General features: G+C 27.4%; 62 protein-coding genes across 64 annotated transcripts; 31 read left to right on the top strand and 31 right to left on the bottom strand.

Annotated features, from left to right (window-relative positions):
- Positions 1–6851: 6851 nt before the first annotated feature.
- Positions 6852–7692, bottom strand: OCT59_022235 (uncharacterized protein; the record flags this gene model as incomplete). Its single annotated transcript, XM_025314261.2, has 6 exons — positions 6852–6868; positions 6949–7069; positions 7139–7317; positions 7395–7428; positions 7499–7514; positions 7583–7692. The coding sequence occupies 6 exons, from the start codon at positions 7690–7692 to the stop codon at positions 6852–6854; spliced, it is 477 nt and encodes a 158-aa protein (XP_025185688.2).
- A 608-nt stretch (positions 7693–8300) lies between these two features.
- Positions 8301–9823, bottom strand: OCT59_022234 (uncharacterized protein; the record flags this gene model as incomplete). Its single annotated transcript, XM_066144690.1, has 8 exons — positions 8301–8698; positions 8764–8823; positions 8895–9059; positions 9130–9155; positions 9206–9220; positions 9281–9507; positions 9578–9685; positions 9753–9823. 8 exons carry the CDS (start codon positions 9821–9823, stop codon positions 8507–8509), a joined length of 864 nt encoding a protein of 287 aa, XP_066006126.1. The 3' UTR covers positions 8301–8506.
- A 3975-nt stretch (positions 9824–13798) lies between these two features.
- Positions 13799–14397, bottom strand: OCT59_022233 (uncharacterized protein; the record flags this gene model as incomplete). The annotated part of the gene is made up of 2 exons (XM_066144689.1): positions 13799–14017; positions 14134–14397. 2 exons carry the CDS (start codon positions 14395–14397, stop codon positions 13799–13801), a joined length of 483 nt encoding a protein of 160 aa, XP_066006125.1.
- A 99-nt stretch (positions 14398–14496) lies between these two features.
- On the bottom strand, positions 14497–14898 carry OCT59_022232 (uncharacterized protein; the record flags this gene model as incomplete). The annotated part of the gene is made up of 2 exons (XM_066144688.1): positions 14497–14803; positions 14882–14898. 2 exons carry the CDS (start codon positions 14896–14898, stop codon positions 14497–14499), a joined length of 324 nt encoding a protein of 107 aa, XP_066006124.1.
- Positions 14899–16576: 1678 nt separating this feature from the next.
- Positions 16577–18048, bottom strand: OCT59_022231 (uncharacterized protein; the record flags this gene model as incomplete). Its single annotated transcript, XM_066144687.1, has 6 exons — positions 16577–16899; positions 16972–17305; positions 17391–17563; positions 17628–17697; positions 17762–17896; positions 18046–18048. The coding sequence occupies 6 exons, from the start codon at positions 18046–18048 to the stop codon at positions 16727–16729; spliced, it is 888 nt and encodes a 295-aa protein (XP_066006123.1). The 3' UTR covers positions 16577–16726.
- Positions 18049–20162: 2114 nt separating this feature from the next.
- OCT59_022230 (uncharacterized protein) lies at positions 20163–20916 on the bottom strand. Its single transcript, XM_025314259.2, has one exon. The coding sequence runs from the start codon at positions 20886–20888 to the stop codon at positions 20454–20456; it is 435 nt and encodes a 144-aa protein (XP_025185684.1). The 5' UTR covers positions 20889–20916; the 3' UTR covers positions 20163–20453.
- A 2650-nt stretch (positions 20917–23566) lies between these two features.
- Positions 23567–23968, bottom strand: OCT59_022229 (uncharacterized protein; the record flags this gene model as incomplete). Its single annotated transcript, XM_025314258.2, has 1 exon — positions 23567–23968. The coding sequence occupies one exon, from the start codon at positions 23966–23968 to the stop codon at positions 23567–23569; it is 402 nt and encodes a 133-aa protein (XP_025185683.1).
- Positions 23969–28917: 4949 nt separating this feature from the next.
- On the top strand, positions 28918–32280 carry OCT59_022228 (uncharacterized protein). The gene has a single exon (XM_066144685.1). The coding sequence runs from the start codon at positions 29135–29137 to the stop codon at positions 31181–31183; it is 2049 nt and encodes a 682-aa protein (XP_066006122.1). The 5' UTR covers positions 28918–29134; the 3' UTR covers positions 31184–32280.
- A 2049-nt stretch (positions 32281–34329) lies between these two features.
- OCT59_022227 (uncharacterized protein) lies at positions 34330–36387 on the top strand. The gene has a single exon (XM_025331579.2). It carries the CDS (start codon positions 34485–34487, stop codon positions 35196–35198), a length of 714 nt encoding a protein of 237 aa, XP_025185680.1. The 5' UTR covers positions 34330–34484; the 3' UTR covers positions 35199–36387.
- Positions 36388–38001: 1614 nt separating this feature from the next.
- OCT59_022226 (uncharacterized protein) lies at positions 38002–39363 on the top strand (the record flags this gene model as incomplete). Its single annotated transcript, XM_025314255.2, has 7 exons — positions 38002–38369; positions 38448–38541; positions 38610–38737; positions 38823–38851; positions 38922–39006; positions 39147–39266; positions 39348–39363. The coding sequence occupies 7 exons, from the start codon at positions 38002–38004 to the stop codon at positions 39361–39363; spliced, it is 840 nt and encodes a 279-aa protein (XP_025185679.2).
- An 8002-nt stretch (positions 39364–47365) lies between these two features.
- On the top strand, positions 47366–47668 carry OCT59_022225 (uncharacterized protein; the record flags this gene model as incomplete). Its single annotated transcript, XM_066144684.1, has 1 exon — positions 47366–47668. The coding sequence occupies one exon, from the start codon at positions 47366–47368 to the stop codon at positions 47666–47668; it is 303 nt and encodes a 100-aa protein (XP_066006121.1).
- A 1968-nt stretch (positions 47669–49636) lies between these two features.
- OCT59_022224 (uncharacterized protein) lies at positions 49637–50017 on the top strand (the record flags this gene model as incomplete). The annotated part of the gene is made up of 2 exons (XM_066144683.1): positions 49637–49765; positions 49841–50017. 2 exons carry the CDS (start codon positions 49637–49639, stop codon positions 50015–50017), a joined length of 306 nt encoding a protein of 101 aa, XP_066006120.1.
- A 3024-nt stretch (positions 50018–53041) lies between these two features.
- Positions 53042–53299, top strand: OCT59_022223 (uncharacterized protein; the record flags this gene model as incomplete). Its single annotated transcript, XM_066144682.1, has 1 exon — positions 53042–53299. One exon carries the CDS (start codon positions 53042–53044, stop codon positions 53297–53299), a length of 258 nt encoding a protein of 85 aa, XP_066006119.1.
- A 2511-nt stretch (positions 53300–55810) lies between these two features.
- Positions 55811–56710, bottom strand: OCT59_022222 (uncharacterized protein; the record flags this gene model as incomplete). Its single annotated transcript, XM_066144681.1, has 3 exons — positions 55811–56266; positions 56331–56563; positions 56679–56710. The coding sequence occupies 3 exons, from the start codon at positions 56708–56710 to the stop codon at positions 56127–56129; spliced, it is 405 nt and encodes a 134-aa protein (XP_066006118.1). The 3' UTR covers positions 55811–56126.
- A 699-nt stretch (positions 56711–57409) lies between these two features.
- OCT59_022221 (uncharacterized protein) lies at positions 57410–59215 on the bottom strand (the record flags this gene model as incomplete). The annotated part of the gene is made up of 5 exons (XM_066144680.1): positions 57410–57836; positions 58116–58207; positions 58678–58865; positions 58932–59016; positions 59168–59215. The coding sequence occupies 5 exons, from the start codon at positions 59213–59215 to the stop codon at positions 57410–57412; spliced, it is 840 nt and encodes a 279-aa protein (XP_066006117.1).
- A 654-nt stretch (positions 59216–59869) lies between these two features.
- On the top strand, positions 59870–60403 carry OCT59_022220 (uncharacterized protein; the record flags this gene model as incomplete). Its single annotated transcript, XM_066144678.1, has 3 exons — positions 59870–59913; positions 60003–60058; positions 60195–60403. The coding sequence occupies 3 exons, from the start codon at positions 59870–59872 to the stop codon at positions 60401–60403; spliced, it is 309 nt and encodes a 102-aa protein (XP_066006116.1).
- A 2769-nt stretch (positions 60404–63172) lies between these two features.
- On the bottom strand, positions 63173–65680 carry OCT59_022219 (uncharacterized protein; the record flags this gene model as incomplete). Its single annotated transcript, XM_025314252.2, has 8 exons — positions 63173–64536; positions 64624–64738; positions 64820–64886; positions 64977–65146; positions 65213–65287; positions 65441–65461; positions 65554–65567; positions 65652–65680. The coding sequence occupies 8 exons, from the start codon at positions 65678–65680 to the stop codon at positions 63390–63392; spliced, it is 1638 nt and encodes a 545-aa protein (XP_025185675.2). The 3' UTR covers positions 63173–63389.
- Positions 65681–66063: 383 nt separating this feature from the next.
- Positions 66064–67331, bottom strand: OCT59_022218 (uncharacterized protein). Its single transcript, XM_025314251.2, has 2 exons — positions 67023–67331; positions 66064–66944 (listed from the first exon to the last, which is right to left on the bottom strand). The coding sequence occupies exons 1-2, from the start codon at positions 67175–67177 to the stop codon at positions 66224–66226; spliced, it is 876 nt and encodes a 291-aa protein (XP_025185674.1). The 5' UTR covers positions 67178–67331; the 3' UTR covers positions 66064–66223.
- Positions 67332–71101: 3770 nt separating this feature from the next.
- OCT59_022217 (uncharacterized protein) lies at positions 71102–71516 on the bottom strand (the record flags this gene model as incomplete). Its single annotated transcript, XM_066144677.1, has 3 exons — positions 71102–71112; positions 71177–71308; positions 71426–71516. 3 exons carry the CDS (start codon positions 71514–71516, stop codon positions 71102–71104), a joined length of 234 nt encoding a protein of 77 aa, XP_066006115.1.
- A 37-nt stretch (positions 71517–71553) lies between these two features.
- Positions 71554–72964, bottom strand: OCT59_022216 (uncharacterized protein; the record flags this gene model as incomplete). Its single annotated transcript, XM_066144676.1, has 6 exons — positions 71554–71571; positions 71661–71773; positions 71850–71897; positions 72505–72523; positions 72604–72624; positions 72896–72964. The coding sequence occupies 6 exons, from the start codon at positions 72962–72964 to the stop codon at positions 71554–71556; spliced, it is 288 nt and encodes a 95-aa protein (XP_066006114.1).
- Positions 72965–73756: 792 nt separating this feature from the next.
- Positions 73757–75079, top strand: OCT59_022215 (uncharacterized protein; the record flags this gene model as incomplete). Its single annotated transcript, XM_025314249.2, has 2 exons — positions 73757–74125; positions 74204–75079. The coding sequence occupies 2 exons, from the start codon at positions 73757–73759 to the stop codon at positions 75077–75079; spliced, it is 1245 nt and encodes a 414-aa protein (XP_025185672.2).
- Positions 75080–76611: 1532 nt separating this feature from the next.
- OCT59_022214 (uncharacterized protein) lies at positions 76612–77525 on the top strand (the record flags this gene model as incomplete). The annotated part of the gene is made up of 3 exons (XM_066144675.1): positions 76612–76829; positions 76968–77098; positions 77185–77525. 3 exons carry the CDS (start codon positions 76612–76614, stop codon positions 77523–77525), a joined length of 690 nt encoding a protein of 229 aa, XP_066006113.1.
- A 9978-nt stretch (positions 77526–87503) lies between these two features.
- Positions 87504–88590, top strand: OCT59_022213 (uncharacterized protein; the record flags this gene model as incomplete). The annotated part of the gene is made up of 4 exons (XM_066144674.1): positions 87504–87668; positions 87776–87895; positions 87963–88074; positions 88223–88590. 4 exons carry the CDS (start codon positions 87504–87506, stop codon positions 88588–88590), a joined length of 765 nt encoding a protein of 254 aa, XP_066006112.1.
- A 25953-nt stretch (positions 88591–114543) lies between these two features.
- OCT59_022212 (uncharacterized protein) lies at positions 114544–115177 on the bottom strand (the record flags this gene model as incomplete). The annotated part of the gene is made up of 4 exons (XM_066144673.1): positions 114544–114627; positions 114713–114737; positions 114812–114860; positions 115066–115177. 4 exons carry the CDS (start codon positions 115175–115177, stop codon positions 114544–114546), a joined length of 270 nt encoding a protein of 89 aa, XP_066006111.1.
- Positions 115178–129487: 14310 nt separating this feature from the next.
- Positions 129488–130521, top strand: OCT59_022211 (uncharacterized protein; the record flags this gene model as incomplete). Its single annotated transcript, XM_025324540.2, has 4 exons — positions 129488–129536; positions 129673–129706; positions 129852–130110; positions 130231–130521. The coding sequence occupies 4 exons, from the start codon at positions 129488–129490 to the stop codon at positions 130519–130521; spliced, it is 633 nt and encodes a 210-aa protein (XP_025185659.2).
- A 3739-nt stretch (positions 130522–134260) lies between these two features.
- Positions 134261–135032, top strand: OCT59_022210 (uncharacterized protein; the record flags this gene model as incomplete). The annotated part of the gene is made up of 1 exon (XM_025314243.2): positions 134261–135032. The coding sequence occupies one exon, from the start codon at positions 134261–134263 to the stop codon at positions 134888–134890; it is 630 nt and encodes a 209-aa protein (XP_025185658.2). The 3' UTR covers positions 134891–135032.
- Positions 135033–136421: 1389 nt separating this feature from the next.
- Positions 136422–136925, top strand: OCT59_022209 (uncharacterized protein; the record flags this gene model as incomplete). Of its 2 annotated transcripts, none has more annotated exons than XM_066144671.1 (1): positions 136422–136925. In XM_066144671.1, one exon carries the CDS (start codon positions 136422–136424, stop codon positions 136923–136925), a length of 504 nt encoding a protein of 167 aa, XP_066006110.1. The 2 variants fall into 2 exon arrangements, with proteins under 2 accessions (XP_066006110.1, XP_066006109.1); XM_066144670.1 differs by having other exon boundaries at positions 136668–136925.
- Positions 136926–138167: 1242 nt separating this feature from the next.
- On the bottom strand, positions 138168–138679 carry OCT59_022208 (uncharacterized protein; the record flags this gene model as incomplete). Its single annotated transcript, XM_066144669.1, has 4 exons — positions 138168–138171; positions 138256–138410; positions 138483–138568; positions 138652–138679. 4 exons carry the CDS (start codon positions 138677–138679, stop codon positions 138168–138170), a joined length of 273 nt encoding a protein of 90 aa, XP_066006108.1.
- A 3332-nt stretch (positions 138680–142011) lies between these two features.
- OCT59_022207 (uncharacterized protein) lies at positions 142012–144201 on the top strand (the record flags this gene model as incomplete). The annotated part of the gene is made up of 7 exons (XM_025314242.2): positions 142012–142152; positions 142233–142391; positions 142473–142552; positions 142659–142734; positions 142815–143147; positions 143240–143572; positions 143651–144201. The coding sequence occupies 7 exons, from the start codon at positions 142012–142014 to the stop codon at positions 143912–143914; spliced, it is 1386 nt and encodes a 461-aa protein (XP_025185657.1). The 3' UTR covers positions 143915–144201.
- A 1051-nt stretch (positions 144202–145252) lies between these two features.
- On the top strand, positions 145253–147052 carry OCT59_022206 (uncharacterized protein). Its single transcript, XM_066144668.1, has one exon. The coding sequence runs from the start codon at positions 145427–145429 to the stop codon at positions 146873–146875; it is 1449 nt and encodes a 482-aa protein (XP_066006107.1). The 5' UTR covers positions 145253–145426; the 3' UTR covers positions 146876–147052.
- A 485-nt stretch (positions 147053–147537) lies between these two features.
- OCT59_022205 (uncharacterized protein) lies at positions 147538–149005 on the top strand (the record flags this gene model as incomplete). The annotated part of the gene is made up of 3 exons (XM_025314240.2): positions 147538–147606; positions 147672–147759; positions 147831–149005. 3 exons carry the CDS (start codon positions 147538–147540, stop codon positions 149003–149005), a joined length of 1332 nt encoding a protein of 443 aa, XP_025185655.1.
- Positions 149006–151941: 2936 nt separating this feature from the next.
- On the top strand, positions 151942–152145 carry OCT59_022204 (uncharacterized protein; the record flags this gene model as incomplete). The annotated part of the gene is made up of 1 exon (XM_025324539.2): positions 151942–152145. One exon carries the CDS (start codon positions 151942–151944, stop codon positions 152143–152145), a length of 204 nt encoding a protein of 67 aa, XP_025185654.2.
- A 2537-nt stretch (positions 152146–154682) lies between these two features.
- Positions 154683–155100, bottom strand: OCT59_022203 (uncharacterized protein; the record flags this gene model as incomplete). Its single annotated transcript, XM_066144667.1, has 3 exons — positions 154683–154903; positions 154970–154993; positions 155049–155100. 3 exons carry the CDS (start codon positions 155098–155100, stop codon positions 154683–154685), a joined length of 297 nt encoding a protein of 98 aa, XP_066006106.1.
- Positions 155101–155608: 508 nt separating this feature from the next.
- On the top strand, positions 155609–156203 carry OCT59_022202 (uncharacterized protein; the record flags this gene model as incomplete). The annotated part of the gene is made up of 4 exons (XM_066144666.1): positions 155609–155637; positions 155695–155718; positions 155953–156074; positions 156175–156203. The coding sequence occupies 4 exons, from the start codon at positions 155609–155611 to the stop codon at positions 156201–156203; spliced, it is 204 nt and encodes a 67-aa protein (XP_066006105.1).
- A 3334-nt stretch (positions 156204–159537) lies between these two features.
- Positions 159538–162422, top strand: OCT59_022201 (uncharacterized protein). The gene is made up of 2 exons (XM_025314239.2): positions 159538–160502; positions 160581–162422. The coding sequence occupies exons 1-2, from the start codon at positions 159554–159556 to the stop codon at positions 161285–161287; spliced, it is 1656 nt and encodes a 551-aa protein (XP_025185653.2). The 5' UTR covers positions 159538–159553; the 3' UTR covers positions 161288–162422.
- Positions 162423–168856: 6434 nt separating this feature from the next.
- OCT59_022200 (uncharacterized protein) lies at positions 168857–170879 on the bottom strand. Its single transcript, XM_025314238.2, has 3 exons — positions 170576–170879; positions 170107–170444; positions 168857–169955 (listed from the first exon to the last, which is right to left on the bottom strand). Exons 1-3 carry the CDS (start codon positions 170803–170805, stop codon positions 169633–169635), a joined length of 891 nt encoding a protein of 296 aa, XP_025185652.2. The 5' UTR covers positions 170806–170879; the 3' UTR covers positions 168857–169632.
- A 1572-nt stretch (positions 170880–172451) lies between these two features.
- On the bottom strand, positions 172452–173785 carry OCT59_022199 (uncharacterized protein; the record flags this gene model as incomplete). The annotated part of the gene is made up of 3 exons (XM_025331059.2): positions 172452–172871; positions 172955–173292; positions 173574–173785. The coding sequence occupies 3 exons, from the start codon at positions 173783–173785 to the stop codon at positions 172546–172548; spliced, it is 876 nt and encodes a 291-aa protein (XP_025185651.1). The 3' UTR covers positions 172452–172545.
- A 2208-nt stretch (positions 173786–175993) lies between these two features.
- Positions 175994–177056, bottom strand: OCT59_022198 (uncharacterized protein; the record flags this gene model as incomplete). Its single annotated transcript, XM_025310144.2, has 3 exons — positions 175994–176310; positions 176390–176727; positions 176848–177056. 3 exons carry the CDS (start codon positions 177054–177056, stop codon positions 175994–175996), a joined length of 864 nt encoding a protein of 287 aa, XP_025185650.2.
- Positions 177057–183543: 6487 nt separating this feature from the next.
- OCT59_022197 (uncharacterized protein) lies at positions 183544–187667 on the top strand (the record flags this gene model as incomplete). Its single annotated transcript, XM_066144664.1, has 4 exons — positions 183544–184669; positions 184739–185377; positions 185476–185510; positions 185609–187667. Exons 1-4 carry the CDS (start codon positions 183860–183862, stop codon positions 187665–187667), a joined length of 3543 nt encoding a protein of 1180 aa, XP_066006104.1. The 5' UTR covers positions 183544–183859.
- Positions 187668–192904: 5237 nt separating this feature from the next.
- OCT59_022196 (uncharacterized protein) lies at positions 192905–198669 on the top strand (the record flags this gene model as incomplete). Its single annotated transcript, XM_066144663.1, has 15 exons — positions 192905–193012; positions 193298–194113; positions 194184–194726; positions 194816–195081; positions 195164–195473; positions 195559–195896; positions 195966–196158; positions 196253–196351; positions 196423–196562; positions 196634–196841; positions 196919–197269; positions 197350–197685; positions 197788–197921; positions 198007–198241; positions 198318–198669. The coding sequence occupies 15 exons, from the start codon at positions 192905–192907 to the stop codon at positions 198390–198392; spliced, it is 4152 nt and encodes a 1383-aa protein (XP_066006103.1). The 3' UTR covers positions 198393–198669.
- Positions 198670–198812: 143 nt separating this feature from the next.
- Positions 198813–203304, bottom strand: OCT59_022195 (uncharacterized protein; the record flags this gene model as incomplete). Its single annotated transcript, XM_025314234.2, has 8 exons — positions 202778–203304; positions 202077–202649; positions 200245–201993; positions 200097–200150; positions 199698–199889; positions 199430–199605; positions 199247–199320; positions 198813–199143 (listed from the first exon to the last, which is right to left on the bottom strand). The coding sequence occupies exons 1-8, from the start codon at positions 203160–203162 to the stop codon at positions 198813–198815; spliced, it is 3534 nt and encodes a 1177-aa protein (XP_025185646.2). The 5' UTR covers positions 203163–203304.
- A 908-nt stretch (positions 203305–204212) lies between these two features.
- Positions 204213–204867, bottom strand: OCT59_022194 (uncharacterized protein). The gene is made up of 2 exons (XM_025314232.2): positions 204574–204867; positions 204213–204502 (listed from the first exon to the last, which is right to left on the bottom strand). The coding sequence occupies exons 1-2, from the start codon at positions 204683–204685 to the stop codon at positions 204321–204323; spliced, it is 294 nt and encodes a 97-aa protein (XP_025185644.1). The 5' UTR covers positions 204686–204867; the 3' UTR covers positions 204213–204320.
- A 40-nt stretch (positions 204868–204907) lies between these two features.
- OCT59_022193 (uncharacterized protein) lies at positions 204908–205783 on the bottom strand. Its single transcript, XM_025314231.2, has 3 exons — positions 205671–205783; positions 205487–205604; positions 204908–205402 (listed from the first exon to the last, which is right to left on the bottom strand). Exons 1-3 carry the CDS (start codon positions 205733–205735, stop codon positions 205076–205078), a joined length of 510 nt encoding a protein of 169 aa, XP_025185643.1. The 5' UTR covers positions 205736–205783; the 3' UTR covers positions 204908–205075.
- A 200-nt stretch (positions 205784–205983) lies between these two features.
- On the top strand, positions 205984–208873 carry OCT59_022192 (uncharacterized protein; the record flags this gene model as incomplete). Its single annotated transcript, XM_025333810.2, has 11 exons — positions 205984–206092; positions 206182–206454; positions 206542–206726; positions 206836–206902; positions 206985–207109; positions 207183–207194; positions 207275–207407; positions 207485–207714; positions 207934–208058; positions 208139–208415; positions 208494–208873. The coding sequence occupies 11 exons, from the start codon at positions 205984–205986 to the stop codon at positions 208647–208649; spliced, it is 1692 nt and encodes a 563-aa protein (XP_025185642.1). The 3' UTR covers positions 208650–208873.
- OCT59_022191 (uncharacterized protein) lies at positions 208857–209384 on the bottom strand (the record flags this gene model as incomplete). The annotated part of the gene is made up of 1 exon (XM_025324538.1): positions 208857–209384. The coding sequence occupies one exon, from the start codon at positions 209382–209384 to the stop codon at positions 208857–208859; it is 528 nt and encodes a 175-aa protein (XP_025185641.1).
- A 4624-nt stretch (positions 209385–214008) lies between these two features.
- On the top strand, positions 214009–214596 carry OCT59_022190 (uncharacterized protein; the record flags this gene model as incomplete). The annotated part of the gene is made up of 2 exons (XM_025324536.2): positions 214009–214126; positions 214283–214596. The coding sequence occupies 2 exons, from the start codon at positions 214009–214011 to the stop codon at positions 214594–214596; spliced, it is 432 nt and encodes a 143-aa protein (XP_025185639.2).
- Positions 214597–214671: 75 nt separating this feature from the next.
- Positions 214672–216782, top strand: OCT59_022189 (uncharacterized protein; the record flags this gene model as incomplete). The annotated part of the gene is made up of 3 exons (XM_066144662.1): positions 214672–214685; positions 215767–216021; positions 216395–216782. The coding sequence occupies 3 exons, from the start codon at positions 214672–214674 to the stop codon at positions 216780–216782; spliced, it is 657 nt and encodes a 218-aa protein (XP_066006102.1).
- A 1300-nt stretch (positions 216783–218082) lies between these two features.
- On the bottom strand, positions 218083–219412 carry OCT59_022188 (uncharacterized protein; the record flags this gene model as incomplete). Its single annotated transcript, XM_066144661.1, has 4 exons — positions 218083–218354; positions 218456–218683; positions 218757–219014; positions 219082–219412. 4 exons carry the CDS (start codon positions 219410–219412, stop codon positions 218083–218085), a joined length of 1089 nt encoding a protein of 362 aa, XP_066006101.1.
- A 3605-nt stretch (positions 219413–223017) lies between these two features.
- Positions 223018–223440, top strand: OCT59_022187 (uncharacterized protein; the record flags this gene model as incomplete). Its single annotated transcript, XM_066144660.1, has 1 exon — positions 223018–223440. The coding sequence occupies one exon, from the start codon at positions 223018–223020 to the stop codon at positions 223438–223440; it is 423 nt and encodes a 140-aa protein (XP_066006100.1).
- A 189-nt stretch (positions 223441–223629) lies between these two features.
- OCT59_022186 (uncharacterized protein) lies at positions 223630–224190 on the top strand (the record flags this gene model as incomplete). Its single annotated transcript, XM_025324534.2, has 1 exon — positions 223630–224190. One exon carries the CDS (start codon positions 223630–223632, stop codon positions 224188–224190), a length of 561 nt encoding a protein of 186 aa, XP_025185637.2.
- Positions 224191–227732: 3542 nt separating this feature from the next.
- OCT59_022185 (uncharacterized protein) lies at positions 227733–229076 on the bottom strand (the record flags this gene model as incomplete). Its single annotated transcript, XM_066144659.1, has 5 exons — positions 227733–227746; positions 227823–228024; positions 228583–228660; positions 228739–228952; positions 229063–229076. 5 exons carry the CDS (start codon positions 229074–229076, stop codon positions 227733–227735), a joined length of 522 nt encoding a protein of 173 aa, XP_066006099.1.
- Positions 229077–233614: 4538 nt separating this feature from the next.
- Positions 233615–233839, top strand: OCT59_022184 (uncharacterized protein; the record flags this gene model as incomplete). Its single annotated transcript, XM_066144658.1, has 1 exon — positions 233615–233839. One exon carries the CDS (start codon positions 233615–233617, stop codon positions 233837–233839), a length of 225 nt encoding a protein of 74 aa, XP_066006098.1.
- A 1483-nt stretch (positions 233840–235322) lies between these two features.
- Positions 235323–235682, bottom strand: OCT59_022183 (uncharacterized protein; the record flags this gene model as incomplete). Its single annotated transcript, XM_025331578.2, has 1 exon — positions 235323–235682. One exon carries the CDS (start codon positions 235680–235682, stop codon positions 235323–235325), a length of 360 nt encoding a protein of 119 aa, XP_025185635.1.
- A 2447-nt stretch (positions 235683–238129) lies between these two features.
- OCT59_022182 (uncharacterized protein) lies at positions 238130–240090 on the bottom strand (the record flags this gene model as incomplete). The annotated part of the gene is made up of 3 exons (XM_025314230.2): positions 238130–239413; positions 239513–239768; positions 239982–240090. 3 exons carry the CDS (start codon positions 240088–240090, stop codon positions 238279–238281), a joined length of 1500 nt encoding a protein of 499 aa, XP_025185634.2. The 3' UTR covers positions 238130–238278.
- A 358-nt stretch (positions 240091–240448) lies between these two features.
- OCT59_022181 (uncharacterized protein) lies at positions 240449–242338 on the bottom strand. Its single transcript, XM_025314229.2, has 2 exons — positions 241939–242338; positions 240449–241856 (listed from the first exon to the last, which is right to left on the bottom strand). Exons 1-2 carry the CDS (start codon positions 242316–242318, stop codon positions 240731–240733), a joined length of 1506 nt encoding a protein of 501 aa, XP_025185633.2. The 5' UTR covers positions 242319–242338; the 3' UTR covers positions 240449–240730.
- A 284-nt stretch (positions 242339–242622) lies between these two features.
- Positions 242623–244471, bottom strand: OCT59_022180 (uncharacterized protein; the record flags this gene model as incomplete). The annotated part of the gene is made up of 3 exons (XM_025314228.2): positions 242623–243977; positions 244081–244339; positions 244426–244471. 3 exons carry the CDS (start codon positions 244469–244471, stop codon positions 242837–242839), a joined length of 1446 nt encoding a protein of 481 aa, XP_025185632.1. The 3' UTR covers positions 242623–242836.
- Positions 244472–249384: 4913 nt separating this feature from the next.
- On the top strand, positions 249385–250086 carry OCT59_022179 (uncharacterized protein; the record flags this gene model as incomplete). Its single annotated transcript, XM_025310143.1, has 1 exon — positions 249385–250086. The coding sequence occupies one exon, from the start codon at positions 249385–249387 to the stop codon at positions 250084–250086; it is 702 nt and encodes a 233-aa protein (XP_025185630.1).
- Positions 250087–254109: 4023 nt separating this feature from the next.
- OCT59_022178 (uncharacterized protein) lies at positions 254110–255528 on the top strand (the record flags this gene model as incomplete). The annotated part of the gene is made up of 6 exons (XM_066144656.1): positions 254110–254139; positions 254202–254237; positions 254317–254515; positions 254873–255214; positions 255296–255424; positions 255506–255528. The coding sequence occupies 6 exons, from the start codon at positions 254110–254112 to the stop codon at positions 255526–255528; spliced, it is 759 nt and encodes a 252-aa protein (XP_066006097.1).
- Positions 255529–259782: 4254 nt separating this feature from the next.
- On the top strand, positions 259783–260890 carry OCT59_022177 (uncharacterized protein; the record flags this gene model as incomplete). Its single annotated transcript, XM_025330064.2, has 2 exons — positions 259783–260503; positions 260583–260890. 2 exons carry the CDS (start codon positions 259783–259785, stop codon positions 260888–260890), a joined length of 1029 nt encoding a protein of 342 aa, XP_025185627.2.
- A 2177-nt stretch (positions 260891–263067) lies between these two features.
- Positions 263068–265959, top strand: OCT59_022176 (uncharacterized protein; the record flags this gene model as incomplete). The annotated part of the gene is made up of 2 exons (XM_066144655.1): positions 263068–263323; positions 263445–265959. 2 exons carry the CDS (start codon positions 263068–263070, stop codon positions 265685–265687), a joined length of 2499 nt encoding a protein of 832 aa, XP_066006096.1. The 3' UTR covers positions 265688–265959.
- A 7011-nt stretch (positions 265960–272970) lies between these two features.
- On the bottom strand, positions 272971–276546 carry OCT59_022175 (uncharacterized protein; the record flags this gene model as incomplete). The annotated part of the gene is made up of 3 exons (XM_066144654.1): positions 272971–273205; positions 273581–273861; positions 273928–276546. The coding sequence occupies 3 exons, from the start codon at positions 276544–276546 to the stop codon at positions 272971–272973; spliced, it is 3135 nt and encodes a 1044-aa protein (XP_066006095.1).
- A 9719-nt stretch (positions 276547–286265) lies between these two features.
- On the bottom strand, positions 286266–287125 carry OCT59_022174 (uncharacterized protein). 2 transcript variants are annotated; one of them, XM_066144653.1, is made up of 2 exons: positions 286688–287125; positions 286266–286622 (listed from the first exon to the last, which is right to left on the bottom strand). In XM_066144653.1, exons 1-2 carry the CDS (start codon positions 287077–287079, stop codon positions 286475–286477), a joined length of 540 nt encoding a protein of 179 aa, XP_066006094.1. In that variant the 5' UTR covers positions 287080–287125; the 3' UTR covers positions 286266–286474. The 2 variants fall into 2 exon arrangements, with proteins under 2 accessions (XP_066006094.1, XP_025185621.2); XM_025314224.2 differs by having other exon boundaries at positions 286266–287125.
- Between the last annotated feature and the right edge of the window lie 1233 nt (positions 287126–288358).

The raw sequence follows: 288358 nt of genomic DNA, 5'->3' as shown, positions 1-288358 counted from the left end.
CATTACTAATTGTACAGTCGACCCTCTATAGTCACTGGCCTCAGGACCGTCCAATGCCGCGACTATGTTAGTCTGGCTTATTAGCGAGGTTTTTCTATATAATCACACATATATAAACTTTTAGCATCAGTGTGATTATATAAAAAATTACAAAATCGTTTTAGCTTTATTTTATGATTTATTAAAAAATAAAATTAAAGTCATATAAAGTATAAACAGATCAAGTAACAAAAATTTAAAAGTTAGTTAACAATTTATTATTAACAAAATTATATTATGCATATTAATATAAAGTGATTACTAATTACATTAACCAAATAATGTCTAACTTTTAAAAAACATATCAAGTGTACTTTGTTTTTTTGAATTAAATTCTTGAACTTTAGACACTTTTAGATATTTTTGAAAAATACGTAAATTATTAACATCAAATTCAGGAATAAATGTTTCCAAACCACTATAAACTGCCTCTTTTATTGATATTGAAGGTATTTCATTATCTAAATCATCATCATCTTCACTTTCTTCTTTATTTTCAAGTTGTACCAGGTTGACAATTTGTTCTTCAATAAGGTTTTCTTCAGCTGGAATTTCATGATCAAGTATTTGAAAGTAGTTTCGCACATTATCAGTTTCTGGCAAATTATCAAAAAGATCTTTAATTTCGGTAATATCAGAATCTGGTTTAAAATTTTGCAAATCAAAATTTACATCATCATTATCTATGCAAGATAGAAGTATACCGGTTTTAATTCAACAGTTTCAGATTGTCTTTTGAGTAACATCATTCCATCCATTGGCAATATATTCAATAGCTTCCTTAAGATTTAACTTATTTCTAAATAAAGAATAATTAATATTAGTAATTTTATTATGTATTAATTTCAACGCCCACTTTTTGTAATAAATATTTAAAAATTCTCATTGTATTTTAAATAAATATGAAATTCTTTTAAAATAAAAATAAAAACTACTATAACTTACTTTGTGTAATCTACTCCAGCATCAAATTTGCGAATTAAATGTTTACAATACTCTTTTTTATATTTAGATTTGAAGCTATGGATAATTCTTGCATCCATTGGCTGAAGGTAAGCAGTGGTATTTGGAGGTAAATAAACAAGCTCAATATTAGAAAGCTTTATGTCAGGTTTTTTTTTTGTTTTTTTTATTAACCTTTTTCCTATTTTGAGCTGAATAGAATGATTCTGCCACTATTTCTTCCTCATTATTTTCTTTATTATTAAAATCATCCTCAGTTTCATCAAAAAACTTTGGGTTAAAATGAAAACCCGCATTATCAATAAGAAGCAAAAATAATTATTAAGAATATTAAGCCAATCAACAAATATATCTGATCTCATTCAGGCTTTTGAATTAGCACGGTAGGTTACAGGTAGGGCTGACCTATTGAAATTTTTGAAGCATTGTGGATTGAGTGATTTTCCAATCACAAGAGGACAAAATTTATAAGATCCTGTAGCATTGGTGCAAAATAGAATGTAAACCCGACTTTTATCCTATTAAATCAAAAAAAATATCTTAGTAAAAAAATCAAACCAGTAAAAAATCTCATTTTATTCTTATATAAACAACTTTATAATTTTCTTGTATTATATCAATATAATCTTATCCTACCTTCTTACGACCTGCAATTGCACCTGTGCTAAGTGTTTGATCAGGTTCCATTCAAAAAAAAGTCCTGTTTCATTAGCATTATAAATATCTTCTTCATTATAAGCAGCTAAAAGATTACACAATTTTAATCATTTTTCTGAAAAAGTAGCAAGTGGAGCACTACTAGCTTCTTCCAAAAATCTAATCTTTTGAAGACCATTACGTTTTTTAAACCTATATACCCACCCATTAGTAAACTTTAACTGATTTTCACTAATATTCAACATTTGTGCCAGTTCTAGTCCTTTTTGTTGTAATATTGCATCAGTTAAAGAAAGTCCAGCAGATACTGCTTATGACGTCCAGATTTGCAAAGCTTTATCGAGTTCTGGAAACTGAACAGAATGATAATGAAAAATGTTTGAATTTAAAAGAGTTGTTAACCATTTTTCACGACTTTGCCATATTTTTGTAATGGTTGACCTATCAATATCTAACTTATATTTTGTATTAAAGAACAAAGCAACGTCAGCATGTTTTATATCAGTATTTGCTAACATGTACTTGCATATTTCCTTTTTTATATCAATATTAATAGCAGTTCGTTCTCTTTTTGTTTTTTGTAAACATGTAGGCGGCATTATGCTTTATACTTTTGTAAATGATTTTTGTAAAGAAAAGGAAAGTATAAGATTCATTTTGACATAAAAAATTTTGTAAAAAGAAAGATTTAAAATATGTTGTTTCTCCAAAAAAATTTTTTTGAAGTGTGAGATTTCTTTAAAAAGAATGATTTAATGTGTGAATTTTTGTAAAAAAAGGAATGGTTTAGTGCATAGATTTTTGTAAAAAAGGAATGGTTCATATTAAATGCACAGATTCGATTCGCAAATGTATAATGAATCACGTGATTTAATGTGATTATATATAGAGGGAATTTTATTTATAATAACTAACGATATCGTCCTAAAAATTCATGTGATAGTGATTATACTTATATTTGTGATTATAAAGAAGGTATTTTATTATTTAAAAAATCAGTACCAGTTACCATGTGATTAAAGAGAAGGAAGTGACTATATGTGGGGTGACTATAGAAGGGGTCAACTGTATTTTTTTTGGAGCGTATTATTGTTTCTTCTTACAGTGAGCTTGTATCAGACGTCCGTACGCTTGGTCACGTTATTTTTAGACCTATTACTGAAGGAGTCGGATGTGTCACAGTTGCTGCCTACATCTAAATTTCTGGAGGCCTTTTCTGTAAACATAACAGTGCGTCAGTCCTTTTTCTTTCAGAATATAGGTATGGCTTTGGCGTTTAATTTTGTAGAACTCTGCTTAGAGTTCTTTGTTGAAGATTCAGGTATCATGTCCTCTGATTGGTGTTTGATGTTTTGATCATTCAGTTCCACATCCATTGATTAGTGTTTGACGTTTTCAAAAATTTCCATTTTCATCGACTGTACTTAAAGTTGCCTGCCAAAATTAACCTCTGATTAGAAATAATACACATAAATATACAACCTTCTTAGAAAGTCAACCTAAAATAAAATTACTTACGTCCTCATTATGACCATGTTATTTATATCATAAAAAAGTCCCTTCCAAATATAATTTATAATCTGGCTTCTATACACATATTCAGATGTATCTGGATCGCATGTATCCGAATGGCGTCGAAGATACAATATACTACCAATTATATACTAGTATATTAGTTAAACGAAAATTATAGAATATTTTTAAAGTTTCTTACTATATACTTATTGTATAGTATTTAGGCAATAACTAGGGATGTTAACAGTTTATGATTGGATGGTTTGAACCGCAGTTTGATCATAGGATCGGTTTCGGTTCAGTTCAAACGTTAAACCAAACCGAGACCAAACCGATAGAAACCGGTTTAGTGAACCGGTTTTAGATCAGTTCAATTAACAGTTACGTGTATCTGCACGCGTAACTTTTTACAATAAAAGAATAACGGATTTTACATTCTTACATTTTTTTATATCACCTTGCATTATTACAACTATGTCAGGAGTTTTTGAAAATGACGATAATAATTTATCAGATGATTCTAGCATCTGATGATGAAAGAATTATAAATAAGAAATTGTCGGCAGATGTTTGGGAGTTTTTTCAAAAAATTCAAGATGAGGAAAGTTGGTTAATTACAAACTATAAGTGTATTTTGTGTGCAAAACTTTATTCACCCGGTAATCCAACATCTACACTTCGACGTCATTTAACTAAAAAACATCCATCACATTATAAAAAACCTGAAACCCGCCAAACTACTTTACGTTTTAAACCTTACTCTCCATCAAAATCTAAACCTATTACAGATTCTTTGGTTGATTTTGTTGCAACTGATTTGCAACCTTTTACCATTGTTGAAAATCCTGAATTCAAATTATTAATTAATAAATTGAATCCCCACTATATTTTACCTTGCAGACAAACCTTAAAGGAAAAATTCATAGAAAATTATAAAATGAGAAAAAATGTGTTAATTAATGAAGTCTCACAAATTAACTCAAAAATCTCTTACTACTGATATTTGGACTTCAGAAATCTCAAAAGATTGTTATCTTGGAGTAACAATGCATTATATTAACAACAATTGGGAATTAAAAAATCTCTTACTTGATTTAATTCCTGTAAATGGTTCTCATACAGCTGGGTTAATTACTAGCAAAGCTTTTACAAATTCTCGAAGAGTTTAGTATCAGTAATAATATTCTTGCATTAACTACGTACTAATGGAAGCAAATACGATAGTACGCGTAATCAACTAGCAACTGAATTAGATCAGGAGTTTAATAATATGGCTTTTACTCATTACAGATGTGCTGCACATATTATAAATTTAGCAGTAAAAGCAGAAATGAGTCATGTTGGAAATGAAATCAAAAAACTTCGTCAATTTGTTGTTAAAATCAAGAATTCACCATTATTTTTGGATAAATTATCAGAAATTTGTACCCTTAAAAAAGTTAAATTTCTTAAACCAATTTTAGATATAGACATTCGCTGGAATTCCACATATTTTATGATTAATAGACAAATCTTAATGCAGGGTGTTTCAGAATTACTTGCAACAACAAATGTTGAAGAACTTGGAGATTTATTTCCAACAATATCTGAATGGCGACATATTAAGGTATTTTTTATTTTATAAATTATTATTTATTTTATTTTATAATTATATATTTATTAATTATTATTTTTTTTTTTACAGGAATTAGCAAAGGTATTAGAACCTATGTATGAAGCAACCAATTTATTATCATCATCAAAAAATCCTACACAAGGTGATATAAGATTGGTTTTTAATGGAATGTTTAAAAAATTGGATCATTATCAAAGAGGAAATCACCATACACAAAAGGCAATAGCATCAGCAATTTGTAATAAATTGAAAGCCTATTGGGACAAATATTTGAATCAATCTTCTATTACTTCTTCAATATTAGATCCACGCTACAAAACCACATTATTTAGTCATAATGATATAACTGAAATTATTAGTAAATTACAAGAATTATATTTGTCATATTTACCCTTAAATAATCAAACCATACCATCAGCACCAGCACGATCATCTCGTGATTATTTTCTTAATTTACTTAATCCAAAATATTCGTCAAGAAGTATCGCATGATGAATTAGATCGATACTTAAATTCTCCAGTAGATAGTAATACAGGTTCTTTAATTTGGTGGAAAACTTATGAAAAGGATTACCCAGTACTATCTCAAATAGCTAAGGATTATTTAACAATCCAAGCAACGTCGGTTCCATCAGAAAGGGCATTTTCAATTTCGGGATTAACTATTTCAAAAACTAGAAATAGGTTAGATCCTGAAACGGCAAGGGCAATTATATGCATGAAAAATTGGATATCAGAAAAAGAAAGAATGGAAAATTGAATCAATACTTGCAATATGTCTTTTTTTTTCCTTTTTTTTTACATTATGTGAAATTTTGTTGGTAATTTTTTTTCTTATAATAAAAAATTTTTTGATGATATACGATATATTTAAATTCATGATCTGCATTACACAATTTTGTATAAAATACTATAAATATCCGGTCTAAACTTCGGTCTAAACTTCGGTCCAAACTTCGGTTCAAACTCTGGTTCTAAACCTATAACGGTTCGGTTTTGTACTCAAACCACCAGTTTTTGGACCGAAAACCGGATGGACCGAACCGTTAACATCCCTAGCAATAACATGCTGTTTTCGATTGAGGCCATTTGATTGGCTCAGATTGTGCCACAAAGTGGTACAATATGACCGATTAAATGGTTGAGATCGAAAACAGTAAAGTATTGCCTAAAGACCTATACAATAAGTGTTTTATTATATAGATTCTCACAATCACACTATTAAATCAGTCACGAGTTAATTTATAGTCTATTTGTATAAAAATCTATGTATTTGTAATGATTTAAACAGTATTCATTTATTATATATATCATCAATAAAGCTATTCAATAAATGTAAAAAAATACAGTGTGATCCTATAAGGATATATAATAAAAAGTATTATACACTGATTGTATCCATCGAAGATGATAGTCTCTTTCGAACAGATATAAACTGATTTCAAACGGGCTTTTACAAATGATGCCTTCGACTTTATTTAAGTCAACATAGTATTTGATGGTAGCATTTTTTATACACTCGTTATACTTCTCAAAAGAGATTTTACGTGTTCATCAATCTGGGGAAGCGAATCCGCAATCCCTTTTTCAACCTAAAATAATATTCACGTTAAAATAAAAGTAAAATCAACTAAAAATAAATAAAAAATAATACCTTTTCCCAGTTCGATTCCATTATTGACCACTTTTCATTGGTAAATAAGCGCTTAATTGGACTATGAAATTATCTTCTGGTAAAAATAAAATCCGATATCTTGCAATAGCACATTCACTATTAACAAGCCTTTTGATAGCCGAATTTAATGAAGTCTATTATGAGATAAAGGGTTATTAAATAACAGACAATAATAAAATATGTAAAAGATAGAGATTCGAACTTCAACTGATGACAGCTCCTGGCAATACATGCTATCCGTATCCTGTTTGACAGCAACATCCGCATCTTGTTCATTTTTATCAAGTGAAAGTGGCGTAGTATTTCCAACTTGATATTGCTTCTTTTATTGTTCGCTCCTCATTAAAATCAATTTCTTGCCTTTTTCTTGGAATATAATTGCTTTGATCAGAAGTTGATTCTCTCTAGGTGATATAACAAAGAAATATAGGTTTAAAGTTAGCATTCAAACTTGGAACGAACAGAATAAAAGCATTGATCTTACCTTCAGCAGACCTTTCTATATAATAAGATGAAAGTCTCAATGTATTTAAATCACCAGACTTCTTTAGTAGTTCGGAGCTATTCTTATCAAAAGATCTCTCAAGATTTCGTTGATTTAGCTTCTACAAATGAAATTTAATATTTTCAAATATATATATGGGGCCATATCATGCAAAACCGCAATTACTTACTGCCTCAAACTCCTTGTCCAGTTCCGCAAAAAATTCGACAATATCCTTTCCTTCAAAAGTATCACTGATATTATCGGATATTTTTTTTAACCGTTTCTTTATCCCAGCCTGTACAATAGGTGAATCCATAACCCTCTCGACCGTTCTTGTAAACGCATCCTGGACTTCTTGTTTGCTATCTGATGTGAATACCAATTTATCTTTCAGATAATTAAGACAGTCTAGAACACCCAAGTTCTTAGGATTGGAATCTTACACATAGGTATCCGTATAATAATCAAATTCCATATCTAAAAAGAAGGTTACTGTTAATGGTATTAAACGACATAATTTTAATAGAATAATCTGTTGGACTATTACAATAACAATATATATTCTGGAATAGAGGCCAAGGCTGAGGCACTAAGAACCATTGCAAGCATGTAACGAGTCATAGCGATTTACCCACAGCACTCTAATCCAAGCATCGGCCAAAGGGCTGAACCATATGGGCGTAGGATAATATATTGTCGGTATACTGGAATAGAGGCCCGGGCTGAGACACTAAGAGCCATTACGAACACGTAACAAGTTATAGCGATTTACCCACAGCACTCTAATCCAAACATCGGCCAAAGGGCTGAACCATATGGTCGTAGGATACCATCAACGATCATAAATAGACTGTTGAAAAATACTTAAAATACTTAACTACTTTTGTAAAATTCTTTTTAATTATTTATAGGATAGCGACGCGTTGACGCGTTACAACAAAATGAAAAAATTGGGATCATCGCATAAATATCACATGATAAAACCCACTGTCAGTTAGCACCGATGTCTAGAGCACGGGTGTGATGTGGCTCAGCAAAAACGAGCTGATGATCACTACTATTTTACACAGGTTCATATTTTGCTTCTTTGATTGGGATCGCAAAATTATCGTCTATGGTGAGTAATAAATTACTTATATGATTATATCAAAATTTGCACCGTTTTCTTTCAGTTCAACCATGCCATTCCTAAGATTAAGACTACTAATCAGTTAAGTAAAAAATTAGGACATAATCTAGTTTCTCTGATAGTTATATAGATAATTCCACAACCGCTAAGGTTGAGCTGTTGGAGCCTTGGACAAGAATGAATAACATTACAAATCAATATTTCAGAAAACTCTGTGATTAGAAATCTAATTTATGGCATGAATTTGCGATGGCATATAAACCTTTATTAACTAGTAATAAAACACACACATCATGCAATAAGCGAAAAATTTTATTTTATAAAGAAGCTGGCTCAGCTAAACTAACATATCAGTATCATATGACAGCATGTAGTAATTTTCTCTTGATTTTTTAGGCTACTAGTAACATACAGTAATACGCTTCATTATTCCCTATCCTCAAACATTTCTGCAATTGCTCGTTTAACATAAAAGAAATCCAAAACAATCGGATTTGGAAGAATATTTCGAGGAATTTGTATATTAGATTTTAAACCATGATATAGACAGTCCAGTTGAATATCGATCAGAAACGCACCAGGTTGCATAGTTAATGGTGGATGCAGGCCGAAATCAAACTATAATCAAAAATATATAAAATTTCAATATATCAATAAGAAAAATCACCGTAATTTATTATTACCTTATCCCTTGCTGGAAACAAATTTCTTGTTACTCTGTCTGAAACGCAGTAGTGCCATACCTGCAATGGGCTAAAATCTTTAGAATGTGGTATAAATGGCTAGATTGCCATACTATATAAAAATAACTTACCTTCATGCAAATAGGCCTATCACCTGCGGGGACAGGGTCGATTTTAACAACTATAGCATCGTGAGCACGATTAGGTTTAAGCCAGTAATTTTTTACTTTTTCCAATACATGTTCTACGGACTCTGTATACGCAACCTCTACAACAATATTTGGCCAAGGGCAATCCTGAAAATAAAAATGTATTACATGAAACCAGGATTGAAAAGTCCAAAACCAATGGCAAGATGAAACGTACGAGTCCATCACTCCCATGTGGAGAAACTACGAGTGGTTTTTTTGGTCTAAATGACTCATCGGCTTCTTTCCCTGACCACCAGCACGAGTTCCTTTAAATGGTCAAAATTATTATGATGTTATAGACCAAAAAGTTAATAAATAATATTTACTGGTTGATCCTAGACTGTAGATCTGGGCATTGGTCCCTTTAACAGGTCTAACGGCATCCATTAATTCTTCAGTTATCGCACCAATGCAGATTTCGTGCGGTTCCGACGGCAACTCGTAGATTATAACATCACCATTGGTCCACTCCCAACAACCGTGGACATTAAACTCTTCTACACGACGTTCATACTCATTTAAAGTAACTCCAACAGCAAGTTTATATGGGAGCCTTGATAATAAACGACAAAAATTAGTAACTAGTTTATAAATATCAATCCAGTATCAGAAACAAAACTTACGTCACTTTATCCCATTCTGCTTTTGAGCTAAGTTCCCCCTTATCCCACCACAGATTCCGATAATAGTTACAATTTGGCATTCGTTCTGGAACCGCATCAGTACTGTCCCTAAGAATCTCCGGAAAGTTAGCGAAAAAAATAAGTTGCACATATCTAGTTGCACATATCTACTTACACAGTGCTTGCACTTGTCCTTGTCGCAAAACTACCAAAACTGGTATTTGCAGAACCGGTATAAATTGACATTTTGATGTTTTAGGAAAGATGTGAAAAAAAAAAAAGATTATCTTAAATCAGAATTAACTAGTGTAACTGTGTAACTGATTAAATTTTGCGTCACAATTATCACATGACATCATGACAAAATTAAATAATTGCGGGAAAACAAATATTTTATGCTTTTATCCGGGAAACATAGACTGGCATATAGGCGCAGTGAAATTCCGGTCAATACATGTGACACCCCACTGATATGGTAAATGTGAAGATACTTAGCATGATACATTCGTGAAGCCTGTAATTTAAATGTAAATTTACATGTATTATAATGTTACTGATTACAGTCGGACCTCGATGTACCGATATTCTATGTACCGATAATTGCCTGTACCAATAAATTTTTGTTGTCACATTTCACAATTAATAAAAAAACCTCGTTGTACCGATATCGTATATAATTTCGCGATGTAACATTGTAACATGTACCGATACTCACCCCTTGTCCCTTTATAGTAGTCTATAGTAAGGTATACCGAATTACCGATATTTTAGGTTACACTGATTTAATTCAGGTCAGCATTATAAACTTGGCCTGAATTAATAAGAGGATTTCCATCATTCCATCCAAGTAATTAGATTTTTTAGCTCTTGTTTCAACACAAAATGTGAACAACTTTTGTTTTATGAAATGTATGTTAATGAGAAGCTATAATTTAATCTTTAAATAAACTCAGAGTTTGCATAATGCCGCCAAGAATTAGACTTTGGCCTGCATTATGATTCACTATGTAATGATAATTCGATGTAATGATATATTTTACCCAAACCAGCAGCATTGGTATATCAAGATCCAACTGTACAAGAGATTGAACCTTTTAGATGCTTGATTAATGAATTCCTTAACTTTTTGTATCCTTTCTGGAATAACAATTTCCAGATCTTGATCATAATATACCTCAATAAGGAAAATTCCGTTGTCTAGGCAAATACATCTTTTTTGCCAATCATAATTAACAATATTTTTGAGTTTTTTGACATCTTTATACCAGCTAGTGCTATAAAACCAATGCTGAGCCCTTTGCATCTCTGATGCAATTCAATATTTTTGGAAGAAGGCATCAAGCTCTCTAATCCATTCAAGAAAGAAGGGTGACATTATTCAATCATAGGTTTCTCATTAAGAATTTCCTTAGCTATCTGAATACATTTAGTCTGGAATTTGTGATTTTTCTTAAATTCCAGTTTCTTTTCATATTCTTTTATAATTGATTATTCTTCATTTACATTCTGAGCCTTAATCTCAAGAATTAAAGCCTCAATACTTTCAAGATGGTCTGGGTATTGTGAACTAAGATGTTTTAATTTTATACACAGGTCAAAAAATGTCAAATCAGATATCAATCAGTCATCAATCAGGTACCCAGTTGATGGTTGATTAGTACCTGATCTGTTCAATCAGATACCAATCAGGCTGCCTGATTGATGGTCAATTTCTGCCAAAATCTGATACCAATAAGGTTGCTTGCCGAAACCTAGGGGTTTAGACAAGATGGCGTTTTGCCGAAAAGTGAAATTCTGCTGAAACTATATTAAAGTTATATTAAAAAACTGGCAAAACTTTGGAGAAAGGCGAAACTGCTGAAACTTATTATAAATGCCGAAACTGCCAAAATTCTGCTGAAACTATAATAAATCTATAGTAAAATTTTGACGAAACTAATCGTAGGATTTTAAAGAGGTTTAGATAAGCAACCTTAGATACCAATCAACTATCAATTGGGTACCTGATTGATGACTGATTGGTATCAGATTTTGGTCAATTTGATGGTCAATCGATGGTTATTTTATGGTCAATTTTATGGTCTATCGATGTCAATTTTATGATCAATCAATGGTCATTTTATGGTTAATTTTGTGGTCAATCGATGGTCATTTTATGGTTAATTTGATGGTTAATTGATGGTTATTTTATGGTTATTTTATGGTTAATTTGATGGTCAATTGATGGTTATTTTATGGTTATTTTATGGTTATTTTATGATCAATTGAATGGTTATTTTATGGTTATTTTATGGTCAATTTAATGGTCATTTGATGGTCATTTGATGACCGATTGATAATTGAATGATGGCAATTGATAAATTTTTATTAACCATAATAAAATTTATTACAATATATATAAAATTACTTTATTTATAATTTATAATATTATTTAAAAACATTCATAATTTTTTTAAAGAACAAATAGAATTAAAAATATTTCATATTATACAAAATAAAAACTATCAAACATGCTGCCTACTCAGAGTGTTCTGTAATTAGAAATTAGTAATATTTGGAAAATATAAAAAGTTACTAGTAATATAAAGAGTTAGTAATATTTGGAAAAATATAAAAAATTACAATATAAAGAGTTAGTAATCCTAGTTGAAAAAGGAATATTTGGCCTTAGTAAAATTTGGCCTATATTCAACTAAAATCAAAAATTCGACCATGATCTACAATTAGATATTAGTTGAATAATTGCACTAATTAAACATCACGAATTACGCGTATTTAAAGTTTAAAAAAGGATATTCTTTTTTAAACTCCCTTTCCCCTTCCACTTTCCCTCCTTTTGTTCGTTCTCCCTTTTTCTTTCGTCCTTCTCTTTCTCTTTCGTTCTTTCCTTTTCTCACATCCTTTTTTGCCTCTTTTTTTTGAAAGTAATATAAGATTCATTTCAAAACTTACATATTTTTTTTTTGATTTTTTTTTTAATTTATCTTTTTAATTTTAATTAAGAAATGAACTAATGTTTTTTTTCGTTATTTTTTTAATAGAACGTGTAAGAGGACGCTGGCTTGTTCACAAAACTGGACTTTAAGAAGACTCTACCTACTATTAAGATAGGTCACCCTGTAGCCTAAGGTAAAGTTTACATATAAAACTCTTTGAAGATCTTATTATAAAAGAAAATTTTATGTTACATTGTTATGATTTTTTCCTTTTTGGTCAATTAACCAATAGAATTTAAGCAAATCCTAAGGTAAGGTTTCATATGAAAGTGAAATTTCTACTAGTAACATATCTTAGTAGTAGGCGGGGTTCTACTTTAAGGTAAAAACAGGAAAAGGAAAGGAGAAAGGAGAAAAACTAAGATTCATAAGTAGTAAGTAATATGAATCTTGGTTTTATTTTTTTTTTAATATTATTAATGGTTACTAATAACCATTTTTTTTCTTTATTTTTTAGATTCGGGTGCCAAATTGGTGTTCCTAAAATGAAACTCCCAAAGATAAAAATTCATAAGTATAAATCTTTATAAATTTTTTTTGTTTTTTTATTACGAATGGTTACTAATAACCGTTCTTTTCTTTATTTTTTAGGTTCAATGAGCTTCCGTATAGAAAAACTAAAATTCGTAAATAAGTATGAATCTTGGTTTAATTTGTTTTCTTTTTTTTTAATATTACGAACAGTTACTAATAACCATTCTTTCTTTTTTTTAGATTCAGGTGAAATTTTCATGTTCTGAAGAATGGAAAAACTAAGGTTTAATTTTTTAATTTTTTTTTTTAATATTAATAAACGGTTACTAATAACCGTTCTTTCTTTTTTTAAGTTCAGGCGAGCTTCTGTGTGAAAAAACCAAAAACATACTAATTTAAAAATAATTGTCCAAAATTTGAATTTGTAAATCCAGTACAAGATCTATTAAATCTTGAATCAATACCACCATCTGCTAAATGTCGAATTGCAAATAAAGTATTGTAACGCTTTAATAAATCCAAATCTATGTTTTTGCAATTAGTTTTTGGTACCATCCTCTTAAAAATATGATGGACCATTTCTTTTATACCAACTTGGGTATTAATAAGTGTTCCAAAGGTTTTAGCATGCATCAAAAGATGCATATTAACATGTATGTTTGGTAAATTAACAAAATTTACAAAAACCTATAAAAAGTAAAATATTGTTAATTATTTGAAATTATTTCACATTTCAATATCAAATTTGTAACTATACCTTTAAAAGGATTGAAAATTCTTCTTCAAGACATTGTTGCAATTCCTTATAGCTATCTGATGTAAATTTCTTGTTAAAAACTGCTTTCATAGTTTTTGCAACATATATCCAACAAAATATAATAATTTTTGGAACTGATTTAACTTGAAATGCATCAATTCTTTGTTGAATCATGGCTGTTTCATTACGTTTGATACTTGATTCTTTTAAAAACTGGTTTAATAAAAATGGCATAATCATAGCTAATCTAAGTAAATCAGACATCATAAAACTATTGTAGTGAGTAATCGGATTTGGTCATAATTTCAATATCAAATTTGTAACTATACCTTTAAAAGGATTGAAAATTCTTCTTCAAGACATTGTTGCAATTCCTTATAGCTATCTGATGTAAATTTCTTGTTAAAAACTGCTTTCATAGTTTTTGCAACATATATCCAACAAAATATAATAATTTTTGGAACTGATTTAACTTGAAATGCATCAATTCTTTGTTGAATCATGGCTGTTTCATTACGTTTGATACTTGATTCTTTTAAAAACTGGTTTAATAAAAATGGCATAATCATAGCTAATCTAAGTAAATCAGACATCATAAAACTATTGTAGTGAGTAATCGGATTTGGTAAGCGGTACCACCTTTTTGGGATTTCAAAATTTTTCCAAATTTTGATAAAATTATCTTCTCCTTCTCATGAAAATAATTCATAAGTTAATTTTAGTAGCCGTCCAATCTTGCCTGCAGTCACATGATAAACATCCTGCAGCGTCTGTAAATGTCTTTCCCTTTTTAATTTATCTAAAATACTAGGTAATGATTGTAAACCATATTCTATACAAAGTTGATTTCTTCTTGGCATTATAATCTCATGAGAAATTTTTAAAATTTCTTCATCTGTAATATGATGATAATGTAATATTGTTACGATATTCTGATTGTGAGCACTCAATGATTCTTTAGTAATTTTACAAGTATGACAACCTTTATTTGCATTATGTCTAAATTTATTTTTTAAAAAATTTTAATAGTTGTCATAAAATTATATTATTATATTATTAGCTAAGTTGAAAAAATACCTTAGTACTCCTGTCATATCGTTACCTTGAGGTAAATCTGCCGTAACAATACCTAAACTAGCAATTATCTATGCATCTTGTCCTTGGACAGTCATCACCTTTCCTTTCTCTAATTCCTTTATTTCTGAAATAAATGGTATCATAAATTTGTCAAATTTTCCTTCAAATGGGATAAACCCAATAACAAAATGGTTCTTTATTAGCTTTCTTTGATGTGCTGGCATATTTCCAAACTGTACATAAACACCACCTAGAGAATGGTATACATTTCTAAATGTACTAAAATTATCATAATAAAGATCTAAAAACAGCTTATAAATAAACTGGCATAGATGATGATGGTGGATTTCTGATAGAAATGTAATCAGATGGATGTAGGTATCTATGAAATTCAATAGGAATTTCTCAGTTTAGAGTAACTCAATTTAATTATTTGTTAATAAAGTATAATATTAATAAAAGGTAATAGGTTCGCCTTAAACTTTAATTAATGTTCGCTTAATTAAATTTAATTGAATAAAAATGATAATTATAAGATGAATTAAATATACATTTTCATAAGAAGAATTATTGAAGTTTTGAAGTTGAAATAAATAGAATACTTTGTAGTGAGAGCTATCGAAGTTTGAAATTGAAGTTAAAGTAAATAAATCATGAGGAAAATTTAGAGAAGTTGAATTTATTTTATATTGTTTGATGTTTTGTATTACTAACGTGATTTATTTATGTAAACCAAGAATGTTGTTTAATTATTATATTGTTTGTTGTTCATAATTGTTTGTTCGTTTATTTATTCATTTGATCATCCATGAGAATGCCGATTTGATATAGCAACTCTTTATATTGATGAAAGAGGGAATCAGGGGATCTCAGTGAATTGAATGGTAGTAAGATCGTCTTTCTAGAATCAATATTGGCAGAATTATTACACATAAACCATTAATATTTTTTTAATTTCAGAAATTAATTGAGTGATTGGATTTCAATGTATTTTATACCATTAGAATCGTCTCATCAAGACGAATCAAATGGTAATAAGATCATCTCTCTACGATTAATATTGGTGGAGCTATAATACAATAAAGTTGTAAGTATAATTCTGGTCAAAATTATGTTAATTTTTGGCCGGAATTATGATATACAAATACCCGGGGGTCTAGAATAAGAAACCTTGAACTGGTGGTCTAGGATACTAAGGATGTTCTAAATATAAACAGTGAAACTCGGACAGGGGTGTGACAATGTGATAAATAAAACAGATCACGTGATCGAAGAATTTTCTGGGTGCTGTTGGTGTTTAGGGTCGGTTTTTCTCTAATCAGCTCCCTTTTTTAATACTAGTTAGGACCTGTCTTTATAAGTCTAGGTGAAGTTCTATATTGTACATCAATTTTTACTTTGTTATCCTATGATTTTCAATTTATTTTATTACTAAAAGAGTGGTGAACCCAGACTATTACAAATATAAGAAGAAAGAGTTCGAAAAGACTTAAAACTAATATATGTGTATAGATCGTTGTTTGTCATCCCCTACGGGACCTCACTCTTCGATCTATGATTTTCAATGCAGTCAGCCATAAAATAAATAATAATGACCCAAATGGCACGTGACCAGTCATTGATTTATTGGACGTTGCACAATGACAGTCATAAATATTATCACTTGACGTGTGTAATTTTTTTTTACGTATTACGTACATAGCTTTTTATTTTACTCTATATAAAATGTTCGTGTAAAAATTAAAAAACAAATAGTTATTCTACTCGGATAGAATTATTGAAAATGTTATAATTACGAAAAACAAATGTAACATAGAAATAATCTAAAATCGTGATAAAGCATATTTAATCACTATCTGACAAGTATAAATTCTCTGTTTTTCCACTTTCTTCGCTTTCTTCGCTTTCTTCGGGAGTAAAAGTAGTTGATATATTATTGTTTTCAGGACCAATAGAATTAAGTTCTGAAATTACTTGGTGAATATTCGGTCTATTATCTGGTTCGTGTTTCCAACATTCTAATAAAATAACGTAAAAATAGATTGTGAAAAAATATTACGTAAAAGTATTATACTCTATTTTATACTTACTTTGATATAATTCAACAAATATAGCATTCGTGTCTTGTATAGGTTTTTCTCTTAAACCATTAAGGATATGTAACCTAAGAGCGTGATCGACTCCCGACTTATATCTAAAAGGTGATTTTCGACTTGTTAACTCCCAAAATAATACGCCCAAGCTGTATATATCGGATTTTTCTGTTATACGATATGAATTATTCTCATTATTCTCAAAAAATTTAGGGTCCATATAAGGTATTACGCCATGTGCTCCAGGGTTATCATCTGATTCTTTTAGACATGAACACCCAAAATCTGCTAATTTTATTGAATCTTTGTGTATTAAGATATTGTTGGGGTGCTAAAAAGATATGTTAATCAGTGGACAAGTTCCGCTATATAATTTAAACCAATAGGTAATTTAAAGCAATAGGGAATGCACTTACAAGATCACCATGTATGATTTCTTTAACATCGTGTAACCATAAAATCGCACTTGCAATCTCTTTAGCAAATCTTAATTGGTTCTCCCAATTAAAAGGTACAGTATTGTTCCTTAAATAATTTCTTAATGTCCCACCTTCCGCATACTCGAGAACAAGCGAATATTTTTCTTTACCTAAATAAAAAATATGTCAATGAAATGAAAAATTATCATAAATTTTCATAATTGTTTGTTTTACCGTCTAATGTTGTAACTCCGTATAATCGAATAATATTTTGATGACCATCAGCCATTCTCGTTAAATAAACCTAGAAGGAAAATAGTCTGTAAATAATATGTAAGTTATAATAAATAACTTTATCGGTGACGAACCTCTTTATTATCGACAAATTTTTTAATTACATATATTGTTGACGTATTCTTCCAATTCGCGGCATAAACACCTTCGGAGCCGATATTCTTGATATGAATAAGATCTTGAGAGCCATAGCGGATAATTGTTTTGAACTTCAATAATTTATTCAACTCAATCGTATAATACTACGCCCATTACACCAATATGCATTATTGATGCGCAGATGGATTCCGAATTTGGTAATTTTAACAAAGCAGAATATTTTTACATGGTAAATTTTTTTTAGGGGTAAAAAAAAAACCATTTTGATATAAATATCGGCTTGATCTTAATCTTGGTTCTGTTTTCCCAGTTCTGTTTAAATTTTATCAACTGATAAATTTTTGAGTTTCTGGTAACCAAATGACGGAGTTAGTTTACATATTTTTTTACTTATTTCGGTGTTAAATAATATTTTCGTTTTAAAAAAAAACTGTACCTTTGCAATAATACAATAAAGGGCCGGGATTATTTAGTAATAAAAAGCGTATATATTTTTTAACTTTTTTGTGCAAACTCCGGGTTAAAGTGACATATAAGTAATATTTCCACAATTATATTTAAACAATAAACTATTGGCTAGGTATAGAATTTTCTCGGTTTTTTTTTTGAATTGTAGAAGGTAAATTATAACAGATGGTCCAACTCAATAGAAATGACGAAAGAAATGTTGTTCAACGAGAAAATATCGAAAAAACGAGAAATCATTTTCCGTCACAATATGCAGCACTTGTCTGACTGTGTAATACCCCTGCATCTAATGCTGTAACGTATTATACATTATTTGTACTACAATATCTATCTTGAGTCCGTTTCTGAAAAATTGAGAATTTATGTAAAAAAAATACATGTAATTTAGGCCGGAATTAGATAAATCTTTAAGTCTTGGCCGGAATTATCATCCAAAATTTTTGCTCGCTCTTTTGGTCAAAATTTTGGCCAAAATTAATGGTAATTCTGGCCATGTATTTTATTTTATGTATTATTTTTTGTCCCCCCCCGGGACCCCCTATGTTATGCTAAACAAAGAATTGGCTTGGAGCGGCCTAATTTATATAAATATAAAATTAAATGTAGTATAAATAATAAAAATTCTTATTGCCATTCAATGGATGGAAATTAACAAGGGCTTAATACATAATACGATTGGCCGTATTTGGAATTTATTAAATTTTTAATAATGTCTATTCTCGGAATAGTACTCCAAAATTAGCGTATAATTTTTATTTTATATAAAGCTTTACCGAATATTTCCGAGTTCTTTAAATTTGCTAAGTGTCCCATACATTATGAAATCAGCTGTAATGTTAAACTTTTTTTTTTTTTGACATCCTATTAGAATAATAAATCAGTCAATTATCTGATTTCAGCTTTATCATTTAGCTACTTTAATAGTGATCATATTAAATTTCCTGATAATTAATTTATTTTTTTAAGATAGATCTGATCGTGTTTTTTTGTGTAATTTGTGTAAAAAACAAAACTTTACCCGGGCCTCAGATCTTTATTTCCTTACTGCTAACCTGAGCTATTCTTTTCTTTTACATTTGGTAAGCAAATGACATTCGCCTACTAATACATTGTAGAAATAAACCTAATATGGATATTTCTTTTTTATATATAAAATAAAGTGTTATATATTTATAATGCTATTAGGCTAGGGATGGTTAGGTCGGTCCTGGTCCGGTCCTGGTCCTGGGACCTATAAGTCCTATTGAACGGACCTGCGGAGTGCGGACCAGGTCCTGTTAGGACCAGTCCTGGACCTGGTCCCTGGTCCTGGTCCTGATTAAGTTATTTATAGATTTTATGAATTTAGTAATAACTAAATATAAAAAAAGAGAGTTGCGATATTGGGATTCACTTTTTTATATTGATTTTATATAAAAAAAAGTGAGTTGCGGTATCGCGATTCACTTTTTTATATTGATTTTATATAAAAAAAGTGAGTTGCGGTATCGCGATTCACCTTTTTATATGATTTAATATAAAAATGTGGATCGCAATATCGCAACTCATTTTTTATATGATTTTAATAATATAAAAATTGTATTGCAATATTGCAATGCACTTTTTTATAATTTATAATTACTTAAAATCAAATTTACAGCAAATTATACATATATAATTTAAACATATGGATCTCTTATAACCTTATTGGCTAGGACTTTTTAGGACCTGGTCCGCTTCTGGTCCAAAATTTGGACCTAAAGATCTGCAGACCAGGTCCTAGGACCAAGTCTTTAGTCCAGGACCTAGGACTTTACCATCCCTATATTAGGCGGAATAAATACTGTAATACAAAAACTCAAAAGCTTTACAAAAAGTAAAGAACTCAAGATATAATAAATGAGAGTCTTCCAATAAATTATTTATAGACAGAATTCTATTAAGAGAATTAAGAAATTTCGTCGATTAAAAAAAGGTTTAATATTTTATATGAAAATGGTTAAGATTTTACAATTCTACAATCCCAAAAAGAATCGCTTAAAAATATATAATATTCTGATAAATACACATGAAATAAAATATACATCTATCAATTAAAAGAGAAAGCTCGAATTCCAATTATTCTAATTACTCTAATTAATTAAAAAATTTTTTTAAAGTCTGGTGATTAAAATGATATTATAAGAGTTTATCAAAAAAAAGTTTTATTTGAAGAAACAATTAATTATGTATAAATAAGATATCTTTCAACTTCGTATCACATTCAAATTTATTACCGATTTTAGCGCAGCAAGCAAACGAGCCATCGTTTTGAATAGAACATTTCTGAGAACAACATGCTTCCGGATTCTTAATATCGCATGTTCCACCAGGAAGTGTACAAACAGGAGTTGAAGTAGTGCATACGGTGGTTGTAGGTGTAATGGTAACAATTTTTTTGTTGCGTTTAAAATTACAATCTTGTTCTTGTCTTTTTTGATGTTTCTTCTTTCCTTGATGAATTTGTTGAGGTGTGGGAGTGGATGAGCAGGTTGTACTGATAGTTATTGTATCAGAGCTAGTTTTAGTAATAGTGCAGGGTTTGCGAGCATCAACAGTTATAGTTGATGCTAAGAAAAGAGTGATTAAGAATAATACAAGAGTTTGTCTATACATTATTATAAAAATTTAATTTTAAGGAAATGAGTCCAAAAAAAAATTGTATCGATTTTATATATAGGAAAAATTAAACTCATTAATCATATGTTATTTTATGACAAATTTAAACAAAGCAAACTAAACAAAAAAATTTTACTCAATATAGAAAAAGATCATTGGTTCAATGCATGCGTGTACCGTACACATGTACAGTACAATTAATATCGAATACAAGGAACATAAAGAATTTTTTTGTTTTTTTTGCTGATTAATAAATAAAGAAATTTATTTAATTAGTATTATAATTATAATACTTATTTAATGGAATAATCCCTATTATGTTATACAATATTTAATTTAATTGGTTTTTATATTATTGAAAAAAAAATTGTCTTTATTGTTCAGTAGATCAAGGTTTTATTAATAGATATTTTTATCCAGTATTATATATATACATATATAACTATATACGTTAATATATTAAAGCAAATTAAACAAAGATTATTGTAAATAACGAAAGCGTTCCGAGAGATATATTACATCGTGTATCCAAATCATTACCTTCATAATGAGATTGTGAATTAAACTAAAGAAATCAGAGATTTTTTCATCTGATTTATATAATTATATAAAAAAATGAAGTACTGACTTATTTTTTCTTGAAACTATTGATTCATATTTTATTGTTTTGAACACCATTCTAAATATAAGGCTGAATAAAGTGAAATGTACCATAATATACAGTATATATGACGTATTTTTCGAAGGGAGGTTAAAATGCCTATCCGTCCAATTGAATCAAAAGTAGTAGTACTATGCGGTTGAAAAGGGAAAATGCAGTATTTGAGTAACGCATATATATGCGAGCTTAATAAAATCGATAAACATTTTGGTTCAACAAAAGTATTGGACCCTGAAGGAGATAGAAAAACTATAAAGCAAATAGCTTTATATTTTTGAATTGAAAGCTGAGCATCAATTGTTATGGGTTGCGACTTGTAATTGGAACTATTGTGCCTCCGTTGATGAGCATATAATCTTAATTTGGGATAATATAGATACTTGCGTTCCTCTTCGGATTCAACGTCTGTTGCACTTTTAGCTCCAGCTCCTCGGTCTCAGATGCAAGTGTTGTGATATCATCTTTCCGCATTTTTGCATTTGCAAATTTTTACATGTGATTTTTTTATGCGCATCGTGCAATGAATATTTGATCGGAATTCTAATAGCCTTGATTTAGTTAATTAAAGCCTTGTTAGAAGAAATATTTTAATATTTAGAGTTAGTCATGATTTGCAATCTTTGACATTAAATCTTTAAATGGAATAATCCTTATTATAACATCTTATTCAACATGTTATTCTTGCGAAAAATTTTATTGCACGCATTAATTCCATTAATTGATATTTATTCTTGAACTTTAGTTCATTACTTGAATTATCAATTATCGTTCTGTTCTGAAAGTATAACCTAAAGAAAGATTTATTTATTTATTTTTTTTTTAAAAAAAAAATTCTTTGCTTGTTCGTCCTTTCTTCTCCTCTTTTAATAACGATAAGGTTTAAAAGGGTACAATATATTTAATGTCATTTTTAATAATTTCACTTAATTTTAACGATCTTACCTTGTAAAACTTTGGTTATTAGCTCGTCAATTAAACGTATTAGATAATTAGATTAAAACATGTACGTATTACCGTACCGCACTGCACAAGATGATTTAAAAATTATATAATACCCATGAGATACATGGCCAAAATTAGTTTAATTCTATCAGAATTAAACATTTTTAAATCGTATATTGTATCCGGGTGGGGTATTCTCAAAGGAGGGTATTTTAAGCAGTGCGGCGGTACGGTAGAACCAAAACCTCGTCTCCTCGTAACATGTACTTTTATAAAAAGTAACTAATAAATAAAAGATAAGGTTTGTTAATTTCTTCTCATAACACATATATATACTGTACATACATATCACTTTAAGAATTATTGCTTAGTAAATTATAAATTTTATTTACAAAAAGAATATTATATACATCGCGTTGATCCAAATCATTACTGATCATAATGAGAAATGACGGATAGTGAATGAGTGTGAAACTATGTAAAAAGAAAATAAACCAAAGAATCAAAAAAATATATATTTTTTCTTTTTCTAAGGTTCTCGCCTCTACCTTTAGACGATATATAATGACGATCGTTTCAAAAAGTTGTTGGATCATAATAACAGCATATAAAGTCATTCCAGATTGAAATAGTTAAATGAATTTATTAATCTAATTAGTAGTTAAGAATATAAAACCCAATAAACCACTTTAAAAATAAACTAAGCCTAATAATAATAATAATGATATATATTTCAATAGTTTATGAAAGAATAAGATCTCAAAATTCGTATTAATGAATTGAATTGGAATTAAACTTCAAGTTCAATTGAGTTTTTTATAATCCAATATCTTTTAAAAAATAATATTTATACATCCAATAATTTAATATTATTATAATAATTAAAGTTTTTTTAATACTTTTAAAAAATTTAAAATAATTATATTTGAAACGAAGTCCAATAATCCAATAATCTAATAATCTAATAATTCAATAGTTGTCTATATTGTTCAATTATTCATTAGTTCATTAGTCCAAAAGGCAAGGCCAACTGGAATGAAGCCATGAAGATATGATAGGTATGATAAGATATTTATTTTATATTACAGTTAAAAACATCTCCAGTTCTTTCACAGCAGGCAAAAGTGCCATCAGTTTGTCGTGCACACCCCTTAGAACAGCACGCTTCTGGATTTGCCATTTCACAACTACCACCTGAAGGTGTGCAGACAAGAGGTGTTGGCGTTAACGTAAAACACATTGCAGTTGTAGGTGTACAAGGAACAACATTTTCGTAACGTTTATGACCATATCTTTTTTGATGCTTCTTTTCATTATTAATTTGATAGTAACTAGGGCGGGGAGTAGGAATAATTTTAGTAAGTTTATGACGTTTATGAAGTTTGCGGTATACATCGGCTGTAATAGTCGATGCCAAGAAAAGTATGACTAAAATTAATAAAAGAATGTTTCTATTCATTATCAAATTATTCATGAATTAATTTTTAGGAATGAAAGTTCAGAAAAAGTCTGCATCAAATTTATATATATATAAATGTAAAAAAAAAAGAAAAAGAAGAAATGTGTTATTAAAATTTACTATATTAGACGTATTAGAAATTAATAACAAGATTGACAAAGCATATGACAAACATTGCGCAATACGTATAGAATCATTGGTTCAATTTTTACACATGTGACGTAAAATATGTTAGAAAAAAATTTTAACAGTTAAGGGAATTTACAATTAAATGAAAAGTTGTACTTACTCATGAGCTAGTTATAATAAGTACTAGCACACTATTAGCATTCGTAGTGTGATTTTTTTAAATGACATTTAATACTCTGTTTCTAATTCATGCAAATAATCGTAATAATCATTTATTACTATTGGATGGTTTTCTCGACGAAGCCTGGACCAAAAAAAACAAATATTATGAATGGTTTACATTTATTTGCTATTTATGCATTTCTTTTCATGTTTGAGAAAGGAATCTGCCTTAATATATGACCTTACATGCCCACATTGAGAAACGATGATTCGCTAAGGGAGAATAATATATATATATACTATATATACTGTATATATAATATTTTTTTCTTTATTAAAGCCTAATATTTAGGAGATTACACACACAAAAAAAAAAGAAAGAGATTAAAATTTGGTAGAGCATAAACTGATTGCGTCCTGAGGCTGATTTAAAAATAAAACTCGAAACTCCAATTACCAAAATTTGACATTAAAGCATGTAAAAATAGTAGAAATGAAGGTATGATGTAATTTTAAGTTACATTACATCAAAAGATCATTACCGAGAAACTATTGGTTTGGAAACAACCAAAGATATACAAATAGAGATATACAGATATTTGAGTAACGCATATAAAGTAATTGTATGTGACAACTTCTTTGTCATATTTATATGTCGTATGCTAAGATGAGGTTGTAGTGACAGTTACAGGGTTTATTGCGTTAAAATTTTCATCATCAGTGTTTTTAACAATTATGCAATATCGGATAATAAATAATAATACTGTACGACTTTAACCATAATACAGTATAAAATGAAATATTTAGTTACGTTGAATTTTCCGTAATTTCAAATCGATTTATGAAGTATTGCATATTTGTTATCACTTTGCTAATTATCTCGTAGGTACCTCATCTTCACACAACGAATTTTCAGCATGAGTCTATAACTCGCTTATTCACATTGATAATTGAGATATCGCAGGTTTACTCCGAAATTCCGAAAATCAAAGTTCCAACAAGGCACAAGCCTGGTAATTCACAATCCCGAGATTTTATTATCCCGAATTCCGATTGTCCCAACATTCTGATTAATGCAAAGTGACTCATTTATTACATATTGCAAATAAGTAAAGCATTAGGTGAATAGATTTTAGGTTGAACGAAATGAATCACAATTAATAAAATTTTTCAAACATTAAATTACGTATTATTTATTTTATTAATACTCTTACAACGTCGTAAATTTGGGTGCAATTCCACCGACAAAGATAATCTAATATGATCATTAAAAATTGTTTTAATTCCATTTTTCAATTACTAACTAAAATTAATAATTAATAGTTATTGGATATGGTGGTTGACATATCACCGAACTGCGAAGCAGTTCGGATGATATTTTAACCACTATACCCAATAACTGTGTTATTATGCAGACGTCCAAGATTATGTTCCCTATAAAAATATAAAAAATAATAATGTATCTTATTTATGTATTTATAAAAATCTAAATGACGTAATGCGTCAAAAATATCAAAGATATTTATGCAATAATAATTTATCTAAAAAATATATTAAGATCCTATTTGGCTGAAACATAATATCGGGATAATGAGCTGTCAGATAATGGATTTCGGGAATATTAAAATTTTCGGGATTGTGGATTTTGAGGATTGTGAATATTTGAGATTGTAAAATTTTCGGGATTATGAATTTTCGGGATCCATGGGTGATGTGAATTATCAGGATTTTCGATTTTAGAAATTTCGAATAATGCAATTCCGTAAATTCCGTTCTATAAAAATCTGATTTTGACATAAATTATATAACAATTTTTTAAAAAGTGAAACCGAAAAATATAAAATAAAATATTATTATGAAGATTCCTACATATCAAAGATTTTAATGTAAAATTTCAGTAAATAAGAAAAAAAAATTGAAAAAGAAATTTTGTTCTACCAATTATATAAAGGATTACATTAAATTCATTGTTATCGTACCATTATTACTAAAAGTATCCTTGTTAGCGCTATTAGTTAATATTGTTTATTATGACATAAAAAAAGAAGTCTTTTCTAGACGTTTCCATTTTGTGATTTTTTTATTTTTATTTTTTGAGAAAATTGAAAAAAAATTTGATACAGTATATATGAAAACGTTGAGTAATATGAATGTGAATCCAGCTTTAATATCTTACATAGCCCTATTATTTAGACATATTACACTGCGCTTGGCGTCAATTGTAACATACAATATACATACATAATGATGTATTAAAAAAAAAAGTATGTTGAACCATTTGAAGAAGATGACTATTTATAATCTCAGGAACATTTATAAAATCTCAATATATTAAAATATTATTTGCCGAACTCCTAGCGTTAAAGGAAAGCGACTCTGAATCAGTTGGAAAAGTTATTAGAACTAAATTAGTAGCTGTAGTTGTAGCTGGTAAGCTACTGATTAGTACCAACTACCAAACTCTCATGTAAGAAACTAGAGAACGTAATGAAGAAAAATAAAGATCATAAAATTCGATAGTAATAGATCGTAGTATTTATAGATCTAGTAGTAATTATGTAAAAATATACCAGATACTGTATAATACACATGTTAAAAAACACGTTGCACAATGTCGTCTACAAAATAAATATAAATTCGTCCATATTTTGTTCCGTCGGGTCCGTTATTTTATTAATAGTTTTTAAAAATAAATTTTATAGAGATAATGATTCATGTGGGCGTGCATCAGCCGTCAGGGGGGATGTTGTTTGAACATGGTTGATCAATTAAGGATTAATCGGTTAAATAGTCCCGTTTATGTCATCTATTATAATGCGTATTTGATGATTTACACCACATTAAACCATAATTAAAATGGGATCCCAAATATCCAATTTTTTTTAAATTGATTGCATTGCTTAAAAATAATTAATTATTTTTTTTTATCATTTCATCTAATAGTATTCTTTTTCTCCCCAAATCTCTTTTCCATCTACTTCCAATAAAATACATGCAAGATTAATACATGTTACTCAAAATAATCGATCGTAACTGCGCCGCATCCCATTTGGAAAAAAATTATATTTTTTATAACCAAAAAAAGATTTTTATTTTTTAATAATTTGTTTCATGAATTGTTTCGAAAAAAAAAAAAAAAAAAAAAAAATTCTTTTAAAAAAAAATTCTAATTCTATAAAAAAATAAAGTTTCGAATTTCGAATAATTTCGGCAAATTGTAAATTAAGAAAAAAAAAATAATATTTATTATATATATGTTTCCTTTGGCGTTAAAAAAAAAAAATATTCGAACACAAAATAAAACAACAAATAAATATATATTTACATTATATATATATCAATTACAATAATTTTTTTTTCCTAAAAAAAACATTATAAATATAACAGAGAAACCTTTTTTTAAAATAAAATTTTTTCCTTTTAATTTATAAATTAAAGTATTATTGCATGTTATCGCATGTAATTTAAAAATAATAAAGGTAATTAAAAAAGAGAGATAAAAAAATTTTTTTTTTTTCTTTCTCTTTTCGAATCTTCCATCTAAAGAATAATTACAAGTTTATTATTATTATTATTATTTATTATTATATAACCACACATCAAAATACGTCACCGCCAAGAAAATTGCCCTAAATTACCAAAAATATATTCTTCAACCAAAAATTCAATCCTTTTAGAATTCAAAACCTTAATAAAAAACTCTGGAAAAATTATAATTGCTTTTTTATTTAAAAACCGTTAGTCCCAAACTTCCAAATGTAAGTTAAAGTGATATGTCATCATAATATTTAAAAAACCTAGAATTTTTTTGCATATATTGTTGTTTATATAAGTCTACTTTCCATATGGTTACTTTTTTTCTAAAATAAAAAAATTTTATTATAATCCACGTGGAAGTTTAATAAAAACGTCACGGGTAGTGATTAATTAAATAAACAAATACAACTCAGTTAAACACCAACGACAACACAATGTACAATGTGAGATACCAATTAAATATAAAACGGATTTATTTAATAAGATCGATGTTTGAAGTGAAGGAACATTAATTAAAAATTACTATAAAAGTATTTATGATTAATTTTGATGGATCATCGCAACACATTGTTTAAGGAAATTAATGTAGTTATCTTCCAAAAAGTACAAAAAAAATAATAAAACTAAAAAGGAAGATAAAAAAATGATCAATTATTTATATTATATATATATAAAAAAAAAATTCATTCTTTAAGTGAATCTAAATGAAATATTCGAAAAAAGTTAAGATTTCTTTAAAGAAAAAAAATATTTTTTTTTTTTTGTTTTTTTATTTTATTTTATTTTTTTATTTTTTATTTTTATTTTTTTTTGTGTTTTTACCTTTGTTCATTATTTTATTTTTTTTTCTCCTTTACTTTTTTTCTATTTAGAATTACTTATTATATATTTTAAAGAAGGAATTTAGGAAAGGAATTAATTATTTGGGAAATTATTATTTGTTACATTGTTTATTACACAGAATTCAAAACAAAAAAGCAAATACTTAATAATCAATTTAACACCATTAATATTCGAATTAATATATATTATTATGCATATATAAATATAGTTATCACTTTCAAGTAACCTACCTTTTTTTTTTATCCTACTTTTCTCGTCCTTTTTTTTTTCTTTTCATTTTTAGGTCTTTAAAAGACTTTAATACATTCCTTTTTTTATCCCCCCCAACATTTCACCAACGCAGGGGTGACGGTTGACGGAAACGACTTTTTTTTCGTTTTTTTATTTATTATTATTATTATTTTTTTTATCAAACAAAACTCATACGAAAAAATAATTTTTTTTCCCCCTCCTCCTACAAAAAAAAAATATTTTTTTTTTTTCGACTATCACAAAAACGGTCATATAAAAATGATTGTGATAAAAATAATAATATACTTTATATTCTTCTTATTAAATTTTTTAAATTTAATATTAGGAGCTCCAATCTTAACAACAAATATATCACCTAGGTGGGGACATACTGCTACTTTAGTAGGTACAAGAATATATTTTATTGGAGGTAGAACGTTAGGAAATGTTCTGGCAACAGAGTTCCTAAGTTTAGATGTATCAAAATCATTTACAAGTTTACAACCTGAATGGTTCTCATTTGATACCGTAGGAGTACCAAAAGCATTAGGTCATACGGCGGTAAAAGGTGGTCCAAATAATGATCAAATAATAATATTTGGTGGTAGTGTGGATGATCCTGTAACTGCTCTTACTAGTAGTTTATACGTTTATGATACTGTTAATGATGAATTCACAAATCTAAAATTACCAAATGGTCCAAATAGAAGATATGATCATTCCGCTGTAACTAGCCCTTCAGGAAAAATGTTAATTTATGGTGGTTATGTCGATCAATGGACTGGTAGCCCAAAAGCTTTAATGACCTCGGAATTATGGGAATTAAATACTATTAATTTAAATACTTGGAATGGGTTTCCTTCTATAAGTAATTCTCCTGGATTAAGAAGAAGTCACACTGCTTCAATTATAGAAAATAAAATGTATATATTAGGTGGTGTTGTCAGTAATACTCCTTTAGGAATGAATGTAATTTATGTATTTAATTTATTAAATAATGTTTGGGAAGTTAATACTGCTACTGGTGATGTACCTTTACCAAGAAGGGAATTTTCTTCCGTTGTTGCAAATGAAAAAATTATAATTTATGGAGGTACCGATGTATCAAGATCAGAATTATATGGTGATGTAGCTATATTAGATACAAATACTTGGACTTGGTCAAAACAGGAAACAACAAATTCCCCTCCAAATAGAAGTGGTCATACTGCAACTCTTGTAGGTGCTAATATGATAGTCGCATTTGGTAGTACTGATTCTTCTACAATTGATTCAAGTATTTATATTTTAAATATAATTAATTGGTCTTGGGATACTCAATATGTTCCTATGGAATTACCTTCAGATGATTCTTTTACTACAATGAAAAATATAACTAATCCTAATATTAATCGTAAGAATAACGCCAATAATGCTGATACTACAAGGATTTATTTAATAGTAATAATAGTTTTAGCAGTTGTTTGTGGTATATTATTTATTATAATAATATGGTATGTTATTTATAAACTTATTGATGATTATAAAATAAGGGCTGGAATTCATTTAGTAGGTCATCCATATGAATCAAATCCTATACAATCAGCTGAACCACAACAACCTACTAGACCCCGTCCAGCTTTTCTCTGCTTGGGTAGAAGTAACAAGAGAGATAAACATTATTCCACTCAATCCACTCAATCTGCTCAAGGATTAGTTAATAATTATTCAATACCAACGTCACCGTCAACAGGTCCATCAACACCTCATACAATGACAATGAATAATAATAGATATTCAAATAATTCAGGTTCTGGAACATTTAATAGACATTCATTTGCTTCAGGTGTTGGAGGTGCTGGAGGTATTGGAAATATTGGACCTTTTACCAGATTTTCAGGTGTTGGGAAAGTAACATTTAGTGATCAACCAGAAATGTTTCAATATTCTCCTGAAAGTGAAGGTTCAAATATATCTCCTTTTGATACATTTGATGATGATAGTGAACCTGTAAATAAAAAAGATAGATTAAGAGTAAGTGGTAATATAAAACCCAAAGGCAGTGTTGATGATATACCATACCAATTCGGGACTTTATATGTTTCAAACCCTGACCAAAAAGAGAGTGAAGATGAAGATGATGATGATGATGAAGAGGGTTATGAAGAAGAAGAAGAGAGTAATGAAGATGAAGAAGGTGAAGATGAAGAAGAAGAGAGTAATGAAGATGAAGAAGGTGAAGATGATGAAGAGGATGACGAAGATGAAGGAGGAAATAATAATGAAGATGATAATAATAACGAAGAAGGAGACGATGATGACGACGATGATGAAGATGATAATGCGTAAATAGTAATAATATTCAATAGAAATAGACATTTAGATATTTTTATTTATTTTAAAAAAAAAAGGACTTCCGTTATAAAATTCCGTTACAAAACAAAAAAAAAAACAACTTGAAAATTATTTTCTTTTCCAAGTACTTTTTCTCCCCTAGAGTTGGATTTTTTTTAAAAAATCACCCCCCTGCGTTATATTTTCATATTATACCATCATACCATCATACCATCATACCATTAATTCCTACATATTGTTTCATCATTCAACATTTCGTAAATAATTCCTTCCCTTCATTCTTCCACAATGTTCTATTTCTATGTATATAATTTACGGGAAAAAAAAAATTTCAATGTTGTTTTTAGCATACCTTGTATTATTTTTTAAAATATGATCATTTTTTTAAAAAAATTGTGTTAACTTCTTATCGGTCGCGTATAATATCACGTGATTGTCACGGGTAACAACATTTTGGCTTGACGCCATTTTTCTTGCCAAAATTACATCATATCACGTGGATCAAAGCCGCCTCACGATCGCATGACCGCATTTAACACAAATCAAAAAATTCATAAACAGAACCATATCATCCATTACACTTCCATTATCCATTTTCCATCTCCCATGCTCATCTCCCATAGTCCCATCTGGCCATTGGATTTCGTCAACTTATTCACGGTTTCATTAAAGTCAAGCAGGACTGTAACATGAAAAACCCAAAATGAACCGCGTGAACTGTAAACACTGTAACACTGTAAACACTGTATCACCGTATCACCGTATCATTGTATCATAGTAACATCAATCTCATTGACCTCATTTAATAAAATCAAACTGAATTTGAGAGTTAAAAACTTTTATTAACTTATTAACTTGTATCAATTTGTATCAATTTGTATAACTTGTATAACTTGTATAACTTGTATAACTTGTATAATTTTGAATCTAAACTTGAAAAATACTTTTTAATTAAAATCCAATCGATTCAACTAGAGTAAATGCGTGTAATGCGTATAATACGGTTCAAGAAACGCGAAAAAATTGTGTTTCAGATAACTTTTAGGATAATTAAGGAAAAAAAATTCAAAATTTTTTATTATTAAAACGAAAAATAAAAAAAAAAAGAATGTTTAAAACTAAAAGTTTTTTATATTTTTTTATGAAACAATTTCTCCATCTGATTATTTGATTAACATAAAAAAAATCTCTCTCTTTATCAACACTTTTTTAGAATTGCAGCATGAACACATGTTATAAAAAATGCAAGGTAAAATGTAAATATGTAAATATTTCTTAATTTGGTTGGTTAAAAAAATTAAAACTTGTTATAATAAAGTTTAAGTTATCTACATCGAACACATCGAACACAATAGTTATTTTGAAACATTAAAAAAATTTTTTTAAAAAAAAGAATTTTTTTAATTTTAGATTTTTAAAAATGTTTCAATTTAGAACACGTGAATACTATAAATGATAATTATTTGAATGATAAAAATGAATGAATGTTTCACGATATTTTATTTCGAAACTGTGTTCAATTACCCCCAATGGAATCACAACATTAATTTATTATATATTTCGATAAAAAAAAAATATAAAATTAAATATTAAATTACACAAAATACACTAAATTACACTAAATTACACTAAATACACTAAATACTTTGCACTGTAATCAAACTTGTAAATGATTTACATTGTTTCTAATAATAAATGGGATGAAATGATTGGTTCTAAAAAAAAATTATGTATAAATTGTGTTTAATTGTATAAATATAATAAATAAATATAATAAATATGTAAAATTCTTTAAATAAATTTATTTGGATTTAATCGGATATTTACTTATATGACAGTTTTTTTATAACCGATGACATACTATCTATATAACCGATGATATTGTTATATTAAGATTGTATCAAAAACGGATCCAAATTTGCCGAAATTAATCAGAAATTTGCCGAATAATCTATATGGATTCCTATATGATATGATCCATATGAAATCCACTTCGGATATTTGTTATGTGTTATATATACATTTATATATATCAATTATATACATTTATATATATCGATTATATATCTTTTATATATATCAATTATATATAATTTTATATTATTTATAAACATTGGTACGTCAATCACATCACATCATAATCATTATGATGATTATGATGACTTTCAATGACACTTTTACACTTTTATTACCGCCACAATTACTTAGTAATCCAAGATTTACCGGAGATGAAACATTTTTAAACAACGAAGATGTACGAATATAGTACTCTTAAGTCTTAATTAAAGAACATCAAAAATATAATGATATATTATTATAAGTATCAAATAAAGTTAAATTAATAAGGTGACTAATTAAACGCATGCCATAATTATTATTTAAGAATGATCAACATTGAAGATAAACACACACTCAAGATTAACACTGAAGATTAAAAAATTAAAAAAAGCACATCTTGCATACTAAAGGAGACATGAAAGAATTATTGTCTTTTACATTTTTTATCCCTTTGTCTATTCTTTTATTATTTTTTGAAATTTTGAAGATTTTTTATTTTTTTAGTCATATTATTCTTTCTACTCTTTCTTTTTTTATTATTTATTATTTTTTTTCATCATCCTTATTTTCATTTTATTACCCATAATGAAAAACGGCCCAAAAAAAATTTTTGTTCTCCTGGTATATCAAGGTATATCAAAATATTTTTATATGATGTGCGATGATTTTACCAAGAATAGATATGAAAATCGTACTAGTACATTAATTTGTAAATTGGTGAGATTTTTTGTGTAAAAGGAGAAATTTCTTTGTTTCTTTTTGAAAAAAGGGAGAATAGAAAAAAGGATTTTTGTTGTTTGTATTGTTCCTTGTCTGCATGATTAGAACTTTATAAATTTTTACCATCTTTGTTCTTTTTGTGATACATTATTTGGTATAATTTGTGTTCATCATGATGTAAATTAACCCCTTATTTTTTTTAAAAAAAACTATATATATGCTCCTCAAATTTCATTAACTTTTACTCCCCTCGGAAAAAAAACAAATAAATTTTTTCTAGATTTCGAAAAAAGAAAATAACAAAAACTTTAAATTTTCCTTTCCTTTTTCTCTTTTTTTTTTTTTTTTTTTCTTTTTTTTTTCTAATTAAAAAAAAAAGAAAAAATTTATAATTTACAAAAAAAAAAAAAATAAAAAGGAAAATTTAAAAAATTAAAAATAATAAATTAATAATTTTTGTTAGATATCATACATATATATATACATTTTTACATTTTTACATTATAAATTGATAAATATGCGTTCGCTGGCGAAAACTAAACCAACACTTTCAGATGTTCTCAATAATGAAACATCATATCCATATTCATTAGATGATTTTGCAACATTCTTGGATCAAACATTTTGTTTGGAAAATTTAGAATTTTATTTAGCAGTTAAAAGATATCGATATTATGCATCAAATTATTTCAATTCCAATAATTCCGCCACATCACTTTTAATGTCAGACATTACCGATATACCAGAAGTTCCAGAAGATTATTATTTTGATGACGCTTCATTACGTGGGGATACCCCAGCTCATATGGAATTTCTTAAACAAAAACTTGTTGATATAATTACTACATTTATTTTACCAAATTCACCAAAAGAAATCAATATTCTTTCAGTAACAAGAGATGATTTATTAACTAATGTTTTTCAATATAATAATTATCATCCTTCAATACTTGACCCTGTTAGGAATCAAGTATATGAATTGATGCAAGCAAGTAGTTTCAATCAATTCTTACTTGAAGCTGGAAATACTGAATTAAGAATGTCGAGTGAAGAAAGTGAAGGTGTAGATTCTGATTATTCTTCTTCTTCTTCATCCGGTGTTAATTTTCGTGGAATTACTCGTTCAACAAATAAAAATAATCGTACCAAACAAACTTTTGGTGCCGGTTTAAAACAAAAATATAGGAAATTGATTAAAACAACTTCCTCAAAAATTAACGGAAATAATTGAATTCAAATTATTGAATAATTACATTTTTTTATTTTCGGATTTTGGAATTTTGGAATTTGAAACAATTTTTTTTTTTTTTGCATTTTTTCTCATATTTTCTCATAAAAAACAAACATTTTTTTTGTAATATAACACACACACGTTAAATAGAATATAGACTTGTTTGAATTTTTTTTTTTTGTACAAAAATATATAACTTTATAGAATTTGCAAAGGACTTTTTTTTCTTTTTTTCTTTTTTTTTTTTCTCTTGACGGTTTTTAGAAGATTTCCTCCCTTTACAACACACATTACATATAAAAAAGGAAATTATTAGAATTTTAAAAAAAAAAATTTTAATATTTTTTCCACACAATTTTTTTCATTTTTTAAAAAAAAATCATTTATCATTAAGCATTTTTTAAGAAATTATTTTTTTTCAACATTTTTTACAATTCACATTTTTATCATTCAAACACAATTCAACACAATTTTCATTGCATTAAATGAACAAATAATCGTTAAATCCCTAACTTTTTAACGATTCCGTTCATTTTTTACAAAAAAAAAAAAACATTTTTAAGCATTTTTTTTTATTCATCATCATTTTTTCAAACAAAAAATTTTTATTTTATTTATTTATTTATTGGGGAATTTTCTTTTAAAAACGAAAAAAAAAAATTTAGAAATAAAGAAATTTTTTTTTAATGTAATTTTAGTTTAAAAAAAAATCAAAAAATAGATTAAATAATATTAGAAGAGAGATTTTTTTTTTTTATTTAAAAGTAATAAAAAAAAAAAGAAATATAATAAAAATAGAATATAATATACGTACATATGTATATATATTATATAATTTATTAAAAAATAAATATATTTTTCGCGTTTTTTTTTTTTCACATTAAAAATGTGGCAAATGTACATACAATATTCTCGTTTTCGTTTTGATTGATAGATTAAAAAAGTTTCTTTCGGAATTTGATCACTTTTAAAGTGAAATTTGTTCAAATCAGGTATATAATAAAAGTACATTTACATTTTGCGCAGATGTACATTTTGCGCAGGTGTTATAATAAAAGCGCAGGTGTACATTTTCGCAGGTGGTATAATGAAAGTACATTTTTTTTCATTTTGCGCAGGTTGTATAATAAAAGTACATTTTGCATTTTTTTTTTTACGCTAAGGTCATTAATGATATGCTTGACACATTACCGACATAACATACGGCGTACCGCGTACGAAATCTTTCATAAAAAAAAGGGCATTTACAATATTGCGCCTCATAAATTTTCTAAATTTGTTATATAAAAGGTTTTCCTTGTTCATTCCTTATCAACCTATTTATGAATAATATGATTGGTCAAAAATAATGAGTGCAAAAAAAGTCATTATGTCATTTTTGTAACACGTCATATAAATAAAGTTTATAATAAAGTTTTGTAATAGTTTTTATCTTTATTGAGGACGTATGATACATATGATTTTTGAATTTTTTTTTTTTGAAAGTGTTTTTTTTTATGGATAATTCCAACTATGTAAACTATGTACGAATTTTTTTTTTTCTACCCATTTCTACCCATTTCTAAACTTTTCTAACCTTTTCTATACATTCTAAAAAATCAAATTTCTTGAAAAAATTTTTTTTTTATATATAACTATATTATAACTATATTATAACTATATTATAAACGATGTATTATAACTATATTACTATATTATAAATTATGTATTATAGCTTATATTATAACCATGTATTATAACTATATTAACTATATTACTATATTATAACTATGTATTATAACTATATAAATAAAATTAAATAGAGTCATTATTAATCCATCAAAAATGTTTCTCGTGTAACATATGCGAGTCCAATAAAAAAACAAGATTTATAACAAGATTTTTTTTTAATGTTTAAAAAGAACAAAGAAAAAATTTTATGTACGAGGATAAATATATTTTTATTGAGAAAATTTTTTTTTTTTTTTTTTTTTAAAAAAAAAATATAACGTTGCATGGTTCATTCATAAACTTTTTGATTGAAATAGATCAACGAGTTAAAAAGAGTTTATAAAGTTCAAATAATATACCCACGTGTTCTTAATAAAAAGAACCGGAATTTTGATTGTCCATTATTTTGACAAACAAAAAAAAAAATAAAATAAAATAAAAAGAATAAAATAAAAAAAGATAAAAGAATATAATATAAAATAAAAAAAGATAAAGAATAAAAATGTATAAAAATATAAAAAAAAAAAAAAAAAAAAAAAAAAAAAAAAAAAAAAAAAAAAAAATTTTTACGCACAACATATTTATATATACACAATAAGAAAGAAGAAATATTTTTTTTTTTTTTTTATCATTTTTTTACAAATTTTTAAAAATTTTATTATTATTATTATTGTTTTTTATTTTTATATTTATATATTTTATATATATATATATATATATATTTTTATCATTTTTTTTATTTATTTATTTATTTATTCTCCTTCGATATAAAGAACCTTTTTTATATATATACATAGACAAGTTTTCCTTTATCGAAATAAAAAACGCACAATTAAGATATTGATAATAAAAAAAAAAATAATATATATATATAATAATAATTGTTTTAGATGAATTCTCATTCGTTTTTCTTTTTTGTTTTTTGACGTTCTTTTTCCTTCCTTGTTTCTTTTTTTTTCGTGTATCGGAGACGAGGTATCACTATCGTTCAACAATATTTCTTAGGGGATTTAAGATTTAGGAGATTTATAATCTAAATAATCTAAATAATCAAATTTAAAAATTTAACGTGTGAAATCCCCCCTAAAAAAACATGCATCAACAAGAAAACATTTCAAGCAGTAATACAGTTGAAAGTGAATCAAATAACAAATCTGATTCTACTACTAATTTAATAGTTTCTGAAAATGTTAATGAAACATCATCATTCACTTTACCGATAAAAAACGAGAATAATTTTGATAATGAACAGAAGAAATTAAACGAACATCCATTATCAACAACAACGTTACCAACACAACAACAACAGCAACAACAACAACAAGATAATTTAGTAAATTTATCGGGTTGGAGCGTTGTTGCTTCATGGAAAAAAGAAAATTTTCAAATGAACGAACATCAAAATGCTTATTTAGAAAATATGTTTGCTTCCGAAATTTTTCCTAGAGTTTATTTGGGAACGTAAGTTATTATTATTAACCTTTATTAGTTTAAAATATTTGATTATCAAAGAAAAAACTAATTTAATTTTTAATTAAGTCAAATGGCTGCTAATGATAAAACCTGGTTAGAAGATCATCATATCACTCACATTCTCTCCATTACCGAAGGATCCAATCCAACTTATCCAGAGGTATTTATTAAATATGATCGAAATATAATCGAAATATAATATTAACATAATTCTTTTTTTTTAAAAAGTCTTATACGTATAAAGTAATTGCCATTCGCGATTATACTTCTCAAAATATCATTACTCATTTTGATACTACAAATAAATTTATTCAAATGGCTTTACAAGAAGAAAAAAATAATATTCTCGTCCATTGGTAAAAATATAATATTCCGTCTTTTTTTCTAAAAACGTTTTAAATAATTTCAATAATTTCTAACTTTTAAACTTTATTATATTAGTCAAGCCGGAATTTCTCGAAGCCCAACAGGTATATATTTTATATGTATGTAAATATGTATGTAAATATATTTTTATTTATTTTTATTTTTATTTTTTAGTTATGATCGCTTATATCATGAAAACTCGCAAGATGTCATATGATGACGCGTTTAATCATGTTCAGTCAAAACGTGCCGTAATCTGGTAAGCGATATTTCACGATGTTTTACGATATTTCACGATACTTCACGATGTTTTACGATATTTCACGATACTTCACGATGTTTTACGATATTTCACGAGATTTCACAATGTTTTACTTACAATGTTTTTTTTTCACGTAGTCCGAATTTGGGATTTAGAGAACAATTAAAGTTGTACGAATCATTGGGATGTCAAAATTTGAAGACAAACCCGAAATATTGGAGATTTCTAGTTAAAAAATGGGGAGACAGATTATTATTGTAAGTTGTAATAACGTTAATTTATTATACAATATTTCTTTTAACAAGTTTATAATTATTAATATGATTTTTTAATGTTAGACCGTTATACACTTAGATTAATCATCACATAGAAAAAATTTCCTTTCGATCATTATAAACGTAAATGTTTATCATTACTATTTTGAATTTTTAAAAAAAACCTAAAATAGTCTTAAAAAAATATACATTTACACTCATTTTGTACATATTAAATATTATAGTAATTTATATCACTTCATATATTACGGTATTTTTTTTTTATAGTAAATTATAAATATCCCACATTCTTTATATCACTTTTTTTTTTTGTAAAAAATTGTTACCCTATCTATTATATACAGTATATAAATTTTCTCTCAGTAATATATACATATATTACTTTTTTACATTTACTTTATTTTACATTTACTTTATTTACTTTACATTTAACATTTTACCTCACTCTCTCTTCTCCTCTTTCTTTGTTCCTCCTATTCCGTGTATTATAAACAAATAACCATCTTGTCACATAAATAAAAATGAAAAAAGTCTCTCTTCGTAAATTTTAACACGTTCTAACAGTGATAACTGTGATAATCAAATGTACATGTATTATGTACATGTAAGAAACAAATAAGTAATTTGTAAATGACCAATCAATAAAATGTCCATCGTGTATTTGTTTTGATTGCATTAAAAACTGCGAATTGAATTAAACGAATTAAACATATATTGTATTTATAACACAACGATAGATATTCATTAGGTTTTCCTTTAGAAATCGTTTCGTGAAAAAATCGGTCCGCGATTATCGCGATTAATAGATAATTAATTAATTAATAATTTATAAATAACGATATGTATTTTAAGTATTTTAAGTTTTGTTTATGGTAATTACACAGTATATTTATTTATGATGATAAAACATGATAATAATTTCGAAAAAAACCGAACCATAACGTAATTGACGTAATTAACGTAATTAAAGTATATCTTTATATCGTACATATCCGCGTAAATAATAAAAAAATGTTACACTAATATCTTCGCGTGTTATTACACGAGGCAAAGTACCAGTACTTTTGAGTAATCGTGTGTGACGGTAAGACAAATTTTCAGGTAATTAAATAATTTGTACCATCATTTTGGCATTTGTATTTTGTACCATCATTTGGCATGTAAGCTAAAAAAAAAGAAGGTACTTTTGATGATCATTTTTTTTTTAAGAAAAAAACAAGTTATTACAAAAGTCATTATCTCTTCATTGTTAATAATATGACAAGTTACACATACCCAAAAGAAAAATATATTACACCAATTATAGTTAATCTATGATCGCAGAAGACCGAAAGAAAAAAAATTATATATATGAAATATTTATATACAGTATATATATTTGTATATATGATGTTTTTATCTTTTTTTTTTTTTTTAAGAATACATATGTTAACTGTATCGGGTTTTCCAATGTATGAACGATAAATATACATAAAATAATAATAAATAATAATAATAAATAATAATAAATAATAAATAATAAAAATTTTATATATATATTTTTTTTTACAAATAGATATATTTCAATAAAAAAATTCAAAAATGTTCATACCCGATATGCGATTAATTGCGGTAAAACCGTAAAAACTAAATTAAAATTTAAAATTATTAGTTTTAAATAATATTTATTTATAAATAAACATTCATATAAAAAAAAAAAAAAGATAAAAAACTGATTATACAAGTAAAATTATTATCGTTAAGGGAAGGGTTATACAATAATAACAAACAATGTTGAGCGTCCATTCCATTTGTAAAAGCATGTAAAGCTCATGTAATCATGTAAGCCGCATGTAATCATGTAAGCATGTAAACACTTTTATTATGTTGAACAAAAATAATGTTCTATGAATATATTTATTTATTTTTTTTCTCGGTCAAATGTTCTCGGTCAAATGATATTATACATGATTTGGTTTCTTCATTACGTATTGGTTGATACATTTTCATAAGAAAAATTAGGGAATTTTAAGCATAATAAATTAATATTTTACCGTGACTTATTTTTTGTTATTTATCGCCAATGTTTTTTTATTGGCAAAAAGGAAATGAAAGAAATGAAAGAAGTTATTGTTAAACAAAATTTCGGATTAATTTTCCGTGGTTTTGGGATTTGATAATGAATCCAAATTGGCAAACAAAAATGTTCACTTTTATAAAAATTGTGTATATCCTATGAATATTTTTATTTCTCAGTCAATGGCATTATACATAATTAAGAAAAAATTAAGCATAATAAATTAATATTTTATCGTGACTTGTTTACATTTATCTTCCAGTAATAATAATTTAAATATTTTTTTTATTGGCGAAAAAAGAAAATGAAAAAAAATGAAAAAAGTTATTGTAAAACAAAGTTTAAAACATTAATTTCGGATTAATTTTATTTTAGAATTTAATAATAAAACCAAATTGGAAAACAAAAGTGAAATAGAGGGTTATCCTATGAATATTTTTTTAATGACAACATTATACATGATCGATAAATTTCGTAAAAAAATTCTAAATTCTTTTCTTTGTTTCGCATGCGTTTTCATATAACTAAGAAAATTAGGGGAAATTTTAAGCATTAATAAATTAATATTTATTTATCGTCCGATAAGTAAATATAATAAATTAATATTTTATTTATTTATCGATTTATAGTCTAATAAGTGAATATAATAAATTAATATTTTACTTATTTATCGATTTATTAAGTATAATAAATTAATATTTTACCGTGACTTATTTTACCGTCCAATAATAATCCAAATTTTTTTTTATTGGAAAATAAAAAAGTAAACATTAATTTCGGATTAATTTTATATGATTTTAGGATTTGATAATAAGTCCAAATTGGCAAACAAAAAGTAAATAATATATTATGAATAATTTTTCTCGATCAAATAACATTATACATGATTGATAGAATTTTATAAAAAAAAAATTCTTTCTTTCATTTCTTTCTTTATTTTCGCATTGGTTTGATACATTTTCATATTACTAAGAAAAATTAAGGGAAAAAAAGAGAGAGAAATTTTAAAATAATTAATAATTTTATACATACATTTTTATCATCCAGTAATAATACAAAATTTTTTTTTCTTGGCAAAAAAAAAAATGAAAGGTTTATTGTTAAACAAAGGTTCTAACTCCTAACTGGTTAAATTTTTTATTTTTTGAAAGAGTTAATCTTAGAAATCCAATAATTTTTATTTATATTTGATAAAGGGAGTTTTTTATGTAAACCAAAATTGGAATAAGTCCTAACGGATCAATTTTTTTTTATGAAAATCATAAAACGAGATAAAATATGCAGAAATATGAGGACGACATTATTTATCGCATGATTTTCTCATATAATAATAATTTAACCGGTAATTACCGGTTCAATGATTGGATTATGTAGGAGTTGCAGACTTGCAGTCTTTTTTTTTTTTTTTAAGCCCCCCCTTTGTTTTAAATTTTCCATCCATTGAAAAAAAAAGCATTAAAAAAACTGTAAATATTTTTTTTTTTTTCTAGAAATTTTTTACGAAAATTATTTAATTTAATTTATCTTTGTTTTGTTATTTATATTATTATATTTAATTCTTATCTTATCTGTACTTATCTGTAATAAAAAAAAGTCTGTAATTAACGGAATTAACGGAATTAACCTTATATCTGCAATTATGTATAATGAGAATATTAAACAAATAATAATTTAGAATGGTCACGACCTTTTAAAATAATTAATTGTCGGAATACTCGGTCATCGGTATACTCGGTAATTCGGATCGAGTAGGTCAGTAGGAGAACAAGGAGAACAAGCTTTTAACCATAATGCTTACAATGATAATCGAATTTCAGCAGTTATCAATTTAACCATATGAATGCTTATAATGATCAATCAATACGTTGAAGTATCATAAATTTTGGGGAATAACTTATTTGCTAATGAATTATAATGGTAAATTATTATTGCTAGTTTCATGAATGAATGGAAACTTTTGCAATTGTATTTTAACATATAATACACTTAATTAATATATACAGTTATTTTAAATTCTCGTTATTGCAAGTAATTATTCGAATGTACACTTGTGTTTATTCTGTAATTCTAATTTTCTTACTAAATATTATCCAAGTTTCTCATACTCTTTAATTGAACTTCTAATAGACCTTCGTTATGTCCCACTTTATGTATGCATAGCTGACTGTACAAATTTACTCTTTATCCACAAAAAATTCAAACTCAAGGTGAAATCGAATTTAATATCAATCGAGTCTAATATCAATAGTGGACATTAATAACATCAATCAGTATCATCTTTAATTTTTTTCCGATTTTAAAACCATTTATATAATATATATTTATTTTATTTATTTTTATTTTATTTCAGAGAGGAGTAACCAATGACAAATACATAAAAGAAGTAAACAACTATTACTAGTGAATAACTATACAATTAAGAGTGCTGTGGTTAAAAATCCCGTAAACTAGATCTAAGATCATGTCTAAAGGACCTCACCCTCCGGGCTACACTATTCTAACAGTAAAACTACGCTACTGATAAAGGGTTATTTATATAATATATATAATGCGCTTTGTAAATTTTTTTATAGTACCAACTGTACCACGTGATTATTGTCACGCTAAACTTTAGTGAAATTAAAATATATTTCATCGTCCAAATGGTTTTTATTTAATATTGATATATCAACATTCTTAATTTCGCGACTGATGAATATTATGGCTTTCCCAAATTATAATTTTTGGGATGTCCTGATCTTTTTGGTTTCATGTAAAGGTTTGCAAGTTTACACGTGGAGTAGTCGCATGTGACTTACATAACATAATTATGTTATGTAAGTCACATGCGACTTGGCCTAGGTTATGAAGGTAACTTCATAGTCTATAGGTATCTTCATAGTCTATAGGTAACTTCATAGTTTACCAGTAACTTCATAATCTGTTGGTAACTTCATAGTCTACCAGTAATTTCATAATCTGTTGGTAACTTCATAGTCTACCAGTAATTTCATAATCTGTTGGTAACTTCATAATATAGCGGTGATATCATAATCTAATTTCATAATCTGGTATTAACTTCATAACCTATTATTCATAATCTGATAGGGACTTCATAACCTACTTATGGGTAGCTCCTTTGCATTTATGACATTGTTTCAACTGTTTCCTGTATAATATGGTGGTATCTTCATAGTCTAATGGTGACTGGTAGTGCTTTAATTTAATGGTGATGTCATGATCTAATAGTGACTGCTTTCTTCTTGTTCCTAATCCATTTACATAATAAAATCTATATTGTTGGTTCTGGCTTTCCAGTCGTCTTTGAATACCTGGTTCTATAATGAGGGTGCCGGCCCTCTATGCTAGTTTGGATACTAGATCTATATTAAGAATTTGCACCTTTTTGGTTGCCTTTCTAGATGCCAAAGTGGTGTAAAAAAAAAGGTAACGGGTGGTGCAGTAAATTTGTGATTAATTTTGGCTGACATTATGCCATAATTCCGGCCGATCTTGGAACTCATAATTTGGATCTAACTTGGTGACATAATGCACCATGATAGTGCCATAGTAGTGTCATGGAACTATTAGAAAACTGGTGGGGAGCTAGAGAGATTCTATTAGTTCGCCAGTTTCAGACCACTTATATAGGACCCTGCTTACTTATAAGATAGGTCACCCCCAGGCCTAAGGTAAAAATCATATATAAAATTCTTTGCAGATCCTACTATAAAAGGAAATTTTATGTTACATTGTTATGATTTTTTTCCTTTTTAGCTAATTAACCAATAGAATTTAAGAAAAAAGTAAGGTAAAAACTATTAGTAAAGAGCTAATTTTCTACGGTGACCTTTATTATAAGTAAGTGGGATCCTACTTATATGTTAGTTTGGATGCCAAATTATTATGTTCAATGATCTGGCCAAAACCATGGAATAGTGTTGGCCGAAATTTTTGTTAATTTTACTGTGCCTTCAGTTCCGGACACTTTCCTGTCACCTCCTCATCACTTTCTCACAACTTTCTCGTTACTTTCGAGGGATATTGGTGGGATACTTCTGAGGCCTAATCATAGTTCAATCTGGGTCAAAGTAATGAATATGCTATTTTTTTGAGTGTCCCTATAAAAATTCTTTATCCCTATAAAAAAAATTCTTGAGGACGCTCTTAAGGATAATCTTGAATCTTGATATCATTTTTGGGCTTCTTAACTTGTTTTATTGAGTTTTTTACTACTTATCCTTAAGAACCCTATCAACTCTAAGAAATTTTAAAGTTCTAGAAAAAAAATTGAAATTTTTCTATAGTATACCATTTGGGCAAATATAGTCATGTATATGGTTGATGGTTGATATATGGTTGATATATGATATATATATAAAAAAAATAAAAAAAAGGTAAAGAGTTCGAAAATTCATAGAGCTCATAGAGTTTTTAAGAACAAGTAGTAAAAATGCCTTTCCAAAGTTCTAAAATTTCCAGTTTGCTATATTAACGGCATTCTTGTTAAGTTTTTTTACCATCCCTATTATACATGAAGTTGAAATTAAAGCCCAAAAGTAGAAATATTTCGACTTGAGAAGGTCAAAAGTTGAAATTAAAGTCGAAATAGTCGAAATTACATCATAGTCATGTGATTTTTATAATTATAATTTAATATAAAATTTTAAACGTGAATAACTCCGTCAATATTTATGCTACAGATATGAAATACATATCATTAGAATCCTCTCGATAAGCTGAATCCAACCATGTAAAGGTCATAAAAATTGAATCACTGGATGTGGAGTTTGTTAACTTTGAATTTTAATATTATTGTTTACTATAAAATCATATGATTATGACGTAATTTCGACTATTTCGACTTTTAGAGAGGTCCAAGTCAAAATCATTTTGACTATTTCAACCATTTCGGAGGTCAAAATTAACCAATTTCAGTTTCATGTATAGTCCCTATAAATTTTTCATGGGGCAAAATTTTTGATAAGTCATTAGGGCTAACTTATAGCATTAGGCATTTTCATTCTATCGAGAGCCTCTCCTAACGTTTCTGGAGTCTGCTAATCCTGAAACATTTTATCCAATTTCTTCCAGTGATAATTTGCTTTTGAATGACACTTATTTACATGTAAATTACAAAACCTATATTTAGAAGCTGTCAGTCTTACACATCCATCTTGTTTGTATAGAGCTCATATCACTGGCATCTTTTCCAGTGAATACTACACCCTTCTGGTCACATACTTCCATTCCTACAAACTATTCCTTCATCAGAGGGATACTGGCAAATGTATTTACCGCCCATTAATATTATTCTTCCTTCAGTCAGTTAATCTTTTTGATGTCTATAATAATATTTATTTTTATTTTAAACTTTTTTGTTGAAGTATTATACTGAAATGGTATACTTAGTTATCATATTCTGAAAAAAAAATACCATAACCCAATCTGAGCTTTCAGAATTCCTTGATATCTCTGCCCCATATAAACAAGATTTTAAAGCTTCTGATATAGGTGAATACTTTTATAAAATTTGTGATGATAGTATTAGGCCAAGGCAATTTCTAGACACAGATAATGCAGATGGTTATATATGCTGCCCAAATTATTTTGGGATACCATAATTATAATTTGGGATGCCATAATTCATTCAGTTTATATATAATTTACTATGTAAAGTGCCAAAATAATTTGGGATGCCATAATTGAATTTGGGATTTTACTTATAATTACGGCAGTCCAAAATAATTTGGGTGGCATATATACAGATGGTATCGAAGCCATACTTTTAGAACGTGAAGGCCATTTCTTATACAAAATTATTGATGGGAATGAGTCTCTCTATCCTATCATTAATTTTGACTTGCCTATAGAAACATTAGATGCTATAATTCCCAAGCTTTTATACAAACAGGCGAAAAATTTATTATGTTGTACCTTTAGAGATACTTGTCTAAAAATTTCTCCAAAATGGGATAAAGAAACTATATTTATTGCCAAAAGTAGTGATGAGAAAAAAATATCTCTACATGTCTTAACTTTTGGTATGAGACTTCCAAATATTGCTAAGGTTTCAGTTTTCACTAAACTTATTCGTAAGAAACTTCCAGTGAAGTTGCAGAAAAAAAGTATTATCAATAACATAGCAAATATAAGTTCATTCAAATCTTTCTCTTTGCGAATGTTTGGATCACCCAAATACAATGAAAAAACAGAGGAACACATTCGTGTAAAAAAAGCTATTTGTCCAAAAGATAGAACTATCTTTGACTTCATGATTTGTTCACCTAATGATGATTCTAAAGTCATTGATAGTCCTTTTTTGGCAATTTCAGAACCAGATGCCTGAAGGAAAATAATAATATAAGTAGTAAAACCATTCAAGCTGAATTTGATTTTATAGAAATATTACCCAGAGATAATTCTATCAAAAGCTATACTCTCTCATTTTCTTCAAATAATATATTTATTAACACATAACTCTCCATCAGACTGTCCATTATGTAAACAGAAGCATACTAGTGATAATGGATATATTTTACGAAATAAAAAATCATATAGATTTTATTGTCATCGTGCCAATCATGAACGAAATTCTGGAATGAGAAATCCTTCAGTAAAGTAAGTTATTAGCGAAACTGCTTTGGATCAAGAATAAAAGCTTTTAAATCTTACAAAACTAGACCAATCCAGAATTTCAGATCTCAACAATTGCTTCACGTGAGGTGAACTAATTGATATATGCATATCTGGGCAGAAATTTTCTCGCAATAAAATTTATGGTGCAATTCAAGTAACAGTTATTTGTATTCAGGTAACATTAAGATTATGGGTGCTCAAAACAGAAAATACAAATGGTGGGCTATATTTTGATATGGCGTCAAAACTAGATTTTGCCAAGTATGAAGTTAACTTAGTTGAGCTAGGTGGTGAGGCAGTGAAATTAATTAATTTAATAGATCGGGCAGTTACTAAGGGTCTAATCCTTTACCGCAATATTAATTTTCTACTGTATTCACTGAATACTCCAGCTCTCAATACAAAGTTCTTTAACCTTTTCTTAGGATTTTTGGCTAAACCAGTGATAGAAATTAATAAAGAAATTATAGATCTGATTCTCTGGTATATATCGAATGTAATTTGTGATAAAAACAAAGAGTTTAATGAGTATATCTGGAACTGGTAGACATATTTAGTGCAGAAGCCAGAAAATAAGCCTTGAACAATTTTGGTACTAAAATCTACATTGCAATAGTGCAGAAAAAATATTATTACTGACTTTATTGGTGACAAAGTCTTAGGGTTATACTTCCATTTCACAACGTCAGATTTGGAAAAAATTCTTGGACGATTTAATAGTGCCATTCAAGCTCGAAAGCTTATTGTTATAATAAATAAGACTGGGATGTCTAGTGGGAATGGTATAGATTTAATGGACATCTCAAATCACTTATAACAAAACGAATGGTAACTATAGAACGCAAAGACCTTGAAACTATATGAATAAATAATTATGCTAGGTATATAATTACAAGCAATCAGGATGCACCACTCAAAATAAATATAAGTGATTTTTGTATAGTTTGTTTTAATGTCTCTGCATGCTGTAGAGGTAATATACCATATTTTGATCAGCTAAGGATATTCTAGACCATCCTGATGCACCTGGCTAATGCACTTAGAGTAGTCATGTCATATCTTCTTAGCTGTGATTTATCAAATTGGAGTTCAGGAAAAATTCCTGCAACTAAGATAAAGATAGAAACAATACGAGAGCAACTTTCTAATCCTATTCGATTTATAATTAATTATATTACAACTTGGCCTGAAAATTAAATTAGCAGGTTTGGCTGTGAAAAAGTATACCAGAATTATCTCAAATAGTGCAGGTTTAATGAAAAAAAGCCATTAATTAGTAAAGTCGATGGTAAGAAATTTTCACTAATTAGTATTGATCGGACATGTTTATAGAATAATAAAATAAGAGTATATCAGTATATTCTTGACTGCTTCAAGATCGTAGTCAAGCTCCAAGAATCTGGTTTAGGTAATATCGAAGAATTTTCTGATATACCTCAAAATGAATTGCTGGCTCATGAGACCACAAATATACTCATATTCAATATGCCAGAAATCATTCCTCCAAAATAATCCTGACTCTTCCAGAAAAGAATACGCCTCCACCTAATACTAATAAAAATAAAAAGGCAGATAAGTAGGGTGATTCGACTCAAGACCTTTTTGATTATGTATCAGAGTAAGCCAAAGTTCCAGTCAGGCAGTCACCTCAATATCTGGCATATCTGAGATTTCTAAAATGCCTGAGTCACTAATCAATAAGTCCAAAGTTAATAAGCCTTCCAAATTTAACGAATCTAGCAACAAAGTGGTGAATTTATCTCCTAAAGAAATAAGTGTCAAGCGCAATTTACCCAAGCTTAATGAAGTATTATCTGCTATACTTCTGTCGAGAGCTTAGTGAGAAGAGTGTCTCAGAAAAAAGGCAGTCGAACTTGAAAAGGATCCAGATGTCTTTGTAACCATCACTGAAGAAGACAGGCTTGATTTTACCGCATTTCAATATAAAATGAAAATAGATACACGAATGTATGGTTATGCAAAAGAGGGTGGAGAAGACCCCAAAGAACATATGGAAATGACAGTACGAGAAAGATTAATAGGCGAAGAGATTATCTGATGTGAATTTGAAGATAAAGGACTCACATCCTCATGGTTTGATACTGATGAGGAATGGCAAAAAAATGTAAGTATATTCCAGGAGAATGGTATGCTTTGGTAAAGAGCAAATAAGAAGCCAGTTTATAAATAAGGTGTTTGAATAAGAGGGTCTTTTTTTTTCTTTACAATTAGGCGATATATAAATCTAAATTATTATTATTATTTTTTACCGATTATAAGTGAGGTCTGCATATAGAGAATTGTCAGAATATTTTTTTTTTGAATTGAAGTTTTTCAGATATATAATAATCTAACAATTACGCAAAATCTAGTAGTTACTTCACAACCTATATTTACACAGCTATGTCCACGATTGTAACAAAGTATGTTGCAGAGCACAAACTCAATAAAAATATGAGTAATGAAGAACTTAGCCAGCACGTCCTAGCATTACTCAAGCTTTTGACAGATAAACTGAAAAGAGACAAGGGTCGCCAGCGCTTTCAGAAAGGGTATAGTTTTAGTAAAGAGCAGGCGTTTGTATTAGTTCCTGATTAGAAAATTTGCTGAAGTAAAAGTCAGGTAATTCCCAAAGAAACAGGGAAAGTTAATATATGCCAAATATTCAACATCATCCCAGACAGAGAAACCATCGAAAGTATAGTCTAGCGTATTGTTCGAAATAATCTTAGTGAAAAAGAAGTAAAGGCGATAGCCAAAGCTTTAACTATAACATCCCTTAATCCTATCGCCACAACATCCCGTCTTAGTAAGTTCTGAAGAGAGTTGCAAAAACTCCAAATGGTGTAATGAAAAATAAAATTTGTGACTTAATGCCCAGAAAAGATAATCTCTGCTATATTAAACAAAGATACAACCTGCGTATCTAATAAAATTCAAATAAAGCATAGGGATTAACGTAAAAATAAAGGGATTGATTTTTCAGATTACTTTTCGTTAGAATCAGTTAAGAAGAGACTCAATTTCTATGATGTGTCTAACACATCTGATGTACAAGCCTTAGCCGATATAATAATAATGCTCTGCATCCGTCCCACCGAAATTAAAGACTTGCGCATATCTAATGGAAGTGTAACTGAATACACAAAAAACTGAGGCCAATAGGATAATCCTCAGATATTTAGATCGTTAAAAAGAGATGAAGAGCGGGCTAAACTTCTCTATATGGACTGATTTGTCTACCTTTAATTAAAATATTAATTTTATTACATTTTTATTATACAAAATACTATATAATATACAGTAAATTGGGAATGAGTATTAAAAAATTTTTATTTAATGTTATTATACTATAATTTGGTAAATATTTCTTTTAAATTAATATAATTCTTAGCACTTACTATATATATTAAAAATTTATATCTTAACTTAAAACGTAAATATCTCCAGATCCAGTGATCCAATCAGCAAGCTCTTTTTTCGTTCATATAGAACAGATTAAGGGCTTTCCAAAGAGCCTAAATTTATACAAAATAGATCAGTGAATCCCAAGATATTTGCATTTAAGCATGTTAAAAAGTTCATACTTCAACTTTAAATGTAAATATTTCTGGATCTAATGATTCAATTGGCGAGCTCTTTTTTCGCCTATAAAGTCTAGAACAAGAGCTTCCAACGAGCCTAAAATTATAGAAAACAGATCAATGAATCTTGATATATTTGCGTTTAAAGATGGTAATACAAACTCTGACATAAAATAATTATTTTTATTGTTTGAAAATATCTATTATGATACCATTTTTTATATGATATTTTTATTATACTTTTATAAACATTTATAGCTACTAAGGCTATATAAATTTTTATTTTACTTTATTTTTTATTAAAATATACTTACTTTTTAATAATATATGTTAAAAATTCCATATATATGAGAAATGAGTTTTTTATTAGTGAAATGAGTTTTTTCACAGCTCTTTTACATTTAATAATTTAAGTTTCACAAATGTAAATTTTTGTTCAACTTATTATTTAGTTAAGTGATCATCAATCAGATGATTTTTTGGTATTACAAAACAATTTTGAGTAACAAAAATTGTGAAAATCAATCAATAACTCTTTTTAATGCAGAGTAAACAAATCAGCCCATATGCCTTACTTGGATTCAGAATGCAATTTCTTATGGACAGTTGAGAGATCCAGAAGTGCCAGGAGTTAACACTAGTCAAAAACCAATATATCGGGTAGCAGATATGTATCAGATATGTACCCGATATGTGTAGTATTAATGCAGAAAATCGGGTACCTGATATGTGTAAGATATGTGTAAATATATATATCGTCTACATATCATATACATATCATATACATATCGGTACCCGATATGTATATGATATATATATTTACATATATCTTACACATATCGGGTACCCAATTTTCTGCATTAATACTACACATATCGGGTACATATCTGATACATATCTACTACCTGATATATTGGTTTTTGACCAGTGTAAATAGTTTAATACATTTTTGAAAAAAAGATAGATTTCTTCCTGAAACTGGTAAACCACTTCTTTCTAGCTATTTGCGCAAATTAGGGGCAGTATTTGCGGTCATATTGAATGGTGCGAAGAATTTATCAGAAGCTATGCATGAGCATCGCCAGTCAAGCCCTTCGATATTCGCCAGACAATTATGCCTCCCCAGCGCAAAACTATACTATAGTCAATTTTGAAAAAGAGGACAGCTTTATGATTAGGCAATGGCATTTAAGCTCTTTGACGAAAACTAATCACATAGATGAGTTAGACAACATTTATTAAATTTTATTTTTTCATTCGCCTAAGATCTAGCATATATAAAATATCACAAAAATGGCCAGAATGGAATTAACCGATCAAAAGCATTTATCTGATAGTATAGCTAGGAGCAAAAAGAAATCAGAGGTACAGAGAAAACAGCCTGGTTATTTGAACTGGATGAGCAGAATGCAAGAGCATATAAAGCACTCTCTGGACAGATTTGAAAGCTCGAGAAAAAACTGGATAATTATCATTCTGAGTATAATAGCTTTAAAAAGATGGTAAGAAGATTGGAAAGAAATAAAGAAGATCTATATGTACAACTACTGGATGAATGTGTGGATAGGGAGACTGTGATTGACTTAATACATAAAACAGTTCCCATACTGATTAATGAAAAAAGTAAGGGTTCTGCCTATTTGTCTGAGTTTTCTGAAGATTCTGATTCGGTTGAGATAATTGAGAGATCCTATGGGTACTGGGTAAGAGAAGAAAAGGCTGTCCCTCATGCTTTTGCGCCTTTGGCTAAGCAATAAAGTAGGACACAACCAAGAAAGGTTAAGCGAGTGGTAGTTTAAAGAGATGAATTAGGCACTTTGCATATTTTTGATCAAAGATAATTGAATCAGATAAATTATTAGTATGGCTAAAAAATCAAGGAATAACTGGCGCAAGACAATGGGTAAGTTCACTACTAACCCCACGCAGTATTTGCCATTATGCAATCCGGTCAAATATGAACACACATATGATAGGGCCACTGGCTTAATCACTGTTAAGAACATAAGACAGGATGGAGTTGTAGGCGTGTTCAATTACTTTGAGCTGAGTGGATATCTGGGAGTCTGATCCAACCCAGAAAATTTATTTTTTTGATTAAAGATACAGCATATATTATTTATGGTGCATACAAGTATTTTTAATATACAGGAATTACTAGAACATATTTTACATTTCTTAGCAGTAGATAAGTCACTCTATCCCACTCTATCACTCTATTTGTTTCCCGATTGTGGTACAGATGCGGTGCTCCTGTTCTGTGGAAACGCATCGAGCTAAAGTGGAAGAATAAATGCCACTCTCAATTGAAAAAATTTATGAAAATAGTATGTAAAAGGCAAAAGCCGGTTTATAGCTTAAATCTAACACATCTAGAAATTTTGAACTACTATCCACTTTCAGATAAAAAATTCAATGGCTTTTCGCGTATATTCCCAAATATAGCCCATTTAGATTTAAATTTTAGCACAGGGTTTGGCGATAAAACACTAAATCGAATAGCAGAGACATATCATCTCTTCTTGCTCCCAAGTTATTCCTATTAACGTAGTCAAGTTATCAATGGAATAGTTCATTTGGATTAGATTCTGGAGTGAAGATCGTTTATTTTTTTTCTAGAGTAAATAGACTCACTCCTCCCATAACAGCAGATTCTACACTAATAGGAATCTTTTTACGAATATCTGATCTATTAGCTAGGATAGATAAAGGTGGAATTAGAGCCGGATAGTAGAAGTCAGCTAAGGGATCTAATTCGAATTCACAGACGTATGCGTTCCCAATATCTTCTAAATAATCCGAAAGTCTATTAACCTTCACGAATCAACTTCTGGAATAACTTACCGTCCATCGGCCGGTTAGCACGAGGCAACTGTGTAACATATCAACCACTCAAAATATTTTTCTGGATATAATCTACCATACTACCATGACTGAAAGTGCTAATCTGATGCCATTCGTCTGTAAGTGGTTATATTCTCATTCAAAACCACAACATTTCGAAACCCAGGAGAAACTTAGAAAGCACATCGACGAACACGACATCAATTCTTGCAACAGAGCATCTATAGGAGATCCAATTTATATATGTCCGTGGGAAGGTTGCAATAAGCATCAAAGTAGTATTACTAAATTAGAAGGTATAGAAAAATATGTCAAGTACTTTTGACTTTACTAGTTCCGCTGATGTCGTAAAAATTAAATTTATTGTTATATTTGCAGAACATTTACATAGACACTCTCGTCAAAGACCATTCAAGGTAATTTCAAACAAATATCTACCTGATAATAGTGTTATCAATTGGCGTGGTTTGTTTCGCGACAAGAGTTGCTGCGATGTTATACCAATAGTTTATTTGCGCTGTTTAACAACACTACCTGATACTTTTTTTGTGTGACTTTTTTATATTAGTGTCCAATTTGCACTGGCTCGCGATTTTGTTCTCTTGATGCGCTAAACCGACATTTGATTATCAACCATAATGATAGTGTAGTGGACTCTGACACCGATAATGATACATTATGTGATGAAAATGAAAAATTGAACTTAGGTATGTTGCTACAATTATCTGTATTGTATTAAATAGCTTTTTGGATTGTTATTATATTATGATGAATTATATTTCCACTTGTCCTTCTGAAGACACATGTTCTTTTCTTGTTGAAGGGAAAACTGAAGATAAAAATGATGTTCGTGTGGAGAAAAAGTCTAGCAAAGATGAAGCTACCATTTCTATTAAAGGAAAAGACAAAAAAAACGAGTTTATACCAACGAATAATAACACAAAGTTATCTTACCGTGATGTTCTTGTAAATGGACGTAATAAACATGATCAGACCGTGCAAGAATTACTTTATATGGCAATGGAAGCTATCTCATCATTACCGAGGCAAGTCGAATATGATTTGGATAATGAAAACTGTGATGATTTACCTGACGCGCCACAAGGAGAAATATTGTCTGAGGATCAACAGGACGAACTTATGTGGGAGGCATTTCGTAAAGCCTACGAAGGTTCAAAAGCTGTCGAATATTTTAGTAAAGCCTTTGAATTAATGGAAGGAGGACCTTGAGCACAGATTCCGCTACTAGTTACAACATTCTCTTTATACATATAGTTAACAGTATTGTGCGAAGCAGATGCAAAACACCCAAGCAGCTTTGTCCCCTTAATTTTTTCCTTACGATCAATTATTTATAATTTTAACGAAGAATAAGAATAAACAAAAATGTTAAAGAACCGCACGAAATTAATCGTTCAATAAAATAGTCGTATATCAAATGTATATTTATTAGAAAATAAAAACTAAAGTTTAACTACTTCTATACACCCATTTTGCGCATTTTTCAAAATGCTATCGGAAAATCCGATGGCTGATCAGTTACTAATTGCAATAGTTCGAGAGCGTTTTGCAATTGCTGAGAAAGTACTGGTTTAGTTTTACCCTTTTCTAGGGACTTTTTGTGAACAGTACGGTTTCGCTTGAATTTGTACCCAAATAATGATCCCACTTCATCAGCTGTCATCCCATAATGATCTTTAGCTAAAACATAAACTCTCCCCTCAACACTTTTGTTTTTAGTCATTTCCTCATACAACTCACGAATCTTTTATTATATGGTAAGTGGGTATTGTAAGTTTTTAATAAAAGATTGTACCACATTCCAATTATGTTGCAAATATCATTTCTCGTATCGATCATTTTTTCGCCGGAACATTTATCTAGCAATAATTAAGTTTGAGTTTAACATGGTTAAGCATTTGTATTAGATCAAGATACACGTACTTTTTTTATCCTTATCAACGATTAGCAAGGCGTCCGTTTTAGCAATCACTTCATTCCACTTCTCGTCTGAAATATCGGAACGTTTTCGCGGTTTTTCTTCTTTAATATACGTGATCCACGTGATAATATCTTCAGGGTCAACCTGCTGCACACCATTTTTTTCTCTATGCAGCCTCCGTTCTTCTCGTAGAATGTTGCCATCTCGTGTTACTAATTTTTGAAGACAAACTTGCCTCCAATTTATTTCATGATTATTATTATTAATGCATTATTATGTTAATACGAATGAAATTTTCCAAATGACATCATAGATGTGATCCGTTGATCTCTTTCCAAATGATTTGTGACTTTTTATCTGTCTTGTATAAATCGAGATCCATTTTTATGGCGTAATTATATTACATAATGTAGATGTTGTTGCGTCAGATTTGTTTGCATAGCACAAGTAGTTCGAAATGGTAATTGATTTGCGTAATTTTTAATATGCTCATTAATTGTGTTACAAAAGAAACGTGACAAAATCATATGTTTAGATAATTAATAGCCAATCATTTTCTGATCACATGATAAAAATTATAACCAAAAATTTCGATCTTTGAAAAAATAAAAATAAATCAGATCATTTATTAAATATGTTCGGCTAATGCTTTTCTATTACATATAAAAATAAAACAGATCATATAGTAGAATCTATGTAAATATGTTTGAGCTAATGCTTTCTATTATATTAAAAAAATAAATTAGAAGCGTGATCATTTTTTTAGAATCTATATGTAAATATGCACAGCACCGGCCAATGATGTTATTCAATCAGTCTGCATTGGTACCGACTCCCTATTTAGATCTAAATCATTAAATTGATTTTCAAGCCAATTTGGTCGAGAAGAATTCGCTCTAACCTTTTCTTGAATGATCTTTATTTCTTTATCAGTAAATTTTCCAAAAGATAATAGTGAAATTCTCCTAATTTGCTTGATCTCATCTCTTCCCAAACCTTCTGTTTTGAATATGTTGTAAATATTTTTGGCTGAGTGCTTTTTCTTGTTAAAGACATTACAAGTCATTTCAGAGGGAAATTGTCACTTAATTTCTACATTATTAAGCAAGATTTTCACAGGTTGGCCAGGGTGAATAGATTTAAATTCAGCCAATTTCTTCTCCAATGCTTCTCCGAGAGGATAGTATGAGTCAAGGATTTCATATTCCATGTGGGATACTTTAAGTGTTTTTTCTTTAAGAATCCTTTCAGCAACAAGTATTTTATTGTGTAATTCGACGAACACTATATCTGGAGTTGTAGAGTTCTCCGTTTCTATATTTGTCACTGGTGACGGATTAAAGTCTTGTGGTTTGTTGGATAACTCTTTAAAAAATTTTTTAACCCTATGATCTTCTTCTTGAGGATTTAACCTTACATCATTATCCTCGCCAAGATAAATAAGTCGTTGACAACGAGAACATGTCGTATTTTTTTTTAAGGAAATAATAATACATCTAAGATGAAAGCTATGAAGACAGGACAATCTCACAGGTTAGCTCCATTAGGTTCGAATAATAGATCGAATTTATTACACAAAGAACATGTTTCAGATCCCTCTCGAGCGGATTCCCTTTGAGAATTGATAAGTGCAGTGAGTTAAATAGTGTGATAAGGAATACTTCTATTGAGTATACCCTCATGTTGAAGCCCAAATATTTCTTCTTCAATGGTCTATGGAACAAGTGGAGGGGTGTTATTAGAACTTTTTGATTCCATTAGTATTTTTTTTTTGAGATGCGATTTACAGGAAAAATGTTATGATGAGCGAAAGGAGGGCATTTTTATACTTCTGAACATATTCCACTTGTAATCGCAAAATTATAGCAACTGGAACTTGCTAGAAGAAATTTCAAAACAGAATACTCTCTAGTATATACATAGTAAATAATTCATTTGTATTACTGCAAATCTGCAATGTAATCCTCAAGACTTTTATTATATTTAACATTTGTTTTTTCTACTGCGTCCAATACCACATGATAAAACAATAAAATTTTAAATTTACTATCGATCGATGAATATGTTCCTTCTATTGTTTCACATACAAAATCTCTTATGTTCTCAGCTTTTTCACGATCACCCAGACAGAACTTCCATATTCTTTTTTATTGAAGATCTTTTAAAAATAATTAGGTTTTGTACTCCCTTATGATAAATCTTTTTGTGAGCATAAATACAGGTAAAAAATACATAAAAAGTTAGAGTTGATTGATATGAAACATATCCTTCGACCACTATACTAAATTAATGGAAAAAACTCTAATCCTCTTCTCATGTACTGTTATAATTAATAGTGACATTGATTACGTTAGTATTTTGTGAAAAAGAAGGAATTGTTAAAATTACGGGTCTGGAGGTATTAGTTGTTTTGACAGTTGATGGATTTGATGTTGTGAGTGATGATAATTTAGGAGGTTTTTTGACAGTCTTTTCCAATGGTTGTTGCTCAAAACTTGACCCAACATTTTCGTTATGTATCTGCTTGAATAGAAATTCTAGCAAATGGTGAGAATCGTGTTAATTTAGAAATAATCACCCACTTATTTTTCACAAAAACATACCTGGTTTTAACCAGAATAACGTTGAGAACTCATCATATATTTTCTCTCTAACCAAGCTCTTCAGTACCTTCTCTGTATCTTTTTGCTGTCTAAAAAATAGTAAGTATATTAATTTTAGATTCCACGTAAAATCCAAGTAGATATACTTACATTAAAAGCTTTCGTGAGATTTAAAAACTTCTTGTAGCAGTCCTCACCTAGGAAATAGTTAGTATTTTCCTGTTTGTTCAACTTACTAGTGATATCATCCCAGAAAACTCATTTTTTCTTATTTGTGGTGGCATGATATTTGAAATTTCTTTGTTTACGTTCATTGATGAGAAGATGAAGTTGAGCATCAAAATACTTAGTAGAAGAAGATATGTTTACATTGGTGAAAGAATTCTGTAAAAATTGGGCCAGTTTTATAAAATATCGAATAATGTATTCTGATCATAGCGAATAGTTTAGTTGAGCATGATGATCTGGTCTAATTTAGCCAAATCAAAAAATTATTAATCTGTCTTCATCTGAACAATCGAATAAATTTCAAGTGATACTATGATAAAATATTTCATTCGCTTTACAATCTATTGCCTTACAGTTATAAAAAAATATAAAATTTACTAAACTAGTTATTTATAGATATGAAAAAATCCTGCTTTAATACAAAATAGCAAAGTAAATTAATTTACGATCTGTTTATGCGAAGCGCCTTAACGGCAGATATATGAAAAGACATATTTTTTAATATACTTTCTGCATAGGAGAAAGCGTTTCATTGTTAAGTTATATATCACTCAAGTCTGCGAGATTCTAAAAAATAAAAATTTTTCTCTGCTTCTTAAACGAATCACGAATTAAATGTTCTTTTTTTTGTTACTATTTATAAAATCACTCTTGATTATCAGGCTTTTTGTTATTAATAAAAATATTAATTTTTTTAACACTTTGAGAAAATGAGGGTGTCACGGGTTTTGAACCAGAAGAAGGTACAGAGAATGTAAATGATATATTCTTTATTCTGATTTTTTTGCAATAAGAGCATATCAACAAAGTGATATTACAATAAAATATTTTATTTGCTTAAAGATTTGGTCCAAAAGAACCTTTAATTTTAGCTTTTTATACAAATACGTTCTGTAATGGTAAAGAAAAAATTTTTATAATCCCAACCCATTTATATAAAAACTTCTGGTTTGCGCTCCAGAAAAATAATATATTTAGCCTAGTTCTACTAGTTTGAACCAGTTCTTTTGGAATTATTACCACCATAATTAATAGTAACATTTATTACACTTGCATTTTGTGAAAAGGAGGGAAGTGTAGAAGTAATAGGCCTAGAAACGGCAAATGCTTTCATGGATAGTGTTACCGGTCTTAATGCTGGAGAGGAGATCTCGAATAAATCTGCAATATCTGATATTCGTTCAGATTTAGAGATTGATGAGCGAGATGATAAACTCGCCCTATTTGATCCCTTAACCACTTAACGCTTCCACTACATGTTTTTCTGAATTGTGATTCTATCAAATAAAATAGATATGTTATTAATAATGAAAAGTTTCTCTCTCAAATAGTTTACCAGAAAAAATATATATACCTGGTTTTTGCCAGAACTTTGTCGATAGTATTTGGAATCATGTAACAGTTATTCGAATAACTCGAGTATATTTGAGTATTCGAATAAGCATAGTGGTTATTTGAATATTCATTTAGCCAGATATAGTATAGTTAAAATTCTAATTGGGCATTAAATCCTTAAATTTAACTGAGTTAAAATCATAATTTAGGCTAAAAATTATGTAAATCATTACTATAAAAGGAAATTTAACTTATTCGAATATTATTAAATGAATACTCGAGTATATTCGAATATATTCGATTCTAAACACTATTTGTCGAAAACTCTTCATAAAGCTCTTCTCCAATTATACTCCTTTTGTCTTCAGTTTCTTCTTTTATTCTCTTGGCAGTCTAAAAAAAATAATAATAAGTATATTAACCAGACAGGTCTTCAAGGGAAATATCCTATCAACCAACTCTACTTACATAAAAAGCTTTTGTGAGGCTTAAGAATTTTTTATAGCATTCGTCACCAGTGAAATAATTAGTCTTTTCCTGAACATTTAATTTTTCAGCAATCTTGTTTCAAAAGAGATACTTCTTCTTATTTGTAGTAGAATGATACTCTGCATTTCTATTTTTTCGTTTATCAATAAGAACGTGAAGTTGGGCATTAGAGAACTCTATAGTTAATTTTTTTTTACATGATAAGAAGATTTTTTAAGGATCTGTTTTATAAAACAATATTGAGTGATATGTTAGTAGGATCATTGCGAGGCAAATTAATTGATCAATATAATGATTAATCAAATAATAACGGTAGCTTAGCTATCATGTGACTATCATGACGCATTATATTACCAAGTTAGATCCAAATTATAAGTTTTAAGATCAGCTAGAATTATGGCATAATGTCAGCTGAAATTAATCACAAATTTACTGCACCACCCATCACCTTTTTTTATACCACTTCAGTATCTAGAAAGGCAACCAAAAAGGTGCAAATTCTTAATATAGATCTAGTATCCAAACTAGCATAGAGAGCTGGCACCCTCATTATAGAACCAGGTATTCAAAGATGACTGGAAAGCCAGAATTAACAATATAGATTTTATTACTATATGTAAACGGATTAGGAACAAGAAGAAAGCACTCACTATTAGATCATGACATTATCATTAAATTAAAGCACTACCAGTCACCATTAGACTATGAAGATACCACCATATTATACAGGAAACAGTTGAAACAATGTCATAAATGCAAAGGAGCTATCCATAAGTAGGTTATGAAGTTCCTATCAGATCATGAATAATAGGTTATGAAGTTACTACCAGATTATGAAATTAGATTATGATATCACCGCTATATTATGAAGTTACCAATAGATTATGAAATTACTGGTAGACTATGAAGTTACCAACAGATTATGAAGTTACTGGTAAATTATGAAGTTACCTATAGACTATAAAGATACCTATAGACTATGAAATTACCTTTATAATCTAGGCCAAGTCACATGCGACTGGAGTTTTTAGAAAGTGAAAAAGTTTTGTAATGATAATACGCTACAATTTTAACAAGGGAATACCGTGAAAGACATGCTTTTGACAGCAGTCTTTCTAGACGTGAACTTAAATGTTGTGCAAATCAATAATGGAACCTTTAACCTGTGTATATTTCAAATTCAATATGAATAGATATTATGTGTTATATGTAAAAGATTATGAATTGAAATTACATCAAGATCTAACTTTAATCTACTCACTTTATCAATTGAATCATTTGCGAATTAAGTAATCAATTACACAATTATAATAATAGATAATAATTATATACTTATATAATAGCCGTTATATATCAAATTACTTGCTATATACAAAGTTTTGTTCTTTTTTTGGATTATAAACATGGTATAAAATAATAATACATATGTGTATACCTTTTTTTACTTTGATATTGATGAGTAATCAATAAAATCAAATGATGGTGAGAATCTACATTTTTTTACAAAAAACTTTGCTAAGCAATGCTTTTGAAGTGTATAAAATTATAAAATTTGCATAATCTAAAATAAATCAAATAAATCGATTATAAACTTTTCACATGATTCCATTATTTTTAACTTTTTTGAAAAACACCAATTTTAGCGTCAATTTTAATATCGATAATTAAAGATGAATTCTTTTTAATTTGTTTTTCAGATTTCTTTGATTTCCAATCTTCATTTCTTCATTTTTATTTAAATTCTTTTTGTTATAAAAATAAGAGATGTTAATAATAGTCTCCTAAATCCTAATGTTCATGAATTCATATAACATTTCTTTGGAATATGTTTCTCAAATTCTTGAAAGTCTTTTGTCATGATTCCATTTGGCGATAGAACTACTATACCCCCAAATTCTCTAAAATTCAGAAAACGTAAGTCCAACCATTTTACAAATCTTCTCACTTTAAAAATAGGTGTGACTTTAGCTTGTAAAATTTCGAGTATCTTTTATTCTGAAAGGAAATAATTGTTGATTGATAATCTAAAATACACTTGGAGGTAAATCAACTCGATATATTCAGTATATATCATTGAAATTAATATATGTTTCCCTCGCGGAAAGAGGTTATTTATACTATTGAGTTTAAATTCGAGGAATTATACCGATTAACTCAAATGTGGGCGAAATAAATTTTTCAATCAAAATCATATATAATTTTATTTTATTTCATAAAAAATAACCTCGCGTGCTTTTAATTGGATGGATTAAATACTCTATTGATGTAACCACATTTATTAATAAAATTCTAAATGTTATAAAGCAATTTACTTTTACTTAAAAATGCATATGTACAAAAAGAAAATTAATATTTATAACTTAAAAATATAATTTCATAGTTTAATAGATTAAAAATATAATTAATTCACTTCCATAATTTAATAGATAAAAAGCCCGCAATAATAGCCATAAAACCCCCAACCCTTAACACAAAACCAATAGAATCAGCATCTAAATTTTTGTCATGTGGATGATGTTGCCTTATAGTATTTTTATCACCACTAGGTTCTAATATGGCAAATATTATACTACTAAAAATTGTTACTAAAAATTGAGGTAATACGATATATATATTGTGAATTCCTAATAACACACCCGCTTCTGAAGAATCTTTGGTTGAAATATCACCATGTGAATCTATAAATGGAATTTCTGACGTAGTTTCTTCGGTTGAAGTCCTCATAGATGTTCTTAAATTTTCATCATTATCTTCCGATTCATTATCTCCACCTTCTAGAACAGCTCCAGTTTCAACTAAATTATACATTAACTGATTTGTATCATCATCTATATCATTACTTTGTTTGGGAGATCTATATTCTTTTGCAATATATTCTCCCAAAATTGAAAATGGCGCCCACATGGTGATAGCCCATGCGATCCCACATAAACTAATTAAAATATTTGCTTGAGTACCATTGGTTACAAACCAAGTTGATAACATTGAAGATGCAAAAATAAAATGCGAAATCGTCCATAATTTTGGTACCGTGAGAAATACAAAAGGTATTTGAAATAGTTGCCTCCATGAAAATTTTGGTCTGGTTGAATCATTAGAGCTGATTAAAAATGGTAAGACAAATGATGCCACTAAACTTATAATCGAGTATAATAATAAAGAAAAAGAACCAGCACGTATTGAGTCACCAACTGAATCATCAGATGGTTCCTCAGATGAATCATTAGCGAAACGGGAATGAATTTCTGCAACCCAAGTTGTTGAATAAAACAAAAATGGAAACCAGCCAATCCAGGCAAACAATTGAACATTACATATTTGTTGAATATACTTTGGGAGGGTACGAATAGATTTAATTATGGATGCTAGTGTTTCATAAGCTGCAGTTAAAGCACTTGTGGATTTATTCGAACTTCCAGTATATATCTGTTCAGTAACGGCCCAACATGTTAATGCATCTGACACTAATAAAAGAATAGATGCAATAACACATAAAACTTGCAATTGAGTTTTGCCAAGAAAAGGAAAAACCTCAACTAAATTAACAAATCCCCTGTATAACAATTGTAATATGTTAGACTAAGATTCACTCTTAAATATAAATCAAGTTTGATCCGACATATCTTTTTGTCACACCTACATAAAATAACCTAAAACACTTCCAATTCCAACCATTCTACCAGCCCAAGCTGTGCCTTCCTCTTGCTGAGATGGTGGTAAAATGTCAACAATGAGAACTCGACAACTTGCTTGAACTTCAGTTTTAACGAAAATTATTAATTGAAACGAATAAAATTTGTATTTATTTCAAAAGATAATTAAAATAAATATCTTACCGCAATTTATCGCAAAATCGAGAACATAAAATGATACGACTGCTAAACATTGTGTTAATAATGTCATCTAATTAAAAATAAACAAAGTTACTTAAATTTAGAAAAAAAAATATATTTTTTTTTTGTATTTTTAATAAAAAAAGAATTTAAAATTTACCATTGATGATTCTTTACTAAAAAAGATACCAATAATTTCTTTGGACCAGCCAATAAACATAAAAGCGCATACTACGGCAAGACTACCAGCTAATAAAAAAGGCCTTCTTCTGCCAAATCTAGATGTTGAATTGTCTGAAAGTGTTCCAACTATAGGCTGCATTATAAGGCCTATAAAATAAATATACTATACATATGATTAAACCAAAAAAAAAGAAAAAAAAATTTATAATTTACCTGATAAAGGCCCCGCAAGCCAAACTAAAGACATTATTGATTTTGATAATCCTATAGAAAGTAAATATGGTGTTCCTAATGAAACAAATATATAAATATTTCAATTAGTAGTTGATCATATGAATATAAATTATAACATATAGTCACACTTGATATAGTCCGCCATTTCGAAATTTACGATATTCATAAATTCAAAATCTGGTATGCAACTGCATGTAGAAGAATTACCATATGCCAGTTCCACTGTCCCTAAATAATTTTTTAATCATAATTATTACATGGATCATTATATATATCGTTAAAAAAATCCAACGCATAATTTTAATTTGCTTTTTACCTACAAGTAAATTGTAAACTTAAAAGAAGTAAAAATTATTGAGATGTAAATATTAGTAATGGTGATAATTTCCAAAGCTTTTTTGTTTTAATATAAACTCACCCAGCTAAACATTGAGTCAATAATATCATTTTCACGGTCTTATTACCACCTCTGATACTTGGAATATTAATTTCTTTATTATTAGATCGAATACCATGGTCAGAATTATTATTCACGTTAAAATTTGAATCAATGTCTTCTTGACCAGCTATCCCTCTTGCTGATATGTCTACCGAGGTCGTCGAAGAACGTGGTGTTTCTTTCATTTCTTCCATGATTTTTTTTTTAAATGATGATTTAGCAAATAACGCATTTTATAAGACATGCATATCAACATTGTATCACTATGAACGTCATACTTACCAAATCATTCTGGATATGCACGGCAATTGGACCCAGGCACTACTCAATTTGGACCGGGTAATGTAAATCATGTCTTCATGTGATTCAAACCAAAAATTTGACAGCCATGTTTAAAAAATAGAACTACTTTCAAAATGAGAACTTAATTATTTATTAACTTATTATTTAGAATCAATCTATAGATTTTATTTTTACGAAATATTTATAAATATTTATATAATTATAATAATAATTAATTTATCTTGGTTCTATGTTTCTCGCTCAAAAAATTATAGAGATATGATGCTAGCGAATGCTGCTATAATTAAGCCTAACACTATAGTTACAATATTTTTATAGTCAATTAAAGAATTTGTGGAACTAAATTCCAATCCATCGGCATCAGGTGCATCTGTCACAACAACAACAGTTTTTGCAGGAACCTTTTCTTCAACAACAGTTACTTGTCCATCATCTAAAGTTTTAGTAACTTTTGTCGTTGATTCAGGAATTACACTCGTACTAGTCGTTAACTTTGGAGATCCTTTTGCTGCTGTATTAAGAGATGTTATGGTTGGAAGTGGAGTGTTTTGAGGATTTGCTGCGGCTTTAGCGGGAACCGGAGCTGGAGGGGGTGGTACGGTCTTTGGATCAGTAGGAGCTTTAGGATCCTTTGCGGCATTTTTTGCTGGATCTTTTGCGGGATCCTTCGCAGGATCATTTGCTGGAACTTTTGCTGGATCTTTTGCAGGATCAGGAACTTTTGCGGGATCTTTCGCAGGATCATTTGTTGGATCTTTTGCTGCTTCTTTTGCTGGATCTTTTGCTGGTTCCTTTGCTGGTTCCTTTGCGGGTTCCTTTGCTGGTTCCTTTGCGGGTTCCTTTGCGGGTTCCTTTGCTGGTTCCTTTGCGGGTTCCTTTGCTGGTTCCTTTGCTGGTTCCTTTGCGGGTTCCTTTGCTGGATCCACTACTGGAAGTTTTGCTTGTGGATTCTGATCCTTTGGTGCATCACTAAAATAATAATTTTTTTAAGCAAATTTTCATGTTGAAAGAATTTTTTTTTTAAAAAATAAAATAAATTATACTTACGGTGCTTTTTCTTTTGGGGCACCATCTGCTGGTGCTTGCCTTTTATGTAAGTTTATAGACCTAAAATCGACTGTTGGAGATGATAAGGTTGATTTAATCACAACACTTAATATGAAGAGAGCCACAATCGCAAGGGCTCGTTTATTTGGTATCATGGTGAATTATATTATTTTTTTTTTAATTTATTTTAGAAAAAAATTCTAGAATAAAAAAAAATTATTATAATATAAAGAGTGTTGAGAATTAAAAAAAAAGGAGTGTTAAAATTTTTAAAATGTAATAACGAAAGAACCAAAAAAAAAAGATAACAAACATAACGAATTCATGCAATTTATATATTTATTTGTAGGTTTGAAATGTAATTTAAATCCTGCATATCTTATGTGACACAAAGTCATTTATTATTTATAGATTCTTTTATATTGGTGTTATTTAATATACGAATATTCTGTTGGGTTCACAAAGTTCACAAAGTTAATTTAAGTCAATTTATATATTTATATATTTATATATTGTTTAGAGATTTACATACACGCGACAATTATTTACCAAATTTGCAAATGTGATTAATTAAATTTCACCGCATTAAATATCACGACATAATTATATAATAAAATGCATTATTGTGGCTAAGGGCGACAAGTTCTAAATATAAACATTGTATTTCTTTTTACCCAAATTTAAAAAACTTTGTCTAGTCTTAGTGGTTTAATACATAAGGGTGTAATAATTCTTAATGGCATGTAACGCCGAGTTAGTGTAATGTGCCAATGGCTTGAAGGTAAGTATGTGACAATTAGATAGTGATTGAACTCATTGAAGGGTTCAATAATTATAAATAGTGCAATCCATAAATTCATTCAAAAATGAAGTGCGTGAACCAAATCTTATCTTTTTGACGTTCTTTATATTAAATGATTATGATTAAGTCTTTGTTACACCAAGTCAAATTATCCAATTTTTCTTCTGATGATATCAACTTCCCATTTTACAAAGGTAATTGGTGTAATGACGGGAAACCCTCGAATTAACGTTTTAATAAACAAACAATAAATTCAATTAAAGCTCGGGTTACCTTTTTATTTACTTTCTATAATAATCAGACGTCATGAATTACGGAAATTCTTGATGTTTATTTGTCAGCTTAATACAGTTTTACCCTTTATTTGATGTCTTGGAGAACCTGTGGTAGTGGCAATCAAATTAGTGGGTATGTTGAAAGAAAGTTCTTGAAACATTTGTTCATTTCAATTCATGTCAAAATTGAAAAATTTAGAAATTCTTGAACTTTTTAATATAAAATTTCTATGACCGTGTGCCAGTGGTCAACCCGTTCAATATAATCGAAATTTTAGTTTAAATCCTAAATTTTTTATCAGCTCTATTTGTTAACTAATATCAGTATAATTATTTAGCTAATGAACTTTAATAAATTCGCCCAAGTTAGGCTTTGAGTTTTTAACAAAATGTATAAACATGAAAAACCAATAAAAAAGGCTCATTTCTCACATTTTTTATTAAATTTATGCAATTTTATAACAAGTTGTTTCATACATTAGACACAAAGAAACACCATTTAATTAGTGTAATCCGTAATCCGTTGATCCGCCGGATATGTCCGTTTACATTAACCGGAGTAGTTCTTCACCGTATCAGCGAACATTCAGTGAATATCCGGCTGATATCCGACTAAAAAAATATCACTACCTTTCCGAGCATTTCATTCTCACGTTTAGCAGAAGACATTGAATATCTATAGATTGATTTTTCCTCTTCCAAAATAATTGCCAAATTATGAAATAAGTTAAACTATCATATTTCTACCAATATTAAAATTAAAAATAAGAGATTACTATCATTTGTAATAAGTTATATTTTATTAAAATTTGATTATAAATTTGTGGAATGTCCTTTAAATTACATTTTATATTATAAATGCCCCAGACGTTAAAAGAACTTAGACTGATGTTGGGCTATCTGTTCAATTGGACATTGGACGTCCAATTGGATATTCCATTGTCCGATTATTTATGACTTGGACAATGTGGACTTTATCCAATTGGTCCCAATGTCCAGTTATATGAATTGGACATATCCAAATCCAACACTAAAACTTACTCACTCCCACTCACTTCACTCCCATCCAAGGATGTCCCGCCCAAATCACAACAATCACAAAACTGGGAGTTGAGTTACTAGTAAGAACTGTTACTTGTAGGGATCGGGATAATTTTTAAATATGTGACGTTCTTGCGTTTCTTGCGTATCTAAACATGTTCAATATGTTCAATTAAACCTTTCTGAATATATCGTGACTAATATACTCTTGAATATTTCGAAAAATTAATAAGTATATTATATATATATATATATATATAGTAATTTATCAGTACGCGAATATTATTTAACGTAGTTTTTCGGTCATACAATTGACCTAATGTGGCTTAGAGCGCAGTGACTGTGCGATGTTAAGATTTTTTCTTTCTTTCACCTGAACTTATTAAAGAAATTATCGAGGTTCTTGGTCGAGACATTACACAATTAATGTATGAATAGTATAAATGAAATATATTTTTTTGGTTATTATTGTGCATTTACAAGAAAACGGGTTCAGAGCTTACAAACTTTTCCAGGACTTCCGAGAAATTGGTTAGTGGCTGAAAGAGATTTACTTTCCAATACTGCATATCTTGTACTGATGTCCGTTTTTGTTTTATCCAGAATGATGATTGTGACAAATGAAACCGGATTAGAGTTAATGATGGAATAATTAATACAGGTAACGAAAAACTGGTGTTGTCGCGGGCATTAGTATAGAAACGCCATCTCACTTTGTAAAACAAACCCATGTATCACCGAATCATGTATTTTATTTTCTATATCAATAAAGTCAAAATTTAACAATAATTCTGGTTGTGACATTTTATTCTGCATTCCCACATTTTATGTTCGAAGGATATGTTATATAACTGACCGAATTTTTTTTTTGTTGTTCTGCTTGCCTTCTGAAGTTTATGATTGAGAAAGGCGATTATTCTATCTTGTATAAAAAGAAAAATAATATCAATCATGCATCTGTTGATTCGTTGAAAGAACTGAATCCCAAGCTCTTAGCTGAAATTGCTGGACTTAAGGAGGAAAATGCAAAGCTAAGAGCCAAACTTAAGAGCATAACCGAGAAATAGAGCAGATACTGCTGCCGAGAATTCCGAGCTCAAGATTGAGGCATGATATTGATGAAATTAAACAAAAAACCTAGTGCGAAGAGGCAAAAGGGTTAGCAATGAGATCAGGCAGAGGGAGCGAAAGAAAAACTTCAGCGTGAGATAACGCATTTGTAACAAAGGTCCAGGAGGCATCTCCAATTTTCCAAAATGCCACTTCTATTACTTGCTAGCCAAGACACGAATTTTACCTCGCATGAACAGGGAGACAATTCATGATTCGAGAAACATCTATTTAACGATATATCCAGGATCGGATCGTGACTTCACATTCGACTGATCTCAGTTCAGAAAAAGTCAGATGTCTTGCAAAATATAGTCAACTTACAGCATATGAAAAAGCATGTAATGTGGAAGAAGAATAGATAAAGGCCAATCAAGTGGAGATTTTATGCTGGTGTAATTTTATTATAGCATTTGATAAAAGCATTAATGAAATCATGAGTAAAGATAAGGTAGGCACGAAAAGCCAAAGGTCTATTTATGATTTTATTATTGCGCAGAATTTTACAAGTTATTCGAAAAATCATACAGTGAGAACTCCACTTCAAAGTTTACTAAAGAAATTCAAAGGATTATAGATAGTTCACTGAAACCTAACCTGGATTTACAGATGACCAGGACAATTCTATCATCATCTTCCGGTCATAAGTTAACTCATATTTAACGTAAAAATTTTTAATAATTGCAATCTTTCTAATCTTTTTGAAAAGTTTTCAATAATTATATATTGCATTTGGCTATAAATCTGGCCGAAATTTTATATAAAATTTCAAATTTAAATTTCAATTCAAGAATTTATTGTGTTGTTTTCCCTGATCTGAATTTTGAATATATAGTTCTACTTCAAGTTCCTCAAAGTGTTTCTAATAATATAAATATTGATTAATTTATTTAACCCAAAAATATTACGAAATCGGCAATTTATACCTAAAGTGTAATTAAGATCTATATATGTGATTTGTCCTGTTTTTTTAAGGGAAAGCGAAAGGATAGTCGGGTATAAAACAATGAGGGAGTGCGTGGTGATAAATGGACTAGAAATTTCCTCATCGGGCGGTTCTGCAGTTTGCGCGACCAAACATTATCGACAAAATCTTTTTTAAGTTTTGAATTCGGTTCGATAAGTGATGAATTCGTACGTGATGTTCGGACAGTTAGGCATTTTGAAAATCCAACCCGTTCTTTGTAGGTTTGGGGTAGGTTGAAGATTTTGGTTTTGTTGCTCCGGTTTTCCAGTAAGTTTAGGAATTCTGAGATTTTGTTGCATCTATTTTTTGGTAGATTCATGATCCTGAGCTTCTTCGTTAAAGCACGTCCCAAATCTGATAAAGTAAAAAAGTGGTCGAATTACATAATGTGCATAATGTATAACATAAGGTCAAAAGGTCAAAAGTGGAAATAAAAAACTTACCTCAATGAGGTAATTAACTTTGGAACCTTTTGGCTCATCAAATTGTTTTCCTTTCATACCATTAAAAAAATAAATAGCATCTTTATGTGTATCAAAAGTGAATGTACGCGTAACTAATATTCATCAAATTTATTTATTAATAATTGATTAGATTTATCAAAATTGAATTTTTTTATTAATTATAATAACCTTTTTTTGCATGCGCAAACGGAAATGAGGAAATAGTTTTAATCCGGTCTTATATCTCGATAAAGTTAAGAGTCTGGATGACCGGCCTTGTCGCAGCAAGAGTATCTGTAAAAAACAAAAGATGCTTCTAAAGAAGCGAAGGGACAAAGGAAGCGAAAGGAGAGTAGCTTTCACGGAAGAGCTTCCACAAAGGGAAGCAAAGAGAGAGTAACTTCCACTTTTGAATGGAACTGATTTATACTTTTGCATGAGGCGCAAACTTTCCATACACTTTTCATTGATTATAATAAATACTTGTGCATCGGACACAAACTTTTCTATATACAGTACTTTGATAAACAACAATCAAAATTTGGACATTATTCTTTTTGGACATGGTTCTTTTTTATTCTTCAGCTTTTTCTCCACGCCTACCCTATCCTTTAATATCCCAATGACTTACACTCATTTTTGCGTAATTTGGCTTCGGTTTCTTCTTTAACAATGGACTTAGTAAGATTGATATAGTATTTGGTTCACTTGTACACGAAATACCTTTCTAGGTATAAAGGAGAAAGTACCACTCCGTGGTTGTGATAATGATTCCATAGAAATAGTCATATTCCTTCCATTAACGTCATCAGCTTTTCGTTTCCTCTATTGGTTTGGTAAGTACTTTCGCATTGTATGACATTCTACAGGGTGGAGATAAAAGCTCGTTATTAAGAGCTCAAGCCGAGATAAACTACACCTATACCGTGAGCGAAGCCAATACCGATCTGATGCTGTTTTCCCTCTGTAATAGATCGAAAAAAAGTTCCGGAATCTTCAACCTCTCGCACAGATTCTCAGTGAGTAATGTCCGAAAATTGAGTGATATCAGACGTCAACCCCCGGATAAGCCTTCTAATACGAAAGTGTCATCTCCCTTAACCCATTTCTAAGATTTTTTCGCAGTGGACGCATCCGTAACTTCATTAACCCGCTGGTATTGGGTTGGACTTGAACTTCTGTATCATCCTCATCCACATCCTTATTAATATCCATTTCTTGATCCATTACAGTACCTCCAGCGCTTCCTCTTCCTGCGAAGAAGATTCTTCCGGAATTGTTTCCAAAGCATCAGTTGACGGCATATAGGGTACGACGACTTTCGTGGATTATTGATGCAATCACAATATGCTTGCAGGGCGCATCTCTCTCAATACACTGAATTGTTCGGAGTTCGACATTTTTGAATTTAATTGCTTTCTGTCTCGAAAAAATTAACTTGTTTTTATAGTACTTGTAAATTCCACAAGAGAAAGCGATTCACTGGATCAAAATTGCATTTCGTCATTTCACTATTGCCTCTTATAAATCGCGGCGATTAGTAAACACATTCCTCAAAACCCATTTTCGTCAAGTCAAATCTTTCTTCCTCAAAAAAATTAAATGTTTTGAGTATCTCGGTCAGAAAGGTGGTACCATGTCATTACGTCGCACAGCATCTTTCTGCGCATTTCAGGTGACATGATCACTCTACCGGTATACTTGCTTTTTTATGTTTTTTATGCAGCTCAATAAATAATATTTTATATTCCAACGAAGAACAAAAAATTTAGCGTTCATGACATCGTGGCCCATACAATTTCCCTACACAATGCATCTCTTTTTATGTTCCTAACTTTTGTGAAAATGTTCATATAAGGCAGTAACGTAAATTGTTATGGACGAGTTAACAAGATCTCTCAACTATTGCCCTACTATTATTCTTTGTGTTACGAGTCCCATTTTTGTGAGGTTACTATGCTACTAAAAACAGTTAGGCAGAGAGTAGGGTCCTTCATTATCGTCGCACAGCATAAGGGTGCATAATTTCTCTTTTTTCCCTTATCCACACAAAAACATTCTTTCCGGCTTCAAAATCGCTTTTGGAACAAATAAGAATGAATCCATGTTCAGGATGCAGTTCCAAGGAGTATTGTAATCCATGTAACTCAACACGTTTCCGTGACAACTTTGCATATTGGACCAGTGATGATTCGAAACTTGACATATTGATTCAAAATTCGCAACTTAATGCACATAGTTCGAGAGAATTAATTGAATGGATTGATTACTCAAATTTCAAAAATATTGAACTAATTGCACACGGTGGATTTGGAAGTGTTTATAAAGCAATTTGGAAAGATGGTCCATTAACGGAACAAGCTTGGGACATTGATTATTCTATATGGAAACGACGTCATAACCAGGAAGTAGTGATAAAGAAATTTCAAAATGTGACTCATGTCAGTCCAGAGTTGTTGAATGAGGTGGTTAACCTTTTTTTCAGATGTTGAAGTTTTTTAAGGAACAAAGATCAATTAAGTAATTTATACTATATATTTCAGATTAATATTAACTCTAGATTATGTTTCGAGTTTAACCGTGATGAAATTATTACAATATATGGAGTGACTCGTGATCCGCAAAGTGCGGAATACGGAATTGTTACTAAATTCATAAATGGTGGAAATCTGAGGGAAATGATTAAAAAAAATCATAGTAGCCTAACATGGGAAATTGTTCTTAATATACTTTTTTACGTCTGCATGGGATTACGTCATGTTCATTATAAAAATTATTGCCACAAAGATCTCCATAGTGGCAACATTTTGATCAATAATTTAAATATAAGACTTGGTATAATTGAATCAGCAATTTCAGATTTTGGTCTGTGTCGTCCTATGGATCAAAGTTCCACAGATAAAACTATATGTGGTGTTTTACCATTTGTCGCACCAGAGGTTTTACTTGGTAGAGAGTACACTAAAGCAGCGGATATTTATGGGATCGGGATGTTGATGGCAGAAGTAATCAGCGGCGAACCACCCTTTGCTGATAGGGATTATGATGAGAATTTGGCTTTGGCTATTTGCTTTGGTCAACGTCCACATATTCCAGAATATACTCCTGAACCATATGCTGCGTTAATGAAACGTTGTTGGGATCCTATTCCTACCAATCGTCCAACGGCCATAGAATTAAACGAACAGATTTTTGATCTAGAACTTGGCCTTGACAAGGAAAGCCGGCTAGAAATTATAAAAGAATTCAGTAAGGAAAGGGAAGACAAGTGGAAAGCACGATTAGCAGAATTGGCTACAAATCCAATACCCCTGAAAGAATCGCAGAACTTGCTCACCAGTAAACGACTTGACTACTCTCAGTATCTATCACAAAAACTTACGGTTGAAGATTGGAATAAACTAAAATTAATCGACTAATAAGTCGACTTATTGTGAGATCAATGGTAAACAATATTGTATGTGGAATATCACATGAAAAAAAGTTTTGCGATTGCAAATATTTTATAATTGAATTCGGTTAACTACATACTTCTATTTTTTTTGACAAACTATAAGTAAGGTTGGGATTCGTAATACAATATAATAAGGATTATATGATATATTTAGTAGTAATCACAAAAAAAGTAATACGTATACAATTGTAATTAGAACATCCATTTTTGGATGTCTTCGTTAATTTCGCTTTAACGTTCATTGAAATATGTATTAGCTGTAATTAGATGATATCTTAGGATCCTCTCGTCTTTTATTGTTGATATACAAGTCTTATTGAAATACTGAATAGTAGAATTTATACGAATTCTCTTACAAAAGGTGTTTAATATTTATTCAAGTTCGTATTTGATAACTATGAGTGTTTAAATATCGTAATTACACGTGTCTTTGGCCGGCATTCCAGGAATCTTCTGCCGGAGATGGTAAAAAAAATAAAGCACAGTAAGATTGGTAAGACTATACAACCTTTTTCTTACTCCGACCACTCATTATTTTCTCCGAATCTAATTGTTATGATACCCTTAATTTATCTTAAATAGGATATATAACTTTTTTGTTGCGGCTGTGCATTTGTAAGCATCTTCTGAGTTACAAACTAGTCATACAGTAAATTGCAATATTTTATGAGTTTACAGTAGTAACATTATCATATTACTATTTTTTTTACATAAAATAATCAGTAAGTGTTTAAATCAGATTAAATCATAAATTTTATGAACCGATCTTTATAGTATGATTTGACATCATCTTAATGTCGGACATAAAATTATTGTATAAAATACTATTTTAATCACAAAGGGCTGTATTTTCAGTATTGAACCTTTTTTTTGTAAATAAATATTATAGCTACTTATGTATTATATTAATATATACATAAAGTAGTTGTTTTATATATTAGCTGTTAGTGTATTAATATATTCAATCGATAGGCGCGCACACAAGTTCCGCACATCATCTCATCCACATGAGATGTTAGTCATCATTTTTTTTACTCACGAGTCGCGAGTCGCGATTTTTTTACAAATATATATATACTCTCAACAAACTCTCTCATACTCTTTAAAAAATAAAACCGGTATTTTTAAAAACAAAGTAAAATAAAAATAGTCAACCATGGCAGAACAAAGTCAACAAGAAGCTTTTACAATTGCACTCACAAAAGAATCGAATGATATAGGGCAAAACACGTCAAAAGGTTAATGTGGAGAATAAAAAAGTAACAATAGAAAACGAAAATTCGGGGCAAAACTTGTTAGAAAAAAATAAAGATTCAGAAGATAATAAAATTGATATGAATTCAATTAATGACATGGCCTCTTCAACTGGCGAAACTAAGGAAGACGAAAATCCGGAAGAAACTTATTAATAGAAAATAAAAACTTGGTCGAAAATAAAAGTGATACGACTTTGTTAATGGCACAAACGATCCCTCTTCAACCAGTGAAATTGTGAATATGAAGGAAGACGAGAATCCGGCAGGAAATTTGTTAAAAGAAAATAAAAATTTAAACGATAACAAAAGTGATACAACTTTGGTTAATAGCACTGGTCCTAAGTCTTTCTTAGGTCAGGATGGACTCGATAACGCAGACGCGGACGCGGAAGAAATTGCTGCACGCCGCGCAACAGAATATATCGACGATGAAGCAGATGACTTGGAAGTAAACTTCACGTTCATTGTTCGCCTTGTCTAGCTTTTTAATCGATAAATCTGGTTATGTTTAAATGGACCAATTTCGCGAAGGACCTCAGGCTGTGATATCGTTTTTAAATTATTTACATAACCATAAGGTATGTCCGGAGTATGAAGAAGATATGCAAACGGCTTGCAAATCGCTCACAAAGCAAAAGAAGAATTACCAAATTGCAAAGCGCTCGCACAGAATGCGCCAGGAAAACTCAACAAGGCGTATTCTTTGTTATTCGGAGGAGAATTATATGGTATGCTTGATGGTCCTTGGAATGGAGAAGAAATGGTAGCGTCAATGATAGTTATTTGGCGCTAAGAGTTGACCGAGTTAAAAAAGATTCTAGAACCGCTTTGACATGTGAAATTATTGGAGTTGAACCTTTTCAAAAGGATATATCGGAGGCTTCCGCAGATGAAACCCTTCAAAATTCTAATGAATTACACAACACGCAAGAAACTGATCTCAAGAAAATAAAGTTACGTGAATTCGATGTGTCTACTGCGGAACCTTTTTATAACTGTGTAAATTCAGATTTAGGAATTTATGCTATGCCCGGAATGCGTATCACTGCCGATTTTCATAAGTTATCTAATGGATTTTGGTATTGGGATAAAGTAACAAATGTATATCCTTCATATTATCAACCTTGTAATGATGATTCCGATGATGATGATTAAATTAAATTTTAGATTTTGCATTATGGTAAAAATTTTTTTTTTATTTTTTTTTGTATTGTTTTATGTAAATTCTTTTTTGACTCATGATCGGACGATTCTACAATATTCATTTCTAAGGAGTTTTAAAAATACTGTTCTGAAGAAGCCTAACAAATAAAGACGTAAGAAAGAGACGAAGTGACATCTGTGAACAAAATTTTTTGACAATATTTTCAGCAAAGTTAGTAGTAAGTATTTATTACTTTATTATTTTTATACTTGAATCTTTATTACAAATATTAAAAAAAAATCATTTTTTTATTATAGAGAGGATAAAACGAAGATGAAGGTACACATATTTTCTTATTAAAAAACGCGATTTCTTTTTTTTTATATATTTGTTATCGACCTCTTATCATTGGATTGTATTTATTTTTTTTTATCAGTTACAGCATTATTTTGTATTGAAACACTGGACAACAGATGAAAGTTCTCTGAATGGTCTGAATGGAGTATTATTGATTTTTAGATGAATGTAAATGGCTCAAGAGACTTTAAAAGAGGTGTGTATTTTTTTATTTGCAAAGTGGGTAACTTCCTAAGTCAAAATTAGAACGGATAACTCATTTGAGTCGGGGAGTTCACAAATTTTACTTAGGAGGGTACTGGATTTGTTTGTTTGGTTGGGTAAGGGTGAGCAAAGTGGGTAATTCCTTGAAATTACCTGCTTTTTTCTTTTTTCTTTTATTTTTATTTTTATTTTTTTATTTCCTTTTTTTTCTTTTTTTCTTCTTTTTTTTCTTTTTTTTTTATTTCTCTTGTTCATTTGATAACCAACTCAAGCAAATAAAATCCTACTTTGTTATTGGTAAAGTCTGCTAATTCTAAAGGAGGAATTAGCTATGTCTTCTTTACCATTAAATAAAAATTTAGCACACTATTAATAATTTTTTCTTTCTTATAATAGGTAAATGCAGAGATTTACAATTACTGGTAAAATGAAGAAATTTCCTAAAGAAGTTTTTGAAAAAGAGTGCATATCAAGTATTAAAATGTGAAAAAATTTTTTATGTTTATACTTTATATTTGTTATCTGATTTCTTATTATTGAATTGTATTTATTATTTATCAATTACAGCATTATTTTGTATTGAAATACTGGACAACAGATGAAAATTCTCTGAATGAGCATTACTGATTTTTTAGAAAGTGTAAATGGCTCAAGAAACTTTAAAAAAGGTGTGTATTTTTTTATTTGCAAAGTGGGTAACTTTCTAAGTCAAAATTAGAACGGATAACTCATTTGAGTCGGGGAGTTCACAAATTTTACTTAGGAGGGTACTGGATTTGTTTGTTTGGGTTGGGTAAGGGTGAGCAAAGTGGGTAATTCCTTGAAATTACCTGCTTTTTTCTTTTTTATTTTATTTTTATTTTTATTTTTATTTTTTTATTCCCTTTTTTTTTTTTCTTCTTTTTTTCTTTTTTTTTTTTATTTCTCTTGTTCATTTGATAACCAACTCAAGCAGATAAAATCCTACTTTGTTATTGGTAAAGTCTGCTAATTCTAAAGGAGGAATTGGCTATGTCTTCTTTACCATTAAATAAAAATTTAGCACACTATTAATAATTTTTTCTTTCTTATAATAGGTAAATGCAGAGATTTACAATTACTGGTAAAATGAAGAAATTTCCTAAAGAAGTTCTTGAAAAAAAATGCATATCAAGTATTAAAAATGTGAAAAAATTTTTTTATGTTTATACTTTATATTTGTTATCTGATTTCTTATTATTGAATTGTATTTATTATTTATCAATTACAGCATTATTTTGTATTGAAATACTGGACAACAGATGAAAATTTTCTGAATGAGCATTACTGATTTTTTAGAAAGTGTAAATGGCTCAAGAAACTTTAAAAAAGGTGTGTATTTTTTTATTTGCAAAGTGGGTAACTTTCTAAGTCAAAATTAGAACAGATAACTCATTTGAGTCGGGGGAGTTCACAAATTTTACTTAGGAGGGTACTGGATTTGTTTGTTTGGGTTGGGTAAGGGTGAGCAAAGTGGGTAATTCCTTGAAATTACCTGCTTTTTTCTTTTTTATTTTATTTTTATTTTTATTTTTATTTTTTTATTCCCTTTTTTTTTTCTTCTTTTTTTTCTTTTTTTTTTTTATTTCTCTTGTTCATTTGATAACCAACTCAAGCAGATAAAATCCTACTTTGTTATTGGTAAAGTCTGCTAATTCTAAAGGAGGAATTGGCTATGTCTTCTTTACCATTAAATAAAAATTTAGCACATTATTAATAATTTTTTCTTTCTTATAATAGGTAAATGCAGAGATTTACAATTACTGGTAAAATGAAGAAATTTCCTAAAGAAGTTCTTGAAAAAAAATGCATATCAAGTATTAAAAATGTGAAAAAATTTTTTTATGTTTATACTTTATATTTGTTATCTGATTTCTTATTATTGAATTGTATTTATTATTTATCAATTACAGCATTATTTTGTATTGAAATACTGGACAACAGATGAAAATTTTCTGAATGAGCATTACTGATTTTTTAGAAAGTGTAAATGGCTCAAGAAACTTTAAAAAAGGTGTGTATTTTTTTATTTGCAAAGTGGGTAACTTTCTAAGTCAAAATTAGAACAGATAACTCATTTGAGTCGGGGAGTTCACAAATTTTACTTAGGAGGGTACTGGATTTGTTTGTTTGGGTTGGGTAAGGGTGAGCAAAGTGGGTAATTCCTTGAAATTACCTGCTTTTTTCTTTTTTATTTTATTTTTATTTTTATTTTTATTTTTTTATTCCCTTTTTTTTTCTTCTTTTTTTTCTTTTTTTTTTTATTTCTCTTGTTCATTTGATAACCAACTCAAGCAGATAAAATCCTACTTTGTTATTGGTAAAGTCTGCTAATTCTAAAGGAGGAATTGGCTATGTCTTCTTTACCATTAAATAAAAATTTAGCACACTACTAATAATTTTTTCTTTCTCATAATAGGTAAATGCAGAGATTTACAATTACTTGTAGAATGAAAAAATTTTAACTTTAAAAGTAATAATATATGATAAATAATTAATTAGTTAATGGTTTTACTAGAAATATTAATTATAAATAAACTGAATCATTTATTACTAAAATTAAAATATTATAAGTAATATAGTTTTAGTTGATAATCCCAGTATATAATAAAGGTCATGTCATTATATCAGTTACTAAAAATAAAATCACTAAAAATAAATTAACTAAAATCAAAAAATAACATTTAATAAAAAAATTGTTTATTTATTTTTTTTTAAAAAAAACAAATTATTTAATTATTTGATACTATTATAATATAAAAATTTCAAATTTGAATTTAATGTATAAAATCTTCATCTTTTATTTATACTCTTAAATGAATTTAAACTTGTAAAATTGTAATATAAGTTAATGAAAAACAGGAGGAGAATTTTTTTAAAAAACATTGTTATGAAATTTAATTTGTTTAATTTGAAACTAATTTTCTATTAATAAACATTTAATATTTTGAATCTTTATAAATTCATACAATTCTATATATAATCTATTACATAAATTTCTATAATATAAAAATATATATTATTTAACATTTATTTCAGCAGTTACGTAATTGTTTAACTGCAGAGGTTCCAGTTTTTTCTTTTCCTTGAGGTTTTTTTAAGTTTATGGTACAGTTCACCAATAATTAGTATTTGTTTTCATATATTTTACTTAAGTTTGTTACTGTTTAATGTCTATTTCTCTTTAAATAGTTACAATTTAATACTAGTTAGGACCTGTTATTCCAAACTATAGTTCATTACTCTGAGGTGAAGTTCTATACTGTATTTCATATTTTTCATAGTATACTTGTAATTTTTGATCTTCAATATAGTCCTCCTGACTAGCCATAAAATAAATAAATAAATAAATATATTATTTAACATTTTATATTAAATTAAAATCAAAATCATTTTGGATTTGAAAATTAATTACCATTATAGGGAGTTTGCTTAATAAATCATTATTTAATCCAATTCCTTTAATTGTTTATCTTTCTCTAATAACTTTATATTTAACTTTCAACATATCTTTTTTAAATTCATATACTAATTACTTTATTGGCTTTATTTATTAATGCAAACTTTAATTGATTTTTTGAAAAATTATTTGGCCATTATTTAATGAATTTTATAAGTTACAATAAAAATTGAAATAATAGTAATATTGTTAGTATATTTAAAAGAATAAAAGAAAATTATTTTATAGAAAGATATAAATTATGTAAAGAATTAGTAATTCAAAAATCTGAAAACTTGCATCTTACAAAGCAAAGAAAATAACGAATAACATAACTATTTAATGAATTATTAGAATTATTAAGTATACTTCATTTGCATCACCTTTTACCTTTTGGTTTAGATAAATACTGTTTACAATTTGCAAAAACTTTATGAATAAAATTGCTATTAATGGTGATAATATCACTAATAGATTTAAACCTATTATCAAATTTAACATAATTAAATCTTTTTAAATTGATCTTAAATTTAGTAATAGTAAGAGATAAGATAAATTCACTAAAAAAAATATAATCTTTTATTAAACAAAATGAAATATTTAAATTAAAAATTGTTAGAATTCTATTTGAACAAATTTTTTATTCAATATTTTACTTGAAGTATCATAATAATTAATGATTATCACTGCCAAAAAAAATTTGGATACTACTTACAACTTCTTATTAATACTAAAAAAAATTTGAGTATTACTTGTTATTATCCATTATTACCAAAAAATGCCTATTACTACTTATCACTGCTAAAAAAATTTGAGCACTACCTATAACTTTTTATTACTACTTGTTACTAATGCAGAAGTTTAGGAAATACTGTATATAGACTTTTTTTAGCAAGATAGCATTTTAATTTAAAGAAAACTTTACTAAAACCCTTAATTTTTTGCAATGTTTTTACAATATTTTTATGATATTGCAATTATATAATAGCAATTATAAAATTATAAACAATTAAGACTCATAAGTATACTTCTCAGCGTAATTGATTTAATTACGGCATTATACCTGACGTAATATGCCGTAATAATTACAGTTACAAATTTTAAAAATGCCGATATACCGTAATTAAATTAACCTATCGAATTAATTATGGTATTCCCAGATTATCCAGATTAATCAGCTGATTTCGGTCATATGATTTATATCGATTTACCACTGATTGTTTGTGGATAATCTTTTTTTTTGGTTTAAAAAATCTGGTAAACCAAATAATAAAAAAAAAATTTTTTTAAGTTTCGGTTTATTAAAAACTAAAAAAAAAACAGCTTTAAAAAAAATAAAATAAAATATTTATTTAATCACCAATTTTTCAGTTTTTTTAAACCGAATTTTTCTTAAAAAAAAATGTGATTGGTTTTTTTTTTGTAGGAAACGTACTTTTAGATTTTAGGGAAAAATAAAAAAATAGTAAAATTTTAAAGAGGAGTTTGGATAAAGAAACATTCTAACATTTCTTTTTTCTTTATTTTTGTAAGGAATGACTTGGGAATGGTCTTAAAGGACCTCAGGTAAGTTGAATGGAGGAAGTTTGGGAAATTAACTTAAAAGAAACATTTTAAAGTTTCTTTTTTTCTTTATTTATTTTTGTAGAAATAGTTAAGAAATGTCTTAGAGATCTCGGGTAAGTTGAAAGGAGAGAGTTTGTAAAATTAATTTAAAAAAAACATTCTAAAGTTCTTTTTTTCTTTATTTTGTAGAAAAGACTTGGAAACGGTCTTGAAGGATCTCGGGTAAGTTGAATAAAGAGAATTTTTGTGATTTGACTTAATAAAACGTTCTAACATTTTTTTTTCCTTTATTTTTGTAGATAATGAGTTGGGAACGTCTTGGAGACCTTAGGTAAGTGTAAAGAAGGGAGTTTTGTAAAATTAATTTAAAACAACTATTCTAACATTTCTTTTTTCTTTATTTTTATAGGGAATAGCCTTAGAAATGCTATGATATTATGAATAAAGAATTAGTCAATGATGTTTTTATCAGCAAATGATCTATTAAAGCGAAAATAAATATTTATTTCAAATGATTTTGCTGTAGCTGTTAGTGAATACTTTGAGTGGTATCAAAGAATTATTTTTTAAAATTTTATTTTTAGCTTATTGAATAATTATGTCTAATATAAAATTAATTATATCAGTACAATTTAATACGTCAGTACAAATTAATTACGTCAGTATAAATAAATTACGTTACATCAATATGCAATTTGGCATTATGCTGTAATATTATAGCATTTAAAAATCAATTACGCTGAGAAGTATATTCATAAGAATATAATTTAAATTTTTATATGGTACCAGAAGTCTATACTCGACAATCACGTGATTTTATTTTAATTTTTTGGCCGATTCTATATTATGTGATCTGAAATTCAGCCAATAAAAAATCAGAATTTCTTATGTAAAGTACTAATAAAATGCAATTTTTAAAAATTTATTATTACAAACAAGATAAAACATAAGAAAAAGTAGATTTTAGCAATAAATCGCAACTACCATTTCATAAAAGTCATATAATGATAAAAAAATTTTTTTAAAAAAAATTGCATTTAATTCATATTATAATAATTTGGGCTGGCTGCATTATCACAATGCATGGAATCAGCCCAAATTATCATAAGTTCTGGCCAACATATTTTGTTTCAAATTTGGGCTGATCATATGAAAATTATGCAATTTCAAATGCTTATAAGTTATAACTTTTTACGTAAATCTTCTTTTAAAAATCTGACCAGTAATTTGATAAAGCTTACCTTAAAGAATAAAGTTACCAGTTTATTTTTTTTAAATTGTATTTTTTTTAAGAAGTTGAAAGATTTTTAAGTGTTACATTTTTATTGTCGAGTATAGACTTCTGGCACAATACAATATTGTAAAAATATAGTTTTATGATCATGTAATATTATACAAATATTGTAAAAATATTTTGAAAATAACTTTATTATATTGTAAAAGTATTTTAAAGACTTGTAAAAATAACTTTATTATATTGTAAAAGTATTTTAAAGACTTGTAAAAATAACTTTATTATATTGTAAAAGTATTTTAAAGATTTGTAAAAATAACTTTATTATACTGTAAAAATATTTTAAAGATTTGCAAAAATAATTTACTACATCGTAAAAGTATCATAAAAGTATTGTAGAAATAACTTTATTATATTGTAAAAGTATTATGTATAAAATTATAATATATTACATAAATTTGTAAATTTAAAATATTTAGATAAATAATATTTAGTTAGATCAGAAATATACAGTACATCATACATAAATCAACATTCAACATTAGTATCCTAATAGATTCTTACGCAGTAAGCCTTCTGATCATGCTTTAATTAATAGCATGCTTAAGGTTGCTAGAGAAATTAGGGGGTTTTGGCAAGTTGGCAAAATGCTGAAATAGCAAAACTTTGCCGAAACTATATGAAAGTCTTATTAAAAAGTTGGCGAAACTCTGGAGAAAAGTGAAACTTGACAAAACTTATTATAAATGCCAAAATTGCCAAAACCTTGCCAAAACTATAATAAAACTATAGTAAAATCTTGGAGAAACTAATCATAGAATTTTGGAGAGGTTTAGGCAGACAACTTTAAGCATGCTAATGTCTAAAGAGTGAGAACTATTCTAATAAGACTTATTAGATATTATATATAAGAAAAAAAAGCATTATTTAATATCAGTTACCTACTGAAAGATGAGATTTTTCTATTTTCTTAATTTTCATGCTTTGGTTTAGAAAGGTAAATCTCTTAAATTTTACAACTTTGTTGCTTTTCTCTCTTTTTTTGGAAACTTTATTTCTATTTCTTTTTAATATAAAATTTTTATTTCTGGAAAAACAAAATCAAAACTCTATATCGTTTTACCACAAATCCCTTCTACCTTTCATATTCTCTTATATAGTGTTCAGCAATTTCCCAAAAACTAAATTGTACACTAATGGACAATTCTAAAGGTTAACTTAGCAGAGGGTATTGTGTTAAGTTGAGACCTTCCATCTTCATCCAGAGAATAGACTTTATAAGAATATTTGTGTTACTTTCATCTTCTTTATCAAGTTCTATTTGTTTTATATGTATTAAATATTGAGTTAACTTTTGTTTCTTTTATTTACTAGGTAGGAATACACATTAACTTCAAAGTTATCTCCATCTAACAAATAAGCAGATTCAGCCGGTATATTAGTCTTCATAATTAATTATTTCCTATATCTACAATATTATATAGCTTTAATAGCGTAAAAGTATATTACTTGATTCAAGGTAAAAGAATTTTCCCTATAATATAAAACAAAAAATAAAAGCTTACCATTTCTAAGAAAGAAAGCCTACATATTTAAATATAATAACTGTCCTTTTAAACTTTCGTTAATATTTTTTTTTCCAAATAAGGGAACAAAACCTACTTAGAAAAACAAAAAAGAACATTTGAAACTACATTTTTAAATATCAAAAGAGAGCCTACTGAGAAAAAACAAATATGTTTCTCATATTTATTTATTTAAAAGGGAATAAAACCAGAAATCCTACCGAGAAAAAAAGTAATGTACTAAGTTTGTTTATATTACAAATTACACATGATTGAAATCACAAAATTCCACATAACTAAAAATTTTCAATAAAAAAAACTTAAAGTACTGCTAAATTGGTTTAACATCCTGTTAATGTAACAGACAATGTTCAGAAATAAATTAAAATAAAAATAAATAATTTATTTACAAGAATTTTTCATTATCTAAAACTAAATTTAGTTTTCTTTCAATTACATAAGATATATTGGATAATTTTATTGTTTAAATAATCATATCACATTATAGAAAAACTCATTTAGCAAATAAGGTTGCAATAAATCATGACTTTCTATTAAACAATTATCTACACATTGATGAATAAAATGAATTTTTGGCAAGAAAAATAGGGAAAATATTAAGATATTTTTTTCTTTCTGTATATATTTTGTACTTTTGACACATCATTAAAGTATCAACCCCATTTCTTCCTTTATCCTTTTCAAACCAATTGAGTCTGTTGATCACATTTTCGTGATGCAAACATATTAACATAATTTCCCCTAAAAGCGTATAACAAAATCGATCCTGTGAATTACATAAAAAGGTGATATCCCAGTTAGTAAATCTTTTTATCCTTCTTGTACAAATATAAAAGCAAGAAAAATTAAATGAAAATTCTAATAAAATTAATAAAATTTAAATCTACCATTATTTGCATCATCAATATTTACAATCAAACGAACCCGTATATTCCGCAAAGTAATAATAAGGCAAATTGGTTTTATTGCTCAGCTAGCTTTTAGAAGAACACCATCATCTTAATCGATTTTTATGCCTCTATAGATGTCCCAAAATAAATATATTACTTTTCTTATTATATATCGGCATTTTGATAGTTCCATCATTTCTGATTAACTATGAACTTGAAAAATTATTAATAAAGTTTCATCCACTTCAGGGCATTTGCATCAATTTTTTTTTCTTTGTAGAAAACTGTTATCATTGGTAACGATTAGAATCATGTAACTTTGAAATCTAAGCTAAATGCCTTACACCACCTAATTCAAAACATTCATGCGCAGTACCTTTAATTAAGCTTCTCTGAAGCTCTTTCCTCTTTGCAAGATGATGCTTTGGTAAAAATGATTCTCTATATGCGAGTCTGAATGGCAAATAGTATTGGTAGTTCACTGGTTCACGTCTGATCGAGTTATACCAACCAATAGAATTTGTGAACTGGCCTATTATCTGAAATCAGATCACGTATAGATTTCTACGCGTAATGCTATTTCCCAATTTCTGACAACTTTCGATTTGCTTACTTTTTGCTTGATATCTGTAAAACTTTGTTTAGACCTGATAAATCTATATTTCGAGAGTACACCTATCTCAGAATGGTCGTATATGGGATTTTTAGAAGCACTGAAAACTAATTGTGTCTCTGAAGTTCGTTCGCTGGCTGATCAAAAATCTATATGGAGAAAACGATATCTTACATATTTAAGTAACGTTCTTATCGAGAAACAGGATAGTATTAGCAAAGAGCGTGCAACTTTTCTGATTCAACAGGTTTGTCAATTTGAAAAAAAGAATTACTGTACGTACCGTAAATAATCTCTGAGTATAGAGTATCATTCCTCAGTGTGACGGTTGTGAGGTATTGTTCCTCCAGAAAGATCATGCGAAATAGCATATTGGACATACCATCTTTATTGATATTTACTAACCGCATTCCACCTGAAGAAGAAAACTTTTGGAATAATGTCAAGACTGAAAAAGATTTAATGGTAAAGGAGGTACGTATAAACGTTGATTAAGACTTCTCAAAGTGCCAATGACTTTGGTTGCGTTCTCATTTTCAAGGATATTTTCAATAAACAATCGCAAATTGACGCATTAAATGTGCTTGAGGTTACTTGTAATCAAAAATGTGAAGAATATGTTGATAAAATTAATTCACGCTCATTGAAACGAGGTAAGATGTCAAAAGGAGAAGAAGCAGATACATCATTTGGACATAAGCGATCATACGATGATGAATTACCATCAACTTCATTAAAAAAGGTCAGGACTCAGGATATAATTTAATTATTAACCCGCAAGATCTTCTTATGGAAACGAAGAAGAGTTGGCTGAAGAAGATATTACTCAAGAAGATGTTCTGAACTCTGTTTTCGAAGTTTCTGATACTTTCAGGAAAACCAAATTCCCAGTATATTACGAGAAACTCAAGTCGATATGGCATACTCGAGATGCTAAGGCGAATTATTATATTATTGATATGGGAGATGAGGAAACACTAAATCAGGTTCATAAACTTTTGAGCGATAATGAATTGAATTTTTTGTCTGAAAGGTTAAGTTTGACGGATGAGAATGAATGTATAAGTACGGAGGCGCATAGGTACATGATACTGTTTGATGAGATCATTGAGGAAAGTAATTATGATGATGATGATATAGAAGGCGAGAATAATGATATAACTGATTAAAGAAACAGCGAGGAGTTTGAGAAAGCCATCGCAAAAATAAAGAGAAAAGTTCATCAATTAGACAGTCTATCCAAAAAATTTCACTATATATCTAACACCTTTCCTATTCCAGCAGAGAGTTATGATCAATCAGAAACGCCCGATATTTTTGTTATTAAGAGCATCTCTAGTCACCTTAATACAATCACAAAAATGAATGGTTTAATGAGGAATACTCCTAAACGTACATGGACAGCTCATGTATTAGCTTATCTCATGTGAACGAGATATTTCTACCAAGATCGATGCTCAAAATAATGGGTATAAAGCTAATGGTATCTTTGGAGCTTTTTGAGCGACCAAGGCAAATTCCTTTATTTTTGCTTGAGGTGTCAGAAAAGATTGAGAAGTTTAAGGAGTTTGAAAGGGAAAGTTAGCAACGCATTGTGAAGTCTAGAATCAAGTATGCAACTGGAGTTACACCAGAACGATCTAGAGTTGTTACCTTTTCACAATTCTTACCAATAGTATTAAAAGAGAATAGTGAAGTGAGTAAAGGGAGGGGAAGGGGAAGAGGAAGAGATCCTGTATGAGCTGTAATCTGGTGTATTAGTAAAATTTTCAACAATCGATTTCAACATTAAACATTGAAACAAATTGTTTAATAGTCTTTCGTAGTATAATCTCTTGTATTTATTCACTCCATATTTGTAATAACTAATAAGCCACAAATAAAAAATTTGCATTAAGCTACAGAAGTCATAAATAAGCTTTATACTTAAGCTTAAAACCCAATCATTGCAGTAGGGTTGTCGTGCTTTGCGTTAAAGGTAAACCAAAATTTTCTAATGCTTTTGCGAAAGAGGGAAAGGGCTGAGAAAGTCTATAAGCTTTTCAATATAGTATTGGTAAATCAAAAATAGCATGAATTAGATCTTTAACTGCAGGGTGATAACTTTTAAAATACTCTCGAATAAAATAGCTTTATAATTTTTTTCTGCTTCACCCTGAAAGAGCATAATTGCCTGTCTCATTTCACAATTCTCAATACTTTTCCCTTTTATAATTAATACATGGTAAAATGTACCAATACTTTAGGTTACACTGGTATTAATTCGGGCCAACACTATAAATTTGGCCAAAGTTAACATAAAGGTTCCATCCAAATCACATGACATATTAGTGCTGCATTAATGACGGTATATGTAAAAATAATTTGATATACTGATATAGTATCGGTACATAGAGGTCCAACTGTATTGTTTATATAATATTTTAATCGTTATGATAAAATTATAAATTATTGGAATATAATGTTCGCAACAAGAGTTTCTAATTTGTTGTATCACATGATAGGTGGCTGTGACGCTGCGTCTGCGCCATTAACCGGTACCAGGATATTAAAATCTAGGGGAGTTGTGAGAAGAAAGTCAATTATATCATTATGACAATTATCATGTAACATAAAATTTATAAAAGTTTTTAAATCATTTCTTTCAGCAATCTATAAAAAAATACGTTTTTAAATAATTTCTTTCAAAAAAAAAAATACATTTTTTTTATACATTTCTCGTAAATATTACAAATATGGATGGTGCTGGTAACAGTAGTAATGGTGGTAAGTAAGTTTTTAGAGTATATAGCAAGTTTTCAAGTTTATTAATACCATTATTGTCATCTAAGGACAACTACAACTGTCTCCCGAACTACAAGAAGTACTTGACAGCTTGACTCCAAAACAGAGAAGGGATTACAATGCCTGCATTTTGAACAGTAAAGTCGGAGTGTTGGAAATGATTTTAGAAGATCGAAAGAAATCGGCACATTTATAAAATATTATCGCAACTATCGTGCTCTCACATACTCATTTACTTATTTTGCGATCAATATATTTCACATTTGCACTGAAAAGGTTTTTCGTCACTTTTTATTTCCTATAAAACCGATAGGAAGTCTTCTGTGGACTGATTTCCATTTTCATTTACGCAATTATTACAATTTCCGTTTGTATAGGAAGCGCAGTTTACTTTTCAAGCGAAAAATCAACCAAAATTTTCATTTTAATTCAAATTGTGTAGGAATTATTTACAATAAATTACATGATGTAATCATTGTTATACCGCCATTATTAGAAATATCACTTGCGGTGATTCTAGGACTTTATGTCCAACCACCGGTTTTAACAGTCAACTTTATAAATATCGGACTAGAAGTGTCTAAATTTATCGCGTCGTCTATTCTTCGGCTATACTAAGGATTTGGTGGTCACTTGATCATTTATTGTTAACACACAATCTAAGGCACTTGTAAATTGCTTTGTAATGTAAAATATTTATAGATTGCTTTATTAAAAACACTTGTAAATTGCTTGTCAGTAATGTATACAAAATTAATTGCATAATCTGAATATTTTACTTAGAGGATGATGCGGGTTTTGGTTAGGTATTTTTATTTCAATTCAAAAAATCTCAAAATCTTGTTTGAAGAAAATTTACTATTTACTAAAAAAAAAAATCTAATTTATGAATGAATTAATTGGAAATTTTGATGATTTTTATTAGATATTACTAAAGAATGATTAAAATAATTCATGTATAGCGCTCTTTTATCAAAAAAATTCAAGTCACGTAGTCGTGTCTCAGTACTAACCAATAAAATTGTATTATTATAATGTTTTGATTATCAAGCAAGAGTTGAGTTTATCAAAAATGTTGAAAACTGATTAAAAGAGCCCCACTTTTGCGGCGTACCCCATTATAAAAAATATTAATTCTGTAGAATTAGGCTAATTCTGGGCAATTTAGCCATGTTCCGTACAAATACCTGATATAATTTCAATTTTAAATAATTCCTGGGATAAATAGGATAGCTTTGTTTTAAGGTAAACTAATATCGTTCGTAATGCCGGCAAGTGAATAATATCGAGTTTCTTCTATAATTAATTTCTAAATGTTTGATTTGCAGATTATAAACAACACATAACATGAGGCATAAGGATTTGATACAAATTATTCATAAGAATCCATCGAGTTATTTACAATTAAAGATAATTCTACGTAGGGATTGTGCGATGATTGTTTTAGAAAGAATAAATATTAAAAACAAATTTATTGAGATACAGTATATTATGTGAAAATAATTTACAACAAAAATTAGAACTTAATATTGAAGGAAAAATAATGTGACATCTTAAAACATTACATGTTTATTTTTTAATTTGAAATACTTCGTAATCATTTATATTAAAATTTGATGGAAAATGAATTTTATGATAAGTAAATTGATTACTTGACCAATTACCATTAGAACATAATAAATCATTTCCACTACCAAAAGTTGGCCCACAACATGGATTACACCATATAGAATATATTTGATTCTCATCAATAGGATAACTAGCTTTTGCAGTCTGGAGGTTACTTTTATTTGTAAATAAGAATATGAAACTATCTTTTGTTGATTTATAATAACCATTATATGAATACACCGGTTTCCAATCCAATGGATTATAACCTCCAACTATTTGTTCTGAATCTGTAAATCTTGCAATAACTATAGTAGGACCTTTATTATCACATTTTTTATGGAATTCTGCATCCGTATTACCATCTCTACTAGCACGATAAAGTAAGTTGAATTTATATGGAATATTTTTTTCGTTATAGTAAGAACTATTTTTCTTTTCGATCCAACTGGCAAAAATAGCAAAATGTTGAGAATTAATTATGATTGAATGTGATTTTCGATAAGGTTGAGTAATAATATTTTGTCTATTATTTGGTACCATATGATATGCAAATATATTATTGATTAAATCATTTGGTAATAATTCTTTAAAAGGATATACTTTTAAAAGAAAATCTTCAGAAGATATATTATAAAATCTGATTGATGGAATAAACCTGTTTAATCTTCTTCCCATCACTGTAAAATCATTTTTATTCCATTTATTAATATCTTGGTGAGTAACAGGATTCTGACCACAAGCCCATTTGAATAAATTTTCCCAAATAATGATTTCGTCATCAATGCAAAAATCATCTCGTTTCAAAAATATTTCTAAAATAGATGGATTAACGGTGAGAAATTTAGTTGATTTAAATAAGAGATCTGGATTATAACAGATTCGTTGGATATTAAAATCCCATAATTTATCAAAAGATTTTTTTTGATAAGTTAATTCAAGAGTTTCAATAACATTATTTGCAGTTAAATCAAAATAATTTTCGATCAAAATTTTCTGAATATAAGTAATTAAAGGTTGAAGTCCAAGCTCATCTAATGGTAACAGTAGATTTATTATATCAAAGGGTTGTAATTTTGTTATGTCGATGCTTCCACTATACATATAACTAAAAAAAAAAATGAAAATCTTCATATGAAACAATCCATTTATCATAGTCACTTAAAAATCTTTACAAAAAAAAAATACCTTAAAAGAATTTCAAATATTTTAGGTGAATAATTTAAATTTAAAATAAAATAACCATCCTTTTTTTGAATTTCTTCCGTAAAAGCACTTTTAAAAAATTTAGATTGTGTTTTTAATATGAAGGAATGAACATGAAATTCTTTTATATTTTGTTTTTCACCAGCATAAATCTTCGTGTCATATCCTTCCTTGGTTTCATAAAGATTTTTATAATTATCAATTATTTCCTTATAAAAATTTATAGACATAATGAGAAAATAATTTTTTATAAAAATCACTTTTGTAGAAGTATTTATAATCCGAATGACGTTACACCATTAGAAATGTCAAATGTGCAAAATAAACATAATATCACCTTTTTTGGGTGAATAATGTGGAAATTATCCAAGGGATTTTTTTGACGATCATATCCTCGTGAGATTGGAAAAAATTCAAAGCGTAATAATGATGTATTAAAAATTTTTCAGATGAAAATGGAATTCACTTTTCCATTTTTGATTTCCCTTTTCGTGAGAATAAAATTGTCTTGAAAAATTCACATAATAAGAATGGAATCCACTTTCCATTTTTGATTCCTAAATAGAAATTTCACTAACATAAAAAATTGTCTCACGTTAGAATTACTTCAAAGATAGATAATAAATTAAAATAAAAAATTTAGTTTTTTTAAATAAGTAATCTGGTTAATTACAAATTCATTTATATCATTTATATCATTTATATCATTTTGATTAATTTGATAATTTTCAATAATGATAATTCGATTTACAAATCGTAATTTAAAATAAAGAAATTTATATTATCGCTGTTTTCAGAATTCTGTTACCAATGCAAAATAAAATTATTGGTTTACAGGATGATTACTGGACAAATTGTCCGGTAATCATCTTGTAATTATAATCACCCAGTAATCACGTACACAGATATCTGAAAACTGGTAGCATTCAGAGGATGGGGTGGTTGTAGAATTGCAATAAATCTTCCGTAAATCACGGTATCTGATTTAATGATGAAAAAGCGAATATCTTTTTATTTAATGGCTGGAGTAATTTTGGTAGTATTTTATTATATGTGTTTTATTATGTTTTTAAAAGATGATAAATCGAGGAAATCCATCCATAAAAAGCTGAATATGTAAAACAGTTACTTAATTATCATAAATAGTATATAAAAAAAATATTAAGTTACTTATTATTAAAATATAACTTGAAATACTTCGTAATCACTCACATTGAAATTACGTGGTAAATCGATTAAATAAGTATGTGGAATACATCCCCAAGTACCATTTTGATGCCAACATAAATCATGGCCACCACCAAATCTTGGCCCATAAACTGAATTACTATATATAGAATTTTGTTGTTGATTTTCTTTCGGGTAACTTACTTTTGCAGTTTGGAGGTTATTTCTATCTGCAAATGAGAAAATAAAACTATCTTTTGTTGGTTTATAATACCTTGAATTAATTATAACCGGCTTCCAATCCAATGGATTATATCCTCCAACTATTTGTTCCGAACTTGCAATTTTTGCTATAACTATAGTAGGTCCTCCATTATCACATAGATTATGGAATGCTGCAGCTGTATCGCCATCTCTACTAGCACGATAAAGTAAATTGAATTTATATGGAATATTTTTTATATTATAATAAGAATCATTTTTCTTTTCAATCCAACTAGCAAAAATAGCAAAATATTGAGACTTAATTATAACTGAATCACTCCTTGATCTTTTGGTAATAAGCTAATAATTTTTGTTGTGCTATTAGATACTAAATAAAATTGCATAATTTCACCCTTCAGTTTTTTTGGTAGTAATTCTTCATAAGGAAATACTTTCTCATAATAATCATCAGAAGAAATATCTTGAAATCTAATCAATGGAATTAATCTATGTGTGGTACGTTTCATTACTTCAATATCATCATTGGTCCATTTTGAAGGATCTTGATCAATATTAAGATTTTGAGCGTATGACCATTTTATCAAATAATTCCAAATTTCAATTTCATTTAATGTAATATTTTCTTGTTTAAGAATGAGTTCAATCATTTGGGATGATAACATTAAAAAAGTATTATTTTCAAATAATAAATCTGGAGTTTTATGGATGATTTCTAAACAATGGTTTCGTATAAGTTCAAAAGTATCACTTTGAAAAATATTTTCAAGAAATTTAACCACATTATTTTTGATAAATTCTTCTTGATTATCAATTAAAAATTCTTGAATATGCTTTACAAGTGAATGTAATTCAAATTCGTTTGCCGTTGTTATAAAGTCACAATATCTGAAGAACTTTCAACACTTAAATTAATCTTTCCGCAATATAAGAACCTATTATTAAAATTATTTTAATTTTTTTTTGTATACATTAATTTAAAAATTATTTTGAGATAAATTACCTGAGAATATTTTCCAAAATTTTTGATGGAATATTAGATTTCTTTAAAATGTACTTTCCGTCCTCCTTTTCCTTCAAATTAGAACGAAAATAATTTGAATGACAACAGAGAATTATGGAATGAGCATAAATTTCTTGTACGTTTGATTCTTCTCCCGCTTGTATAATAACGTCATAATTCTCTTTATTTTCAAAAAGATGTTCAAGATCTTTCATAAGCTCCGGCCAAAATTTTGACTCCATTTTCTTCTTTTTTTTTAAAAAAAAAAAAATTTCATAGGCCAATTTATATAATAATTAACCAAAATGTAAAAACGGGTCATTAATTTTCCAAAAATGTAAAAGCGGGTTTTTAATTTTTTAAAATGTAAAAACGGGTCATTAATTGACCAAAATGTAAAAACAGGCGTTAATTTTCCAAATGTAAAAGCGGGTCATTAATTAACCAAATGTAAAAAAACGGGTTTAATCAACGCTAGAGTAATTGATTGACCAAAAATATTAGGTTTGATCAACGCTACTAGCAATTTATATCTGCAGATTCACTATTTAAATATGTAGCGCAATAGGGTAAATAAATCGATTACGATTGAAATAGTTGAAAGAATTATAATTGCCGCCTGAAAAACTTACTCTTCCCTCTGTAAATAAAGTTCCTGCTGTCCTTTACTAAATAATATAATAATAATAATATTTAAGAATTCTTTTTTGTTCAACAAAAACTAATAGTCCTCAGTATGATAATTATGATTTAATTGGCGAATAGAAAATATTTTAACAATGACCGATACTTCTATCGGATAAACATATCTCGGTAATTAATTTTTATTATTTTGTTTTCTTATTACAATTTGTTAAATAGTAAAAGTAAAATATATCAAAAAGGATGAAATTATCACTAAAGCCTAACTTTATTATACCAACGCGATGAAGAGAATGAACATGTAATTACGATTATGAGCTGAGTTTTCATTAAGTCCTACAATTATTTTTAAACTAGTAATAAAGTATAAAAAATTCTATAACTATAACATAAAATTTAATATATTATTTACTAGTTGTAACCTGTTGCTTCGCACCAGGATTGGCTGGCTGGAAATAATATAATCATATAAATTTCATTTTTTTTGAATTTGTTGAACGTCACGTAATAAACTGGCCAATGGAAATACGGTTGCACAATTTAGAATTTATTTATACAGGTAATCTAAACGTTACAAATTTTTTTTAATTATATAGAATTTTTCTTGAAGCCTGAATTATATTATTAAAGGAATATTAAGTCAGAATAAAATACCTGGATGTAGAATAAAATTTTACACGGACGGAAATTATTTATTTTCAAATTACCCTATGAATAATATAAGATAACCGGCTGAGTCAATGAAAACACCATACGTTGGCTCGATCCAATCACGAATTTTTCAGTCAATTATTAATTATAGTATTCAGATTAAATATGGTGAAACTTATCCCAAATATAAACATATATTTAATTTGTTTCAAAAAAAAATAAAGTTTAAAGATAAATAATTCTCATTCAGTTATTTTAAACAAAAATATTTTTATATTAATTCTTAATTTAGGCCAGTTTATAAATTTTGGCCTGCATTATATTAGTATTAAACTGGCCAAATTCCTTTAAATTTATTCAAAACATAGTAAAATAACCAAAATTAAAACTTTTATATCTTATGCTACAGTAATTCAATTTGAAAAAACTCTCTGTTACATAAAAGCATACTGTTTAAACTACAATATTACAGAAAGTTTTTTTAAAAAATATTGATTAAATTTTTTTTTCTATTCATTTGAAATCACATAATAAAAAGTGGTGGCTTTAGACTGTGTGCACCATATAATACTAAATTTTCACCATATTTTTTTAGCCATCAAAATATTTGTTTTCTTTAAAAATATTATGCAAACGATATTGTCAAATCAATTTCATTTGATGTTATGGAAATCATAAACTTAACATATACCTTCTTTGCGGCGAAAGAATTATTACTTGCGTGGGCGGATATCCAAAGATTACGTTTCTTTCAAACATTAATCATATAAATGAAGGTCTATCATATCAAGGACAATGTCATTAGACGTTCTTAGTGGTAAATTTATTAAAATAAATAATAGGTTTATCGTAAATATTCCATAATAATATGTTAAATAATCCCTTATAAAAAAAAGAAAATAAAATTCAAAGAACGAAATTCTGATAAACTTTATAAAAAAAATTATTTTCTCTAATTTTAAAACTGATAATAGTACGATTTTATTAAGAAATCTTAGTCATGTCCTTTTATCATAGTATAATAAATATATTCTTTATTTGGATACACTTTCGAAATATTACCAAAAAATTTACACGCTACTACTATAATCTTTACATGCGTATTTATTATACCCTGTAAGTTATACTTAATGCTCCCAATGCTTGGAACCTATCTGCTATTCATATTTTTTTTTTCTGTATTGATTTTGTGGTATTAATTATCGTCCTTCCTTTTTATCTACACGTTCATTAATTCGAGTTTATCAAAATCAACATACATATGGGTACTATGCTATGTAGTTTGGATTTTCTCAAACACTAACTGAAGAGATCATGAAAATTATTGCCGATAACGAGAAGGTTCCAAAAAAAATATAGCCAATCAAGATCAAATATTTCGAAAAAACAATGTTACCGCATGATTTGCATTTGCAAAGGAAACTTTGATGCATACTAAATCTAATCCTTTTAATTATTTTTTTAATCTCAAGAAAATCAGGTACGCTACGCGTATACTGAATTTGTTGTAGATCCCTTTGACTTTTATAGTTTTCTGAAATTTCGGAAACACGTCTCTGTAAATGAATAAAATGATAAAATGGGATAAATATGTAGATGGTGTTTACTTAACAGTGGTTCTGATACATTAAGAATTCGTACCTCCGGAGTCACAAAATATATAAAATTCGATTCAATTATGGTAAACTGGGTTCGTCTATCACGAGCCTTGAAGTAAGGAAAGGCCATGATCGGTATAAGCCATCAAACCGTAAGTCCATAACATATGATTATATGATTGTAAAATATCACCTGTAATTTTCAATAAATAATTAGCAAATAATAAAAGAGAACAAATTGATACGTTGCTTTAACAGAATGGTCCATTCGCACTTCATAATCTTTACCCCTTTTACAGAAAATCGGATTTATGTAAGGATATAAGAATTTTGAGCAATTTTCTATTTCAGACATTGTTTTTGATGCAAGATTGGGGACGCTCTCTCGTCCTGTTATGAAATAATTTTTGTTAGACAAATCTTATAAAATACTGTAAAAATCGTGCAAACTTACAGTTTGTTAAATGCTCGTGATGAGATCTTGCTAAGAGGAGTTTTGATCTGGATAAATTAAGCTATCATCTCCACATAAATGCTTTAATGCAGCATCGTGTAAAGATGCCAACACTGAAGGTGGTATTCCGTGATCTTTTAACTTGTATGGATTTGTATCATAATTATTTTCCACTGTTCGCGAGTGAAAAAATTTTGATTGGGACATTGTTGTGTGAGTACAATAATATTTGAAAGTGCTCTAATATATTATGATGTTCCAGGTTGTAAGCTATAAATATCATAATACTTACAAAATATCATATGTATGGTGCCACGTCAGCCCGGATAATAAAATTCCTATTATCATAACAGGTAGCTGATCCCTCATCCAGAATCAGTAGACCTTAACAAATGCACCACTACACTTTCCCGTGCCAGTAGTGTTGTTAGTACATGTCTGGGCGCATCTTCCCCTATGCCATCAGCATAGAGTGCAGCACACTCATCGCCCATGAATATCAACCTTTTGCAATGTGAGAGCCTTTTCTAATCCTTTTGTTTCTGACTCAAGATTTTTAATTAATATTTTTAATATTTGTTAGTTCTGTTCTTAAAGTGTTGTATAACTCGGCTTTCTTAGCATATGGTTTTCTTTGAAGAAAAAGTTGTCACATTTTTCCATGTTCCCAGTATCTTGTGGATCGGTAATATAAGGTACCGGGCAATACAGAATTTGTATGAAAGGAAGCCGTAAAGAAAGAAAAAGACCTAATAAAGAGAAGACCTAAACGCAGAGAAGATAGACCTAAAAAAAAAGAAGACGAAAAAGAATAAGTTAAAATGCCACACACACACACTCCCACACTCCCACACTACACTCCCAACCCGCACACCTAAAGAGAGACGTAAAGAAAAAGGCCTAAAAGAAGATCTAATTAAGAGAAGACCTAGACAGAGAGAAGATAGACCTAAAAAAAAAAAGATGACGAAAAAAAATAAATGAAACGGCACATACACAAACTCCCACACACAAACTATTCTAGATGGGATACAGCATTAGAATATATTTAATTCAGTGATTAGTAAAGATAAATAAAATCCTTACCTTTATAATGAACTTTCTTAAGAATTTCTTCAGATAGGACCCATTTTTCCTTTGGCGTATTAGTATTGATCATTAGTGAAAACACAAAAATACGCTTACTAAAAGTCAATAAAAATAAAATGAAAAAAAAAATGAATGGGTATATATAGGATATTGAAACAGTCGTCCTGCGGAATTTAAAATTACTTCTGTACTTTCTGTACTGTGCGACGAATAGTTTCATTCAGTATAATAAAATTTTGATAAATTTGATTGAATAGTTAATTTTCCCAATACTTTTAGCAAGCAATGTGTTAAGTGTAATTGATGTAAGATAATTGATCGGAATTTTTTGATCAGTTTGATCGAGTAGACTGGTAAATAAATTTAAACCTCTGAGTAATACGAATGTTGGCTCAAAATATTTAAAATATTTATAATAACTAATGTGGCTTTGTCATTTACTTGATATAGAGATGATAAAAAGATAAAGCACAGTAAGATTAGATTTCTCCGAATCTAATTGAGTTACAAACTAGTCATAAAATAAATTCTGAGAAATCTATAATCTAATATTAGATCGTATTTTATTGTAAAGCCATATAATTTGTATACTATAATAGGAACTACGCCATTCATATGAATAAAATTTGAGTACACGTTTAAATCAGATTAAATCAGATTAATTACGAACCTGACCTAAACATTTAGTAAATGTTTTGATGCAATTTTAATCACTAGTCAATGAAAAAAAAATAATTTATTGATAATATTAATTTTATAACGTGTAAAAATTTAGTTGGACCGATCTTTATAGTATGATTTGACATCATCTTCATGCCGGACATAAAATTATTGTATTTTAATCACAAAGGTACTTTGATAGCTGTATTTTAAAAATATGATTACTAATCACTAAGCCACAATTCGAAGTATTGATTACAATCACTTTTTTTTGTAAATAAATATTATATTATAAGGTAAAGTCCCCGGGTACATGATTTTTTAACCCCTATCACATGATGATCATTTTTAAGGTATCAAATAAAAATTTTTTTAACGCGTTAACGCGTTGCGGTTTTTCTTCACAGCTTCGAAACGTCTTGCAAGTTTCTAATATTATATATATATTTTTTTGTTAATTAGCTTTAAGTAACTCTTTTTTCTTCATAGATAGTTTTTTTCCAGCTTAGGGGACTTTCAGTAAGTCTTTTATTCCTACAATATATGTTTCTTTTTGTTAATTAACGTTACCTGATCTTTTTTTTGTAGGTACTTTTTTTCTTAGCTTCAGAGCTTTCAGTAAGTTTTTTTTTAATATTGTGCCTATTTCTATTCATCAATTAATGTTAACCGTCCTCTTTTTTTAGGTAGTTCTCTCTAGCTTTCAACTTGGCCTTGAATTTTAGCATTGGTGTTCTAATAAATAGTTTCAGGTATTTCAGGCATTTCGGTCTTTAGGAATTTATTTTCTTTAACTAACCAGTCTCGTTTTCTTTTTTTTTGGTCGGGTTTTTTATTTTATTTTGTTTGACTTGCTTCTTTTTTTGTCTTGGACTTATTTCTTCTGATGCTTTGGGCTTACATCATATCTTTTAAAAAATGTGAAAAATTTTTTTTATGTTTATACTTTATATTTGTTATCTGACTTCTTATTATTGGATTGTATTTATTTCTTTTTTTATTTATCAATTACAGCACTATTTTGTATTGAAATACTGGACAACAGATGAAAGTTCTCTGAATGGTCTGAATGGAGTATTATTGATTTTTAGATGAATGTAAATGGCTCAAGAGACTTTAAAAGAGGTGTGTATTTTTTTATTTGCAAAGTGGGTAACTTCCTAAGTCAAAATTAGAACGGATAACTCATTTGAGTCGGGGAGTTCACAAATTTTACTTAGGAGGGTACTGGATTTGTTTGTTTGGGTTGGGTAAGGGTGAGCAAAGTGGGTAATTCCTTGAAATTACCTGCTTTTTTCTTTTTTATTTTATTTTTATTTTTATTTTTTTATTCCCTTTTCTTTCTTCTTTTTTTCTTCTTTTTTTTTCTTCTTTTTTTTTATTTCTCTTGTTCATTTGATAACCAACTCAAGCAGATAAAATCCTACTTTGTTATTGGTAAAGTCTGCTAATTCTAAAGGAGGAATTGGCTATGTCTTCTTTACCATTAAATAAAAATTTAGCACACTATTAATAATTTTTTCTTTCTTATAATAGGTAAATGCAGAAATTTACAATTACTGGTAAAATGAAGAAATTTCCTAAAGAAGTTCTTGAAAAGGAGTGCATATCAAGTATTAAAAATGTGAAAAAATTTTTTTATGTTTATACTTTATATCTGTTATCTGATTTCTTATTATTGAATTGTATTTATTATTTATCAATTACAGCATTATTTTGTATTGAAATACTGGACAACAGATGAAAATTCTCTGAATAAGCATTACTGATTTTTTAGAAAGTGTAAATAGCTCAAGAAACTTTAAAAGAGGTGTGTATTTTTTTATTTGCAAAGTGGGTAACTTTCTAAGTCAAAATTAGAACGGATAACTCATTTGAGTCGGGGAGTTCACAAATTTTACTTAGGAGGGTACTGGATTTGTTTGTTTGGGTTGGATAAGGGTGAGCAAAGTGGGTAATTCCTTGAAATTACCTGCTTTTTTCTTTTTTCTTTTATTTTTTTTTTATTTTTTTATTTCCTTTTTTTCTTTTTTTTTTTTTATTTCACTTGTTCATTTGATAACCAACTCAAGCAGATAAAATCCTACTTTGTTATTGGTAAAGTCTGCTAATTCTAAAGGAGGAATTGGCTATGTCTTCTTTACCATTAAATAAAAATTTAGCACACTATTAATAATTTTTTCTTTCTTATAATAGGTAAATGCAGAGATTTATAATTACTGGTAAAATGAACAAATTTCCTAAAGAAGTCCTTGAAAAAGAGTGCATATCAAGTATTAAAAATGTGAAAAAATTTTTTTATGTTTATACTTTATATTTGTTATCTGATTTCCTATTATTGAATTGTATTTATTATTTATCAATTACAGCATTATTTTGTATTGAAATACTGGACAACAGATGAAAATTCTCTGAATGAGCATTACTGATTTTTTAGAAAATGTAAATGGCTCAAGAAACTTTAAAAGAAGTGTGTATTTTTTTATTTGCAAAGTGGGTAACTTTCTAAGTTAAAATTAGAACGGATAACTCATTTGAGTCGGGGAGTTCACAAATTTTACTTAGGAGGGTACTGGATTTGTTTGTTTGGGTTAGGTAAGGATGAGCAAAGTGGGTAATTCCTTGAAATTACCTGCTTTTTTCTTTTTTCTTTTATTTTTATTTTTATTTTTTTATTCCCTTTTTTTTCTTCTTTTTTTTCTTTTTTTTTTTATTTCTTTTGTTCATTTGATAACCAACTCAAGCAGATAAAATCCTACTTTATTATTGGTAAAGTCTGCTAATTCTAAAGGAGAAATTGGCTATGTCTTCTTTACCATTAAATAAAAATTTAGCACACTATTAATAATTTTTTCTTTCTTATAATAGGTAAATGCAGAAATTTACAATTACTGGTAAAATGAAGAAATTTTCTAAAGAAGTTTTTGAAAAAGAGTGCATATCAAGTATTAAAATGTGAAAAAATTTTTTTATGTTTATACTTTATATTTGTTATCTGATTTTTTATTATTGAATTGTATTTATTATTTATCAATTACAGCATTATTTTGTATTGAAATACTGGACAACAGATGAAAATTCTTTGAATGAGCATTACTGATTTTTTAGAAAGTGTTGTGACATGCCGCCCATAGGATATTAAAATTAAATATTGTATGTTACCACTGACGTGTTGAGTTCGAATAATATTTATGCTTGGTTTAAAATAAAATTAGTTATAAAAATTACACAAACATTATTTTCTTACCAAATATTATTTTTATTTATTTTAAAATCTCAAACTTAATAATATAATATTAATTAATTCTCAAGCGTACAATGAGTATATTCATATTTGAATAAATTTTAATAATTAATATTTTTATATTATTTTTTTATTGAGCCAAAAATTGACTGTGGAATTTCCTATCGAAATCCACTTGTATTTATACATTTTTAAGAAAAATATTTCCCATATTTACTATCTTTTCTAATAAAATTTGAAGATCTATTATCATATGACTATCTCGTTACACTAAACTAAACTATAAATATAATTTTATTGGCTAATTATTTACCCATCGGTTAATTATTTATCCTTCGGCTAATTATTTATCCTTATTCTATTCTATTGTATTTTTCGGTTATTACAGTGTAAATGGCTCAAGAAACTTTAAAAGAGGTGTGTATTTTTTTATTTGCAAAGTGGGTAACTTCCTAAGTCAAAATTAGAACGGATAACTTATTTGAGTCAGGGAGTTCACAAATTTTACTTAGAAGGGTACTGGATTTGTTTGTTTGGGTTGGGTAAGGGTGAGCAAAGTGGATAATTCCTATAAAATTACCTGCTTTTTCTTTTCTATTTTATTTTTATTTTTATTTTTATTTTTATTTGTTTATTCCCTTTTTTTCTTCTTTTCTTTTTATTTCTTTTGTTCACTTGATAACTAACTCAAGCAAATAAAATCCTACTTTGTTATTAGTAAAGTCTGCTAATTTTAAAAGGAGGAATTGGCTATGTCTTTTTTACTATTAATAAAGTCTGCTAATTCTGGAAAAGGAATTGGCTATATTTTCTTCATTGTCTGAAGTATGAGAACATACTACTTCTACGCATTTCAAATGCAATGTTATTCTGTATTATAGCCTGATCAATAAATGAAATTTTGTGTTACATATATACAAATTTAGCCATATGTTATGGATCTCATGATATCAATAAAATTTTAATAAATAAATAAATAAACTTTAAGCAGAAAGGGCTAAAACTTTTACTTATTTTGATAGAAAAAGCAATATTGAAAAAATTATGTTAAGGGTGAAAACTGATTATATTGTAACTTAGAATGAAAGTATTTAGTGAGATATCTTAGACAAATATTACACAAGAATTTGGGTATACACAGCACGCTGATAATTTTTTTTAGTATTAAATGTACAATTATTAATTATACTGAATACTTCAGACATTCTAACAGTTTTTGTTTCCTAGTTATTAAATAAAAATTTAGCATATTATTAATAATTTTTTCTTTCTTATAATAGATAAATGCAGAAATTTACAATCACTGGTAAAATAAAGAAATTTCTTAGAGGAGTTCTTGAAAAGAGTGCGTATCAAATATTAAAAATGTGAAAAATTTTTTTATGTTTATACTTTATATTTGTTATCTGATTTTTTATTATTAAATTGTAATTATTTCTTTTTTTATTTATCAGTTACAGCACTATTTTATATTGAAATACTGGACAATAAATGAAAGTTTTCTGATGGTTACTGATTTTTAAATAAATGTAAATAGCTCAAGAGCCTTTAAAAGAGGTGTGTATTTTTTTATTTGCAATGTGGGTAACTTCCTAAAGTTAAAATTAGAACAGATTACTCACTGCATTAAATTGGGAAGTTTACAAATTTTACTTAGAAAGGTACTGGATTTGTTTGTTTGAGTTGGATAAGAGTAAGTAAAATGGATAACTTCTAGAAAAATTTAAAATGGATTATTCAATTGAATTGGAAAGTTCATAAGGTTGATTTAAAAAAATTACCTGCTTTTTCTTTTTTATTTTATTTTTATTTTTATTTTTTTATTTTATTTTTTTCTTTTTTTTATTTTTTTTTATTTTTCTTATTCACTTGTTCACTTAATAATTAATTTAAGCAAATAACATCCATCAGAAAGTCACAGGAAAAATATATATTATATGTACATTTATGCAAATTATATACATTATGATATTTATTCTTTTAATGTATATGCAATATTTATTGACAATAAATATCATTTGCTCAATATCTAGTAATAAACATACACTGTATATAATACTGATGTTGAGTAATGTAATTATACTATAATAACTTTTTAGTTTATGGATCAAAATATGGCTGTTTCAATTTAATCTTTAGTTTAACGTCCTTTTCCCCCTCTATTTTTGAAAAATTCAGGAATGATTTAAACATAGTGTTCTGAAAGGGTCAGGTCAAACCTGGGTCATTTGATCCGACCCGTGTTTAAAATCTGAATCGGGTTTATCATTATTTGACACGAGTTTTATATTCAACCTGACCCGTCGGGTCAGGGTCACACCTTTGCTTGACCCAGGTTGACCCGGGTTGACCGGGTTTAATCAAATATTTATATTTAAAATATTTATAAACACAATTTTTAATTTCTAACTTTGTGTATAAAATGAGTGAGGCTGAGAAATTAACTCTTGGAAAACGAATTTAGTTAAGAAGTCTATAACCCTTGAGCAGATCGAAATCAAGATGTTCTACTATGATGGAAGGTATATGTTTAATAATAACTAGTATATTTTATTAGATTTTATTGATTCGTTATGAAAATATACTAATTAACTATAGTAAAGTATTCACAGTTTCACACCTAGCAGCAATGGTAAGAGTAATCATTAAATAATATTAAAATTGGTCAAATTTTTTTTTTTACCTGTAATTGAAAGTGTTACAGTTGAAGATATTTTCTGGAGGAACCGGCCAAAAGAAGCAATCTAAAACCAAATACAAATCTTGCGTGTATATGTTTGAGCGTAGGAGGATTTAATAAAAATTATATATTTTAAACAGGACCCCGGATATCTCCAAAACAGGTCATAAGTCACACTTTCGGCAGATTAGCCCATTTTTCAGGGGCTCAAAAAATCGTTTTTTGTAAATATCTCGGCATCCAGTGGTCCAATTTTGATGAACTTTTTTTAAATTGTAGAGCTAAATGAGGGCTACAAAATAAAAAAAAGTTCATTAAAATTGAATTACTGGATGCTGAGATATTTACAAAAAACGATTTTTTGAGTTTCAGCAAAAAGGGGTGTTTTTGGCCAAAAGTCCATTATGACCTTTATATTAGATATCTGGGGTCCTTTTTAAACATCTGAAAATTTTATTTGGACCCGGGTTATCCAAGGGTTAAACTATATCGGATCGGGTCAGGGTCGGGTCATGTAAATATTAACTCGGGTATTTGTACGGGTTGGTTTTTATACTCGGGTCGAGTTCGAATACATCCTCAAACCCGACCGACTCGACCCTTTCGGAACACTATTTAAACATATATATTTGATATGTTTAAATATGCTTAAAAGTTTACTAAAATTTAATAGTACTGAGAATTTCTGATTTTACTGAAAATTTCTGAAATTTTTAATATGTTTAATTTTTATATTTGTTTAAATTATTCCCTTCTCCCTTCAAAATTTTTGACATTAAACTAATTATTAATTTTGGAACAGCCTATTGATCAGTATCACATGATCAATTTGCTGATCAATCTTTTTTCAATTTAATAAAAAAAAATCTAATAAAAAAGTTTGATTGGTATTATGTAATCAATTTGCTGATTGATTTTTTTTTTAATTCAATAAAAAAAGTCTATTAAAAAAAAAGATCTTTATTTTACTTACGAACTAAACTTCATAAGATATATTTTTTTTAAAAAAAAAGTTTAGGGTAACATGCATTTTTTTTAAAAAAGTTTTTTTTTAAAAATTTTCTTATTTTTTATAAAGACTTTAGATGTTAACTTCTCAGATTTTGGTTGGATTTCTTAATGTTGGGATCTTCTTTTATAATAGGTTGGCATCTTAATAAATTTTAGAAATTTCAAACTTTTTAAATTTATTTTGTTTTTTTATTATCTTGATTTTATTTTAATTTTTTTTCTTTTTTTTTGCAAGTATTAAACTTTTTGAACTCTGAATGATATGATTGGTAAATTTATATTTTAGCAGAAAAAATGCAAAAAGAATTTATTGAATCAACTGAAAAAGAAGTAAACAAAAGTACTGTATAGCGTACACTGTATAAAATGGAATATTATAATTATGCTGCTTTCAAAAAACCTTTAATAACTGATTAATTTATTTATCTTAAGCTCGTAAAAACATTCTTATTGCAGATCTGCCTAAAATCGGCACTGCGTTATTAATAAAATTTGGGGTTAAATTTTCCGATTTTGTGCTAGAATATAAACTTCAAAAAAGGATATCTCATAGATGACATATTGACTATAAAAAAAATCATATGATATACTGAAAAAATACTTGAAAAAAACAAATTTGCAAAAAAAAGTTATACATTCATATGCAAAATAATGAGTTTACTATGTGCATGCATCAGATTTACACCTTAAAATATATGAAATTTCAATATTTTATTTTACTATATTGCATTATTTACATTAAAAACCTATAATTTTTAGCTTTTAAAGTTGTTTTTAAAAGCTTTTTTGAAATATTTTTATTATTAAAAATAAGTGAAAGTTGAAGAAAACCAGTTGCAGAAATATAATTATAAAATTTTTTGGCAAATATGACTTGTCATAAAATGAAAGAAAATATTGTATTTATGATATTTCTGTTTGTAAAATGGGTGAAACTTATTTCGCGTGCGAGATGCAAAAAATGCTTTTTTTATTATCACTATTATTTCCAAATTTTATTAGTAATGCAGTGCCGATTTTAGGCAGATCGGCAATTAAACAATAAATGACTAAAAGAAAATTGTGTGAAGTGATGAATTTGGATTCACTTTATTTTAAAGTGATAAAAATATTTATATATAGTATCTTTTAAAGGAAAGTCATAATGTAAATTATTTTGTTCTGATCATAAAACATAGTGCAACGACAGCTTCTGCCACACTGTCGCCACAAGAATTTCGTCTCTCTTATAAAGTCATAGAATTTATAATTTAATAAAAGGTTTATTCTTTATTATGTAAAAATATGTCATTATAATACAGTTATTTATTAAATATAAAATAATATAATCATAAAATTTCGTCAGAACATTATAAAATAATTATAATAATTAAAAGAATTATTTCTTTATTAAAGTGGACTTAAAATAATTAAAAGGAACTTTTTAAGAAAAAGGAATTGAAAGGAACTCTAATACTAAGTCAAAAAGTTGGGGTTTATATAATAATTTACATGTTGATCCTTTGATCAACGTAAATAATAATAAATTAATTGTAACTTATCACATCATTATTATTAGGGGAGTTACACATATCACGTAATATTCATTTTATTATAAACCTTACCCCCCCCCCTGTTAGATTTCATAACCAATCAAATTATAATATTTATAAATCATATGATTTAAATAAGTGTAACGTAAAATTTTAACTACCCCCTCCCCCCCTATAATAATTACATAATATGTGTAAGCTCCCTTATTAGAATGATCTTTATTTCTGATCCAAATCACTTCAGACTATTAATGTTACACAAAATATAGATGATCCTATAATTCTGAAATACTCTATTATTTAAACTAAAATCAATTCCAGGTTTATGGCACTACAATAGTGAAGATAGTATAATGATATAAATAGGGATGGGGTCAGTTTGATTACGTAATTTTGAGCGGTTTTTGGAACTGATCAAAATCTCGTGAGTTTCGAACTTATATGAGCCAAAAATCTTATTGGGAATAGAGAAACACTAATATTTTTACAATAAATAAAAAAAAAGAAAATTTATAAGTCAAAACAATTTTTTAATAGCTTTTAAAAATTGAACCGAACCGGTTCCAAACCGGTTCTAAAAACTGGTTCAAAATATGATCAACATCAAAATTATGATGATCATGAACCAACTATTGATTGTTAATCAATCAAAATTTTTTTAATTTATAATCAATATATGTTCGACTTGTGTCTTTAATTTGACACATGTAGCTCATATTTTTCTTAATGGAAACTGACGTAGAACTGATGGCGAACTGAAATGGAACTGAACAAACCGTCCCCATTCCTAGATATAGAGGTGTTTTAGCCGATATTAGTTGAATCAGGATTCTACCTACTACTAAGATATGTCACTAGTAAAAATTTTACTTTTATATAAAACCTTATCTTAGAATTTGCTTAAATTCTATTAGTTAATTAACTAGTTATGTTCCAGCTTATTAGGCCATCATTATAAGCAACTTCGTTAATATTATAATAAAATTATCTGGTATAGTATAATGAATTCTTTAGTATAGATATATTGGTCATACAGATCATGTGACTTGTCAATCTGATTTATTGATTATTCAATTTTATTTTATTACTAAATGTTTTTTTTTAAATCTTTTTTTATAGGAATACTTTCTGAATTTTGAAATAGTTGTTTAAAATGAAAAGTAAGTAAAAACTGGAAGGGTTTTTTATTAATTTCGTTTAAGAATATTAACTAATATTTTTTTTTTATTTATTTTATTGTAGTGAACTTTTTGAACTTTAAAATGAACACCTGGATAAGAAGTAAGCGAGATCAGATTTTTTTTTATTAATTTCATTTAAGAACATTTACTAATATTTTTTTTATTTATTTTATTGTAGTAGACTTTCTGAATTTTGAAATGAACACCTGAAATGAGAAGTAAATAGGAATAGGACAGTAACAGGATCCTGTTTATTTATAAGATAGGTCATCCCCAGGTCTAAAGTAAAAATCATATATAAATTCTTTGCAGATCCTATTATAAAAGGAAATTTTATGTTACATTGTTATGATTTTTTTCCTTTTTAGCTAATTAACCAATAGAATTTAAGAAAAAAGTAAGGTAAAAACTATTAGTAAAGGGCCAATTTTCTACAGTGACCTTTATTATAAGTAAGCGGGATCCTGTAGCTAGGAACTCAATTTTTTTATTAATTTTGTTTAAGAACATTTACTAATATTTTTTTTTCATTTTTTTTTTGCAAGGACGCTTTCTGGTCTTTCTTGACTTCAAAATGGACACCTAAAACAAGAAGTAAGTAGGAACTCAATTTTTTTTTATTAATTTCGTTTAAGAACATTTAAATAACATTCTTTTTTTATTTTTATTATAGGGAATGCTTCCTGAAGTGTTCTTCTACTTTTTTTTGTAGATTTCAGCTTAGAACTTGAAAATGAAATCCAGTGAGTAGTATTTTTAAAGTGGATTTTTAATTTTTTTTATATAAGAATGTTTATTAACTGTCCTTTTTTTGTAGATTTTAATCTGAAAATAATTTAATGCTATTTAACAATAACTTTAAATAAAATGGTCAGAATTATCAATCCTAGAGCTCTGCAACTTGATTTAACAAATCAGATGACCTGACGGCTTGACCTAAAATATTCAGGTCAGGTTATCAAATTTGGTACCTGACCTGACTCGTTGTCCTAACATATATTTGGATCAAATAAATTAAAAAATACTGAAACTAATAATTCTAGTATTTTTGTATATAAAATCAAAAGGAAAACTGCCAGAACTAATGATTCTGGCGTTTTATATGTAAAATTAAAAAAATGCTGAAACTAATAGTTTCAGCATTTGGGTCCTGTGATCACCAGACATTGAAGATAGGGCCTTTATGGCTAAGATGACCTGTTACTAAATGAAGTCTACCTACAGAGTCAAACGATCACTCAATAATGCACACGTGGGGTACTACCAGTATAACGAGTGGTTTGTAGTTTAATTATATTAGAGTAGTTATTAGGGAATTTTACTTTGTATATATTTTCTTTATTTTTTTACTTTAATAAAACTGCAAATGCGCTGCAAAAAAAAAAAAAAAAAAAAATAGTTTTAGCATTTTTATATATAAAATTAAAAAAAAATGCTGGAACTAATAATTCTGACGTTTTACATGTAAAATAAAAAAAAAAATGCTAAAACTATCAGTTTTAGTGGTTTGATAGTTTCAGTGTTTTTACATATAAAATCAAACAGAAAAATGCCAAAACTAATGATTCTGGCATTTTTACATGTAAAATTAAAAAAAATGCCAAAACTAATAGTTTTAGTATTTTTATATGTAAAATCAAAAAGAAAATACCAGAACTAATGATTCTGATATTTTTACATATAAAATAAAAAAAATGCTATAACAAATAGTTTCAGCATTTTTATATATAAAAACAAAAACAAAACACTAGATCACTTATTCAGTTTTAGCATGTAAAATTAAAAAGAAAAATGCTGGAACTAATTAAGGTTGCCTGCCAAAACTAAAAAGGAAATTCTGAAAGGTTTCGGCCAATCAAATTAAATGCCGAAAATGCCAAAATTATTTCTCAATCTTAATTTTGGCCAAAATTAAAATTCGGCCAAAATTATGACATTGTGTCATGTGACATTACACCAATTTCCAAAAAGGAAATTTTGTTTTCCAGTAAAATTGGTGAAATCAGTTTCACAAAGGTTACATGAATTTCCAAAAAAAGGAAATTTATAATGTTAATCATTTTTTGGCCAGAATTATACCAATAATTTCGGTCAAATTTCGGACTTTTGGCAATAATTTCGGCATTATAAATTTTGGCAAATTTATTTTTGATTGCCTAAACTTTCAGCTACAAAAAAGTTTCGGCCTTGGCCTAAATTACCTAATTTCGGCAAGCAACCTTAGAACTAATAATTCTGACGTTTTTACATGTAAATTAAAAAGAAAAACACCAAAACTAATGATTCTGGCATTTTTACATGTAAAATTAAAAAAAAATGGCAAAACTAATAGTTTTGGTATTTTTACATGTAAAATTAAAAAGAAAAATACCAGAACTAATGATTCTGATATTTTTACATATAAAATCAAAAAAAAAATGCTGTAACAAATAGTTTCAGCATTTTTATATATAAAAACAAAAGTAAAACATTAGATCACTCATTTAGTTTTAGCATTTTTACATGTAAAATTAAAAAAGAAAAATGCTGGAATTAATGATTCTGACGTTTTTATATGTAAAATCAAAAAAAATGCTAAAACTATCAGTTTCAGCATTTTGATAGTTTCAGTGTTCACACGTCAAATAACCAAAAACAAGCTAAACTATTTGCAAATTTGTATGAACTATTTACAAATAGTATAGGTTAATTCGCAAATAGCCAAAAACAGCCAAGAATAGTTAAGAATAGCTACTGCTTTTCGTGCCATTTTTTTGCCAATTTTTAGCATTTTGACCTGTAGTTTTTACATGTAAAATCAAAAAGAAAAATACCAAAACTAATGATTCTGGCATTTTTACATGTAAAATTGAAAAAAAATGCTAAAACTAATAGTTTTGGTATTTTTACATGTAAAATCAAAAAGAAAAATACTGGAACTAATGATTTTGATGTTTTTACATATAAAATCAAAAAAAAAATGCTGAAACAAATAGTTTCAGCATTTTTATATATAAAAACAAAAAGTAAAATACTAGATCACTCACTCAGACCTGATATTTTTTCAATAAAAATTAAAAAAAAATCATTTTTTTAATTAAAAACGTCGAACCCAATGTTTTTTATATAATTAATAAAAAAATGTTACAAAACATTTTTTACTTGAAATTTAATAATAAAACTTTAGATAACTGAAGTGACCCGAATACTTTTGGATTAATTGGATCAGGCCAGGTCAGAACAGTTTATCTGACCTGATCTGAAAAAAAATTTCATTTTAGGTTAACCAAATAACCTGATCCAACCTGACCTATGCAGAGCTTTAATCAATCCTGATACGATCCTGACATGACAATTTGAATATAAAGTGTGGGTGATATTTAATGTCATACAATATTTAATATATCAATATAATTATAAAATATTTATTAATAGAATTATTTAATTATATTCAATTAAAAGTCGCAAAAATTCTTTATTTTATTGAAAAAAAATTTGTTATAATAATAATTTGGTATAAGAAGGGTCATTTTGTATATGCTATTTGCATTCTTTACTTTGTACTACATTATACAGTAAATAAATAGTAAACTTCATTATATCAAGGTTTTTTTTCATATTTAAAATTGGTATCACACAGATAATCCGTTATATCATATTATTCGCTATATTGAAGTTTGCTGTAGAAAAGAGTGACTGTATATGGATTATGGATATTGAATTTTTATTATGGATACATATCCATGGATAGATGGATATACAGATCCAAACTCTAATTTCTAGCATACCCTTAACAACAAATTACTTTAAATGACATAAAATGGTAATGATCATAATTTAAAATTCATAATTTAACAATTTTACATTAAAAAATATTTCTTAAAAGACTTTTTATAAAGATATTTCTTTATCTGAAAGTATTATATAAAAAAAATGAAAATTTCTAATTATAACCACAGGTGATTTCACCAGTATAAATAAATCACATAATCATGCCAAAGTATCACAGTAAATTTTATTTTTTATTAATAAATTACAATTGAACTAAATTCTAATAACTACCTAAATACAATATTAATTTCTTTCACTAAGAATCTTACACATAAATCATGACTTTCTTGTTATTTCCATTATTATTATTTTCTGAAATACATTGTAACTCCAAATCAATAGTTATTTTTTGCTTCTTATTTTTACTTGCAGTTTTACCTTCACTCAGATATTGATTTGGAGGACGTCCACACCTTCTTGAAGTTACTGGATTAGAACAAACAATATTAGACTTATCATTTCTTTAATGATTGTCACTATTCTCTTTATCGATAGTTTGGTCCTTTTGAAGTAATTCTTGCTGTTTTTCATCTATAAACGTTTGAAATTTCAACAAACATTTCATTTTATACATTTCTAATCATGAGTTAGAATAAAGCTTGTAATTCTCATAATCATCTACACGAAAACTCTCCTTATGATCATCATAATCTGTATTATAAAACTGTGAAAAGCAAGAAAGTATTAGTGATATTTAACAAAGAAATCCATACAATAATCCATATCCTAATATACACCTTAATCCTTACCCTAATCCACACCCTAATCCACACCCTAATCCATACCCTAATCCTTACCCTAATCCACACCCTAATTCATACCCTAATCCTTATCCTAATAATCCACACCCTAATCTACACCCTAATCTATACTCTAATCCATACCCTAATCCACATCCTAATTCACACCCTAATTCTTACCCTAATCCTTATTCTAATCCATACCCTGATCCTTACCCTAATCCTTACCCTAAGTTCTCCATTTAATTTTATGCTTTTTTTGCTCTATTGTTAAACCTTTCATTTCATTTGGACTTAAATGATACTCAACTCTTGTTTTTTATAGGAAAATCCTTCTTGCAAAGCATATCATTTCAGATGACCTTCTAGTACTTCCCATGTCTGAAACTTTGCACCTAAAACCAATATAATATGAAGTTCATTTTCCTCATCACTAGTAGTGGAATTTTCATTAACATATTCACAACAGTCCATTATTAAAATGTATAACAAAAGAAAAGGAGGTAGGTTGACGAAAAGGAAAAAAAATCAAAAAAGGCAATTCGTGAGAAAAAAAGTTTATTAATAGTTTAATCAAATGATGTCATAATAATAATTCACATGATCAGGTGAAATCACCTGTGGTGATGGCTAGTTTTTTTTCAAAAAAAAAAATATATATATATACTGTACATATATGAATTACTTATCTTCAATAATTTGAAATACTTCATAATCATTTGCATTAAAAGTATATGGTAAATCAATTGAATAAGTATGTGAACTACATGTCCAGATACCATTATTATGACACCATAAATCATGACCAGCACCAAATATTGGCCCATAATCTGAATAACTATTTATAGAATATAGTTGACAATCTTTCTTTGGATAACTCACTTTTGAAGTTTGAAGGTTATTTCTATCTGTAAATGAGAAAATAAAACTATCATTTGTTGACTTATAATAATTATCATTATTTAAAATTGGCTTCCAGTCCAATGGATTATATCCTCCAACTATTTTTTCTGAATTTGCAATTTTTGCAATAACTATAGTAGGTCCTTTATTATCACATTTTTCATGGAACACTGCAACTGTATTACCATCTCTACTAGCACGATAAAGTAAATCAAATTTATATGGAATATTTCTTACGTTATAATAAGAACTATTTTTCTTTTCAATCCAACTAGCAAAAATATCAAAATGTTGAGACTTAATAATAACTGAATCATATTCCAATTGTTGTTTAGATCTCTTTAATCTTGATGGTAATGAACTAATAATAATTTTTGTTGTACTATTAGATACTAAATAAAATTGCATGATTTCACCCTTTAGTTTTTTTGATAATAATTCTTCATAAGGAAATACTTTCTCATAATAATCATCAGAAGAAATATCTTGAAATCTAATCAATGGAATTAATCTATGTGTGGTTCGTTTCATTACTTCAATATCATCATTGGTCCATTTTAAAGGATCTTGATCAATATTAGGATTTTGAGCATATGACCATTTTATCAAATTATTCCAAATTTCAATTTCATCTAATGCAATATTTTCTTGTTTGAGAATGAATTCAATCATTTGGGACGATAATTTTAAAAAAGTATTTTCTTCAAACAATAACTCTGGAGTACCGCAAATTATTTCTAAACAATAATTTCTTATAAGTTCAAATGTTTCACTTTGAAAAATATTTTCAAGAAATTTAACCACATTATTTTTGATAAATTCTTCTTGATTATCAATTAAAAATTCTTGAATATGTTTAACAAGTGAATGTAATTCAAATTCGTTTGCCGTTGTTAATAAAGTCACAATATCTGAAGAACTTTCAACACTTAAATTAATCTTTCCACAATATAAGAACCTATTATTAAAATTATTTTAATTTTTTTTTGTATACATTAATTTAAAAATTATTTTGAGATAAATTACCTGAGAATATTTTCCAAAATTTTTGATGGAATATTAGATTTCTTTAAAATGTACCTTCCATTCTCCTTTTCCTTCAAATTAGAACGAAAATAATTTGAATGACAACAGAGAATTATGGAATGAGCATAAATTTCTTGTACGTTTGGTTCTTCTCCCGCTTGTATAATAACGTCATAATTTTCTTTATTTTCAAAAAGTTGTTCAAGATCTTTCATAAGCTCTGGCCAAAATTTTGACTCCATTTCAAATATTTTTTTTTTATTAAAAAAAATTAAAAGGCTAAAAACTTTAATTTATATAGAAATTAATTTTCATTTAATTTGAACACAACCTTAGTACCATATTCCTATTGCGCAGATTGTGTAACTTTAGATTGGTTACTATTCTTCTGTAAATAAATTTCCCGCTATTCTTTTACTAAAATCATAATAATAATTTTAAGAATTCTTTTTTGTTGTAAAGAACATCTTTTTTAATTTGTTGTATGCAGTTTAAAAACTAATAGTCCACGGCATGATAATTATGATTAGTTGGTAAATAGAAGTCATTTTGATTACGAAGATTAATTTTTATTATAAAAAAGTATTTTTTTTTTCTTCTTTTTACAATTTGTTGAACATCAAAAGTAAGGATGAAATTATCATCCGAAGTCTAACCAATTGTTTATTTAAGCTTATATTAAGTTTTGCCGAATTTGATCTGACGTTGTGACGTTTAACCAATAAACTATTTAATAAAGTATAAAAAAGCTATAAATAAAGCAAAATTTTTTAAATTTCAAATAATTTATTTATGAAACAATATTTCTTATTTTTCTTAAAGCAAATGAATTAATACTATAAAGGGATATTTAAGCCAGAAATGGAGAACAAAAATTTATACGAGCGACTCAGATTATTTAAGAGGTATATGATTTAAAAGGTATATGACATATTGAAATGTAGAATAGAAAGATCCATAATACATACAGTATAACTTATAAATGGATTATCAGAATATCGGTTTTATAGCTCTTAAAATATTAAATTGAAAAAAATATCTTAAAGAATTTCAAACATTTTAAATGGATTAATTGTAGATTGTATTTTTACTATGAATGCATTCATTAGCTTAAATTATTGCATTATAACCTTTCTTGGTTTCAAAATTTTTTTATAATTTTAATAATTATTCCCTATAAAAATAAAAAATTTTATACGTAACATTAATTTATGTAATGGATCAGTATCTATGTAATTTCATTGATTGGCAAGTTGAAAAATTTTGTTTGGAATACTTTTTTATGAGGAAATATTATAATTTCGTAGGCAAACTGGTTTAATTTATAAGTTATAATTCAAATAAAAAAATCTATACTAAATGATAAAACATCTAAGCCTTAACGTTAAGGAAATTGAGTAGATAGTATTTTTAATTTATATTTTTTTAAAAAAGACAGATCGCAAATTATTTCTAAACAATAATTTCAAAAGTTTCACTTTGAAAATATTTTCAAGAAATTTCATAACATTATTTTTGATAATTTTTTCTGATTATCAATTAAAAATTCTTGAATGTGATTAGCAAGTGAATGTAATTCAAATTCATTTGCTGTTTTTAATAGAGCCGAAGCATTTTCAAGACTTAAATTAATCTTTCCACAATATAAAAACCTATTATTAAATTAGTTAAATTAGTTTATTTAGCTTAATTTTTTTGGTTTAAAAATTATTTTGAGATAAATTACCTGATAATATTTTCTAAAATTTCTGGTGGAATATTTGATTTCTTAAAAATGAACTTTCCGTCCTTCTTTTCCCTCAATTTAGAACGAAAATATTTTGATTGACAGCAAAGAATTAAATAATGAGCATAAATTTCCTGTACATTTGGCTCTTCTCCTGCTTGCATAATAACGTCATAGTTTTCTTTTGTTTCGAAAAGTTGTTCAAGATCATTCATAAGCTCCGGCCAAAATTTTGCCATTTCAAATTTTTTTTTTTTTAAAAAAAAATTAAAAGACTAAAAAACAATATAAAAAAAAAATGCACGTTTACAAAAAAAAAAAGCTAAAAAAAACTTAAAATTTATATAGTAATTAATTTTCATTTAATTTGACCAAAAATGTATACAAACAGGTTTGATCAAACTCTCAGCCAATTTAACAAACCTTCCTTTTTTTAGAAATCGGTATCTGAATTTAGTTCAAAAGATTCCATGCGTTCAAACGAATTCCTGATTCTAATATTCTGTTACAGGGCTAGTTATTTCCGCAGATCGTGATGAACTTACAGTTCTTTCCCTGTAAGTTCCTTACAACATTCTGACCAACTCGATGAAAAGAATAGTTTGTCACTAAGTCCTATAATTACTATACTTTGTAAACTAGTTAATAAAGTATAAAAAAAACTAAAAAAACTATAAATAAAGTAAATATAAACAAAAATTTTTAAAATTTCAAAATAATTATATTTATAAATTTAATGCTTCTTTCTTAAGCAATACTATTAAAGGAATAAATATTAAGCACAGAATAAAATGCCTGGATGAAAAACAAAATTTTATACGTTATTCACGTGAGAGGTAAAAAATAACATGGCTCTCGAACTACGTTCATTCTATAGATATTCCATAGTAAAGAAATAATATAAAAACACGTAAAGATAACGCTACTAGAATGTCTTGCAAGCAATTTGATGTACCGTACAGTACACCACTAATAATGAATGAAAAACAAACTTAATAATAAATAAATAGATTCATCATTTTAATCTTTCGTTATGACAAATAATTTTAAGAAAGTATCGTTTCTAATACCGTATAGCGCTGCATACAGTACCCCGGTACTATTCAAGAAAGTCCGCTTAGATTGAATAGTATTCGGTGGAACTATGGTACTATAAAAAGGAGGTACATTGGAACTTTGGAAGGGGGTACTAATCATGTGATAAGTAATCAAAACTCAAAAGAACTTTAACGATTTTTCAATTCAATTTTCAATAAAAATTTCAAAATGTAAATTACCATATGAATCATGTGATTAATAATGGGCGCGTAACGAGCATAGCGGACATGCTCATATCACCTTGCCGATCATTTGCTGATCACTAATTCCGGATTTTAAAAACTTATTGCAAAATCACAAATATTTTTCAAATTATGTGGCAAAAAAATAATGGAAATCTAAGTAAAAACACTAAATTATCATATGACTTTAATTATGTAATTATTAGACAATTTTTAATAATATCATAAAAATATTATTTGTATATGGTAATTCACTAATTATTGCCGATCATCAGACAAAAATTGAAGTGCGAAGATGAATATGTGAGTGCGAAACTTAAGAATTTGCACAAATATTCTTTATATTATGTAGAATATATAAAAAAAATAATGCAGTGATCTGATTCATAATGCAGGTTTTTTATTAGTAACATAATTAGTGAATAATTTCGTAAAATGAATAAATATATGCCAAATAATAATAAAATCTAATGAAATTTAATACACAATAAATTAAAACTAAATTTAAGTTATTTGTGAAATTTGAACATATTAATTATTATGTAGATTTTTTTAGCAACGGTATTTATATTATGTGATAATTGAATAAATGATCGGCAAATGATCGACAAATGATCAGTCAGTATTGTGATAAAATAGGGATGTCCGCTATGCTCGCGTAACGATACTAGTTGATGATTCGTTAATAGTTTCTTTTACAATTAAATATGTATATTTAGTAGTCGGAATATGATTAATATGATTAGTATCCGGGATACTATTCAAAATCGAATTTTGATTATCATAGTACTGGGATATTTTTCAAAAATACTCGAATAATAATACCCCGGTACTATTTGAAGGGGTACTATTACAAGGAGTACTATATGCGCTATACAGTAGTATATGTAACGATTGTAACGTCATTAGTGACGCCGAAATAACTGAAATCTTGTTTTAACATTTATTATTTCATATTTCGAAGTGAAATATGTTCATTCTACTGTTCCTATTAGTAAGCATTAAGAAAAAAAAAATGATGTTTTATTTGGGTTTTTTGATCACCATTATACATTTTGTTCTCAACCAATTGATTTTTAACGTTATTTTTAAAATCATCATGTGTTCTTAGGAATTTTACAGAATTATGAAATTTTTTTTAGGAAAAATACATGATTATAATTTTAAATATTCGTTATTTTTATTATTGAAATGCGGTTAAAATTATAGTATTATCAGTTATTGGTCCGAAGTGTAACGATCTGCGCTATCCGATTTACATATGATTAGTAAAACTACTGTATATTTATTTCACTTTCAACTATAATTGCGAAAATCTTAACAAAAATAAAAAATTCTATACATAACATTTATTTATGTAATGGATCAGTATCTATGTAATTTCATTAATTGGCAGTTGAAAATTTTGTTGAAATACTTTTTTATGAGGAAAAATCATGACACCTTTTTTGGGAGAATATAAAGTTGAGCGTTATTTCAGGAAAAAATAAATTACTTTACTATAAAATACATAATTGCGCATTCAATTATTTATAATTTCGTAGGTAAACTGGTTTAGTAAACCGCAATTGATAGATTTATAAGTCATAATTCAAATAAAGAAACTTATACTAAATATCACGGAAATATCACGGTAACTTAACATATAAGCCTTAAGGAAATTGAGTATACTTTAAATTGGAGTAATCCTGGACAGTACTCTAATTAGATTTTTATTAAACATATATATTTTTTTTTAATTTGAATCAAAGAAATTCATAATATGAACTTAATTTATCATATATAGAACAAAAAAATATATGACTTAATTTTTAACAACTTGAAATACTTCATAATCATTCGCATTGAAATTACGTGGTAAATCAATTGAATAATAAGTACGTGGATTACAACTCCAGGCACCATTATTTTTACACCATAAATCATTGCCATCACCAAATATTGGCCCATAATCTGACATACCAAGTATAGAATATTGTTGTTGATCTTCTTTCGGATAACTTACTTTTGCAGTTTGAAAGTTATTTCTATCTGCAAATGAGAAAATAAAACTATCATTTGTTGGCTTATAATAATTATCATTATTTAAAATCGGCTTCCAGTCCAATGGATTATACCCTCCAATTATTTGTTCCGAATTTGTAATTTTTGCTATAACTATAGTAGATCCTTTATTATCACATATATTATGAAATGCTGCAGCTGTGTTACCATCTCTACTAGCACGATAAAGCAGATTGAAACTATAAGGAATATTTTTTTCGTTATAATAAGAATCATTTTTCTTTTCGATCCAACTAGCAAAAATAGCAAAATGTTGTTTAGTAATTATAACTGAATCACATTTAGATCTCCTTGATGGTAATGAACTAATAATTTTTGTTGCGTTAGATACTAAATAAAATTGCATTATTTCACCTTTTAATTTTTTTGGTAGTAATTCTTCATAAGGGAATACTTTCTCATAATAATCATCAGAAGAAATATCTTGAAATCTAATCAATGGAATTAATCTATGTGTGGTTCGTTTCATCACTTCAATGTCATCATTGGTCCAATTTGAAGGATCTTGATCGATATTAGGATTTTGAGCGTATGCCCATTTTATCAAGTTATTCCAAATTCCGATCTCATCTGATGTAATATTTTCTTGTTTGAGAATGAATTCAATCATTTGAGATGATAATTTTAAAAAAGTATGTTCTTCAAACAATAACTCTGGAGTATCACAAATTATTTCTAAACAATAATTTCGTAAAAGTTCGAAAGTTTCACTTTGAAAAATATTTTCAAGAAATTTCATGGCATTATTTTTGATAAATTCTTTCTGATTATCAATTAAAAATTCTTGAATATATTTAACAAGTGAATGTAATTCAAATTCATTTGTTGTTGTTAATAGAGTCAAAATATCCGAAGCACTTTCAAGACTTAAATTAATCTTTCCACAATATAAAAACCTATTATTAAATTAATTAAATTAGTTTATTTTTAGCATAATTTTTTTAGTTTAAAATTATTTTGAGATAAATTACCTGATAATATTTTCTAAAATTTTTGGTGGAATATTTGATTTCTTAAAAATGAACTTTCCGTCCTTCTTTTCCTTCAAATTAGAACGAAAATAATTTGATTGACAGCAAAGAATTATAGAATGAGCATAAATTTCTTGTACATTTGGCTCTTCTCCTGCTTGTATAATAACGTCATAGTTTTCTTTTTTTTCGAAAAGTTGTTCAAGACCATTCATAAGCTCCGGCCAAAATTTTGACTCCATTTCAAATATTTTTTTTAAAAAAAATTAAATGATAAAAAATGCGCCCAAAAAAAAAACCAATTTATATAGTCATTTAATTTGACCAAAAATGTATTCTAATATTCTGTTACAGGGCTAGTACCTGTATGGTATTCCCGCAGATCGTGTAACTTTCACCATTACCCGGCGCAATAGATTAGATGAACTTACAATTCTTTCCCTTACAGCATTCTGACAATCAACTCGATGAAAAGAATAGTTTGTTACTAAGTCCTATACTTTGTAAACTAGTTAATAAAGTATAAAAGAAAACTAAAAAAAACTATAAATAAAGTAAATATAAACAAAAATTTTTAAAATTTCAAAATAATTATATTTATAAATTTAATGCTTCTTTCTTAAGCAATACTATTAAATGAATAAATATTAAGAACAGAATAAAATACCTGGATGAAGAACAAAATTTTATACGTTATGCTATGTTGTATCACGTGAGAGGTAAAAAATAACATAGCTCTCGAACTACGTTCATTATATAGATATTCCATAGTAAAGAAATAATATAAAAACACGTAAAGATAACGCTACTAGAATGTCTTATTCGTTTTAACAAGAATAAATAAATATCGTTTCTAATAGTATATGTAACGTAGTGACACCGAATCATTTATTATTTTATTGTCAAAACTATAAATGTTTTATTTTAATTTATAGTTATATTTAATAAAAGTGAACAAAATCTTACTATTTTTTATTTTATTTTTATTTTAAAAATTAAGACAATGACGGGTCTGCGGGCTGAGCCCTTACAAAAGGAAAAACTACTTTACCACTATACACGTATAAACTCAACCTCTATGATCGTCTTGTCTGTTATTTATCAAAAATAACGCTAGGCATGACTAGCATTGCAAGTATAAGGTACCAAATTAAAATAGGAAGAAAAGAAAGAAAAAAAAGTTAAAAAATTGACATTATCATCTATGAATTCTCTATAAGTATTGTAATGTATATACGAGGTCCAGCTACCAGAGTGTAAATAATTAGAACCAACCACATCGGAATTGATGAACCCACGGTATCGACACGCGTTGTATTGGTAATATGAAAGGGATTAAGGGATGTACGCGTATAGGCGAATTAGGAGCCAAAGTCGGGGCAGAAGAATTATTGGTCGAGGGTGGACAAAATCTTACTATTTGTTGCTGACTTGGCTAAGTCTTTTAAAAAGCTTGTTGTCACTTGATCACCAACGTTGAAGTTGCAGCAACATTAATACCGAACCATAAACATCATTCTATCTGCTCAGCTCCACAGTACTACTACTGTAGATGCAAACACAAATAAAATGTACCGTATTGTCATATTTCGAAGTGAAGCATGTTCGTTCTACCGTTCCTATTAGTAAGTATTAAAAAAAAAAATGATATTTTATTATTACCATTATAAATTTTGTTCTCAATCAATTAATTTTTAACGTTAATTTAAAATCATCATGTATTCTTAGGAATTTTGCAGAATTATGAAATTATTTTAGGAAAAATACACGATTATAATTTTAAATAAAATTATAATATTAGTACGCTATCCGATTTACATAATGAAACAATATTTTATTTTAATAAAAACAATCTCTTACAACAACTAGAGAATGGCAATTTAAAAATTATTCATTGACCACGTGATGACATATCAATTGCAATCAATGTATTGATACGCGTCTTTGACGTATTCTTAAATAATAATGATTCCTTTACGTTTATGGATGACTGCGGCTTGAATAATTATTATAAACGAATATCTGATTGCCATATTTTCAAGTCATTAATTTAGAGTGAAACGTGGCAAACATACTATAATTGAAATCAATCTTAACGGTTTTACCTGGCTAATAACCGGTCATTAACTAGCTATAACTTTGAATTAACAATTAATGGCTTTCAAATTATGTGAATTCAAAATTTGAAAGTACGTGTTATCGAAAAAAAAAATATTTTTTTTTAAAAAATTTAATATATACATATATTTTTGGACTTTGCTATTGTTTCATCAGGTAATATACAGTTTTTTACTTAATTTACATTAATATTAATTATTAAATTATTTAAATATTAAAATCTTTTTATAAATAATGTAGGAGCTTTGACTATACCCCGAGAAGGTAATTTTTCAATAAGGATTAATATATTTATATGTGAATAATGGATATTGTATAACACTATTTTTTCTTGTGCAGTGAAAATAAACGTCACAGTTCTTATTTTAAAAAAAGGGAAGATTAATGAAGATTGTTATTAAAAGTTATTAAAACATTATAAACGTGACGCTAACGGGTTGTTACACAACACCTTGTCGACTGACAAATCCATTAATACATAAATATAGATAAATACTATGTAAATTTTACCGTTTTAGAATTATCACATTATTAAAAATTTTCATATTAATTTTCATCAAAAATCACTTATTTTTCAAATAATTGTGGTGCAATGTAGAAAACGTGGCAAAATGCTCTCGTACGCCTCCTTACTTCGCGTCATTTACTATTAATAATATGGAAACGTAAAAATTCAATTGTGAATTTTGTACATATTGGAGCGCTAGCGAAGGACATTCTACTGTACTGCATTAGACGATTTTTTGTTAACCCATGCAATTTTCCTTCCTCCATCCACTGACGTCACCCCACATATTAGCCCTTGCTTTTTCACATATCTTATATTATGATATTTTTCGTAATCATTTTTTTTAATAAAAATGATACTGAATAAATAAACGCGACGTACTTTAACGGTTCCCGTTTTCCTGGTATAAAACAGAGCAGATGAAAAACAAAATTTTTTTTTTAAAAAAAAATCGAAAAACAACAGACAAAGAAGCTTAGTTAATCACCATTATAAAATTTGATCTTAATAAATTAACTAATGATAGTAATGATATTTAAATATTTGATATTATCATAATATTTCTGCTCAATATCATGGCTTTAAGCTAATAGAAACATGTTTGGAATATATAATAAACTTAATGAGCTTCAACAAATTACTGATATCTTTAAATAAAATGTATTGTATATATACGGTGATTACAATAAAAAAAATTGGTTCAATAAAAATAATTCTTGCGCTAAGAAATATTCAAAACATAATATTACCCTCACTAATCATAACATAAAGGTTCATAGCTATAGAGTTTTTACGGAAATATGATATGGAGATACTGTATATGGTAATTATAAATGAAATATGAAAAAGAAAGAACTATGTAATATAACATACTTTCTCAATTCGTATCTTATTTATATAAAAATTAGGAAGTATTACATTATATTAAATATTTATAATAAATAAAAATATATTTGTTTTTATGATGCCGGATGTTGGATCAGTTCAGAGCGGGATTGCGATAAATTATTAAATATCAAATAAGCGGGCAACTCAGATTATTTAAAAGGTTCAACTTAATGATATTTCATTGGTGTTATTACGGAGGATGGGAAGCCGCTAACGTGGCTTATTTTCAGTCAATAATTTACCTTCCATAAGTAACTATTCATTCTTTCTCATCGGATAATAAATCTTTAAGGAAATTTAATAACCGGAATACTAATATTAATAGTGAATTAAAAGATTCAATAAAATTTATTAAAAATTACGGGTTGTATTTATTATTCATTTTAAAAAAATTATATACAGTACGTATAAATATTAATGAATCACACAATACTTTAGAAAGGTATATAGCAAAATCTAACTAATGGATATTTCCATCATTGCAAATTCATTTTTGTTCCATTATCAATAACAGATACTGTTTAGTATTTACACTTCAAATAAAATTTCCCAAGATCATCTCACGTTAGAATCACAGTTCCGTTTAGTTCGGTATAGTGAATTCGTTATACCGAACTTCTGGATATTTTAGGCCAAATTTGTAGTGCTAGCCAGAATTATAATTTCGTTTTACTTGATAATCCCGGCCGGCACTATAAATTTGGCCTGGGTTAGTATAGTCACATGACTGTTCGTTATATAATATTATATGGCTAATATATATGGGTTGGTTCGGATGCGTTATATAGTGTTTATTATAAAAGTTCGGTATATCCAGTGAAATTATTTATAAAAAATCGGTTCCGAAAATTCCGGTTCGGTATAACGAGATTTCGGTACTATAAAAAATTTAGTTTTTTTAAATAAGGATTATCGCAAAATTTGTATATCAAAAGTTATATTTTTGATTAATTTGATAATTTCAATAATTCATAAAATATTTTGTAACTAAATGGAAAATTTACAAGGTTATAATTTATTTAAGTCGACACTCCTATAATACATATAACTTTACAAAATGAAATTTCTATTTTTAAAATATTATATTGTGATGAATCGAGGAAATTCATCCATAAAAAGCTAAAGCTAAATATTTAATACAGTTATTTAATTATCATATATAGAACAAAAAAAAAATATATATGACTGACTTAATATTTAATAATAACTTGAAATACTTCATAATTATTCGCCTTGAAATTATGTGGTAAATCCATTGAATAAGTATGTTGTGGATTACATGTCCAGGTACCATTATTTTTACACAATAAATCATGACCACCACCAAATATTGGCCCATAACTTGAATGACTATATATAGAAAAATATTGATGATTTTCTTTCGGATAACTTACTATTGCAGTTTGGGGGTTATTTCTATCTGCAAATGAGAAAATAAAACTATCATTTGTTAACTTATAATAATTATTGTCCTTATTTAAAATCGGCCTCCAGTCCAATGGATTATACCCTCCAATTATTTGTTCCGAATTTGCAACTTTTGCTATAACTATAGTAGGTCCTTTATTATCACATAGATTATGGAATGCTGCACCTGAGATACCATCTCTACTAGCACGATAAATTAAGTTAAATTTATATGGAATATTTTGTGTGTTATAATAAGAACTATTTTTCTTTTCGATCCAACTGGCAAAAATAGCAAAAATTTGAGATTCAGTAATTGTAACTGAATATTTAGATTTCCTTGATGGTAATGTACTAACAATTTTTGTGTTAGGTACTAAATAAAATTGTATGATTTCATTTAGTAATTTTCTTGGTAGTAATGCAAGATAAGGAAATACTTTTTTATGGTAAATAACGGAAGAAATATCTTGAAATCTAATCAATGGAATTAATCTCTCTGTGGTTTGTTTCATTACTTCAATTTCATCATTGGTCCAATCTTCAGGATCCTGATCAATTTCTGGATTTTGAGCATATGCCCATTTTATCAAATAATCCCAAATTTCAATTTCATCTAATGTGATTTTATCTTGTTTAAGAATGAATTCAACCATTTGGGATGATAATGTTAAAAAAATATCATTTTCAAACAATAATTCTGGACTTTCACAAATTATTTCTAAACAATAATTTCTTATTACTTCAAAATTCTCATTTTGGAAAGTGTTATCAAAAAATTCAAGAGCATTATCTTTGATAAATTCTTTTTGATTACTATCAATTAAAAACTCTTGAATATGTAAAACAAGTGAATGTAATTCAAATTCATTCGCTATTTTTAATAAGTTGAAAATATCTGAAACACTATCTTCTTCAACATTTAATTCAATCTTTCCACAATATAGAAACCTATTATTAAATTAAAAAAAGTTTATTTTGGGCTTAGTTTTTTTTTTACATAAATTTTTAAAGTTATCAAGTTTTAAAAAATTATTTTTGAAATAGTAATAAATTACCTGAAAATATTTTCTAAAATTTTCACTGGAGTATTAAATTTTTTATAAAAATACTTTCCGTTCTTCTTTTTCCTTAAATTAGAACGAAAATAAGTTGATTGACAACAGAGAATTATGGAATGAACATAAATTTTGTTATCTCCCGTTTGTATAACCACGTCATAATTCTCTTTATTATTAAAAAGTTGTTCAAGTCCACTCATAAGTTCCGGCCAAAATTTTGTTCCCATTTCGTGTGTTAATAATATGAATATGTAAATTAAATTATTATTATTAATTTTATTAATTTTATTAAAATATTTTGAAAATACTTTTTTTTTATTAAAAAAAAAAGCGGCTAAAAAACTTTAATTTATATATAGTAATTAATTTTCATTTAATTTGACCAAAAATGTAGACAACAGGTTTGATCAATTTGTAATTAAGCGGATATTCCGCTGGAATTAGTGTTCAAAATTCAAAAGTTAGCACAGAACACATGATTATTATTAGTAATGTGAGCAATATTGAAAATCATATGCGCTATATGTGTGTGCAGTGTGCACGCCAAATGTCACATGTTTATTAAAAAAATATGAACTTTATTATCAAATCCAATACTTTCATAGGAACTAAGTTCTAATGACTAACCATTAACGGCTTAACACTTATCATTATTAATCAATTTTCAAATCCGAACCCCATTTTTGTGCGCAAATTTAAAGTGATGTGTGGAGCGCACATTCCCGCACATCCAATTTGACCCACTGCTCCACTATATGATAAAAAAAAACGTACAAATTAAATTCAAATAAATCAATTTTTTTTTTTATCTAAGAAATTCGTTTGATAGCGGATGTTCCCATTGATAATGATAAAATTTATATTAAATCGTGAAATCATTAGTATCCTAAAACTGCCTAAACCGTAATCATGATGTAATTATGTTAGATCCAAACTTTATAAATCAAAAATAAAAAATAAACAGGGTTCATTACGCCACATAATCGTTAAAGGAGTAATCCAAGAAATACTCAAAAGAAAATATAAATCGTTACTCACGTTACTTAAACAAGTAAATCTCGTTTCTAAAAGCATAAAAGAAAAATGCTTGATATAAGATTTGTGTCACCTTACAGATTTCTTAATTTTTTCATCTTTTTGTATTACTATTTCGAAAAAGAGAGAAAAAGTAAATTTATTCATCGTATTTTATTTAGGACTCAAGGAATCGTATTGGCGTTCAATACCACGGGTGTTATGGTACATCCGCCATTCTGCCGCCCAATTCTAATGATAACGGTGTGGGCTATGTTTGTTATGGGCGCATTACATCATGAAGACAGCTCCCTTCGAGGGGATGAGTTTCAGAAACAAGAAAGAATACCTTGGCGAAATGTTGATTATTCTGGCCGAAAAAGTCACTATGATGGAACCGAACTCGCTAAGCGCCCATCAGCGCTGAATTTAACGATTTCGGTAAAAATGAACTATTCATGTTCGGAGCCGAGAGAGATCAACAAGTCAATAGCAATGTCGAAAGTAGAGATGATGGCGGGAATCAAATGGTGCAGGTTAAAATGTTCGTGAATATTCAAGAAATTATCTCAAAATTGGGGCCATTGCGCAGAGTTGGTACTCTTGAGGGCACTACATGGACAAAGAAGAGCCCTGTTGACTGAGATTGATACTTCTATGTGTATTGTGCGAACGTGTGATGAAAACAATGAAACGAATGGGCTTTGCAGAAAGAGTCGACCCATGGTAGTTGACACAATTATTAAATCCAATCGTAACTCAGTAGCAACCTCACTTGGACATGAGCTCCAAGGTCAATATCAAGACGATGATATTGATTATGTGAAAGAAAGTTCTTGTATATTATATTGAAGAAGTTAGGGATTATGGGTTTGAACATATCATTGCCATTGGAGAGAGAGCGCTACATTGGACTTCTTTTTATGGACCGCTTCGGCCGCTTGTTTGACTTGGATGCTATGAACAGCCTGTTATGGTTACGTGGTGATTATTCTAAAATAGCGGAAAGAGAGGCAAAGGGACTTACGAATAACTGGGGAGCGTCATGGATTATTGTAGAGTTGTTGTTAAGCTAAGAGTAGTATGTGCGAATTTTGCACATATTTTTTTTTATATATATCTTCAATTTTTATTATATCTATTTCTTCTAGATACACCATATGATCACTATAACTTTCCCGTTGAAAATACCAAAAAGAAGCCTCAAAGAAAAGTTCAAGAAAGAAACGTCATCACTTTGGATTTCTTGATTGTGTTAGCGTGTACTTTTAATTTTTTTTTACGATAATATGATGATCAGATGATGCTAAGAATACAAAATCAAAACTTTTTACGATATTGAGAATAGATATGTAAAAAACGATTTATATTTTATAAGAACATATTTTATTTTTTTTTTCCGAGTACGATATAACTAAGCTGTATTTTTCTAGAGCGAATAACCTTATATTAATTAATAATTAATTATCTTTAGCTAATTGTAATCAATAAAAATGACAATCAATCTTTAATAGCAAAAAAAATAATAAATCGAATATTAACCATAACATGTCAATCCCGTTTTACACGTACCTGAACGAATCATTTTTATAAAAAAAGATGTTTTGCCATATAGAACTACTAATATTGACAGAAAATATACATGATATCTCAACTAAATAATCTCAAGAATTATTAGAATTATTTCGAATATATTTGCTAAATTGCCTCTAAATATACTATCATCATAAAGTATCACAAACTACGTTATTTCAACGGCAAATTTATTTTTTTTGTTTATTCCCAACAATACTAACGTAAAAATCGCGAGTACAATAGAGCCATAAGGGAAAAGTCTATGCTGTAAGTATTTATAGTAAAAATTCATATGTTATAATAGTGCAGAAACTTTGAAATTTTGCAATTGATTTGCGTTGTTGAAGATTCGCTATGTTGAAAAGTATTAAAATTCTTTATAACATATTAACTAATTAATTAATTGGTGGTTAAAGGCCCAGTAGTTAAAGTTTTTTTGTTTGTTCCAAACTCTAATTTACTGTCACTTTTAGCCTCCACCGGTCACCGCTGTTAAACTTAGAAGGAACGCTTCAGAAAAAATAAGAATGTTTAGAAAACAAAAATGTGATTTGGTGTCGGCATTTCATTATTTTAATAAAAGAAAAAAAAAGCGTAAATTTTTTTTGGGTGGGACGTTTATTTACAATTTTAATCAGTTACAGATAAACAGATATGCATAAATTTGATTTACAAAAATCCGAGTATATAAACAGATATGCATAAATTTGACTGATCTCAGATCTTTCTTTTTATTATGTCATGTTCTATGAAAGCAATAGATTTGATGAAACTAAATTTTTAAAAATCATCGTTTATAATGTAGGTATATTTATGGCGGTGTCCTTTCATTGAATAAACTAGACGCTTCAGATGTTCTTAAGGTCTAACTAGTAGCAGATGAGTTTCTTCTTCAAGAACTAATTGATTATTTACAAAATTATTTAACTGAAAATGAATCCCAATGGATGGAACAACGTTTTGAACTTGTTCATAGAACAAGCTTTCAATTTACTTCTCTAACAGTAATTTTGTACGAACTTGATGGCAAGATCTCCGGATAAAATATTTAAATCGCTTGATTTCACGTCAACTTTAGTTCAACTTATTAAAAGTGATGATTTACAAAATGATATATATGAAGAAATTGAAGTTTACTTTATAACATTGCTAACCATTTGCCAGATTTTTTTTTAGTCCGAAGTGCAACGAAGCTACTACTGTCCGTCCAGCACGTGACGATGTACAATAACAATCAATCATATGAATAAAAGTTACTTACCAACGCGAAAAAAATTAAAAAAATTGCAAATAATAATTCTAATAATCCCCTATGACATGATGTAGATTTCGTCATGAGTAATTGAGTATATAATTTAAATTATATAGATATGTCTCAATACCAATCTTTTCAGGCTTTCTTTATCTTCTTTTTTTTCGTCTTCTTTTTCTTTTTTTAGGTCTATCTTCTCTCTGTCTAGGTCTTCTCTTTATTAGGTCTTCTCTTAGTTCCTCTTTTCTTTACGTCTTCCTTTAGGTATGTGAGTTGGGAGTGTGGTTTGTGTGTGGATTTGTGTGTGGATTTGTGTGTGGGTGGTGTGTGTGTATTTTTGCGTTTTTGCGTTTTTCCCTTTCCTTCTCGCTCTCCCTTTCCCTCTCGTTTTCCCCTTTTCTCCCGATCAATGTTGCTGCACCTCAATGGTGATCAGGTGACAACAAGTTTTTTTAAAAGACTTGGCTAAGTCAGCAACAAATAATAATTACATATTACATAAGCCATAAATCAATTTGTTCACTTTATTAATTTATTAAATTGATTTCATATAAACATAACTAAATAATAATTTAATATATCTAATTTTTTTTAAGACCATTTGATTTTAAATTATTGTGCAAAGTTTTTTCATGATAACATATTTAATTCGATAGTGAATCTGCAGATATAAATTGTATCATCCAATGGAATATCTAAAGTTTACTAGTAACGTTGATCAAAACCTACATTTTGGTCAATTAATGAGAATCTCTTTTACATTTTGGTTAATTAATGACCTGTTTTTACATTTTGGAAAATCAATGGCCTATTTTTACATTTTGGTCAATTAATGATTAATTATTATATAAATTTGCCTTTAAAAATTTTTTTTTTTTTAAAAAAAAAAAGAAAATGGAGTCAAAATTTTGGCCGGAACTTATGAAAGATCTTGAACAACTTTTTGAAAAAAAAGAAAATTATGACGTTATTGTACAAGTGGGAGAAGAACCAAATGTACAAGAAATTTATGCTCATTCCATAATTCTCTGCTGTCATTCAAATTATTTTCGTTCTAATTTGAAAGAAAAGAAGGACGGAAAATTCATTTTTAAGAAATCTAATGTTCCATCAAAAATCTTGGAAAATATTTTTAGGTAATTTATTTCAAAATAATTTTTAAACTAATATAATGCAAAAAAAAATTAAGCTAAAATAAATTAATCTAATAATAGATTTTTATATTGTGGGAAGATTGATTTAAGTGTTGAAAGTGCTTCAGATATTGTGACTTTATTAACAATGGCAAATGAATTCGAATTACATTCACTTGTTAAATATATTCAAGAATTTTTAATTGATAATCAGAAAGAATTTATCAAAAATAATGCGATTAAATTTCTTGAAAATATTTTTCAAAGTGAAACTTTTGAACTTATAAGAAATTATTGTTTAAAAATAACTTATGATACTCCAGAGTTATTATTTGAAAAAAATACTTTTTTAAGATCGTCATCCCAAATGATCGAATTCATTCTCAAACAAGAAAATATTGCATTAGATGAAATTGAAATTTGGAATAATTTGATAAAATGGTCATATGCTCAAAATCCTGATATTGATCAAGATCCTTCAAAGTGGACCAATGATGATATTGAAGTAATGAAACGAACCACACATAGATTAATTCCATTAATTAGATTCCAAGATATTTCTTCTGATGATTATTATGAGAAAGTATTTCCTTATGAAGAATTACTACCAAAAAAACTGAAGGGTGAAATCATGCAATTTTATTTAGTATCTAATAACATAACAAAAATTATTAGCTCATTACCATCAAGATCAAGAAGACCTAAACGACAATTGGGGTATAATTCAGTTATTATTACTAAGTCTCAACATTTTGATATTTTTGCTAGTTGGATCGAAAAGAAAAATAGTTCTTATTATAACGTAAGAAATATTCCATATAAATTCAATTTACTTTATCGTGCTAGTAGAGATGGTAACACAGCTGCAGCATTCCATAATCTATGTGATAATAAAGGACCTACAATACTTATAGCAAAAATTACAAATTCAGAACAAATAGTTGGAGGGTATAATCCATTGGACTGGAAGCCGATTTTAAATAATGATAATTATTATAAGCCAACAAATGATAGTTTTATTTTCTCATTTGCAGATAGAAATAACTTTCAAACTGCAAAAGTAAGTTATCCGAAAGAAGATCAACAACAATATTCTATACTTGGTATGTCAGATTATGGGCCGATATTTGGTAGTGGCTGTGATTTATGGTGTCAAAATAATGGTGCCTGGCGTTGTAATCCACGTACTTATTATTCAATTGATTTACCACGTAATTTCAATGCGAATGATTATGAAGTATTTCAAGTTGTTAAAAATTAAGTCATATATTTTTTTGTTCTATATATGATAAATTAAGTTCATATTATGAATTTCTTTGATTCAAATAAAAAAAAATATATATGTTTAATAAAAATCTAATTAGAGTACTGTCCAGGATTGGATCAACAACTCATCTTTAACCAAACGAAATTTAATAATTGATTAAATGTACTTGTAACTAAGCGAAATATTGAAGAATTAAATATTAGTTTTCCAGTTCTTAAATATATTAAATATACTTAATTTCCTTAAAGTAAAAGCTATTCTCAAATCTGATTTGCGGAAATTCAGTATTAATTTTCTTTATTTTAATTATAATTTGTAAAATCAATCTAATCAACTGTGTTTTATTAAACTAACTAATTTTAAGTTGCAAATTTTTTGGCCTTTTTTTCAATATGCTTGCAAAATTGTGAATATTTGAATGCGCAACTACGTCATTTTATAACATCTGACGTTCAGAAATGTGAGATGAATTAAGCTTATTAAAAAGAATTTCTAACGAGATTTTTAATTGCGAGATATTTATCCATTATTTAAATTAGATCACACATATAAATTCTTTATTTTCATTAGGAAATTATTTTATAATTATAAAAGGATACAATGCAAAAATATGCTCGTGAATATCAAATATAACAAGAATTTTACGGAGGATACTTAAAAAAAAAAAAAATTGATAGTTATTTTCTATTTAAATTTAAATAATCCACCTAAATGTTTAGAAATTCTTTTTAAGGTATTTTTCAATTTAATATTTTAAAACTAAAAAACCAATTTCACTAATATTTCATTTTACAAAGTTATATGTAATATGTATGTAGGAGTGTAAAGTATAACCTTGTAAATTCCCGTATCAATTTAGTTACATATATTCAAAAATTTTTGATATAAAATGTTATATGAATTATTGAAGCTATCAAATTAATCAAAAAGATAACTTTTGATATATTATGTTCAACGAATTTGCAATAAACCAGATTACTTAAAAAATTCAAATTTTTTATTAATAATTTATCTATCTTTGAAGTAATTCTAACGTGAGATTTTTATGTTAGCGAAATTTCTATTTAGGAAATTTTATTAAAGTTGAATTATAAATACTAAACAATATTCTGTTAGATATGGTTGGATATCTGTCATCGAAAAGTAAGGTCAGCAGTGTATGGCTATTAAGTGGGCGAGGAGAAGCTATATTATTATGTCTATCCTTTACAGAAATCTGAATAATATTCCTTGTTGGATTTTTTTTGACTATCTAAATGGGTGAACGAGTCGTTACTCAAAATATAACGTAAAATACTTGTTTATGGATGAAATAATTTCAGAATCAATATTGAGCTTATCGCGTTCAAAAATTAATGATTTTTTCATGTTTTCCTTAAAACAACTAATCAAAAGTTTTTCCGCTAATTGTCATTCATTCGCGTTATGTATCATGTTATTCGTGTCATTTATACCGTAAAACTATTTCTTACGCTTACATCCTTTTATTTCAGTCAAGAAGATTTGCCCCACTGATCAATCAGCGATGGTTTGTGTTCAGCAAACTCGAAGAATTACTTATTCCAATAACGTGTCAAAACAGGTTGCCGAAGATTTTTATCAAAGCGTTCATGATAAAGCCTTCATCATTCATGATACAGAATTGGGTAATGTCGAAATATACTTTTTACAATCAAAAGACTATGATTCGCACAAACGGAAGCGTAACGATCAAGAACAACATTATTTTAATGAGTGGGAGAACCAACAGATAAAAAATTTGGAGGCAGCTATGGAGGAAAAGGATCAGCAAATAAAAAATTTGGAGAAGGATATTGAAAAGGACCAACAAATAAAAAGTTCGGAAGAAAATGAGAAAATTCTGACTCTTGGTCAATTTCATGAACTAGTTGTTATAGTATTTTACGATAATGCTAATAAAAATGATCTTGATTTTAATAATCTAAAAAATGAAATTAAGAGGCTTAAATTGAAGGATAATCTTCTTTATTACGAAAAAGAGTGTGTAAAAGTAATATCGTTCACATGAGAAGGTATGTTCGCATAACTCGCATTAAGTCAATGTGTCTACAACGGAACAGAATATATTTTTTGTTTCACATGTACTAGATTATTGATTGTTACATCTAACATACTTATAATAGTAAATAATGGTATTTCGATATTTCGATCACGAAAATATTTTGATAACAGAATATGGTTATTTAGTGATCACAATACGAAGAAAACAGTGGACATATATTCCTCGATTACAGATGAAGTATTAATGATAATCGAAAGGGAGTGACGAGTAATGTTTTATATCGCAAAAAATAATTTGATCAAACACGTGAAGCGTATCCTTTGGATATAATTGTTTAGATTCGAAAACAAAGGTCATACATTCTGGATATCTCTTTCGATAAAGCTAAAAATAACAAGTATAGTAGTTCTTTTTTTCTGAAGCATAAGTATGTGTTTCCTTACTCTTACTATATGTCCGTTATTGCCTACTATATACGTTATCTATTAACAATATTTACCATTTATCTGTTATCAATAATATTCCATCGACCGCAGCTAATATTTCTTCGTTCGTTAACAACACAGTGAATGATAAGGGTACTAAGAAATGAATTACAGTTTCTGGAGTAACAAGCAATCACAATCTTTCAACGAATCTAATTGGCTTCCCTGTATTTTTCATATACGACGGTAGGGCGAAGTCCAGTTTCACTGGAATAGGGTTTGGCGAAAAAAGTATGATCAACTGTATAATAATTAATTTCCGTGACCACCTTAATTTACTAGTGTATAATTCAACGTAAATAGAGCATTAACTTGAAACCATTATTTCTTATACATGATAAGCTGATAACATTTTTTTATTTAATAGTGTTTCGCAAAATATCGTTGAAATAATCGATGTATTCATGTAACAAAAAACTTAAATACATCAGTAAGTAAATCACGATTCATTAGTATCTAGTATGGCGCATTATCCCATTTGTGTTTCTAAGTACTTTTGAAAACATACTCCGCCACGTGAACTCGTCATTTTGAGACCGTGACCCGTGGGGTTTTTTGTTTAACTTTCCTGGCTGCGCCTTAGAACTAATCTGTAAGCTCTATTGAGTAATGAATAAAGTACCGCAAAAATCAACCATCTACGTATTAATACCCTAAGTTTGGATTACGAAAAACCATTATTCCTTTCTTCTTCATTCGAATTCTTATCATTGTCGAATTATTATGTGCCTGTCCCCAACTTTGTGTTTAATTGAGTGGATGATCATCTATTGAAAGATACAATTAATAAAGTCGCTAGAGCTTAATATAATAAACTCGTAACTTGCAATATGTCAGATAATATAACTTACTTCAGAACAAAGAGAATGACAACGCAAAAGGACTCTAGAATATTATTAGAGTCAAGGATGAAAGAGTACTTGATTAATATAATGTGGTCTATATGATAGTAAATCATGTGACTGAAATAATATTCAAACATCAATGATGCGATCCGTTGGATGTACTGATTATAAAAAAAGAATCACCTGTGAGTATTTTAATCAATGAAGCATTACATGGGATTATAAAAATTCACCTCAATATAATAGCTTGAATTTTGGACGCGTGCTGAGGATCCAACAAGTGATAATTCTTCACGAACATGTACGTGCTCAATGTTTACTGCATATTGATCATGGTCTCGTTCAAAATATCAAAATTGACTACAACACCCATAAACGAGCCAACGTCCAATATCTCCTCACTAAATTCCCAAAAAAACCCATGAATCATTATACAAAGTAATGATCATAGTTGAAAATTTTTTCTGATTTTTTCGTTACTATATATCGTAATTGTTTATAAATAAACAGGAAAAAAATAACAATCAGGCTCGTTATTGTTATTACTTATTATATAGATAATATTCTTTTTTTCTTATTACATTAGTTAAAATTTTTGTTAGTAAACAAATCTATTATCTTTGAAGTTACTATTGAAGAAACATTTGAATTGAAAAGAGGATGGATGTTAAAAAGTAATCAGAAATCAGTAAAACGGATGATAAAAACAGTGAAATCTTACACTGAGGGCAACTTTATAGTAGGTAATATGAACAGAATAGATCGTATGACGGCAAAGAATATGGTAGAACAACTTTCTAATATGGGCGAAATTCAAGCTGAAGGCGTTTCTGAATTAACAAAAGTTGCAAGCTGGATCACATGAAGACATTCAGCAATGGAGAAAGTAGCAAAAGGAAACAATACAGTCAGAAATCTTCAAGAAATGGCGAAATCTAGTAGTGAAAAATCGCAGTAGTTGTGAACGTGATATAAATAGTAATAGTGAGCAGGTAGCAAACCGGCAGAAAAGATATGATTTTAAAAAGAATAATAACGGCTAGTATTCACAAAAATTTGAAATTTATATATATTAAACCACTAAATCTCGTTTCAAATATAGGATAGAGTTTTTTTTTTTGATTTATTGTTTTGGCCCTTTGTGCATCGATCTTTACAAGTCGTACATAAATCACATGATAATTTGGCATCTGTTAAATTCGTTGATCGCCCCATCAAATTGGTCTGACCGATTCATTCACGTATTGGCGAATTTATTCTTTTAAATAATGGCAACAACTATATCAGGGAATAACTCTAGAAGAATGGGACGCAAAGCTAAACTTACAGAATTATAAAATTACAAGATACTTTCACAGAGTTACCTCCTGAAGAAGTAAGAATTAATTAATTCAATTAGCAAAAAAATTTAATGCACAATTCAAATATCGATTTTTTAAATAGATTTTTTAGGTGATCTTGGTCCAGGAACTCCATAACGTACAATATCACCTACACCGTTCCCCGTCAAAGATAACCTCAAATAAACAACTTATTCTCGCTAGAGTATTTCACCATCACGATCCATCACAAATCTTTTAGCAGCTGAATTTCGGCAGATGAAGCAGTTGCAGCATCAGCATCTGATGCATCACTTGGAATACCTCACCAGAATGAAGGATGTTTATAGGTAAATAAATATTTAATTAGATTAATCTTTATTATATTTAAAAATTTCTTTATAACATAATTTTTTTTTTTATTTATTAGAAATTTTTAACCGTAGTTACAATGCATAGATAGGCTTGTTCTAAATTTTGGAACAAATTGATACTACAGTAAAATTATTTAATGATTTAGATAGTAATTTAAGTTTGTTGAGGAAGGAACAAAAGCTTTACAAGCTGCCTGAAATTATTGGAAGAACAGGTTTAACTTAATCATTGCTAAAACAAAGTTTAATAAATGTTTTATTTCATTTATTTACTATTTACAATTAAACAATTATATATAGGAATGAAATAGGAATGGAAAAGGTTCACAGTTGAGCGGTGTGAGTCGGTTCGTTCCTTTCGGTTCGGTACGAATCGGTTCTGATAAAATTTTGATATGAACTGACGCTGAACTGACCAGGAACCGATTATGGAACTGAACCGGTTCATCCGATTCGAAATGGCTCAAGTCGTTCCGTTCAATAGTATCGTTCAGAACCAATCCCCATCCTGATAAAGAATAACCTCTAGATGAACGTTTGAAATATATGCAAACCAATGTAAGAAAGTATTATTTTAAATATGTTTTTTTACGAGAATTTTATTTTCCTAATATATCAATTTATTAATAACTTATATATAGGGATTCTGAGCTTTATCTTATGAGGTCTAGGCAATATATGACAAGGGGAATGACTAAAATTGAAATGTAATTTATTAGTACAATTAAAGATCTTGGGTTGGAAATAGAAAAAAAAAGAACAATTAGCTGAATACGATGATGATTATTTGTGGATTAGGTTATCAGTATAATGATAACTTTTACTTTTATATAGATCGTGAATTCAACAGTACGGGCAGCTTTATTTTATGTCAAATTTAAAGCTATGGCACCAAATTAAAAGAGTTGGTTAATGAAATCGAGAAAAGATGTTCGCCACATAGAGAGTATGTTAAAACTATAATTCATTAAATTTATCATAATCACCATTTTTTTCTCCGTTTTAACATAATATGGATATTAAATGATTGTTAAAATGCGTACTTTTCAGAGAAATCTTATTCCTGTAGTTTATACAAACATCCAAGAATCAGAACCTACTGGACAGGATACGTGTTATCATTTGTAAGTAAAAAAAAAATTTATTTTTTTTTACAATTATTTTTGATATTTTGTATTTTGATTTATTCTTTTATTTAGGCTCGAGATGGTTATGCATGTATGTTAAATCTTTGCCCAGATGAATATTCGTTATTTTACAATTTTTTTTTTTCAATTGGTGAAGATGGTTTATAGTATGTTATGATATTTGAATTTATTTATCTTAATTTTTTTTAAAACATCAAATATTGATACAAAAAAAAATCTTTTTTTTTATTATAGTGGGAATTTAGAATTTAGATTTGTTATGTAATTAAACGATTATTTAAGGCCCCGGAATAATATTGAAACATTATCTGAATTATCCACTATGCTTCAAGTGCACTTAAATCAGGATTCTGATAAAAATGGAGGTACGGATATGGTCATTGATTAATGTAATTAATTGAATTATTGTCTTTTAGAAAAAGGAGGGACTAGGATTACAATTTAGTTATTTAATTCGTAATGTTCTTCAGGATACGCAACAGCGTTTTGTATTTTGGGTACAACCTTTATTCGTAATGAAATACAAAATTTTGTTCCACGACCAAAAATATATAAAATTATATTATATATATAATGGTTTATAAATTCTTTTTAAGAAATATTATATAGAATTAAAAGAAATTATAAGTATATTATTTAATACTCGGATGTGTGATTATTTCTCCTGTTCATTTGAATCTAAATTTTTAAATCGAAGACTCCTACGGGACCAGCTATTTGAAGAGTGTTGTTACACAGCTTATTATAAAATTACATGTCGAATTATTTATTATTAATATTAACGGACCAATTAAAAACTTGTTTATTCGCTTGGTCAGAATAAAAACCTTACGTCATACGCGTGCGATCAACAAGTCCTCTTTAATCTTTATCGACTTTGCTCTAAGCTGATTTTTGGTAACAAAAACTGAAAACAAAACTATGGACGCAACTAATTTTAATAACGACAAACCTGAAAAGTTTGAATATATGGAAGATGTTAGTCGGGTCATGTCGGTAGCGTCAAGTACTCAATCGCCACAAACTAAAAATTATTTAGCTAAAAAGAGTGGTGGAATACAAGTAATTATTATAAACTTGAAGTGGATTATCATATTTATCATTTTAACGCGTTTATAATAATAATATATCTCGTCTATTAGAAACGTGCGTTCGTACCAACAGTGCCAAATCCTTTCAAATTTTATACTGAAACGCGGGCCAATAACTCTTGTAATAAAGAAAATTCCAAATCACCATTTATTCCTTTAGCTCTCAGTGTGCAACAATTTTTAGAAAATCCAACCAGATTTGATGCTAAGGTATCAGATGATAATACGTTTCAAAAATCAACATCGTGATTTTGAAGCTAACAATCGCAATTTTTCCTTAAAAAAAAAAAGTCTGGTAAAGTACGTTCAAATACCTTAACTGTACCGAAATCTCCGTACTTGCGCACTAAATATAGGTCTAAACCCACTACGTAAGTTATACGTCACTAATTAATTGAAGTTCAAATAAATAAAATAAATACGAAAATCGCTCATAAGCCGGGTAATTAATTATTAATGTATTTGATTATTGTTCAGTATATTACCTACAGAAGAACGCGAAATAAGGGAAATGAGAGGTTATAGATTCAAGGCCAATCCATTAGATCGAAAGGTAATTGTTCGTCTGAGATTTTACGTATAAAACATCGTTACATCGTCTCTTGCTTTAAAATTTAAAGTTTTCTTTTAAAGATCCTTGAAAATAGGAATTTCGGAGTCCCAAAAGTACAAAAGCAAAAGCTGACTGAACCATATTCACCGGACATAACGAAACCTAAGCCACCAAGACCGAAGAGTCCTTCACCACCACATGTCATTAAAGCTAATCCCGTACCCGATTATAAAGAACCATATAGACCGGTGATTGAACACCGGTTAATCGAATTACCAGTGTTTAGTTTACCTGGTGAGGAAATTTCCAAGAGGAAATCACAAGAAATTGAAGAAAGGATTCGTCAAGAAAAAGAGAAAATGGAAAAGATGCGTGAATTTAAAGCGCAACCGCTTCCTACTGGTTCGCCTGATGTATGTAACCATTAAATGTATTGTACGTACTAGAATAAAAATAAATAAAGAATTATTCTAATTATTCTTCTCTTTTGTTTTAATGTTCCAAGTGTCTGCCCACACGTCCTTATTATCCACCAACTCACCCAAAACCATTTGCATTGTTAACTAATGATCGTGGAGAAAAATATCAAAGAGAATTTTATGAGAGAGTGAGAAAAGAGCAGGAATATGTCAAGGAAAATCGATTCCATGCACAACCTCTCCCCAATTTCGAGCCCGAAATTCCTAGAAAACCAGAATGTCCTCCACCAACAGAACCAATTGGTTTTTTCTTTTTTACTGATACTCGTATGGAAGAACGTCATATTTATGACGAACACAGAAGATTCCGAGAGAAGGAAGCTGAGGAACAAAGAATAGCAAAGATCAGGGAGGAAGAGGTAAGATATAAGAACTAATTCATATTATCGATCTTTTTTTTCGATATTTAACTTTTTTTGCATTTATGTTAATTAAAGGTACGCAGTGCGGAGGAAATCCGTCGATTAAGAGCAGATTTAGTTCATCACGCTCAACCTATTCGATATTATTCACCGATAAATATACAACCATCGGATAAAAAACCGACTAGACCAATTTCTCCCATGATCGGTGAAAAACGACTTAAATACATACAAATGTTGGATAATTACGAATACTCTTCTAGAGATTCACTATATGACATAGATAATATAGATGACATCATCAGCAATGTGTCAAATTTGGATTTCCTAAACCAATAGGAACAAGTAGGTAAAGAATAGGTAAAAGGTGAATTGTTTGAAAGGCAATTGTGATTTAATTCTATATAGTATATTACAAGATCTAAATGTAATTTCTAATTGTCCGTTTGCGTCAATTTGTGTCATATCTATAATGTTATCAGAAAAAGGGAGCTATAACTTAGAATAATAATTTAATTTACAAATACGAGATTTCATATTACTATTATTAGAACACTATTGAATATAATTGAGAGTCACAAGTATTGTTTAGAAGATACAAATAAAATTTTCATTATTAAAGTCTATATACAGTGGCTATGATCTATTTAATAAAATATAAAAGATTCAATAATTCAAATAATTTAAGTGGACGCCACTTAAAAACTTATGATCATAAATTTCGGGTTTACCCAAAATTGAAAGAAATTTGTGAAACATTACAACAATTCGGCCTTATTTGCTAATGACATAATTCATGAAAATTCATGAATAGTCATTTCGCCCACTCAAGTGATTGCACTACAGTTGTATTGTTATAAATAAAGTAATTTATGATGATCAAGATAATAAATAGATAACTTTAATAGTTATTTAACGTTGTTTATGACAATAATATTTAGGTATTTCGGTTATAATTATTAAATAAAATAATAATGATGCATTGCGAATTGCCGACATGATGTATTATTACACGGTCAAATGATCACTAATTCTTCTTCAGAATGTAAAGACTAAAAAAAATAGTAATTTAAAAATGTCCAAAATGTCCAACATTATTGATGTCAGAAGAAATTATAAAATAGTCTGTCACACTTTTTTTTTAAAAAAAAAATCAAAGAAATTTTGTTCATTATTATGTAATAGACGATTAACCTTTAGTTAGGATATATAATAAGTTCTAGAAATTGGTCGAGTAATTACGATTAATTACTCGGTATTATCGTATGATGAATTCTAATTGGATAAAAAAAATCATACTAAATAAAAAAAATCTTATTCTTAATAAGGAATTAATATCGTAATTTTGTAAGTTTATTTTTTGCGGGAAAAACATCATCATATTATTATTGACAATTTTTAGTATAGTAAGAACAATAGAAATTTTCTAAATTTCTATACGGAATACTTTTACCCCACAGTACGCTTATTTGTTGATCATAATATAATGGTCAGCCGAATAAATATAAATAGTCGCACAAAAATTATGACCACCCGAATTTTTTTTGTAATGATGTAATGAAGAAATTTCTGATTTTCTCGGTCAATATATAAGGGCCCTTTCTCTCCTCATTCACTTTCCAGCAACAAAAAAACAATTACAAAATATATATATATATATATAAAAAGGACATTTCAAATTTCTTTGAAAAAACAAAAGAATCAACTTTTGAAATTGATTTTTTCCTCATTCACAACAAATATATACAAAAACTCTTTCTCATTTTTCAGAACCAAGCTTTTTAAATTAATTTTTTTTTAAAAAAAAAAAATATTTTCTTTTTTATTTAATATTTTTAATATTTTAAAGAGATGCCTGGTGTAGTCTTACCTGCTCATCAGCATCATTTACCTCTTGTTCAACAACAAATTGTCTCCAAAAGTCATTCAAAAAATGGAAATATTCCTTACGTTCCTCCTGAAATCATTCGCATAATTCTTAATTTATTAAAAGACGACAAGAAAACTCTTGCTGCTTGTTCCTTAGTCAATCATACTTTTAATCTTCATGTTACTCCGATTTTGTATCATTCTGTTTCTTTTTCGTACCCTTTCAATTTTACTTCATTCGCTAATTCTATCATTGATGAATCTCAACGTTCTCAATTGATCCATCATTTGGATCTATCAAGTTTTTCTACCTTTGGCTTACAAAAGAGTAAAAAGAACATGGCTACAATTGAAAAATTTGTTACTCCAAATCTTATTATACAAATTTTAAGATATTGTACAATGTTAGAATCTTTTTCTATTTCGGAATCTTTGGAATCGGCGATAACTCTTGAAGTTTTACAAGTTCTTGCATTCGAATGTAAAAATATTAAAACTATAGACTTTTGTGGATTGTCAAGCAAACAATTTAATTCTGCTCTTACCTCTTTAACAGAAATTATAGGACATGTCAAAATATCTTGTTATTATGAAAATGGAATACCGACATACTCATTTCAAAAAGTAAATTATGTAGCATTACCACATCTTAAACGACTTTCATTTCATGAATGTCCAATTATTTCTGAAACTTCCATAATTACCCTTCTCGCACACTCCCCAAATCTTACTCATCTTGATTTGGGTGGTTGTTCTATTAGTGATTTAACACTTGATTTCCTTGCAACTGAAACTAATATTCCACAAACATTAACACATTTATTATTAGCTAAATGTAAAAACATTTCTTCTGAAAACATTGCTGCTTTAGTAAATGAATGTAAACAATTAGAAGTTCTTAATCTTTATGGTGACAGAGATATTGCCACCGCTATTAGCGAGTATGACCTTATCACGATTTTAACTTCTCCATCCGCTAAAAAATTTAAAAATTTAGATATTGGTTCATCTCACATAACACTAAATGTTTTACATACCATACAAGAAAATTGTTTAGCTTTACAACATCTTGGAATTTCAAAAGCTTGTATTCGATCAATTACTTATATTGATAATCTCTTAAAAGCAACTCCAAATCTTGAATATATAGATCTTACTGGCGTATCATGCATGACACCATTAAATATTGCTAGCTTAGTAAATAATTTACAAAAGGATCATTCACTTCATGTTATTGAAATGAGTGAATCTTTAGTTAATAAACTCGATACTATTAACGGATGGAAAACAAGTAAGAATTATAGTAGAAGGTGCTATTATGCTAAGCAAACACATAGACCGGATAGAGTTCATCCAAGAAAGTTGGATATGGCTGAATATGGGTCAGAAAGTATGAGCAAGATTTTCCAATATTATAGTTTTGATCGTTAAATTTTATTTTTAAACTTTTTAATTTACTATATCAAATTAGTATATTTAGAATAATTAATAATTTGACAATAATTTTTAATTTTAATATTTAATATTTTTATTTTAACATAATTATAATTTGTATATACTTTTGTTCTATTTCTTACATAATACTGTAATAAAAGAATTTATCATATGTGAAAAAATTCATTTTCCACAAAATTTTCTCATGAATTGCGTATAAAATACTGATAATTTAAAGAGTTCCGTTATTCCTTTTATTATTATAAAATTTACAGGTTAATTGTTTTCTCTCAAATCAGCATTTTTAAATTGAACATAATATTCCATCTTTAGTTGAGAGATCATTTAGCTACGTAATACTATTACTTTAAATGGTGATTTTAGATAGTCCGCGACGCAGTAAGACTAATTAATATAATATCGGATCACGAGAACATTTTTTGCCGAAATGTATCACAACGTGGATTAAATGATTATCTAAACTGGGAAGTTATTTATCCTCTTTAATATTAAATTTTTGACATTGTAATTGTGTTATAATAATAATCATAAGATTAAAATGGATAAATATTTTGTTTCACTGAACTTTATTAATTTTGTAAAAGCTTTAACTTAAGCTCAACACTATTTTTGAATTTTTTTTCTTTTTTTTTAGTAGAATGTGCGAAGAAAAATTTTGCTTGGGCTTTTCTTTATTTTTTATACTGATAGCAATTAATTTTTTTCAGGTAAATACTTTCAACCCTGAATTTGCACATAAATATAAATATCTGATGGTATTGTCGATTTAAAGTGGGGACCTAGCGTAGAAGTTGATTTTGACGAAATTTTACGCAACACTGAAGATATTTTTACTAATGTACAATATGATGATTTACCAGGTAAAAATCATTTCACTTAAAGGAATCTATTATATCTCAATTACTTATTCTTGTTTAATCTTCTAATATAGCTTACTCAGAACTTATTGAAAATCGGATAGCAGTTACAAAACTTGCAAATCTTTTGAGCTCAAATATTGTCCTGGACAATTACAAGAAGACTATTTACGATGATCTTATTCGGTTTGACAGTTATCTCAATTTACTCTCGAAGGACCTTGAAACCATTTATGAAAAAGGAAATGAATTCTTCTTAACGTTTGTAAAAAGTGTATCCGAATGGGAAAAGGTTTCAAAAATGGATAAGTATTCTCCCGTATTGTTTAATGCAATGAGAAATGTGTCGCGCGATTTATCTATGACTATCTATATAGCCCAAATTAGAGTAGCAGTTAGTGGAATATATGTCCCATCCAACAAATCTGATTCTTCTCAATGGTTAAATTATTTGGAAATTGACTTGTGGTGTGACATTTCGATTATCAAAGAATGCAAATATGAATTTTCTCGGGTTAAAAATATAGTAAATATAGTAACATACATCAATGAAATTAATTTGGACAATATTTCAAGTCAAATTTGGCGATATTCAAATTATCTAGATTTTATCACGAAAAAACTAGAGAAAGACAACATAATGATAAAATCGAATTTTAGAATTTCCAACAAGTTGGGATCCTTAATTAATAAAATTAAATCCAACCACAACATATTTTTGAAGAGTCAAGATGTTTTCTCAAAATTCAATGACAATAGCTCAGATACTGCAAAAAATGTTGAGCCCAAGATCTTCAAGAGTGAATTTATTGGAGAAAATGAGTGTCGGGCAGAATTCATGACTTATTTTAACAGTCCTCCAGTCATCCAAGGTGCACCTAAAACACAATCATCACCATCTTTACGATCTATTATTATTGGTGCCGATATGTATGTTGACTCATTAACCTTTGAATGGACCGATGATATATCAATTAAATATGGTGGAAATGGTGGTCGTTTAAGCGAATTTAAATTGGAAGAAGGTGAAGTAGTGATGTGGGCCAATATTTACGAGTATACAGGGGGAAAGATTTGTGGACTTGAATTTCGTACAAACAAATGGAAAACTACAGGTATTTTAGGCTGGTCGAACAATTTTCCCACGGCTCTTGAAGCGCCACGTGGATATGAGATAGTCGGTTTCTATGGTAGTTTTGATAAACATATATGTGGTATTGGTATTCTTTATTCAAAGATTGAAATCTAGTAGGAATTTTTTTGAAAGTTAAAAAAATTACAAGCAAGAGGAATATTTAATAGCCTCATATGGTTTATTCAAAATATCCAGAAATATTCATTTCTCTTTTATAAACTTCTAGGATTCGTGTAATATTAATAAAATCAAGTTTTACATTGTAAGTTTTTTGTAAAAACAATCTTTTACGTAATAAAAGAGATACTCCGTATGTAATTTAACGATATTAAAGCTATCAGTTTGAGACAATATTTTCTTTTTATAAATTTGTATTATTCAAACTGATTCACCATCATTAAAACTTGACCCTGATTATTAAATACGTTTTAAAAATTATTTCTCTTATAAAATACGATGTTATATTTTATGTTTATACTTTCATCAAGAATTTATTCTATAATATCTGTTGTTCAGATAATACGCTAGAAGCATGTTTAGAATATATTATTAAACTTTAAAATGTATTGTATACGGTGAATAATTCTTGCGCTAAGCAAATATTCAGAATTCTCAAAACACAATATTACACTCGCTTATATTACCGATCATATAACGAAAATATGATATGGAGATATATAGTAATTATAAATGAAATATGGAAATGGAGAACTATGTAATATACATTATTTATAGAGAATGTAATACAGTATATTAAATATAATAAGCATAGCTTACGAATTAAAATATCTATTCCAATTAATTTTTCTTTGAATATTATATAATTGTTATGTTTCCGATACTAGATAATTTCAGTGCTACATCGCTTTTTCTTGATATCATTATACACCCCAAAAAGGTGTCATGATTTAAAAAACATTGTATGTTGCGTATCCAAATTAATGTCATAAACGACCACCATATTTTCGGCACAGCTTTGGGCAACGTAGTAAAACGTGGCAAACACACACTTATTAGTCTTATACGTTTATACTTCGCAGCCTCAAAATCTTAAGGATTACTGGGCTAATAACCGGTTATTTATCATAGCAAATTAAAAATTTTTTTTTAAGCAAAATTTTCTTAATTTTGACCGAAATACTAGTTAAACAACAATTGGTTGACAGCCTTAACTTGCTGAAGTACGTGGTTTAAATTTTCTTATATAAATGACCAGGGAAAAAATATATTTGAACCAAATTCACGAATAACGTACTAAATTTAAAATATTTGTTATTGATCTTTGCCTTTACTATTGTTTCAGCGGGTAATATACAATTTTACTTAATTTTAATATTAATTAACAAATTATTCAAAATATTAAAATCTTTTTATAAATAATGTAGGAGCTTTGGTCGTAAAACGAGAAGGTAATTTTTCAATAAGGATTAATGTCTTTATATGTGAATAATGGATATTGTATAACATTATTTTTTTTCTTGTACAGTGAAAGATAAACGTCAATATAATGATTATTATCATGATCTTTATGATTATTATGGTTATAATAAATAAGTCATTAGTAATATAGTAATAATATTATAAACGCGACGCTAACCGCTAACGGTTTATAACGAGCACCTTGTAACGCTAAATTAGATTCGACTGATATAAACAAATTTTGTACATAAATTTTTTTGCAATTAATTATTAAAAACTTTAATTTCGCAATTCAATACAGTCTGTCTTTATACTATTTCGCGCAACTTTTAAAAACGGCCATAGTAATTGTGACTTATTCGTAAAACTTTACAATAATATAATTTAATTCTGTAAATCAATAATATTAGAAAATTGTTTTTCGTTTATGAAAAATGGTTAAAATTAATTTACATAAGATTTGGGAGGATATATAATAGATAGTATTATAAATTCGTAACATTTTACATACGAAATTTATATTGTTTATTTATTTAATGGAAAATAATTTTTTAGGATTCAAATGAAGTTTTTTACGACTATTTTAAAGAAAATATTTTTATAAAAAATTAAGATCGGCCGGTTAGTAATGGTTTAACCATATCTGTATATTCTGTTTCTTGCTTTTATTCAATTTATCCTATATACTATCTCTGTAAAGAATTCCTATTTCCTATGAATAGTAAGTATTCTTCTCTAAAGTGTAATATTTTCTTTTAATAAGTGTTAATTGATTTGACATCTATCATAAGGTATAACTGTTCAGTGAAAAATAAAAGGTTTCGTTGATATCAGAAGTCAGAACACTACCGAAGAAGGTGGTATAATGATCAAGGACGAAATTATGGAATCTTTCTAAAGCGGTATACGAAAGAGAAAAGAATGCTAGATATCAAATTTTGTGTTGTATAATCATGAGTTAGTACTGAACTCTGGCAATATTTACTAGAGAAGGATAGAGAGGGAATTTTTCAAAGGAAAACAATTCCAGAATTGTAAGAAATATATGTATTGAATATTCATGTTTGACAGGATTCATCAAGAAATTTGGATAAGGAAACACTAGGTTACGTTTGGTGAAGCTGATCGTGATTCGAATGGTAACGGGTTATGTAGTGTTGTTTGGAGAAATGCGGAATTACTCAAAATTGGAATCGTCAGGAATATGTAAAATATAAAAAATTAAATAAAAAGGAAAATATTGGCGTAACGCGACATAAAAGTCATGACGTGCAATTTTTCCGCGTAGAATTAACAATAGCGATAGTATTCTATTTTGGGATTAGAGTTATACATTTATTTAATTAAGTATTCATTGTTATAATTTTATTATAATTACTGATCAATAAAAATTTATCAAAAAAAAAAAAAATTACATACAATAATTTCATATTTTTGTTTTGGCTCAGAGACAATAGTATTACAGGTGGAAAATATCGGAGAATTTTTATGCGCCATGCTGCGGCCGGAATTTACCATATATGAATTATTATTACGTCACCAAAAATATCAACGTGTTATTAATAATTCTTATCTTTCTACTGAAAGTTTGCAAACAAAAATCTAAAAACCGAAAATTTTTATAATAAAAAATGTCCAAAAACACTAAAAAATTCCCAATGTTCTCAATGTTGCTTGATGTCGATTCCTATGATGTCCTTATTAAAGATATTAAATCAAACAATTTGCACCAAGAAATATCGAAACAACTTAGAATTAAATACCTATCAAATTCTGCTCAGGAATTAGATGAAGTCGAAGGGAAAATGTTTGGTGATGTAGACTCATTGGCTTGATGACTATGAGAAGAAAAAGCACTATCAAGAACATATATTTCCTAGTAGATACCAGGGCCCCGAAGACCACTATCTGTGAGGAGGTGCTCAGATCGTTCAATTTGACTATCTCTGACGCAAAGAACCCCATAAAAGTAACATTAAATAAAAGACCAACAAAGGTGGAATTATCACCTAGTGAATCCAACTTCAATGACTTAAATCTCCTTGGTGCTGATTTTCTGGACCTTTATGATGCCCAACTGTTTGCGGACTACGGTGAAAGTTATTTCACTATAAAATTTAAAAACATAACTAATGAAAAGACAGTTACGAATTATACAGCCAATACGACCGATATTAATCCAATTGTTTTTGCTGGGCCTATTTTTATTTTGCTAGTAGTAATTTTAGTGTATTTGTTCGTCAGGTTTAGGAGAAAAAAGACTATGCCTTTCTGTAAATTACAAAACTTGCCCAATCCAGAAAAAAGCCTACCCCTCAGCAACGAGCAAAACAGGAAGCGGAAAAGTAAAAACAACGCCAAGAAGAGAAGAAAAAAAATCCAAGCAAAAGTCTGATTTATTATTATGATTTATTATTATTATTCTGAATTTAATATAATCTCTATCAAACTTTCTTTCACTATTTCCATTATTCTTCCTTCTTCTGCTATTATGTTTTTCTATTGCTATTACTTTTTTAGATACCAAATTTCTTTTTCTTCACTTACTGCTAATTAGCGAATCTTTGAATAAAAAAAAAATATATATATAATTGCAAAAGAATAAAGTTCAATTGAGCAAAAAATTTATTTATTATTTTTCATTGATATACAGCAAGTAGTCGTCTAATAAAATGAAAGTAATAAAATAATAGGGAATCGCGCCGGCTTCTAGGCCTTTTACATGGTAGAAATGGTGATTCCTTCTCACTACTCCATACTATTAGCAAAGTTGTCATTATTTTTGTTGCCTAACTATTTATTAATTACTAAATTTTGGATCCTTCCGTCATAATAAAAGCTTTTCAAAGTAACTTTCCCGATAATTCCACAAATTCCATGAATTCATGTCATTCTATATTTATTCGATAACGTAAATGATATAACTACTAGATTGATAAACAAATTTTTTTTAGAACATTATTGAATATGAAGAATTCCTATTCAATGAATTATTTGAATTTTAAGATTTTTTCTCATGTATACTGTATATAGGATATCTATTGAGTATTCTTCAGATAAATGAGTAACTCGTTATTCCCATCTTTTCACTCTCACTTTACAACACAGCTTAACCAACTTCCTCGCTCTATTAAAAATGATATATGGCGACGTCTCACAACTCGGAAATATCCATTGAAAGTTGAAGAGGCGAGTAGTATTCATCCGGTAGTGGAGGAACTGCTAAATCGAGAGGTAGCCAACTACTTGAAGAAAAAGGATCGTCAACGTCTGAAAACAACGGCAAATTCAACACCAGGTGGGAATGATACTCTTAACAGGTTAGTTTTATTCGAGCAGTCTCTTTCTGAACGAGAAAAAGAAATGACTGACCGTGAAAATCTGTTGCATCAACGTGAAGAAGAATATACGAAGAAATTGGAACATGCGAAATTAGAGATTCAGAAAACAATAACCAATAAGATTAAAATGGAAAACAATGTCTATCTTAGTGCTGAATCCCAACGTTGCAAGACGAACATGATAGATTCATAGGTGAATTACAGGAAAATTAGAGGACCAATATAATAACAAAATGCAACATATTACATCTCGTGAAGCTACAATGAATAAATCCATAGAAGAGAAAGACAAAAAAATTGCTCTTTCTAAAGAACTTATTTAGGAGACAAAAAAAACCCTTACGTCTGCAGAAAAAAGTATTAATATGCTGGAAAACAAAATAAGATATTAGAAAAAATTCTCTCTCTCTATGATTTATTTACTTCTTTCGTGCCTAGTCAGGCACTTGATAGCACTATAGAACCAAAAACATATAGTAATGCATATGAAAGAGATAGTTGGTATGATTTACGAAGAGGTGTTGAGAATGACCCAGAGATTCGAAAAAAATATACATTCCGAAAAAATAGTGTTACTCAAGAGCTGTATATACCTTCTAGGAATAGCCCAAGAAGTAATAGGGAGTGGGATAAAACAATAGAAAAAATCCACATTTTTGCTAAGAGTAAAGGTTATAGAGACTCTAGCGGAGCTACGAAGTAAATAAAGGATTTTTCTTCAATGGTCATATTTATTGGTAAGAAATACTAATAAATTGATGATCATATGATTTAACATGAAAATTTTTAATAATGTGATATAGTGCATGGAATATGCTTTCCCAATTACAGCATTATTAAACATGATAGTATTATCTGTTATAATTATAAGAAAAATAATTTTTAAACCGTATTTAATAACAAAATATAACAAAAATAATTAGGGTCAAGTTTTAATAGTTCATTTCGAGAAATTAAAATAATATTAAGTTAAATGTAAAATCTAATCTAACGTTACAAGGTGCCATTTTTAGTGTAACAAACCGTCGGCATCACGTTAAGTATTTATTTTTACCATAATAACCATAATCCTTACCATAATCCTTACCATAATCATAATTATAACTTTTATGATGATAATAATCATAATCATAACTTTTATGATGATAATAATCATAATCATAACTTTTATGATGATAATAATCATAATCATAACTTTTATGATGATAATAATCATAATCATAACTTTTATAATCGTGTCGCTTATTTTTCACTACACGAGAAAAAAATAATGTTATACAATATCCATTATTCACATTAATTCTTATTGAAAAATTACCTTTTCGTTTTACAACCAAAGCTCCTACATTATTTAGTATTAATGTTAAAAGGAAAATTAAGTAAAAGCTGTATCTTACCTGTTGAAACAATAGTAAAGGCAAAGATCAATAACAAATATTTTAAATACATTATTTTTTTTTTCGATTTTGATTTTTATGCGATAAGTATTTTTGAATTGGTTCAAATATTTTTTATTTCTCTTCCCCTGGTCATTATATAACCACGTACTTCAGCAAGTTAAGGCTGTCAACCAATTATTGTTACTAGTATTTCGGCCAGAATTAAGTAAGTGCTTATTTGCTATGATCAAACAATGATGTCCAAGTTTAAGCCTTAAGATTTTGAGGCTGATTTCAATTATTATTGTTGAAGGCGAAGTATAAACGTATAAGACTAATAAGTGTATGTTTGCCACGTTTTACTACACTGCCCAAAATTGGGATAAGCTGTGCCACTCTAAATTAATACATAGCTTGAAAATATGGTGGTCGTTTATAATACGTGTATACCACAATACTAGTGTTAAATTTAGATCAAGGGTCTCATAAAATAAAGGAGATATGAAAGAAGGTCTTCCTATTTTAATAAGAGTTAGTGACATCTTTGGACTCTTCTCTTTCTTATACTGAACTAAAATATGCAAGACGATACCATAGATGTTAAACAGTTTCATCAACTTTGCGAAACTCCAGTTTTATTTTCAACATTACTTTGAACTGAAAGAGTAGGGCTGCATTGTATTAAAAAGTAGGATTATAAATAAATTTTTGTTATTTTTTCTATAAAAAAGGAAGGATTATATAAAAAGAGATATATGAGATAAGAAAGTGGGAAAGAGGCGAAGGGAAGGGAAGGGTAGAGTGAAAAAAAAGAATCATTATGTGAATTAACTGAAAAAAACACGTTACGCGATTTTCTTATAAAATCACCTTTTTCGCATGGAATTTTCTCAAAAAATTTTTTTTTTATTATTAATTATAGAGGAAGAAAATTAGACAAGGAAAGATTTACTACTATTCATGTTCATAAAAAATTTAATGTGCCTAATTGGGGACGTGACAAAAGTCTTATTACTCGTAACATTCAGTTTAATAAGCGTAAAGGTAATGTTAAAATTAATAAATTATATATTTAATTTATTTGATTTGAATACATTTCTAAAATTTATTTAATTTATTTAATTTGATTTAATTTATACATTAGCAAATGTACAGTCTAAGAAAAAAATATAATTCCTGCAAAATGAAAATGTGCAAACTCTAGTAAAAAGACTACAAAAGTTATTACAATTCATTTTGATTCTGATTCTGAGGATGATTGTAATGAAAATACTGAAGATAATAAAAAAAACATTCAAAATAATCTAAATTTCAAAGAACTTGAATATAGAGGAAAAAACTTTGCTTTAAAGGAACGGAAAATTGCTTTAAGGGATATATTACCGCAAATACAAAGTATAATTTGTAATATTGTCCTAAATTTTCAATTTTTTTACCATTTTAAAAAAATTTAAGGAGATTTAAAATTAAACAAAAAAAAATTAAAAATAAAAAAAAATTCGTGTATTAAATAAATTTTAAAAAATTAGTTATTGCAAAATAATTAAATTATACAATACATCTTTCAAATGTTAATAATATACATACTACCGCTTCCAACCCACCCAACTATTATATAATATATCACATGACCTCAGAATTATCATCCAACTCTTCGTTATAACTAAATGTTCTTACAAATTTCTTGTGGGACATCTATAAATTAAAAGGGATGGTTAGCTTTCGCTAAGTACTCTACTTAAAAATTTCATCCCACCATCTGGTAGTGACGTGAGGCAGTATCCTTCTAAAGTATCAAGTTTCATAACGAAGCAGTTCGGATCTTCTTCCTATATATTAGTGTCGATATTTTCACCGTCCGTTCCTGAAAACTGCACAATAAAAGGTATAGCTACAAGTATCTGTTTGAAAGAACTTACAAAAACACAGCTTTAGGTTATTGTGTCCTTTCGCTGACATCTCTCCTGGACACACAAAGATTTGTTATCATCCAGAAATTCTGAAAACAGAGAAGGACGTTCACAGTAAAACTGTGGCCACGAAGTGCTTCCAGTTCTCTGAATCCAAAAGTCCTCAATGAGAACAAATCAATTGCATGAGTCAAAGTTGAGGAAGGTACATAACTATTCCTCATTGTGGAACAGTAGACCTCAACACTGAGAAGATCTTATTCGTATCTCAGCCAGGTCCGTCAGTTAACAGAGTTATCATAGATAGACCTGCCAGCTCACAAGGTTGCCATAACTTCCTTGATCATTGCATCCACTTGTTCACCTTCACCAGAAATGAGGGCAGGCAAAGCCCACTCTCTTTAGCAGTTCAACATACCTTTATGTGTCTGAAAGTCTAAAAGAGGTAGCTAATGGAACTGGTCCGCTGACTCCATCACAAAGTTCGAGGCGGAAGTTGGTGAAGCTATTGGAAAAGGCCAGAGAAAAGAAGGTCCGGAAGAAGGACGATGATGAGAAATAATGCGACTTTGCACCCAGTCATTCAAAGTCACATGATTTCGCGTAAAAATTTTTTTCTGATAACAATTGTTTTTCAGGTGCAACGAGTGCTATGAATGCTAAGGGTTTGTTGAATGGGTTCTTGGAATACTGGGCTGGACGACTCCTCCCAAACCAATGGTGTTTAACCTTCCTAAAAATCATTAAAGTTTTTTTTAATATAATTGATCTTTTTAATAAAAATAATATATATATTAATAAATCAAGAAAATTGATGATAATAAATTATACCTTCTTTATAACAATAGAAAGTCTTGATTAATTTGACAAAATTTTTTTTATCGTATCATCACACCTTGGTACGTATATTAGAGACTTTGCTGTAGGTCACGTAACTTTTAAGTTCGTGCTCTCTAGGAATTTCTAAAATTAATATATGTACTCGTTACTTAAAAAAATATATATATATTTCCTTAGACAAACGGTGAAAAGGAAAGTTATAAAAATCGACTATGGGCTAGAGGAAGGGGAAGAGACAACAAAGTGAAGCCGTGAACCTACAAAAGAGAAAGCCAAAACGTAGGTGTCCGGAGAGGCGGGAGAGCCGTGGTCCTAGATAACAATAGTGGAAAAAGGTGAGAGAGAGAAGAGAAAGAAAGTGAGGATAGAGGATTTTTATATTTACATCATAAAAATTTTTCCATAAAAGATGACTCATAATTATATTTGATTGTTACGCGTCGCGTATAATTATAATAGGAAATTTATAATAGGAAATTGTAACTGATCAAAATCACAATTTGAGGTTCCGATTTCCGCAGTCATATTCATTATATTCATTTATAACACTCTTTTTTTTTTCATCTTTTCGTTTGGACACTCCTACAGTAGGGTTTGCTGGGGATTGTATGGTGTATGCGTAATATTTTTTATAGTATGGTAGGGCCGGAGTACTTTATCATTTATATAATAATGAAAATAACAAGATTTTTCAAAATGTGGTTCATTTATTTAGCAATTGTGAATTTTACACGCGAAAAATAAATAGAGCAGATTACTGAAAATTGTCAAGTAATTTTTGGTCCATTTATTATAAGTATTCAACATCCTTTTCAAAAAAAAGAAAAAAATTAGTACAAGTACCGCCCGTTATAACGACATCTCATTATAACTACATATTATAGTACTGTATAATGATATACCATTTTTTGGATTCCTTTGATGTCGTTATATTTTTATAAAACATAATAAATCACATTATAACGACAATTAGAAAAATTACTAATGGCCCGAAGAGTGTCGTATTTGATATTTCCATATGCAATTGGCAACAACTGCAAATATCATCATTTGTATAATAGTATTAATGTATTCAATAACTAATGCTAGTCAGCCCAAATGATATCAAAAATTTTATATTTTCATGTAAATTATGTAACTAAAAAAAAAATAAAAGTCAAAACTTCAGAGGTGACAAGTATTAAAAGAATTCACAAATATCAACAATAATAAGCATTATTTTTGTCATGAATCACCGAATGATTAATAATCGTACTCTAGTGCAGGAACTACTTTACAAAAAGCACTTAATGTGGAGTTATAAGATCTTAAAACTTAATTATATTTTTTCGGAGATAATATGTAAAAAAGCTTCGTTTATATAAATATGAAGTACGGCGGTGCGATTGTCACGTGTTATTTTTTTTCTTCCTGTGTTTAATTATTTCGCAGATCATCACCTAATCGTATATTGACACGTCATATGATATGATGGAATAAATTACAGGTCAACAGGCAACAGTGCGGCAGACAGTGCGGCAAACTTTATCTATTTATAGCTGGAACTTTCAGCTCGGTACTTTCCGTTTTGGAAAACCGGCCAGATTTGGGACATAAGGATATAAGGCGTTAGCTTCTTTAATTTTAAATACCAAATTTGAGCAAAATGATAAACGATCATCTGATCAGAAAAATTACAAATTATGAAGTTGTATCACCATATAATACTTTTGTTTGCAAAACTTGGTCATATCCCAATTCTTTTCTCTTCGGATGAAAAAAAAAAGTTTCATTATGGCCACAAGAATACCTCCAGAAATTTTACATACAATTTTTAAAGAGTTGGAGAATCATCATTTATCAAAATATATACTTGTTTCAAAATATTGGTGTTCAAATATTTTACCAATATTATGGAGTAATCCTTTGGAAAAAATGTATTGGCAATATCATTATCGAATAATTGAAGTATACATTTCATGTCTGAATAAAGAATCAAAACAAATTTTAAGAGAACATAATATCATACACGAAGCGACAAAAGAGAGTTTTAGTGCTACGTATGATTATACACAATATTTAAGAGAAGTTGAGTTTAACGGATTATATGAAGCATGTGGAAATTGGTTACATCTTATTAGTGATAATGATTTAAATCCTTCATATAATAATAACGAAGAAGAAGAAGAAGATGATGATGATGAAAATCATGATGATGGAGAAGATTTTGCTACAAGGTTATTTAACAAATGTTTTCATTATGCTAGATTTAGTGAAAGTAGATTATCTGATTCGATTAAAAAATCAAAAAAAGATAATATTTATGATAAGCAATTACAAAGTAGAATAATATTTAAAGAAGTATTAAAATTATTCGTGGAAAATCGTTTAATACGTTATAAATTAATTATTCAAAGCGGATTTTACTCATTTAATCATTTATCCGTCATTCCAGAAATTATTCCTAACGGATCACATTTAGATTTTATGAGAATTAATAGTAATAATCAACATTCTGTTTTGGAAAGTTTAAGTCCAACGTTCACATCTATTGATAAATTGACTATCAAGTGTGATGATGATGATGATGGTTTAGCTTCGTATTTAATAAATGGATTACCAACTATCAACTTCTTGAAGATTCATATGACAAATAAAGATATGCCGAAATTATCTAATTCTATAAATGAAGTCTTAATTAAAAATAAGGATAGCTTGATTCATCTTTGGCTAAAACAAGGGGGTAATTGTTTTAATTTAGATATATTTAAACAATGTAAGAATTTAAAAACATTGAGGATAACCGATTCACATTTATCAGATGCGAAAAATATGAAACCTTCATTTTGGACTGAAGATACTTTAATTCCTTTTATATCATCGTCTCCTACTAATTCATTAAATAGATTAACGGAATTTAGTTTAAGTATTGACGCCAGCGTAAATTTGATTCATCTTTCAACAATTATTCAAAATACTTGTGGACTTTTAGAATATTTGTTTTTAAAATGGGAAATTGAACAAGATTCTCAAAATTCTTGTTTATTATTTCAAAGTATCCTTGAAAATTGTCAAAAATTAAGTGGAATTTTTATTACTACTTCTATTGATACTATTAAATTTATACCAAGATTTTTAATGGAATGTTCAAAATTAAAATATTTAGGTGTAGATTGTTTAAGAAAAGATAATTTAGATCTTACAGATTGGTTACCTAAAATTGGTATGGCGATTCGTAATAGAAATAATAATGATTCTTTGACTCAAATCGAATTATTAGGTTTTTATTTTAAATTCATATCTAGTGTTAAATCTTTTAATGAATTCTTGGATGATTGTTCTTCTAATAATGGTGATAAATGTGAAAAAGATGATCTGTTAGAACTATATTTTCATAATGCTATTGATTGGATGAATGAAGAAAAAATTATTTTATTAAGACAATATGCTAACTCTGACAAAATTCAATGTTCTTTAAGTGAAATTGATGAAATTGTGCTTTATAATATTGAAAACAATATTCTGTAGGATTAGACCATTTTTTTTTTAATAAAAAAATAAGTACGTAATTTTTTTTTCTAAAAAAAAAAATAGATTTAATGCGTTGATTATCATGTGGGTTATATTATACAGTACGCTGTAGTCACTATTAAGACGGACTTTCAAGCATGTATAGTTATTTGTACGATCAGCAGCTCAAGACACAGATCAAACGAAGAACTATACCATATTAATAAAAAGGAAGTGTTCGAGTCAAAAATGTTAAAACATCTATCACTGACTTCAGAACTTTAGCCAAATTTAATCAAGTGTTAAATCGCAAATCCAAAGTGGAAGTCTATACGCACGTTGGATCCCGCATCAAGAGCAAAAACATCCTCACCATAGATATGCTTTCGACCTCAAAGGCCAGATTGATCACTTACACAAAGTTTAAAGTACTCTTTGCCACTTTACCCGCTATTACATAGTTTTTCTACGAGAAATCTCGCACATTTTTAACACGTTCATCTTCAACATCTCGAATAGAACAAAAGGTCGAATTAATTATTACAAATATTGTAATATCATTTAAATTTTAATCTTATCAATCTTATTATTAAATTCAGAACATGCCCTTTTATGTTTCTAACCGACTTTCAAGATAACATTATCATAGGTCATCAGAAATCAAAATTACAACCTCAACAGTCCAGAGCGCAACCACCAGATAGTTGGATCAGATGGATCCACAACCAAATAGAATTCGGGCGCACACCACTTTGCACCTTTTTATTTCACCCGACCGGATGGGCTAAAGACGTATCCGCTCCACCGACTCTTCTCATTCCAAGATGCGGGTTAATATATCAGACTTGAACAGTTTGATGGTGCTAACTTGATACGCATATATTGTATAACGAGTCGCTACTATAGCCTAATTTTTCCTTATTAGTTTTATTAGTCGACCCTTGGCTCCAATAAGGAAGGTCAAGTTGAATACTTTTGCGATAGATGGTGAAGAGATGTTATCCATGGAAATAGTCTAGTTTTTATTTAGTACTATGGATATTTCTTTTACATTAATTAGTATATTATATTCAACATATTTTGTAATATTTTACTATAGCAAACTTTGCTATATGTATTCCTATATATAATAAAAAAATTTTTTGCAATTGTTATCGATCCTATGCTTTTTTTGCAACTTTTGTGTCATGTACTAGTAGTATATTAGTTATTTGACATGCCATCTTGTCTATGCGCGTTCAAAGTATTGTCAAAATTTTCATACAATAACGATAAAATTCAGTTGATGAGCCGTTCAAAATCCTACCGATCAGAATCCCATTACAACACATAATCCCGTTTACAAATTTAAAATTCCGAAACTACGACATTAAATCTTTTTATTAATATATAATAATAATTTCTGCGAATATTAATGTTTTATTGTAAAAAAATTAATATTTATTATTAATGTTTAATAATTTTGCAAAAATTCAGCACTTGACATTAAAAAACAAATCCATTCTTTGAAATACTAAATTAAATTGATATGTTCATTATAATATAATTATCAAGAGGATAATAAGTTTGGGATAATGTGTCGAATGTCGATCGGGATAATGAATGTCGAGAATAATGTGATTTCAGGATTTTGAATTTTTGGGATTATGATTTTGTTAGGATTTGTGAGTGCGCCGGATATGTGTTGTAACAGGATTGGACTTTCGTAGTAGTAAACTCTAAAAGTTGAATAAATTCAATGACGGTACACGTTTAATTATTGTTAAAAAGTCGGACATAAGATTAAATTTTCAGAATTGTCAAGATCATGACGGTTACGGCACGATTTCTCGATACGAGTATACGACGTAACCTTTTCCTGACAACGATTTCCTGACAAGTCAAAATCCCGAATGGACATTTTCCTGAAATTACTTTTTCCCAACATGGTATTATCTCAACGAAAATATATCCCGAAAGACATTGACATAACATTTTCCCGAAATCTAAATTACGAAAAATGATTCTTTGATTTTACTAAAAAAAAATACTTGACTCTTATATAATAAATATATTTTACCGCGTAATTTATCTAATTTATATTGTATTTTTTAAAAAAAAATCTTTTTTTGAACATAAGTATAAAATTACGTAATTTATATTAAGTTCAAATTTGATAATATGAAAACACATGATATATCTGCTGTCTGATCATGTGCACGTTTTAATTGAAACTAAACATTCTTCAAAATTTTGATTTTCGGGAAATGTCATGTCGGGAAATCGTTGTCGGGAAAAGGTTACGTCAGGAAAATGGATGTTGGGAATCGGTCCGACAACGATCATGATCAATGACAAAGTAAAGAATAATGAATTAATAGAATCAAGACTTTTATTTATTATAACAATTTTTTTTTTAAAAAAAATACAAAATTTTTTAAATATGTATACATCATAAAATTATCTCTTATTATTGCAAATATTTTCTTAAATTATTCTTGCAAAATTTTGTTTCTTTTTTTTTTAAAAGCAAAATAATCTGACGGTTAAAAATCGCTAAAACTTGATAATGTTAAAAAGTAATTGAAGTTATTATTTATGATAGATGATCCTTTATCTATGCATATTGTATATCATGTAATGGTATAAAGTATATACGTATCATGAATTTTTCTTCAGAATTCATTGTTTTAATTAAAGATCTCAATTTTTAACATGAACAGATAGTAAACACTGAATGAAATAGGATATCTCAATGCATATATTTTAATACCCAACTTAATTATAATTGTAAACTACTTTTAAGCATTGAAGCCTTCGTAATTAATAGTCCAATTTTTAACAATTAAGATATACAGTATATCATATCAAGAATTATAAGATACAGATATGGAATTAGATTTTATCATATTGACTTTAAACAGAACAATTTATAATTTAAAACATTGATTCTGAACAAAATAATTTCATAGAAGCTTGTTTTATTTTATATAATTTAATATTGATTTCAATTGGAGTGATAAATGTAAATCTTATTAAATGCCCTTATATCATCTTAACTTTTCGCGTTAATAAGAAATATTTGCTATTTGAAGTACCTGATTTCATCTTCTCCAGTTTCTTTTTGATCTATGGTTTCAATTTGATCACTTATCCTGGAAGGAAGTGTTGGATTTTGGCCGTACCCTATAAAAAATTTTTATCCGAATATTTCCATTATTTCTCCGTGTCTTCCGTAAAAATTCCGTGAAAATGATACATTCACGGATATCCGTGTTAGCGAGATGAAAATTTCCATGATTTAAGGCTATAAATTCCATTAAAATGATACATTCACGGAAAAAATATGGAAAGATAAAACACGGATCAGATTTTTTACAGGGGTACAATCTGCTACTGCGGAAGAAACTTCTATAAAGATATTATTTTTCAACATGGTTGCCCCGCAAAATTATTGTCAGATAGAGGAACCCATTTTAATAATCAAATGGTTGAGAAGCTCTTAGAAAAATTTGGAATTAAACAACTCCTTATAATTCACAAACAAATGGTTTAGTTGAACGATTTAACCATACCTTATGCGAACGGCCGAAGGATTTTTTGGCATTTGACCACGGCTAAACAACTAAATAGCCAAAATCGGCCAAGGCCAAATTTATGGCCAAAAGTACTAGTACCTATTAGTACCGTATTTTGCGGACCACAGTAACAGTACCCCCCATGCACTGTACCCTACAATAAACAACTCCCATTTTCTGGCGATCTTATTAACCAAATAAATATAATAAATATCTCAGGTGTTACATGATAAGACATTAATTGTTATATAAGTTTCAAACTTCCTCATTAATAATAAAAACTCGCGTAAAAGGTCAAACCTCGAAACTTGTATCATACCCGGGGTATTAAAGCTCCCCTTATGGCCTCACGGCCAAGCCCGGCATTATAAATTTGCCAAAGATTTTTTTTGGCTATTTTCCATGGCCAAACAGCTAAATGACCAAAACGCCAAAACGCCAAATTTATGGCCAAAAGTACTAGTACCTATTAGTACCGTATTTTGCGGACTACAGTAACAGTACCCCCCCTGTTACTGTACTCTACAAAAAACAACTTCCATTTTCTAGCAATCTTATTAACTAAATAAATATAATAAATATCTTAGGTGTTACATGATAAAACATTAATTGTTATATAAGTTTCATACTTCCTCATTAATAATAAAAACTCGCGTAAAAGGTCAAACCTCGAAACTTGTATCATACCCGGGGTATTAAAGCTCCCCTTATGGCCTTACGGCCAAGCCCGGCATTATAAATTTGCCAAAGATTTTTTTTGGCCATTTACCATGGCCAAACAGATAAATGACCAAATCGCCAAATCGCCCAAAAGTACTAGTACCTATTAGTACCGTATTTTGCGGACCACAGTAACAGTACCCCCCTGTGTACTGCACTCTACAAAAAACAACTTCCATTTTCTGGCGATCTTATTAACTAAATAAATATAATAAATATCTCAGATGTATAAGACATTAATATAAATTTCAAACTTCCTTCATTAATAGCAAAACCTCGCGCAGTAGATAGAGGAGATGTAAACGTCCGAAACTTGAATCATACCCGGGGTATTAAAGCTCCCCTTATGGCCTCACGGCCAAGCCCGGCGTTATAAATTTGCCAAATATTTTTTTTGGCCATTTACCATGGCCAAACAGCTAAATGACCAAATCGCCAAATCGCCAAATTTATGGCCAAAGGTACTAGTACCTATTAGTACCGTATTTTGCGGACTACAGTGACAGTACCCCCTGTGCACTGTACTCTACAAAAAACAACTTCCATTTTCTGGCAATCTTATTAACTAAATAAATATAATAAACATCTCTTACATGTATAAGACATCAATTATTATATAAGTTTCAAACTTCCTTCATTAATAATAAAAACTCGCGCAGTAGAAGAAACGTCCGAAACTTGAATCATACCCGGGGTATTAAAGCTCCCCTTATGACCGCAGTCAATGACGTAATGGCCACGGCCAAGCCCGGAATTAAAGATTTTTTTTGGTCATTTGACCACGGCCTAAACAGCTAAATAGCCAAAACGCCAAATCGGTCAAGATCAAATTTATGACCAAAAGTACTAATACCTATTAGTACCGTATTTTGCGGACCAAAGTACCCCAATGCACTGTACCCTGCAAAAAACTCTCATTTTCTGGCGATCTTATAAATAAACATCTCAGGTGTTACATGAATAAGACAATAAAACTCACGAAGTAGGGGGGAGGGAGATGTAAGGGTCAAACCTGTATGGATCATACCCAGGGTACTAAAGCTCCCTTATACGGTAGTGATTGGAATTTTGGCCGCGGACAATGGCCACGGCCAAGCCCGGCATTATAGATTGGCAAATATTTTTTTTGGCGCCAATGGACAAACAGTCCAGACAACGGTCAAAGCCGGCCAATGACCAACACTGCTGTGTTGGGGGGTGTTTCACAGAATTGGGACTTAACGATCACATATAATGGTAATATGACAAAATTGTGCACATGCATTAATTCATGCAAAGCACTGCATAACCTTCATTATCAGTAGATAAGATTTCGAAATAAAAGACGAGTACTTACGTTATAAGGATAGTATTATGTTATAGGGTAAACGTAATAGAGTAATTATGATAGTACAAAAATTATAAGTTAGAATATTTCATGGCAATAAAATTTTTCGCCACAATCAATATCAAATCTTTTGTATTGTACAATCAGTGAATCTTGATGGTTGGTTTTCTCTCACTGAACTGAATCACGAAGTTTAGTAGACAAAATAAAGTTAAATATATTTAGAAAAATTAGAAAAATTCCATTTTTTCAAACAATGAATGAGAAGAAATGTCACTACGTTGAATATGTTGATTAGTCAAAATTTACGAATTGATTTCCTGGTGTAAACACTAAAAGATACTGTACACCGTTTAATTCTTGTAAAAAAAAGGAGGCTTTCATTATGATAAAATTACGCGATATTTGAAAAAATTCCTGTTTCCTACTATTTGGGATCTTTTTTTTATTATTATTATTATTTAATTGTTAAATAAACTGAGAACGCGCTCCTATGGTTATACACCTGTGAAAATACAAATATATATAACAAGAACCCTATCTAAAAAAAAAGGCGCCTACATTTAATACGAACAATTTGGGACACCATTTGGGACACTATTTAGGAACTATTTTGGATACTTTTACAAACTATTTTGGATACTATTAGAAACTATTTGTGATACTATTTAGGAACTATTGGGGATTACTATTTAAGAACTATTGGGGATTACTATTTAGGATCTATTTGGGATACTATTTAGGATGACTATTTAGGATCTATTTGGGATACCATTTTAGAAAACTATTTGGGATAGTTATAAAATTTCATAATAGGATTCATCTCCGTACGAACAGTTATTTCTATTATTGACAAGTGAGGCTTATAAAATTAAGTGGAACAATCTCAAAGAAACGAGATGAGATATTAAAGTAACTAATAAAAAAACCATGTTGGAAATTTCCTTTTTTAGTTATTTTGAAAGGGTTTTTATAAAACAATAGTAACATGCAAATTGTTTTTTATTATTATTAAAGGAGATTTGATAAAAAGATTTCCGTGGTAATAATAACAAGAATAACAAGAATAATATGGTTATATGAGACACAAATATCTATATCAACATTTTATAATCGAACGAATATATTTAATTACCGATTTATTGAAGCAAAAAAAAAATCATGATTTAATTTGATATATAAGGAAAAAAAAGCAGGGGCTTAAATCGGCTCAATCGGCTCAATAGCCCCCAAAAAAAAGCAAAATAAAAAAGCAAAAATAAAAAAGTAAAATAAAAAAAAAGTAAAAATAAATAATTGGACAAATTATTTATTTTTTATTAAAAATTTTTCCGGAAATCACCTTATATGCGGGAATAATTAAAATAATTATTATCTAAGCTGCGAATCAAATTTCCAAAATCTTGTATTGGTTTTTAAATGTATATCATTAAAAAGATTGTCAAATAAAATTATAAATAAAGCATATATTTAAGAAATTCTTTATATATGAATGTTTTTTTTTACGTAACCTGCATAAAAAAAATATAGCGAAGTTTTTAGTGTTTAAATACTTAGATTAAGGGGTAAAATGTAAAATGTTTCAAATGGTTCACGCTTTTTTATATATCCTTTTTTATTATTTTTATTTTTTTTTTCAAGAAAGGGGTTTTTCATATTTGTCATATTTGTCCATTTGTTACCATTATAAGACATATATGCAAATTACGTGAAATTTTAAAATAATAATGGGAATTTATCCGTTAATATTAAAAATATTAAAAGTATTTGTTTTGATTATCGTTATCAATGGTTGAAAAAAAAGGGCTCAACAATGAAATCAAAATATTCATTGTAAAGATAATTCGGGTAAATAGGTAAATATTATGGAAGGGCGGGACGGACCGAAAGACTAGAACAATCCAAAATAATCCAAAATAATCCAAAATAATCAAAATAATCAAAATATGAAATTCAAAATAAAGCCCCTTGGACTATATATCATTATAGGAATGTTGATTATTTATTTACAATATATTATTTTAAAGACAAAAAAAGTAAGTGTTGAAAGGAGATGATCTTAATTAAAAATAGGATTTTATAATATCATTATTTTACATTTATTTATTTTCATATTATTTCTGAAAATGGTAATGGAAAGAATATTCTCTCCATTTGATTTAGTTTCGGTAAAATATTGTCTCCCATTTGTAAATCCCAAAATCCTTATTCTAAATGACTAAAATCCTTATTTTGTGTTCCTTTCCCCACCCTCTAATCTTTTTAACAAACAAATTCCTATTTACAAAGTTTTAGATATTGAAATTTGTAAAAAAAAAAAAATTTTTGGAAATTAATAATTAATATAATATATACTTTTGTTCGAAAGGACAATTTTTATTATTATTATTATTTCATTTCCACCTTTTTTTTTTTTTGACCCGATATCTCCATATAAGAAATATCAACATTAAAGTTTTTTTTTTTTTTATCTTTTTTTATCTTTTTTTACCTTTTTTTTTTTTAGTCCGAACCTGAACAAGAGTATTAATGAAAGTTTTAAATTTATTTTGGGAGTATTGGGAAAAAACTATTTACGATTTTAAATATAATTATTTCTGCCTAAAACTATATATTATTATATATATATAAAAAAAAAAAATAATAAAAAAGAAGATTGTTTTTTTTTAAACCTACATGTATTTGACCTTAGAAAAAAAAATAGAATAATGTTGAATATAATAAATAATAATTAATTAATAACTTATGTATAATTGTTTTCATGCTGCTTTTTGAGCACAGACCCTATGATAAAAATAATAAGGTTTATATAATTCACATTCAATTTCAATCTTATCGGTAAGGGAATTGATATCTTTTGGATCTATTTTCATAATTTTGCCAATAGGCCCTTTATAAGCGAATCTAGAATATTCTTTCATAGTAAGAGTACCAATTTTCCCTATTTTATGAGTATAATTACCCAATTGCATGTGACCTTTATCATGAATTACGTTGGAAAATATTGGAAATGATTTAATGAGTGAATGATGACGTAAAGCCATTTGTGGATTAACATTTATTGCCATTAAGCAATTGCATACTAAAGGGTTAGAGTAATTAAAAATTAGTAAAATAATAAATAATAATTACATATACACATACATAAAATAATTATATATATATACACATACATAAATAATTATTAAACATACATATATATATATACACACTCTATATAAAATATTATTTACCTGTGAGATTTAATTGCTTTAACGTTGGACCGCAGTTTGAGAATTCAATCTCGGGATCACATATTTCTAACCACCCTCCTGGTTTAAGGACTCTTGCGAGTTCTTGATATACAAAAGTTTCCCATTGTGTCTCCGTAAACTCACTTCCTACCGACTGTATATGAACGAATTCAAATGTGTTGTCGGGAAAAGGAAGTCCTTCTAATAAATTATGTTGACTAAATTCTATATTACTTGGAATGGTACTTTTAGGAAATGTTGATAAATTATCGATTCCAAAATATTGAGGACTTGAATAGTCGGCTGCCATTTCAAGGAGCCAAAAACCAGAACCGCATCTTTAAATTCGAAAAAATTTCAAAAAAAAAAAATAATTTTTTTTTTAAAAAAAATATAATAAATTATAAATTATTTAAATTATTCGAAAAAACTTTTTAAAAAATATATATATATATATTATAATAATTACCCAACATCTAAAATTTTTGCATTAGGATCGGATAAAATATTATGGATAGGTGAAGAAAAATTCCCTTTAAATAACTCTTTTATTATAAAGTGTACCAAATGTTCTTTTTCATCGTGGTCACTTTTTTCTTCGAGTTTAAATGATGATAACATTTCATGATAGTTACTTATGTAACCTTTCGGTTTAGGAGGTTTTCTAGTGAAATGGAAACGGGAAGTTTTATTGCCCATAATTTTTTTTTTATATTTTTAATAAAAGAAAGTAAAGAAAAAATTGAATATAAAAAGTTATACTGATCATTCTTTTTTTTTTAATTAAAGGTGAGACCTTATTTATATTCAAAAAAAAACTTTTATTTCATCTAAAATAAAAATTTTTTATATTATTTAATTAATATTACATTATATATTATATTATATATTATATTATACATTAATAATAATTCAAATAGGAATATGCAACCTTATTTTAGTCAATCCTCCGCATTCCTATTCGTGCAGATTTTTTTTGTAAAACCCCTACAAGTAATATAAAAAAAAAAAATTTCCTATGTTACAGAATCTTTTTAAAAAATCATGTGATCTGCACTCCTTATTTTTCCATCAATAAGTTCTAAAAAGTTAATAAGAAAATCCGACTTTACTCGGTTTATGATGGTTAAAATGACTATCTTAAATAATTATTAATAATTGGTTAAAATTTTAAATTTTTTCCTGCAATAATATAAAATTTTGGGTTTCAATATAAAATGTTTTTTTTTTTTAAATATAAATATAAATTATATTACATGGGTTAATAAATTTTGTTACACAAGGTCACTAGATAAACAAGATAAAACAATTAGTAATATAAATCAAATGAGCCACAACATTGAATCTTAAATTCAATTCTAAAATATTTATGTGATTAAAAGAGATATAATAATTAATATTTTTAATATTTATATTTTTTTTTCTTTTTTAATATTAATTATATATATATTATTTATATATTTAATATATTTTAATATCACTGCGGGAAAATTTATAACAAATTTGCCGAAAGGAATCCCGAAACAAAGAATCAACCGAAACAAGAAATCAACCGATAAAATAATATAATAATATATTGATTGGATTTACTTTCTAAATATTTGTGATCGATGAAAGATTTACTGACCGAACGGGGGATATGATGAATATAATGATAAATGATGAAAAAGAAATTAAATGATATTAAAATATATATATATAAAAAAAATTAATGAAAATTATTTTTTTTTTTTTTGGTGGATCTTTGGGATGTAAAAAAAAAAAGAAAAAGAATATCGAATAATAGTTTCTTTGATTGTTGGTGTAACAAATGATTTTGATGATCATTTTGGCGTGGATATAATTTTTTCAATATATTTGATTATTTGATGAATATGTGTTACAAATTATTTTTCAGTTACATTTTTTGCTTACCATTATTTTCACCTAATAAATATTTTACCATATTTGTATTGTAATAAATACAATAGAAGTTCAATATGACATCAGGTTCAACAATTTTTGTTTAAACCAAATAAAATTATTATAATGAAATAAAATTTCTTTCTTTCTTTTTTTTTACTTACACATGAAACACAATGAAATACACAAAAAAAAATAAAGGAATCGACAAAAAAAGAAACCATATTTTTACAATATATTATTGTTTATTACTATTATTACCAGTAATTATCATTAATAATCATTTATTACGTTATAATCAATAAGGTTTAATTATTATTTATACGATTGAATTTATTTAACTGGTTCGTTATGAATGAAAATGCATGTGAATTGTGTGAATTGAAGTGACAAAGAAGTTTGTAAAAAAAAAAAGTAGTCAACGTGTGTCAACGTGTGTAAAAAAAAAAATGTTAAATGCGTGTGTAAAAAAATGTTTAAGTGCATGTGTAAATGTGTATGCGTGTGTTAAATGCGTTATAATGTGTTTAATACCCGTTAATGCTTTTGAACGTAGATTCTATGAATATAAAAATAAGATTTATTTGTTTCAAATTCTTTCACTATTTTATCAGTAATTGAATCAACGTCCCCTTTTTTAACATTCATATCTTTACCTATTTGACCTTTTAAAAGTGATTTAACTTGATGTTTTGTATTTTTAGCGCATAATTCTTCCAATTGATTTTTATAAGATCCTACCGGAAATTTCCGTCTTTTATGATGTATATGTGATGATGAGAATGATGGAATTGATTTCAATATTGAATGACTACGTAAAATTATTTGTGGATTAACATTTCTTGTCCTTAAATAATTTATCACTAAAAAAAAAAAATAAAAAAAATAAATTAAAATAAATTAAAATTTGGTTATTATGATTAAATATTATTCAAAAATTATTTACTTGTTAAATCAAATTGTTTGGATAAAGGACCATAATTTAAAATTCCATATTCCATTTCACAAAATTCTAACCATCCACCTGGTTTAAGAATACGTGCAAGTTCTTGAAAAACAATTGTTTCCCATTGTAATTCAGTTATATCAAAATTTAAAAATTGTATATGAATGAAATCAAATGAATTATCTTCAAAAGGTAATCTTTTTAAAATATCATGTTGTTGAAATGTGATATTATTTGGAAATGTAGATTTTGGATATATTGGTAAAATATCAATCCCGAAGTAACTAGGTTTTGGAAAGTCTGATGCCATTTCCGTTAACCAGAATCCGAACCCACAACTTAAGTGTGTGTAGTGTGTGTATAGCGATTTATTCGATATATCGATTTATTCGATGATGTATAACGATTTATTCGATTTATTCGTTGATGTATGGCGATTTATTAGCGTATAACGTAAATGTATAGTGTAGTGTGGTAATAATGTATAGCATTTATTCAGTTATTCGGTTATTCAGTTATTCAGTTATTAATGTAAAAAAAAAAAAAAAAAAAAATGTTAGTCCGTTAATATATATAATAGCGTTTTATTAAAAAAAAAAGTGATTTTAATTATAATTACCCAACATCTAAAATTTTTGTATTAGGATTTAATAAAACATTTTGAATATCCGAAGAAAAATTTACTTTAAATATATCTCTCGTTGCAATATGAATATAATGTTCACCTTCATTATAATCATCTTTACTTTCATAAGAACGAGAGAAAACTTCATGAGAATTTATACATGGTTTAGTTGTTTTATTTTTTTCTTTAGAAAAATATTTTCCCATGGTATAAAAGTAAATAAAGGAAAGGTAATAAGGGTAATAAGGTATGGTTATAATAAGGTATTGTAAGGTATAATAAGGTATTGTAAGGTATAGTAAGGTATAATAAAGGTATAATAAAGGTATATAAAAGGTATATAATAAGGGTACAATAATAATAATAATAATAATAATAATAAGTAGGCCGAGTAAATATTATTATCACAATGTACGATAAATGTTTTGTATTCAATGTTATATATTCAACGTTATTATGTAAGTTAAACAAAGGGTTAGCTTTATATTTATATAAAAAAAAAATTTCCACTTTTATAAAAGAATCAAAAAAAGAAATAACTACACTAACCAAAATTTGTATTAGCGCATAATTTATTTCATGCCCATAATATTCTTTCGTTTTTTTCCGTTGAATTTGATCATCAAAGCTATTCAGGGATCAAAAAAAGTTAATCAATTTAAGGGACTAATAACAAGCATAACTAAAATACGCATAACCAATACGCATATAACTAATATGACATAACTAGTACGCATAAAGTCGCATAACTAACAAAAACTTACTAACACATATAACTAAAAACGCATTTAACGGATCATTTTGAATTTATCAGCTGAATATTATTTTTTCAAATAAAATAATAGAACCAATTATAATCCAATTATAATTCTCAAAATTTCTTGGCACATATTTAATACTGGTTAATGCCCAAGATAATAACTAAAAATAGGTAATATAATTGCACGTCAAAAAGAATGATTATTACTCCGCAAAAAAAAAAATAAAAATAAAAATAAAAATAAAAAAAAAATAATAATAATAAAAAAAATAAATAAATAAATTAAGATTACCTCAAATATTTTTTATTATATATTTTTTTTTTGAAAAAAAAAACAAATTTTTTTTTTAAAAATACGACTTTATAAATTATAATATAATATACAACTTTATAAATTATAACATAATATATAACTTTATAGATTGTAATATAATAATAATTCTTTTAAAAGAACGATCAGAAACGATCTAGTTCTAATTTCAATTCTATTATTTCTTTTTTAAAATGGTACAATCAAAATATTCTTATCTCTAATAATATTAAACAGGTTATAATTTTCTAAATAAGGATATACTGATTTTACAAGAATTTCGGGTTTACTACTTAATAGGGAAATTAATTCAAATGATTATATAATTTAATTTATTCATCGTCTTCTTTATTAATAAAAAACTTTTAATAAAAAACTTTTAATAAAAAAAAAAGATTAAAATGATTAAAATGATTTAAAAATGATTAAAATGAAAATTATCTTTAAAAACTTCATTTTCAATATAAAAGATCCACAAATATATTAAATTATTATAATTATTATAATTATTATATAATTTTCGATAAAAGTGTTCGAAATAAAGTTTCATAGTTTGGACGTTTTACAGATCAAATTTCAATCAAATTTAATCAAATTTGTGAAAAATTTCACAATAATTTAAAAAAATATAACAATATAATAAATAATATTATTATTATAAATAGAAAATTCCCAGTTTAAAAATTTAAAGTTTTATCAAAGTTTATTAAACTTTGATTTATTTATAAAGTACAAAAAGAAAATATTTATTCATTCAAAAAAAAAAAAAAAGGTTTGCATTTTTGAACCAATCATTTATAATGACTATCAGACAATAAAGATAAATTAGACAAGGAAATGCAATCTTCCTTTTTTTTTCTTTCTTTTTTATTGTGCAAATTATTTATGGTAAAGTCGCGTTTAATACCTACTTTATATATGGTACCCTTGTAATTTACCTGATTGTATTATTTACGAAAGTATTATTATACGCCATGTATGAAACGGCTGAAATAGTTTAGTTACCCTTGAGACACCTTTAGTCGTAATATAAACGCCTTATCAAAACAATATTTATCAAAACAATATTTACATATTAAAAATCTTATTTTATTTAACAGGTTAAAGAATTTATTATATATATATATATATATATATATATAATTAAAATTTTTACAAGAAAAAAAAAAATATTTCTAAATAATTTATATACAGTATATAAAATTTGTTACGTTTGTAATATAATATAATATAATATAATATAATATAATATAATATAATAATATTATATAACAACAATAAAAATAAATAAAAAATAAAAAAAATAAAAAAAAATCCCGAGTAAAAATGGCTCACAAATAAAAATCATTTCTTTTTTTGAACATAAAATCTATGAACAAGGAAATAAGTGTTATGTGAATCAAATTCACGTGTAAGAATATCATTAATGTCGGTATTTATCTTTGCAATTTTACCAACTGGTCCTAATAAAATATCTTTACAACATTTAACTGTAAGAAATCCTCCTAATATTCCTAATTTATTTGCATATGGTCCTAACGGAAAATGTCTTTTTTCGTGATAAACAATAGATGATGAAAATGATGGAATTGATTCAATGAGCGATCGATGACGTTGAACTATTAATGGATTTACATTTCTTGATCTTAAATAAGTACATACTAAAAAATTTAAAAAGGTTTTATTAAAAAAGTGTGAAAGTGGAAAGTGTGATTGTGATTTAATAATTTCTTTTTTTACCTGCGGAATTTATTTGTTTGGCAGTTGGTCCACTATTATAAAATTCAAATTCAGGATCACATATTTCTAACCATCCACCTGGTTTAAGAACACGTGCAAGTTCTTTATATACGATGGTTTCCCATTGTAATTCGGTAAAATCACATGCTAAAAATTGCATATGAATAAAATCGAATGTATTATCTTCAAAAGGTAATCCTTCTAATAGATTAAGTTGTTTAAATGTTATGTTACTTGGAACTGTAGATGTAGGAAATACTGGTAACATATCGACACCAATATAACTAGGTTTTGGGAAATCGGCTGCCATTTCTGTTAACCAGAATCCGGAACCACACCTTTGAAAACGCGATGATTATATAAAATAAAAAATAATTAATAAATATAAAACAATTTGGATTTTAAAAATTTTGGATTTTAAAAATTATAATAAATTAATAAATTTATAAATCATTTACCCAATATCCAAGATTTTCGTATCCCGATTTAATATATCATGAACATTAGAAGAGAAATTTTTTTCAAATATTTCTCTTATTATGACATGTCCTAAATGTTCCCTTTCATCAAAATCCATTTTATTTTTTGTTATTAATTTTTGTGAAGAAAACATTACATGATAATTACACGTATAATAATTTGTAGTTTTAGAAGAATGATTTCCCATATTTTAAAAACAAAAGGAATTATAATGATGTGTGTTTATAATATTGGAGATATTGGAGAAATAATAGAGATATTATACAAAGAGATTTATTTACAATATTTATAATAAATCAATTTTTTTTAAAAAAAAATTTTACGATTCTTTATCCTTTTTTTTTCACTGTATTTATATTTATTGGATAGATATTTATAAAAATTACATAATTTGTTTATATATATTAATTTACGTTAAACAAATAATTCCTCTTTAAAAATCGACTAATTTGGAAATTCAATGTGAACCAATCTAAATCAAAAAAGAATATAACGGATTAATCGTAAGTTTTTTAAATTAATATTATTGATTTCTTTTTCTTTTTTTTTTTTGAAACATTTGGAAAATAATAACCTTTAATATACAATTAATTATTATTATTTTTTTTTACCTTTAAAAGATTTATAACATTTTATAACATTTTATAAAAGTGGATCCGGATCGAAGAAAACACGGCACGGTTAATCCCGACACATTGTTTGATCTACTTTATTACATAAGATATTAAACGTCAGATATGTCGGATGAAATATTACTTTACTGTATACTAAACATATACAAACTACGGTATTCTTTTAAATTGATTTAGTGTTCATTTTTTCGGATAAAATTATCACTCATAATCATGTAAACGAAATCAATATATTAAAACTAAATTAATGTTAAAAGGAAATAATATTGAATGGAAGTAATATTGTTCACATTAGAAAATATTTCTGTTACACTGACTTCTTTCATCGTTTTCTTTCAATTAAAGTTGCTCATATGAATTTAAAGGATTGCCCGGATTGCATTACATTCAATGCATAAAAAGGAGGACACGTGGTCTAAGGGGATGCAATATGAAAATTATTAAGGAGCCATTAAATTATCCATATTTATTCATCAAATAAGAAATATAAATTACAAACGGAGTTAGGTAGGGTTATAAACCCGTTAAAAAGTTTGAATGTAAAAAATATATACATATAATTTATATCTTTATCATGATTTCCAAATATATTAATTTCTTTTTAATTTTTTCGGCAACAACCAAGTGCATAAAAAATTATATTCATTTTGAGAAAATTTTCCTGTCTTACTATAAATTATTACCTATGAAAGGTTGTTCATTCTTTCTTTATATAAAATTATAAAAGTTATCAGATCCTTCATTTACATTTCTTTATATAAAATTTATAAAATCTATGATCTTTCATTTACGTTTCCATATAAAATTTATAAAAAGTTATGGGACCTTTCATTTAAGACCAATAAAATCAATTTTTCAAAGAATGATTTACAATGCCGATGATCATCAAATTTCCGATATGAAAATCCCTTTGAAAAAATAAATATCGATATACATTGGTTACGTCGAATTTTTAATATAAAGTCAGAACTCAATATAAATAGCAATTTTTTTTATATAGTATGAACATATATAATTTGTTATATTAAAACTTATAAATTTTTGTCATTATATCGATCAATCGATATACCGATATTCGATATACAGATATTAAAAACCCGATAAAAAATTTTACTTTCCCATTATATCAGAGAACATATAAATATCGGTATAACAAATATTTTTCAATCTTTATATCGGAGTTTGACTGTATCAGTATATTGAATATCGGTATATCAAGTATGAAAAATTAGGTACGTTATAACAATATTCGATATACAGATATTAAAAACCCGATAAAATTTTACTTTCCCATTATATGAGAGAATATATAAATATCGGTATAACAAATATTTTTCAATCTTTATATCGAAGTTTAACTGTATCAGTATATTGAATATCAAGTATGAAAAATTAGGTACGTTATAACAATATTCGATATACAGATATTAAAAACCCGATAAAATTTTACTTTCCCATTATATCAGAGAACATATAAATATCGGTATAACAAATATTTTTCAATCTTTATATCGAAGTTTGACTGTATCAGTATATTGAATATCAAGTATGAAAAATTAGGTACGTTATAGCAATATTCGAAATACAGATATTAAAAACCCGATAAAATTTTACTTCTCATTATATGAGAGAATATATAAATATCGGTATAACAAATATTTTTCAATCTTTATATCGGAGTTTGACTGTATCAGTATATTGAATATCAAGTATGAAAAATTAGGTACGTTATAACAATATTCGATATACAGATATTAAAAACCCGATAAAATTTTACTTTCTCATTATATGAGAGAATATATAAATATCGGTATAACAAATATTTTTTAATCTTTATATCGGAGTTTGACTGTATCAGTATATTGAATATCGGTATATCAAGTATGAAAAATTAGGTACGTTATAACAATATTCGATATACAGATATTAAAAACCCGATAAAATTTTACTTTCCCATTATATGAGAGAATATATATATAAATATCGGTATAACAATATTTTTCAATCTTTATATCGGAGTTTGACTGTATCAGTATATTGAATATCAAGTATGAAAAATTAGGTACGTTATAACAATAGTCGATTTTAAACTAATCTTTCACCCTATAAAAAAGGTTTATGCTAAATTTGTGCCAAACGGGCTAATCATACAATAAAATTTGATAAACAAATATCGTATGATTAGCCCGTTTGGCACAAATTTAGCACAAATCCATTTTTATAGGGATCATTGATTCAATTTAAGCAATATACAACAATTTGGTCGAATTTATGAACTTTTGAAATTTGCTTTACTACCAATTACAGAAAAAATAAATGTTAAATATAATAGCGTGAGAAGACTAGCATTTACTCGACAACCAATTACGAAAACAATGAGAAGTTAGGATTTGCTTTGCTATAAATAAAATAAAATGTCAAATATATAGTGTGAGAAGACTAGCATTTACTCGGCAACCAATTACGAAAACAATAAAATGGATGAGAAGATAGAATTTGCTTTGCTACCAATTACAAAATAAAATGTCAAATATATAGTGTGAGAAGACTAGCATTTACTCGGCAACTAATTACAAAAACAATGAGAAGTTAGGATTTGCTTTGCTACCAATTACAAAATAAAATGTCAAATATATAGTGTGAGAAGACTAGCATTTACTCGGCAACCAATTACGAAAACAATAAAATGGTTAAGAAGATCAGGATTTGCTTTGCTACCAATTACAAATAAAATAAAATGTCAAATATATAGCGTGAGAAGACTGGCATTTACTCGGGAATAATTACCAATTACAACAACAACAAAATGGGAATTTGCTTTGTTACCAATTACAGAAACAATAAAATGTCAAATATATAGTGTGAGAAGACTAGCATTTACTCGGCAACTAATTACCAATTACAAAAACAACAAAATGGGAATTTGCTTTGTTACCAATTACAGAAACAATAAAATGTCAAATATATAGCGTGAGAAGACTGGCATTTACTCGGCAATAATTACCAATTACAAAACAACAAAATAGGAATTTGCTTTGTTACCAATTACAGAAACAATAAATGTCAAATATATAGTGTGAGAAGACTAGCATTTACTCGGCAACTAATTACCAATTACAAAAACAACAAAATGGGAATTTGCTTTGTTACCAATTACAGAAACAATAAAATGTCAAATATATAGTGCGAGAAGACTAGCATTTACTCGGAAAACCAATTACAAAAACAATATAATGGTTGAGAAGCTCAGAATTTGCTTTGCTATCAATTACAAAAACAATAAAATGTCAAATATGTAGCGTGAGAAGACTAGCATTTACTCGTCAATCAATTACAAAAACAATAAAATGGTTGAAAAGTTTGCTACCAATTACAAAAACAATAAAATGTCAAATATGTAGCGTGAGAATTACAAAAACAACAAAATGGCTTTGCCACCAATTACAAAAAAAAATAAAATGTCAAATATATAGCAAATACATAGCCAAGAAGATATAAGATTGAAGACTTGCCACGCTTGCTACTCCTGATCCATACTAAATCCCTTCCTACCTATGACCGTTCTTCCGAAAATATTAAGTCCAAACCAACTCTGCTAGCTATCGTTTAGCTAGGATATATATATATAATCATACAAAAGCAGACTTAACGTCAACTAACGTTCTAAAGTACCAACTCCTTCTTGTGTACAAAGGTTTCGACTCTACAATTACAACTGATTACCTTTAGATTCTTTTCTAATCGGACTTGCATTCATAATAATTGCTGTTAATTTAAACCAAACTTGGATTATTCCATTATGGTTTAAGATTTACTAACTTATTTCATTATATTCACCGATGGGGGCTTTAATTTTAGTTTAAAACCGACGATGTTGATAGATAAGAAAACACACTAGTTTCTTAAAAAAGTTTAAAGATTCAATCTTTCACTACTCTACTTAATTATTGTTGAATGAAATTTTAAAACCTATTGTACTAGATTCGAATGAAATCATACTAGATTAGAATGTACTAGTATCGTATACTTAATTATTGTCGGTTTCAAAATGTTGTGTCCTATTAATGTCTGACAGCATTCGTCTGAAAAATCTGGTATTCTTTTTTTTTTTTTTTTATTCAAATATAATAGGCTACAATGAGAACAGCAATAATACTAACGTCCTTTTTTTGATGATCACTTCATATTATCATGTGTAATTTTGTAATTTTTTTAGCCAACCAGGATAATTTTGGCCAAAAGGTTGAAATTACATAATTTATTGAATTTTCTTGCAGATTAAGCACGTGAATTAAGTGAATTAATCAGTTACTCACTGCTCCCATTTAAATTAAAGTGATAGGATACGTTGTTTTGAAACACTTTATGCACTTTATGCACGCACATCCCATACATATTCGTGTTATATTTTTGCATAAATAAATTACGTTCCCTAATTAACTTTTACATACTGTATAATACTGCGCAAACAAAGACATCTAGGGGGAATAAACTTATTATAGGTTCTTTATTAAAAAAAGATAACGAATATAAATTCTCAAAATTATTTCTTTTTTTGTGATCTTCCAACCCTTTTATCTTTTTAAAGTTGATGTACCTTTGGTCAATTTTTTTCTTCATTGAAAAGTGAATTTACCTTTATTATATTTATAATAAAATGTGTACATTTTTTTTTAATTTAACCTAAAAAAAAAAACTTTCTCGGAACCTTAAATCTTTATAAGTTAAGATTGATTTTCACTAGGATATACATACACAATAAACCGCAGTTTTTTTTAGGTTTTCTCTTAATTTGATCATTGGGCTGGGAAAATTACAAAAACTTTCTTTTTTTCTCCCTCGTAACAAAAAAAAATAACAATGAAATAATAAAAATAATAATAGTAATTTTTTTTTGATTTTTTGATTATCGTTTAAAATATAAGTTTAAATCAATTTATCAACAATGAATGAATGAATGAATGAATGAATGAATGAAAATGATACGTTTGACTTTTTATCGAAATAAAAATAAAAAAAATATAAAATATAAAAAATTTTTTTTTTCTTGTGAAATCCAAATAAAATGCACAATTGCGGCTAATGATGTTCAACCAATGAATTTTTGAAGTTGTAAAACCATTGTGACTCTTATCGGACTAAAAAACAAGGTGTTGTATCTTTACATGTGATGAAACCATCGTGTGCATCAATATTTATATCTTATTCTTGATAAATATTTATTTGGATAATTATCTTCATGAACTTCATTTCGGAATTTGAGAGATAATAACTAACAAACTATTTGGTTAAATTATTTTACGCCAAAAATTCCTCTAAACTTATAAAATTCATATGATTGAAAAAAAAAAATAAAACCTAGAAAAAGAAAATTTTTTTTTTTTTTTTTTTTTAAACAATCAAACTTTTTGATAAACAAAAGGACCAGATTAGATTTTATGCTTCATTATGCATAATATAAATTATATAAATTATTATAGTTACCATTTAAGATATATAATTTAATTTACCCGAAATACTTTATATTTATATATATATATATTTTTTTATTATGTCTTAAAGCTTCCATAATAATTGAACAATTAAATTATACAGTTTATTGACCTTGCTACAATTGGTTCTTATAATAAAGTCATGGTATTTTCCGTTATGTTCGGTTCTTTTTCATACTAAATACCGCTTATTTTGCTTACTTTGCCGTCAATTGTGTCAATTGTCATACTCTTGAAACTATTAAAATTATATAATGTTTGTATCATGATATGTATTAGGAAAGTCGTAAATAGGTAATACCAAATTACAAACTGACCTTTCTCTCTAAGAACTGTACATGCTCTCCTTAATTTTTAGCCAATAATCTACCGGGAATTTATTCCCTTTTTTGGTTATTGGGCATATAATTAAGTTCAAAAACCGAGTGAGTAGAAAAAAATCCCGCCTTTTTTTTGGAAACTCTTCTCTTTTTTACGCGGTCCTAACAAAAAAAAAAAATTTTTTTTTATATATTTTTTTTCTTCTTTTTTTCCTCCTTACAATCTAAAAAAAAAAACAAATATAAAAAGGATTTATTATTTATTATTTATTATTATTATTATTATATTATTATTTGTTATTTATTTATTTTATTTTATTTTATTTTATTTTTTTTAATTCCCCCTTTTTTTTAGAGAGAGAAATATAATATTATTATTGTCATCATTATTATATTATTATTTTACTCTCCTCCTCGAGAATAAAAAAATAAAATTTGATTTCTCAAAGATCACTTTTTGTAAATAATAATACTTTCAACTGAAAGAAAGAATATACATCAAATTTTTTCAACTTTGAATAATTCATCTGATAATTAATAAAAACCATGGAATCAAATAAAAATATTGTCGGACGTGATACTCCAACCAATAAATCATCTCGTCCAAAATCTACTTCAAATAAAATCAAGAAGAATAATTCACCTAATAATATAGTTACCTCAAATTTATCAAGCAATAATAATAATAAACCAAAATCTCCAATCTTATCAAGAGATGTATCTCGTAACATTGAAAGAAAAAAATCAATTAGTGGTCCTACTTCTTCAAATAGAACTAAAAGTAGTGTTCAATCAAATACTTTAATGAAAAAATCAAAAAGTGGACCGATTTCTTCGATTTCTCGTGATGAACCTGGTACTGATAATTTAGTAAATAAGAAACCTCCAAAATTAAATATGGCTTTTAAAAATAATCGTCCCACTTCTCAGCAAATTTCTTCAAAAGATTCTTCCGGTAAAGATTCTTCTAGTAAAGATTCTTCCGTTAAAGATTCTTCCGCTAAAGATTTTTCCGTTAAAAATTCTTCCGATAAAGATTCTTCCGTTAAAAATTCTTCAACAAAAGGTTCTCCAAATACTGTTATTTCTCCTCCTCTCGTGTCTCCAAAAATAATTGAATTAAGAAAATCTGAATCTTTTCAATCAAAATCTTCTGTCAAAGAAAATTCTGCTGATGATTCTTCAAATGTTACTTCATCAAAGTCATCAAAGAAACCAACTCCTTTATTTGCTTCAAAATCGCATCGTGGTGTTGCAAAGAAGAAAACTTCAACATTGTCTTCTTTACCTAAAGCTGAATTAAATAAGGAATTATTGGCTAGATTAGAACAACAAAATTCTCAATTGCCACCTCAGGTAATTATAATCATATATATGTGTAATATTAAAATATAAAAAATTAAATAAATTTTTTTTTTTTTTTAGGATTCTACTCAATTTTTATTAGCCCGCCTTGAAAGACAAAATGATATGTTGGACAACGATCCAAAATCAGTTTGCATTGAATCCAACGTACTTAAGGCTAACATGGATGTTGTACAATCTTTAATCAATGATATTAAGACTCCGGAGGCTGATGTTGATACTGATACATCAGATGATGCAAATCCTACCTCCTCCAACCCTTCCAACACTATTACTAAAAAGAAAAAGAAACTTCGTGATTCAAATGATGAAGAAACAAAGAAAATTGATTGGGATTTTTGGACTGCTTTAATTCAAGATTATACTGCTGTAGCGACAAAATTACCTCATTTATTAGCTGCTAAATTGCAACAAGGTTTACCTTCGAAATTAAGAGGTTTAGTTTGGCAATCTATGAGTCAAGCTTCTTCAACTTATTTGGAAACTATGTATAGTCAATTATTATCGGAATCTTCTCCTTACGATAAAATTATTGAACGTGATTTAGCTAGAACTTTTCCTGGTGTGGAATTATTTAAAGAGGAGAATGGTCATGGTCAAACTATGCTTTGGAATGTCTTGAGAGCTTATAGTTTGTATGATCCTTTAGTTGGTTATTGTCAAGGTCTTGGATTCTTGGTCGGTCCTTTATTGATGAATGTAAGTTTAATTTCTATTCACGTGATTTACGTGATTCAACGTGATTTAGCATGACGTTAATTAAAACTTTTTCGTGACTTACGTTAACTTTTTTGTAGATGTCTGAAACTCAAGCTTTCTGTGTATTTGTTAGGTAGGTTAAAGGTCTTACGACTTTTACGTGTACTCTACTCATTATCTTCATTTTTGCTTATTTCTAATCCGCGTTCCACGCAAAATTTTCCTTTATAGATTGATGGAAACATACGATATGCGTACAATGTTTACTTTGAATATGGAAGGTCTTCAACAAAGACTCTACCAATTCTCTGGTCTTCTCTCACAAATCCTTCCAAAATTACATTCTCATTTCCATCTTCATGGAATTCAATCTGCTATGTACGCGTCACAATGGTTCCTTTCATTATTCGCTTATACATATCCTCTTCCTTTGGTATTTAGAATATATGATGTAGTATTTGCTGAAGGTGCACCTGAAACCATAATGAGAGTTGCTATAGCGTTATTGAAAAAGAATGAAGAAAAATTATTGAGTTTTGGAGAATTTGAAGATTTGTTGGATTTCTTGACTTCAAGATTATATGAAACTTATAATAATGAACCAACTGGATTAATTAAAGATGCCATGGAATTAAGTTCTGTTATTACTAAAGGTAAATTGGATGAATTGTCAGATTCTTACGTACATGATATGGAAGATCAAAAGAAACGTGCCGAAGAATTGGTCGCTGTTAGATTTAATGGAAGATTTGATCGATCAAAGAAAGATAAAAAGAAAGATGATTCAAAGAAAAGAGAGAAACGTTCTGGTGATAACCGATGGTCACTTAATCCATCATTACCAAACTCTAGACATTCGGTTGCTACAATGCAAAATTTAACCAGATCAAACTCAAGTTCCAGTACATCAAGTGATTTCTCCACATCATCCGATAGTGAAGCTCCAACATCAGTTACACCAGCACCAAATTTCGTCTCAAATGATGCTAGTACGGGAGTGTTACATCAACAAATTGAAGATTTGGTAACAGCCTATTCACATTTACAAAAAGAACATGCGGAAATAACAGAGCAATTGGTTGGTATTAAAATGGAAAAGATTGATTTGGTGAATGAAGTTGATGCATTAAATAGTCGATTAAGAGGAATGGAAAAGGAAAATAAGAGAATGTCAATAGATTCTTCAATGACATTGAATAATGATGATGGATTTGAATCTGGAAGAAGTACTAGAATCGCTTCACCGATCACACCAAATCCGGATCAAAAAGATGGTTATGATCAAATGAAAAATTTCATGAATTATATAGGATCAAAATTAGGTTATGAAGATGGATTAGATAAAGAATTATTGAAATCAAGAAGGTTATCAGCTCCAGCTACTTCTCTTACAGAATATCAATTATCTCTCTTAATGAATAGTAATAATAATGCTCATTCAGAATCAAAAGATGGTGCGTTTGGTTTAGTTAAAGAATGGAATGAAAAAAGTAAGGAACAATATTCTTTAGAATTAGCACTTACCGAAGAATTAATTCAAGTTAAACAAGAGAAATTTGAATTGATGTTGGAAAATAAAGAATTGGTAAAAAGAAATTGTGAATTAGAAAATGCTTTGGAAAATTCTCATCAAATTCAAAAATTTATCCAAGATAAAAATGCTTTCTTACGTACTGAAATTGAGAGATTAGATGAAGAATCAACCCAAGCATTATATGAACAAAATTCATTAAAAGAAGAGATTAAAGCTATTAAACATAATCGAATTGAACATATTCGTTCTAATAGAGAAAATGAAAAATTGAAAAAAGAGTTGGAAAATGTTGAAACAAGATTAAGACAATATGAACCTGATTATATGGGAAATAATGAATGGGTCACAACAATGGAAGAAATAGAAGAAATTATCGCGGCCTCTAATACTCCAAAATCAAGAAGGGTATCCTTCTTAAATTTCTTTGTAACACCAAACGGATCAAAATCTAGTAGTGATGGTGATTTCTTCACTTCTACTTGTACAGGGGAAAATTGTCCGACAGCAAAAAAATGTGATGAACTAGAAAAAATGTTGAAACATGTCAAAATGTTATTGGTTGAAAGTGAAAGAGCAAGGGATCAAATGAGCACTCAATTAGAAGAATTAAACAGTATGTTGAATGGTTTTGGTAGTTTAGATGACGTTGATGATATTTTTCAATCTATTTCTGTTGAAGAAAATCCTTCCCAACAAAAATCTAAATCTGAAAAAAGATTATCTACAAGTTTAGCTTCTTTCTTCGGAGCTTCTTAAACATTGCATCAATTATTTTTTCCTTCCCCCCCTTTTTTTTCGACGGATAAAATCGACTTCGATATAAAATATTTTTTTAAATACCAATTAATATAAAAAAAAACTTTATAATTCGTATTTACTCCCGAACACAAACATTTTTTTTTTTCTAACGCGTTTATTTTTCGTAAATTTTAAAAATAATTTTTTTCATCGTTTATTTACTAGTTTATTTATTTTTTGTACTTTAGTACTTTTAATTTTCTTTCCATTATTTTCTTTGAATTACATCGAACATTCTTCTTTTAATTATTACTTTAATTTGGGTTAAAGATTGATTCGGATTTCTTTTTTCGGTACAAATATATTTGTATCTTTGTATTTATTTTGTATCTTAATGAAAGTTTAATATTTGAATAGGACATTAATTTCTTTAGGTTTTATGGGCTTTAAGTTTTTGTTTAATTTTATTTCTTCCCTTTTAATCGAAACATCGTCATTAATGATAATCGTTAATGTGAGAGATCTTAAAAAAAAGCAGATCCGTCAACAAAAAGAAAAAAATAATATTCTCTCATATAACATTTTTGATACTTGATGTTTCTTTTCCTTTTTTTTATTACCCCTTATTTTTTTTTAACAATATCTCGTTTTCTTTGAAAATACACTTTTTTTAAAACACCCCCACTTTTATGTTATTAAGGTAATTTTTTTCTAAGCTTAATCTTTTTTTTTATATACCCCTTTTTACTTTTCTTTTATTTTCTTTTTTATTTTCTTCTTATATATATTATAATAAAGTTTTCTCTTGTATTTTATTTTTATTTTTTATTTTAATTGTGAATAAAGCAAAAAAAAATTGTAAATTATATTTTAAAAAAAAAATGTATTTTTCTAATGAATTTTTTTAATGGTCAAAGAAAAAAGTATATATAAAACATATTCAATTATTCGATATTTAATTGAAGGGTTGTAAAAATAAAATGAATACCTGAAGATATCAGACTAAATTGACTAGCACATACATGGATATTTTCAAATGTGATTTACTCCAAGAAAGGTTATGGGCGTAATTGTGGATATGAAAATTTTAATCAATAAAAATTTCAATAAAAACCACTACTGCACTAATTCTTTATACATTTGCTAGTAAAAAATTTCAATTTCACGTGACTTTTTGGCCATTGGTGTACTAATGACAGATATGATAACAGTAAAATTTATTTTTTTATTAACCTATTACTAATATAAAATTATATATTAAAATAAACCTATTTTTTTATTAAAAATTTTTTTTTAATTCTTAATATTTAAAATTTAAATATTTAGATAATATGCAAGAACTTATATTATTAAAATTTATTGATAATAAATGAACATATTGAAATTTAGCTAATATCTATTCATTTATTAATTCAAATATGAATTTGCATATATTTGTAATTTTTATTATTTACATATTTTTTTATTTTATATATTAATAAAAAAAAGTTTAGTAAAATTCAACTAAATCAAGAAGACACACAACAATTATATTTATAGAATAGAAATTTCTTTGTTCATATAACAGGTTTTAATCAAGAGTTACCTATCCCATTTGTACATCTAATGTTAAGGAATTTTTTCCCAAAAGGAAGATATAGAGAATTCAGGTCTATTGTTAAATCAGAAAAAGCTACACTAACAATTACTTCCCTTTTTTAGAAATGTTTATTACTGAATTTTATAAGGTTATTTGGCAACCACGTTGTGACATAGTTGCAGATTGGGAACGTACAAAAGGAATTAAAAAGCAAGATTTAAGGAAAAAAATACCAGCACAACAACATATTGTATATGAAAGAATTCCAACCTAGCAAGTGGAAGATGGTACATATGACCTGAAGGGAAGGAAAATTTTCAAATGTAGTGAACAGTGGTCAGTTGCTTTAGAAAAAACAAGACAATATATAAATTAATTTGTTAAAGATAAAAATAAGGTAATTTGGAAGGTATATAATAATCTCAAATTATATAAATACAAATATAGTTCTTCTTTTTGTTTAGAGAGTAGTGAAAGCTTTTACTAAAGCCATATGATGATGATGATCCTATATAATCTGATAGCTACTATAGGAGGATATAGGTGAATTTCATATTAGGTGATGGTAGGATACAGGAGCAATCTTATGAATGGGGGACCGGTTTGGAGTTTTAAACAAATTAATTATACATGTAATGGAACTTTCTGTCTTTTATATAATTAATAAATTCACAAATTGCACTACCTTGCAAAAAAAAAAAAAAAAAAGTTTAGTAAAATTAAATTATTAGAATTTAAACTTTTTTTATAATTTTTTATATTTAAATATAATTTTTTTTTTAAAATATAATATAATTATATAAATTAATAAAAAAAACAAAGATTCAAATAACTTTAAAATTATAAATAAATTATAAATTAAAATTTAAATAAAGATTTTAATAAAATGCTAATATTATATTTTTTATAAAATTATATATACAGTCCCCTTTCGATATAATGAACTCTCTATCCTAGCTAATCAGGGCTTTATTATAAGCAAATTTGTTAATGCTATAATGAATTATTCGGTATAGTATAACGAATTTTTTAGTATGGGCATATTGAATATATGGATCATGTAATTTATATGATTTGCCAATCTATTTCCAATCAATTTTCATTTATAAAAAAAAATTTATAAACTAATTTTTTTTTATTTTTGTAGGAACAGATCATTTGGCCATGGCTTTTATGATTTCAAAGGTGGGTGGGACTTGGAAGTACTATTGTATTTAGTAATTTAATATAAGAATGTTTTGCTAATGTTCTTTTTTTTTATTTTTGTAGGAACAGACTATTTGGCTATGGCTCCTAGGCGATTTCAATGGTAGGTGGGACTTGGGAGTACTATTGTATTTCAGTTAGTAATTTAGTATAAGAACATTTTGCTAACGTTCTTTTTTTTATTTTTATAGGAACGGACCATTTGGTTATGACTTCTAGGCGATTTAAAGGTGGATGGAACTTGGGAGTATTGTATTTAGTAATTTAATATAAGAACATTTTTCTAACATTTTTTTTTTATTTTTGTAGGAACGGACTATTTAGCCACGGCTTCTAGGCGATTTCAAAGGTAGGTGGAACTTAGGGATATTGTATTTAGTAGAAATTTTGTATAAGAACGTTTTACTAACATTCTTTCTTTTTTATTTTTTTGTAAAGATGGGGTTTTCAGCCACCGATTTTAAAGATGAAAGTGTTTTATTAATATTTCAGTATAAAAACAATATGGGCAAAATATGTGGTAAATGTGTAGTGCAAATTTGCTTTAAAAGGAAATTTAATAAATAAAATCTTTATTTTACCAAAAAAAAATTTGTTATAAAAAGGTTCATTTTGTATATGACAATTTATATACTTTACTTCATACTATGTTATACAGTAAATAAATAGTAAACTTCATTATATCAAGGTTTTTTTCATATTTAAAATTAGTACCACACAGATAATCTGTTATATTGTATTATTCGCTATATCAAAGTTCGCTGTAGAGAGAGGTGACTGTATTTTGAGTAATTTTAATTAATTTATTTATTTTATTATAAAAATATAAACTTATTAAAAAATTTATATATATTATATAATTATTAAATTAAAATCTTTTATTATATTTATATAAATTATGTAATTTATAAATATTAGATTTTTATAATTTAATTAAAATTATAAATATTTAGCTATTATTATACATATATTTTTATATACTTTATATTTTTATTTAATAAATTATAAAAAAAATAAAAAAAAATTTATTAAAATTATATAAAATTATTAAAATCTTTAGTATATAAATTTAAAAGTAAGACTTAATAGTTATTAAAATATTTCAGTTAAAATATTTTAGTTTAAAAGGCTTAAAAGTTAAAGTTAAAATAATTAAAATTACATTATATTATATGACTTTAAACAATTATTATAGAATAATATAAATTTCAAATTACAATAACTTATAAAATATATATTTATATTTATATATATATATATTTAGAATTTTTTTAATAAAATAAATCTAATTGTTTAAAAATTTTGGGTGAAATTTTATTACCATTTCAATTTATTTAATTAAAGCTTTTAAATAAGCTATAAATTATCAAATTTTAATTCTAAATACTTAAATATTTCAATATACTTTCATTATTGTTTTTTTTTAATAATTGTAGATAATCATTTAACATCCGATTTAACTGAAAATCAAGGTCAAATTATCTAATTTTAGTTTCATACATAATTTTAACAGATTTTTAGATAATTTAATATAATTTTAAAATAAAGCATTTGGATTAAATTTTCAAAAATTCTAGTATTAAAATGGCAAAAATGTATATAATTATATTTATATATTAGGAGAATTATCCCATTTCGTATTCAGGGGTTCTATAAAAATTCAAATTCAAAATTTTATTAATAATTTTTCTAAATACAGTAATAAAAGTAATAGTATAATATATTTTTACATTATATATTTTTTTTTTTTGCCTTTTTACATTTAAAAAATTTTATCAAATTTCTAACAATAGTAACTTCACGAATGACAAATAGGTACTTCCAATTAAAAAAGATGTAACATTAGTCGACAATTCCATCACACAATTTCGCACAACTAAAATTCACGTTAATGCACTCGTAGATTCAACCTTACTGTACTGTTAGTAATCCGAAGCAAAGGAAATACGCATTGCTGGATTTTTGAATATCGTCACGTAGAATAATACACTGAACGAACGGATTCTTATCTACCAATTTCTGTTTGTATGTATGGAGGCACTCTTGTTTGTAGCACAAATCTTCATAATTTTGCTAATTCAATCAAATTACGCAGCTGGATCGGACTCATCCGTTTCATCAAAAAATCCGATATACCAAAAGAAGTTTGTTCCAGAAGTGTTCCAGAATTCAGACCCAACTCCAAGGTTCCATTTTATATTTAGATCCGACCTAAATTTAAATTTGTCAATCATTTTTCAACCAATGATATTAAATAGTGATATCGAAAGATAGCTCGGAGTTCGGCGAAAACTTCATACTGGTACTAGTACTATAATTAGCTGACAAATCAATTTGACCTTTTATGACCGATCGACATTTTTTATTGTTATTTATAGAATAATTATTTTATTCCTGATTTTTCAACAGTTCGGTATTTTATAGTACTTTCCCCACATTTTCCCTACTAGTATCTAATATCATACAACCAATGAACCCTAGTCAACAGGTCAACTCTGTCGGTGTTACAGGCAACCTCAGTCGTCAGTTCACTCGCGAAAACATACAAAACATACAAAACATACAAACCTTACTAGCGGTAAGTTTTTTTATTAGTTTAAGATGAACTGTTTTCAGATCATCTCTTTTCGAACAAAATTATTCGCTTTTTATTTTATTTTTTTTTCTGGAAAAAGCTTGTGTGACTTTTAGATTATATTTTGGTTACGATATTTTATAATAATTAATAAAAATATTAAGAATATTATTTTTTTATTAATGACAATTATACAAATAAATAAAATATTTTCGTGTAAAAATTTAATGTTACACTTTACGATATATTATTTAAATATGTTGCTAATTCTGCCTATGTTATCTTCAGAAAATTAAAACTATGCAAGCGCGTGGCGATACGGAGGCTAATAACCCTGAATTTGCTCAAGCTGTTCAAACCTTTCACAATTTAAGAGCACTACAACAACAGCAACAACAGCAACAACAACAACAGAATATAGCGGCTGTTCCTTCTGTCGGTAGTAGTGGTATTAATGGAGGCGAGAGTGTCGACACCGGTAATACTCATTCAACAGTACTAACATCAACGATGAATACACAAAATCTTCAGAATCAACAAGTATCCCCGACTCCTTTATCTGCTGATCAGCTAATGTCCTTAAAATATCAGATTTTGGCATTCAAATTAATATCTCGTGCTCTTCCTGTGCCACCATTATTACAAAAAGCAATGTTTAGTCCAAGCCAAGTACAGGGTATATCAGCACAAGATATAGTAGGATCAATATCATTACCAGGAAAAATAGTAGAATCATCTAATAATCATCATACTCAGCAAGCACCTTCAATTGTTTCAACATCATCCGCAGATATAAGTTCTCCTCCAAATCCTACAGGATCAAGTATACCGTTTAATTCTTATACAAATCCTCACACATATTTAAAACCATTCCAATTATTTTCACATGAATCACGTCAACAAAGAATGCTGATACCATCTATCATGCCCGTTGGTATTGATCCTCAGGAGATTGCTGCTGAAAGAAATCGAAGTATAGAGTTTGTAGCTCAGCAAAGGATTCGTGAACTCGAACTTTTTAACAATAATGAATATAAAAACGGAGATAAACTGCGAGCATTAATAGAATATAAGGGGTTAAAAGTATTACATAAACAACGGAAGGTATGATTTTATACAATTCATAAAAAGTTTCCCCCATATAAATCTAATTATTAATTTTTTTTTTTTATAGCTTCGACAAGAAGTAATTAGTATTGGTAGATCTACGCCAATATCAACGTCCGATCGTACTGCATATAAGAAAATGAAAAAATCATCTATTAGGGATGCAAGAATTACTGACAGACTTGAGAAACAGCAAAGAGAAGAAAGACAACGTAAACAAGTACAAAAACATTTGGATTACTTGCAAAGTATTATTAATCATCGTAATGAAATGCAGGCGTGGCATCGTACACATCAATTAAAACAAATGAAATTTGGGCGTATGGTTTTGGCGTTCCATTCACAAATTGAGAAAGAAGAACAGAAGAGAATGGAGCGTATTTCCAAAGAACGTATTAAAGCCTTGAAAAATGATGATGAAGAAGCTTATCTTAAACTTATTGATCAAACCAAGGATAAAAGAATCACGCATTTGTTGAAACAAACAGATTCATATTTAGATTCCTTGGCTCAAGCTGTTGTCGCACAACAAAACGACGAATTGCATAATGATCCATCTGTCAGGGGTGAAATTGAATTAATGGATGATGATGAAAATGTGGAAATTGTAGTAAGTTGCTGTATTTTATTTTATGAAGTTAATTTGTATTTCTGTTAATTTCAACCTAATAAAAATACACCCATTTTTTTTTGCGTTAGCATAATGGTAAAAAAATAGATTATTATGCCGTTGCTCATAGAATTCATGAGGAGGTCGAGCAACCAAATATGATGGAAGGTGGTACTCTCAAAGAATATCAAGTTAAAGGTCTTCAGTGGATGATTTCACTGTATAATAATCGTTTAAATGGTATTCTTGCTGATGAAATGGGTCTTGGAAAAACTATTCAAACTATTTCATTAGTTACTTATCTTATTGAGAGAAAAAAGCAAAATGGTCCATTTTTGATTGTTGTTCCTTTGTCGTAAGTAAGAGAAAATATGTATGTTTGTAATTATTATTCTTGTTTTAGTAATATTCATGATCAATGTTTATTATCTTATTAGCACTTTAACTAATTGGACAATGGAATTTGAGAAATGGGCACCTACTGTAAGAAAATGTGTTTATAAAGGAGCCCCGAACGTTCGAAAAGCACTCCAACACCAATTCATTAAACATGTTAACTTCCAAGTTCTTCTAACGACTTATGAATATATTATAAAAGATAAAACAATTTTAAGTAAAATTCGTTGGGTATATGTCATTATCGACGAAGGTCACCGCATGAAAAATGTCAACTCGAAATTATCTATAATATTGACAAATAATTATCAATGTCGATATCGGTTAATTCTGACGGGAACACCTTTACAGGTAAAAGATTTTTGTTCATTTAATTATTTATAATATTTTTGATCAATTCAACAATACTTATTTTCTCTATTTTATGATTTAACAGAATAACCTTCCTGAACTGTGGTCGCTATTAAATTTTATTTTACCGAAGATATTTGACTCTGTGAAGAGTTTTGATGAGTGGTTTAATACACCATTCGCTAATGGTATAGTTGGTCAAGAAAAAATAGCATTAAATGAAGAAGAGTCATTGCTTATCATTAGACGTTTACACAAGGTTTTAAGACCTTTCCTTTTACGTCGTTTGAAAAAGGATGTAGAATCGGAATTACCTGATAAAGTTGAACGAGTAGTGAAATGCAAGCTTTCAGCTTTGCAACTGAAATTATACAGTCAAATGAAAAGGCATGGAGTATTGTTTGTAAATACTGGAGAAAAAGGGTAAGTCATCATATCAGTTTTATTCGCATGAAAGATTATTAAGGTTATTTAAAAAATTTCCTAAATTAGGAAAACCGGTATTAAGGGCCTTAATAATACAATTATGCAATTGCGAAAAATATGTAATCATCCATTTGTTTTTGAAGAAGTCGAGACAGATTTAAATCCTTATAAAGTTAATAATCAGTTGCTTTACCGTGTTTCGGGCAAGTTTGAGTTATTGGACAGGATATTGCCAAAATTTGAAAAGACAGGTCATAGGGTAATTAAATATTTTATTTTTACTAAATATCTGTTTACACAATATTTTGTTCTGACATACACTTGTATATTTATGGATCGTACCAAAATTTTAGGTACTGATCTTCTTTCAAATGACTGCTATAATGACTATTATGGAAGATTTTCTTAATTATAGAGGTTATAAATATCTTCGTCTGGATGGTACAACAAAGGTATTTAACCTAACATTCAACGATATAACGTTAGAATCATTAATAATAAAATACTTTTTTTAAAATTTAAGGCCGAGGATCGCTCAATTAAGCTAAATGAATTTAATGCAGTAGATTCCGAGTATTTTGTATTCTTGTTAAGTACACGTGCGGGTGGTTTAGGTTTGAACTTGCAGTCAGCGGATACTGTAATAATTTTCGATTCAGATTGGTAGGATTTTAATATACTTCTAATATCCTATTTTAATAATCTATATATAATTAATGTTTTAATAATTTCAGGAATCCACATCAGGATTTACAAGCTCAAGATCGTGCACATCGTATTGGTCAGACAAAGGAAGTTCGCATTTTACGGCTTATTTCTCAAAAGTCAATTGAAGAAACTATATTAGCACGAGCACAATATAAGCTTGATATCGATGGTAAAGTAATTCAGGCTGGTAAATTTGATAATAAGAGTACAGCGGAAGAACGGGAAGCATTCCTGGTGTGTACAACTATATAATTAATATCGTTATTTTATAATATTTTCATAAATTAATTAAATCTTGAACTTATTCATAGCGATCACTCTTAGAAGGAGATAATGATGAAGCAAATGATGTAGAAGAGGAAGATGAACTTGATGATGATGAGCTCAATGAAATCATTTCTCGAAATGATGGTGAGTTGACATTATTCAAAGAAATGGATATTCAAAGAGCCGCTAAAGAAGAAGCCGAATGGCGTGCATCAGGAGGAAGAGGAAAACGCCCGGATAGATTAATAGAAGAAAAGGAATTACCAAATGTTTACATGAAAGAGTATGATACCGTAATTCAGCCTGAAGATGACGCTACTGAATATGGTCGCGGACAAAGACCAAGAGGAGATGTTCACTATGATGACGGATTAACAGAAGATCAATGGGTTAACGTAAGTTTACTATTTTTAAATATATGGTGATATTAAAAAATATGAATATTAAGAAGTTTTCTTAAATTGTCACGTTATAGGCTATACAAGATGATGATATAGATGTTCATGAAATGATAGCCAAAAAACAAGCAGCAAAGAAACGCCGTTTAGCAAAGAAAAATCAAAAAACACATACCCAAGAAACACCGAAACCTGCGCAACAACAACAACAACAACAGTTAACGACACAATATGAAGAAACAAATGTTGAAATATCGGAATTTAAAAAGAAACGGGGAAGACCACGTAAAGATGATACACATGTTACAGACGATATATCCGAGTCAACACTATCTAAGTCTTCTAAAAAGAAGGGTAAAAGTAAGCGAATAGAAATCGTTGATTTTGGCGGTTCCTCAGATCAACCTAAAAATGTAAATACGACGATTATAGTATATTTATTCATTTTATATTTTATATTTTATATTTTTATTTTTTGTGTGACGATTCTAATATTATATTATTATCTTTGACAGAAGAAACGCAAAACAAACAAAAAAGTTCATGATGATGATAATACACAAGAAGGTTCATCACAGCAGGAGCAAATGAAGCGAGTCTTTATGCAGTGTTATTCTACCGTTGAAAGTCTCACAGAAGATTCTGAAGGGTTTGTATATATTGTAATTCTAAGCTGGTTACTATATTTAAATATTTACATTATTCATTAACGCTTATAAAAATTATATCAATAGTGAACCTCGACAACGTGCATTCTTATTTTTAGTGCTTCCTAGTAAGAAGGATTATCCATTTTATTACCAAATAATTACCAAACCTATTGCTATGGATACAATAAAAAAGAGAATCAAAAACAATTATTATAAATCAGTAAAACAATTTCGAGAAGACTGGAGTCTCATGTTTAATAATGCAAGAACATTTAATGAAGAGGGATCACAGGTCTTTATTGATGCCGACAAGATGCAGGTATGTATTCATTAAAAATTTTTTATCACAGTTTACTTAATACTTAATAATTCTTATAATCCTAATTATTAAATAGGAGGCATTTAATGGCAAGCTGGATGAACTATGTCCAAGTGGTGAATTTCCAAATACTGAAGGCATGGATTTATGATTAAGGATATTGGTTAGAAAGGAGTAATCAATATTTTGATCGAGGACTTTTTGATATTAAAATAATAAATATCGTGCGATGAATACATTGTAATTAATTACTAGTGAAAGTTTTTCATCATAAAAATTGCTACTTTATTATCGCATTTCATTAATTAACAATGTTAGAATTAGTATAAACATAAAAAAAAAAAAATTAATTGTAAACAATAAATTTCATTCAAGTTAATTTAAATATGTACATACAGTATATTAAATAATTGATAAATGTTTTATTTAACTTTTATTTCTAGACAATAATTTTTATTTTAGTATTATTTTTTCTTTGAGTAGCAAGATTATTTCAAAAATGTATCTTTTTTAAAAATAAATAAATAAAAAAAAAAATAAAAATCTATTAATTAAAAAAAAAATCACTGATCTAATCAATGTAGGTTCCATCGGGATCACTAAAATAAGTTTTGATATCACGTGTTCCAGGTGTTCCCGGTTTGAAAAGTTTGGAAGTATTTCCTATGCTTGAAATACTAAATTGTCTGTGAATTCCTTCACCATTTATCTTTTTCAAGAAACTATTTATAGCTTCAAATTCACTTAATAAATCTTGTTGTTGTTGATTATAAGATTTAGGAACATCAACTATATCTCTTAATCTTGAACTTATTATAGGACTGTAATTTGATGATGATCGTGCAGTACTATCTAATTGGTGAATTTGTTTCCTAACTTCATCGACTGGAACTTCATAATAACTAGTAATAATAATAAAAGTTAAATAAATAAATAAATAAATGTATAATATGTAAAAATATGTAAAAATATACAAAAACGGTTTTAAAATAAATTTTTACTTACATTACATCAGGAAACCAAGTCCTCCATCTTCTTTGATGTGGAAATAAATGAAATAATTCAATCTCTCCTATAATCTAAATAGAATAGAATTAAAGATTAAATACATGTTTCTTAATAATAATAATAATAAATGATGATAAAATTTTTTAAAAAACCCTTTTTTTTAAAAAAATAAATACATACTCTAGATTTTTCAATTAAATAATTAGCATGATCATTATTTACTTCAATAGCATTATTTAATAATCCAATAAATAAATTCATTAAATAAATAACGGTAAAAAAACTAAACGTTATTGTTAAAAGGGCCAAAGAATGACGTTCTAAATAAGGAAATGATGATAATGAACTTGAATCCCCTAAAAAGAAAAAAACATGAATAAATATATTAATAATCAATAATAATAAAAATAATCAATAATAAAATATAATAATAATAAATATCAAATACCTGTAAGTAATAAATACATAGCCAATAAAGAAGTTTGAGGCCAAGCAAACATATTAGTAGAACTATCAGGTTGTCTTACGAGTACAGGACTTTTACTATAACTTCCATCAGAGTTAATTTGATAATATTGATCAGTTAATAACCAAGGGTTATTCCTATCATTGTTTATAACTGGTGAATTTAGGTCAACATCTTGTTGTGGAGTTAATAAAATATAGAATGCGTGAGCAAAACTAATTATTATAATAAATAATATCATTACAAAAGAGAAAACATGTTTTGCTACTCCTAACATAATAGCAAAATATCGACCATATGATTCAAATACTCTAAAAAATAATAAAAATTTTAAATCTACTAATAAATTTGAAAATGTTGGTAACCATAAAGGTGGTTTACCATATTTTAACCAATACATTGAAGTTACTATTGGAAATAAATATGCCCCACAATCTAAAAAAAAGAAAAAGAAAATTATATTTTTAATACTCATTTCAAAAAATAATGAAAAAAATATAAGAAAAAAATATAAGAATAATTGTCATACCAAATAAATTCCAAAAATTCTTTAAATATTTTCTTGGCCTCCAAAAAAAATCTCTGATTTCGAACGAGAAAAATACAAATCCAATAATGATACTGGCACTAAGAAGAATATTTCTCATTCCCGCAGATAAAACGGATGAGGAAGCAGTCGTACCAATGGAAAACATCAATAAATATATAAGAAACCAAACCCAATGAGTGTAATAATAATATTTTCCATAAGTATGCCATTTAAAATTTAATAAAGCTTCAGCATTCCATTCTTTATAAAAAGCAGGATAATGCATATCAACAAAAGCATTAGATTTCGGTTTATAAATATCATGATATAAATCAAAATTTGTTGAAAAACTAGAAAATTTATAAAGAGGAATTAAAAATACAACTACTGGAATACCAAATTTTTCTTCTTCTTCTCCTCCTGATATTGTTTCTATTACATTTTTTATAATATTATAAATTTTATAATAAAAAAATTGAATTTGATGATAATGATCCCAAAAAGTATTTTTTTCATAAATCATAACATCCCTCGAATAACCATGAATAAGAGTATACTCAGAATTAGTAACAATAAAACATTGATGATCCAATATCATTGAGGATTTTGCCATAAATTCTGCTACAATGTCAGGATAATTTTGTTGTAATTTAGGTAAACATTTAACGATAATTCTTAGTAAATAAAAATTATCCGAATCTTTTTCAAGAAAGTTTAAACACATATTACAAATAAGTTCTACAATATTCCCTTTTTTCGCATCAATCGCCTTATATAAAATTTTTTTTCCATATTTTGCGAGTGTTGTAGTATCTTGTAAGTAATTTCTTAATAAATCTTTAAAAGGCCAAATTCTATAATTATTTTCTACATAAAAGGTTTCATATAATTCAATTAATCTAGTAATATCTAGAGGAGGAAGTTTATTACGTCTTCGAGACAATTCAACTTTTACTTGATCAAAATCAAAAGGTTTTTCAAGTTTCTTTGAAGATTTCCAAATTTCTCTCCAACGATCATTATCCCAAAAGTATCTCATTTTAATTTTCTTTGAAGGTTGAATAATTGTAAAAATTCTAATTCCTTGTTTTGTGATCATAATTAAATCTCCATTTTCAATACATTTACATGCAAAAACAAAAATTTCTCTAGGCGGAAAATATTTAAATTCATCAAGTTCTTTCCATTCACATAATTTTTTACCAGATTCATTATCAACATATATCAATTCTGACACTTTAATAGCAGTTTTCCCCGTTTTTTTCCAATGATTAACGCTCCATTTAATACTATCTAATTCTTTGCACGTGTACTCTTCTGGAAGATCGGCAGATCTATTCCAATCTAAACCTTCAAGCATTTCTAATATTGTTTTTACAATAGACGAAGGATAAGGATAAGGATAATATTTAAAATCTTTATCAGATTGATCTTTTTTTAATTTTTTTAATTTCAATTTATCTCGTAACATTTTCAATTCTTCCTCGCTGATATTGTGAACTATTAATTTACTATCTTTTGCGATAACGATTTTATCACTTAATTCCTTATTAACGACCAATTGAGCATCTACTTGATCTGGTATAATACTAGAAATCGTTTCAGCATTTTCGCAAAAGTCAAGGTCATTGAGATCATGTAAAAAATATTCTGGTTTCCCTTCGGCATTAAATCCATAAATTAATAAACCTCCATCATTCTTACTCGTGCCAACAATTGAGATATTCGAAGTTGAATTCTCCGAAGGTACTATAAGAGTAAAAAAATAAGGAATTATATTATATAAAATATAAAATATAAAATATAACATTATTTTATATGAAAATACTTACTTGTATATGACGAAATTTTAAATTCCGTCACCATACTATAAACTAAAATTTGATGTTCATAATTAAATGTACTATAACCATGAATGGCCATAATATTTTTTTTGGAACCATCAACAACCATAGTCTGTTTAAGTTCAAAAATATCATCATCTACTTTAGCGGCAGGATGTATATTCCTTTTATTTAATTCTAATAAATATTGTTTTTCAAATGTCATTGTAGATAAATCCCATTGTGACAATATATTTGATCCTTTATATGTTAAAAATAGTTTTTCAGGTGTTAAAAAAAATCCTATGGGTGGTCTTATTTCTTTTTGCCAAAATTGTTGAGGAAATACGAATTTATACTTTGATTTTATTTGCCAAATGGTGGTAATATCTCTATTATATTCATTATTCGTTTCACGTTTATTAACAATAACTTGACTGGTATGATAAACGTAAGCCTCCAATTCTTTTTTGTAAATGATAAAAAAATCATTATTTGAAGATATGAACGTTCCTTGATCATAAGCAGGATTTCCTTTAACATAAAATATCTCATTTTCTTTTTCATCCAATTTAACGATTCCTGAAAAAAGGGTAAAAAAGGGTAAAAAAAGGGTAAAAAAGGTAAAAAAGGGTAAAAGTGTATAAATAAAATCGTAAAAAAAAAATAGAATAAAAATATAAAATTCATCATAATATTTTATAACTTACTGAATTCATCTTGCTCCTTTTTAGAAATCCTAACTAAAACGTATCTATCGTTACTAACCATTAACAAATCAGATAATTCTTCTTTCTGAAATCTAGAATTATAACGTATTTCTTTCCCACTTTTCCCTTCTTTTTCATCTTCAAAATCATCATCATGAATAGGCCAACCATGAATTGATTTATCTTCTTCACTAAACGTGACAACGTAATTTGTATCTGATGAACAAACAATTTTTGTAATTTTTTTTGAATTATGTGGAGGTAAATTATTATTCAAATAATAATTTTCAAAGCCTCGTGATGATCTTTGTAAGTTAATTCCTATATTTTCATCATTTGGTTCTACAATAATTAAAGGTACTTCCATTTCCATTTCCTTTTCCATTATTAAAGAGAAATATAATTTAATTTAATAAATTATTATTAATAATTAATATTATTATTTGTTATTATTTATTCGAATTTGGAAAAAAAAAAATTAAAATTTTTTTTTTCGCGAGATTCCAAACGAGAAAAACACCTTATTTAATATATATGTTTTATATAAATGGTATGAATTAATCCCTATCGTGGCGCAAGATAAATAATGATCAAATAATTTTAATTTGAAGTTAACCGAAAATGCGCAAGATTATTGTTTTTTCATTGTATTCATGGCTTTAACAATTAAATATTATTTAAATAAAATTACAGCCCTCCAACCTAAAATAGTTACAAAAATGATACTGACGTAATAAGAATGTCATTAATCATATCATAATATTATTAAAAAAAAAAAAGATTAAATAAACTATTGTTATATGTATTAGGTAAATATTAAAAAAAAAGCATGTTATAGTCTGTCCAGTCGCGTTTGAATTTTATTTTACCCCTATAAGCATTTATTATTTCTAAAAAGAAAAAAATTATTTCGAAGAGATGTTTCTAATTTATTAATACTATAAATAGTACTGAATGGATGATCCATATTACATAACTTTTCATAACCTTTCCGGTTGAGATCGGAATTTGAACAGTAGGATCATGGAATCTTCAAATTTTCGAATTTTGGAATTTTGAAATTCATAATTCTTATAACTCTTTATCGATATGATTATATGCTTTTATTTTGATTTGTGCTGGAAAATAATTATTTTTCTTTTTTTAATTGAATTATTCTCATAATAAATCGGATCAAATTGATTTATTATGGAAAGAAAAAAAAAAAGAAATAGTTATTAAAATTTATCAAGGGAATTTGAAGAAAGAATTTTGAGAATTTTAAAGAATTTAATTTGACGACCCATCCACTAAAATTTATTCGATTGTTGATTGGTGGATTCATTCCTGATGGCGTATTTGTTATTACTTTGTTTTTCTTACACCGCCCCCTTTACAATCTCGCTGAGTGTGCGGTCAGTTTATAATATAAATTAATGTATTGCGCCACATGTATATGACATATCTAACGGAATATTTAATAAAAAATAAAAAAATTTTTTGATTATACAAAAAATAATATAATCTCCTAGTCATATAGTCCAAAAACACATCCTTCCCTCAACTAATTTTGATTCTTTTTAATATAACGATTAATTTGATAATAAACTGGAGCGCCAGCTAATGCTACAACAGTAAATCCTTGAGCTGCTACTCTAAATCTTAAAAATCGTTGCATAGTAGTTGAATCTCCTCTAGTAAAACCTATTGTTGCGCCAACTAATGCAAATACTGTTGCAAACATTCCTAAATCATTCAATTTAAGTAAATAAATTATAACATAATAATATAATAATAAGAAATAAATATTATAATACCAAGTGGAATTAATGGTTGTTCCTTAAATTTTCTTATAATTCTACGATTTAAAGATTCATATTTAATTTGTGATTGTGCATTAGATGATGATGAATTTGTTTGTTGAGACATTATCTATCCAAAAAAAGGGAGAAAATAAATAAATAAATAATCGAATTATTTGATCATAAATAACATAAAAATTTTTATTATTCTTCTCTTTAAAGTAAAGAACTTTTTCTATTTATATCAAATATAGATCGTTCGAGAAAAAATTTTCCGAAATGAAATGTTTTTATGCACAATTAAAGTTTAAAAATAAAAAAAAAGATCGTAAAAAAAACTTTTTTTTTTGTGAAAGGTAATTTATTCATTTATTATATTTGGATTTATTAATGTTGATCTTATGTTAATTTAATCTAATTAAAAATTTATAGGTACTAAGTTAGGCGTAATATTGATTCAATTGTCACGAGGAATTTACATAATAAACTAAAATACACGTGATTTACAACAATAATTTTATAATCTAACTCTACTAAACAAAATATTATCTTTGACCTTAATATAATCCAATTTAATCTCTCCAATCTCTTTATTATTAACAAAATGTACACTTCCAGAATCATTCTTATGAACTTGTTTATTCTTTATGTTATTTACTTTAATAATAATTTCTGAACAATAATAAACTTTATTATTACAAAATTCTACCGCAATTTTTCGAATTTTTCTGGGATAAAATAATTTTTCTGATACTTTAAAACAAAATGTATTATCTATGCAATCAAATGATACTGGATTATTATGTGTATAAAATCCCCCTTCGCCAGAATACAATATTTTAACCTTGTCAAATAATATAAAATTAATTAAAAATGTTTTGTTTTTTTTTTATGATCAAAGAAAAATTAAAATTAATTTGATACTTACCCAACACCACCATTTCTTTCCTAATCCATATGTTGCTATTATTTCATTTCGTATTACAAAATTTATACAATCTCTCCATCGTTTGTTTGTCCTTCTTAAATTTGCAAGTTCTTTATAACTTTTTTGCAAAAAAATTAATTAATTTTTGTTAATAAAATTAAAAAAATCTTAATTTACTTCATACCTTGTAGAATATAATACATATGTGAATGTTTCAATAATAAGTTCATTGGGTAAATAATCCAACATTATAAAAGAATGATTTTTTCAATTTCTGTGAAGTAGAGAGAGAAGATTGTTTGGAAAAAGAAAATGAAAATGAATGAATTTATTAGCGAAATTTAGTTAAAAAAATTGTATAATAATGAATGTATAAACGATTTCAATACGACTATGACATTATGATATATTCTATTATCAAGAGTCATATGATTGCGCCACTTAACCATATGCAATAATATTTGATATCTAATTATTTTTTTTTCCACGCCTTAATCATGATTATTCATTATTCTAACAATTATTATAATAAATATTATAATAAATTCCTTTCTTCCCTAATTCCAAAATATTGTAGATTTTACACCTCAGGTCAAAACAATAATTGTAAGTTATCGATATTTTATTTAGTTTTGTTTTATTTTTTTTTGTTTAGTTCTAATCTTTTCTCGTTTTTTTATCTCTCGGGGAAATAGATTTACCTTCACTTCCATTATTTACAAAACTTCTTAAACATGCAGAAACACAATCTTTGCAAAAACCTGTTATTGTTGATGTAAAATCAAATACTTCTCATTCTTACCAAAATTTGGTTTCTGATATATCATCATTTAGAAATAATTTATTAAAAAAATCTTTTAAACAAACTTTAAATGAGAAATGTGTAGCATTTTTATGTCCAAATGGATATGATTATGTTGTATCTCAATGGTCAATTTGGTCAGCTGGAGGAATTGCTGTTCCTTTATGTAAGTTATCAATTTTCTTTTTTTTTAAAAAAAATTATTTAAATTATTTAAATTATTTGTGTTTCTTATTTTTAATTTTATTATTAGGTACAACGCATCCTCAATCTGAACTTTTATATGTATTAAAGGATTCTCAAGCATCTACAGTTATTACACATCCAGATTTTTATGATAAAATAAAAGATGTGACCAAAGATGCGGGAATAAATGATCTTATATTAGTTGGAGATAAAAATGAAAAATATAGTGATTTTGATGGAATAAATTATAAGGTACAGAGTTTATATTGGGAATCAAGAACTGTGGATATTAAAGTTTTTAGATAATTAACTTTTTTAATAAATTAGTTAAACTAATTATAGAATTTATCTAATCATTTAGGCTCCATCGTTAATTCCTATGGAAGAATCACGTAAAGCTTTAATCATATACACCAGCGGAACTACAGGTAATTAATAATTATTTAAATTAATTAATTAATTATATATATATGTATATTTTCTAAATAGGTATATATATACACGTTATAGGGAAACCAAAAGGAGTCGTGTCGACACATTTAAATATAAAAGCTCAAGTTTCATCTCTTATTGAAGCTTGGAGATGGAGCGAAAAAGATAGAATATTGCACGTATTACCTTTACATCATTTACACGTAAGTACTTTTTGATGATTAAATTTAATTATTTAAAATATCTTATTTATTTAATTTATTTTATTTCACTCAGGGAATATTAAATGTAAGTTAAAGTAAATTTTTATAATTGATTTAGTTAATAGAAGTTTTATACTGTATATCTTACGTGACATATTTATCTAGGCACTTACATGTGCTATTTATGCAGGAGCTACTGTTGAAATGTTACCGAAATTTGATGCAGCTGAAGTATGGAATAGATGGATGAGTCCTGAAAGAAATCTTTCATTATTTATGGCTGTTCCCACAATTTATTGTAAAGTACATTATTATTCTGAAATTATTTTTAATAATGTAAAATTTAATAACTTTTGTTGTATCTCATTTTTGCAGCAAAATTAATTCAATATTATAATGATAATATGTCTGATGAATTGAAACCTAAAGCTACAGAATCTTGTTCACAATTTAGATTGATGATTTCGGGATCAGCTGCTTTACCCACTCCACTTAGAAATACTTGGAAAGAAATTAGTGGTGGACAAATACTTTTAGAAAGATATGGGATGAGTGAAGTAGGAATGGCTTTGAGTCATGAATATGATAAAGAAAGAAGATTTGAGGTAAATAAAATATCTTTATAATTAATTGTAAGTTCATGTAAGTTGAACTGATATTTTGGAAGTGGCGGGTATTTTTAGGAGATGTTAAGTATTTGTCGGTATCTGAAAATTTTTATCGCATGAATAGCGTGTCAGTTGGTTGATGACAGTGATGAGATAAATAAAAATATCAACCGAATTCATAATTTAATGAATCATATTTATTGGAATTATTTATAGGGATGTGTTGGACTACCCTTACCAAATGTTCAAGTAAGATTAATTTCTGAAGATGATAAAGATGTTACCAATTTAACCGAAACACCAGGCGAAATTCAGATCAAAGGACAAACTGTATTTAAAGAGTAAGAGTGCCAAATAGTTTTTATTATTTTTATTTATATTTAATTATAATATGTTATTAAAACTTTTTTTTTATTAATAGGTATTGGAATAAACCTGAAGCTACACAAAAAGAATTTACACAAGACGGATGGTTTAAAACAGGTGACACAGCAATCATAACCGAAAAAGAAAAAGTATATAAAATACTTGGAAGAAAAAGTGTTGATATTATTAAATCTGGTGGATATAAAATTTCTGCGTTGGAAATTGAAAGGGTATTATTGTCACATCCAAATATATTAGATATTAGTGTTTTAGGAGTTGAAGACCCAGAATGGGGACAGAGAATTGGTGCTATAATTGTATTAAAAAACAAGGTAAGTGTTAAAGGAAAATATATAAATATATAAAAATATTTTATTTGATTGTTTAAATTAAAAATTTTTGATTATTAGGACGTTATGATGGATCTAAATATATTAAAAGAATTTCTTAAAGATAGATTGGCTAAATATAAGATACCTAGTTTATTAAAAATCGTTCAAGATTTACCTAAGAATGCTATGGGAAAAGTTAACAAGAAAGAGTTAATCAAATTATTTGATCAATAACAACATACGGCAGCGTTTGGACATGAGATAATGGAAGTCACGTGGTTTGATACCAGCCAATCAACGTTGGGATCACTTATTTATTTGTTCTATAATAATTAATATATAGTGAAAAATGAAAAAAAAATGCTCCTTAACATAATATAAAAGTTTATGACTTTGTACTGTAATAATCTAAAATAAAAAAAACTATATATCAACTATCAGCTAACCATCATCTTCATATATTTCCATATCCTCGTTCATATAATCAGAAATAAAAACAGTAGGCATAATAATAAAATCATTTTTATTTGCTTTTTTATCACCAAATTTATGTTTGTTAATATAATATTGTTCGTCAAGTATATTTGATTTTGGTGATGGAGGATTGAATAAAATATACCTTTTTTTATTAGAAAAGATTTTGTTAGAAGGACTTGGTACAGATTTCAAAATACCAAATGCACTTAAGAAATCATAATCACTTCGAAATGAAGAAGTTTTAGAAGTTTTAAACTCTAATAATGGTGATGGTGTTGATATACGTAAATGTTTTGCAGCGAGTGAGATAGTTCGTTCATTTATATTATTACATTGGATATTCTCATTTTGAACATAATCTTTATGATTGTTTATATTTATATTGTAATAGAAAGGATTTCTTTTTCTTAGATTAAGAAAAGATGTTATGCCATTGGTACTCGCAGAAATAGTTTGTAATCTAGATGAACTTTGAACTATGTGGTTCAGCATTGTGATATTATAATTTTTTTCTTTTTTTTACTTTTTTTTTTTTTGAGAATTACACTTACTTAAATAAATATTAATTTGTATGATGGTAATTTGTATGATGGTTACATAGTATATATTATACTATTGCATACAAAACTACAAAACATACAAAAGCAAAAGTTATTCGGAGATTATGATTATTATGATTGTTTGTTGCATATAAAGTATGTCACATATATTTATGGACGACCATTGTTGACTTTTTTTTTGGTTTTCCACAGTTCAATTTCTTAAAAAAAAAAGCCCTTTAAGAGTTTCAGGAGTTGATTACTAACCTTTTATTGAGTATCTCCTAAATCAATCATCCCTTTTTTTAGAAAATGATAACAATAATGATAAAAAACAGGTAACACATTATTTATAAACTTGAATGTAACAATTTGGTTCTAATATTACTATGCTGCGCTAATCACTTACTAAAACTATATATATATCAATAAATTTTGGTCATAAAAAAATTCAATAACAATTTGACCATCTCGTTTCATATCATTAAAAGAAAAAGAATTCTATATTGTATATCAAAATTTACTGTACGAATGTAAGCAAGGAAAATCACGGTAAACTCGTCATAAAAATTAGCCTATATTTCTTGTTTATATCCGTTCTAAGATAAAATCGACCATTATACTTTAATTAGGTTAATGATAATTTTATTATTTACCAATCATGTTATGAGAAAGAAATGATAATATATTTTATATTTACTTATTTACTTTTTTTAAACTAAAAAAAAAAATTGTATGATATAAAGGTATAATAATAATTGCTATACTATATATAGTTTAATTGAACTTCTTAGAATATTTTTTTTCACAAAAAAAATGAGCTGCCCAATTCGTCATTAAGAATTTCCTTTTTATTCAATTGGTGGTTCATTAATTTTACTTTATCAACTTGAAACATGTGAATTGCTCGTTGGTATGAAAGATCGCAATTTTAGTTTACTATATCTTTCTAAATGTTTCATAAAACGCTATAAAAAGATTCCCATTCTCACAAATACATGTCGTTTTTCAACTAAAATGTACAATATTGAAATTTACGGATTTTGTAATTTGTCATTGTAGATGCTAAAAAGAGAAAGGCATACCGATGATAAATTCAAAAATACTATGGCAGGAATTGAGAATTTGTGCGTCACATTTGAGATGGTATCTGATAATTCGTCGGGTCTAGGTATAAGTGTATAATTCGTGATCAAGAAGAATAATAGAAACACATAGATACTGTAGTAGAGAAATCCTAAAAGCAGATTTTTTATTCTTATCTATGATATTGTAGATGTAGCGTACTTGGATTCTTGCTATTCTCAGAGATGAAACTGCTACCTGCAAATAATGTCGAAGAATTCCTCTTCATTGCCTTTGATTTTAAAGAATTCCATCAAAAGAGCGCTGAAGTGAGGCAGTTTCTCCAGTATTTTCCAAAAAGTGAAGAAACAAATCCTATACAATCAAATTTTTTTTGCGTTGTATTCTTCTTAGACACGGGTTGTTACTAAAGAACCTGTCGTACACTTTTAAGTAAATTTTGCTTATTAATCCATGCTACCCATTTAACAATTATATTATACCTTTGATCTATAGTTTACAAATTGTTGAATAGTTTTTTTTAAAAAATTGTCAATACAATTCCGACGTTCACAATCCTGACAAATCATAATCCAAAAATTCAAAATCCAGACACTAATTATCCCGATGCCTATTTTCTTTTTTTTATTTAATATTCAAAGAAAATTTTATTGAAATAGATATTTTAATTCGTAAACCATGCAATTTAAATCTTATTTTATTTCGCTTATTTGATATTTAATAATCCCGCTCTTAACTGATATCTGCACTATCCAGCATATTGTTTTTTTATTATAAATATTTAATATAATGTAATACTTTCTATATAAATAAAGATACTTATGAGTCGAGAAAGTATGTTATATTGCATAGTTCTTAATATCTCCATATCATATTTCCGTAAAAACTCCATAAATTCTGTTATATGATCGCAAGCTTAATTTCTTACTATGAACCTTTATGTTATGATTAGAGAGGGTAAATATTATGTTTTGAAAATTATGAGCGTAAGAATTATTTTTATCACTTTTCTATTCTTGAACCAATTTTTTTTGTAATCACCGTATACAATGCATTTTATTTAAAGAAATCAGTAATTTGTTGAAGCTAATTAAGTTTAATATATATTCCAAACATGCTTCTAGCTTAAAGTCATGATATTTAGCAGAAATATTATGATAATATCAAATATTTAAATATCATTTAATACTATCATTAGTTAATTTATTAAGATCGAATTTTTATAATGGTGATTAACTAGCTTCTTTGTCTGTTGTTTTTCGATTTTTTTTTTTAAAAAAAAATTTTTGTTTTTTTTTCCTCTGCTCTGTTTATATAATATAAAATATACTAGGAAAACGGAATCCGTTAAAGTCCGTCGCGTTTATTTATTCAGTATCATTTTTTATTAAAAAAAATGATTACGAAAATAGCATAATATAAAATATGTAAAATAAGCAATGTTACAAGTTACAAAAAAAGGAGAAAGCAAGGGTTAATGTGTGAGGTGACAAGGAAAATTGCATGGGTTAACACAAAATCGTCTAATACAGTACAGTAGAATGTCCTTCGCTAACTTCTCCGGCGGACAATTAAATACACAATTGAATTTTCACATTTCCATATAATTAATAGTGAATGATGCGAAGTAAGGAGGTATACGAGAGCATTTTTGTCACGTTTTCTATATTGCATCACGTTTAAATTACAATTATTTGAAAATAGGTGATTTTCGATTTTTAAAATTAATATGAAAATTTTTAATAATGTGATAATTCTAAAATGTAATTAATAACAAAAATAATTAGGGTCAAGTTTTAATAATGACAAACAGCACAACTCGAGTTTCATTTCGAGAAATTCATTCTTGGATAATATTAAGTATAAATTTACATAGTATTTACCTGTATTTATTACAAAAAATTTAATGTACTGTATTTTAAATGTACAAAATTTGTTTATCAGTCGAATCTTACAAGATGCTGTGTAACAACCCGTTAGCTTTAAGTGTCCTGAATGGGACCTTTTCATTTATTTTACTGCTGTAAACTCATTTTTGGAATCGTAAAGTTAATAACCATAATCATTATAATCATTATAAGAATTATAAGAACCATAAGAAGAACCATAAGAATCATAAGAATTATAAGAATCATAAGAATCGTGCCGTTTATTTTTCACTGCACAAGAAAAAATAATGTTATACAATATTCATTATTCACATATAAATATATTAATCCTTATTGAAAAATCACCTTCTCGTTTTACGACCAAAGCTTCTACATTATTTATAAAAGAAGATTTTAATAATATTTGAATAATTTGATGATTAATATTAATGTGTCAAAAAAAGGAAAAAAAAAAATCAAGTAAAAGCTGTATATTACCCGCTGAAACAATAGTAAAGGCAAAGATCAATAATAAATATTTTAATTGCATGATTTTTTTTTTGATTTTTATGTGATAAGTATTTTTGATACGTTATTCGTGAATTGATTCAAAAAAATATATTTATTTTCTCCTCTTCTAGTCATTTATATAAGAAATTTTTTTTTTAAAAATTTTTTTTTTTTGATACTGTAACACGTACTTTCAAATTTTGAATCCACATCATTTGAAAGTAACTGGTTAAATGCCTGGTTATTAGCCAGGTAACGCCGTTAAGATTTTGGGGTTGATTTCAATTATAGTTGAACGCACAAGAGTATGTTTGCCACAAAATTTGGGATAGGCTGTGCCATTCTAAATTAATCAGATATTCGTTTATAATATTATTAGAAATTCTTGATTTAATAATACGCATATCAGTTTCATAAACAGAAACCGTTAAAATCCGTCCCATTTTTTTGTTTAGCTAAATAAATATTTAATAATTTATATTTAATAGTTATTCGGCACGAAGTGCCAATTAACTGTTATATTGGGTAAATCAAGTTTGATTCCCAATATAACAAGCTACCTTTAGGTAGCGTTAGTTATTCGGCTCGAAGTGCCGAATAAGTGATTTATCCGGTATCCCGTGATTTGATATTGCCTGATACACACGCTGATGCATACGCTGAGATAACTATAAAAAATCACGTGATACCGGATAACGGAACCAAATAGGAAAAAAGTGATTATTAGAATATTGTTCAAAGTTGCATACAACTGTACAGTACACGTAATCTTGCATTATCATCATTCACTATATGGTAAGTCTTAATCTATTGATTTAGAATTTTTCAATAATTTTACACGAAAGTAATAATTAATCATTTTCTGATTTGGGTTCTCCAGATCAATACACAAAAAGGTAACAATAACAATACGTTCTTTATGGCCTTGAAGAATAATATACGAGTGCTGATCTCTTGTATATTGCTCGGATCCTTATGTGTTACTGCAGATATTAAAGATTAGGTTTTTTTTAAAAAAAATAATTATCACGGAATTTGCTTTCTTCATCTTTTTCTTGAATTATCAAAAATACATAATTATATTTATTTGGCAGAAAACTTTTTACGAAAGATATGGATGACCCTTCCGATGTCGATTATGAAAAAGATGATATCATTTTGAAGAAGAAATATGAAGATTATCAAATTGTAATTTGTCGAGATGGAAAATTTGTTGTTACATTTGATACGGGTAAAAATCAAAAAATAATTTATGTATTTGAACATACATATGTATACTAATTTTTTTTTTTTAAAAAAAATAAAATAGTAAACCTTCAGATTTAAATTTTACAAAATACTGATAACTGATTATCGTCAATTTGATACTGTAACCGTGAGAAAAAAGAATTAGATGGGACCGTTGAAATAGATGAAACAATCGCTTATTTTAAAATAAATAATGATTTTACTATTGAAAAGAATTACAAGCTTCCTTCATTTGAGGGACCGGAACTCGACATTAACAACAGCATGACTGACGAGAATAAAGTGGATAGATGGTCTATTGATATATCTAATATTCACAAAAAGAATGATGACGGATATTTTATACTTGTTGCTTTATCTCGTATAAAAGTTGATGAGGATATGAAAAATAATGATAATAACTATGATTATAAAGAAAGATATTCCAAAAAAAGAAATTTGAATTTTCTCTGAAAGCGATGCTACGGTTAATATAACATCACGGATTAACAAAGGAACAAAGGAATCGCTATTTATCAAATAAATATTATGTTTTTAGCAGAGTTGGTGTTTGTTATTCTAATAATCTTTCAGGAATATGTAGATTCGTAGAGGTTTCGAATGTAAACAATTCTGACAATTCTTCAGAACTAAAAAAATTTATATTATTAAATTTTTATGGAATATATAATTTCGAGTTTTTATTCTTTTAGATTGAGTGAGAAATTTGAATATCCACAAAGTATAAAACGTAAATTAAATAATTGGTATACGGATACAGATGATGGTTGCATGAAACGACTTCTCTCATCTATCTATGATAAGTATTTTTTGGTCACAAAATACAAAAAAGATAGTCAATTACTTGAAGGTAAATTATTTCGAAATATAAATCGTAATACAAAATCGTAAATATTATTAATTCAATCCATTTTTTTAGTTTATAATCTCGTAAATATGGAATTGGAAACTACCGCAAAAAGATTCGAGAAAGAGGATGAATTATTTAACTTTAAGAAATACAATTATATTATTTTCACTATTAGTAGTTTACAACTTTGTTTTACTCAAGGAAATAATATTATTAAGTAGGTGTTATGTGATAGTTGTTTGTTATTTCTTTAAATAACGTTGTAAAATTTCATTTCTATAGTTTATATTGTATAGAGAATGGTTTACAAGTAGCATCAAAAAAATTTAATGAATTAGAAAGAATACATTTATTGGAGTTTATTGATAGTGATGAAACATTACTTGTAATAGGCGAAAGTCCAAAAGAAGACAAAGATTCAGAAGGTGAAAAAAAGTTGAAAGATTATAATTTGGTATTTATATAATACTGGTAAAGTTGAATCAATAGAGTTAGACAATTTTCCAATGGATATTATAAAGAATATTGATACTAGTTTGGCCAGTACTTCAGGAAATATTTTACAAATAGATAATGATGGAAAAGTTTCGTCAGTCCTTAAAAAAATTGTAAGAATATTAAAACAAAGGAAGGAAAAAGTCGAAGAGGAAAAAAAATAAATATCCTGAATTTTGTTATCCAAATTCCAAACCAATAATTGATGTTAATGATATAGAATCATGGGTATTAGGTGAGCATGAAAGAAAAAATTATACTCTTTATTATAATAAAAGAGGAACTGAAGAAGAAATTTTACAACTTTTAGTTGGCGAATCCACCGTTCAAATTTGGCATCAAATAAAAGATGATGGCAAAAATAAAGGTGATCTTCCTAACAATGGAAACCCATTTCTTGAATATATATGGTCAAATCGTATTCCGATAAATCAAGAAAGAGACAAAACAAAATTACGAATTGAATATTTTAAATGTGGATCGAATGATAGATCACATGAAAAATTGAATGATTTTCATTTAAAGGTTTATTGGTATGAAAGAAATATTGAAATAATGAAAATAATACAGAAAAAGAAGAGTATACAAAAAAGGAAGAAGATAAAGAATAGATGAAATAGAAAAAATAATTAAGATAGATGAAAACAAAGATATAAACGAGAAAAGAAAACAAAAGTTTAAAATGGTAATGAAAAGATGTGATAAAGTAATTAAACGAGAAAATATTAGTGAAAAATTTCGTGCAATTAGACACGCTTGCAAAGCACTAGAACATCTTAATAAGCGTTATAAAAATAAAAGCCTTATAGATAATTACATCAAATCATACAAAGTAGTTTTTAAAAGGTTTGATTTCATTTCTTTTTAGGAAATTAATTAATATTTCTTTTTGGTTAAAAAGTATAGGGATATGATTACTTACATCGAGCTTATAGTCTGGAAATTTGCTAAGCTTGAGCCACAAAATTTTAGATTGTTAGATATTCGACACAACATTATGAAAAGTTTAATTCTCAGTGACTGTGATGATTTAATAAAATATGTATTATTTGGAAATGAAGAATCCATCGGAAATAAAGTTGTTCATGACGAACCCAGACATATACTACGTAATAATTTATGGCCAAAAAGAAGTTTTTTAAAAGAAGATGACCTTGACTTTGCCGAAAAAATAGATTATGGGCTAAAAGAAACAATTAAACCAGAAAATAATATGGAATTAGCAATTTATCATTGCAAAGGTAAACCTCTAAACTTATTGCTTTTACGATGCAGAATTATTTGTCACGATTAAATAACTTTATTTTATTATAGGTCGTTAACTTAAAGATATGATTGTTGTTGCTTATTTTTTTAGAATATTAGTCTAGAAATGCAATGGATAATGCGGGTTGGATGTGTACTATCTCTAAGGCAATTCCTTTGTTATTTAGATATAATTACGGTTAGTTTTTAATTTTAATTTTATTTATTCAAGAACATTTAGTGAAATTTACATCTTTCATGTAATATAGACGATTATGTCATAAAGTTATTTTATAAAGAATGTTTTGCAGGTATAACTCAAGATTCTGTTGGATTATTCCGAAAGAATACTTAGCAAATCATATTCATAACACTGAACTTAGAGAATTTATTTTTTTTTTTTAATGAAAAAACGTCAGATTTAACATTATTTATTTAAATGAAAAAACGTCAGATTCGACGTTTATTATTTTTTTTTTTAAATGAAAAAACGTCAGATTTGACATTTTTTTATATTTTTTAATAAAGAACACCAGGTTAGGGATTGGAATCGATTCCCATTATTAGAATCGATTCTAAAATCGATTAATCGCGATTAATCGTTTCGCAAATACCGATTTTTTTTTATACTATTTATAATAGGTGTGTTTAAACACATATCACGTGATTACAAAATTACAGTGATCGACGAACAAATTTTCCTTTTTTGGAAATTTGTACAACCTTGTGCGATAGCAACTTGAATTTTATTGGGAGATAAAATTTCCTTTTTAGGAAGTTTGTGTTCCGTCACGTGATTCGCGGGCGGAATTATGAATTTGGCCAAAATTAACTATTATGAACAAATAATAATTTACGGTCAAATTAACGAAACTGCGCCACAATAAGTAGATTCGATTTTTATTCGAGATTCGATTTAAAATCGATTCTTATCGATTTTCGATAGTTTCGATTTTAATCGAATCTTTTCCGATCCCTACATTCGGGAATATGACTTATCGGGCAATCGTCGTCGGGCAAAGGGTATGTCGGGAAAAAAGGTTGTCGGGAAGTTGTCCGACATCGGTCACGTGAACGGTGACGGATAGACATCAGTGGTATTAAAGTTTTGTAGTTTGTAGTAGTACAAGTGATTCTTTATTTTATTAAGGCAATAATCGACAAATGCGTAATTCGAAAACGGCGATAAAACAAATTAATTAAAAAAAAAATCAATTAAATTACATTATTATCTATTTTTAAGTCGACAAATTAATTAAATTAATTAAATTACATTATTATCTACTTTAAGTCTAAAAATAAAAAATTTAATCTATCTATAACTTAAGTCTAAAAATAAAAAATTTTATCTATCTATAACCTTTAGCTCTGTCAACTCCGTTAACTCCCTTAGTACCTTTAACTTCCTTAGTACCGTTAACTCCCTTAGCACCACCAACATCGTTAACTCCCATAGCTCCCCCATAATTGTAATTTGGGTCATAATTGAAATAAGGATCAGCTGAGTAATCGTAATTTTTGTCACCTTCATTGGAATCTTCAATGGAATTTACATTGGGCTCTCTAGTAGCATCTCTCATATTAACACCATAATAGGGACCGAATGATACTTTAGGTCTAACTGACCAAAAGGCACCGATTCAGAACAATTTGGATCTTCAGCCACACATTCCTGAAAGGCATCTGGATCTTGATCAGGATTATTTATATATAATTCTTTACCAAAATGTTTATAGGACCCAATAAATGGAATTGGCCATGGTGGAGGCAAACGAGGAATTGGATCACCATGAACTACAGTTCTTATTGCTCTTAGGTTCTCATCAACAAATTCAGCAAATTTTTCATCACCCATTCTTGGTTGACCAAATGTAGAAAGAAACAATTTTTCATTTTTAGCTAATTCTGGCGCTTTATTTATAAGATCTAATGCCGAAAATGTAGCAAGTGCTATGGTAAAAAAAAAAAGACTGTTAAAAAGTTATAATTAAATATGTAATTTTTTTTTATTTATTGAACTTACCACCACCTAAACTGTGACCCATAAATCCGATCCTGAAATCGGGCTTTTCTTGGATTAATTTTAAAAGATCATCGGTAACTTGGGGTTGAATTTGTTCCCAAGCATTAAGAAATCCATGGTGTACCAAGGTACCAGGTGCAGGTTTCCAAGTATCGTGATAAATGACAAAGTCAGAAATGTAATTTTTAATACTTCCTGGTTCCGTTCCTCTATATGCTACGATGATTAATTGTTTTTCTGGCTCCGTGGCTATGTAACCTACATATTATTTTGTTAGTAAACGCAAAAAGTTAACGATGTGTGGCACAGTAATAATATAAAATACCTCTTGTGTTAAGCACATCGTTACTAAATTCTTTAACCAATTGGGTACCCTTAGTTTTCTGACAGATTTCTCCACAGTCCCAATTTTGAAGAGGAGCCTTAATATAAGCAGCAGCAGCGTAATTAGCAAAGCTCTGTAAATTAGGGATTGATGTAATGGGACCAAGAGTATTAGGTACTGGAGCAGCTTCGATTAATGCTGATAAAAAGATTAAAGAGATTAAAGAAATTAACTTGAAGGATAATGTGTGTTGTAAAAGATGTGAAAAGGAGTTATGCATGTATTTGGTAGGAGTTGCTTTGCAACTTGAGGAAATAATTTGCTGCTGCATTGCTTATTGCTTTACAGAGGAAATGTTTTAGTATAATGTTTTATATAAAAGAATGAAATGCTGTCAGGGAAAAAAACACGTTCTTTTATGCATTTTTTTTGGAGTTATGATCGCATCTTTATTGAAATTCAATTAATAGTAAATCATCACACTTTTTCTTTATATCGACAGATTTGATAAAATATCCCTGTAAATAATTCTTAGTAATTGGACACTTTCAGTGATTGGACTCTTCATAGCTTATTAACTAAATCATTCTTTTTGAATTTGTAATTAAAAATTTCCAAGACTTTTGATTATCAACTATTTGACCGTATAAAGTAACGTTAATATTTGTCCCACATTGCAAATGTTTGACATGCTAGATCATTTTGTTTATAAAGGGTTAAAAATATTGAAGATCAATGACCATATATATTTTTATGTGGGGACAAAATAAAATCCCGACGGCCATTTCGGTATTTACGAATAAAAATACATTTCCGAAATTGCATTTAATGTGGAACAAAATAAAATATTGAATCCCAATGGATAAATTCCCGAAAATCCCGATATATTAGCAGATGTAATTTTCGTCAATATTGATCCAAATCTAAAGGGGGAAAGAATGAAAAAAAATTAGCAAAAAAATACTAGTTATGGAAAAAAATTATTAAATGAGGATTGAAAAAAAAGGTGCTTACTATAACACCGCAACATCAATCCGATCTCTGATTTAGATTTAAGTCTAAAAATAAAAAAAGAATAATTTTAATAATGTACTTACTAATAGAAAAATATATAAAATTAAATGAAAAAATTTGTATAACAAAAATAGTATAGATCTATTATAAAGGAAAAAAAATTAAAAAAAATTGGTTTAAAAATAGAAAAGAAAAATTAAAAGAAAAATTTTCAGTTATAGAAAGATCAAACTGAAACTCTATAAAAAATTTTATCCGTTATTTCTGTAAAAATTCCGTAAAAATGAGCCTTTCCCGGATCCATTCACGGAAAAATGTAAATAATTCGATAAATTCCGGAAATATGAGTCTTTTACGGAAAAAAAGACGGAATATAAAAAAAACGGATTGACTTTTTTTACAGGGAAAAAGAAATTAAAATAAAAATCAGTTTAAAAAAAAAATTTGGTCTAAAAATAAACCGAAAAAAATAAAAAAAAAGAGCTATTTTGCAGGAACCTATGGATTTGTTACTACGCAGTTAAGTGATCGCCAACGATTTAGTATCCAACACGTGACGACATGTATTGTAAGTTGTAACATAGTCGTGGAATTACCGGTGCGAATTCGAGAGCATTGTACCCGAACAAATCTAAAGAACGTAGTTTTGGATTTATTAAAACATTCCAAGTAAATAGTTTTTGTATAAATTTATACCAAATGGGCTCATTGGCTCGAAATTAGCTCAAATTTATGCAAAAAATAATCCCAATTTAAGCCAATTTAGAGCCAATTATATATGGATGAGCCCATTTGGTACAAATATATACAAAACTATTTACTGGGATTACACAATCTTATTTGCGATACGGCATTTATTAGATGGTAAAGATTCCAAACCACTTGCGACGCTTGATTCAGATCTTGATTATAATTCCTACGATAAAATTTTGACATGGTCACGATATGCAAAGTATTGCGTATTATATTTTTCAAGAATATGATAATGTTTTGTTGGATCTTAATAAAGTTATACAATTGGAGCCATCAGATGTCTAACATATTATCAGTTATACAATGAAAGATATTGATAATTGATTATCTGATGATATATTGTAATTCTACAGAATTAAATATATTTCAGTTCTAATATTAAAGATAGCAAATTACTACTACCTTTAATTAGGTGTAAAATATATACATAAAAATGTACTATGAAGCAAAGCAATTGTTATACACATATATATCATAATAGGATTTATATTACTTCATATATCTCATATATTTATCTAATACGTGGATTTTTGAATATTAATGATAGTAATAAATGAATTTAGTAAACATACATGTATGTATGAAAGTAGGAGAATATTTAATTAATGAATTTCTTAAAGTGAATAATAATTAATATATATTAATTAATAATGATACAAATAGGTAAGTAGGTAAGTTTATATTTTGAAAAATTTAATACGTAATAAAATCATTAAATTAATCAATCCAATCTTATCAGGAAAGAATGTTATGATTTTATCTAATATAAATATGTGGTAAAACTTGAAGATTTAGGTTGAAGCTTTCAATAATTGCACGTGCACGTAATCCTCAACTTTCAATTGAAGTAAATGGTTACATGTTCCAAAACTTTTAAAGATAAATACTTTTCAAGAAAAGAAATGGAAAACTTGCTTGAGTTGAAGATATAATTAATCACTTATAATGATATTTTTTTTTCGAAATTTTTTTAATTAAAAGATTATAATTTATTTAAACAAAAAATATATATATTTATTTAATCGATATCACATGTTTTCGTAAATCAATTTTAATTCCCGAAGACGCAGCAAGGTCATAAATCCTCCGCAATAATATAAAACCAATTAAAAAAAGTTTTTTCGGTTTGATAAGAATCGAAAAGTATTTGAAAAAAAAAAAATTTTCCGGAATGGCTAAAAATAAAATGTGATTAATAAGATAAATAAACCTTTATTTTGGTTAATAGGCACAGATATCAATCGGTCAGTAATTTTAACAAAGAACATGCTTTCAGTGAGCTACTCTGACACGATTAATATTTGAATAAAGTAATAAAGTTATTAAGTATAAGTTTCCAAAAAAATTTTTTGCTTATATAAAAAGAATGTAATATGCAAGTTTCCAAATAATGTTTGTTAAAAACAAGATGAACTGAAAATTCCTGATGGTAAATTCTTAATTAATTAGTTTGCTTTATGAATAATCATTTAACAATGTTTTTTTTTATATTTTAAATTATTAACATTTATTTATTTATTTATTATTTTATCTTGGATTATATAAACACTAAGACTAGATAGAGTAGTAAATGTTTTACAAAATTCTTAATTTGTAATTTAAATAATTTTAATAAATGTATTCAAATTATTAAATGACCTCATGAAAGCCGAGTATAACAAGATAATGTGCACACGTTCTATATTAAAAATTTGGTTTTAATTTTTTACAATAACCTCTTGTTTAACTGTTAATATAAAATAGGCTCCTACGCCATAATAAATCACGTGATTAAACGATTTAAGATCACGTTAAGGCCGTTAAGCTTATTAAATTTTACTGTACCATTCATCTTGCTGATAGGTGACCATCTTTGCCCTTGGCATTCCGAGCTGGTAAGGTGGCAACTATGCGAATATGTGATTCACTTGATAATTCTCCTAGGCGGATACCGGCAGTGATGGCAAATGATCAAATGACTGGTCATTTCAACAAATGACCTGCCATTTTAAATTGATCGCATGACTTTTTGTGACGCTATATATATATACACCAAAATATGTCCCATATCAAGTTGAAGGATTTTAATACCAATACCAAAGAAGAGAAAGAACAAGCGAAAAAAAGAGGTAAGTCACTAAGTCGTTATTTATACATTTTTTAAGAAAACCATCTAAAAAGACTTTAGTTATGGAACTACTTGGAATTACTGTCAAAAACGAGCAAGACATCAAAATTTCTGTACAAAACCTTTCTGGAACCGTACAAGTATGTTTCAAATATTGTGACATGTTTTCTTTAAGCAATTTCCGCATTAAATTTTGTTTGTCATTCAAGGAACCAGAAACAACTCATTCTGAGACAGCCGAATGGAAAACCGCTATGCCAACCAATGGAGGTAGACGGAGCGACGCTTGTAGTGAGCACATTTGTGGACGGACTAGCACTTTTCTATACAGTGAATATCGGACTGCCCCCAAAATCTCTGAAATCTCCCGACCAACAAGAAGAATTTATGCATCAACATCTGAACCAACTTGCGAAATGGACATTAATATTAATGGAAATAGACAACGACCCACCGACAACAATAAACATATCTTAGAAAACTGAACAACAGGAAATTATAAAGATCTCGTTCGGGACGACACCAATAGGGGGCAAAAATGCGAAGAAAGGTTTAATACAGTTGTGACAGGAGGTTGACTTAAAGCACAATCATCTTTTCCCACTGGACGAGAAGAAGAAATTGATAGCAAGTCGGGAACCCTGGCAATTTGGGAATTGTGCGGAGACCAACGCATGGTCACATCTAGCATCTTGCAAACACGATCTACCAATCAGTTCCCTTTCAATCAAGACAGAAACACAGGCAATGATACCACCTTGCAAAAATTGCAGGTTGATTACACAGAGTTCTCCAAAGATCACCTTGTTAACATATTAAAGAAGGATTACTCATTTCATGATGAAACCAATATCAATGTCCTAAGTGATCGTGAGATAAATAAGTTTTCCAAAGTTTATGGTATCACTGATGTCCACCCTATACTTTCATATGATGATTTTGTATTTTGGCTAGAAGATAATAATGGTATAATTTATATATGGTCACGAATGGAAAATAGCATTATACTCGGAGGACATGATTTAAGAGAGGCTTTGATGAATTTTCTTTTTTACCAGGAAAATCTTCGTTATATCGATGAGTACACCCATAAATTGGTACCACTAGATGTAGCTGACCGCGAAGCTAAAGAATGGGCAGAGTCGTGTGAGTATGCTGAGACTTATGTTATAACTGAAGAATCAAAAAGAAAAAGAATAAAAATAAACACTAATATAGAAATAATTGACTATTAGAAGTAATTGATTTATTCCCCATTCAGTCCAATTCATGTATCTTATCAGTTATCATTTTAAATTAGCTGTATTGCGTAATTTGTTATTTAGTAATTTTACAAATTAAAAAAGTATTTTTCGACCAGTTCATTGTACAAGAATTATATAAAACACATGCGAATTTAATTACAAATTTATTAATACATACATATTTGGCGTACATTGCACACCTACAGATGGTGGCCTAAATGATCCGGCCACTTTTTTTTACCAAAATTATGCCGATCATCAAAATGTTGATGTGATATAAAAAACATATTATTTATTACTTACAATTATAATAATCAAATTTTAATGTCTCAATTGCTTCATATTATTTCAGAATTTTTATGGAAATATGAAACCATTTATTGCATGAATTTTACAAGTTGCATAACGAAAAATTTAGATGATTAAAAATGCTGTAATTAAGGTAATATCTATCAAATTGTCATGAATTTACTACCATCTGAATCGTCTTAAAAAGACGAATCTAATGAACTAAAAATTATGAAAATCTGATCACTAGAACAAAAGTTATTATACGAAATGTTTGAACTAAATGTCTAAATTTTTTAAAGTGTAATTATGTGCAAAATATCAATTCCACAAATGTAAAATTATCATCATTTGAGTCTTCTCAATGAGACAAACGCAATGAATCTAAAATCATGAAAATCCAATCATTAGATAATGAAATATCATTAACATACATTTTAAATTTTAAACTATGTGGAATTTATGTGAACTTCAAAAACTTGCTTAATATTTGTATTTGCATACCACCCATAATCATATGCAATACTATCTCATAAAAACTTCTACAATATTATATAAGTCTCATCTTATTAAATTTTATGATAAAAGCACTTGAAAAAGTACATTAAAGATGTATATAAAAATATTCCTCTGGAATATTATAAAATAATCATAAATTATATACCTCAGAATTGAAGCAGTTATTACTACAAGTGGGGTTAGAATTTATTGTTAAATTTTTGTTTAAAATAATCAATGAAGACACAATGATCATATTTAACTTAAATTTTCATTTTCAATATATCATATGTATATAAGTTTTTTAATTTGAAAAGTGGCCGGATCATTTAGGCCACCATCTGTATATGGGTGGATACTTTATATAATATATATTTTTAACAGAGCTTCATTCGCAATTAAGAAACATACTGCAAACGAAATATATGGAATAGCAGGATGTTTCAAGGGAGGAAAAGCATGAAAGACACGCCTGCTTGTTAAGTTTTCTCATCCCAAGTTTAACGGATATAATACTACACATCTGATCTAATGTATAATTTTCCAAACACATACTAGTTAAATCAACAATACTAGTAAATTGTTGGCGAATTAAATGATAAATGTTAATCAACCCTTTCTAATACATAAAAGCATTGGTTTATCAAGGATTATTCTGTTTTTATCTTACCAGGGGAACCGGAAGAACCGAAAGAAATTGAAGATGAATTAGTTGAAGTGCCTCATAATCTTTCCAAACGCTTCGCCTGATTTACGTTTCCTATTCTTTTTATTAACTTGTAGAGCGCTCTCGCATTGAACCAAATTCTGAGCGAAGCCTATGGTCACTTGGTGCAACTTCCCTTCCGTTATACAAATAAGTTTCTCGAGGGCCTTGATTGCGTAGTCAACTCAGCCGGTACTTTTTTCGCGATATAAGGCGAAGCATGGAGGATGGCTGAAATATACTCACAACGCATTACTTTGTTGCTGTCTGCAAGTAGGGTCCCATATTTCCCAACCTGCGTTTTATTTCCTTAACACATTGTAGTAACTCCTCTTCATCATCTTCGATCGGATAGGTTTCTAAGGGTATGGGTAAAAAAAGTTAGCCTAGCCAGGTCAACGGCCAGAATTATGATATAGTGTCAGCCGAAATTAATCGCAAATCTACTGCGCCACCCGACACGATTTTTTTACTGCAATCAAACAGGCGCAAATGGTAACTCAATATAGAATCCAGCATCCAACCTGGCACAGAAGGCCAGCACCCTCGACATAAAACCAGGTATCCACAATCCCAATATTGTAATTGGTATGCAAAAGACTCAGAAACAAGAAGTAAAACGTGGTATTTAGATCATATGGTGGTAGTTAGATTAAATGGTGGGTAGTAGTTAGATTATATGGCGGTAAAAATGATAAACAGGAAAAGTTAAAAGGGATAGATATCCGATACAGTAAAATATATAGGTTAGGCCGGGCAAAAAAAAATTGATTCTCGTGAACCCGGCCGGTTCAGTTTTTCGAAAAATGGAAATTTTTTTTTTTATAGTAAAAAATTATCACGTGATTTTAAGTTTTTGGCCAATGTACACAAAAAATTTTACATATGAAAAATTTTTTACATATATAAAAAAAAATGCCGCTGGCTGGGTCATTTTTAAAATTTTATGTCACGAGAATCTAAAAAATTTTTTTGCCCGGCCTTATATGGTGGTATCTAGATTATATTATTTAGATTATATGGTAGTAGCTAGATTATATAGTGGTATTTATATTTAGATTATATAGTGTACTATAATCTAGGCTAAGTGAGATACCACCATATACCGTAATATAATTATATTATGGTGGTATCCCACTATTTAAAATAATATTAATTTAACTATATTTTCAATACTTTAATTTTGTCAAATTAAAATATACTTATTTATAATTAAAAAATCTTGCTTTTTTAAACTATTTAATAAAATTACTGGCTCTATCATAAAGTCAGATTAGATTCATTATTTCCGTCAAATCTTTAAAATCTTTAGCATTACAAGGTCGATACCAACGCCATCCTATGCCTAGTTCATTACATTCTCCATATACTTTTTTTTTCTTTTTTCTAAATCCATAATATTTTTTTTTTAATTGAATTAGTAGAAAAAATTGTAGCATGAAATATTCTAATAAAATAAATGGTTAAAAAAGTTTTAATTTCTTAAATTTTGTAAGTAAAACTGATACTGATACATGTTACAATTACTTTTATTATTTACTCAAATATGCATGTTTATTTAACTCAGCTCACCTATGCCCAAATTACTCTAGTTGTAATTATTGTAATTAAAGCCAAATTAAATAATTTAAACTATAATAGTAATTGTATAAAATACATATATTTAATATTTGGATAAGGTATAAAATAACAGGAATTATTTAAATTACAAACTAAGAAATTGTGAAATATTCACTACTCTAGCCTTAGTGTTTAAATAATTCTAATAAGATAAAAAACAATTTTTGTTAAATACATAAATAAATACATAAGTATCCTTTATATAAAAAATTTTAAAAAATACAATTAATTATTAGATAGGTGAAAATGAGATATTGGTCAAAGATTTACTACATTCCCATCCAAAAACTGAGTTATATTTGGAATACTGTGATAACCAATAGGAATTAATACTACTAATATTAATGATTTTAATATTAGATGTCTCATAAAAATATTGGTCACTAAAATCTCTTCTAATCAACTGAACAATAATAAACAATTAATTAGTTTTGTCTGATTTAACATCCACATTGTTAATTAATTAATTAATTTTATGTAAAATAATTTGTAAATATTATATATTACATACCCAATGAATTCATATCATTAACTATACAATCCAAACATTCACTTTTTAGATTGTCATTTAATTTTTCACTAGTAAAGTTAAGTAAGCGACTTGTATAACATGCTTGTGAATGAAATTTAGCAGGATTTTTATGCTCAATTGGTGCATTTATAAATTCCATAATTTGGCTTTTTAATTCTTCATTAATATCTTTAATTTCCATCTGATCAGGAATAAAAATCCATTTTTTAATAGTATTTAATACTTCCTCAGAAGATGGTCTTTTTAATGGATCTTCATCCCAACACTTTTTCATCAAATCTACATAGCATTGTGGAGTATTTTCAGTAATTTCAGGTCGTTCACCTTTACAAATACTAAAACTAAGTTGAATATCATGTTCTCTATCATTAAATGGTGGAACTCCAGATGTAAATTCCCACATAATCATAGAAAAACTATATATATCACTAGCTAGAGTGTAAGGTTTACCTCTTAAAATTTCAGGTGCCATAAATGGTATAACACCATAAATATCATCTTTTTTAAAAAATGATTTTACAGGTCTACATAATCCTAAGTCACTAATATAAACTTTATTTCCATAATCTAATAAAATATTGCCATCATGAAGATCACAATGAATGAGATTTTGTTGATGTATATAATTAAGTCCAATAATAATTTCATATATCATATGTAATTTTTGTTTCCAATCATACTTAACTATTCTTGTTAAATTTCCTCTTAAATTACCTTGATTTGCATAATCCATTATTACCATATAATCAGAAGTATTTGGATCTTTTGTAAAACCATATAATTTAATAAACCGTTTTGATAAACTTTGATATTTCCACTATAAAAAATAAAATTAGATGTTAGCAAAAATAAATTATTATTTGAATTAAAAGAAATAAATAATGTATTATTATACTTCATTTAAAAAATCATTTGAATTTTCATTCATATTATTGAGGCTTTTAAGAACTACTACTTCATCCATCATGTCTTTCCAAATAGCTTTATATAAAGTACTAAATCCCCCTTTATCAAGATATTCAACATTATTAAATTTATTATAAGGAACCCATTTTAACTTTTTCTCAGAAATAAACTCATTCAAAATTACATTTTCACTTTCTCCAAATCTATAATTTAAATAATTAAAAATTATATTAATTTATATTAAAATTTAGAGTTTGAAAATAAAATTTCATTACTTACTCTAAAATTTAAATAGAAATTTAATAAAATAAACCTTAGTTTTTCCATAAATATATATAAAATAAATTAACAATTTATAACTTACCAACTAAAGTAAATCACCAAATATTTTTTTATATAAAGAATTTAGTAAAAAATATATAATAATAGAAATAGCTATAACTTACATGCTATGTTATTAAATAAAGAATTTAGTTAGTAAAATATAATAATATGTAATGATAGACGAAATTGAGTAATAATTACTAACTTACGGACTATATTATTAAATAATTTTCAAATAAAGATTTAATTAGTTTAAATTATACGTAAATATTATATAAATATGTAATAATGAATAGAATTAAGTAACTTACGCCCTATATTATTAAATAATTTTCAAATAAAGGATTTAATTAGTTTAAATTATACGTAAATATTATATAAATATGTAATAATGAATAGAATTAAAAAATAGCTTACGCTCTCCTATATTATTAAATAATTTTCAAATAAAGAAATTAATTAGTTTAAAATTTACAGTAATATTATAAATAACTTACCGACTATATTATTTAATAATTTCCAATAAAAAATTTAATTAGTTTAAATTATTCGTAAATATTATATATTTATGTAATAATAGAATTAAATAAATAACTTACCAACTATATTATTAAATAATTTTTAAATAAAGAAATTAGTTAGTTTAAATTATACGTAAATATTATATAAATATGAATTATAGAATTAAATAAATAACTTACGTGCTATTATTGAATAATTTTCAAATAAATTTCATTAGTTTAAATTATACGTAAATATTATAAATAAGTAGTAATAGAATTAAATAAATAACTTACGAACTATATTATTAAATAATTAGAATTTAATTAATTTAGATTATATGTATATAAATATGTAATAAGAAAATTAAATAAAAAATTCATAACTTACGAACTATATTATTAAAAATTTTTCAAATGAAGAATTTTATTAGTTTTAAATTTTATAAATGACAGAAATATAGATATAGATAATAATATAACTTACACCCTGTAGTATTAATTATTAATTAATTAAATGTAAATATCATTATAAATATATATACTGTAATTAAATATAAATTAAATATATCCCTTACATTCTAAATTATTTGAATAAAGAATATAATTAGTTTGAATTATATGTAAATATTTACTAATAAGCATAATCAAATATTACAACTTACCTTCTATAACAATTAATTTATGTTTATTTAAACAAGGAATTTAGTTATTTGAATATTATGCAAAATACAGTAAAAAATAAAAAACTGGCAACTTACCTAAACCAGTAATTCCAATGTTATTCAAATTGTAAGATAACTTATTACTTAACCTATGAGCTAAATTATTTAAAACAATTTTTATATAAGAATATAATTGTGAATATTAAAAGTACAATAATATTTAAATTATTTATTTTAAATTATTTATAAATAATTTTCTTAATAATTAAAAAAAAATTTAATAATTTTGGGTATTATATTTACCTTCAAATTTCTTGATGTTACCTCCTCTAAATTCTTCGGTGTTACTTCCTTCAAATTCTTCAATGCTACTAGAAACTAGTATATTATATTGCAAATTTTGTTTTAAAAATTTTAGATTAATTTGTACCAAATATTCATGCCACTATGCTTTTTACCTTTATCATTACTTTGAGCCATTACTGGATAATTATATCAAAATTTTCCCTAAAAAGAGAATGTTAGTAGTTAACTCACTTAACTGTTAAGGTGGCGCATGCTGTAGTAATAGATTAGGCGATATGCAGATCCCATGTGCTTTAGAACATATAAGGATTTATTAGCTTGTCAATTCTATTCTGTTCCGTTCTGATCCGATTTTAGTGAAATTAATTTTAGCCAATTTCGAATTAGTGTGATCGGCAAATTTTTTTAATAAATAAATATCTGATATCAGCTGCGGAATTATTACGAAAAGTGATCATGTGGACATATAAACTATAAATGTTATTTGATCTACACAATGCTAAGCACTGTATCATGTTCAAAATATTTTTTTGCCGTTTGTTTCGTATATTCGCTAGCAATATATAACTTGGTAGTTTCGATTCCTACGATTTCTATAATCGACATTTCATGTAATTCCTATTATTACATTAGTGGTTACCATATTAAAAAGTGGTCAGAACAAAAAATAATTGACCATTAATTATTAGGAATAACTTTTTGAATATGGGGGTTTCGGTTATTTTCGGTTATTTTCGGTTTTTTCGTTATAATTGATTAACAAATCACCTGATCACACTAGTAATTCGAAAACCGCAATAAAAATGGGCATAAATTGAGTAGAAAAATCGTGTTTAAACTGTTCTGTTTATTTCCTACCAATCATATCAATCAAAAATCCAAGCACATATTGCATATTCAAATTATGGAACATTCGGATCATCAATTTTTTTAATCCGGATGTTAATCCGATTTTTAAATGAATTTGACTGGCTAAAAAATTTAGCAAAAATCGGAACAGAATAGAATTGAACAGGACTATTATACGCATTATTACGACCCATTATTCCAAACCCAGATTTACCCGGGATAAAATTTGGACAAATCTCAGATTTATCCATATTTCTCAGATGTTTAATCCCAGATTAATTCGTTAAACTTCACCGGCGATTATCACGCATGTCTACTATATATTATTTATATAATAAAAAAATTACTTAACAATGATCAAAGTTTATAATTACTGAAAATAATCATCCAGATCATGTGCACAAATCGTGTAACCTGGAAACAAGGCTACTGTTTTTTTTATAGGTCGTTATGAATAAATAAAAATCACAAGGATCAAAATAAAAATAGCAGATCCGTAAATTTTAACGAAGCGAATATGTGCTGGTGGTATTTTCTATTCTTTCTATTATTTTATAATATTTATTTATTGTTGTTAAATTAAAATTCCTAGTAATTAACTCATCAACCAACATGAGAAATTTGGCAAGATTATTCATTTTGAAAAAAGTGAATGTAATTCAAATTACAGTACCCAAATTTCATGTTATTAATAGTGTAATGACAGCTTCTGCCACTCTGAACATTACAAGGTTTTATATTTTAATAAAAAGTTTATTCTTTATTATGTAAGAATAGGTCAGTTATTTATTAAATATAAAATATATAATCATAAAAGTTCGTTAAAATGTTATAAAATAATTATTGAAATTAAAAGAAGTAAAAGGTCTAAAGAAAAGGAACTAAAAGAACTAAAAAGAACTAAGAAACAATTATGACTCATTGTATTATTATTATTAAAATGAACCTAAATTACTTCGGACTATTAATGTTACACAAAAGATCCTAACTTCTGAGGTTAAAAAATTAATCCTATAGTTATGGCACTACAATAGAATAACCAATTTATTGTTGAAATCTGCCGCAAATTCAGAAAAACTTGAGTTTCATATTTTTCCATTTATCGCACTGGAGATTTGTTGATGAATAGGATTTAAAAAAACATGATGCGAGGTGTGACAATCACCATGATGAGCGATAATATATCGTATTTAAAATTAAAATTGGCATTTAAGTTCGATAAATTGGTAAAAAGGCATAAGCATTTTTGTTATTTTTATTTTGTTTTTTCTTTCTGGAATTTTACTAAACTGTTATTACGTTATATATGTCACTGCTTTTTTTTATTAATTATGTATTATTTATTATATTTATTATTAGTTTTCATTGATTAATATTACAAATCTTGCAAGTTTACTTATTAGATCATAGTTGTTTACAAATTAATTTATCACCAAATCGCAATAAACGAAGATATTTAAACATGACCTTTATTAGGTGTATAACGAAATTAATGAGTTAAAAAAAATATTTTTTATAAATTCAAATGTCATGATTTTATTAGAAATGAACAAGTTCAAAATAAATCACATTTCATATATTTTACATTTTATAGTCCTAACTCCCCCTTTAAACATGAACTCTTGTTCTATTATATTATTAAAAAAAAAATTTTGATAACATGAAATTACTAATTTGGCTTATCTGTTTTTTAACCTTAACCAAATACAAGTTTTCTAACCAGATATGAGTTAATAAAACAACCCGCCAATTCAATAAATCTCCATTGTGAACAGCGACTGTGCAAAGCTTCATATTTTTTCAGACAGGCGGTATTTCAACCGTTATCACTTCTGATAATCATACATTGTTTTATAACTATGTATAGAACGCATGAAATGTTTCGGTATATTATATGGTATGAAAATCGAAAAACCCCGAAATTATTTTTTGTAAAAAAATTATCTATCATGTGTCTGATTAAATAAATAAACAAGGTTTGATCGCACTTTGAAAACTAAAATATTTTTCCATTATTATCACATTTTATAAAATAACTTATTTGTGGTGCTTTATTTTTCTACTTAATAATTCTTCTCTGTTACAAAGTAAATTCTGCCGAAATCACCCTACGTTGTCTTATCTTCCTAGAAGAGCAAAACACAACGGCTCAAAGCGTTAGCGTTATTGAAGTTGGTGGCGACAAACACGTTGACAATCTCAAACGTAAAATTAAAAAGAAATGGCCAAGTATGATCCCGACCAAATTACGCTTCGTAAAATGACCGATAGAATAACTGCAAAAAAGTTTATTACTAGTTTCTACAATGATAAAGTGGAAAGAGGGGTTGAAATGTTTCCAGTAGATTCGGTCTCTGCTTATTTTCTGGAAGGTTCTCCCATGGATTGTGAGAATTGCATTGACATCGCAGTGTATTTGAAAAAGGAAAAGAGGGATGAACTGTAAAATCATATTTAAATAAATAAATGAAAATAGCTGATATATTTTCTGATTCAATTGAATTTTATCTTTATAAAATGCAAATTCAGGATTATTTAAAGGTTAAATGTTCAAAATGTTAATATTAATAATCATTAAGTAGTATGTCAGATTTCATTAGTATATTAGAAGTTATAGTTTTGAAATAACTCTTTTTGAAGTTTTAATAAAAATAAAAATTTATTTATACATTTTTGTTGTATGTAAAGATTAATGTTTAAATAATTATACATTTATAGTACTTGTAATATTTAGCGCTTCATGGTGCTCTTTTCATATACTATTTATTGTACTTGTATCTAAAAATAATTTAATTGATCAAAACACATTTATTAATATTATTGGAATTATAATTTGCAAAACTTAGAAGGATATTTTTAGTGTAATGAATGGTATTATTAATATTGGAATTAAAAAGACTTATTTAATAGCTACTGTATATATATATCAATATGTATTTATTAAAATAAAACATTACGCTGAAGGAACGGAAGTTTTAAATAACAAATTTACCGTAACATCTAACACTTAAAATAATACAAGGTCCCGTGATACGTGACTTTTCGTATTTCAACCTTCAATGTACGGCCACAACCAAAAATTCGTATGTCTGGAACTTTCATCACAATTCCACCGGGCACTTTAGTAAAAATTTTAATGCGTGTAAGATTGAAATTTTCTGTCACACAATTTCGTTATACGATACATTAAGATTCCGTTATATATAGGGTGGAGAAGGTCCGTCCGTTAGAGTCCTAAGAATTATTGATCCTGATATATGGACAGACTCAGTCCAAGATCGATATTTTTGGTCTGAGTTCAGACTATTGCCTTTTATATTTAATTCAATAAAGAATTTATTTTTTTTTATTTTATTTTATAAAAATAAACCCATTTTGTTGATAATAAATTTTACGTTTAAAACTATTGACAATAAATATTCATGTGATTAAATTATTGAATATTTATATTATTATTACAAAGAATGATTTGGGATCCCAATCAGGCTAAAGACCAAGTAGTGATACCAACTTGAATGTTAATATTGTTGCTAGTTGTCACAATTGCCCTATGTTTAATTAAAGTTAGAATTAACTTTTGTATACAATACGCATTAGTCTTTTTAATCAAAGGAAACTTGATAAATTTTAGATCTACTAATTAATAATCTTTGAGCGAAAATTAAAAATTGAATAATCAAAATATTTATTATAGATGAGAAATTAAATAAAACTTTTATTTTTAATTTATAGTTATATACAGTATATATATATTTAATAAGAGCTAACAAATCATTAATATTTGTTGCTGACTTAGCCAAGCCTTTTTAAAAAACTTGTTGTCACCTGATCACCAACGTTGAGGTGCAGCAACATTGATCAGGGGAAAGAGCGAGGGAATAAGGGAAAGGGATTTACAGTTTTTTATTAAATATTTTCTTCTAATGAATTTAACAAAGATTGTAAAAGATTATATTGATTATCTGTTTAGGTTCATCAACTATTACATTAACATCATCATTACTTTTTGAAATCGGCCCATCCCAATCAATTCCATAATCATTTGGATTAACAATCTCTTCTTCCATCCCTCTAAATCCATATTGAATCATTCCTTTGGTATATAATTGCATAGGAGTTTGTTGATTTTCAGTGTGACATTCCATTGATGCTTTCCATTTTAATAAATCCTGATTAATTCGTGGTAAAAATACAATAATAGAAGCAAAAAGTTTTATACTAAATCTACCAAAGACGTTTAATTCTTTGATTATGAACTGATCTTCCACAATTTTCACTTCGGTAGGCATTCATATATCGTTGAATTTTAACATTTTACATTTTCTCCACCACGATCTGCCCGGACATGACTAGGTGTACCAAAATAATTACATGCCCCTTTAAAATGAGTAGTATCTAATCGATTGTTATCACTACAGTGCACACAAGCAATCAACCTGGAAATCCATCTATTCCTGCATGAATGACGAATTTTCATTGAATTAACTTATCATCCACATGTCACAGCTCACAGGCATTTGCTTTGCAACATGGTATGTACTGTACGACGAGGTTTAATTTCTGTCCACCGTGTAATTGCTTCAAATGCATCAACTCTATGTATAGATTCTCTTAAACGTTTATAATTTGAATACCTCTTGATTCATTGTCATTATCTATCCAAAAAAGGGATTTTCCCGTTTAACTTGTTATTGTCTTTTCTTATTCTATTTAAAGTTCTTGGAAATGTATTTGCTATATCGGTTCAATTATATTCAAACTGTCTCAATAATTTGATGACATCTTTATATCTGACAATCTTTGGTCTACTTTCTGTTTTTACTTTTCTAATAAATTTTTTTAGCAGAACTTGAATCACAATTTAAAATTTCAATTCTTTGATATAATCTCCTAATTACAAAATAAATATCACTCAACTTTATTTGATAGGTAACATCTAAAATTGTCGAACTCTTGAATACATAGAAAGTAATAATGCAAGACGCTCTAATTGTAATTCTATGACGTTTAGTATGTCATGATCACCTCTTTCGATCGAGTTTCGAGTGACAAGTTTGCATAATTTCAAAATTTTCTTGTAAAGAACTTGGTGACATTTTCTTTGTAATGGTTAACGAAGTAAAGAAATTAAATATTTTTTTTTTTTTTTTTTTGAAATATCTAATCGGATAATCATTTTATACAAATACATCACGTGTCAGGGACATTGAGTTATCATATAGGGATTAACACCAAAAGTTCATCATTATCAACAGGTTTTAATTTTTTTAAAAAAATACATTTTTTAAAGATTTATTGTTTTTTTCTCTTAAGAAAATTTATATATATATTTTATTATTGATTAATTATTATTTATTAATAAAAAAAAAATATAAATATGATAGATCTGGAAATAAAGTTTTAAAAAAGTGAATAAAAAAAAAATTATACTATGTGATTATTTTTATAAAAAAGCAAATACAATATAAATTATAATAATTTTTCTATGAATTGACAATGGATATTTTAATAATCAAAATTTTTTTTTGTATGAATTAACAATTAACATTTTAGTAAAGAAAACGAATTATGTTGTTTATTAAACCTGTTTTTAAATATATAAATTGTTTAATTAAGTAACAAAAAGAGGCTATTAATTACACGTGATCAAGTACGATTGGACAGTGACTGAAGTTTTTACAAAGTGTGTAAAAATATAGTGTTCTCCTTCCGGGACAATGAATAATAAAAAAAAAAATTTTTTTTTAAATGAAATTAAAATTCAAAAGTATCAAACGTTATATACCGGGTACCGGGGAAAAAAAATTAGATTTTAGGACATTTTTTTAAACAGAGATAAATTTTTCGACATTAGTTGGTGAGAAAAAATTATAAATATTCAAAAAAAAAATTTCATTTGAACCGTAAAATAGATAAATAATAAATAATAATTTCAAAATTCAAAACATATTAAACATATTCGTTTAGATAAGATCTGAAACGTATTTTTAACGAGAAAAATGTGTTAAAAATAATATTTAATTCATTAATATAATTATATGAGACGATTTTTAAGGATAAATAACGTAAGATCCGTTTTCATAAGGTTTATATTTGAATCAAAATTTGGAAAAAATTGATTTGTTGAGGTTTAGTAATTTTTTTAAAAAAAATTATTTTTTTTCACAGTAGATCGATGATTAGTAAAATATTATATAATTGATCTCATAATATGAAATTTTTAAATAAATAAATTTGGACTCCTTTTCAAGTTATGGCCATGCCATGCACAGTGGAAAGTGCCGAATTGATGGCCCAGTCAGTACTACGGTTGGGGACAGCCTGGGAATATTGAGTGCTGTAACTCTCTTTTTTCTTTACGATTTATGAAGCACCGAAAATTTTGGAAATTTTTCAAGATTTCAGAAACAAAAATAACGCTTCTGAATTGAATGTAAAAATTGATTTATATAAACTACAAATTAAAACGTTCGGGACGGGCAATATCAGAGAAACTTTCAATATAAAAATTTTTATCTGTTTTATATCTATTTAATAATAATTATCAAACTGTTAACGCAATTACAAATAATTAAATTCGTTAAAAAAAAAAAATTATGAAAGCATTTTCAGATAATAGTTTTTTACATAATAGTATTTTTCCTTCACTAGTTATAATATAGCGAAAAATACCAACAAAAATTACATATCCAAAAAAATCCAATAAAATAAAAGTCGATATATCAAACACGTGGTTCAAGAACAAAACATAAGATTAATGAAAGATATAGTATAATAAAATTCCTTTATTAATGAAATCAGAGTTATAACTGTTTAAGTCTATAAAACATATCAGATATAAAATTTTTAAACTATTCAAATATTGAACTATTCCTTCGTTTTATATTAAATTTTCTTTACAACTTGAAATACTTCATATTCATCAATCGCAAAATTACCTGACAAGTTGATGTTGGGATACGCGTTTCCATTACTAGTATGCCAGTTATTTCCTTGTGCGTTCAAATTATGCCCATTACCAAAAGTTGGACCGTAGTTAGGATGATAATATACTGCATTATTAGGATTATTACAACGACCTATTTTAGCAGTATCAAGGTTATCAATATCTGTTATATTAAATATGAAGCTATCATTGGTACTTGCGTATGTACTATTCTGGTACCAATGTAAAGGATTATAGCCGCCAATAATTTGCTTTGAATCTTTAATTCTTGCAAAAGAAATTGTGGCGTCTTTTCCGTCGCATAATTGGTGAAATTTTGGAGCATCAAATCCATCTCTTGTCCCACGTAAAAGGAGAATAAATCGATATGGAGTGCTTTTTCCAATATATTTATTATCTTTTTTATCAATCCATTTAATAAAAAGCTTGAATATATTATTATTCACTAAAACAGAATCAAATTTGCGATTCCTAGAAGACTTGAAATTCAACATTGGAGTAGCATTTGGAACCATATGATATCGAAGGATATCACTAAGCAAATCTTGAGGCAAGAGTTCTTTATATGGATATACTTTTAAGTAAAAATCTTCCTTGGAGATATCATAGAATCTGATTAACGGAATATATTCCTTTATAGTCTGTTTGACATTACTCAAATCTTCTGATGACCATGAAGATTCATCTTTATTGATCTTCAAGTAATGAATGAAAAGCCATCTAAGAAGAGACTCCCATATATCAATTTCTTCTATATTAAGATCATCTCTTTGAAGTATCATAGTAATAATTGATTTATCTAATAACGTAAATTTTTCAGACGAAAAAAGAATTCTAGGTTCTTCACTAATAACTTCCAAACAGTAATCCTTTAAATTTTCGAATGGTTCATGTTGACCAACGATTTGAAGTGTGCTAACTGGATCCTTATGCAAATATTCTTCGTTATCAATCAAATACTCCTGGATATGTTCATTCAATTTGTTCAATCCCAATTCATCAGCTGCAACTAAGCATTGCAAAATCACTTCGTTATTGTATTGATCATAATCTATAATTCCTGTATATAAATACCTAAACATTATGATTAATAAAAGGAAACAAGTGACTAGTTAGATCTTTATTCGTCGTTAGAATAAATAAACAATATAATTAAAATTAATATTTACTTGCCTGAGAAGTAATTGAAACACTTCAAAAGAGATATTCGGTTTCTTGAAAATGTAATTACCATCATCATCCCTTTCTTCCCAATCATTTGATAATGCTCTTTTAAAATATGAACATCTGGTACTAAGTACAAATGAATGAGCAAAAATTTCTTGCTGATCTTCTCCAGCTATAATGATTACATCGTAATCATCACAGCTTTCAAAGGCTTTTTGAAGATCTTGAATAACTTCTGAGCAATAATGAATTGACATGATATCTAGATGATATAAAGACAAGTAACTTTAAAATGAGTGAAAAGGTCTTTTATTTTATATTTATTTAGGAATATAATAATGATCTCATAATTCACTAATTAAGGTCACACAAATAAACTAACGCGACTTTTTTCTTTCATTTTTATAAACCTTCATCATTATCTTCAGCTTTGCAAGCTAGATAATTTTTTTATTATCGTTATTAAACAACTTACCGCATAAAATACAGTAGAAACCGAAAGAAACCGAAAATTGGCTTGAAAAACAACAACGCAGGGAGAAATGCAATATATAAGCAAAAATATAATTTCTACAAAAGGTCATTTATCAACATAGATTTACCTTTTTTGTCATAGTGTGACAAATAACGCGAGTAGCTACCAATCGAGAATGTTTTTAACCCCTAGGTTTTTACGTGCAATCGTGTAGCACGTGATACACTGTTACGGTGCTACCAAAGATGCACACGCCAACACGCGTGATTTGTGCGACCTGAACAGATTTTTTTTGAATATTGACGAAATTTCTTTGTTATTTGACGATTACTATTAATTTTTAATTTTAATAATAAATGAATAGTTATTGATTAACAATGCACGCTAAATGCACGGTCTCGAGGAGGTGCATTTATGAGAGCTGACTGTACATATAAATACGTGAATATAAATATTGTAAATAAAAATTACGATATTCAAACATATATAACCATGAATTTTATTAATAAAATAAAAAGATGTGAATTATTATATTATAATCGTAAAAAAAGACGATTAATGTTTCATGTAACAGGTATTTTTTAATCACTTTGAAAGAATTTTATGTATGTCAAAGACATAGAAGTACATACTGTAGATGGAACATTTAGATTCTGGTCTTTAAGAAATTTTAATTTTAAACATATAAAAGTCTCGAATTCAAAATCTCAAATTAAATAATAAAAAATTCAAAAGTTCAATTTTTTAAATTAAGTTTTCTTTGTAACCTGAAATACTTCATATTCGTCAATCGTAAAACTACTTGGGATGCCAATATTAGAATAAGCGTTTCCATTATTAGAAGACCAGGTTTTTCCTTGTGCACACAAGTTATGCCCATTACCAAAAGTTGGACCATAACTAGGGTGATAGTATACTGCGTTGCCGTGACTATTACAAATACGACTTATTTGAGCGGAATTAAGGTTGTCACTATCTATTATTTTAAACAAAAAACTATCAGTTGAATTACCATATTGACTATTCTGATACCAATGTAAAGGATTATAGCCGCCAATAATTTGCTTTGAATCCTTAATTCTTGCAAAAGAAACTGTAGCTCCTTTGCTATCACATAATTGATGAAACTTTGTAGCATCAAATCCATCTCTTGTTCCACGTAAAAGGAGAGTAAATTGATATGGCATATTATAATCGCCATCTTTTTTATCAATCCATTTCGCAAAGAGCTTAAATATATTGTAATTAATTAAAACAGAATCAACTCTGCGACCTCTAGGAGACTTGAAATTTAACATTGGAGTAGCATTTGGGATCATATGATATCGAAGGATATCATCAATCAAATCTTGAGGCAAAAGATCTTTATACGGATACACTTTTAAGTAAAAATCTTCCTTAGAGATTTCATAGAATCTCATTAACGGAATATATTCGGTTATAATTTGTTTAGCATTTTTTAAATCTTCTAATGTCCACCTAGAGTCATCTTGGCCGATCTTGAGATAATTAACAAAAAGCCATCTAAGAATAGAATCCCATATATCAATTTCTTTCATATTAAGATCATCTCTTTGAAGTATCATGGTAATAATTGATTTTTCTAATGATGGAAATTCTTTGGACGAGAAAAGAATTGTTGGTTCTTCGCTAATTATGTCTAAACAGTAATTTCTTAGATCTTCCAATGGTTCATGTTGGTGAATGACTCGAAGTGTGCTAACGGGATCCTTATATATAAATTCTTTATTTTCTAACAAATATTCTTGTATACGTCCGACCAATTTATCCAATCCTAGTTCATCAGCCGCGATAAGGGATTGCAAGATTATGTCTTTGCTGTGATCATAATCAACAATTCCGGTATATAAATATCTGAAAATTTTTAAACATCATGAAAGTGATAAGCACGCAAAATTATCATTAAAAGAAGTAAAGAACAATATTACTTGATTACCTGAGAATTAATTGGAACACATCAATAGAGATATTTGGTTTTTTGAAAATAAAGTTACCGTCGCCGTCTACTTCCTCCCAATCACTAGATAATGCTCTTTTAAAATATGAACATCTGGCACGAAGCATAAATGAATGAGCTCGTAGTTCCTTGCTACTCCCTCCAGCTTTAATGATTACATCATAATCATCTCCATTTTCAAGAGCCTTTTCAAGGTCTTGAATAACTTCTAAACAATCATGAGATGATGACATATCCGCGTAATAATAAAATTCGGAAAAGATAAGAGTATTATATAAAATAGCGAATAACTTTAAGAAAAAATCGAAAAAATCCCTTAATTGGATGTTAGTAATATAAGTTACAAGAGCGAAATTCATACTAAAGAAGTGTAAAGAGCAATATTTCAATAAATATCAATTAATTGTTTATTTATGATGAAAGTTTTCATCATTTATTTGGCCTCAGTTACACGTCGAAACATTTTAATTATACCATTTCTTAAATTGAATAACAATAGAGCAATTAATCAAATTATTCAAGTATATAAATAACAGGTATTTTCACATGATCTGTAGATTCCACAATAACAATCATAAAAACATTAAAACATTGCATTTGCTACTATACATATTAGGGCAAGAGTAATTAACTCAAAATTTCAAAGAATGTGAGAATGTTAATTTATAAAATTAATATTTTCGATGTTTCACATATGACACTTTATTGATTGATTCATTTATTATATAGAAATTTATTTTAAAATGTAACAAAAAAACTAACATAAAATATATAAAAATTTTATTTATTTATTAATCACGTGTTTCATCAAGAACCGTTCACGAGATTTTTCGTATAATGACCGGTCATCAACCAAGTAACGCATCAAAAATTCGCTTCAACTTTTATTACCCTTTTTTACAACTTTAAATACTTCATATTCATCAATCGTAAAATTGTTTGACAAGTTGATGTTAGGATACGCATTTCCATTACTAGTATACCAGACATTTCCCTGTGCACGCAAATCATGTCCATTACCGAAAGTTGGACCATAACTAGGATGATAATATACTGCATTACTAGGATTACTACAACGACTTATTTTAGCAGAACCAAGAGTATCAGTATTTGGTATATTAAATAAGAAGCTATCATTTGTACTTGCGTATGTACTATTCTGTTGCCAGTGCAAAGGATTATAACCACCAATAATTTGCTTGGAATTTTGAATTTTTGCAAAAGAAATTGTAGCGCCTTTGCTATCACATAATTGATGAAACTTTGAAGCATCAAATCCATCTCTTGTCCCACGTAAAAGGAGAATAAATTGAAATGGCGCGATTTTTCCATTATAATTATTATCTTTTTTTTCAATCCACTTCATAAAAAGCTTAAATACATTAAAATTCACTAAAACAGAATCAACTTTGCGAATCCTTGTAGATTTGAAATTCAACATTGGAGTAGAATTAGGAACCATATGATATCGAAGGATATCACTAAGCAAATCTTGAGGCAAGAGATCTTTATACGGATATACTTTTAAATAAAAGTCTTCCCTGGAAATATCATAGAACCTGATTAACGGAATAAATTCTTTTAAAGCCAGTTTGACATTACTCAAATCTTCTGATGACCACGAAGAATCATCTTTGCTAATCTTCAAATAATGAACAAAAAGCCATCTAATAAAAGAATCCCATATATCAATTTCTTCCATATTAAGATCATCTCTTTGAAGTATCATGGTAATAATTGGTTTTTCCAATGAGGGAAACTTTTCAGATGAAAAAAGTATTCTTGGCTCTTCGCTAATAATGTCTAAGCAGTAATTTTTTAGATCTTCAAATGGTTCATGTTTGTAAGTGACTTGAAGTGTGCTAACGGGATCCTTACGCAAATATTCGTTATCAATCAAATATATCTGGATATGTTCAATTAATTTATTCAATCCCAGTTCGTCAGCCGCAATTAAGCATTGCAAAATCACTTCTTTATTGTGATTTTCATAATCTATAAGTCCTGTATACAAATATCTAAAAGAAAGAAAATGAATGGTTTATTTAATAGATATATTTAATTTGGGAAAATTATAAATAAATAAAGAGGTATAAGCAAAAAAAATTATTATTTACTTGCCTGAGAATTAATTGAAATACTTCTGAAGCGATATTTGGCTTTTTGAAAACATAATTGCCATCGTCGTTCTTTTCTTCCCAATCGTTAGAAAATGCTCTCTCAAAATACGAACATCTAACACGAAGTACAAATGAATTTGCTCGGAGTTCTTTAATATCAGGATCTTCTCCGGCTATGATAATCACGTCACAATATTTCTCATTTTCGAAAGCATTTTCGAAATCTTCAATAACTTCCGAACAATGTTGAGGAGTCATATCTAAACAATATAATTGATAAAGCGTCAATAAGAATGAAAAAGAAAAAAATTAAACAAAACATCCAATCCTATAATTAAACACATACTTCGATAAAAAAGACAATTGGAAAATTTTGAAATGGGAGAGGTCATATTTAAAAAAAGGGCGATTTAATATCGCCTCAAATCACGAATTATGCAAAAGTCGCGCGCGTGTTACAGACTATTAATTTCCCACAATTAGAATTTAAAGAACAATAGTTGAACAATACAGATAATGGTAAATACATGTTATCAATATTACCATAAAAGAAACCGACGAGATTTGTTTTCCGCAATAGGTACGGTCCCGTAAACATTATTATGCCAAAATCAAACAATTTACTAATTGGGAGACAAGAGATAACTAACAAGAATATAAACGAGAAAAAAATCTATAATTCAGAAGTCATTCGATTGTTCCTTTATATTTAGAATCTACTTATAATTTAAATTTGCAAATGGCAGATTTAAATTGTTTAACGGGTATCCACTAAGTCAGTTAATACCACATACAAAGCTGAAGAAAGTTATATTGTTATACAGTTAAGAATTAACCTTTTCCAGACTAAATTAATAAATTATTTGTTTACTATGTCTTTCAAGAATATGTTATACTATAGTGTTGTTATTGTTTTGTTGATCATGTTTCATACCCTTTACTCGACATTTTCGGTTAAAAAAAATTGTGGAAATATTTACTGGTCACTATTTATCGCTCATAAGTCAAAATTTCACGTAAAGTCAATCATATGATGTTAACTGTTAAGAATAGTATAGAAAAATGGCTGTTATTTTTTTCCTGTCCTGCATTTTTTGTACGATGTAATATACAGTATATATATATATATATCATTTTTGGTTAGATTTTACTAAACGAATTAGGAATAAAGAAACTTTCTTTTCGGGTTAAGTTCAGACTGAAGCAGAAATCTTAAAAAATGGTCGTAAATTTATATTCCGAATCCAAGAGTAATAATGTATTAGAATATAGATTCAGAGTTTAGAATCCTAATCTTAATCGATTATTAATAAAAAGATCCCATCCGCTTCTTATAAATAATTTTTTTGTGCATTATGATAGAAAAAATGTGATATATGTGATATTAGAAATAATATGTATCATTGTTTATGGATTAGTTTTCTTAAATAAATTGAAGGAATGTACAATTTCAAAAAAAATGTGTCATGATTGGCTAAGATTCTAACCCATCATGAAGCCATGTTTTGATTATGTAAAAGTTATTTACGATATTACGATATTATGATAGAATAATTTTTCTATCATGATGATTATCATATGTTTATCACATGTCTCTTATTACACCACTAAGACAAAATTATCAAAACACCTAGAAAATATTATAATAACTTATAATACCCTCTATAACTAAGTCCAATCTAGTCTAAAATTTTACCTATCTAATCTATTAATATAACCTAAGCCTACCTAAGCTAATTGTATTATAGTATGCCAATTATTTTTAATCGAGATGCTTCTATCTTTCGTTACTAATTTAATTCTTTTATTTAATTTTTTTTTGATTTTTATCGTTTTCATTTGTTTTTCTAAATTTACTTTTTTTATTATTCCCTTCTTCTCCTTCGTCTTCTATATCTAATATTTTTCTTTTTCCAACTCCTTCTCTAATCCTTGTTCTTTCTCTATATCTGCAACTACTTCACATCCTTTTCTAATATCCTTGACCTTATATTTTCGTAGCAATAGATCCATAGATTTTCGATAACTTTTCTAATATCCCTTTTCTTTGAGATTTTATTGAAGTTTTCATTATATACTCCTCTCAATAATTCCCATTCTCGTTTTTTCCCAATGAGGACTAGTGACGGTTGCTCCAAAATTCTAATAAAATCAAACATTATCTCTTTCAAAATGTTTACCTCCTCGTTTCTGTTTTCTTCTAAAAGCTTTTGTTCGTACTCACAAATTGATCTTTTAATTAAATCCTCATGGTCCCAGTCTTCACTAACTGTTTTACATCTTGGATTTATTATCCCGTTTACTCCTCTCTTATTTAATACAGAATAGGTTGGCAACACACCACTAAGAGAAAAGCTTATATCAAAGTTGCAAATGTATCGTTCTTATACGATCACGTGCTATTTTCTTATACGATCAAATTATGCAACAAGCCAACAATATGCACCGTATCTTTCAGGTGCTATTTTCTTGTACGATCAGATATGTGTCTTTTTTGACAAAGAAATTTCAAAACTCGTGAAGTGAATTTTTTTAACAGGGGATATTTTTTTTTTGATAGGGAATTTCGGTAAAGATTTTTTTTTTTAATAGGAGAGGAGTTTTTTTTTTGATATAGAAATTCTTTTGAGAATTTTTTTTAATAGGTGGTAAGAATCTTTATTTTCTTTAATCGGGGATATTTTTTTGATTGAGAATTTTATTAGAGAATTGTTTGTTGAAAAATTTTTTTATTTTTTTGATGGAGAATTTTGTTTAGAAATCTTAATAGAAAATTTTATTGAAAATAGTTTCTTTTTAATAAGTGTATCGAGAATTTTAGCTTGAAATTTTTTTTTTTAATAAAGAATTTCATTTATAGAGATCTTTTTTTTTATAAAAAATTGATTGAAAATTTATTGGAAAATTTTTTATTAAATTTTACAATTTTAATAAATTTTTACTCCTCTTCATCATCCCATCACTTCTTTTCATCTCCCATCGCCTCCCATCACTCCTTTTCATCTTTCATCGCTTCTTTTCGTCTCCCACCACTCCTTTTCATCTCCTATCACTCCTTTTCGTCTTCTATCACTCCTTTTTGTCTCCCATCACTCCTCTTCGTCTCCTATCACTTCTTTTCATCTCCCATCACTCCTCTTCATCTTCCCATCACTCCTTTTTGTCTCCCATCACTCCTTTTTATCTCCCATCACTCCTCTTCATCTCCCATCACTCCTCTTCATCTTCCCATCACTCCTTTTTGTCTCCCATTACTCCTTTTTATCTTCCATCACTCCTCTTCGTCTCCCATCACTCCTTTTCATCTCTCATCATGTCCTATTTCTCCTTTTTGTTTCCTATCACTTCTCATTACTCTTTTTTACTCCCTTTCATATTCTATTACTTTCCATTACTCATTGTTATTTCATTTTTTTATTAGCATCTTTCTCCTTGATCATTGTAATTTACTTATCATTTTATTTATTGTTATTGTTTCTTTTATTTGTACACTTCAATAAAAATAAATATGGTGATTTTTTTCTTTAAAATCGTAAATGTGTGACTTAAATTTTAATATTTGCAAATAAAATTTCACTAAATAAGATTATTTTGAATAAATATGTTTGCAAAAAATTTTTTTAAAAAAATCTTTTTTTTGCAATAATAACCGATCAAAAATTAGATGAAAAAAAAACCCAGGCGATGTTTAGCAATCCCCAATTTTTATTTATATATATTCAAAGTATTTAAAAATAGTAGATTTTCAAAAAATGTTTTTATGCCAATTATTTAATTATTATTAATGATAAAAAGAAAAAACACTTCAAACAAATTTCTGCTATATACTTTTTTTAAAGTTAACATTATTTTAAAAACTTTTTAATTTATGTTATATATGAATATTATATGATTATATAATAAGAAATTTGTAAAAAAATATTAAAATTAAAAAAAAAATGCTAAAAATTAAAAGTTAAAAATGGAATCAAAAAATACCAAACTAAAGAAAATTATTAAATAAATTAAGATAAATTTTTTAAAAGAAATACCATAAAAATAAATTCTAGAAATCTGAAATTATTAAAATGAAACAAATAAAACAAACAAAAAAAAAATACTAATGATTAATTTTTATTTTATTACTTTGTAGGCAAGCCAGCTCGAGCTTTTCGAGCTGGATCAAGCCAATTTATTAAGTATGGCTCGGCTTGCAAGCCGGCTCGGCTCATGCGAAGCTTTACTAGTATATAAAATTTGCTTAATTTACTATGCTATTTAGGATTCTATCATAGTTTTTTTTAATCTTATTAATGTAATTTAATATTTTTTTAATTTATAAAAAAAGATCTCTAATGAAATTCTTTATTAGAAAAAAAAAATTTCAAGCCAAAATTCTCGATACCCTTATTAAAAAAAAACTATTTTCAATAAAATTTTCTATTAAGATTTCTAAACAAAGTTCTCTATCAAAAAAATAAAAAAAAAATTTTCAACAAACAATTCTCTAATAAAATTCTCAATCAAAAAAAATATCCCCGATTAAGAAAAATTTCTAACAAAAATCTTCCATCAAAAAACACATTTTCCCTATTAAAAAAAAATTCAAAGATTCTTACCTATTAAAAAAAATTCTCAAAAGAATTCCTATCAAAAAAAAAATTCTCAGCGAAACTATTTATCTTCCTATTAAAGAAAAATTCTTTAATAAAATCCTCTATCAAAAACAATCCCCCTATTAAAAAAAATTCCCTAATAAAATTCTCCATCAAAAATACTTTCACCTATTAAAAAAAATTCCCAAAAGAAATTCTTTATCAAGGAAAACTCCCTCCTATTAAAAAAAAAAATTCTTAACGAAATTCTCTATCAAAAAAAAAATCCTGTTAAAAAAAATTGTTCCAACAAATTAGGTATGTCCAAAAAAAGATCTTATTATAAAAATTTTTTAACGAAATTATCCATCGAAAAAAAAACTCTGAAATGTCCCTATCAATAAAAAAATTCTCTAACAAAATTTTTTATCAAAAAAAAAAAATTCCAAAAGAATTTTATCAAGTACAGATAAAACATCAGAAGCACGTACAGATAAACATCAAGCACATGATAGATAAAAATATCTTACCGTGTATAAGTATAAATAATTTGAATTGTTTGGAAGAACGAAATTTTAAACAGTGTTAAACTAGATGATTTATTTGTATATAATTATAAAAAAGAATTTGATTGGATTACAACGTTGGAATTTATAAGTAATAGAATAACCTTCTCATCAAGACAATGCGGTGATAAAGATACGATAGATCGCTCGTATAGGATCAAGAATATGTTGAAAGAACTTCCTACATATAAAACCTTATACAAAAGAAATACCAATAAAATAGATTCACCAAAATGTATAAGGTGCGGGAAAAAAGTAGAAGAAGATTGGGAACATGTTTGGATTTGTGAAGATAACGAAATTTCGATCGATGACATAATAAGAGAATCACCGTATAAATTTGAATTAGAACTAGAAGCTCAAAACAAGGTTAAAGAATTAGAAATAATAAGAAATCATGTTTGTAACTTTCTGACTATACTCGAAAGTCCTTCACTAATTTTAAGAGAAAAGAGTAGAAAATGGGAATTGATCAGAGGAGTTTATAACGATAAATTTAGCAACATATCAAAAATCAAAGAAGAAAAAGCGGTTATAAAAGAACTTTGGAATTTCATATATGACGAAATAAAGAAAAGAATCTGGATTCCACGATGTGATGAGATTGAAAGACTGGAAAAAAAAGAGGAAATAAAGAAATCCGATCTACGACTAAAGAAGCAGGAACCAGAAGGCCATCAGAATAAACTTTTAGAAACAGAAAATAGTAAAAATAAAAAAACAACAGAAAATTTAGAAAAAACCAAGGAAAATAATATAAAAAACCAAATTAAAATAGTAACTTTAGGAAAATTAATGGGTGCGATAACGGACGGCATCAATATAGATAAAAATTGGGATACGATAATCAAATTACCATACTATTAGAATAGACAAAATGTTACATAATTATAGTTTAGTATAACATAGGATAAAGTAGTTTAGTTTATTTTTTTGTTTTTTGTTCGTAAATTACTTAGTTATAGGGTTTAGCAAAAATAAATTTTTGCTTTGCTCTAAGTGTTTTTTATATTTAATTATGTAATTGTTTCGCAATTCTAAATAATTAATAAAACGCGTTACTATTTTAAAAAATAAAAAAAAAATAAATAATTTGAATTGTGTAATATGAAACACATGATCTGCCGCGCCTAATCTCTGCCGCACCTAATCTATTCCATATTAAGTTAGAATATTATTTGATTGGCTGTTTGGCTGTTTGATTATTTTTTAGTTTCTGGTAATTGAAGTTTTGGCTAATATTAATAAGTAATAATAGACAATTTAACAATATCGCTCTTCTTTTTACGATTAGTAATATTTTTATTTTTATTTTTTTAACCGTAATACAATCAACCCTTTATATAACGATATGTCGGGACATATATAAAATTTTTAGAAAATATCGTTATGTCTAAGTTATACCGATATTTATATGTCCTCACATATAGTGGGAAAATAAAATTTTATCGGTATATCAAGTTTTTAATAGTATATCGGTATATCGAATATCGGTATATCGAGGATAGACTGCAGATTAGCTTTATGATTTTTTTTTTTTTTTGAACAATAGATCGAACTTTGGCCTTTCTTTCGTTTAGTAATTTTTTTATTTTTTTTTATCAGAATTTTTTTCATTGAGTAATTTTTTTTATTTTCTTAATAGATCATTTAGTTATTTTTTTATTATTTTTTTTTTAAACAACAGAATCATTTAGTAATTTTTATTTATTTTTTTTTTTAGGATTTTTTTTTAATTTAGAAATTTTTTTAACAACAGATCAGATTTTTTTTTTCATTAGAAATTTTTTTTATTTTTAAAAATTTTTTTCCAACAATAGATCGGACTTTGCCCTTTCTTTATGTTCGGTAACTGACATTTACTAATATTAATTAGTAATACAGTGACACCTCTATAAGTGCACCCTCTATAAGTGCACGCACTATATAAATTCTCTTTAAGTGCACGGTGGATCTGATCCCAACTTATAAGAGCTCTTAATATTTTACTCTCTATAAATGCACACCCTCTCTAAGTGCACATTCTACTATTTTTTTACTATGGTCCCAAGGGGGGTGCACTTAGAGAGGTGTTACTGTAGTTAGTTCCTGGTTATAAAAAAATTTACTTTTTTTTTTGCTTTCTGGTAACTGGCATCATTCTAATACTATTAAGTAATAGTTCTATCGATTTTTTTAGTAATAACAATAGGCTTTGGTGATAAGAATATTTTTTTTTTGATATAAATTTTTTTTTAAATAGATTACTATGATAATCTTCTGTAATAATACATTCGTATGATGGTATTCTTGGTGATGAGAAATTTTTTTTTTGTAACAATTAATTATTCAGAATTGATTTTGTGATGAGTCTGTAAACATATAAATAAACCATAAATTCTATAATACTGCAACATTTATTTTAATATATCATTTTAATTTAATCGTATTGTAAATATACCTCACATTATTGTATTGTAAATATTGTAAATATAAATTACTGTATGTTCAGTATTATACAAAAATTAAATTGTTAGTCTAATATTAAATACAAATCTACATAACTACTTCAGTTTTTTATTAACATGCAAGAAATTTTTCTAATATGTAAAAGAATTTTTCTATATATATAAAAATTTTTTCTAAGGGTACTGACTACCTTTCAGACCCCTTTCTTAGGTTTTTTTAATTTCTAATTACAAACAAAATTCTAAACATAAATCATAATTTTCTTTTCAATACATATACTAAATATATATCCCGGCGCTGCACGGCTAGTGTTATATAAAAATAAATGATAATCATTTCATTGGTGCTTAATAATTACCTAAGATGAAATGATTAATCAGTTAATGCGATTTTGTAATAATTGATCTACATTCCGGTTTGTTTGTCATATATGCAATGATGCAAATGCTTGTACTTGTGATCAACGCTTTTGCATATAATGTATTTTGCATAAATATTATCATCATACTAATAAAGGCGCTCAAAAAAAAGAAAAAAAGATATTTACTTTATCTTTTCCAGTTGGGAAGAATTTGAGAATTTTGATATAGTAATGGACAAATGTATTGAAGGTATATCAAACAAGCCGAAATACTAAGTTTTTATTTATAAACAATTCATGTTTAATATTTTACATAATTCAACTAATTATATTCTTAATTTAAATAACTAGATTGTAAGTAATATATATATATATTTACAGTAAATACTTTTATATTATCTTTATATTTAACTAATTAATAATTAATAATACTACAGGGTGTAAGTTATATGATATCTATATTTATATTATTTATATAATTTAACTAATTTCATTATCTGAAAAAATTATTTTGTAATTTAATTTAGTTGGTAAGTCATGATTTATTTATTTAATTCTATTATTACTTATTGTTATAATATTTACATATAATTTAAACTAAACTAATTTCTTTATTTAAAAAATTATTAAATAATATAGTTCGTAAGTTATTTATTTATATCTATTATTACTTATTGTTATAATCATGTATTTTTCCTAAAAAATTTCCTAATTTTTATTTTACTGAATTAGGAAATTTTTTTTAGGAAAAATATATGATTATATTTAGGATTGTGTAGAATTCCTAAAAATTAGAAATTTTTTTAGGAAAAATACATGATTATCTTATTGTTATAATATTTACATATAATTTAACTAACTAATTTCTTTATTAAAAAAAAATTATTAAATAATATAGTTCGTAAGTTATTATTTAATTCTATTATTACTACTTATTGTTATAATATTTGCATATAATTTAACTAATTTCTTTATTTAAAAAATTATTTTATAGATGGTAAGTTATTTATTTAATTCTATTATTACTTATTGTTATAATATTTACATATAATTTAAACTAACTAATTTCTTTATTAAATAATATAGGAAGTAAATTATTTATTTAATTCTATTATTACTTATTGTTATAATATTTACATATAATTTAAACTAACTAATTTCTTTATTATTAATAGATCGTAAGTTATAAGTTATTTATTTATTTTTATAATATTTACATATAATTTAAACTAACTAATTTCTTTATTTAAAAAATTATTAAATAATGTAGCAAGTAAGTTATTTATTTAATTTTATTATTACTTATTTTTATAATATTTACATATAATTTAAATTAACTAATTTCTTTATTTAATAGATCGTAAGTTATAAGTTATTTATTTAATTCTATTATTATAATATTTACATATAATTTAAACTAACTAATTTCTTTTATTTATTAATAGATCGCAAGTTATAAGTTATTTATTTAATTCTATTATTACTTATTTTTATAATATTTACATATAATTTAAACTAACTAATTTCTTTATTTAAAAAATTATTAAATAATATAGCTCGTAAGTTATTTATTTAATTCTATTATTACTTATTGTTATAATATTTACATATAATTTAAACTAACTAATTTCTTTATTTATTAATAGATCGTAAGTTATAAGTTATTTATTTAATTCTATTATTACTTATTGTTATAATACTTACATATAATTTAAACTAACTAATTTCTTTATTTAAAAATTATTTATAATCTAGCTTGTAAGTATCTCTATTGTTATATATTTATATAATATTTATTTGTTAACTGAATTCTTTTATTTGAAAAATATCTGTTACTTTAGTCGGTAAGTTGTAAATCATAGGTTATTATATGTATTTATCTAAAAACTAAGACTTATATTTCATTAAATTCCTATTTAAATTTTAGAGTAAGTAATAATTTATTTTGTATAAATTATATTACAATTTATAATATAATTTAATTATTTAAATTTATAGATTTGGATAAAGTCGTAATACAATTATAGATGATTTTATTCTTAAAAAAAAATTAAGATGGATTCCTTATAACAAATTTAAAAATGTTGAATATCTTAATGAGGGAGGATTTGGTACTATATTTAAAGCTACTTGGTTAAAGAATAATGAAGAAGTAATTCTTAAATGTCACAAGAATTTAAATGAAAATTTAAATGAATTTTTGAAAGAAGTATGAGAGTATATTATTTTCTATTTTTAATTTAAATTAAAATTTATTTATATTAATAAATTATTATTATTTTTTATAGTGGGAATATCATACAAATGTTTTAAGTTCAAATGATATTATAGAATTTTATGGATTCACAAAAGATCCAAATACATCAAAATATATGGTAGTAATGTATTATGCAAATAAAGGTAACTTAAGAGAAAATTTAACAAGAATAGTTGTAAATAATTGGAATCAAAAATTAGATATGTTGTACAGAATTATCTCTGGACTTAGTAAGATACATGAAAAAAATCTTATTCATTGTGATTTTCATGATGGTAATATTTTAAATCATAATGATAGGAATAAGGATAAATTTTATATTAGTGATTTAGGATTATGTCAACCTGTAAAATCGTTTTTGAAAAAGTATGATATTTATGGTGTTATACCATTTATGGCTCCTGAAGTTTTAAGAGGCAAGTCTTATACTCCAACTAGTGATATATATAGTTTTTCTATGATTATGTGGGAGTTTACATCTGGAATACCACCATTTAATAATAGAGCACATGATATTCATCTTAGTTTAAGTATTTGTAAAGGTGAACGTCCTGAAATTATTGAAATTACTCCACAATGTTATGTAGATTTAATGAAAAAATGTTGGAATGAAAATCCATTAAAAAGGCCATCTTCTAAAGAAGTATTAGAAATTATTAAAAAATGGATTTTCCGTCCTAAAGATTATGAAATTAATGAAGAATTAAAAAGCAACATTATGGAATTTATAAATGCACCAATTGGGCATAGCGATCTTGCTACTAAATCTCATCCTAAAGCATGTTTTACAAGTCGCTTACTTGATTTTACTAGTAAAAAATTGAATGAAATTCTTGAAAGTGAAAATTCACAAGCTAGTGTAAAAGCAAATGAAATGCTAGTAAGTGAAGATTTGAATGATTGTGTAATTAAGGGTCTGGGGTCATTAGGTATGTATTATGAGATATAAAAGAATTAATCTTGCAAATTATTTATATAAAATTAATTTAATTATTTAATTATTAAAACAGATGAGAGTACTAGTAAAAAGTCGAATGAAATTTCTGAAAATGAAGATTCACAAGCTAGTGTAAAAGCAAATGAAATACTAGTAAGTGAAGATTTGAATGATTATATAATTAAGGGTCTGGGGTCATTAGGTATGTATTATGATATATAAAAGAATTAATCTTGCAAATTATTTATGTGAAATTAATTATATTTAATATTTAATTATTTAGATATTAAAGCAGATGAAAATTAACCAATCATTGTTTGCTTTTAAAAAAATTTATAATTTTTTTTAAGTGATATTTGATATTGCAATATTCAAAAGAAATTGTTTTTTATTTTATTCTTTTAAACACTAAGACTAAAGTAGTAAAATATTTTACAAGTTTCTTAGTTTGTAATTTAAATAATTCTTTTTTTTTAGCTTATATATTTATATTCACGTTTTTTATTATACTTAGAATTATTTAAACACTAAGACTAGAGTAGTAGATATTGTACAAGTTTCTTAGTTTGTAATTTAAATAAATCTTTTTTTATAACTTTTCCAATTATGAGATATAAATTATCAAAATAATTATATAAAACCATTTCCAATGATAATGTAAAATATTTTATACTTATTCCAATAGCTGATTGTACTTAATTTATATGTTGACTTTTATTTTAATATTTTGATAAGAAACTATACCATGGATATCTGCTGGATTATACAAGGCATTTTTTTTTCTTGATAAACCAAAGTCTTCTATTTTGATGCACAAGTACAAATGTACTTATTAAAATGAATATATATATTAATTTATTGCTTGATGTAATTAAATTTAAAAAAAAATTCAAATGTACAATAAATTATTTATGTTACAAATCACAGTAAATAATTCACTTGTTATGAGATATACGGTAATTATTCAGTTATTTTTAACTTGAGCAAAATGATATGATGATTATTTTAATATATCAATAAAGAATTAACTTTATATTCAGTTATTTATTATTTTTATTATTTATTAACTTTACTTAGTCTAATTGGTCTATTAAAGATAAAAATAAAGGTTTTTTTATCCTAACAAATATCTAATGGCCTAATAATAATTAATACATTCTTCTGATTATTAAATTCTTTGTCTTGCTTAAGATAAATAAAATAATACTTTCTCTTTCAAAATACTCACGAAAATTGCAACAATTTGTAATGTCCATAATACTACAGAATGGTTAATTTGAATTTTTATAAGTATTATTTTTCATGACGATATTAAGATATGATAATATTTAAAGAAGTAACGCAATGCAAATTTGGTGAGATCTTTATTTGTCATTGACATATATTAATATTATTTCTTAATCAACACTTTGGAGCAGATTTTACTTACTTTGATATACTTTGGGTCATAATATAATTATAACTCTTACGGACGTTACAAATCGTTAATGGATCGAAAATTTTAATTTCGTAAACTAGCGATAAAGGTTCTTTTACAAGTACGTTTTGAAATTTTTGTTCCAATTCATTTATATAAGTAAATAGGTTATATATTATATAGAATTATGACTTGATCCGTGAAATATATATATATTTCCAATTTTTCAAAAAATCTTTATTGATCCAAAAAAAGAAAATTTTTTTAATATACATAAACATGTATGTATGCAAAGAAAATGAAAATGACAAATATAGGTCGGATGACCATTCCATGAAATGGGTTAAAAGTAACACTATAAGCCTCAATAAAGGAAACTGAAAGTTCTTCATTTTCATCATTAATGAAACGTTTTAACTTTTAATGTTACTAAAGTAAATTCAAATTCTCTATAGTTATATTAAATAATATGAAATTTATGGTAGAATCAGTAGCGGTCCTTACCGTCTTCCATCAGTATAGTTTCTTTGAAAGTTATCAAATTAAGTAATTATTTTTCTTTTTTTTTAAAAAAAATAGAGAACTGATAAATAATAAAAAGTCTGATAGTAGAATTAAATAAATAACTTCTTTACAGAAACTACAAGATCGTAGCGATGGCTTAATGCGCAGTAACTGCATATATGTAATTTCTTTACGATTACATAATGTGGTCACTATATATTTATAACACAGTTACTGCGCATTAAGCCATCGCTACGATCTTGAAGTTTCTGTACAGTTACTCTCTACTTTAGAACAAGGAGTTACGGTCCACAATAAACAATGAAAAGTTTACAAACTATATTACCTAATAGTGGACTATATATGTAGATTATTTTGTATTATTATTTAGGTGGTATGTTTGGTATAGGTAAATATTATTAAAGAGGAAAATAAAAGTAATAGAAATTTATAGAATTCTTAATTTTGATAGGTTACTTGTACAATTATTATCAATTATCATTATCATTATAATTATCGTTACTATAAATAATAAATAATAATTAACAATAACTTCGAAAAGATATGGTAATACTGTAAATAAAAACAAATAAATAAAATTTTTTGGATTTTCAGTTTTTAATCGTCTTTATTGTTTTAATAGGAATAGATGATAAAAAAGTAATAATTTTTGGAGGGAAAGGAAATACTATGAAGAATCACTATATAATTTAAATATAAACACTTTTGAATGGTCGTCATGATAATGAATATATATGGACAACAATATTTGATCCTTCGATTCCTAATAATATTATGGATTCATCATCCCCATTTTTACAACCATTAAATATTGCAGCTCATTCGGAAGTTACTTTTTATATAAATAGAAGAAAAATAAATAAAATCAGAAACATATAACAAGAACAACATCGATTCCTCATAGTTATAGTAACTGTTAGATGCAACTGTTTTATTATTTCTATTCGATAAAAAGTTAGTTAAAAAGTAATAACAATATATAATTTAATTTTTAAAGTATACTGATCAGATATAGTTTAATTTTGAAAAATATAGTAATTAAAAATTGTGAAACGTTTTAAGTTTTAACTGTTAGTAGAACAAACCACGCAAATTTTTTTTTGTCTACGAGGATCACATGACTCTAATATTGATTTATGATTTTAATGCGTTGCGGTAATTCGGGCCGAACCTGTAATTCCGGCCTGAACTACAAATATATATTCACGTGATCGTTAATGTTATACTGTACTTTTTTCATTATCCCGGGAGAAATTACAATATATTACACACATGTGAATAAGTTTACCGTGCAATATATATATATATATATATTTATATTTATATTTTATCATATTTAGCAAAAAATTGAATACATTTTAAATAAATAGGTTTTATTAACGAATTTATGTGACGCAATACAAACCATCCAATAACACCTTATGAATATAACTATATAAAATACTTCAATTATTAATTGATGTCGAATCAATTTACAACGTCCCTATTTCTCCTCGCTAAATGCTGTAGGCCTCTATCATATTTGTGTATTAACCTCAAAGGTACTACCCGCCGCCTAGCTTACGAGGTTCATTACTGAATTCGGTATCAGAAAGGTCGACCGATCCCAATATACGACGCCTATCGTAATTGATTAATAAATTCTCTGGATAATTACACGATGATCCCATTTAGATAAAATCATTACGCAAGAAAAACAAATTAACAAAATTGACTTTAATAAGAAATAGTTAAATAAATTTTATTACTAAACTATTTAAGTAAAGTGGACATTACAACTGAAAATTCAAATAAATAAGAAATAAGTTTAAAATAATATAAGGAATAAATTTTTTATTTACAAATTGATAGGAATTATTGGTAATGTGATAATAAATTTTAAATTTGAGCGTTTATTAATGCTAAACTTGTATAAATTAATTGATGAGTTTTATTACATATAACTCTAACAAAATTACGAATGAAATCTTTTATCATTGCAAAAAAATCTGGATTTATAAAAAAACTGTTACTGGGATTTTTTTTTTAAAGGTGGAAATGATAAAGAGGAAAATATGGTAGGAAATGAAAATTAATGACGAAAGAGCGAAAAGAAAGTATTAAAACATTGCTAATTCCGCTGTAAATGCAGATTTTAACTAAATATAGTTACGCTTGTTCATCTGTGCTAGTCAAGTCAATTAAAGGAAATTCTTCATCGCCGATTTGGGAAATAATAACAAATCAAATTTGGACTAAATCTTACAAACTCATGAACACACGTTTTCATGTGAAAGGAAAAATTCGGATCCAAGGGAAAAAACAATATATTCGAAAAAAGAAAAACAAATAATTGTTATAATTTCCTTTTTCGAATTTTGCCGACACTAGCAGTTTCATCCCTTTATTCACATTGACTTCTTTGTAATTATTTTCTTTTTAACGAAATTAATATGTTTGACATGAACAAACTTGGTAATACAAACAACTTTAAAAATAGAATGAATGTCGATTTAATAAAATATTTAAATGAAGCGTAATTTTGTTAGTATCCCCTTTTTAAAAAAAAAACCGATAAATAGTAATCTGATATACAAGCAAAATTTTCACAACATTAAAAGAAATTAGAATTTAAGGAAATGTCAAATACACTTTTAGCCGCAGCATTAAGTGCTATTACCAATAATACTGTTATTACTTACGATGATTTTTGTAATAAATGGTGGAATAGTGGTGATTATTCTCCATTGAGTCAAGAATCTCTTCACCAGTCACATTTAATTGGTGGTAGAGTGCCAACTGCTAATATAAAGGGTAGTGCAAATAATGAATCATCAAAATTAAAATTCGTGTTCTCAAGAGGATCAATAAGTCGAACTAAGATGAATCAAAAACTAGCCGAAGTGTTCATTAAAACATTATCGGACAAAACTATAAAAGTAGAAATTGATTTAAATGAAACAATTGATCAGTTAAAAGCAAAAATTCAAGATAGATTAGGTATACCATCAGATCAACAAAGATTAATTTTTGCTGGCAAAGGATTAGAAGATGGTGCCACTTTAGTGGATTGTGATATAAAAACTGGAAGTACCTTGCATTTATTATTGAGGTTAAGAGGTGGCGGTGGTATGGGAGTATTATTTATTCATCCGGATCAGCTTGACCCAGATTATGATTATGATTTCACGGATGTAAATGATGAAGGAATAAAATTTATGAGAGGAAATTTTGAATATAAACGTCCTTGTGGATGGAAAAGAAATGCCCTCAACGTTCTTAATAAATATGAAGATAACAGTTGGCTTGGTGTTAATAATAGACGTTGTTTAACAAGTTCGGTACAAAATGAATGGCCAGGTAATAAGGAAATATTTGTAATATTTAATGTAATATATATTTTTTACTCATTTCATCAATATTTTACGTATTTTAATAGTTTCTTACCATGGAACTGCAAAACATAACTGTAAATCAATCGCTGATGAAGGTTATCAATTGTGCAAGGGTAAACGATTCCTATTTGGACATGGAATTTATTCTACTCCGGATATTAATGTTGCGTATCAATACGCTAAAAAATTCACTTACGAAGGGGATGTTTATAGAATCGTGTTTCAAAATAGAGTTAATCCAAATAATTTAGTTAGAATTACAAATGAAGAAACTGAAAATGGTGAATATTGGATTTCCCCTGATGGAGCAGATTTGCGTCCTTACGGTATTTGTATCAAGAAAGACAATTAATTAATATATACATTAACATAGCTTATACATTTGTCTGTTTTTTTTATTTAATATTATTAAGTTGTATTTTATCTAGATAGAATTTTGAATAAATCTACTTTACATTGATAATATAGTTATTGAGTATGATATAACCTCCGATGTTGTATAGTGATAGTAAGTGCGATACTGTTATACTAACTATATTTGGACTTTTTAACGGTGGATTTTTTTTTTAAAAAAAAAATTTTTATTTTTAACTTCTTTTTTCGTTTTTTTTAAAAGAAAGGGTGAAAAAATTGATTTTATTTATTTATTTTTATTTTTTTATTAAAAAAATCATTTTTCTTTTTTCAGGATTAGGGACAAATAGAATCGGAAACCACTTTGAAGTCAAAATCTCATAATTAGGTGAGAGTTGAACGTGAAGTGCAGGATTTAAGGAATTTTAGTGCAATTTTACTAACTGAATGTTCCTTTTGATTTCTTTTATTTTGTAGGTACCTACCGGACGTCTTGGATATTTGATTTCAGAACTTGAGATCGGTTTCAATGAAGGTAGGGATTAGGAAGTGGTGATTTAGGTTATGTTAATATAATTTATTAGCATTTCTTTTGCCTTTTTTCTTTGTAAATACCTACTTGACCGCTTGAACGACCTTGGATTCTGAATAAAAGGTAGGCGTTGTGAATTTGGAGTTAGAGGACGTTAGTAGAACCTTTACTAACGTTTCTTTCATTTTTTTTTTAACCGTAGAAGCCTCCTACCTGAACACTTTGAAAGGTACAGGTTAAGAACAACATTGCTTGGAGAACTTAGTACATTGTAATGGAAGATTTAATGAGGATTTACTTTAAAAAAAACATTTTAACGTTTCATTTTTTTTTTTGTAGAGAACAGGACGCGTCTAATATGTCTTCTGGGATTATTAGATAATAAATTACGAAGTTAAACGAAAATTTTAACTCTCATGTTTATATTTTTTTTATTTTTATTGGTAATAATCACTTAAGCTGAATTTGTCGGATTATTTTTGAATTTTGATTACTTTTACTTAAAAATGCATAAATAAATAATAAATGTGATTAGGAAAACTTTTTTAATTTAAAAATTTGTTTTTTATTGAACATCAAAGTCTATCAAGTTATCTAATGGTATGTTAGTATGTACTAAATTTATAAAGTATAGCTGTATGGCATTAAAAATTTCAATACTCAGAGTATAGTTTTTGCAACTATACTGCATAGATTTTATCAAATTATATTATACAACCTCGGAGGTTATCTCGTAACTCAATATCGTTTAACCGCTTTACTTTGTACCGACTAAAAAATTAAATAAAATATACTAAATATTGTTTTTAATAAACAAGAGAAATTTGATACATACATCTTAGGAGTATGATCAAGGTGATAGTTGTTTTAAATTATTTAGGTGAACGTAAAATCCATCCAATTTCAAAAATTAGATAATGATGAAAACTGTACTGCAAAAATTAAAATTTCAGGACCAACTGGTAATATTTATATTAGTCATCACTTTAGCCAAAAGCATAAAATTTAAAATTTATGAACATTCTAAATCTTCAATCACTACACCATCAATTCGTATCCACAAATTTAGTAAAACAAAAATTGCATTTTTAAATTTATGGCTTAGCAGAAATTTTTTTATAATAAAATTATTGTGATCCTGGGGAATGTCAAACTCACTCTTAGCCACAGCAATATAGTTCTAAAAATTTTTTTTTTGGTTTTTAAGTCGTCTGCTACACATTCAACTCATTTCTTATAGGCATACATGCAAATTTTAGATAACAAATAAAAATTAAAGGTGCTTGCACAAAAAAGAAATACATTTACATTTGGTAACATGCGCCGCAATATACGTTACTGTTACCAAGAAATAATTTTGCGATTTTTATTTTATTTATAAAATTTATATATAGAGGTACGGTGGGCTGTGCGAATTGAATTGTACCTGTGACGATCTTGTGACTGTGCATCGTACTGTACCAATTAAATTAATCCAGCAATAACATCACTACAGACGGGTAAACTCTGTATTACATTTTTTCACAAATCCATCCTTGTGCTTTTTCCGGATTTAATTTAGCCGGAATTCCCTATAAAAATGATCAACGATTGTGCATTTTTGCATTTTATTTCTTTTTGAAGTACGGAAAACTCTGGTTGTAATGGATGATAACAAATTATTACAAAAATTATCTCAAAATTTACTTGAAATTTTAGATGATAATGAATATTATGATATTACTGTTGAAGTTGGTGATGACCCTCATGTAAAAATATTCCGTGCTCATATGGTTATTTTAAATTATCGTTCTTCTTATTTACGGAGAATTTTATCAACAAATAAAAGGAAAGATGATAGTACTTTAACGCATATTAAATTATCAAATATTTTACCTGAAACTTTTCAAATCATCTTAAGTTAAGGATAACTTGAAAATTCTGAATTATAATTGATTCTTTTATTTTAATTTTTTTTATTTAATATTTATTAATTTTCTTTTTTTTTTAAGATATATATATGGAGGAAGCCTTTCTTTAGAGGAATATAATATTTCAGACATTGTTAATATCTTGATTAGTGCTAGTGAACTTAGTCTTCAGGAATTAACCATACACTTACAATCATTTTTGATTGAAAATAAAAAAGATTGGATCGAACAAAATTTTAACTTAATCTATCAAACAAGTTTTAATAATGATTCTTTCTTAAAATTACAAAATTTTTGTACTGAATTAATATCTAAAGAACCTGAAAAAGTTTTTAATTCAATCGATTTTACTTCACTTTCAAAAAAATGTTTGATTTCTCTTATTCAAAACGATAATATTCAAATGGGTGATATTCAAATTTGGGAAAATATTCTTAAATGGGGAATTTCTCAGAATCCTGAACTTTCTTCAGATCCTTCGAATTATTCAAAAGATGATTTTAATATTCTGAAAGATAGTCTACAACAATTCATTCCTTTTATTAAATTCTATAATTTAAATTCTAAAGAATTTATAGATAAAGTATATCCATATAAAAAAATCATACCAAAAGAATTACGTGAAAAATTAATTAAAAATTTTATTTATCAACAAAATAACAAATCAGAATTAATTATAACAAAAGAAATTAATTCAAAAAGTATTGATTCAAAGATCATTACAATTCAACATGTTGGATTAATTTCAAGATGGATTGATAAATTAGAAATTACTGATAATATAAAAAATTTATATGAATTCAAATTAATCCTTCGTGGTTCACGTGATGGATTTTCACCCAAAAAGTTTCATGAGATTTGTAATAATAAATCTGATACTATAACAATTATTAAAGTTAGAGATAGTAATGAAATTCTTGGAGGATATAATCCAATTATATGGAAACCTACTTCAGGTCATAGTAATACTATAAATAGTTTTATATTTTCTTTTAAAAATAAGGATAACATTGAAAATTTTATTTTAAGTCGAGTAGATGATGATAAGAATGCTATATATAATAATCCTAATTATGGTCCATCATTCGGTAATTGTGACCTTGTATTATATGGAAATAATTTTTATGATCAGAGTTATTGTAAGAAATCTTCTTGTTATGAAAAATTAATTAGAGAAACTGAATATTTTTCTGTAGAAGAATATGAAATGTTTCAGATTGTGAAAGGATGTTCAAAAAAGGATAATAACGATGCTAATGAAGTCTCTTCGCATGATAATAATAAAGAACTAAATATAAAAAGAATATTGGAGAAGAGTGTATTATCAAGGGAAGCGGGAATACAAGAAGAATTGAAGGTGCGAGAAGAATTGAAGAGGCAAGAAGAACTGAAGAAGCAAGAAAAATTGAGGTGGCAAAAAGTATTGAGACGAGAATTAGAGAAGCAAGAAGAATTGAGGTTGCAAAAAGAATTTGAGAGGAGGAAAGAATTAGAGAGACAAGAACAATCGAAAAGGCAAAAGGAATTGAAGAGGCAAGAAGAACTGAAGAAGCAAGAAGAACTGAAGAAGCAAGAAGAACTGAAGAAGCAAGAAAAATTGAGGTGGCAAAAAGTATTGAGACGAGAATTAGAGAAGCAAGAAGAATTGAGGTTGCAAAAAGAATTTGAGAGGCGGAAAGAATTAGAGAGACAAGAACAATCGAAAAGGCAAAAGGAATTGAAGAGGAAAGAAGAACTGAAGAAGCAAGAAGAACTGGAGAAGCAAGAAGAACTGAAGAAGCAAGAAGAACTGAAGAAGCAAGAAGAACTGAAGAAGCAAGAAGAACTGAAGAAGCAAGAAAAATTGAGGTGGCAAAAAGTATTGAGACGAGAATTAGAGAAGCAAGAAGAATTGAGGTTGCAAAAAGAATTTGAGAGGCGGAAAGAATTAGAGAGACAAGAACAATCGAAAAGGCAAAAGGAATTGAAGAGGCAAGAAGAACTGAAGAAGCAAGAAAAATTGAGGTGGCAAAAAGTATTGAGACGAGAATTAGAGAAGCAAGAAGAATTGAGGTTGCAAAAAGAATTTGAGAGGCGGAAAGAATTAGAGAGACAAGAACAATCGAAGTGGCAAGAAGAATTAAAGATGCGAGAAGAATTAGAGAGACAAGAACAATTGAAGTGGCAAGAAGAATTGAAGATGCGAGAAGAATTAGAGAGACAAGAACAATTGAAGTGGCAAGAAGAATTGAAGATACAAGAAGAATTAGAGAGACAAGAAGAACTGAAATGGCAAAAAGAATTGAAGATGCGAGAAGAATTAGAGAGACAAGAACAACTGAAGTGGCAAGAAAAATTGAAGAGGCAGCAATGAAATTGCAAAAAGAATTGAAGAGGAGAAACATATGCAATTAGTTTGACATGAGAAGAAAATTGGAGACGAGGAGACTACTTTAATTTCTGAATTTGATATTCAAAAAATTCGATATTTTTATATAATAACTATAGTAACCTTATAACAGCAAGAAATTTGTTTATTTAAGCGCAACATTTAAATTAAATGGCATGTATTAATTTATTAAATAGTATGTATTAATTTACTATATAGTAAACTACAAGTATAATAAAAGAATTTGTTTGGAAATTTTATACTTTTCTTTATTTCTCTTTATAAATAATAAATTTACTGAACAATGAATGCTACTAATCACGAATTACAAGGGTTGGAAGGTTGATATTTAGCAACCCCTTCAATTATTTGAACATTTGAACCTGTAATAATAATTATAATATTAATTAATAAGAGTTGATTATTTTTCTCTTGAAAATTTATTATTTTGTTTGTTAACATAATATTAATAATTTATCATTGTATCGCGTAATTGCAAACATAACTAATGGCAAAGCCATTGTTCGATTGATAAATTTTTCAAACGGGGTAATGCATTACAATAATAGAATGCAGATTGATTATTACGAATCTCATGAAATTTATTAAATTTACTACATAGCTAAGTAAGAATCTTTCATTCTTTTCTTCGTTTTCTTCGTTCTATCTGAATTTCTCTTCATTACATTTGAATTTCTCTGTTATGGCTACTAACAAAAAATTAAATAAAATAAAATAACCGTTCTTAATCAATCAAAAAAATCGTCAGATCTTCCTGTTCAATCACAAGATCCACGAAAGTTTCCGCCTCGTCAGTAATTTCTAATCATAATTTAAATATACTTAAATTTTCACGCAGTTCTTTGTATAATTTTTTATAATCAAAGTTTTAGCTAGGATCAAAGATAATAACTAAAGAGATTAGTTCAAAAAGTATTGTTCCAAAAATCACTACAATCCAACATGCTGAATTAAGAAATTATTGAAGAGATGAAAATTCGAATAGATTTAAGTTGTTTCTTTTATGGATCTCGTGCGTGATGAATTTTCGCCTCATTAATTTCATGAGATTTGTGATAGCCAATCTCATAGTAACAAAGTCTTTTGAGGTATACTGTATGTAAATCTGACTGTAGATTTGGCACTAAGAAAGATAGTTTTATATTATTAAGAATAAGGAAAATATAGAAGATTATATTTTATTGAAGATAAGAACCACGCTATAGAAATGACTTCATTTGGTGATGGTGACCTTTTTTTGTACGGAAACAATTGTTATAATGAGAGTTATCGTTGTATGGCAAACCAATTAGCGAATATGACGGTATATTGGTTTTTTGGGAAACACACTTTTATTTATTACTTATGTGTAATAGCACACATACATTATCAAAATTCTTTTTTAAAAGGTATTTTTTTTAAGACAAAATTTTATTAATAGAATTAAAAGATGACCGGGATATGGATCGGAACACTACTGACCAGGGGCAAGTTAGTAAAACTCTTATTAAATAATAAATATAAAAAACATGTCGTTTTTATTAATTGTAAGCGTTTTTACATATATTCCAATTTTAATGAAGTTATAGATGTATAAAATAATTACTATTTATCTCATGTTTACTACAGTCTGATCTCGATGTAACGAACCCACGACTTACCGAACTTTTTTTAAAAGTTTCATAGTATGAACTTTATATAATGTATACCGAACTTTTATTGGTTTACCGGCGCTTATTATAAAAACCGAACTCAGTCACATGATTTGCCAATTTCGCCTGAAATTAATTAATTTCGGCCAGAATTAGAACCACTTAATTTTGCCTAAATTAATTGATGCCAAGACATTTAATTCTGGCCGAAATTGGGATATTAATCACGTGATTTTCTTTATATACCGAACTTTTCGGTATGATATATAAAAAAATTTTTCTTTACCGAACTCTACTATATACCAAACTTTTACCCCCAAACCGTGGGTTAGGTATATCGAGATTTGACTGTAATTGGTCGACAGTGATTTTTTTGATGATATATTCATGTCTGTAATTTCTCTGATGATATTTTTCATGCTCACGTGTTTTTATAGTTTATTCATACCTTTCCCCACTCTTTCCCATCACTGGCGTTAGTCTCCATGAGATAAAAGAGTTTGCGCCGTGAAATCATTGATATTCATGACTCCCCGTGAAATAACTATTACGTATAACAAGGTGAAAATTTTTTTGTACGACATTTATTTATTATGGAATATTTACAATCGGAACAAATCCATTCTTTATCTTTCTCATTGATATAATTAAATACTTTATCTTTCTGTTGATACCTTTCACAATTACATCTGATATCAGAAACGCTCTGAACTACAAATAAACATAGGTTATTATTATCTTATAATTACAATAAAATAAAAATTGAATATTCTTACGTATTACGTCATGGATAATATAGCAACAACCAGTACAAAACCAATTTTTAAGGAGTTATCATATCTAAACACTCTTTTCCTCATAGTTATCGCGGTAGCATCTAATTCCTTTGAAAAACACTGAACTAAAAATATAAATGTAAACTAACATTGAAATACTGATCTGGCAATGGTCAATTAATGCTATTTACCTTCTTTTCTTACATTATAAATTCGATACTTATTTAACAATTTCTTTAATTGCTGAATATCAAATTCATTTACGCTACTAGATCTGACTAAACTTCCACTGTAAAAAGTCCACTTCTTTGCTTGCTAAACTTTTTCTTGGTACACTTATAATATCCACAATTAAAGCAGTAATTTGAACGAATTATAGGCCGGCAATGACAATCATACATATTACAACACAAACACCATTCTGACTTTTGGATAACTACGGGTAAAATGTTAAAAGTAGTAAATTATAAGAGGAATTAAATTCTTGAAAAAAAAGTGCTATACCTTTTTCTTTTAAAATAATTTTGTCAATATAAGATTGCTCAAGTGTCAATTGACCTAAATAACATTTCTCGATTATCAATTGTAACAAATAATATCCAGCTATTTAAATTAATTCCTAGCATACCTTCGTCATGAATAATATTTTCAAGAATAAATCACTCGAAATAAACGGGAGAAAACACCCCGTTCACTTACTTTCTTCATAATCATCCATTTCGAAATATTGATCTAAATAAAAATCTTTCAAGAGTCAATGAAAGAGCCCTAGACAAAATCTAATACACATTATGGACATTGGACGGGAGAATTCACACCGTGTTTTTTCTAAACCAATATCTAATAAGCTATAAGGACATTGGACGGGAGAAATCACCCCGTTTGCTTTAAATTAAACTAAAACTAATGCTCAAAACGGGGTTTCGAAAGCTGAATAAGCGTCTTATAGAACAGGAGAATTCACCCTGTCTCATGCACTTACCGTTGTTATGATCATGAGATAACTGATTTTCATCTCTCGTTTCATTCACTTCAAAATTTGTAGGTCGAGTTTTTGATGAGATTACGTCTTTAACGCCATTTTCGTTATGTTGATCTCTTTTTTTTTTAAAAAAAAAAATAGTAACGCGTTTATTAATTAAAACAATCATTAAATTGATTAAGAAAATAATATAATTAACTAAGTTTGACCTAGTCTAAAAATTTAATCTATATAATCTAATTTAAAAAACATTTTTTTACCTATCGTAATTATTTTATCCTTTGTTACTATTTTATTGTTTTCCCTAAATTTTTTTCATAAATTTTTTCTTTTTCATCTGTTTTTTTTATTTTTTTTATTTTTATTTTTATTTATATCGTCTATTTCCTCATCCTTCTCCTTCCTTTTCCTTAAATCTCTCTTTTCCAAACCCCTTTCTTTCTTCTTCTTTCACCTTCTTCTTTTTCACAATAAATACTGTTTTTTAGAATTTCGATAAACTCAATTTCCGCGTCTATCAAGCTATCCAATAGTTCTATTCTTTCGTTAAATCTTGCATCTTTTATATCTTCTTCGTTATATAATTTAACACATTTATTTTTTTCAATAATGTTTCCCAAAGTCTCATATGGTTTAATACCCTAATCTTTTATTCTTTTTCTTATTAACCTACTAGAATCATTTTCCAAATATATTAAACATTCATTGTTATCCTTATTTCTCTTTATATTCCTTTCACAACCATGACATTTTATCAATATAGGCGATTCTTCCATATTTATTCCATCTTTATTTTTAATTATCAAATTTTTTCCTATCCGTTTAAACTTTTTACTTTGAGACTTCTTTTTATCCTCTCCAAAAATTGGAATACATTATTATCGTTCCATGTTATAATATTATTTCTCTCTACCTTCTCGTCTTCATCAAATAGTTACATTACTACATATGTATCGCCTTTCGTTATGTTGATCTAATATTATACTATAATGACTCGCAAAAATAGATTAGCGTATAATTTTGCGGTTTAATAACTTCATCAAAAATATCCGCGTAATAATTAGCCGGTTGAGAGTAAATGAGATAATTATAAAAAAATATTTCTAAGGATGCGATAATAAAAATATTTCAAATAATCCAAGCTCTATAAAATAGTTAATAACACATAACTTGAATAATTTTTCAACATTTCGATCAAAATTTAAAGAATAAATCACTAGTAATAAATGGGAGAAATCACCCCGTTCACTTACTTTCTTCATAACCATCCATTTTGTCTAAATTAAAAAATATATAATTTTAAAATTTAGTGGAAATTCTTATTATTCAAAATAAAGGAACATGTAATACCTTCGCCATTTTCTTAGTGTCAATCGAGATTTTGATCTAAATAAAAACCTTCAAGAGTCAGTGAAAGAGCCCTATAATTTCTATGGGAGAATTCACCCCATGTTAACTACTCCTCAAACCGGGCAGCGTAAGCTAAATAAGCGTCTTATAGAACAGAAGTATTTACCCTGTCGTAGGGATGGGAATCGATTATCGAATCTTTGTAGATTCGATTTTTTGTTCCTTAAAAGATAATCCATTTTAAGCTTTGATAATTAATTCCATAATCAGTAAATATATAAATTCTGAATTAAAATTGTAAAATCTATTAAGAAATTATATATCGTTACTAATACCCAACTGTAATTTACTATAACATCATTGCCGATCATTTCGTCATTTTTAAGTTTTTGAAGGCCATTATCGATCAATTTTTCTTTTTTGAAAATATTTTAAATCATGCACTTTAATTTTGGATGCGATGCTAATTTTTTTGCTTAATTTCAATTTTCTCTTCAACAAATGAGATTCGATTTTGATTCGATTATTGATTCCAACCCTACCCTGTCGCATGCACTTACCATGATCATGAGATAACTAATTATATCATTCACATGGTCAGAATTCGGTCAGACTAGTTATAAGAAGATAATAAGATAAATTTGAAAATTAATAAATAATACAAATGATACAACGAATTTTGTATATTTTGAAGAGAAGAAATAATGAAAGAGCTTGTCATTATAGACAGACGGGAGAATTCACCCGTGTGCTTTAAATTAAAGCGAAAACAGAATAGCACTTACCGTCGTTATGATAAGTTATTTCTTCAATAACAGCGTTATTTATGCAAGTCTTATCTAAGTTATTCAAAATTTCTTTATGAAATAGATTAGTTTACTTTCTTTTGTTGTAATTCAAAAGTCTATTTATATCCTTCATGTGCTTTGCAGCAGATCTTTTCTTCCTATGACGTTGATTATTTCTGATAGAGGCCATACAGAAATTAAAATTACGGTAAATAAAAAGAATTAAGATACGCTCATCTAATAAAGAGGTAAACATAAACAAAATGTTAAAAGCCAAAAGCGCGGCTGCAAATCACGTGATTCTGATGACTTCCAGAGTTCTAGTTCTAAGCTTCACGTGAACTGTCATAATATTAGCTGTTACCTCATTTCATTTCATTTAAAATTTTTTATAATTTACTTTAATGGTGAAAATAACATTGTATTTTCGACATGTCTAGTGAATATGGATTTAGTAACTGAAGTTGACGTTAAAATGGTTTGCAACATTATCCAAATACTAAGATTATTTTAATAATTGCAAGAAATGTTTCTAAACTTAAAATTAGATGAGGATGATCCAATCTTATCCGGAATTATTGATTCATATCATATAAAACGAATCACACAATAATTGACAAAAAAGTTATAAAGAAGGACTGGGAATTCACAAATTTCCAACAATCGCGTCTTAAAATGGATTAATAAAATAAGGAACAATGATGTTATGCTAAAGTGATCAATTAAATCATTAATCAGAGATTTATTACATGCTTGGAAAAATGACAACTACCAGACGAATCGACCTTTACTCATGATATACTAGCCCCTAGCCTATATTAAAGATTCGTTGCTCCAAATGGATCAAGCACAGAGCTTGTCGGCTAGGGATAGAGGTGTGTTGAAATAATTATGTAGATGCAATAGGAAATATTGAATAATGGACATTTCTTTGAACATTTTTTTGTTGAAGCATCTCATATCCCTTTCCATCCGAATCCTGAACAGCACGTAGTTCGGTAGTTGATGATAATTTTAAATTAGCGAAATTAGGAAAAGATTCATTAGATAGAAATAGGGGGAGTGTCACTCAGAATAATATAATTTTTCTATTTCACTGAATAATTGTGTATTTATTTAATGGATTATAAAATTATAAATTTTTTCCATTAGCTAGAAAAAATTTTTGATTTTTGCAATAATTCGATCCATTATTAACTACTAGAATCTCTTCGTGAATCATTGTGCCCAAATATTAATTGCTGTTTCAATTCATAACGGCAACAAGATTTTGCATCTGTAATGTAAATTACGTTCAATAGCGGCAACAATATATTTACAATGATACTTTATCTATATTTAAATATAGAATTTTTTAATTGCCCGCCGTCGGTGCTATCGCATGATTGATATAACACGTGATATTTACAATATAATTGCGATCGTTTACTGGCGGCGGTACTAAGATTTTATCTTAAATATATTAGTACAAGTGAAGTTGAAATTTTATCAGACAATTGCTAAATGAATTATATAACCGAAATATAATGTAAAAATAGCATAAAATAATAAAATGGATTTATTTCAAGTATTTCTTTAATACAGTATTTTGATTTTCAACATATTCACTATATAATTATAAGGTAATAATAATGAATTAAATGTTTTGATTAAAATAAACTAAAATATATATTTGGATAAATTTGCAGTTTACTATGAATAGGGATTTTGTTTTATATATTTAATCATCAACCATACAATCTAAGCAGTCAGAATTTTGAACTAAAATTTCAGTATGTAGGCGACTTGTATAATATGATTGTGGATGAGATTGTACAATAGAAGTATCGGGTTGTTCTTGTAATGAAGCTTCATTAGCTCTTATAAATTCATCTATATCAACCTTGAATTGGATTATATCACTACTATATAAAGGTTTCATATCATTACTATTTCCTTCATTTATTTCATAATATCTATTAACACATTTAAGCCATTGAGATATAATATGCTCAAGATCTCCTATAGTTGGCCTTTTAGAAGGGTCTGAATCCCAGCATTTTTTCATCAAATCTATATAACATTTTGGTGTATTTTTTATAACTTCAGGACGATCCCCTTCACAAATGTTTATAGTAAGTTGATAATCATATGCTTTATTATTAAACGGAGGAACACCTGATGTAAATTCCCACATTATCATTGAGAAACTATAGATATCACTTGCTGGAATATAAGGATCGTTCCTTAATATTTCAGGTGCCATATAAGGTAGAATTCCGTAATTTTCATCAGTTTTATCTTGTGATGAGTCATTAACAGGTCTACATAATCCTAAATCAATAATATACGTTTCATAATTATCTGACATCAAAATATTACTATCATGAAGATCACAATGAACAAGATTTGATTCATGTATTATCTTAAGTCCCAAAATAATATTTTTTAATAATTGTAGTTTATATTGCCATTTAAGTTTAACTATGCTAGATAAACATTTTCTTAAGCTTCCTTCTTTTGCATAACTCATTACTATTATATAATTTAAATTATTTGGCTCTTGAGTAATCCCAAAGAATTGAATAAATTTTGAAAATGATTTTTTCTGACAATTATAATTATACTTCCACTATATAAATAATTAGAATTATTAATTTTAATAATAAATAAAATAAATAAATAAAATAAATCCTACCTCACTTAAAAATTCATCAAAACTTGAAGAACCAATAGGAATTTTTAGAATAACTTCATAATCTGATTGTCTATTCCACTGTTGCATATTAAAATTCCAACTATCAATAGGTCCATCTAACCAAATAGCTTTATGGATTTCACCGAATCCACCTTTACTAAAATAATTAATATTTTCCAATCTATTATAAGGTATCCACTCCAAAACTTCATAACTATTTCTAGCATTTAGTTGTGCTTCTTGAATAAATTCATCAATAAGTTTATTTTTACTTGTCCAATTTGAAGAATCTTGTTGAAATTTTTTAGTATTACATTGTTGACACCAATGATAATCAATAAATGGTTGTTCACATTCTTTACATAACTCATTACTATTATGTAAATTTTCATCATTATTTTCTGCTGCCTTTTGAAACCAGTAAAAAGATTTTTCTATATTTTTTTCTACTCCTATACCATTTTCATAAAATAGGGCTAAACTGCTCATTGCATCTTTATTACCGTTTTCTGCTGCTTTTTGACACCAATAAAAGGCTTTTTCTAAATTCTCTTCTGTTCCTTTACCATTGTAATAAAGTGTGGCTAAATTGACCATTGCAAATTCATTACCATTTTCTGCTGCTTTTTGATACCAATAAAAAGCTTTATCAAAATTCCTTTCTATCCCATTACCATTGTAATAAAGTGTGGCTAGACTGGTCATTGACTCTTTATTACCATTTTCTGCTGCTTTTTGATACCAATAAAAGGCTTTTTCTAGATTATTTTCTGTTTCATTATTAATATAATAATATTTAGCTAAACCATCCATTGCAACTTCATTACCATTTTCTGCTGCTTTTTGATACCAATAAAAGGTTTTTTCTAAATTTTTTTCTGTTCCTTCTCCATTATTATAACATATGGCTAAATTATTCATTGCATCTTCATGACCATTTTCTGATGCTTTTTGAAACCAATAAAAGGCTTTTTCTAGATTCTTTTCTATTCCTTCACCATTATAATAACATACAGCTAAATTAAATTGTGCATTTTTATCACTATTTTCGGCAGCTTTTTGATACCAATAAAATGCTGCTTCTAAATTCTTTTCTGTTCCTTCACCATTTTCATAACATATGGCTAATTTATTCATTGCAATGTTATCTCCACTTTTTGCTGCTTTCTGACACCAATAAAAGACCTTTTTTAGATTCTTTTCTGTTCCTTCACCATTTATATAACATATGGCTAAATTATTCATTGCATCTTTATTATCATTTTCTGCTGCTTTTTGAAACCAATAAAATGCTTTTTCTAGATTCTTTTCTGTTCCTTCACCATTTTTATAGCATTTTGCTAAATTATTCATTGCATTTTTATCATCATTTTCTGCTGCTTTTTGATACCAATAAAAGGATTTTTCTAAATTCTTTTCTGTTCCCTCACCATTGTAATAACATATAGCTAAATTATGCATGGCAACTTCAATACCATTTTCTGCTGCTTTTTGATACCAATAAAAGGCTTTATCAAAATTCCTTTCCGTTCCTTCACCATTTTTATAACATATGGCTAAATTATCCATTGCATCTTTATTATCATTTTCTGCTGCTTTTTGAAACCAATAAAATGCTTTTTCTAGATTCTTTTCTGTTCCTTCACCATTTTTATAGCATTTTGCTAAATTATTCATTGCATTTTTATTATCATTTTCTGCTGCTTTTTGAGACCAATTAAAGGCTCTTTCTAAATTTTTTTTTGTTCCTTCACCATTGTAATAGCATATAGCTAAATTATGCATTGCAACTTCAATACCATTTTCTGCTGCTTTTTGAAACCAACAAAAGGCTGTCTCTGGATTCTTTTCTGTTCCTTCACCATTGTAATAGCATACAGCTAAATTATGCATTGCAACTTCAATACCATTTTCTACTGCTTTTTGATACCAATAAAAGGCTTTATCAAAATCCCTTTCTGTTCCTTCAGCATTTTTATAACATATGGCTAAATTATTCATTGCATCTTTATTATCATTTTCTGCTGCTTTTTGAAACCAATAAAATGCTTTTTCTAGATTCTTTTCTGTTCCTTCACCATTTTTATAGCATTTTGCTAAATTATTCATTGCATTTTTATTATCATTTTCTGCTGCTTTTTGATACCAATAAAATGCTTTTTCTAGATTTTTTTCTGTTCCTTCACCATTTTTATAGCAGTTAGCTAAATTATTCATTGCATTTTTATTATCATTTTCTGCTGCTTTTTGATACCAATAAAAGGCTCTTTCTAAATTTTTTTCTGTTCCTTCACCATTGTAATAACATATAGCTAAATTATGCATTGCAACTTCAATACCATTTTCTGCTGCTTTTTGATACCAATAAAAGGCTTTCTCTGGATTCTTTTCTGTTCCTTCACCATTGTAATAGCATCTTGCTAAATTATTCATTGCATTTTTATCATCATTTTCTGCTCCTTTTTGATACCAATAAAAGGCTTTGTCTAGATTCTTTAGTGTTCCTTCACCATTGTAATAACACATAGCTAAATTAAATTGTGCATCTTTATCACCATTTTCTACTGCTTCTTGATGCAAATTAAATGATTTTTTTAACGGACTAATATATTCACCCATATTAGTAGGAGTAACTATTTTTCAGACGGAATAGTTGCCAATTTAAAATTTTTTTGCCGTTTATTCTTTAATTAATCTGTCAAAGAAACCCAATCAGGTTAGACTTTAAAACAATTTAACAGCCCCTGGTTCATTATTGGAAAGGATCATCTGCACGTGATCGTTAGTTGTACTCGCTGTGTGATTCTGTTACGGACGTCATTGACCTACCGATTTAACTATATCACTACACAAAAGATACTATTAGAAACTGTCACATATATGAGTTCTGAATCATCCTATAAATCTTTAATGCACTGGTTGATTAAGAATAATTGAAAAAGTAGTGACATAATAAAGTCAAAGAAATTATAAAAATTATATAATATTTTAAAAGAAAGTAAAAAAAAATTGAATTAAAAGCATAAAGTATTAATGGTTAAGCAAAAATAATGAGAAAAAAAAACTCCGAAATAAAAAAGATTATGTCTAAAAATGACTTTTGTAAAGTGATATCTTGTAAGAAAAACTTTGTCTAATAAAAGCTGTATAATTCTATTAAAGGTCAAGACCTTTACCACACGTATATACTATTAGGTGTGGAGTGAAAATATTTGCACTTGGGTTGAGTTTCAAGCGTCGGTATAAAATACTAAAATTTTATTAATAGAATTAAAAGATGACCAGGCTTAAAAATGTATATTCTCATCACGTGACTTTTGATCCATAACATACGTTAAATTTCCCTATTAAATTCTTTATTCTTTACTACAATTTTAATCCAAATAATAATACATAAAGCAACCTCTCGAACTAACTTTATACAGCCAGTGGTTCTCGCCTCAAAATATGTTATAATTTCTAAAGTATTGTGTGATTCGTAAAATGGTTTAATAATGTGATTTCGACTACTTGCATAACAAGCAAATAATATTGACCCATCAGCCTTCAATGATGAAACTTAAATAATATGTTTAGAGCTATGTTCAAAGTTTAACTTTGAAACTTAATAGAAACATTTACTAATGTTTCCCTTTATTTTTGTAGAATTCAAATTTCCCCTATATGGAATTTTTCACTGGTGTAACCGAACCAAGTACTTTAATTAATATTTGGTTTACCGGGGTTAATATTTTTATCTGAATAGCCAGTAAATACTTAAAAATTAATAAACAATATTATATTATTGTGCTGCTAAAGATATTATTTTTTAATAGTCAATTATCTTAAAATAGATTTTATTTGAATTACATTCGAAGGTTATGGCTAATACTAATTAATTTTTATGGAGTTTGCTATATAGTAAAAAATAATTAACAGTAAAATGTGTGTAACCAAATATATAAATGTAAAGATGAAATAATTTCTTATATGCAAGTTTAAACGTAATAAAAAGACTTACTGCCTCTATTTATGAGTAAAAGTAAAGAAATCGTTCAGATAATTTAATCTGATCATTAAGAGTCGAGAATAATATATATAAGAACAAAAACCAATTATAACAAAATTGCGAAAGTGAGTAAAAATGTCTAACCTTAATAGTTTACTAATAATAAATAGTAAACACTACCAACTTCACAAGTAGCATCAGAGTATTGTTCAAATGATTTATAAGCGTAAAGTAAATTTTATTTTTATTTTTTATTTTTATTTTTAAGATATAGACACGACTGGAGTATAACGTTACATAAGAATAGTTATAAACTACTAATAGTCTACTAAATTCTAAGCTAATGATAAACCCAACCTCTCGGGAGGAGCCCGAAGAAGTCGTCCTGCCTGATTATTAACAAGAACAACCTAGACATAACCTAAGTCGTGAAGGGACTATCTAAAGAAAAAGTTGAACTGAAAAAATTAAAATTAAAATTACAATGAGAAGAAAAATTATATATATCTAACTCAAAACTACTAGGCTGCCGGATAGAAGATAACCATCCACCAGAATGTAAAAAATTGCAAGTACACAGGATCAACCACATTGGTAATGCAGAAGTAGTTGTCGGCGTAAAGTAAATCTTTAACATTTCATTTTAATTGTACTCGATATTATTAGTCACATGCCAGGTAGTGGCACAGCATTGTCAAATAGATCTCTGAAATCACGTAATCAGTACGCTTAATCTTAGTGAATTTTAACTTCAAGGGCAAATAAATAATAAGAAAATGGAGTAACAACGTGACCAATCCTCTGATTTTCAATTCTATGATAATTCTGCAATCATCAACGGAGATATCGATAAAGAATGGATCAATTACAACCTCTAGATTCAGCTACTGGGTTTAAACTTTCAAAGGATCAAATGAATAAAATTAAGAAATGTAATTTTCTTTATCCCATCGGTATTATGTATACACCGATGGATTTTTTGTAAATTATTCCGCCGGTATAAAAAAAGTATAAAATCCATCGGTGTATACGCCATACACAATGAGATAACAAGTATTTATCCAACTGCAGATATTCAGCAACGTAATTACCCTCAATTGTACCCTACAGGTGCCATTCCTTGTTCACAATGCAACATTCAATCTGACATTAACGAACACATCGGACTGTGTATTAAACACCGTGACGCTTGTAAAAATATAATAAGGCGTCATTAGACGATTCTTTTAGATATCATTAATGATTTCGCCAAAGGCTTAAAATACGGACTGAAGGATACTATACAGTCCTCACCATTTTTTGATATATCATTTGACACTTCATCCTTTTTACTTGTTAATACACCATTTAATTCCTGCTGACCTCACCATTATATTTTATAATTACCTGCCAAAAAAGAAAACTCGGTTTCAGGCCCTCTCTTTTATGAATCACATAATGACTAATATTAATTCACAAATATGGAACCAAACGTAGTAAATCATTTAAAGAATATGAACTATTGTTAATATTACGAAAAAGAAGAAAAAGTTGTATTATAAGAAACACTGTGCGCACGTTAAACGTGCAACAAATGGCTCGCCTTCTACTACTTCGCTGCGTCAGAGTAGGGAACATAGACACAACACACGTAACTTTACCCCTTTATCAATTCCATACGCCTGAGCGGGTGGATTTTATGATGCTACAGCACATACCCGTTGGACGTCAAGTAATTTTTTACATTCAGGATCTTGGGAATATCATAGAGATGAAATTTCGTTCGATAATATAGATTTATTTTCTTTTTATGATTATCATGTATTACTTAATTTTGTTAATATTAGTTAGTATTATTTTTATGTTCGTCCATTTATTTTCTTTCCTCGGCGTACGAGTCCCGATAGCGCTCTCGGAGCCCTCTCATTGCTTGTTCTATTTCAAGGCCAAGGTATCATCGTCTCCTTTTGGTCGCGATTTGGTTGTTAGTGTTAGAATTATTTTCAACTTTTTTTTAGCTGTCTGTATAATTTGTACTACAACTTTGTGTACTTAAATAAAAATAAAAATAAAACTTCAAGGGCAAATAATAATCGAGAAATACTTATTTTTTCTCTCAAATACAAAACAAAAAATTTGTCAATCTGTATTATTTTAGTCATAATATCTTGTAAAGTAGTTGTAAGTTTTTAATAAATTTTAACTGAAGATTATAGCTGGAATTATCTGATGATAAAGAAATGTATTATTTTATTTGAGTATTTTAAAACGTGACTATCTTCTTTATCTTCAAGTGTATTACTTTAATGGAAGAAAAATTGCCAGATTTTGTCAAAAATTCAGTCAGTCTTACGTGTATCTTGCTTGTTATGTCTCAGCCTTACACTAAGTAATTTTATTTTATTTATTAAGTTTTTACGCTTGGTCGTGGCTCTACACTTTACAGAAAAAATGGATCAGTTCTAACGAAGCAATAATCCTCGAATTGCAGGCATCACTGGGGAAATTGCGCCGAAATGATGCCTTATCATGCATTATCTGGAAATCAGTAATCTCGGAGAAAACGTGTTGTTTTATACTCCCGGACAATCTTGGTGGAAAACATGATGACAATCGCTCCATGAATAAAGGGTCAGTTGATTATGAGAACGATAAACATCTTTCGGTTTTGAGATTCTCAACAAAGATATTGAAAATCTTACATCTAACATTGAAATTGTTAAACAATATGGCTTTAATCACATTATCATCATCGGGTGCGACCACATGGAGTTCTTGTTATGGCTGTGTATTCGATTGGGTTGGTATGAGTGGTTTATTATGGCCACTTTGGGATTATTCCAAGGTGGCGGAATTCTGAGATTAACTGGTTAGGATGGGTCATGGAGTCTAATGGGACTATTGTTGAAATTGAAGCTGGTATATGCGATTTTTTTTAACCCGAAATATGTTTATAATCTCATTATTTCTCTCTACTTCCTAAACGGATCTCTCTTAAATTCTTATAACCATTTTCTTTCCTTCCAGATTTACCGGAAAAACAACGTAATGACTTCCTAATTTCAGTGAAAGGTAAGAAAACGTCGTTGATGTGATTTCTTTGAATTAGAGATGTTTTTACCTTAAATTTTTTATAACTGTTTTCCTTTCTTTCAGAATCACAAAAAAAACATCATAATACTTTCCAAATTGCAACAAGAAAAAAACAGGAAAAAAAATAAAAGGCGTCGTTAATGTGATTTCTTTGATATGCTAAGATATTACTTTGCTTATTTGCTTCAGTTGTACAATATTATATGTAGTATATTATTTTTCATTATCATATACAGTATATTCTTTTCATATATTCTTTCATTATATGTAGTATATTCTTTTTATAGTTTAACTGTTAATGTAATTTGTTATTAGCTTATTTGCTTTACTAAAATCATGCACATACTGTATTTCTTATCAGTAAATCATTGCTTATTATACTAGTGGGATTTTTTCAAAAATCAAACGCTCTCCGGAAGAAAGGAAGGTATATGATCAACGGATGTTATACATCCAACGAATCAAAACGTTTACTGCAACATTTATTTTCAAATTTAGGTGCGGACGATATCAAATATGTAGCGACCCAACATGATACGTAGTTTGTTATGTGAATTTTAGGTAGTACATATTAGTATAGTCTACCTTTTATAGTAGTATATTTGTAGTTTAATCGTAGAATCAAAAATATTAAAGGGAAAGCTTCCCCGGGTATTTTGCAAATTGCAAATTGATCACTACTATTATATCTATATCACTCCGCTATAAATCAAATTTTTATTAATGAATAGAATCTGTTTAAAAATTATGTATAATATATAAGTAAAATTAAATTTTTTTTAAATAATAAATCAATAAAAAATGAACTATCTTATTTTTTTTCAGGGAGATACTATGAATGGGTACTACTTCTCCTGGGGGACGAAAAGGTATATCTATATACAGCTACAAGGGAAGGAGGAGTAAAGAGGGAGGTCTTTTGTCCAAACTTAATGTGAACTTACATTTTATTTTATGTTCTTTATCATTTAATAAATAAAGTATTGCGTTTACCCTAAAAAGAAAAAAAAATTCCTAACCCATTGGATTTTCTGTCCTGGTTGCGTTCAGATAAGTACCTACAATTAAAAAAAAAATGAAGAAGCGTTAGTAAAAGTCTTACTAACATTCTCTAACTTCCGATTTCCATCCATTCTGAAGTCAAATGCCAAAATCAATCTCACATCTCAATGAATTAATATTTGTAGGTGAAGATTTTCTTTAATGTTATGAACACTTTTCTAAACAAAGATTACATTATAATAATATCACCCTCATCAGATCTATTATTTGATCCTCATGATTTTTTTCGTCAAAGTCAAAAAAAGAAAATATTATGTAAATAATATCCTGTTCATTTAAAGATAGTAATTAAAAATATTTTCTTTCGTATTATGATACTTGCATTATGATACTCATACTTGCGATCATTTAATCCGGTTCAAAACATGTCATAAATTCATATTATGAACGATAATATAAATTATTATTTTGCATAAGAAAAAAACATTAAATATTGGTTTCAATGTATTAATCTCTCGCTATTCTTTGTGTATTAAGAGTTATACGACCATATTAATTAAATCAACAACCAAGAATTTCCAAAAAAAATTCCCTTTTGCACGCATATTTATCTTGTATATAATACAGTCAACTTAGGCCAAATTTGTAATGCTGTCCAGAATCATAATTTCTTCTTTTTTTTTTGTTGTCATTTCTTTTTTAACGAAAAAATTACTAGTAATTCTGGCCAGCACTATAAATTCGGCCTGGACTACTATATAGTCACATGAGCGTTCGTTATAGAAAGTATAAAGTTATTATAAAATAAATATGGCTGGTTAAGTTCGGTTCGGATGCGTTATATAGTGTTTTATTATAAGAGTTCTAAAAGTTCGTTATATCCAGTGAAATTATTTATAAAAATCGGTTCTGGAAATTATGGTTCGGTATAACGAGGTTTCGGTACAAACAGGTTCGTTATAACCAGAGTCGACTGTATTTATAAATAAAATTCATTTCATTAAAATACAAAAAACTATTAAATATATAATAAAGAAGAATTCCATTTTTTCAAAAAAAAAAATATTACTTTGTGATTTAGTAAATTATCCAACAAAATAACACTCGAATAAATTTTGATTGAGTAAAATATAATCTTAGAAAGAATGACATGGCCACTTTCGAACGTATAGGATGCTTTTCTGGGATTACTCGTATCTAAAGTAGCTCATCAATTTTAATATATGTTTACAGATGCAATTTCTACTCCTGTATTATATATTAGAGTTGTGTGCTATTGATAATGGGTTAGGCTCATTAAATTTTTTGCCTGGTAGATCTCGATTTGCCTGTAGGTCTCATGGTTTAGTTAATAGAATTTGTATTATGTCAGATGGCTGGCATAACCGAAACAGAATAGTAGAAAAAATTATATTATTCAAAAAAATCATTTGTTTTCGTGTGGGAAATTATTTTTACAATACAGTAACACAAATTTTTATATTATGAAAATGTTACATCATTTTTTTACATAATTTATTTATTTTACATAATAAAATACGATTGTATGATAGATAATCTTACATCCTTTCATTTGCTTTGGATTATAAATATCTAACATATCTATAAAAAAAAAAACTCTTTTATCATTATGGCTATAATTTTTTATAAGGAGATAATAAATAATTATAAAAAATTATATGAATCCAAGGAAGGATACGATGTAAAAATTTATGCTGGTGAAAAACCAAATGTAAAAGAATTCCATGTTCATTCACTCATATTAAAATCCCAATCTAAAATTTTCCAAACTCTTCTTACCAAAGATATTCAGAAAAAGGATGGTTATTATATTTTAAATTTAAATAATAATTCACCTAAATTTGTTGAAATAATTTTAAGGTATTCTTTTCTTTTTTTTTTTAATCTAATTTTATTAAATAGCTTTAAATGATGAACTAATATTATATTTTCTTTTTATAAAGTTGTATGTACAGTGGAAGTTTTGATTTAACAAAATTACAATCTTGTGAAGAAATAATAAATCTCTTATTATTATCAAATGAGCTCGGATTTCAATATTTAGTTAAATGCATTCAAGAAACTTTGATTGAAAATTATGATTTTATTATTAAAAATGCTATTGAGATTATTGTATTAACTTATCAAAAACATTATTTAGATAATTTATGGAATTTCTGTCTTAAAAAAATTTGTGATAATCCTGATCACTTATTTAAATCAACTAAATTTCTTACCTTTAATCCGTCTATTTTAGCAATAATTTTAAAACGAGACGATTTTTGTATTGATAATGAAATCATTGTTTGGGAAAATTTATTAAAGTGGGCATGTGGTCAGAATCCTGTTATTCAACAAGATATTAATAAATGGAAAAAAAGTGAATTTACGGCGATGAAGAGAAGATTAAGCAAGTTTATTCCATCGATTAGATTTTATCATATACCTCCAGAAGATTTTCTTCTAAAAGTATATCCTTTTAAAGAAATATTACCAAATGATTTAATCAATAACATATTTACATATCATATGGCACCAAGTAAAAGACAATGTATTAATTTACAGCCTCAACGAAAACAACCAGCCATAATTACGCCTCAATATTTTAATATTTTTTCTAGTTGGATTGACAAGAAAAATAATTCTTATTATAATGGAAGAAATATTCCATATAAATTCAATTTACTTTATAGTGCTGGTAGAGATGGTAATACAGGTGCAGCGTTTCATGAAAAATGTGATGATAAAGGTCCTACTATAGTTGTAGCAAAAATTGCAAATTCAGAACAAATAATTGGAGGTTATAATCCATTGGATTGGAAACCAAAGAATTCAAATCATAGTAATTATAATAAGTCTACAAAAGATAGTTTTATATTTTCATTTATGGACAGAAATGAATTTCAAACCGCAAAAGTAAGTTATCCTATTGAAGGGAATCATAAATATTCTATTTGTTGTGTACCAGATCATGGGCCAAGATTTGGTGTCGGTCTTGATTTAGTATGTCATGATAATGGTAATTGGGCAAGTAATTCATATACTTATTCTAAAATTGATATTCCACCAATGTTTACCGTAAATGATTACGAAGTATATCGAGTTAATAGGTCAGAATATTATTATTAATACAACAATTCATATCAAATAAAAAAAAATCTTAATGATTATTTCTTCTTCATCTTCTCGACAATCATGTCATTACTTCAATTTAATTGATTCATTAAATCCAAATCTTGAATTATTTTAAACTAATTTTTTCTACTTTTGCTTTGCAGCAGATGTTGCAGGTATGGACCGATTCAAACCTAAATCTTCATTGTTTGTTGATATATATAGGATAGTGCAATTATTTTCATTTCTGATTGTTAAGGTAAACCCAATCCAAACATTACCTTTGAGTTTGCATCTTAAAAGACATTTGTGCAAATAATTCATACACTTATCCTAAAGTCGACATGCCACAAAGATTTGTCAAGTTATTAAAATAACGCGTGAGTGACTGCATTACGTACTTATATATAATATTTGTTTCTTTATATGAATAAATTTGAATAAATTTAATATTGTGCGATTCGTCTTGCATACTGCCGTATATAAAATACTATTTTTGTGTTATTGCCAATTCTTAATACAAATACAGGCAATATTGTGACCGAGTGTAATCCTGGAGGGAACAGTGAAATAAGATTTAAATTATTCGTCCACGGGTAAACAGACTTTTATGCCTTGGATAGATCTCACTGTTCCGATTAAAAGTTAAAGAAATGATTCTCGTTCTGTACACAAGTTGCTTGGTAAGAAATAAGAATAAACTCTTACATAATATATATTTCTTAGTCACGAACTCACGATATAGACTCATTGTAACGTTTTTTACGTATCAAAACGGTAAAGTTGATTAATTTGTTTTTAATTTAGAAAACGGATAAAAGAAATCACGACGATCGAGTCTATTCACCTTTTCTATTTCATAATGGTCTAGAGTCATATATCAACATTTTCTACTTCGAAACTTCGAATAACAAAAATAGGTACAGTACATAGTCAAGAACGTATACGCGTAGTACGAAAATTATACGGAGCCAATATATTGTATATATTCATCTCATTCCTTGTTTTATTTTTCAGAATATGAAATAATTGCGATGGTTATCAGAGACCATTAACAGACTTGGATTATTCTTGTAAATAATCTCCATTATCACGACGAACAAAATATCTGAATTTTAAAAACCTACTTTAAGTTGATCTCATATAAATTTTTGTATTTTCGGGTGAATACTCCTATGTTTTTAACATGTACTGTATATATAGTATTCGGTGAGGCATGGGTGTGTAATAACTGTTAATACGTAATTGTTATAATGAATCAGGAGTGAGTATAGTGTACAATATTAATAGGTGCAATAACCATCTGAATAATGAGACTCTAAATTTCGTTAGTAAATAGATAAAAAAAATCATGTGAAAAAATTTCATTGGTTAGAACCGTAAGCATTTTTTATTTTTTCTTACACTATATATCGCACAATATAAACATGTTATATAATCATAATGGTATAAACATCCAAAAGAATTAAGTAGTTTCTTCCTGCAGAGCTTACTCTTTGAAATCACCTTCTTGACCTCCCTTCCCAGCGGTATTAAGCAACCCTATATACTCTCCACAACTGGTAAGGACTAGAATGTTTTTGCTTAGCTTTAACTACCCATCCATTATTATTTGTTTCAACTGCTGTTGCACACTCAGTTTGGTTTTCTCTGGAACAAATGAAACAAGGTTCTTCTGTACTAGGTTCAAATAGCCAAGGACTTCCACTATCTGTAATATTGAGTTGTTTGGAATCACCATTGTATTGGACGAATCCACCATTAATGTATTTGATAAAATTTCCTTTAGGTAAAGGTTGAATTATCCATCTAGCAGGATTAACACCCCCTGGGTATAAAACAACGCCATCATTTACATCCCAATAAAGATCACGACCGAGTAATTGAATTATTGATTGACCGGGTATTATATGATGTTGACTTAAAACAACAGCAGTAAGGGTGGTTAAAAGGAGCAAAAATAAGTTAAATTTCATTTTGAATTTCTATCGGTTTTTACTTTTTGAAGAAGTTTTTTTATTTTTCAAATAGTGTGGAGTTTAGGCATATTTATACATGAATATAAAGGCTAATGCTTAGCGAAGGTTTAAGCCTGATGCTTAGATGAAGTTGCTCAAAAAGAATTCTCTCGCCTAAAAGGATTATTGATACTTAGGCTACGGAATTAAATCGTGACACGTTATTTGCGTTGTCAGTAGCAAGCTTTGAATGATGAAGCTTCGAATAGATGATCACCAAGCATCTGATATTTTTTGCTATACGCTGCTCGTGGAGCTACGCCATCTTGACATGTCACATGGCATTACGTTATCAGTTATATAATGGCTTAGCAGGCTTTGAAATGTTTAGAAATCTCTAAACTTTTGCTATGTGCTGTTCATCTATGTTTTCTTGAAAAATAATGGCGGTATCAAACTGGTAAAAGAATCAAGCCTCCATGGTGGTAAAATGTCATATGTGTTCGATTATAATATTGCCACTGAAATATTTCAAGCATTGGCTATATTAACGATGCCAACTTCAAATACTCACACCAAGTTCTTGAAAAGACCCATCTTTATCAATCATTCGGACCTGTGACTGATATAACTACACCTCCATTCAATAATAGATACAGTACTTGTTAAAATTTTTTATATTGAACCATAATTACAAAAATTACAATGGATGAATGAAATTTTTTTTTTGATAATGTTTCTTTAATTAATTTCGATACATCAACTAAATGTTTATACTTGAAATGCAACACATGATCTATAAATGAATCTACCGTGTATAATGATGCTTTATTGTTTTTTTTTTTGGTTACTATTATAAATTTTTACTTTAATCAATTAATTATTAGCGATAATTTTTAAATATATTACTGAAATGCATTTAAAATTATAGTATTATTGGTCCGAAGTGTAATGAAAGACTATATATTCATACGCTAACGTAAAATAACATAATTTCAAGTTATTAATTTAGAGTGGCACAGTTTATACTTCGCTTTCAACTATAATTGAAATCAGCCCCAAAATCTTAATGGCTTACCTAGCTAATAACTGGTCATTTAACCGGTTAAACTTAATTTTGGCTGGACATCTTTGATCATAACAAATTAAAAGGATTTTTTTTTAAGTAAAATTTTTATAAGCATTTACTTAATTCTGACCGAAATACTAAAACTTAACAGATTAAACAAATCTTTAACCGGTTAATTGGTTAACAGCCTTAACTAGCTATAACCTTGAATTAACAATTAATGACTTT

Source organism: Rhizophagus irregularis, chromosome 31 (assembly GCF_026210795.1).
Source record: "Rhizophagus irregularis chromosome 31, complete sequence".
NCBI classification, from domain to species: domain Eukaryota; kingdom Fungi; phylum Glomeromycota; class Glomeromycetes; order Glomerales; family Glomeraceae; genus Rhizophagus; species Rhizophagus irregularis.
Note: the sequence above shows the minus strand (reverse complement) of the source record. Positions and strands in the feature narration are given on the sequence as shown.

Excerpts from the sequence above, each read along its gene's own strand:
- OCT59_022230 (XM_025314259.2), bottom strand. The coding sequence starts at position 20,888 with ATGTATAGACAAACTCTTGTATTATTCTTAATCACTCTTTTCTTAGCA.
- OCT59_022228 (XM_066144685.1), top strand. The coding sequence starts at position 29,135 with ATGATTGTGATAAAAATAATAATATACTTTATATTCTTCTTATTAAAT.
- OCT59_022227 (XM_025331579.2), top strand. The coding sequence starts at position 34,485 with ATGCGTTCGCTGGCGAAAACTAAACCAACACTTTCAGATGTTCTCAAT.
- OCT59_022218 (XM_025314251.2), bottom strand. The coding sequence starts at position 67,177 with ATGATACCAAATAAACGAGCCCTTGCGATTGTGGCTCTCTTCATATTA. Across the intron at positions 66,945-67,022 it reads GCCCCAAAAGAAAAAGCACC|TGATGCACCAAAGGATCAGA; the intron begins GTAAGTATAATT and ends TTATTATTTTAG.
- OCT59_022206 (XM_066144668.1), top strand. The coding sequence starts at position 145,427 with ATGCCTGGTGTAGTCTTACCTGCTCATCAGCATCATTTACCTCTTGTT.
- OCT59_022201 (XM_025314239.2), top strand. The coding sequence starts at position 159,554 with ATGGCCACAAGAATACCTCCAGAAATTTTACATACAATTTTTAAAGAG. Across the intron at positions 160,503-160,580 it reads TCTTTGGCTAAAACAAGGGG|ATGCGAAAAATATGAAACCT; the intron begins GTAATTGTTTTA and ends CACATTTATCAG.
- OCT59_022200 (XM_025314238.2), bottom strand. The coding sequence starts at position 170,805 with ATGGGCAATAAAACTTCCCGTTTCCATTTCACTAGAAAACCTCCTAAA. Across the intron at positions 170,445-170,575 it reads GCAAAAATTTTAGATGTTGG|ATGCGGTTCTGGTTTTTGGC; the intron begins GTAATTATTATA and ends TCGAATTTAAAG. Across the intron at positions 169,956-170,106 it reads AAAGCAATTAAATCTCACAG|TATGCAATTGCTTAATGGCA; the intron begins GTAAATAATATT and ends CTAACCCTTTAG.
- OCT59_022194 (XM_025314232.2), bottom strand. The coding sequence starts at position 204,685 with ATGTCTCAACAAACAAATTCATCATCATCTAATGCACAATCACAAATT. Across the intron at positions 204,503-204,573 it reads ACAACCATTAATTCCACTTG|GAATGTTTGCAACAGTATTT; the intron begins GTATTATAATAT and ends TGAATGATTTAG.
- OCT59_022193 (XM_025314231.2), bottom strand. The coding sequence starts at position 205,735 with ATGTTGGATTATTTACCCAATGAACTTATTATTGAAACATTCACATAT. Across the intron at positions 205,605-205,670 it reads TATGTATTATATTCTACAAG|TTATAAAGAACTTGCAAATT; the intron begins GTATGAAGTAAA and ends TTTGCAAAAAAG. Across the intron at positions 205,403-205,486 it reads GAAAGAAATGGTGGTGTTGG|GTTAAAATATTGTATTCTGG; the intron begins GTAAGTATCAAA and ends TTATTTGACAAG.
- OCT59_022181 (XM_025314229.2), bottom strand. The coding sequence starts at position 242,318 with ATGAATTTCGCTCTTGTAACTTATATTACTAACATCCAATTAAGGGAT. Across the intron at positions 241,857-241,938 it reads GTGTTCCAATTAATTCTCAG|ATATTTATATACCGGAATTG; the intron begins GTAATCAAGTAA and ends AAAAATTTTCAG.
- OCT59_022174 (XM_066144653.1), bottom strand. The coding sequence starts at position 287,079 with ATGAAATTTAACTTATTTTTGCTCCTTTTAACCACCCTTACTGCTGTT. Across the intron at positions 286,623-286,687 it reads GGATGGGTAGTTAAAGCTAA|GGAGGTCAAGAAGGTGATTT; the intron begins GCAAAAACATTC and ends ACCGCTGGGAAG.